The sequence below is a fragment of the Heteronotia binoei genome, chromosome 20 (assembly GCF_032191835.1).
Source record: "Heteronotia binoei isolate CCM8104 ecotype False Entrance Well chromosome 20, APGP_CSIRO_Hbin_v1, whole genome shotgun sequence".
Taxonomy (NCBI): domain Eukaryota; kingdom Metazoa; phylum Chordata; class Lepidosauria; order Squamata; family Gekkonidae; genus Heteronotia; species Heteronotia binoei.
This window is the reverse complement of record NC_083242.1, coordinates 19403404-19691761: the sequence shown is the minus strand read 5'-3', so window position 1 is coordinate 19691761 and position 288358 is coordinate 19403404. Positions and strand designations below refer to the sequence as shown.

Sequence of the window (288358 nt, the reverse complement as noted above, 5' to 3'; positions counted from 1 at the left end):
AGGGTTTTGAGTAGTGGGGATAGTAAGCAAGAAGGAAAGAAAGAAGGAAAAAGAAACAACCACCACCCGGCTTTAATTGCAAGAATCCAAAGACTGTCCATGCTTCACGGCGCAAGCCTCAAGTGTCCATTGTTCCTGGTACAGTCTCTCCTTCAATAGCACGTAGATAGTCTTCTGCACTTTGTGGGGTGTGAAATAGGACTCTTCTGCCATTGCGAATCAGCACCAGTGTAGACGGAAAAAGGATAAAGTTCTCCACCTTTAATTTCCGAGCTAATTCCTTGGCTGTCTTATATGCACGACGCTTTTGAATTATTGCAATTGGGAGATCTGGGTAAAGTGAAAAAGAGGCTGGTTGGCCCTGCCAGAAAATGCCCTCCCCCATGGATAATTCCCGGAACTTGCGTAGGACGAAATCACGCATAGACACACGTACAAAAGAGATCAGCAGCGTGGATCTTATTAACCCTTCTGGGCCTGGTCTGATAAGTCGCACCACGTCAGCAATTTCTAAAGGGAACTCCACTGGGAGCTTAAGGATATGGTGGAAGAAATTGTTTGCAAAATCAACCAGCTCTGCTGGGGCCCGAGCTGTCAAATCTTTAAGTCCTACTAAACGCAGGTTACGGCGTCGAGACTGCCCCTCTAGAACGTCTACCTTCTCACGCAGGGCAAAGACCTCCTTCCTTGTTTCACCCGCTGCTGTAGCTTGTTCGGCCACTGTATTTTCTATAGCCACTACTTTCCCCTCACACTGCTGCACTCTGTTTAAAGCCTCAGCAGTAATTTGCTGTATCTGCTGCAGCTGCTGAGTTATTTGAATCGGGAGAGACTCCATTCGTGCTGATAATGCATCTATTTTCTTCTCTAGCTTCTCCAATGAGGAGCCCTCTAATGCAGAAGCTACCTCAGCCATTAGAGTCTCCTCTTCACCCTCAGAGTCGTCTTCTGCCCCCCTTCTACCCCGTGTATCCTTCTTTCTTTTTTGCTGTAGTCTTGGAGGCATCAGCTGTAAAGGAGGGGGGAGGAGGGAGGGAACGTGCCGTGCAAGCGTGGGGAAATCTCCAGTCCTGGCAGCTTAGCCCAAACAAAGTTCAGAAGGAGACTTGACCCCACTGTTCACCAGGTCTTACGATGACAAACAGGAAAATTTAATTCACTTATCTGTCCAAAACCGCTCTAATTGCCAAAAACTTCCCGAGCTCTTTTACTGTAGTTTTGAAGGCTTCGGCTTCGGCTGTGAAGGAGGGGGGAGGGGGGAAACCTGCCGTATAAGCGTAGGAAATTCTTCGCTCCTGGCAGCTTAGCCCACACAAAGTTCAGAAGGAGACTTAACCCCACTGTTCACCAGGTCTTGCAATAACAAACAAGAAAATTTAGTTCACTTATCTGTCCATAAATCACTCTAATTGGCAAAAAAAACGCCCGGAGCTTCCACCAGCCGCGTCGTCTCACACCATTCCTCAAGACCAGCTATGCGTGCGTTCTCAAAGGAAGAGACAGCCTGGTGGATGGTGTGCCTCTATGCTTTGCAATCTGAGGCTAGGTCAGACCACTGGTGATGGTTGATGTGACAGGTGCCAAGGGATTTCTTCAAGGAGTCCTTGTACCTCTTCTTTGGTGCCCCTCTATTTCGATGGCTGGTGGAAAGTTCGCCATACAGAGCAATCTTGGGAAGGCGGTGGTTTTCCATCCTAGAAATATGCCCTGCCCAGCGCAGCTGCGTCTTCAACAGCAGTGCCTCGATGCTTGCAACCTCCGCCCTCTTGAGGACTTCAGTGTTGGTCACAAAGTCACTCCAGTGGATGTTGAGGATGGTGCGAAGGCAGCGCTGATGAAAGTGCTCAAGGAGTCGCAGGTGATGATGGTATAAAACCCACGATTCGGAGCCGTAGATGAGGGTTGTCATCACAACCGCTTTGTAAACATTGATCTTTGTGCCTTTTTTCAGATGCTTGTTGCTCCACACTCTTTTGTGCAGTCGGCCAAAGGCACGGTTTGCCTTTGCCAGCCTGTTGTCAATCTCCTTGTCAATCTTGGCATCTGAGGAGATGATGCACCCCAGGTAGCTGAACTGCTGGACTGTCTTCAGAACTGATTCACCCACAGTGATGCAGGGAGGGTGATAATCTTCCTGGGGTGCAGGCTGGTGGAAAACTTCTGTCTTCTTCAGATTAACTTCTAGGCTGAATAGCTTGGCAGCCTCTGCAAAGCAGGACGTCATATGCTGCAGAGCTGATACCGAGTGGGAGACGAGTGCAGCGTCATCAGCAAACAGTAGCTCGCGGATAAGTTTTTCCATTGTCTTGGATTGAGCCTTTAGTCGCCTCAGGTTGAACAGGCTGCCATCGGTGCGATAGCGGATGTAGACACCATCGTCATCATCTAGATCTACTACAGCTCTTTGAAGCATCATGCTAAAGAAGATCGTAAAGAGAGTTGGCGCGAGAACGCAGCCTTGCTTTACACCTGTGCCTATTGGGAAGGGCTCCAAGGGGTCGTTGCAGTGTCTGACTTGGCCTCGCTGATCTTCATGTAGCTGGATGATCATGCTGAGGAACCTTGGGGGACATCCTAAACGTTCCAAGATTTGCCACAGGCCTTTCCTGCTAACGGTATCGAAAGCTTTGGTAAGGTCAACAAAAGTCACATACAGAGCCTTGTTCTGTTCCCTGCATTTCTCTTGGAGCTGCTCTCTGGGGGGAGTTCTTCTGCAATGGTGGGCACCAGTCTGTTCAGGAGTATTCTAGCAAGGATTTTGCCTGCGATGGAGAGCAGGGTTATCCCCCGGTAGTTGGAGCAGTCTGACTTTTCCCCTTTGTTCTTATGTAGAGTAATGATGATTGCATTGCGAAAGTCCTGTGGTAGTTTGCCTTGTTCCCAGCAGGTGACAAGTACTTGGTGAAGTGTTCTATGTAGTACTATGCCCCCATGCTTCCAGATCTCTGGTGGGATTCCATCAACTCCCGCTGCCTTGCCACTTTTCAGTTGCTTGATGGCTTTAACAGTCTCTTCTAGGGTGGGGATCTCATCCAACTCTGTTTTCACTGGTTGAAGTGGGGTGAGGTGGATTGCTGAATCTTGAACTACGCGGTTGGCACTGAAGAGAACCTGAAAATACTCCAACCACTGGTTGAGTATGGATGCCTTGTCTGTGAGGAGCACTTGGCCGTCTGCACTACGCAAGGGATTCTGAGCCTGATATGATGGGCCATATACTGCCTTCAGGGCTTCGTAGAACCCTCTTAAATCACCAGTGTCTGCACACAGCTGGGTTCTCTCCACAAGCTTGGTTCACCACTCGTTCTGAATGTCTCGAAGCTTGCGCTGGAGGTTGCTACATGCAGCGCGAAAGATTGCTTTTTTCCCCGGGACAGGAGGGCTGAGCAAGATGTGCTTGGTAGGCAGATCTCTTTTTCGCTAGTAATTCTTGGATCTCTTGATTGTTCTCGTCAAACCAGTCCTTGTTTTTCCTTGTGGAGAACCCGAGGACTTCTTCAGACATCAACAGGATGGTAGTTTTTAGGTGTTCCCAAAGTGCTTCTGGAGAAGGGTCTGTGGGGCAACTGGGGTCTCAATTCTTGACTGGAGTTTTGCCTGGAAGGCAGCTTTAACTTCGGCTGACTGAAGGCTGCCAACCTGAAGCTTCCTCCAAGGAATACCTCCTCTCCTGGGTGTGGGTTTAAAGTGAAGACGGAGATTGCAGCATACAAGACAATGATCCATATGACATTCTGCACTGGGCATTACTCGGGTGTGTAAGACATCTCGAAGGTCTCTCTGGCGCACCAGAATGTAGTCGATAAGGTGCCAGTGTTTGGACCGTGGGTGCATCCAGGTTGTCTTCAGGCTGTTCTTCTGCTGAAAGATAGTGTTGGTGATGGTGAGCTGGTGCTCCGTGCAGAATTCTAGCAGGAGGCGCCCGTTATCATTGCAGTTGCCAATGCCGTGTTTGCCAAGTACTCCTTTCCAGGCTTCCGAGTCTTTACCTACTCTGGCATTGAAGTCGCCAAGGATGATCACCTTGTCCTCTGTAGGGGTCTTCCGTACGAGGTTGCGTAGATCAGCATAGAACTCGTTCTTTTCTGCAGGATCTGCTTGAAGGGTTGGGGCATATACACTGAAGAGTGTTGCATGCTGCTTGTTTTGAAGTGGGAGGTGCATAGACATGATGCGATCTGAGTGACCTGTTGGCAGGTTTTCGAGTTTGGAGGCAATGGAGTTCCTGACCATGAAGCCAACGCCAGAAAGGCGGCTCTCAGCCTTTGACTTACCTGACCAGTAGAGGGTATAGCCAGCACCGTGTTCTTGAAGACTACCTTCCTCAGGGAAACGGACCTCACTGAGAGCTGCTATGTCAATATTCAACCTGAGAAGTTCGTGGGCAACTAGAGCAGAGCGTCGTTCAGGGCGACCACTGTCTACTGTGTCAAGCATGGTTCTGATGTTCCAACATGCAAGCTTTAGTCTTTGCACACTTTGTGAGGCAGGTGCATGCCTTTTCTTTGTTGTTATTTTTTTGACCGCAAGTAAGGTTGCCCATTGACCGCGGCTAGCCAACTGGGGTGGGGGAGACGAGCTTTGTTTAGGCCACCTTTTCTAGGCCCCTCTCCATGTGGAGCAAGCAGTGCTGTCCCTAGATAAGGCTGCTTGGTCATTCAGGGTGCTGCCGAAAAATGCTTTCATCTCCGGGTCAGCATCAGGCGACCAATACCCTGAACCGCCTACATGCAGGATCGGGACTGCGGCTTCCAGTGGCATCTTCCACCTGCCGTTTCGCCCCTTGCCTTTCGCTGCAGGACTTGGTGTGTTGTGGGTTGTGGATGTGGATACGCCCTTCAGGCCTGCGCAGAGGAATTTTTAGGTGAAGCACAGTGTGCACGGTACTGGCTCCACCCTTTCACCTTGGGGTCATCTGCCATGGCCCAGTAAGCCGGGATGCCGGCAGCGAGTCCTCCAGGTGGTAGGTGTTACATTAACGAGCTCTATCTGCCCGGGTTTGATGTTAGAGTTTTCCTTCTCTTGGCTGGCGAGGTTGGTGAGCCCAGCCTGCCCATCCGGTTATACCGCCGGACATTCGGTCGCACCATGACGTGGCAAACTCTGTGAGAAACGGGGGGGGGGGACCAGCGGGAAGGTGTTGCCACGGATGAAGTAATGCAGAAGAGGCCATTGCAGTGACCATCTGCCAGGCATAGCCGGACAGTGACCACGCGGCGTTCACTACACCGGGAAAGGAGAGGCTATGTATTGCGCATACACTTTCCCTGGGGGGGCAGGATACCCAAGAGGGAGCCCCCCCTCCCCCCCTGCTCGCTGCACTGGGTAGAATAGCTGCAATTAAAATGAATATTCTACCAAGAATAATGTATTTGTTTCAAACTATTCCCATTGTGAAAGATAGTAAACAATTTGATAAATGGCGAAGAAAAATTTCAAAATTTGTGTGGGCTGGGAAGAAACCAAAGATCAAAATGAAAATTTTGACAGATGCAAAAGAGAGAGGTGGATTTCAACTACCGAATTTATAATTATATCAGGAAGCAGTTTGTTTAGTGTGGATAAAATAATGGATAACGCACTTTGCCAAGGCAATGATACTAGCGGGGAAGGCGGTCATCACTTTGGGGTGGAAAGATAAAAGTAAATGGTCAATAGAAATCTGGCACAGCTATTTGTTTGATTACATACAGTCTGACATCGTGGCAACAATCAACAAGGATTCCACGTGGGAAGATAAAGTCAAGGAAATCGAGACCAGATGGGACCCTTATTTAGAATGGATCTCAGGAGAAACAAGGAAGGACATTCAGTGGAAGATTAAGACTTTGTGCCCTTGGCTGAGGGGAAAAGACTAAGAGAAGATGGGGAGGGTTGGGGGGGGGAAGGGTTATTTGTAATTCCAACATTCATATGTTGTAATGGGCAATTGTACAAGAGTCAATAAAACATAAAAATATTTAAAAAAAATTAATGTAGGAATGGAAGATTGAGGTTATAAGATAAATAATAAAAGATATTCTGCATAAAGAATACTTTTAAATGAAAAAAAGAAAGAAAAAAAGAATGGATAACGCTGTTAAACAAAAAAACTCTTAGTGCTGGAAGGTCACGGAAATAAATTTGGCTGGCACACATATTTGTATTATGGAAAAAAGATGGACCTTTTTTTCTCTCTCACCATTACATAAGAAATAATTTGCTAAATATATGGATTATATACAAGAAATATGGAGATGAGAGAAGACTGTTATGGATAGTGCCAGCTGAAGTAATAAAAATAACGGCTGAGATAGGTGAAGAAAAGTGGTTGTCATATAATCAATTATTAAAAATACAAAGTGGCAAAATAGAATTGAAAACTGCTGAAGAATTGAATAGTAAATATGATTGGTTCCAAATGCAACAAATAAAGAGTTTGGTGGATAATGATATCAAAACTGAAGGAATAAGAAAAGAACAAACATAAATGGAAAAAGTTCTGCTTGGAGATAATGAAAAATTAATTTCAAAAATATATAAATTACTTTTAAAATGGTCTACGGAGGATGAAGTAGTGAAATCTCAAATGATTAAATGGGCAATTAATGTAAATAAAGAAATACAGATGGAAACTTGGGAATACTTGTGGAAGAATTCTATGAAGCTTTCGACGTGTCATAGTATTAAAGAGAACTGTTTTAAAATGATGTATAGATGGTATATGACTCCTAAAAAATTGGCAAAGATGAACAATAAGATGCCAGACAGATGTTGGAAATGTAAAAAACATGAAGGTTCTTTCTACCATATGTGGTGGACTTGTGAAAGAGCAAAAAAGTATTGACAGATGATTCAGCAAGAAATTTCTAAGATCTTGGGATATGAATTCAAGCAAGTTGCAGAGACTTTTCTGTTGGGATTACAAATGGAAAAATTTCCAAAAGAAGATAGAACTGGTACTTGCTTTCAGCTGCTAGGACATTATATGCGCAGTTGTGGAAGCAAGAAAAAATACCAGAGAAATGGGATTGGATTATAAAAGTTATGACATGAAGTGAAATGGACAAATTAACAAGAATATTAAGATACTATGATTTAGAAGTTTTTAAGACGGAGTGGAAAAAGTTTAGAAGATATGTAGAAAAAGAGTGGAAAATAAAAAGACATTGGACAATTTTTGATAATGATTAAGTTTTAAAAAGAATATAAATTTTTGTTTTTTTTTTAAACTTAAATTTTTTATTTTATAAAAACAGTAAACAGCAAATGTCAACAAATATATAACATTAGTCTAAACATCATTACTAGTGAATACAGCACAGGAAACAATACACTCACACATATTTAAGGGGAGAAAGAAAAAAAGGGGGGGAGAGAAAGAAGAAGAAAAAAAAACAAAAAACCGTAAGCGGTTGCACAATTTCTTATACAAAGAATTGTCTAAGTACATACAAATGTTATTCAATATATAATAAAATTTAGGTACTTCTTTGGCATCATACTTTTCTTTGATGAACTATTATTTACAAAGTCCAAAAAAGGAAGCCATTTCTCCACAAAACTTTCACCTATCCTGGGATTGTCCCTTAAAGTAAGTTGGGAGGCAATTTTGTCTTGGATTATGACTTCCCACACCTTTTGAAACCATAAAGTTAGTGATGGCAATTTAGTAGTTTTCCAATTTTTTGCAAGAAGCAGTTTACCTGCTAAGAGTAGTAACGAAATAAGTTCTGATTTTAATTTGGGAAAATCCCCCTTTGGCCAAAGATTTAGAAGGACAAATTCAGGGGTATGAGGAATGGTTTCCCCTACAATTGTTTTGATTTTTGTTATTAAAGTATTCCAAAATTTCTGTACTCTTTGGCACGACCACCAACAGTGGATAAAGGAGCCAGAGGCACCACAACCTTTCCAGCAAATAGGGCTAGTATTTTTGTGTGCGTGACTTACAATTTGTGGAGTTAAGTACCATCTTGATACTAATTTATATTGTTGCAGTTTAAAGTTAGTGCATTTGGATTTGCATACAGATGACGTCCAAATTGTGTGCCACTGTTCTTCTGACCATTGCGATTTACAATCTTTACTCCACGCATTTTGCTGAGATGTGGGCTGTATCCATTTTTTCTGATTTAATAAATAATACAACTTTGCAATTACACCTTTCATTCTCGTTTTTTCCTCATAGATTAATTTCTCAAAGGCATTTAACTGGCTAATAGGTTGCATCACAGGGATCACTTGTTTAAGAGCATCATGTAATTGATGTTACTCATACCAAGGAATTACAACATTAAACTTAGCTTCCAGTTGAGTGCGTGTAAATAGTTTTCCCTTTGAGCTAATGTCCGAAATTCTAATAATATTTGCCTTCCTCCAGCTCTTAAAATTTTCTTTAGGCAAGCCTGGAGGGAACCAGATCTGTCCCAAAAAGGACATAACTGGCGTCGATGGTTGGACCACTACGGATCTATACTTATCCCAAATTTTCAAAGTATATTTTAGATAAGGGTTGGCTAAAACAGTTTTTTTCCGGTCCGTCTCGCTGTTCCAAACAAACTCATTGAGGTTTACAGGAAAAATACTTGCAGCCTCTATCTGTAGCCATGGAAGATCACAGCTTTTCTTAGAATACAACAAAATATTTCTCAGCTGAGCTGCCAAATGGTATTTTTCCAAAATCGGTGCTCCTAACCCCCCCCTGTCAATTGGTTTAGCAAGTAGTTGATAAGCTATTCTTGGCTTTTTGGTTTGCCACAGAAAAAGGGATAGACTCTTTTGCCACATTTTCATTTCACTTCTCGGTATTTCTATAGGAATGTTCTGAAATAAAAAAAGAAACTTAGGCAAAACAAAGGTTTTTAACAGGTCAATTTTTTCTAATAAGTTAAGTTGGAGTTTGGACCAGGATGCTAGATTTGTCTTAGTTGTTTTATATAGTTGTTTATAATTTGCCTCAAACAGGTTAGATAAATCTGTAGGGATTTGTATTCCTAGATGTCGCCATGATTTATCAACCCATTTGAATGGGAAAGTAAATGTGATTGTTTGATGCACGTCAGGAGGTACATTAATTGGGAAAATTTCTGACTTAGATACGTTTATTGTAAAACCAGAATATTTCCCAAAAGTTGTTATTTCCTGCATCAATTTAGTCAGTGAGTTGAACGGATTACTTAGGTATATAACTGCGTCATCAGCAAAAAGACTAATCTTGTGGGCTTTCCCATCTATCTCTATTCCTTCGATTTCAGGATCTGTGCGCACCAGGTGGGCTAGGGGTTCAAGTGATAAAGCAAAAAGGATCGGGGATAAGGGACAACCCTGACGTGTGCCCCTAGATAAGGTGATTGTATTGGATCTGAAGCTATTAATAACTATTTGCGTTCTCGGGGAGTCATAAATGGCCGTTATTGATTTTAAAAAGTTTTGACCAAATCCCATTTGTTCTAAGACCGCTTTTAAATATGTAATTTCCAATTTATCGAACGCTTTCTCCGCGTCTAGCGAGAGAATAAGGGAAGTTGTATGAGTAGTTTTTCCGAAATGAATCAAGTTGAGTGTTCGCCTAATATTATCTGAAATGGACCGCCCAGGAATGAAGCCTGTCTGATCCGGATGGACATATAAACCAACAATTTTATTTACTCTGCGGGCTAAAACAGCTGAGAAGATTTTAAAATCATGATTAAGCAATGAGATGGGGCGAAAGGACTTAGGGTCCTGTTTGTCCTTCCCTTCTTTGTGGATTACTATCATTTTGGAGTCTTTCCAAGTCTCAGGGATTATACCTTCTTTCATTACTAAATTACAGGTTTTAGTTAGAGGAGACAACAAGCTGGAACTAAATTTTTTATAGAACTCTGTTGGAAAGCCATCATAACCTACAGCTTTGTTGCTTTTAATTGATGATAATGCTTCTTTAATTTCTAGTTCTGAAAATGGTCTGTCCACGAATTCAGCATCATTGCTAGATCATTTCTGGCCAAATTTCATGTCGCATAAGTATTTTTTAAAATCCCGATCAGTGTTAATAGATGTTTTATACAAAGAGGCATAATAATCCTGGAAGACCTTAATGATTTCTTGAGGAGTGACATGTACAGTGCCTTGAGGTGACCTAATAGAATGGATCAGTGAGTTGGCCTTATTTTGTTGGAGTCTAAATTTTAGTAGTCTTAAAGATTTTGTAGTTTTGGTGATATACTGCTGTTTCACATATAACAACCTTTTTTGAATATCTGAAGTTTCAATCAACTCCAATTTATTTCTTTCCAATGAGAGTTTTTTTAAAGTTTTTTTCCCTCCAAACTTTATATGCTTTTTTTCCAGCTCAGCTATTTTAGATTTAAGTTCTAGAATAGCTTTGTCCCTGTTTTTATGGCAAGCTGATGCTAACGAAATAAGGCTGCCTCTGAGTACTGCCTTAAAGGCATCCCAGACTACATGCTGTGAGACACCACAGTTCTCGTTATGCTGAAAGTATTCCTGTATCTGCTTGTTTATTTTATCACATATACTATCTTTAGACAGGAGGAGTTTATTCAGGGACCAGGTCTGGCCTTTGTTGTCTAATTCCTGCAAAGTGAATTCCGCTGATACCCATGAGTGGTCTGAGATAGTTCTAGACCCAATTTTAACATCGTGGGCACAGGCGAGGAGATTTGGAGAGGTTAAAACATAATCAATCCTGGAGTATGAGTTGTGTACATGCGAAAAGTAGGTATAATCATGCACCTTCTGATTCAGTGATCTCCAGATGTCTATTAAGTTAAGAGAACATAAGAGATTGCTTAAACCTGATTTTTTCGTGTGTCGGGGTTTATCACTCTTTCCACCTGACCTATCAAGGCTTGGATCCACAATGCAATTAAGGTCACCTCCAACGATGACATCACCGTGTTTGAAGTCCATCAGCTCAGAAAGGATCTCCTTCAGAAAAGATAATTGGCCATTGTTAGGTGTATATACAGAGGCAATCGTTATAGGTTAGCCGTTTAAAGAGCCTTTAATAAATATATATCTTCCTTTGGGGTCCATTTTAGAACTTTGCAAATTGAAGGCAGTAGTTTTAGATATTAAAATTGCCACCCCCCTCGCCTTTGATGATCCTGGCGCGTGAAAGATCTGATTGAACCATTTAGAGCGCAGGCCAAAAGGTGTTCCTTTTCTTACATGGGTTTCCTGCAGACAAACCACATTTGGGTGTTCCTTAGCTAAGAAATTAGAAATGCGTGTACGTTTTATTGGGTTTTTAAAACCCCTGCAGGTGGGGCGGAGCGTCGCCGGGTAATGGTGGACGCAAATTAGCACAGCTCCGTTCCTTCCCTCCGAAATCCTGGCCCTATTGCTAAATCGCAGACTTTAAAAACAGCCCCAAATGGGAAAACCTTTAAAGAACAAAGCCAAGGCTAAGGAAACTCCAAAACTGAGAGCGAAGAAGGCGACAGAGACGACCCAGTCGGTAAGGAAGTTTTTTCCCCTTAACTCTTCACCAGGGCGGGAAAACCAAGAGGCCCTAGCTATGGCAACAGGACAACTTTCCCCCGGGACTGAGCAGTTGCAGATGGACGAGGCTCCCTTAACAAAAAAAGACATTTTGCAGCTTAAAGAAGACATACATACCTTCTTTAAGGAATCTATGCAAAGCTGGCTAGCTCCAATAAACAAAAAACTTGAGGAGATGGAGAACGACATAGAAGTAACTGCCAAAATGGCCGAACACAATGCAGAAGCCTCACTTGCATTGCAAACAGAAATAAAGCAAATAAAAATTAAAGAAACGAGGCTGAATGCAAGAATTATAACGCTTGAAAACCGTTGGAGAGCCTATAATTTGAAGCTCAGAGGGATTAATGAGGGCGCGGAAGAAGAAATGGGTATTTTACCCTTTATTAATAAATGGCTGCTGAAGGTGCTGGGCCGAGAAAATAGCACAGCTCCTGAGATTGTAAAAGCCCTACGTCTGGGACCGCCTGCCTTAGCAAAGAAAGGAAGGCCAAGAGATATATTGGTCCAGTTCGCATTTCCCACAACGAGAGCTAGACTACTTCAGGAATCTAGGAAGAAAGATGCCTTGAGTCATGAGGGCCAAAGAGTACTAGTCTTATTAGACTTGCCACCAGAAGCCATAGAAAAAAGAAGGAACTTGAAATTCTTCGCAACAAAATTGTACACTGAGAACTTTCGATTCCGTTGGAGCCCTGTTTCTGACATTATAGTGTACAAAGGAGGTGCTCTACTAAAAGCATCAGATTTAAAAACGGGAAAACTGCTTTTAAAGAAACTGAACATTAAACTATCTCAAAGGGAAGAAGGAGAACTACAAGCCCTTTCTCCAGACTTAGAGGAAGAACAAGAACAAACCCCTACTGACACATGAACTACTAATAAACTGCCAACGCATATGAGAACAAGAAAAAAAGAAAAAAGAAGAAGATGCAAGAAGAAGTTATTATACTGTGTAATATTTAAACTTTAAGTATGATTACTAAGTTTTATAGTTAGAAACAGTAATTTCCAAAACCACTAGAGGGCAGTGTTAGTTAAGCAATTCAGATAGAACCTATGCAAGTATTTTAACTAGCATACTGTAGAGTGTAAGTCATGTTAAAGTGTAGTGTGCAGATATTAAGTATGTGTATTAGGTTCTATTGTTAGAAGAAGTAATGCAGTGCTAGTTAAGTAAATCAGATGGAACCTACGTATATTCTTTAACTAACATACTGTATAGTGAAAGTCAAGTTAAATGTTATTTTATATGAATTTTAATTGGTTTAAATAGTAAGGGAGGGGGGAAAAGTAAATTGAGTTAAAATTGAATGAGGGTACGATTATATGTAGATTAAATATGAAAAGGCATTTATGATATGTTTAAATTGAAATGTGGAATTTTACTCAGTCTGCTTATATCTTTACAGGAGGGAAGGGGGGAACATTTATTTTGTATTGTTGCCTATGGAGAAAAGTTGTGACGTCTGAACAACGCCCCCGGATGATGATAATAATAGTAGTAGTGGTAATAGGTTTACTTTTACTTTTCAGATAAGAAAGCACTGTAACAGCTTTCTTTGCTCTGTTAGGTATTTGTAGGGGAGGAGTTTCTGAAAAGTTTCCCCTAATTAGGGAAGTTGGTTTAAAAAGTTGTTTTTTAAGTTAAGTTTTGTTGTGTGAGGTGGTGGGTTGTTGTAACACTACTGAAAATTGTTGTCATTAACATTTTTTTTGTCACTCTTTTTTATTTTCTATTTTTATTTATCTTTGTTAGTTAGATTGGAAGATGACACGCCCATATAAGCTCCTCAGTTGGAACTGTAGAGGTCTCAATAATATTGTAAAACGTAAGAGACTACTTAACACCATGCAAAGAGATAGAGCAAATATAGTATGCCTACAGGAGACGCATTTAAAAAACACAAATGGAAAACTATTGTCCACAAACTGGTTTAATCAAAGTTATTTGGCAGCAGGAACATCAAAATCTAGAGGAGTAGCAATTTTAATATCGAAATCAGTACCTTTCCATTGCCAAAAGGTAAAAGAAGACCCTAGAGGCCACTATATTTTTATTAGTGGAGAATTGGACGGCCAGCCACTAACAATAGCATCTTTGTATGCCCCAAATGTAAACCAAAAAGAGTTTTTGAAAACTACTTTACAACTATTGTCTGAATTTCAGAAAGGAGAAACAATAATTGGCGCCGACCTAAATTACATATTGGACCCCAAATTAGACAGAACATACAAAACGGGGAAAAAAATACTGAAACCAACAGGTATACAGAATATATTAGATACATTTAATTTGGTGGACATATGGCGTGCATTAAACCCTGGAGTAAGGCAATATACTTATTACTCCACCGTTCACCAAATTCATACAAGAATTGATTATCTCCTAGTGAGCAAAAAGTTGGCTAACCAAATCCAAGAAGCAGATATAGGTCCCCGTACAATCTCAGATCACTCCTGGGTTACGGGATCATTTACCACTCGATCTGAAGACAAACAGGGATACCATTGGAAACTGAATAAATTATTGCTACAGGATGAACTGATTTGTAAAAAAAATTCAGCAGCGATAAAGGAATACTTTAAATTTAACACCACCAAGGATGTAACACAAAGCACATTGTGGGATGCTTTTAAAGCAGTTATTAGAGGGCAATTAATTGCAATAGCTTCCACTCATAAAAAGGAAAGACAATCACTAATACTAGAACTTACAAATAATATCAAACATATGGAACTGCAATATGCAAAAAAAGGAGGGAAAAAACTGTTAAGAACATTAGAACAGGAAAGAAAAAAATTGGAACTATTGGAAACATCTCAAATACAAAAGAATTTATTGATACTCAATCAAAAATATTTTACTAAAACACCTAAATCGATAAAACTACTTAAACAGAGGACCACACAAACGAGGGCCTCCCATCTTATCCATAATATGCGAAATCAACAGGGATCCCTAGTTACTAAGTCAAGTGATATAATTCAAGTCTTTCAGAAATTCTATCAAAAGTTATACGAATCAGAGAACCCAAAACCTGACAAAATTAAAGAATATCTTACTTCAATAAACTACAATGTTAAAATATCTTCGGAACATAAGGCATACTTAGAACAAGATATAACTCCCCTGGAAGTCTCTGAAACCTTAAAGCATATTAAAAACAATAAGGCTCCAGGCAGGGATGGTATCCCTATAGAATTCTATAAGGTTTTTGAGCAAGAGCTGCTAGACCCTTTGGTTCACACTTGCAACTCGGTCATGTACAGTGGAGAAATGCCTAACACGTGGTCCGAAGCAAGAATTACAGTAATTCCTAAACCTGGAAAAGACAAACAAAACCCAGCCTCTTTTAGACCTATCTCAGTTCTAAACAATGACTTTAAAATATTCTCTGCTTTGATGGCCAACAGATTGAATAATGTCATCACGGAATACATACATAACGACCAATCAGGTTTTATCCCCACAAGAACGTTAACGGATAATATCCGTAAAACAATGGACTTAATATTTTTGGGGAAACAAAGACAGGAAGAATCAGTTCTTTTGGCCATCGACGCAGAGAAGGCCTTCGATAGGGTGGAGGTCCCTTATTTAATTACTTTATTACAATATATGGGTTTTGGTCAGAAATTTTTAACTTCCATTAAAACTTTATATGCAAAACCTAAAGCACAAATCTATATTAATAATTATAGATCTGAGGACTTGGAGTTGCATAGGGGTACGAGACAGGGTTGTCCCCTGTCCCCTATACTATTCGCACTTTCTATAGAACCGCTGGCCTTTGCAGTACGTAAGGAGAAATCGATAACTGGCATATCAGTAGGAAACGAAGAGTATAAATTGAGTCTATTTGCCGATGACGCAGTTTTTTATGTTACAAATCCCCTCCAATCTATTTCATCACTATTAAATCATATCCAAATATTTAGTGGAATATCAGGTTTTAAGATAAATTATACAAAATCTGAATTATACCCTATCATATTGTCTCCAAATACTAAATCAAATCTACTAAACGCCTTTCCGTTCAAATGGGTTCAAAAATCGATTCGGCACCTGGGTATACAAATACCATTAAATTTACAGGACCTCTATGCGGTCAACTACAAAGTAATGGATAATACCATTAAACTACAATTGGAACAATGGAGTAAATTAAATCTGACGTTGTTAGAAAAAATTGATATGATTAAGACCTTTGTTCTTCCTAAATATTTATTTCTATTTTATAACCTACCCTGTTATATTTCAACTAAGGATTTTGGAGAAAGACAAAAGTTTATTTCTAAATTTTTATGGTCAAACAAAAAACCAAGATTTCAATTTAAATTAATGACAAGACCAATAAAACAGGGAGGGCTAGGTCTACCTAATTTAGAAGCTTATTATTTAGCTGCAAATTTAAAAAACATATTAATGTATGCAATAAAGTACTGCGGAAAACCCTGGGTAAAAATTGAGGCATCATATCTAACAGATGACCATTTATGGGAAGCCATTTGGAACAACCCTAATGACAGACACTTTGCCGCAAACAATAACCCATACTTAGCTCTGACTTTAAAACTTTGGGATAAACACAAAAAAACTCTAATACCATCCACTTCACCGATGGCAAGCTTTCTGGGCCAAGCATGGTTTAAACCAGGACGTGAACCAGGGGATTTTAAAATTTGGAGAGAGGCAGGAATATATCAGTTCCAAAATATTATTAAGAATGGACAAATGCTTACTAAAACACAATTGGAAACGCAATTTAAAATATCAATCCCATGGTTTCAGTACCAACAAATACATTTCATTTTACATAACCCCAGAATTGTAGAAGTGATAGACAGGCCGTTAACAACTTTTGAAGATCTGTTGAAAAAGAATACAGAACGAACTAAAACATTAACGTCGACTATATACAACTTAATTAATGCTAAGGACTGGTCTGATATTACAACCCAACAGAAAGCTTGGGAGAAAGACTGTGGTATATCCTTCTCCCTGGAACAATGGCAATCTATTTGGGAATCACCACTCTACACCACCTATTCATTAAATGTGAAACTCCAAAACTACAAGCTGTTTGCGAGATGGTACTTGACACCTAAAAAGCTTTTTTTGGCTCACATAAAACCAACTCCAGATTGTTGGAAGGGCTGTAAGCAGGAAGGGTCGTTTTTACATTGTTGGTGGCTGTGTCCAGAAATTAATAAATTTTGGAGAGAAATTAAACACGTAATTGATATTATTGCAGCAGAAGATATCCCCTTCACTCCAGAATCGTTCCTTTTGAATTTCTGGCCCAACTCAAAACTTTCTAACTTGAGAAAGGAATTAATAAGTCTTTTGATAATGGCGGCAAAGTTACTGATTGCTCAATTTTGGAAAAGAGATGCGTCCCCTACAACACAACAATGGATGACTAAAATATGGGAGGTAGCAGCTTTGGATAAACTGGCAATACAAATAAAAGCAATGGAGACACAAAGGAAGAATAATAATTTTATTAAAAAATGGTTTCCGTTTTTTACTTATATAAATTTAGAAGAGGATCCTCAAAAATATGTACCAAAAAAATATATTGATCTTTCATATTATTGAGTATTATATTTAAAAGAATGATAACTTATTGTTTGGATTTATGGACATTTACTGTTATAAAGAATAAGAGGAGACTTACAGTAATCTACGTATAACTGTTACATAGTTGTTCATCTTTCAAGAAATGTTGAAATGTTTAAATGTTAAAAGTGTATTCGAATTATTAAATGTTGTTAAAATTAATAAAAATTTAACGTTTAAAAAAAAAAAAAAACCCTGCAGTTCCACGTCAAGACATTAAAACTTTTAGACATTGCAAACACTAAATTTAATGTTTAGTCGAGTTTAGTCAGACTTTTGTACTTGAAAATTGGCCTAAACCAGATATTATATGTTGTACCTTGCTGCAACCCTTACCAACTAAAAAGAACCTAAATAAGGACAAAACGGGGACAAAGACTAAAACTTGGTACCACCACGTGTGCCAACAAAAGTAAATAGGTAGATTCTACTACCTAGTACCCAAACTCTGGGTAGAGTTTCACAGCCTCCTGATGCACAGGAAGCTAGGGAAAAATCCTTAGGTTTCCCTTATCAGAAACTTCTATGTCACTCCTAGGAGGGCTATAGCAGCGCCCGCCTCACGGCCTCACTGGACCTCTTTATTTCAGTCTCTTCGGGGTATTTTACTTGTTTATTTGATGGGACCACAGCAGCTTTGTTTGTTCTTCCCACAAAATATAGGCTCTTGAGAACTTTAACATAAACCATAGATTTATTGTAACACAAAGTTCTTAACTTGGGGATATGGGAGATATTTACACAGGCTAAAACGTTGTTCAGTTGTTTCAGGCTTTACATTCACTTTATCTTTCTTTTGAGTCTCTCACAGTTACACAGTTCACAGTTTCCCTTTAACTCACTCTCCACCTCTAGCCAAGGTCTGGCCTCTTGGGATTGATGTGTCTAGTCTCACCCCTCGACTGGAGTCTCTCTCTCAGCCCTTCTTGGTGTCTCAGACCCACATCCACTCCCTCAACCACCTCACTAGATCTTCAGAGTTGTCACTAGGTGTCTGTGACCGTTCAGGTCTTAACTGACTCACACACACACAGCCCTCTTGGCTGGTTTTGTCGAGCTTGCAGTGTCTGGAAGACTTCCCCGTCTCTGTCTCAAGCTCCTTCACAGGATCAGCTGTGCCCTCAGCCTCTGTCAGGCACGAATTGACCCTCTCAGTCTCTGTCAGGCCACCACACTGACAGACCCCTCTGACAGGCTACAACTCTGTCAAAGATCGACTGACTGAACCAAAGCCTCCTCAGCTTCCGTCTCTCACTCACTTTTCCCTCTCTGAGAGCTCTGAGCACTTTGCCCCCACCCTCAGGTCACCTGACGCAGGCCCTGTGCGTCTTCAGTTTATGGTTAACCCATTGCTTTCCGTCACAAGGGCAAAAGCTTCAATCAAAATGTATAAATTCTAATACCTCCCCCTTCCCCAAGTTCACTTTAACAATTACAAAACTCCAACAATTATTTGCTTATGAGTAACAAAATATAAGCTCTATAAGAAATAACTTTGAACTCGTCCTTGGTGCTTCACAGGCATCATTCCTGCAACAATTTTGAAAAATAGGCTGTTACTTATAGGAGGTAGAAGCAATGAATCAACTGTTTAAATTAACTCTCTTAGTAGCTCAGAAATTTTCCAAAATTAACAATTTACCTCAGGTAGACAAGTCAGGGTAACAAAATCAGCAATTTAAAATCACTCATACTGACCTTCCTCCTGAAGTTATTTGGCTGTTAGACTATACCCAATTCTGTAACACATACCCTATCATTTAGTCTTTTAGCATTAATCAATTGTACAAAGATATACATATTAATAAATTCATCAAGTCAATAATTAAGATCAATTAAAAAACTAGATTTTCACAGAATTAATTCATTAAGATTTTGCTAATAAGACGATTTTCCTAAATACAAGTTCATAAGAATAATTAATTATACTAATTTCATTGAACAGTTGGATTTATAATCAATGCCTATGAAATTAACAAGGTAAACTTATGAATGCTTTAAGACTCAAATTTCATCTAATTGGGTAAATTGGATAGTGCAGATATGCTTAACAAAAACATAAGTATATACATGCAATTATTTGCTTAACCAACAATCCTTCTATTGAAGGTAAAAAGGCAGGTGCATGGTAGTTAACAATTTTCCTGTCACCATTGTAATAAGTAGAGCCCAACGGGGCTTCTGCTATTGGATGAACTCCTAAGCAATGCTTGTGCACAGTAATAACTTGTTAAACCACTTCTTCAGGTACTGAGATGTCTTCAGTAGCCTTAAAGTTCTTTCGAAGTTCTTCTTCCTCTTCCTCCGTGTATTTTATAGAAAGGGCATTCATCAGTGCAATTCCAGATTGCGCATCATGAGCTTTGTAGAAGGCGCCATTTTTGAACAACAGGAGGTCTGAGGTCGGGCTCCATCTAAATCTTAGATTGGTGGCGTGGAGTTTATTTGAAATAATCTTTAGTTTCTTCCTCTTCTCAAGCGTTTCTGGTGAAAGGTCCAACAGGATCAGGATCTTTTTTCCATTGTGCGTAGCCCCATCTTTTTGTCTTGCTTTCTGCAATATGAGGTCTTTAATTCTAGTGTTTGAGAGTTGAACTAGTATATCTCTGGTGAAATTGCGTCGTTGTGTTGAAATGGCGCCTAGCCTCTGCACTTTGATTATGCTAGTCGCCATATTGTCAGGCAGCGAGAATGTTGTTTGCAGCCAGTCCGCAATAAAGAGCAACAAGTCTTTTTTCGCCTCAGCTCCCTCCTCAAAACCGCGAAGTTTAATATTTAAAGCCCGCCATTTATTTTCTAAGAGCGTTAGTCTACTCTGCAGCTTAGTTTCATTTTCTCTTAAAGCAGTCAGTTCCCCTTTAAGGGACAAGCTTAATTCCGCAGAGCGCTCAGCAATGCTCGTTGTAGTATTTAGATCTTCTGACAGTTCGTTGATTTTTTCTTTCAGGGGCTTAATGTGTTCTATGATAGCTTCGTTGAAATATTTATGGATATCTAATCGTAAGAGGTCTAAGTCTTTTTTATTAATCGGTCTCTCCTCCTCATGATCTGAGTGGGCCGTGTCGTTAGGCTGAGGAGAGGTTGGGCTGGGCGCCATTCTCGGCGTGCTTGGGGAGCGCGAATTCGGGCCACCCACCTTGACTGCAGTTTCTGGCGAGAAAAACGCTGTCACTGGCTTTTTGTTTCTTGGATCTTGCTTTTTTTTTGGTTCGCACTGCTTTTTCTTTAGTTTTAGATGGCATCGGAGTTTAAATCGTTGAGTTAAATATGATCTGGGGAAGGAGAAGGCTGGAGCTAGCCTAATTTGCGTCCGCCATTAAATCGCGACGCTCCGCCCCCCTAAATTTTTGTTTTAATAGTTAAGGGTACCTTTAAATATTTGCATTTTAAGTAAATAACACCAGTGGGGTCAAGTAACAGGGGGAGGGGTGGGTAGAAAGTAATATATGGGGTAGATAAAAGAAGTTATTAAAGATGTAAGAAATTTATTACCATATGTTACCAATAAAATTGTTTTAACCGAGATCCCCTGCCCCCACCTGGGGATTGGCAACCCTATATGCTGATCATCTCACACCCATCTCCTTCGCTAAGTGATCTTACTCCTCTCCCATGTTACACAGAAGCCGCAACAATGAAAACAAGGTTGCACTTACCTATAACTGTTGTTCATCTTCTATGCAGGCACAAACATTATAATACAGGGCTTTTTCTACCAAAAAAGCAGGGTCTCATTTGCATATTAGACCACACCCCCTAACACCAAGCCAACTGGAACTTCATTCCTGTTTTTTAAAAAACCACTCTGGAATTATAGAATCGTACAATTGCTAGAGACCTCCAGGGCCATCTATTCCAACCCCCACCCCGCACAATGTAGGAAATTCACCAATATCTCCCCCTAAGTTCACAGAATCAGCATTACTGTCAGATGTGGTTTTACGAGAGCCAGTTTGGTGTAGTGGTTAAGTGCATGGACTCTTATCTGGGAGAACTAGGTTTGATTCCCCACTCCTCCACTTGCACCTCCTGGAATGGCTTTGGGTTAGCCATAGCTCTGGCAGAGGTTGTCCTTGAAAGGGCAGCTACTGTGAGAGCCATCTCAGCCCCACCCACCTCACAGGGTGTCTGTTGTGGGGGAGGAAGATAAAGGAGATTGTGAGCCGCTCTGAGACGCTGAGATTCAGGGTGGAGGGCGGAATATAAATCCAATGTCGTTGTTTTCTTCTTTCTGTTTGTAATTTGCCTTGAGCCCACTTACAGGGGAGGGCGGGATAGAAATCATATCAAATAAATAAAAATGAACATCACATAGGCTATATATAAGCACATCTTTTGGCCAAACATACCATTTTAGCTATGCATTAGCATACCTTCAACATCATTGATCCCAGAATTTCTCTGGCTGTGTTGTGAACCAGTCTTCCTTCATTGCAGTTGAACTAAGAGAATCTCTCACATTAAACACCAAACTCAAGCATGCTTACTTTTTGCAGTTCTTTGGCATCTTTTTTTCACCTGCCTATTATTGTAGCTAATCTTTAATTTTACATTAGGAAACTATACCCTGCAGTGTTCCCTCCATTATTCAGAAATTAGAGTGATTTAAAGCATCAGATAAATACCAAAAAGAAAACCCAGATAATACTCCAAATGCATGCCTATGCCAGTGCAAAAGGTCTATAAAAGTTCATATTCATGCTCAAATGTGTATTTATAAATTTAATAAGAGGTTGCCATGGTACTTGGAACATCTCAATCCTCTTCCTTCGATCTTTCACGCATCCATACTCAAGTTAATTTAGCCATTTCAGCTTGGTTCCATATGTTAACTATCTAATTTTCAACCTCTTTCTTAAAAAAAACATTTGTACTCTGCCTATTTGCAAAGGACTCAAAGCCAAGAGAGGAGGAGGAGAAGGAGAAGGAGAAGGAGGAGGAGAAGAAGAAAAAGACTGCAGATTTATACCCCGCCCTTCTCTCTGAATCAGAGACTCAGAGCAGCTTACAATCTCCTATATCTTCTCCCCCCACAACAGACACCCTTTGAGGTGAGTGGGGCTGATAGGGCTCTCACAGGCAGCAGCTGTCCTTCCAAAGACAACTCTAGCCGGAGCTATGGCTAACCCAAGGCCATTCCAGCAGCTGCAAGTGGAGGAGTGAGGAATCAAACCTGGTTCTCCCAGATAAGAGTCTGCACACTTCTCTCCGCTGCTCGCCCAACAACATGCGATCTGGACCCTTGCCCCTCCTGGCTGATTAAATCTTGCCAGAGGGAGCTTAGATGTCCTTTACGGGACATCATAAATAGATCCCTCCTAGAGGGGCGTTTTCCAACACCTCTGAAAGAGGCCTTGGTCCGCCCCCTCTTGAAAAAATCAACAGCAGACCCGGCCGAATTGGCGAACTATCGACCGGTGTCTAATTTACCATTTTTAGGTAAAATCATCGAGAGGGCAGTGGCGTTGCAGCTACAGAGATTTCTAGATGACGCTTCTGTCCTAGACCCGTGCCAGTCTGGCTTCCGACCGGGCCACGGGACGGAGACGGTCTTGGTCGCCTTAGCAGATGACCTCCAACGGCAACTGGATCGAGGCGGTGTAGCAGTGCTGATGTTATTAGATCTGTCGGCTGCATTTGATACGGTCGACCATCGGCTACTGATCCACCGCCTCGCCGACATTGGGGTTAAGGGGTCTGCTTTACAATGGCTCTCCTCTTTCCTCACGGGTCGGGGACAAAGGGTGGCGATCGGGGGTGAACGATCCCAGAGGCGCACACTAGATTGTGGGGTGCCTCAGGGAGCAGTCCTCTCCCCGATGTTATTTAACATCTATATGCGCCCCCTTGCCCAGATTGCCAGGAGGTTTGGGCTGGGCTGCCACCAATATGCAGATGACACCCAGCTCTATCTGCTGATGGACGGCCGGCCCGCCTCCCCCCCGGAAGGCCTGGATCGGGCGTTACAGGCTATCGCAACGTGGCTTAGACTGAGTGGGCTGAAGCTGAATCCGGCAAAGACAGAGGTTCTCTGTGTGGGTCGCGGCGCTCCAGGGGGGGAAATATCCCTCCCGACCTTCGATGGTGTGCAGCTAAAGGCGGCGCAGCAGGTGAAGAGTCTGGGTGTTTTACTGGAGCCTTCATTATCAATGGAGGCCCAGATAACAGCCACTGCCAAGTCAGCATTTTTCCATCTGAGGCGGGCAAAGCAGTTGGCCCCTTTCCTGGAGCGTCGGGACCTAGCAACGGTGATCCATGCGACGGTCACCTCACGATTGGACTACTGTAACGCCCTCTACATGGGGCTGCCTCTGTGCCGGACCCGGAAGTTACAGCTAGTGCAGAACGCGGCGGCCAGGCTGTTGCTTGGTCTCCCAAGATGGGAACATGTACGGCCGGGGCTACGCGAACTGCACTGGTTACCGATTGTATACCGGGTCCAGTACAAAGTGCTGGTTATCACCTTTAAAGCCCTATATGGCCGAGGACCAGCCTACCTGAAGGACCGTCTCTCCCCGTATGAACCCCAGAGAGCACTGAGGTCAGTAGGAAAGAACAGACTGACTACCCCTGGGCCAAGACAAATCAAACTACAGAACACTCGCTCTCGGGCCTTTTCGGCTGCAGCCCCATATCTCTGGAACCAACTTCCAGAGGAGGTGCGGGCCCTGCGGAACCTTGATCAGTTCCGCAGGGCCTGCAAGACCACCCTTTTTAAATTAGCTTATGAATAACTGAATTATACTGATAACGAAGAAAATCCGCCATCAGCATCAATTAGAAGAGCGTCAAGGATAGCGTTATAATATGTTAGTTAATTGTTTTAATCAGGTTTTTAAGGTCAATTAATGTTTAATGTTTCTAATGTAACTGTTTTATTGTTGGTGCACCATTGGTCACCGTATTGTTAGCCGCCCTGAGCCTGCTTCGGCAGGGGAGGGCGGGGTACAAATAAATATTATTATTATTATTATTATTATTATTATTATTATTATTATTAACCACTACACCAAACTGGTTCTCAAGGAACTGTCACACTTTTCATTATTTTCAAGACGAGGAAGTGAGGATTTCTCATGGGTCTGTGTTTTATTATTCAGGGATGTGCATAATGTTACTATATGTTATAGCTTTAAAAGTGTGTAAAATGTTTATATAATATTTGGGGACTTATTGTGCTCCCAGTTGGGGATTGCCAACCCCACTGGCATGAGGCAATTGCAGATGCCTCTCCTGAGTTTGCCATTTTTGTAGCAATTGTTTTCTGCAGGGCTTTTTTTGTAGAAAAAGCCCAGCAGGGACTCATTTGCATCTTAAGCCATTCCCCCTGACACAAAGCCAGCTGAAGCTGTGTTCCTGTGCATTCCTGCTTAAAAAAACCCCTGGTTTTCTGTGTCTCGAAATGTACTTTGTGTACAGTTCCATGCAAGGACCCAAGCTATATGACTAATGACAGTATAACAAAATGTAACTGTCAACCAATTGCCAGTAAGATCTTTTCCCAGAATATTTGTGTCTTGGGGCAGTCCCACTAAATGCACAGGAAACAGGCTTTTTGGTAGTAAACACCCCCCAAATGCCTTGCCGTTACTCTGATCGTGCTTACCGGAAAAGGAGAATTTAAGTACCAAGAATATATTGATTTATAATAGCTTTCTCTTGTTTTGTGCACGGCGATGACACAGGGCCATAAAAGAAAAGCAGACTACCCGACAGAATCTGGGATCTGCGTCTGGAACTTCTTCTCCCATTCTAATGGCTAAAATATCTATGACATGTCATCTGACTTTTAAAAGCAAATGGGGGGGGTCAGTCTGGATAGGGGCTTCAGGAGAAGGCAGGGCTAATTCTTCCCTCTGGGCCATTCTCCCCACAATTGACAACAGACCCCCTTATCTGTCTTTCGGTCTGTCAGTTTCTATTGGGCAGAAAGCACTTGGGAAGGAGTATTTTTAATCAGGGAAACAGCACTGGAGGGGGGAGAGTTAACCTTTCCTCCTCTTCAGCTCTGTGGCTCTGACCCCACTTTTTAAAAAGATTCAAATAAGACACGAGCAGTTCCAGGCAGGTAATGTCATGTGTGCTCAGCCTCTAATTTGCTATTCAGGGCTGTCTTTAGGGAGCAGATTCAGAGAGTAAGAACTTGTGCACTTTGGCCTGGGGTGGCCAAACTTGCTTAACGTAAGAGCCACGTAGAATAAACGTCAGATGTTTGAGAGCTGCAAGACATGAATGTCAGATGTAAGGAAGGAAGGAAGGAAGGAGGGAGGGAGGGAGGGAGGGAGGGAGGGAACTTTAACTTTAAATGCATTCTCCAAGCTGCTGGCTGACTTGAAGGAATGAATTAACGCAGGGCGCTTTTTTTTAGCAGGAATGCACAGGAACGCAGTTCCAGCTGGCTCGTCATCAGGGGTGTGGCCTAATATGCAAATGAATTCCTGCTGGGCTTTTCCTACAAAAAAGCCCTTCACGGAACAATGGTGATGTCAGGGGGTGTGGCCTAATGTGCAAATGAATTCCTGCTGGGCTTTTCCTACAACGAAAGCCCTGGTTTAAAGAGAGAAACGCCTTCTTCGCACCAGCCAGCACGGCGGTGGGGGATTCGTGAGCCACACAATATGTGCGAAAGAGCCACGTGTGGCTCCCGAGCTTCAGTTTGGCCACTCCTGCTTTGCTCCTGCGGTCTCTCCCCTTCCTCCAGCCAACAAATTCAAACCATGCTGGAATGTTGCTGGTCTTCAGTCATACAAAGGGGGGAAAGTTCTACTTCCAGTGGAGAGATCAGTGAAAGCTATAACCCCAAATGTTTCCTGCCTCTGCCAGATGGGAATTCTGGCATGCCAGAACCTTGACTGTAGCCACTGGGCTGCAAGGGCTTCAAAGCAAACCAGTGGATTCCGTGGAGATTATGAGCTCAGCAGAATCCTGCGTGAACCACAGCTGCGCTCCTCCTTTGTGGAATAAAGGAATTCCCAGCCAGCTCCAGGCTTTTCTCCCACCCTTTGTTTACCACTGGGGGATTAGCCCAGTTTCTTTTTAGTAGCAGTTTATCCACTTAAAAAAAGATCCTCCAGCAAGAGAACAAGTAGGGTTGCCAGGTTCAATTCAAGAAATAGCTGGGGACTTTTGGGGTGGAGTCAGGAGACTTTGGGGGTGGAGCCAGGAGCAAGGTTGTGACAAGCATAATTGAACTCCAAAGGGAGTTCTGGCCATCACATCTAAAGGGACAGCACACCTTTTAAATGCCATCCCTCCATTGAAAATAATGGATAGGGGCACCTTGTTTTCGGGTTCATAGAATTGGACCCCCTGGTCCAATCTTTTTGCGACCTGGAAGGTATTTTGAGGAAAGGCACTGGTGCTATGCTGCAAATACAGTGCCTCTACCTCAAAAAACAGCACCCCTAGAACCCCAGATACCCACAGATCAATTATCCATTATATCCTATGGGAATCAGTCTCCCTAGGGAATAATGGAGTGCCCAGCAGACATTCCCCCCCCTCCCGCTTTCTGAAGACCCTGAAGAGGGGGGGGGGTCTCTAAACCGGGGCTCCCCTGCCCCCATCTGGGAATTGGCAACCTAAGAACAAGTAGTCAGCTGGAGAGGGGCAGGTGGAAGTCACAATAAGCTATTTCGTCCAAAGTCATGCTGCCATCCTTTGGTTATTGGCAGGGGTGGAATTCTAGCAAGAGCTCCTTTGCATATTAGGCCACACACCCTTGATGTGGCCAATCCTCCAAGAGCTTACAAAAAAGAGCCTTGTAAGCTCTTGGAGGATTGGCCACATTAGGGGTATGTGGCCTAATATGCAAAAGAGCTCCTGCTAGAATTCCACCCCCGCCAATAACCAAAGGATGGCAACCTTGTTGTGCCTCTGGTACAACGGAGCAGGAAACTACACCATGGACCAAGGAAGGAGTCAAATAAGTGGGGAAGGGGAAGAACTTCCACCAGCATTGCAAACATCTGAGTGTACATCGCTTAGTACTGGCTGCTGCAATCGGCTGCAGCTCTCCAGGGCCGCAAGCAGAGAAACACCTCAGATTCCCTGAACAGCATTACTCAGTGTTATGTATTGTTCATAAATGGCCAGGCCGCATGGCACTGGCCACCTAAGGGAGACCCTCGGGTTCCCGGATGTGGCTCGCCAGTGGCCCCGCCCCTCAACATCTGTGGCAGGAAGTTTAACCGACCAGGATTGGCCTGGTCGGACCAGGGGGGCCGTCCGGGAAAATGTATATATGCGGGACCCCGGCCGCGTGTACTCACTTTTGTAATGTGCTCGCAATAAAGAATGTTGCCTTCAAACCGTCTCGGTTTCCAGTACATTACAGTGGCGACGAAGGTGGGATGCTAGCCCGCCAAACTCAAACGGACCCAACGGAGATGACCAAGGCAACCCGTTGAGCGAACATGGCCGCCGCCACAGCCACCACGGCTACCCACAGCGGGACCACGGGCCGTCTTGAAGAATTCAACCCCGCTACTCCGGAGGGATGGGAGACCTACACAGAGCGGGTCGAGTGTTACCTGCGGGCAAACCGCATAACTGAAGACTGCATGAAGCGGGACGTCCTCCTGAGCGTCTGTGGAGCGGCCACGTTCGAGATCGCCAAGGGTCTCTCGGCCCCCGCGAGGATCACGGAGAAGTCCTACGAAGAGATTGTCCGGCTCCTTACCGGGCACTTCCTGCCACAGCCCTCACGCGTGGCCCGCCGGTTCCTCTTCCACAAGCGGGACCAAGAGGCAGGAGAGTCGGCCGCCGACTACCTGGCGGCCCTCCGCCAAATCGCGGGCAAATGCAGCTTCGCACAGCTGGAAGAGTCCCTGGCAGACCGTTTCATCTGGGGCTTGAGGGACGAGAGGCTGCAGCAGAAGCTGTTCGCGAGGGAAGAGCTCACCCTTCAGAGCGCTTTCAACGAGGCAGTGGCGTTCGAGCGGTCCACGAGGACCTTTCCCAAAACAAGAACCGACACCGTCCACCAGGGAGAGATGGACCCCTACGGACCGGAGGAGGAGGCACTCCAGCTGCGCTGCCAACCAGGGACGGGCCCACGAGCAACCCAGCGACCCCGAGCGGCGGAGAGGCCAGCCTCGACCAGGTGCGCCAGCTGCGGGGACCAACATGAGCGAAGGGACTGCCCCTACCGCCACGTGGTCTGCAGGAGCTGCGGCAAGATGGGCCACATAGCAAGGGCCTGCCGGTCCAAGGGCACCCGCCACCGCCAAGCGACCAACCAGGAATCGACAGGAGACTACGCGGCAGCATCGACCAGCGTATAGGTAATGAACTTGCTCGACGAGACCCCCCGCAAGGTCAAGGTCTCAGTCAGGATAGAGGGCAAGCCTTGCCTGATGGAACTGGACTCAGGTTCCTCCATCTCCATAAGATCGGAGGAATCCTTGAGGAGGCTGTGCTCGCGGGGCCAGCCCAGACTGCGTCCAGCCGATTTCGTGCTCCGGGGCTTCCAAAAGAACTCTGTACAAGTCCTGGGTTGGGCAACGGTGGGGGTGGAGTACAAGGGGTTCAGGGGCAACCTCAACATACTGGTGGTCAAACGGCAACTCACCACACTTTTGGGGCTAGCCTGGTTCCAGCCATTGGGAATAAAAATAGTGGGGGTGCAGCAGCTGGGGACGCGGGGATTCGACGACGTGTGTAAAGAGTTCCCGGAAGTGTTTGATGGGGCCCTGGGGTGTTATAAGGGGGCCCCCATATCCTTACCTCTCGACCCCCAAGTGCGGGTCCCGTTTGCACTAAAGCCTAAGATCAAGGCCGAGCTAGATCGCCTCACGGCTCAGGGGGTGCTGGAACCGGTTTCCCACGCTGAATGGGAAACTCCGATCGTGACCCCAGTGAAGCCTAACGGGGACGTGCGCATATGTGCAGACTATAAGTGCACTATTAACAAGGCACTTCAGGATAACCCCTACCTGGTCCCAGTCATCAGCCACGTTTTGGCTGCGCTGGCGGGGTCCAAGATTTTTGGGAAACTAGACCTGGCCCAGGAGTACCAGCAGCTACCCGTAGACACCGCCACAGCAGAGGCACAGACAATAGTCACCCACAGGGGGGCGTTTAAGGTGCGGAGGTTACAGTTTGGGGTGAGCGTGGCCCCAGGGGTTTTCCAGAGTCTGATGGATTCTCTCCTCAAAGGGATCCCCGGGGTACAGCCGTTTTTCGACAACGTTGTGATCGCTGCCCCAAGCCCGGAGGAATTCTGCAACCGGCTGCGTGAGGTGCTCCGCCGTTTCCAAGAGGCCGGCCTGAAAGTAAAGCGGGAAAAGTGCTCCCTGGGGGTGCCAAGGGTAGAGTTCTTGGGGTTTGTGGTGGACGCAGCAGGAATCCACCCAACGCCCAACAAAACCACAGCTATCGTGGAAGCCCCAACCCCAAAGAGCAAGGCGGACCTCCAGAGTTTCTTGGGGTTATTAAATTTTTACCATTCATTCTTGCCCCACAAGGCCGCCATTGCAGAACCCCTCCACAGACTCTTAGATAAGAATGCCCCCTGGGCTTGGGGACCGAAACAGGCAGCGGCATTCCAAGCAGTAAAGGACCTACTCACATCGAACGATGTGCTCCACCATTTTGATGAGGGCCTCCCGGTGATCCTTGCATGTGACACGTCGCCATACGGGGTGGGCGCCGTCCTGGGTCACCAACTCTCGGACGGGAGGGAGGTCCCAGTAGCTTATTACTCCAGGACCCTAACTACAGCGGAGCGGAACTACGCGCAAATAGACAAGGAGGCCCTAGCTATTGTCGCCGGGGTGCGCAAGTTCCACGACTATTTGTACGGGCGGCGGTTCACTATAGCCACGGACCACAAGTCACTCCTGGGGCTCCTGGCCCCAGATCGCCAAACGTCACAGATTCTATCGCAACGCGTTTTGCGACGGAATCAATTCCTTAATTCATACACCTATGCCCTGGTCCACCGGCCGGTCAAAGCCATGGGGCACGCAGACGCCCTCTGTCGCCTACCGCTCCCCTCCATAGACCCCAACCCTGCCCCAGCCAACCATGTGATGCTTATGGAAACATTGCCAGAGCGGCCCCTACACACGGCAGAGGTAGCAAAAGCCACGGGGCGGGACAAAACTCTCGCCCGGGTCCTCGACTGGCTGGTGAGGGGGTGGCCAGAGGGAAAACCGGGGGAGGAGTTCAAGGCATACTCCACGAGGAAGGAAGAACTAGCTGCCCACAAGGGGTGCCTGTTATGGGGAAGCAGGGTGATGCCCCCCCCCGCTGTGAAGACTAGTGCTGGAGGCCCTGCATGAAACGCATCCGGGGATCGTCCGGATGAAGGCCCTAGCCCGCAGCTACGTATGGTGGCCAGGGATGGACGAAGAAATCGAGGGATGGGTCCGGAGGTGCACCGCATGTCAGGAGTCCTGGCCTGAGCCGCCCAGCGCCCCCGCTCAGCGTTGGGAAGCACACAGAAAGCCGTGGGCCAGGCTACACATAGATTTCGCAGGACCCTTCCAGGGCCAGATCTTCTTTATAATAGTAGATGCCTACACTAAGTGGCTGGAAGTCATCCCGGTGGCTTCGACATCCACGGTGGCGGCAATTCGGGCATTACGCAGGGTCCTAAGCACACACGGGATCCCTGACACCATTGTCTCTGATAATGGAACCGCCTTCACCTGCCGAGAATTCCGGAAGTTTTTGCAAAGGTACCTGATCCATCACATACGGTCAGCCCCATTCCATCCAGCTACCAATGGCCAGGCAGAACGGATGGTCCGCACCACCAAAGAGGCCCTGGGCCGCATAGTACATGGGGACTGGGATCACCGCCTAGCCGCATTCCTATTTGACAATAGGTTAACTCCCAACCCCGTCACAGGGGTCAGCCCTGCCGAGCTGCTAATGGGACGGAAACTCATAACGAGGCTAGATAAGTTGCACCCCGACCGGGCCACCGACATCCGAAACTCCCCTGAGTGCAGAGAGGCGGCTAGGGGGTTTTTCCCGGGGGACCCTGTGTACGCTAGGAACTACGCGAGCGGCCCCGAGTGGGTGGCGGGACGGGTACTCCGAGTAACCGGGTCCTGTCACTACGATGTGTCCACGGAGGGTGGCCTCCTCTTGCGGAGGCATATCGACCAGATACGACGCCGCACTGTACAAAAAGAGCCAACAGAAGGGCAGAGCACAGTGGCGCCCGCTGCCGCGGGTCCGCCACAAGTCAACCCCGATCCTCCGTCCGCTCCGTCCGAGCCGAGAGCGGGGCCAACCCAGGGCGAGAGCAGCGCAGCGGCTGGAGCACCGGCGGAACAGCCAGTCAGAGACTCCCGCAGGACGGTGGCTCCTCCCAGCAGAGAGACCGCCACTCCACCCGGCTCGCCAGCAACAATCCCGACGGCGGGCTACTGAGGTCCAACCGGGAGCGCACGGCCCCCACATACTTAAGGGATTATGTGTCCTGAACTAAGGGGGGAGGAGTGTTATGTATTGTTCATAAATGGCCAGGCCGCATGGCACTGGCCACCTAAGGGAGACCCTCGGGTTCCCGGATGTGGCTCGCCAGTGGCCCCGCCCCTCAACATCTGTGGCGGGAAGTTTAACCGACCAGAATTGGCCTGGTTGGACCAGGGGGGCCATCCGGGAAAATGTATATATGCAGGACCCCGGCCGCGTGTACTCACTTTTGTAATGTGCTCGCAATAAAGAATGTTGCCTTCAAACCGTCTCGGTTTCCAGTACATTACACTCAGGATCGCACCCAAGACCTTTTGTACATAATCGTGTGCTCTGCAACCAAGAAATTTCCCCTCTATGGAGCCAGAACTTAAATGCCAGTCATCTCACATGTTTACATTTGTTCAAGCTTATTAAATACATTCTGTAAAACAAAATGTTGCATCTTGCCAGTTCTCTTATTGCATTTGTTCTCATTGGGCAGAACACTGGAAGAAAAGCACTCGATTAGTTTTCACTGAGCAACTGAGCAGAATCTGGTTTTCATACCACCCTGCCCCCCCTCCGATGCCTCTAGAACAGGGGAGTCAAACATGCGGCCCAAGCCAGATCAGGCCCCTGATGGGGTCCTATCAGGCCCACAAGCAAGTCTGCTTCCTTCTCCCTCTCTCTTGCTTCTTTCTTTATCACAGCTTGCTTTGCCAAGATTTCTCAATTGCACTGAAACTACAGAGCAAAGCCTCTATTTTCTCCATTGGTTGAGGCTCCTCTCTTGGAGACGAAGGTGGGGGGGAGGAGAGCTTCCTTTGATACTGACTTGACCACAGTGTTGCAAGAGTGCTAATACTTTAAGCATGTTTTATTTTGGTGGGTTTTTTTAGTCTTTAATTGTGTTTGTCTGCATCCTTTTTAACTTTATATCTCTACTACCTGGCATTACATTTTAGAACACACGTGACCCAGCCTGACAAGGTCTCATTTATGTCAGATCTGGCCCTCATGAGTTTGACACCCCTGCTCTAAAAGTAAAAGCGACCCACTCTTAATTTTGTTTTCTAAGAAATGTTGGATATGCAGAGAGGGGCCTGGAATATTCTTGAGGGGGCCAGGGCCCCCATGCCCCTTTTCCATGCTTAGAACCTTGTAGATAAACCTTCACTTCAGCCAATAGGGAAAGGAAAGAATTATTTAGGTTGAGCCCCTCAATGACTTTGGGGGTTCCTATTTAGTGGCTGGGAGATGCTGGGTCTTAGTGGTGCCTGCTTTGCATGCAGAAGTGATAATCCTTGGCACCTCTAGATCTTGGGAAGCACGTGGAGGAAAAGATCCTTCTTATGCCTGGACCAGCAGTCAGATTCAATATGAGGCAGCTTCACATGGTAGGGCTTGTGAAACACCTTCGCCGTTGAGGCTTACCTGGTGTCTACTTTACCTTTAAGCAGGGCGCTTTTTAAAAAAGAGAAAACCCAGCAGGAACTCATTTGCATATTAGGCCACACCTCCTGGTGTCACCATTGTTTCACGTTGGGCTTTTTTTGGAGGAAAAGCCCAGCATGAACTCATATGAGCTCATATGCATATGAGGCCACACCCCCTGATGCCAATCCAGCTAGAATTGTGCTTCTATACATTCCTGCTAAAAAAGCCCTACCTTTAGGCACCAAACCCAAACACTCCTTCTTACCCAGGCTTTTAACCAGTGGGTTTGAAAATATCTTGTAGCTGTTTAAGGAGCTGCTACTGGCCTCTGGACAGTGTTCCCTCTAAGCTGAGTTAGTGTGAGCTAGCTCACAAAATTTTAGCCTCCAGCTCCCACATTTTTTGTCTTAGCTCAGGGAGGGTCACCCCAGAGCACACTAATGTATGCAGTCGCTCACAACTTTAATACCTGTAGCCCACAAAGTAGAATTTTTGCTCACAAGACTCTGCAGTTTAGAGGGAACATGGCCTGTGGATTTCTTTTGTTGTTATCATTTGAGGCTGTCAGGACTGGATCGACAAGTTTTTTGAGGGGGAGCAAAATTAAAAAATGGCATCCCTTATGGGCCATTCTATCTTATGGCCCCATAGAATACAATGGACTCCTTACCCTATTTGGTGCCCCCCCTCTGTCAGCACCCGGGGCAAGCACCCCCCTCTGCCCCCCCCTAGATCCGGCCCTGGAGGCTGCGGAATATTCATTCTATGCTGCAGATCTCTGGAGAGGCATCCTATAAATGTCCCCAAAACATAAATAAAGTGGAATACTTGTCTCGTACGTCTGTTACCTGAGAACCTTTCTTTAGAGCAACTAAATTGAACTGGGGACCTTCTGCCTGAAGCCATGAGCCCTGGTCCTTCCACTCCACTGACAACCCTTCTTTGAGAGAACACAAACACAGACTCATGCTGTATTGAAGTTCAAATCACCCAAATGACCCTTGCTGCTAAAGCAGGGGTGGCCAAACTGTGATTCAGGAGCCACATGCAGCTCTTTTACAAATATTGAAGCCCCCACTGTCCCATTGGCCAGCTTGGAGAAGGCATTTGTCTCTTTAAATCACTTCTCCAAGCCAAACCACACAGTAACTTGGAGAACACATTCAAAGTTCAAGTTGCTTTCTTTCCACCTCTTTCTCCCCCGTCTATTTGTTTTCCTTCCTCCCTCCCTCCCTCTCTTGCAGCTCTCAAACATCTGACTTTATGTTCAGCAAGTTTGGCCTCGCCTATGCTAAAGCAAGCTCTAATTGCACCCTGCAGGAGGCTTAAACACACGGTGCTTCATTAGAAAATATTAGCTTGACTAGCCACTTGAGTGGAATTATATTTAGTGTCCTATTACAACAGGAACCTCATAATGATCTTTTCCATTATGTCTGGTATCCTTTATACTTTCCAGGGCCTGGTATTTGGCTACCATGCACACCTGCAAGATTTACAAAGGTCAACTCAAGGAGGAACCGCACAGTACAAAAGACACACAGAGCAGTTGTTGTTCTGACATCTCTTCCTTCATATTCCGAGCAATGTCATTCCTTATAATACATGGCCTGCCATCCTTGCAGCTTTCCTTTTCAACCTTTGGCCTCAGGTTATTGGGAGAGTGGGAAAGCAAAGAGTACCATAACATCAAGCCATGTTCTGCACATTTCTGTAGCACAGCCTTTGATCACTGGAAGGGTGAGCACTAGGGTTGTCAATCCCCAGGTGGGGGCAGGGGATCCCCAAGTTTGGATGCCCTCCCCCCGCTTCAGGGTCATCAGAAAGCAGGGGGAGGAGGGAAATAGAGTATACTGGAGAATTGTTCCGCAGATATCTGGAACTCTGGGGGAGCTGTTTTTGGAGCTAGAGACACCAAATTCACAGCATACTGTCCAGTCCCTCTCTCCAAAAGACCCTCCAAGTTTCAAAAGGATTGGACCAGGGGGTCCAATTCTATGAGTCCTCAAAGAAGGTGCCCCTATCCTTCATTAATATCAATGGAAGGAAGACATTTAAAGGGACCGTGCTCCTTTTAAATGTCTTCCTTCCATTGATATTAATGAAAGATATGGGCACCTTCTTTGGGGAGGACAGTCCCTTTAAAAGGAGCACGGTCCCTTTAAAAGGAGCATGGTCCCTTTAAATGTGATGCCCAGAACTCCCTTTGGCCTCCCTTTTTCCTTTTCAACCCTTGGCCTCGGGCTACTGGGAGAGTGGGGAAGCAAAGAGTACCATAACATCAAGCCATGTTCTGCACATTTCTGTAGCACAGCCTTTAATCATTGGAAAGGTGGCAAGCTTCGGGTTGCTGGAAGAGTGGGGAAGCAAAGAAGGCTTGCCACCCCCTGTGTTCCTGGCTCCACCTCCTAAAGTCCCCTGGCTCCACCGCAAAATCTCCTGGCTCCACCCCCAAAGTCTCCTGGCTCCACCCCCACATCCGCAGATATTTCTTGAATTGGACCTGGCAACCCTAGTGAGCACACATGCAAGATGATGAGCTCAAGTCATGCACTTGGGGTGGGAGGGGAAGTCACAGGACAGCAACCACTCAGTGTCTCCTATAAGCTATTCTTGTACAAAGACTCCATTGTGAAAATTATTCTAATCTGAAGGTTAGCTGTAGAAAAGCTGTACAGGGAAGGAGCAGGAACTCATTTGCATATTAGGCCACACACCCTGCCACCAATTCAATTAGAACTGCATTCCTGCTCAAAAAAAAAGCCCTGGGAAGGGCCAAATCTTCAGATGATTTTTTCCCCACACCAGAAAGTAATGTGTGACTCGTCCTTCAAATTAATAAATGTCTGTTGCAGCAAAACCAATGGAGTGCATATTATGCTAGTTTTGGGTCAGTTTACAGTAGGTCCGGTACTAACAGCCCTGTAAGCTCTTGGAGGACTGGCTACATCAGGGGTGGGTGGCCTAATATGCAAAGGAGCTCTTGCTCCAAAAAAAGCCCTGATCTGGGAACTTTGCTGGTGGAGCCAGAAGGTTTTGGGGATGGAGCCAGGAGCAAGGTTGCGACAAGCACGACTGAACTCCAAAGGGAGTTCTGGCTGTCGCATTTAAAGGGACTGCACTCTTTTAAACACCTTTCCTGCATTGGAAATAATGGAGGATGCGGGGGCACCTTCTTTTGGGGCTCATAGAATTTGACTCCCTGGTCCAATCTTTTTGAAACTTGGGGAGAGGTTGAGGAGAGGCACCAGATGCTATACTGAAAATTTAGTGCCTCTACCTCAAAGAACAGCCCCTCGCGAGCCCCAGATACCCACAGATTGATTCTCCATTATACCCTATGGAAACTGGTCTCCATAGGGAATAATGGAGTGCACAGGGGACATTTCCCTCCCCCAGGCTTTATGACAACCCTGAAGTGGGGGAGGGCCTCCAAACCAGAAGATCCCCTGCCACCAACTGGGGATTGGCAACCCTACCACTGCATCCCATTGGTTTTCTATATACCAACCCCCCCTTCCCTTTCCTGGAGACCTGGGAGATCCTGGTGGCAAGTGTTGTTTTCCTTTCTTTTATTATATCTTCACAACATCCCTAAGAGCAGGCCTTTTGTTTTTTTAGCAGGAACGCCTTTGTATATTAGGCCACACCCCCTGATGTAGCCAATCGTCCTAGAGTTTACAGTAGGCCCTGTACTAAGAGCCCTGTAAGCTCTACAGGGGTGTCAAACTCATTTGTTACGAGGGCCGGATCTGACATAAATGAGACCTTGTCAGGCCAGGCCATGTGTGTTCCTATTTAAGATCAGGTAGCAGAGATATAAACTTTATAAAGGACAAAAAAACCCCACAATTAAAGATTTCTTAAAAATAACATAAAACATGTTTAAAACATTAGCACTTGTTGGTCTTAAAGGTGCTTTTCTATGTATCTCTCCCATGGGATCCAAGGAACTTGGCAAAGGAAGCTCTGACTCTATCCTTCCTTTCCTAGGGGATTAGGAGGAGAGGGAGAAGGCTCAGCCAGTGGAGAAAATAGAGGTTTTGCTCCGTAGCTCCTGTGTGATTGATGCAAAGCAAGCGAAGTAATGTAGAAGGAAGCAAGAGAGAGAGAGAAAGAAGCAGATGACAGCCAGTAGCTCAGGGACCTGATAGGAGCCCTCCAGGGGCCTGATTCATCCCCTGGGCCACATGTTTGACACCCCTGCTCTAGGAGGATTGCCCACATCAGGGGTGTGTGACCAGATATGCAAAGGAGTTCCTACTACAAAAAAAGCCCTGCCTAAGAGGTAGGTTTCACTGGGTTGAGGTTACCCACCAAGTTTCATGGGCTGAGTGGGGATTCGAACCTGGGTATTCCTGGTTCTGATTCACCACTCACATCATTATATCAAAGTTCACATCTGGATACTTGAGGCTCCCTTCCCATCCTTCCCAGTTTCACATACCATGCTATGGAACAAAATGGAACAACATCCAATGTAAAAAAAATTAACAAGCAATTATCCAAGAAAAGCTCTTTAGCGTCTCTGTCTATTGTAGCAGAACAGGGAAAGGCTCTGTCTTCAGTTACCTTTTGTTCCTTTTCACTATTAAAATGTCAAGGTCGAAAAACAATCTGGTTAAGTTAACCTGACATGGTGGAGCCTGGCTTTAGAGACAGATTAGATATCATATTATTTTATTTTCTTCCCCCTCTTCTTGTTATAAGCACAAAGAGACTACAGGACCCCTGTACATCTTCTGTGTGGTTCCTCCATATTTCAGTCCATTTCGTCTCTGAAGGACGCATGGTTCCAGAGTCTAACTGGTGTCTTTGCTGTTTCAATCTTATTTGGAAATATAAGAAGCAGGAGCACTGCGTCAGGTTGCCAATCCAGGGGGCAGGAGATGCCCCAGTTTGGAAGCCTTCCCCCCGCTTCAGGGTCATCAGAAAGCGGGGGGGGGGGGGAGGAAATGTCTGCTGGGCACTCATTATTCCCTACGGAGACCAATTCCCATAGGGTATAATGGAGAATTGAGCCAAGGGGAATCTGGGGCTCTGGTGGGGCTGTTTTCTGTGGAAGAAGCACCAAATTTGCAGCATAGCATTCCGTGCTTCTGCTCAAAACACCCTCCAAATTTCAAAAAGATTGGACCAGGGGGTCCAATTCTATGAGCCCCTAAACAAGGAGCCCCTATCCTGCATTCATAAGGGAAAAGGAAAGGTCTCCTGTACAGGCACCAGTCGTTTCCGACTCTGGGGTGACGTTGCTTTCACAACATTTTCACGGCAGACTTTTTACGGGGTGGTTTGCCATTGCCTTCCCCAGTCGTCTATACTTTCCCCCCAGCAAGCTGGGGACTCATTTTACCGACCTTGGAAGGATGGAAGGCTGAGTCAACCTCCAGCCAGCTACCTGAAAACCCAGCTTCCACCAGGGATCCAACTCAGGTTGTGAGCAGAGCTTGGGCTGCAGTACTGCAGCTTTAACACTCTGCGCCATAGGGCTCATTCTTAGAGGGAAGGCATTTAAAAGGTGTGTGGTCCCTTTAAATATGATGGGCAGAACTTCCTTTGGAGTTCCATTATGCTTGTCCCACCCTTCCTGACTCCACCCCCAACGTCTCCCGACTCTACCCCCAAAGTCCCCAGATATTTCTTGAACTGGACCTGGCAACCCTAGCACTGTGGGAGCTACACCAGGCCACAACGCTATCTGTCCTGCACTTTGTCCCTCATTTGGGCCACTGGAACACACACCACACAAACACCTCAGTCCAGGGGCCAGGCTGCTTTCTGTCCAGCTGACTCCAGCCCCCGCTCGCTTTCTCAACTCATCTCTGAGCTGCAAATTACAAAATGCTGTTTTGTTGCCTCTCCCATGATCCTAAGATGGAGACGGAAATCAGAGAGACTAAAGCAGATAACGTTGTGATAATGGGCAACTTTAACTGCCCTCACAATGACAGGATAAAAAATGCACTCAAGTTATGCAATAAAAGTTAGATTCCTAGACATCATAAATGACCGGGCACCGGAGCAGTTGGTCATAGAGCCGACCCAGATAAAACACATTCTCTAGATTAGGAAAGGCACTGCCAAGTCTGCAAGGTTAACAGCCTGAGGCAAGGAAACCACAAAAGGCAAAAAGCTTCTTTTGAAAAGTGGGAGGTTTGTCCCAATGAATAGAACGAAAGGGAACACAGGGTCCGGCAAAAGAAGAGTAAGTTAATAATCAGGCATGCAAAAAGAGAAAACTGAGTTGTGGATAGGGCTGCCAAGCCCCCAGTCCGGGCGGGGATTCCCCCGCCCACGAGGTTCCCAACCTGCCGGCCCACATTGGGCCAGTGGGGGTAACTTCCCCCAACATCGCCGGCACAATGATCTCACCCGGAAGTGACATTGCACTGGTGACATCGTGCAGCAGCCACTCTAGGCGCTTCCAGGAAAATTCTATGGTGTTCCTGGACGCTCTAGCCATTTGGGAGGGAAAACTCTATGGTACAATAGGTATAGCCATATCACCAGCACGATGACATCACTCGCAGGTGACGTCATCACACCACGTGTGTGAAGAAAGTCCCCCACTGGAGGCTGCAAGGGACTTGGCAACCCTAGTTGTGGATTGCTAAAAGCATCAAGACAAACAATAACAATTTCTTTAATTACATCTAGATAGGGTTGCTGGCTTTGGGGGGGGGGGGGCTGGAGATATCCTGCTTTTACAGCTTATCTCTAGAGATCAATTCCCCTGGAGAAAATGGCTGCTTTGAAAGGTGGACTCTATGACATTGTACCATGCTGAGGCCCCTCCCTTCCCCAAAACTTGCCTTCTCCTGGCTCCACCCCCAAAGTTCCTAGGTATTTTCCAACACAGATCTGGCAACCCCAAATCCAGAGCAGGAAACCAGCCAGAGAAGTGAGTGGGGTGGAGGAGGAGGAGGAGAAGAAGGAAGAGGAGAACAACAAGGACTACAGCAGCAGCAACTACATCCCCTTCTGTGTTGCCATCCTCCAGGTGGGGCCTGGAGATCTCCCACTTTTACAGCTGATCTCCAGCTGGCAGAGATCAGCTCCCCTGAAGATAGGGTTGCCAAGTCCAATTAAAGAAAAATCTGGGGACTTTGGGGGTGGAGCCAGGAGACTTTGGGGGTGGAGCCAGGAGACGTTGGGGGTGGAGCCAAGAACAAGGATGTGACAAGCATAATTGAACTCCAAGGGAGTTCTGGCCATCACATTTAAAGGGACAGCACACCTTTTAAAATTCCTTTCTTCCATAGGAAATAATGAAGTATAGGGGCACCATCTTTTGGGGCTCATAGAATTGGACCCTCTGGTCCAATCGTTTTGAAACTTGGGGGGTATTTTGGGGAGAGGCACTAGATGTTATACTAAAAATTTGGTGCCTCTACCTCAAAAAATAGCCCCCCCAGAGCCCCCAATACCAACGGATGAATTCCCTATTATTCCCTATGGGAATCGTTCTCCATAGGGAATAATAGAATGCCCAGTAGACATTTCCCTCCCCCCCCACGCTTTCTAAAAGGGGGGAGGGCCTCCAAACCAGGGAATCCCCTGCCCCCTCCCTCACACACACACACACACACACACTTACCAGATCTTCTTCCGGAGAACTCTTGCTGTGAAAGTGAAAGCAAAAGAAAGGGCGGGGCTGTTCTCCCAAGCCCTTCCTGCTCCCTGCCAAGCCTTAAAGCGGCAGACATTTTACAAACGGCTCAGGAGCTCTATAATGAAGCCTACAGGTATGTTCTCCCCCCCCTCCACCCCCCACCCCCCGCTTCTCACTTCTTGAAGACCGGGAGATGAGGCTGCAAACCCAGGGGACTCCCGCCAGAGCGGGAGGGTTGGGAAGCCTACCTGAAGAAAATGGCTGCTTTGGAAGATGGACTTTATGGCACTGGATCCTCTGAGGCCCCTCCTCACCCCAAACCCCACCCACTCTCAGCTCTATCCCCAAAGTCTCCAGGTATTTTCCAACACAGGCTTGTGAACCCTCTAAGGTCTGCCCTCTGAAGTTGCCATTTCCTCCCAGGGAATTGATCTTGGTAGTCTAAAGATGAGTTGTAATTCTGGGAGAATTACACCTGGAGATTGGTATCCCTCCCTCCCCAGAACACATGATCTGCATAGCAAACGAGAAGCCGGCGTGGCCACGCCCCCTAGCGTCTCCTTGCTCCCACCCTCGAAGACTCGTATGCAAGATGGCGGCTCCAGGAAGCAACGCATGGCGCTTCGGAAGCTTTGCTATGAAGCCAGGGAGTCGGCTTTTTTCTCACAGCCAAAGCGCCGCTGCCCCTCTCACCGCGGAACAGCTGGCGGAGAAAATTCGTGCACAGAAGCGGGAGAAGGAAAAAACGCCGGAAGTTCCAAAAGATCCAGTACGGAAGCGTGTATACCAACTCATTCACATGATCTGCATGTGGAGGCCCTGCAGTGCCTCCTGGGCTCTCAGAAGCTGGTGGCAGAACTAACATTTGAACCTACAACCCCACAGATCAAATCCTCTTTGATGCTACATTAATCGTATACACCCCTCAAGTCTTAACCCAAACAATTAGAAGTTAATAAATGGAGGGTCTTTGTTTTTCTTTCTAGTGAAAAAAAATATATCACTGTTTTCCCACCTCCTTATTTATGGATGATTCATGCACACAGACACAGTTTGCAGGGTAATTGGCTCCAGCGTGCAATTACTGCGATTACTAGGCAATCACAGTTACACAGTCTGAAATGCTGGCAATTACCATCAGGCGCAGATTTCCATCAGGAAAAGGAAAAGGGCACAGAAATGCACCCCCCGAGTTGCTCCATCCACCCCATAGATCATGGGACCTCGAAGTAGGAAACTATCCCATCCCACCTGAGACCTTTAGCATAACAAGGGGCTCCTGAGAGCCCTGGAAGAATCGCAACTTGGCCCCGGCCTCATCTATGAAATTACAGAGAAACTCAGCAGCAAGTCATCTGGAAACACAGGCTCTGTCATTTTCTGCTGTGGGGCTGCCAGAGCTGTCATTTGTTGCCATGGCAGGGATAAAGAACAGGCCTTATCTGGCAGGGAGCAGTGATCCAGGGTAGGGGTGGGGAAAGCTGCTACCCTGCACGATCTTATTTTTTGCTAAACAGTGCTTGTAGTCTACCAAATGGAGCTGGACACAAAATGGTGGCTTGGGGAGGCGGAGCCAGTCACAAAATGGCGGCTCAGGGAGCAGAGCCAATGACAATTGATCAGCTCCTCTTGGTCTAGATGTTAGGGAAATTCTGTTTGAAATTCTATTTCTTTATCTCAAACAGTGCGATGGATCACTGGATCAAATAATCACTGAGAGGCATTTAACATGAAAAAGCAAAAACATTTATTTCTACAAGGAAAGGGTACTGGGAGGTGAAACAACAAATTCTATAGAACTACGTGCTTACACTAGAAGATCATGTGCTTAATGGAAGACCACTTCCTCCTTCTTCTTGACCTCTCTGCCTGAACAAAGGAAGTCACCTGACCAAACAGACAAATAGGTTTTCCTGCTTCTAGACCTTGATTGACAGCAGTCAGTATCTTCTTCCCAGGTTATGCAGACAATAGGGAATCAGGCACAGTGTTAACTCTGTAATGACTGGAACTTTAGAACATTGCAAAGGACATACAAAACAGACAGGGCTTTTTTTGAGCAGGAAAGCACAGGAACGCAGTTCCGGCTGGCTTGGCATCAAGCGGTGTGGCCTAGGGTTGCCAAGTCCAATTAAAGAAAAATCTGGGGACTTTGGGGGTGGAGCCAGGAAACTTTGGGGGTGGAGCCAGGAGACATTGGGGGTGGAGCCAGGAACAAGGATGTGGCAAGCATAATTGAACTCCAAGGGAGTTCTGGCCATCACATATAAAGGGACAGCACGCCTTTTAAAATGCCTTTTTTCCATAGGAAATAATTAAGGATAGGGGCACCATCTTTTGGGGCTCATAGAATTGGACCCTCTGGTCCAATCGTTTTGAAACTTGGGGGGTATTTTGGGGAGAGGCACTAGATGCTATACTAAAAATCTGGTGCCTCTACCTCAAAAAATAGCCCCCCCAGAGCCCCCAATACCCACGGATCAATTCCCTATTATTCCCTATGGGAATCGTTCTCCATAGGGAATAATAGAGTGCCTAGTAGACATTTCCCTCCCCCCCACACACTTTCTAAAGGGGGGGAGGGCCTCCATACCAGGGAATCCCCCCGCCCTCCCTCTCTCTCACACACACACAAACACTTACCGTACTTGGTCTTCTTCCAGCAGAATGTGCTTGCTGGGAAAACGAAAGCAAAGCTCCACAGGAAAAGAAAGGGAGGGGCCGTTCTCCATGGAAACTGTTACTTTCCCATGAAGCCCTTCCTGTTTCCTATTTCCTGTGCAGCCTTAAAGGGACACATTTTAAAACGGATCAGAAGCTCTATAGCATGATGCCTAAAGGTACGTTCTCTCCCCCCCCGCCCCCAGATTTTTTGACAGCGGGGGAGGAGGATGCAATTTCGGGGGTCCCCCACCAGGGCGGGGGGGTTGGGAAGCCTATTGTGGCCTAATATGCAAATAAATTCCTGCTGGGCCTTTTCTACAGAAAAGCCCTAAGTGAAACAACGGTGACATCAGGAGGTGTGGCCTAATATGCAAATGAGTTCCTGCTGGGCTTTTTCTACCAAAAAAGTCCTGAAAGCAGATACATATTTCCAACTAGATACCAAGACCTCACGCAATGAGTGCAGGGATTCCTACATGAAACCTAAACAAACACCAGAAGAGATGGACAAGGACTTGATCAAAGATCACTCAATTAAGACTCCTGTTTTACAGGTGAAAAAAAAAAAACAAGACCAGTAGGGTTGCCAGGTCTGCGTTGGAAAAATACCTGGAGTCTTTGGGGGTGGAGCTGGGAGAGGGCGGGGTTTGGGGAGGTGAGAGGCTTCAGCAGGGAACAATGCCACAAAGTCCACCCTTCAAAGCAGCCATTTTCTCCAGAGGAGGTGACCTCTGCCCGCCGTAGAACAGTTGGAAAAGTGGGAGATCTCCAGGCAGAGTTGGGTAGATGAGGCAGAGTTGGGTAGATGGCAGCTGAGAGAGAGACAGAGCAGGCCCCCTTTTTAGGGCAGAGGTGCAATAGGGAGCAATTTTTTAAGCCCCACAAGGCAGTCCTGACTTTTCTCCATGAAAAGTTGTGAAGGGGAGAGAAAATGCTTTTGAAAGTAACCTGACCGCAGTCTGTCATCATGCATAAATATGCGCTTTATAGCTTTGTACATAGTATTTATATCCCTTGTTGGAATTCGAAAAAAGGCTCCCCTAGTAAGCGGAGAGAGAGAGTACTAGAGCTTGCGAACTGGTCAAAGCATACGAAGGGGTGAACAATTAAAAGCTTTTTTCCCGTCCTGCAGTTTTCAGGACCTAAGAACTGAACATACTGTTACATTAAATTCTGGAGTCAAATACAGCAGATGGTTTTTGAAAAGATTAGATGCATATTTTTCTTCCAACTGAGGAAGAAATATTGCATATTTTTCTTACAACAATATAGCCCTGGGGTGCAGTGGTTAAATACTGGCATTTGGCTGGGAAGATCTGTGTTCAAATCCCTACTCAGCTGTGAAGTTCAGTTGGTAACCTTGGGCCGGTCACCTTGTCAGCCTAACCCACCTCCCAGGGTCATTGTGACTCTTCATGCATAGTGAGAAAAATGAGTTGGGATGACAGAAGCGGTAGGTGGGGGTTGTTATGTATCTGCTGTGTTATGTGTTTGCTGTGTTTATTATTAGTAGGCTTAGGGCTTTTTTTTTTTTTTAGCACAGGAGCACAGTTCTGGCTGGCTTGGTGTCAGGGGTGTGGCCTCATATGCAAATGAGTTCCTGCTGGGCTTTTCCTACAAAAAATCCCTGTGTGAAACAATGGTGATATCAGGGGGTGTGGCCTCATATACAAATGAGTTCCTGCTGGGCTTTTCCTACAAAAAAGCCTGGTGCAAAACAATGGTGCCATCAGGGGTGTGGCCTAATATACAAATGAGTTCCTGCTGGGGTTTTCCTACAAAAAAAGCCCTGGGCCTGTTAACTATTTGCTGTGTTAGTAGGCCTGAGCTTGAAGCCTGCTTCCATTACTCTTCAGGATCCTGGTGCCTGCATTCTGGTTGGCTGCGCTCTTAGAACCTGCCAATCAGGACATGAGGCCCTTCTTCCAGGAAATGCAAATGAAGGATCCTAGAGAGACCAATATAGGGTTGCCAAGTCCAATTCAAGAAATATCTGGGGACTTTGGGGGTGGAGCCAGGAGACATTAGGGGTGGAGCCAAGATCAAGGCTGTGACAAGCATAATTGAACTCCAAAGGGAGTTCTGGCCATCACATTTAAAGGGACAGCACACCTTTTCAATTCCTTCCTTCCATAGGAAATAATGAAGGATAGGGGCACCTTATTTTGCGGCTCATAGAATTGGACCCCCTGGTCCAATCCTTTTGAAACTTGGGGGATATTTTGGGAAGAAGCACTAGATGCTATACTGAAAATTTGGTGCCTCTACCCCCAAAAAAGCCCCCCCCCCAGATACCTGCGGATCAATTCTCCATGATTTTCTATGGGAATAAATCTCCATAGGGAATAACAGAGTTCCCAGCAGACATTTCCCTCCCCTCCCCCCACTTTCTGACGACCCTGAAGCGGGGGGAGGGCCCCCACCTGGGGATTGGCAACCCTACACCAATAGGAGGCACTGCTGCTGACTAAAGGGGGCGTGTTTAACTCAGCCACAGGGTATATATTTAGTGAAGTGCCTGTGATGTTTGTGTCTGTTTCTTCTTGCAATAAAGGGTTCTTGTGGTTGATTCAGAGCTGGCCAACTCAATTTTGCAGGAGACCTTTAATCCTAGAATCAGGGAAACCAACTCTATGATTTTAGCATAGAATGTCAGCTTGGGGACAGGGCTAAACCAGGATTAAAAGTTTAGTGCAAAATCAGATATAGTCTATTTCAGGGGTCTCCGATCCAAAGCATTTTCAATCCTAAACAGAGTTAAATGGATAGGATTGCCCGATTAGTGTCTTAAAAGGGACTGCAGAGAAACAGGTTTTCATAATATTACATTTAATTACATTTCTAAAAAACATAAAGGTAGTCACCAGTCGTTTCCGACTCTGGGGTGACATCATATTTGTATATTTTCTTGGCAGACTTTTTACAGGGTGGTTTGCCATTGCCTTCCCCAGTCATCTACACTTTCCCCCCAGCAAGCTGGGTACTCGTTTTACCGACCTCGGAAGGATGGAAGGCTGAGTCAACCTGAGCCAGCTACCTAAAACCAGTTTCCGCCAGGATTGAACTTAGGTCGTGAGCAGAGAGTTCAGTCTGCAGTACTGCAGCTGTGCCACGGGGCTCTTCTAATTACATCTCTACCCATTATTAAAATGTTCATTCCGTAAGTAATCTTAAGGCTTGGGCTAGCTAAAGAAATACCTCCCAATCCTCCGAAAAAGAAAGTAAAAATATGGCTCCACTTCAGGCGGTGGCTGGTTTGTATCACTTACATGCCAAGAGATCACAGCACAGCCATTTCGGGTAGCTGTTTGTTTCCCAAAACAAAACCGCAGGTGTCTTGGCCGGATCTATTCCCTCATCCTTGTCCCGTTTTCAAAGTGACCTCAGCGTCTCCTGTCATGTCTTGGCCTGAGCTTTTTGGCTTTTGCAGCCTGGTGCTTTTCAGCAAACAACACAGAACTGAAGAAAGGAAGAAGATAATATCTCCTGGCTAGGCCGAATCCTCAGCAGCGTGGGTTGTTCTGCTGCAGATTGCGGTTCGTGTGACTAAATGGTTTTTTTTAAAAAAAAAATCCCTGCATGTAGAGAAATAGCACTTCAGGGAAAGACTAGGTTAGAACCAGGAGTCATTTTGTAGAGAAATAGGTGGTGGAGCTCATTAGCATAACTCATTAGCATATGCCCCTCCCAGTCCAAAGCAACCTGATGCAAGAAAGGAGACCCACAGATAACACCTTCTTATGCATGGATCAATGCAATCTCTTGAAAGTGCACCCAGAACTTTCAAGAGATTGCATTGATCCATGTATAAGAAGGTGTTATTTGTGGCTCCATGAGAAATTATTTGTATGAGAGATGGAGCAGAATAGCAGCACCGAAACCGCCTTAAATTCTAAGAGGCGAGTTCACTTTCTCTCTTCATGTGGACTTTTCTTGACATTCCTCAAGGTGCACGGCTCTGGATCTACTTTGAGCACTGTCATTGAAATTTACAAAGGAGTAGAGCGCAAGGTCTTAAATAGATGATGTCTGTATGAACCTTGGAATGTGGCTATTGTAATTGTTATACAGTCACATGTGTAATACATTTTAAAATGACTTGATAAATATATATTTTTAGTGCTTTAGGATAGAAAATTTGCATATTATTGTATTTTTTTGGTGCATAGTCTGTTTCTGTATTTTCTCCAGGGGAGCTGATCTCTGCCAGCTGGAGAGCATTTGTAAAAGCAGGAGATCTCCAGGCCCCACCTGGAGGCTGGCAACCTTAATATTCTGCCACATAGTCCAGGCTTAAACCTGTCCCAACTCACACTAGCAACTGAACTGCATGAAGGATTGTTGGAGGTTACATTGTGAGTTCCCAACAGGACAGTATAATATTCGACTCTGTCAGATTAAGTGGCGTGTAAGCCACTCCTTTACTGCTCCCTTCTAAGCACAGAAGTTATTATTTTAGGATTTCATTATCTCAACAGGCCTTCAAGATACCAGTGACTATTTTAGCTGCTTGGGAAGCTTTCGAGGCGTTATTGCAAAGCCATGACTGGTAAAACTGTATTTTGTTTTCCACAATTGACAGTAAATTGGAGAGGGATTAAGCATGCACTTAATAGATAAACAGGTCTCATGTCCTTAATTCTTTTTAGATACTGTTTCCAGTAAGAAAAAACACATACACTACAATCGCAATGCCTGATATGATTGAAATTTAATTATTTCCAAGTAAATGTGCATATGATCGGAACCAGGGAAGCACCCCTTCCTCCTTTGCCTTAAAGGGGACTAATCGTTTCATGTTGCATTCAGCCCATACAGCCAAAAGTTTCATAATGCTGTGGGGGTGAGGTGAAGAAGTTACGAACCAGGAGTGGCCAAACTGAAGTTCAGGAACTACATGTGGCTCTTTCACACATACTGTCTGGCTCTCAAAGCCCCCACTACCTCATTGGCTGGCTTAGAGAAGGCATATGTCTCTTTAAATCACTTTTCCAAGCCAAGCCAGCTGACAGCTTGAAGAATGCATTTAAAGTTAAAGTTGCTTTCTTTCCATCTCTACTTCCCTCCGCCCTCCCCATCTCCCTCCCTCCTTCCTTCCTTCCTTCCTTCCTTCCTTCCTTCCTTCCTTCCTTCCTTCCTTCCTTCCTTCCTTCCTTCCTTCCTTCCTTCCTTCCTGTTTTGTGGCTCAAACATCTGACGTTCATGTCTTTCAGCTCTCAAACATCTGTGTGGTTCTTAAGTCAAGCCAGTTTGGCCACCCCTGTTTGAGTCCAGTGGCACCTCTAAGACTAACAAGGTTTAATTCTGGGCATGAACTTTCATGTGCAATTTGTTCTGTTGCTTCAGACCAACCCAGCTACCTACCTGGGTCTAGCTGGAAATAGTGATAGCCTTTATTATTAATCATTAATCATCATAGTATTGCAAAAATTTTGGCTATGGGCTGAATGCAGCATTTTTGTTCTTGCCATTGTTGCATCTGACTTACGGAGACCCACCCCATAAGGTTTTCAAGGCAAGAGACATGCAGAGGTGGTTTGCCTTTGCTATTCTGATCGCTAAAAAACAAGATCAAGTTGACAGGAGGGAAACTGGAGGGAGCTTGGAGGGAGCCGTGGTCAAAATGCAGCTGCACAGCTATTGGTGGCAGAAGCCTGGGGGCAGAGCAACAGCAACTGTAGAATCAGTTCTTTGCAGGATTACTGCAGCCTAAAAACATGGGCTTCAATGGACTTAGACTGGAGTTAACGCAACGCAACAGTGCATGGCCTCGGTGCAATCCTAAACAGAGTTACTCCAAGTCTGTTGAAGTCAGTACGGGATCTACATGTTTTTTGAGGGGGGGCAAAATTAAAATATGGCACCCCCTTATGGGCCATTCTATCTTATGGTCCCATAGAATACAATGGACTCCATACCCAATTTGGCACTCCCCCTCCGTCAGCTCCCGGTGCAAGCACCCCCCTCTGCCCCCCCCCCCCCTTATATCCAGCCCTGGTTGACGTCAATGCATTTAAAAGGGTGCGATTCTGCTTAAGATCACACTAGTATAGAGCAGGGCTTTTTTTTTGTAGAAAACCCCCCACAGTTCATTTGCATATTAGGCCACACCCCCTGGTGTCACTATTGTTTCACACAGGGCTTCTAGGAAGAAAAGGCCCAGCATGAACTAATTTGCATATTAGGCCACACCCCCTGACACCAAGCTGGCTGGAACTGCGTTCCTGCTGGGAAAAAAAGCTCTGGGATAGAGGATTCCTTTTCAGAGTAAAGATGGATGGTCAGGGTAGGGTTGCCAATCTCCAGTTGGGGGGAGGGGATCTCCCGGTTTGGAGCTCCCCCGCCCCTACTTCTGGGGCATCAGAAAATGGGGGGGGGGGAGGAATGTCTGCTGGGCACTCCATTATTCCCTATGGAGACCAATTCCAAAAGGGTATAATGGATAATTGATCTGTGAGTATCTTGGACTTAGGGGGCTGTTTTTTCAGCTAGAGGCACCAGAATTTTTCAGTACAGCATTCTGTACCTCTCCTCAAAAGACCCTCCAAGGTTCAAAAGGAGTGAACCAAGGGGTCCAATTCTATGAGCCCCCAAAGAAGGTGCCCCTGTCCTTCATTATTTCCAGTGGAGAGAAGGCATTTAAAAGGTGTTAGGTCCCTTTAACTGTGATGACCAGAACTCCCTTCAGAGTTCAATGATGATTGTCACAACCTTTGCTCCTGGCCCCACCCCCAAAGTCTCCTGGCTCCACCCCCAAAGTCCCCAGGTATTTCTTGTATTGGACCTGGCAACCCTACTTCAGGGTGGGACCCCTGGAATCCCTGACCGGCCCCCTCTGGTGACCATGGCCCTAGTCACATTCAGAGCTAAAGAGAGCAGCACCTCACCTCCTCCTTTACTCCCAGCCTCTGGGCCAAAAGAAATTGAGACTCAGCTGTTTTCAAGTCTCCTTTGAGTTTCAGCCCCCCAAGGGCCATTTGTCATCTCTGCACTGAGCACCTGGTTATGAGTCAGCCCTGAAAACAGCAACAACCTCTTGGCTTCCGCACTGTGCCAAACTGGTATGAAATAACACAGCCCTTCTCTACACAGGGGAAGGCTCAGTGAACCACATGGAGGATGCTGTTTTCCACTCAGCCTATTGATTCACCTGAAAGTGATTAATTCAGCAGTAACAGCCAGGCCCTCCTTCCTCTACCTGTCTAAACGGTTTCCAGCTGGAGGAGGAGGAGGAGAAGGAGAAGAAGATATTGGCTTTATATCCTGCCCTCCACTCAGAATCTCAGAGTTTCAGAGCGGCTCACAATCTCCTTTCCCTTCCTTCCCCACAACAGACACCCTGTGAGGTGGGTGGGGCTGAGAGGGCTCTCACAGCAGCTGCCCTTTCAAGGACAGAATCTCAGAACGGCCTACAATCTCCTTTACCCTCCTCCCCCACAACAGACACCCTGTGAGGTGGGTGGGGCTGAGAGGGCTCTCACAGCAGCTGCCCTTTCAAGGACAGAATCTCAGAACGGCCTACAATCTCCTTTACCTTCCTCCCCCACAACAGACACCTTGTGAGGTGGGTGGGGCTGAGAGGGCTCTCACAGCAGCTGCCCTTTCAAGGACAGAGTCTCAGAGCAGCCTACAATCTCCTTTCCATTCCTCCCCCACAACAGACACCCTGTGAGGTGGGTGGGGCTGAGAGGGCTCTCACAGCAGCTGCCCTTTCAAGGACAGAGTCTCAGAGCGGCTTACAATCTCCTGTATCTTCTCCCCCCACAACAGACACCCTGTGAGGTGGGTGGGGCTGAGAGGGCTCTCACAGCAGCTGCCCTTTCAAGGACAGAGTCTCAGAGCGGCTTACAATCTCCTGTATCTTCTCCCCCCACAACAGACACCCTGTGAGGTGGGTGGGGCTGGAGAGGGCTCTTTCAAAGACAACCTCTGCCAGAGCTATGGCTGACCCAAGGCCATTGCAGCAGGTGCAGGTGAAGGAGTGGGGAATCAAACCCATTTCTCCCAGATAAGAATCTGCACACTTCACCGCTACACCAAACACCAAGGTGGGTTGACTGAATCAAAGAGCAACTTATTTGCTGTGGTTGGCGAATGGAATAATTGGCCTGATGTGCAAGGGACTGTAGCCCAAGTTGGCCTTGCAGAATCTCAGCTCAGAAGAGTCACCTGGTCAGTTCACTGGGGACATCTGTACCTTGATAGCCCTGGATACGGCAGACACTTCCCTGCTTGAGTCTTGAAGTCCAACTCAAGAAATATCTGGGCCTTTGGGGGTGGAGCCAGGAGCAAGGTTGTGATAAACATCACTGAACTCCAAAGGGAGTTCTAGCCATCACATTTAAAGGGACAGCACACCTTTTAAATGCCTTCCCTGTACTGGAAATAATGAAGGATAGAGGCACCTTCTTTTGGGGCTCATAGAATTGGACCCCCTGGTCCAGTCTTTTTGAAACATGGATGGTTTTGTGAGGAGAGGCACTGGATGCTAAGTTGCAAATTTGGTGCCTCTACCTCAAAAAACATCTCCCCCAGAGCCCCACATACTCATGGATCAATTCTCAATTATACCCTATGGGAATTGGTCTCCAAAGGGAATAATGGAGTGCCCAGCGGTCATTTCCCTCCCCCCCCCGCCACTTTCTGATGACCCTGAAGCAGGTGAGGGCCTCCAACCTGGGGATCCCCTGTCCCCACCTGGGGATTAGGAGAAAACCGTGTTGAAAGTGTTCAATCTGCCAACACAAATCTGTTACTCACAAGTAATACTAGTTTGCTATAATGCTTATTTTTGTTTACTCCTAAAAACGGATCACTTTGTACTTATATCACGAACATACATACCCAGAATTATACACTACATGTCTGGAGGCACATTCAAATTACAATAAATTCCATGTATTTATTGTACATGGAATACACTGGTACAAAAATAACAATTTATACATGAAAACGTATATAAAGGTGCCAGAGTTTCTCATCCAGAAACTGAATTGTTTGTGACACGTTTCCAGTAATATACATGTTTCAAATACAATTCTTCGTCCAACAAAAAGAGATTAATTTCGCTGGAACTAAATATGCAAATAAAGCAAAAATACAATTGATGTAATACACTCCAAAAAAAGTTTCCCTTGGAGAAAAATGGTTGCTTTGAAGGGTGGCCTCTAGAGCATTGTACCATGCTGAGCCCCACCCCCCACAAAACCCTGCCCTCTCCCAGACTCAAGGGTTGCCAATCTCCAGTTGGGAGCAGGGGGCCCCCTGGTTTGGAGGCCCTCCACCCACTTCAGGGTTATCAGAAAGCAGGGGGTGGGTGGGAAATGTCTGCTGAACTCTCCTTTATACCCTATGGAGACTGATCCCCATAGGGTATAATAATAATAATAATTTTTAATTTATATCCCACATTCCCCGCTGAAGCAGGCTCAGGGTGGCTTACATAGCATAAAATACAGACATTACAGCAATACAATAATAAAATACCCCAATTTCATGACAATATAGTGGAGAATTGATCTGTGGGTATCTGGGGCTTTGGGGGGGATGTTTGTTGAGGTAGAGGCACCAAACTTTTGGCACAGCATCTTGTGCCTCCTCAAAAAACCCTCCAAGTTTCAAAATGATTGGACCAGGGGGTCCAATTCTATGAGGCCCAAAAGAAGGTGCCCACATGCTCCAATATTTCCAATTGAAAGAAGGCATTTAAAAGGAAACCAGCCCCTTTAAATCATGGTTGTCACAGGCCAGATTTGCTCCTGGCTCCACCCCCAAAATCTCCAGGTATTTCCCAACCTCAACCTGGCAACCCTATGAGATATCACCACCCTCCTCATTGCATCCATGATACTTGGTTTGGGGATGGGGGGTTTGGCCAGGGGTCCTTTTGTAGAAAAATAGATGGTGGAGCTCATTAGCATAACTCATTTGCATATGTCCCCCCCAAGCCAAAAGAAACCTTATGCAAGAAAGGAGAGCACCAGGTGAGCAAGGCCTGATTGGGCTGGCTAGATATCCAACCAGCCCAAGCAGGCCTCGCTCACCTGGGGCTCTTCTGGGCCACCCCTCCAGTCAAAAGGCCAGCAAGCCACCCTCCACCCAAAATCACATAAGATGTGGAGAAAGAGCGGCGCACTTCTCCAGGGGTTAATGAGGGCTGCTGGGGGTGTGGCAAAGCCCCTGGTGGCTGGCTGGCTGCCCGCTCTCCTAATCCAGGGATTGTTATGCAGCTGTACCTACTATTCAATGAACCAGGCAGGTTGGGAGGAAGAGGGGAACCCTCAGAAAGGTTCAGGAGCTGTGCTCCTGTGAGCTCCTGCTGAACTTAACTTGTTCATAAATTATTTGGAGTTGGGAGTAAGCAGTGAAGTGGCCAAATTTGCAGATGGCACTAAATTGTTCGGGGTGGTGAGAACCAGAGAGGATTGTGAGGCACTCCAAAGGGATCTGTTGAGGCTGGGTGAGTGGGCGTCAACGTGGCAGATGAGGTTCAATGTGGCCAAGTGCAAAGTAATGCACATTGGGGCCAAGAATCCCTGCTACAAATACAAGTTGATGCGGTGTGAACTGGCAGAGACTGATCAAGAGAGAGATCTTGGGGTCGTGGTAGATAACTCACTGAAAATGTCAACACAGTGTGTGATTCCAATAAAAAAGGCCAACGCCATGCTGGGAATTATTAGGAAGGGAATTGAAAACAAATCGGCCAGTATCATAATGCCCCTGTATAAATCGATGGTGCAGTCTCATTTGGAATACTGTGTACAATTTTGGTCACCGCACCTCAAAAAGGATATTATAGCATTGGAAAAAGTGCAGAAAAGGGCAATTAGAATGATTAAAGGTTTGGAACACTTTCCCTATGAAGAAAGGTTAAAATGCTTGGGGCTCTTTAGCTTGGAGAAATGTCGACTGTGGGGTGACATGATAGAGATTACAAGATTATGCATGAGATGAAGAAGGTAGAGAAAGAAGTACTTTTCTCCCTTTTCACAATATAAGAACTCGTGGGCATTCAATGAAATTGCTGAGCAGTCAGGTTAAAATGGATAGAAGGAAGTACTTCTTCACCCAAAGGGTGATTAACATGTGGAATTCACTGCCACAAGAGGTGGTGGCGGCTACAAGCATAGCCAGCTTTAAGAGGGGATAGGATAAAAATATGGAGCAGAGGTCCATCAGTGGCTATTAGCCACAGTGTGTGTGTGTGTGCATATAAGCCTCCAGGTATTTTCCAACACAGACCTGGCAAGCTCTGACCCCTCTATAACATTGCCAGCAGTGTGTGTGTGTGTGTGTGTGTGTGTGTGTGTGTATATATATATATATATATATATATTGACCACTGTGTGACACAGAGTGTTGGACTGGATGGCCCATTGGCCTGATCCAACATGGCTCCTCTTATGTTCTTATGAATCTGAGACCTGGGCTTGACCCTGCACCAACCATATGTCTACCACGTGTGACACCTTTAACCTCAGTCTTTGAAAATCAAAGGGTAAAACTTCAGTAGCTGATACAGCCACGTTGCCAAATGATCTTCATCCAAAACAGAGAGTCTCTTATTTCTGCTTCTTTTTTTAATTAGAAGAGCATTTTTAAAAAGAGATGCCAGGTTATGTGACATTTTTCAAAACCTTTGAGGAAGCAATGGAATGGCACAGAGTACAACAAGCGCATGGCCCTGGAACGCATTTCCAGGAAAATCTAATTAGCTCAGCCGTTCTCAGAAGGAGCTGGTAGCCTTTTCTTATACACACACATGCTTGTGTGCGCACGCACACACACATACAAAAGCAGGAACTGTTGCATTGCCTTCCAGAATGGGACTTTGGAATCCCTCATGGGATGGGAACACTGTCTTGTTTCCATGGGTACAAATGCCCTTTGAATCAACAGATTTATCGATTGGATTTTTATCCCTGCCTTTCTCCAAGAAGCTCAGAAACACATACATGGTTTTCCCCTCCTCTGTTTTGCCCCCCCATAACAACCTTGCAAGGTAGGACCCAGCTCCCCAAAGACCACTGCATGGTTTGGCTCTGAGTCTCTCAACTCCCTAACTAGGGCTGCCACCTTCCAGGTGAGGCCTGGAGATCTCCTGCTTTTACAACTGATCTCCAGCTGGCAGAGATCTGCTCCCTTGGAGAAAATGGCTGCTTTGGAGGGTGGGCTCTATGGCACTGGACCATACTGAGGCTCCTCCCCAAATCCCACCCTCTCCTGGCTCCACCCCAAAAGCCTCCAGGTATTTTCCAACACAGACCTGGCAACCCTGCTCTGACCCCTCTATAACATTGCCAGCAGTCTGTCAAAAACTGGTTCGCATCGTTTGTAATAATTGGATCTAATGTTTCTGTGTAATCCTGCTCTTTGCTATTTGCATTATTATGTCTTTGGAACAATATCATAAGTCTTCTCTCTACCCTGGCTACAGAAGGGCCCCTCTGTGGGCTAAGACACATTCCTGAGCACAGCTGTGAAGGTCATCTGTTATCCGTCCAGCCAGGGACACTAACTTTCAATTCTTCACTAAGCAGGCTTGAATTGAGGGGGAGAGTACCTGTCTGGGAATACCTTTGAATTTTATTCCCACATTAGCTTCTCACTCATTTTGCTTATGTGGTAAATGGTCAGGGTAAGGTGTATGTATGGCTTGGCCCTGATGGGTCAGTTCCAATAAAGAACGTCTTGACTGTGAATATGATACTCATTCAATAAAGCCTTATTTGACTCCATGTAGAAAGCTGTGCCTGTTTGCTCCCTCCTCCCCGCAATCAGTAGATTGCACTTCTTTTTTTATCCCCTTCTTCCTCCAACAAACTCCAGGTGGCTTGCATATTTATCCTTTCCTGGTTACATCCGCACAATAGCCATGTGCAGCAGGCAAAGCAGGAGGTGTGAGCGGATGGCCCAAAGTCACCCACCAGATTTGGTTCTGGGCTCCTCCCCTCCACCCTATTTTGATACTTAACCACAAGGGTCCCCCCCCCTCACCTGGCAGCTCCTGTTGGGAGGCTCCTTGCATAATGGAAGGCATCGTGGAGAAGATCTTGTAGTGGCAGCAACACCGTCCAAAGGCTCAGCCCTTTCAGGAGAGGACTTGCAGGCCTTATAGGGCTGCCAATCCCCAGTTGAGGGCAGGGGATCCCCTGGTCTGGGAGCCCTCCCCTTGTTTCAGGGTTATCAGAAAGCGGGAGCATGCCATGTCTGCTGGGCACTCCATTATACCCTATGGAGATTGGTCCCCCTAGGGTATAATGCAGAATCAGTCTGTGGGTATCTAGTGCTCTGTGGGGGCTGTTTGTTGAGGTAGAGGCACCACATTTTCTGCAAAGCATCTAGTCCCCTTCCTCAAAAAACCTCTCAAGTTTCAAAAAGATTGGACCAGGGGGTTCGATTCTATGAGCCTAAAAGAAGGTACCCTTCTTTTTGTATCATAATGCCCCTGTATAAATCGATGGTGCAGTCTGATTTGGAATACTGTGTACAATTCTGGTCACCGCACCTCAAAAAGGGTATTATAGCATTGGAAAAAAGTGTAGAAAAGGGCAACTAGAATGATTAAAGGTTTGGAACACTTTCCCTATTAAGAAAAGTTAAAACGCTTGGGGCTCTTTAGCTTGAAGAAATGTCAACTGCGGGGTGACATGATAGAGGTTTACAAGATTATGCATGGGATGGAGAAAGTAGAGAAAGAAGTCCTTTTCTCTCTTTCTCACAATACAAGAACTTGTGGGCATTCGATGAAATTGCTGAGCAGTCGAGTTAAAACAGATAAAAGGAAGTACTTCTTCACCCAAAGGGTGATTAACATGTGGAATTCACTGCCACAGGAGGTGGTGCATAGCCAGCTTTAAGAGGGCATAGGATAAAAATATGGAGCAGAGGTCCATAAGTGGCTATTAGCCACAGTATGTATGTGTGTGTGTGTATATATATATATATGTATTTATGTGTGTGTGTGTGTAAACACACACACATATATTGGCCACTGTGTGACACAGAGTGTTGGACTGGATGGGCCATTGGCCTGATCCAACACGGCTTCTCTTATGTTCTTACCTCACCCTCCAGCATTTCCAAATTGAGGGAAGGCATTTAAATATGTGCTGTTCACTTAACTGTGATGGCCAGAACTCCCTTTGTTGTTCAATCATGCTTGCCACACCCTTGCTCCTGGCTCCACCCACAAAGTCTCCTAGCTCCACCCCCAAAGTCCCCGGATATTTCTTGAGTCAGACCTGGCAATCCTAAATGCAAACAATCTCTGGGTACAGCTAGGCAGAGAATTCAAGGAGTCAGATGCAGAGCAATGCTTTTTTTCCTTTTTTTTTAAATTTGGATCTGTTGAAGAAAGGTCTTTTACATCAGTTTCTCTCCATCTTTATAGTCCAGAGGTTGCTCTTCCAATAGAGGCCTAATCTGCAGCCAGGGAGGGAATCTTGCATACAAAGGGGAATTCTCGGAGGCAGCTGTTATCATTCCATGATCGCAGACCTAGAAAAGGCAAAGAAAACATTTAAAACATAAGAGTCAGAGTTTCAAATAACATTAACAGAGAGCTAGTATAAAATAATCAGGGGTCGTTTTGTAGAAAAATAGGTGGTGGAGCTCATTTGCATAACTCATTAGCATATGCTGTCCCCCCAGCAGCCAAAAGCAACCCAACACAAGAAAGGAGAGCCCCGGGTGAGAGAGGCCTGCTTGGGCTGGCTAGAGATCCAGCCAGCCCAAGCAGGCCTAGCTCACCTGGGGCTCTTCTTGGCTGCCTCCCCCCCCAGTCAAAAGGCCAGCAAGCCACCCGCCATTCAAAATCACATCAGAAGTGGAGAAAGGGTGGTGTGGGCTTCTCCAGGGGTTAATGAGGGCTGCTGGGAGTGTGGCAAAGCCCCTGGTGGTTGGCAGGCTGCCTGCTCTCCTAATCCAGGGATTGTTATGCAGCTGCACCTATTATTCAACGGACAAGGTAGGTGGGGAGGAAGAGGGTGTCAAGTCGACGGATTCAAGAATGAGTCCAAGTTGATACTAAGACTTCATTTATTGATAACTGGTACTCTGGCGCAAGCCTCTAGCTTGCTAAGAATGAAACCAATACATTGATACATGGGTTTTAAGATACACTTCAAAAACATTCCTATGGGGGGGGTTTACAGGAGGACACATTCACACACAACTACTAGATACTTTCTCAGGCGATATCTCACAAATGCCCTTGAATTGTTATGCAAGGCTTCCTCCCACCTCAGGCCCTGAGAAGGCGCCGACTAGTTCCTTCACACCGGTTGCAAATCAAAATAAGAAAAGGGGGGAAGGGAAGCAACTAAGGTAGAACATTAGCAGCAGTGGATCCATTATGATTTTAACAGGGCCTAATGCTTAGGCCATGATCCCCCAGTCTTAAGTCATTATTAGTCAATCTTGACATACTGCCCCCCTTAAGCTGACCCTCTTGGGAATCTGAGGGTGTTTAGATAGAAATTTCTTGATAAGGTCAGGGGCTGACACATCCTTTTCTGCTACCCACTCATTTTCACTAGGAGGGAAATGTTTCCATCTAATTAGATAATACAGCTTCCCATGTTTAAGCTTTGAGTCCAAGATTTCCTGGATCTCATGGTGACTCTGGCTCCCCATCTGGATAGGTTGAGGTGCTTCCGGCCGAGGATGCCAAGGGGAACAACCAGGGTCTTTCCGAAGAAGACTGCAATGAAAGATAGGGTGCACTTTACTGAACATCTTTGGCAACTCCAGCTCTACTGTAACTTTATTTATCACCCTTTTGATCTTAAAAGGACCCAGATATTTGTAAGCCAACTTTTTAGACGGCTGAGTGAGTGGAAGGTTCTTTGTGGACACAAATACCAAATCCCCTACTTTGAAATCCCAGGCAGGGACATGGCTTTTATCATATTGCTTTTTGTAAGTTTCCTTGGCTATTTCCAGGTTCTCCTGAATTTCCTTCCAACTCTTGGTCAGTGTGCCCCACCACTGATCAAAAGGGCTCACCTCTTTCTTTACATCCCCCCCCCCCCGGGTAGCAGAGGGAGGTCCTTTCCCTCATACCCACTCACTGTTTGAAATGATGAGGCTTTGGTGGAGCTGTGGACACTGTTATTATAGCAGTACTCTGCAAAGGGCAATAGGTCCACCCAATTGGATTTTTTATGGTTTATGTAGCACGTTAAATTTTGCTCTAAAAGCCCGTTCACACGTTCAGTCTGTCCGTCGGTCTGTGGGTGGTAGGCGGAACTTAACCCCTGCTCCATGCCCAGTTTACAGAACTCCCGCCAGAAGTTAGCAACGAATTGTGGGCCGCAGTGACTGATTACCTTGTTGGGGATTGAGTGTAGCTTGGCTACGTGGTTGAAGAATAAATAAGCCAGCTTCTTTGCGGTGGGGAGTTGGGCACAAGGAATAAAGTGGTCTTGTTTGGAAAAAGTATCTACTACCACCAATATTACTGTTTTGCCATGAGAGGGCGGTAGCTCTACAATAAAATCCATGGAGACTATCGACCAGGGTCTAGAGGCGGTCTCCAGAGGTTTGAGTAACCCAGGGGGTTTTCCTCCCCATCTTTTGGCCATTATGCAAATAGGGCACGTGGACACAAACTCAGATATATCCTTTTTCATTGAGGGCCACCAAAGCTGCCTGTTAACCAGATGCAACGTCTTGACATACCCAAAGTGCCCAGCCAGTTTGTTTGAGTGACAGAACTGTAACACTTCTGATCTCATGGTCGTATAATTTTTCTCCCTTGTACCAGAGCCCATCTTCTCATTTCTGGATTTCCCCTGGCCGTTGGTCCCCTCCTTCTCGACCTCCGCTGCCATTCTTTCTGACCCCCACCCCTGTAGCTGGCGTTTCTTTTGTGAATGTGTAGTTACAACTGTGGCCACTTGGGTGGGCGGAACTAAGGAGTCCACTACCTCTTCCCTTTTGCTGTTGTGCTGGGGCAGGCGGGACAAAGCATCTGCGAGAAAGTTCTTCGTGCCGGAGATGTGCTTTAGCACAAAATCAAATTTAGAAAAGAACCCAGCCCACCTCATTTGCTTTTCACTCAATTTCCTCTTCCCTGTGAGAGCTTCGAGGTTTTTATGGTCGGTCCATATCTCGAACAGCACTTTCGCCCCCTCTAACCTGGACCGCCAGGTTGCACCCCGAATCAATTAAAGCCCTCACTTGCATAAATCTCTTGCGTTTGGGGTTCAACAGTCCCACTGGTACAAAGTATAGTGATCCAGTCACTCTCACCCTCACTGGTGCCGGCTCCTCTGCGACCTGCTGGTGGGCACCCGTTCTCGTTTCCCGACGGCTCCTCCATGCAGGCCAGCTCACTCAGCTCATCGCTCAGGAACGGGTCCTCTTCCGCCTCCTCGATGGCTGCCACATTGCCTTTTGCCGCATCCTTAGGGCGGCTGGGGACCTTCTTCGGGACAGGGGTGCTCTGCTTCGGGGCACTTGGTGGTGCTCACGGCGGGTTCGGGTAGCTGCTTGCTAGGTGCCAGGGGTCTCCACACCAAAAGCACTTGCGGTGCCCGGTGGGCTTGTCCCCACTGGAACCCCCGGCCGGTTTCTTCGCCTCTGCTTTCGGGGTTGCTTCCGGGTCTCGTCCCCCTTTCCTGCTCTGTTGCTGGCATTACATGGTGATGCGCTTCATATTGGTCTCAACCTCACCTGCTAACTGGATCCAACCTACCAGCATGGTAGGTCGGGCTTGGGTGAGGGCCCTATCCAATATGCCCGCATTCAGCCCCCGGGTGAAGTGCTCGATCTTCATTAGCTCACTCCACCCTCGCACCTTCGCTGCGTTGGCTCGGAAGTCTGCAGCATACTCCCAGATTGATTTCTGCCCCTGTTGCATGTCGCGCAGGGCCGCCAAAGTCCGGGTTCCGACTAGTTCCTTCACACCAGTTGCAAATCAAAATAAGAAAAGGGGGGAAGGGAAGCAACTAAGGTAGAACCTTAGCAGCAGTGGATCCATTATGATTTTAACAGGGCCTAATGCTTAGGCCATGATCCACCAGTCTTAAGTCGTTATTAGTCGATCTTGACAGAGGGGGAACCCTCAGAAAGATTCAGGAGCTGCACTCCTGTGAGCTCCTACTGAATTCAAGGCCTGAAAATAACTAAAGCAATGCCACAGCATCTGACACACTGAATCTGGTTTTTCAACATGATCCTAAGAACGGATTGATGGCTTCGTAAGGTTGCCAAATTTGGGTCAGGAAATTCCTGGAGATTTGGGAGGTGGAGCCTGGGAAGGGTGGAATTTGGGGCAGGAGGTAGGGTTGCCAGATCCCCAGTCCGGCCAGGAGATCCCTCGGTCTTTGGGGCTGGAATTCCTGAAGAGGCCTGCCGGCCACACCAACATGATGATGTCACAAGAAGATGATGATGATGATATTGGATTTATATCCCGCCCTCCACTCCAAAGAGTCTCAGAGCAGCTCACAATCTCCTTTACCTTCCTCCCCCACAACAGGCACCCTGTGAGGTACCCTGTGAGGTGGGTGGGGCTGGAGAGGGCTCACACAGCACCTGCCCTTTCAAGGACAACTCCTACAAGAGCTATGGCTGACCCAAGGCCATGCTAGCAGGTGCAAGTGGAGGAGTGGGGAATCAAACCCAGTTCTCCCAGATAAGAGTCCACACACTTAACCACTACACCAAACTGGCTCTCAAACAAGGAAGTGACATCATTGCACCAGGGACATCATGCACCAACACTTGCTTCCATGTAACATCATTGCATTAATCACATTGCACACAGCGACGTTGCTCTACCTCCCACACTTCCAGATGGCTCCCTTTCACCTCCACCACCAGGACTATTGGACCTGGCAACCCTACTCAGCAGCAGGGCCGATTAACAATTAGGCCAAGTAAGTACTGGCCTATGGGCCCCCACACTTTTAGGGGCCCCGGGCTGGCTCCCCCACTGCTTGCAGCCCTCCCAGCTTGCACACATAGCCAGCAACAGAGCTGCTCTTTGCCTGACTTGCCTGATGTAGTGGCTGCTGGCATTGTCATCAAGTTTCCCTCTCTCGGTCTCTCCCTTGCAGCTTAGTAAAAGGGTCTTTTAAGAAGGTGCCTGATGGCTGCAGCGGGGGCTGTGGGTGGAGGCGCAGGTGCTCAAACTCTTGAGATAATTTGCTAGGGGGGCCCAAGATTTTGACTGCCTAGGGGCCTCCACAGGGTTTGATCCAGCACTGCTCAGCAGGGTATAATGCCATAGCGGTCACCCTCCAAAGCAGCCATTTTCTGTAGCCTGGAGATCGGCTGTAATTCTGGGAGACTTTCAGAATAGACTTGCAGACAGGCAACCCTTTTAGGCAAAGTTGGGCTGGTTCTCCCACTGGTAGAAGTTTGAGCCTATGGTTGCCAATCCCCAGGTGGGAGCAGGGGATCCCCTGATTTGGAGGCCCTCCCCCCGCTTCAGGGTCATCAGAAAGTGGTGGGAGGGGGAGGGAAATGTCTGCTGGGCACTCCATTATTCCCTATGGATACCGATTCATATAGGGTATAATGGAGAATTGATCCATGGGTATCTGGGGGTCTGGAGGGGTTGATTTTTGAGTTAGAGGCACCACATTTTCAGCATAGTATCTGGTGCCTCTCCCCAAAATACTCACCAAGTTTCAAAAAGATCAGACCAGGGGGTCCAATTCTATGAGCCCCCGAAGAAGGTGCCCCATTCTTCATTATTTCCAATGAAGGGATTTAAAAGGTGCGCAGCCCCTTTAAATGTGATGGCCAGAACTCCCTTTGGAGTTCAATTATGCTTGTCACAACCTTGCTCTTGGCTCCACCTCCAAAGTCTCCTGGCTCCACCCCCAAAGTCCCCAGTTCTTGAATTGGACTTGGCAACCCTATTTGAGTGCCTTGCTGGATTTTTATGTACAAATGCAGCCTGACTGTTTCAGGATCTGTTCCTGAAAATGTTGCCCTGTTCCTGCTGCCAGAAAGGACTGCAAGGCAGAATTTATGGGATCTGGTTCCCTGACAAAGTTTCTCTGCTGTGCGTTTATAGACACAGATTTAGCCGTGGAAATCTTTTATATCCAAAGAAGTAAGCCATTATAGTAGAATGCAGCAGCTCTCATTTTGCACCATGATTCATAAACATCACTTGCATAGGACCAGATAAAATTGCTGGATATTAGGAGACATTCAAACCGATTCCCCACTAGGCTTGTTCCAGAACGTAAGCTTTCGTATGCTCATAAGCAGACTTCATCAGACAAAATGGGAATGGCAAGCAGCAATTCTTAATATAAGAGGGCAGTGAGTTGGTACGTAGAATCATGGGAATGTTTTAGCAGATACAAAGAATCACAAATAGGGATCTGTGTTTGTTAGTGTTAGAACAAAGCAGGGCTGAAACAACACAGGAAGGTAATAAAAAGCAGACTGCTGTTGTAGGTGTGAAGTGCCATAAATCTAGGTAACATTCTGGCTTTGTTAGTTTAAATAGAGGGTATGGTTTCTCAAATACTCAAAAGCTCAAATATTTTGGCCATCAAATGAGAAGGGAGCAGTCACTGGAGAAGACCCTGATGCTGGGAAAGACAGAAGGCAAAAGAAGGGGACGGCAAAAGATGAGATGGTTGGACAGTGTTACTGATGTAATAATAATAATAATAATAATAATAATAATAATAATAATAATAATAATAATACTTTTTATTTATATCCCGCCCTCCCTGCTGAAGCAGGCTCAGAGCGGCTCACAACATATTAGTTCAATACAATACAATAAAATCATATAATTCAATAAATACTGCATTATAAAACCATCATTTAAATCGACATTCCAATTAAAATTAACAGTTATGATGCTAAATTACAGGATTTTAATAAACTGATGGTGGAATACAACAGCAGCGAATCTATTATTTGCTTAGCATTCAGCGAAGACCATCTTAAAAAGAGTAGTCTTGCAAAGGTGATTAACATGTGGAATTCACTGTCACAGGAGGTGGCGGCGGCTGCAAGCATAGCCAGCTTCAAGAGGGGATTGGATAAAAATATCAGTGGCTATTAGCCACAGTGTGTGTATGTATGTATATATGTATGTGTGTATATGTGTATATGTATATATATATATATTGGCCACTGTGTGACACAGAGTGTTGGACTGGACGGGCCATTGGCCTGATCCAACATGGCTTCTCTTATGTTCTTATGTTCATGACAATTCTAATTCAAGGCCCTGTGGAATTGGTCAAGACTCTGCAGGGCCCGCACTTCGTCTGGAAGTTGATTCCACAGGTGTGGAGCTGCGATAGAGAAGGCGCGTTCCCTTGTGTTTTTCAATTTGGCCTACCTTGGCCCAGGGATATTCAGCTGGTTCTTTCCCGCTGACCTCAGTGCTCTCTGGGGTTCGTATGGGGAGAGACGGTCCCTCAGGTAGGCAGGCCCTCGACCACATACGGCTTTAAAGGTAATAACCAGCACTTTGTACCGAACCCGGTATGCAACCAGCAGCCAGTGCAGCCCACGCAGCCCCGGCCGTATGTGCTCCCACTTCGGGAGCCCTAACAATAGCCTAGCCGCTGCGTTCTGCACCAGCTGCAGCTTCTGGGTTCGGCACAAAGGCAGCCCCATGTAGAGGGCATTACAGTAATCCAGTTTTGAGGTGACTGTTGCATGGATCACTGTTGCTAGGTCCTGGCGCTTGAGGAAGGCGGCAAACTGCCTCATCCGTCTAAGATGAAAAAACGCGGACTTGGCAGTGGCCGCTATCTGGGCCTCCATTGACAATGAAGGCTCCAGTAGAACCCCCAAGCTCTTGACCCGGTGCGCCGCTTTCAGCGACACACCGTCAAAAACCTGGAGAGGAATTTCCCTTCCCAGAGCGCCACGACCCAAGCAAAGGACCTGTCTTCATTGGATTCAGCTTCAACCCACTCAGCCTGAGCCAACCTGCCATGGCTTGCAGCACCAGGTCCAGATTTTTTGGGACGCAGTCAGGCTGGCCATTCATTAGTAGATAGAGCTGGGTGTCATCCGCATATTGATGACAACCCAGCCCATACCTCCAGGCAATCTGGGCAAGGGGGCGCATGTATATGTTAAATAACATTGGAGAGAGAACTGCTCCTTGCGGCACCCCACAATCTAGTGAGTACCTCTGGGACAGCTCTCCCCCAATTGCCACGCTTTGTCCCCATCCATTAAGGAAGGAGGAAAGCCACTGTAAGGCCAACCCCCTAATCCCTGCGTCGGCGAGCCGACAGGTCAGTAACCGATGGTCGACCGTGTCGAACGCAGCCAACAGGTCTAATAACATCAGCACTGCCACGCCGCCTCGATCCAGATGCCGCTGGAGATCATCCACCAAGGCGACCAGCACTGTCTCTGTCGCATGGCCTGGGCGGAAGCTGGACTGGTAAGGATCTAAGATGGAAGCGTCATCTAGAAAACCCTGCAACTGTAGTGCTACTGCCCTCTCGATAATTTTTTCTAAAAATGTTAAACTTGAGACCGGCCGGTAGTTTGCCAATTCGGCCGGGTCTGCTGTACTCTTTTTCAAGAGAGGGTGGACCATAGCCTCTTTAAGAGGTGTTGGAAATCGCCCCTCTGAGAGGGATCTATTTACAATGTCCCATAAAGGACATGTAAGCTCCCTCTGGCAAGATTTAATCAGCCAAGAGGGGCATGGGTCCAGATCGCAAGTTGTTGGACGTACAGTAGAGAGAATTCCGTCAACTTCCCCCAGGCTAAGTGTGTCAAAGTGATCCAGAACTGAACCAGAAGACAGGCACGGAGCCTCAAGATCTTGTACTGTATCCAATGTGGTGGGAAAGTCCTGGCAGAGCGACATGATTTTATCTGCAAAATTTTTTGCAAAAGCCTCACAGCCTATTTCTAATTCTCTCACATTTGGTCTGCCTTGAGGCAGTGTTGTAAGGTTCCTAATTATACTAAATAATTGTGCCGGGCGCAAACTTGCAGACACAATCCTAGCCGCAAAGTAGTCCTTCTTTGCGGCTTTGACTGCCATCTCATAAGACCTCATAAACATTCTGTAACAAACACAAATATGAGCAGACTTTGGAGGATGGTGGAAGACAGGAGAGCCTGGCATGACTTGGTTCATGGGGTCGCAAAGGGTCGGACTCGACTGTGCGACTGAACAACAACAATGGTTTCTCAAGAGGTTCTAACATATATTATAGTTTTCCATTAGAAAAAAAAGGAAGACATTAGAATACAGTGGAGAATGGGTGCAATAAGATCTCGCTTCAGAGGATCTTGCTTGCCACGGGAAAGAGGCAGGCCATGTTGCTGCAGTGCGGCAGCTTGCGCGAAATCAGACAGAAGCGTTTTTCTACAAACCCCACCCCCCAGCAATACTTATAGTTATACTTATAGTTATATAGTTATACTTATAAGTTTTCTATAAGCAAAATTGCAAGTATTCCCAGTATTGTTGAGAAAACTTGCAAGCTGACATTCCCTGTGCTATCTTAGCACATGGACCTTCATATCAGAGAGAACTCAGTTCCTAATGAATAATAATAATAATAATAATAATAAATTTTATTTCTATCCCGCCCTCCCCACCTCAGCAGGCTCAGGGCGGCTAACAACATTTTATAAAAACATACAATAATAATAATAAAACCTTTAAGTTTAACAATATAAAACATCAACAATAAACTTAATAACATTAAAAACCAGTTCAATAAATACAGTTATTCTGCGGTATAGTTCTTCAACCGCGTTGGCGGCTCCTTAATTTCTGATCTTCCTAACAGTCCGGGTGTGCAAATTTGAAAAGGACGGTCTTGCAGGCCCTGCGGAACTGCTCAAGGTTCCGCAGGGCCCGCACCTCCTCGGGGAGTCGGTTCCACAGAGTAGGAGCCGCAATCGAGAATGCCCGTGCTCTGGTGCTCTGATATTTTATCTCCTTCGGCCCGGGGATGGTCATTAGATTTTTCCCAACTGACCTCAGTGCTCTCTGGGGTTCGTATGGGGAAAGACGGTCCCTCAGGTAGGCAGGTCCTCGGCCATATAAGGCTTTAAAGGTAACGACCAACACTTTGTACTGGACTCGGTATACAATCGGCAGCCAGTGCAGTTCACGCAGCCCCGGCTGTATATGCTCCCGTTTTGGGAGCCCCAGCAACAGCCTGGCTGCCGCGTTCTGCACTAGCTGCAGTCTCCGAGTCCGGCACAGAGGTAGCCCCAAGTAGAGGGCATTACAGTAGTCTAATCTTGAGGTGACCGTTGCGTGGATCACTGTTGCGAGGTCCCGGCGCTCGAGGAAAGGGGCCAACTGCCTTGCCCGCTTCAGATGGAAGAATGCTGACTTGGCAGTGGCTGCTATCTGGGCCTCCATTGATAGTGAAGGCTCCAGTAAAACACCCAGGCTCTTTACCTGGCGCGCTGCTTTCAATAGCGCACCATCGAAGGCCGGGAGAGCTATTTCCCTTCCCAGAGCGCCGCGACCCACGCAAAGGACCTCTGTCTTCGCTGGGTTCAGTTTCAGCCCACTCAGCCTGAGCCATGTCGCAACAGCCTGTAAAGCCCGGTCGAGATTCCCTGGTGCGGAGTCGGGCCAGCCGTCCATTAGTAGATAGAGCTGGGTGTCATCTGCATATTGATGGCAACCCAGCCCAAACCGCCGGGCAATCTGGGCGAGGGGGCGCATATAGATGTTGAACAACATCGGGGAGAGAACTGCTCCCTGAGGCACCCCGCAATCCAGTGTGCGCCTCCGGGACCGTTCCCCCCCAATAGCCACCCTCTGTCCCCGACCTAGGAGAAAGGAGGAAAGCCATTGCAAGGCCGACCCCTCAACCCCAATGTCGGCGAGGCGGCGCGTCAGTAGCCGATGGTCGACTGTATCGAATGCAGCCGACAGATCTAACAACATCAGCACCGCAACGCCGCCTCGGTCCAGTTGCCGTTGGAGGTCATCCACCAAGGCGACCAGCACCGTCTCCGTCCCATGGCCCGGCCGGAAGCCCGACTGACATGGGTCCAGGACAGAAGCGTCATCCAGAAACCTCTGAAGCTGCAACGCCACAGCCCTCTCAATAATTTTACCTAGAAACGGTAAATTAGACACCGGTCGATAGTTCGCCAATTCGGCCGGGTCTGCTGTAGCTTTTTTCAAGAGAGGGCGGACCAAGGCCTCTTTTAGGGGTGTTGGAAATTGCCCCTCTAAGAGGGACCTGTTTATGATGTCCCGTAAAGGACATCTAAGCTCCCCCTGGCAAGATTTAATCAGCCAGGAGGGGCAAGGGTCCAGATCACATGTTGTCGGGCGAGCAGCAGAGAGGATTCTGTCGACTTCCTCCAGGCTGAGCGGGTCGAAGTGGTCCAGCACTAAACCTGAAGACAGGCACGGAACCTCAATTTCACTCACTGTATCCAAGGTGGTAGGCAGGTCTTGGCGGAGCAACGAGATTTTATCTGCAAAATATCTCGCAAATGCCTCACAGCCTATTTCCAATTCTCTAACGTTTGGTTTGCCTTGAGGCAACGTTATAAGATCCCCGATTATTCTAAATAATTGTGCTGGGCGCGAGTTTGCAGATGCAATCCTGGTTGCAAAGTATTCTTTCTTTGCAGCCTTGACTGCCATCTCATAAGACTTCATAAACGTTCTATAGGATGTTCTCGTTGCTTCGTCCCGAGTATGCCTCCACTGCCTCTCTAGTCGTCTGAGCCCTTGCTTCAGCCGGCGCAACCCCAGGGTGTACCATGGGGCCAGCTTCGTACGAGGGCGTAGAGGACGCCGGGGTGCAATTTCGTCGATAGCCCTGGATAACTGGCCCTGCCAGATCTCCACCAGGTCATCGAGGGAATTGCCAGTGGGCCAAGGATCCCTCAGGACCGTTTGGAACCGTTCCGGGTCCATCAGGCCCCGAGGGCGAGCCAAAATAGGCTCTCCGCCCATACAGGGTTGGGGCAGCATCCCCATACGGGCCTTAAGGGCTAGGTGATCCGACCATGGTATCGCTTCTACGGCGATATCGTTCACCAAAATCCCGGACGCAAAGATCAGGTCTAATGTGTGCCCGGCCTGATGCGTGGGAGTCGTGACAAATTGAGAGAGTCCTAGTGTCGCCATGGACGACACCAGGTCCATCGCCTGAGTGGAGGCCGTGTCGTCGGCATGGACGTTGAAGTCACCCAGGACCATAAGCCTCGGGTACTCCAACGCCCAGCCCGCCACTGCCTCCAATAGTGATGGTAAGGCGTTGGCTGGTGCGTTAGGCGGACGGTACACCAGCCAAACTGCCAACCCCTCTCCAACATCCCACGCCAGACCGGCGCATTCAATCCCATCAATCTTTGGGCCCGGGAGAGCCCGAAAGGAGTAATCCTCCCGTATGAGTAGTGCTACGCCTCCCCCCCGCCCGCTACTCCGTGATTGGTGAAAGACCGAGTATCCCGGGGGGGACATCTGGGAGAGAGCTACTGTCTCCCCGTCCCTCACCCAGGTCTCGGTCACGCAAGCCAGGTCCACGTTCTGCTGTAGCAGAAACTCCCTAAGGGTTGCGGTCTTGTTATTTATGGACCTGGCGTTACATAACACCAATGACAGAGGCGAGCATTTCTTCTTAGACCCACTACCCGCCACCATTGGGATGGGAAGTAGACTGGAAGGTGGCCGAGCACCACTTTGTCTCTGTCTCCTTCCATTATATTTCTGTCTATTCCCACCGTCATATCTTCCCCTCCCCAGGAGCACTGGAATCCCCTGGCCGGACATCTGAATCAGCCCAAGATAAAGTCACCGGTATCACTCTCCACCTTGTCTCCACCTGCCACTTCTGTTTACCCTCCACACCAACCCCACCGATTCCTGATTGGTAACTCACTATTTATGTCTCAAGTTAATTTAGTAACCCTCCCAATCCACCTTACAATCAATTAGTTCGGATTCTACAATTTCATTGGTTCTTAAACTTATTAATAAATAATCCCTCCCCCCCATCCTAAATAATAAGTTAAGATTTTTTTTTTTTAAATCTGAATATTAATTTTATCGCTAATTGATTGATGAAATAATCTATAATTAAATTAACAATAATAATAATTAATACTACTAGCGAGTTAGCAGTCATTCATCCATGGGGTGTAAGTCCAGGCAGTCTATTGGGTCGTTATTGCACACTGCCCGTAGATGTTCTTCATTAGTAATGTTTACTAAGTTAGTCTCAATGATGATCTCGATGATGTTAAAATGCAGGTGCCGGTGGGATCAGGATGTTGGATCAGTTTCAGTGATGTTAAAGTGCGAGTGCAAATGGTGACCACTTCAGGCTTAATTCAGCCGCTCAGGCAGCTGTAGCCTGGCAGTCAGGGGAGGGGGGAGGCAAGTCCCCCTTGCGGTCTCTTGGCTGGTCCGGCGCTTCAGGTCTTCTCTGGCTCAGCGCTCAACCGGGGTTCCCCTGAGCCCCGTATAGGGCTTCTCTAACTGGGGATACCCGGCTGCTAAGTCAGTTGTGCCATTCAGCGCTTGCAGGCAGAGGGAGAGGGTGGGCGGGCCGGTGGGCGCGAGATGACAGGGGCGAAGGAGGAGGGGGGGGGAGCAGGGCGGGGGCAGAGGCATCCGCCAACGCCCTAGTCTTGGGGCTCACTAGCCTCTCCTCGGCTCCTCCACTCCCCGGGGCTCCGTTGATACTCCCCAGTCCTCCCAGCCGACGCCTGCGGTTCGTCTATGGCGCCCTCGGCCGGCCCCCACTCCGCGCCTCGACCGGCCCCTACTCCGCGCCGGTTCGTCTGCGGCGTCCTCGGTGGGTTCTTACTCCGCGCTCCCGGCCGTCCTCCCAGGCAGCGCCTCACGACGTTGTGTTTTCATCTGGGGTTTTGGTGCTTCCAGCTGACCTCCTTCTGATCCCCGCCCCGCGCCATACAAACAACAAGGTAGAGCAATACGCTATTTTTACCCAGTCTGTATATTTGTCACAGTGGCTTGACAGACAGGTCAGAAGGCCAACCACAAGTCAGATCAACAGGACCACAGAAGGTATGCAACAATTGAAAAGCAATGAAATGGAGAACATAAAAGAAGCCATGTTGGATCAGGCCAATGGCCCATCCAGTCCAACACTGTGTCACACAATGGTGAAAAAGAACCAGGTGCCATCAGAAGATCCATCAGTGGGGCCAGGACATTAGAAGCCCTCCCACTGTGCCCCCCCCACCCAAGCACCAAGAATACAGAGCATTACTGCCCCACACAGAGTTCCATCAATACACTGTAGCTATAGCCACTGATGGACCTCTGCTTCATATGTTTATCCAATCCCCTCTTGAAACTGTCTATGCTTGTAGCCACCATTAGAAAGACCACCAATCCTAGAAAGATTAGGTATCTTTCTAGGAGCTGAAATACATATTGGATTTCAGAGCAGTCTGTCTACAGCAGGGGTGGGGATAGGGTTGCCAAGTCCAATCCCAGAAATATCTGGGGACTTTGGGGGTGGAGCCAGGAGACTTTGGGGGTGGAGCCAGGAGACACTGGGGTGGAGCTAGGGGGGGGGAAACAGCGCCAGGGAGCGTGGCGAGCCGCCCCGTCTCGGAGCGGGCGACGCCGCTGCGCAGCTGCCCCCTCTTCTCCGCTCGCCATGGCTGCTCCTCCGAGATGGGCTCAGGCTGAGCCCATCTCGGAGGAGCAGCTGCGGTGGGGCGGGGGGGGGGGGGCGGCAGCGGCCTTGCCCGCTCCGCCTCTGGGGTGGAATCGGAGGGGGGGGTGGAGGCGGGCCGGGGGTGTGGCGAGCCGCGAGTCTGGGTCCTAGAAGGGCCCGGATTCGCGGCTCGCCATGCTCCTGGCCTGCCTCGCCCTCCCCTTCTCTGGTTTTGCCTGCGCTGCTGCCGCCGCTTGGCTGCTCCTCCGAGATGGGCTCAGCCTGGGCCCATCTCGGAGGAGCAGCTGCGGTGGGCGGGGAGGAGGCGGCAGCGGCGCGGCGGCCTCGCCCGCTCCAGGATCGGGTGGCTCGCCATGCTCCCTGGCGCCGTTTCCCCCCTCCCCCCACTTCCGTTTTTTTGGGGAGCGGGGGAAGAGGGTGGAAATCCTGGGGTCCCCCGCCAGGGCGGGAGGGTTGGGAAGCCTAGGTGGGGAACCTTTTTTTCTGCCAAGGGCCATATGGATATTTATAACATCATTTGCGGGCCATTAAAAACTATCAACTTAAAAAACAGTGTTCTGCTGAGGGAGAATAATTCAGAATTAATGCAAATAATTGTTTTCCTATTTGAAGTCATGTGGGGAGAGCCTAATCTCTCTCTCACACACACACACAAACCTGGCCTGCCACCCTGGGCAAATGCATAGGTCCAGGGCTTTTTTGCAGAAAAAGTCCAGCAGGACTCAGTAGTATATTAGACCACATCCCCTAATATTAGCATATTAGGTCACACTCATTAGCATATTAGGCCACACCATCTGGGATAATCAAGTGCAAACTGAACTGTGACAGTAACGTTTCCAGGCTCTGCAGCAAGTCTGGCTGGCCAGCCAGGCCCCAGGGAGGCTGCCGCACAGTACATCTGGGCCCTGTGATCCCTGCCAGGCCCTGGGGAGGCTGCTGCATGGCATGGCTGGGCCCCACAATCCTCACTGGCCAGCCAGGCCCCAGGGAGGCTGCCACATGGCAATCTATGCATCTGTCCAGCAATCCTTGAGGGCTACTCACGGTGACCTCGAGGGCTGTATATGGCCCTCGGGATGGAGATTCCCCACCCCTGGTCTGCAGCATGCCCACCTGGCCTTCTTGCTCATTCTAAAAGAGAAAACAGGAGGGTTTTTCCCCACTACTCCCCAAAATATCCATTTTTTCTGGGGTTTTTCCCATATTCCTCCAACATTCAAATTTAAAAAAAAAAAATTAAAAAAGGTCTTGGGAGAAAAGCCCACTACCCCACCACCAAATTTTTCCTTTTCTCTAGTACAATATGCACATACCACCTACCACTGCTGTATCTGTACCAGATCTGAACACAGTCTTCATCCTCCGGTTTAGAGAGGATCCCATCATCTGGCTGGCTGCCGTCCCAGTAGTTATAATCATACGATGAGCCGTCTGTCCATTCAAAATTGCTTTCCTGCCAAGGAGATCACCAGGGAGTTAGGAATGGAAAGGGCGCTGAAATTATGTCATCATGGCCTTCATCCAACAGAGGTGGGAAATCAAAGGATGAAGATATGGGGCTCATCCTGGGAACGCTGATATTCAGCCTTGTAACTGGAGCCAATGAGGAATTATACCTGGATAACACCCAAGGGGGAGTGGCCATTCAAATCAGGCTGTCCATCAGGAAGAGACAGCCCATCAAAGGAACTCTATTGCCTACCCAGATGGCCAATTTTCTCGTGGTGCATTCAGCTCCAATCAGCACCACTTAATCTAATTAAGCCGGCAACATACCTTACAAAAGGTAGACCATTGGACTTCCAGGGTTGAAAAATGCCGATCTGAACTGCTTCTCAGAAGGGGAGCAGGCTGAAACTTCTGTTCGGGGTAGTGAAAGGCAATTTAATGCCTACTGCCTACTTTTCTCAGTCAGAGATCAGTCCAAGATATGCACAGGAAACTTTGAGGAGATTTACCTTGGCTAAAAGGGGGTCCAGGGGGGGCTCCTTTGGGGGGTCTCTGGAGATAAGTTGCATTTTCATCATCTGCTAAAGTTTCCAGAGTCATTTATTTGACAAAAGCTCGACAGGATCCTAATCTTCTTTGATACTACTAAACATCTAAAGCTACACAAGACCAGTGTTGATCTGGATAACTACAGAAAAGGTACAGATCGCTATCTTTCATTCCGGGACTAATTAAAGTTAAACAAAATAAAATCAGAAGGTGGGAAATTAAAATCTAGAAAGCTTGGAAGAAGAAGGGGAGAAGGGGCAAAATGTGGACTTTGTAAATTTAAAGGACAGCACTAAAAAGTGGAAAGGAATTTGTTTGGTGGTCTACTTGCAGCTTTTGAGAAAAAGCCCCATCATCATAGAATTGCAGCTCTCACAGTCAACACAGGAAATACCGTATTTTTGCTCCATAAGACGCACTTCCCCCCCAAAAAAAGTGTGGGGGGGAAGTGTGTGCGTCTTAAGGAGCGAATAATGCAAAAAAGTCAGGCCCGCTGGTTGCCTCAAGCCGCCCCATCACCTGTCCGGCGAGCGGCAGCAGCAGCAGGAGGAAGGGGGCACCTTCGCTTTCCACGCCCTGAGGAAGGAGGCCGTGCGGAAGATGGCTGCAGCAGTCCCGCCGTGCGCAACAAGCCCCACTGGGTGCTGGAGCTGGCCCGGAAGCCACCGCTGCCTCCCCCCGCCGCCGCCCCACCCCAGAGGCCTAGGCCCAGCGACGAGGCCGGAGCAACTCACACGGCGCCAGCCAAAGAGGGCGGTAAAGGTCGAGGCGCAAACCCGGTGAAGAGAAGCCCGAAGAAGCAGTGCCTCCACTCCAACCGGCCTCAGCCGGAGGAAAGAGAGAGCCATCTTCCACACGGCCTCCTTCCTCGGGGGAGGGGGGCGATCTGCTGCCCATGCCTCCCAGCGCAAAGAAGCCCGGGCAGAGGCAGTGGATCGCCCCCCTCCCCCGAGGAAGAAGGCCGTGCAGAAGATGGCTGCAGCAGCAGCCACGACAGCAGCCGCTGCCAACGTCCCACCTCAGAGGCCTAGGCCCAGCAACGAGGCCGGGGCGACTCACACGGTGCTGGCCAAAGAGGGCGGTCAAGGTTGAGGTGGGACCCCGGTAAAGACAAGCCCGAAGAAGTGGCGCCTCCACTCCGACCAGCCTCAGCCTGAGGAAAGAGAGAGCCATCTTCCGCACGGCCTCCTTCCTCAGGGCGTAGAAAGCGAAGGCACCCCCCTTTCTCCTCCTCCTGCTGCTGTGACCGCGGGCGCAGCGCCTGGGATTCCGGTGGCCAACTTCATGCGCAGCAACGCACCTTTACACATGCAGAGTTGCGCGCGGCGGGGGATCCCGCAGGCGAGTGAGCGCAACCTCCAAATCTGCCTTCCCTCCCCCTCCGTGCCTTTGCACTCAGAGAAAGGGCGAACACTTCCCACCCCCCATCTCTTCCTGGATCATCCTCAACAGACCGTCATAATAGTCATGATTACTACTCTCCTGGTCACCGCGCCACCATCACCATTCCTTTCATGCTCCCTCACCCATTTCCCCCCGAAACGGCTCCTTTGCAAAGATGTACGACTGCATGGAGGCGTTCGCCGTCATGCCAAGGCAACTCTACGATGTTACCAACCGGAGCGCCTGCTTGCTGTGGAAGTCGAGCATCAGCCTGTGCTTCGTGGGCTTGGATCCCTTCGGGTGGCCCCAGCCTGCCAGCTTGCAATGTAGGTGACCCTCCCTCCCCGCCCCAGCGCGCAGATCCAAGCTTGGCTCGGGCTCTCTCTTTGGGGAGAGGCTGGTGGGAGGGATGGACTGGTTGGAGGGATTGTTGGCATCGAGTGCCCATGTGGGTGGGGTTGGGAATTCCCTCCTCCCCTCCCTATTGCAACCACGTGTGGGCGTGGAGCACGAGTGGATCGGCATGGGCATCCTCCTAGAGAGCACTGTTTTCTGTGCATGTGTGTGTGTGTGTGTACATTCTGTGTGTGTTGTATTGTGCAAAGCTGACTGGTGGTTCAGAGTTCCAATTTTTTTTTCCAACTTTCCCCCACTCCGACCGGCCTCAGCCTGAGGAAAGAGAGAGCCATCTTCCACACGGCCTCCTTCCTCGGGGGAGGAGGGCAATCCACTGCTCGCGCCTTCCAGCGCAAAGAACCCCGGGCCGGGGCAGGGGGGGAGGCGCTCCAGGTGGGCAGATGGCGGGCACCAGGGCTGAGCCCCCTGATGGCTGCTCCCGGCCCAAGCCCTTGGCCCTGGCGGCGGGGGCAGGGGGAGGCGGCGGTGGCTTCCGGGCCAGCTCCAGCACCCGGTGGGGCTTGTTGCGCGCAGCGGGGCTGCAGCGGATCGCCTCCCTCCCTCGAGGAAGGAGGCCGTGCGGAAGATGGCTCTCTCTTTCCTTAGGCTGAGGCCGGTCGGAGTGGAGGCGCCACTTCTTTGGGCTTGTCTTCGCCGGGTTCCCACCTCAACCTTGACCGCCCTCTTTTGCCAGCACCGTGTGAGTCGCCCCGGCCTAGTCGCTGGGCCTAGGCCTCTGGGGTGGGACGTTGGCAGCGGCTGCCACGGCTGCTGCTGCAGCCATCTTCTGCATGGCCTCCTTCCTCGGGGAAGGGGGGGTGATCCTCTGCCTCCGCCCGGGCTTCTTTGTGCTGGGAGGCGCGGGCAGATCGCCCCCCTCCCCCGAGGAAGGAGGCTGTGCGGAAGATGGCTCTCTCTTTCCTCAGGCTGAGGCCGGTCGGAGTGGAGGCGCCACTTCTTCGGGCTTGTCTTCGCCGGGTTCCCGCCTCGACAGCCCTCTTTGGTTGAAAGGTGGGGGAATGAGACGTGCAGGTTTGGAAGTGGGTTGGAGTGTGGCTCGGGTGTAAGGAGGCGATAAATGAGGATGGAGATTGCGGTGGAAAAGAGAAAGGAAAGAACAGAAGAGAAGTGAAGTGAAAAAGAAGCAAAGTGAAGGAGTAGAGGTTGGTGAAGAGGAGGTGGAAAGTAAGACGCTGAGGAGTAAAGGAATAAAGGAAGTAGATCCAGAATCATTTTGGAAAGACTAAAAAGATTGTAAAGGAGGAAGAGACGGTTCTGAGCTAGCACAGCTGTCTTTTCCTTGAAGAGGGGCGGATAAGGCGTGCATCGGAAGAACAGGAATAAAGGTGTATATTTATTTTAACTGCTGTAAAGTCTAGGTTAGTTAAAATGGCGCAGAGAGGTGAAATCTGAATTGCAAAGGATACCAGGAAGAAGACAGAAGGAGAAGGGCGGAGCAAGAGAGGAGGACTTGATTTTCTTGCGTCAATCATTGAAAGGCAGTTCTTAGCGTTGCGCGGCTGCCTCTCTCTTGAAGAACGGGCTAGCAAGCAGAAACGGCGTAGATGATCTCAACATGAGTAGTGCATATTATGACTGAATGGTTGTATTACGTGAAAGTGAATCTGAACTGAATTTATGTTAATCATGTTAATCATGTGAACTAGTTGAAATGCATTATGATAATGAAATGAAATATGAATTTAAGGCAGATGTTAATTAAGTGAACTGTATATTAATTGATAAATTGAAAAGAATGAAGGTATTATATTCAGATTTGCTAATAGTATATCTTTTAAAGATTAAAAAAAAGGGAGAGAGAGCGAGAGAGGCTAAGAAATATTGGTAATATTGGTAATAAGATAGTAGGAAATAGTAGTAGCTTCTTGACGCAATGGAGGCAAAGATAAAAACAGGTCAAGGGACCTCACCAGGAATGAGTAAATCGGTAGCCTCAGCATTAAACCAGGATGTATAGAAAAATTTCAAAGCATAATGATGGCCGGTTTTAAGCAAAATCAAGAGGCATTAGAGGAAATTAAAATAGAACTTAAGGAGGAAATTAGAAAGACAAACGATAAAGTGGAAGAATTCCAAAAACAGCTTCTAATTAACAATCAACAAATGCAAAAGTTATCAATCAAAGTGGATAAATTAGAGGATAAAGGAAACGTGCTATCTGGTACATTACAGGAATATAAATCTAAATGTTTGGACCTTGAGGACAGAATGGCTAGAATAGAAATGCGGCTTATATTTTAAGGCTTCAAAATATTCCTGAAGAGAGAGGGGAAGACTTTTACAAAAAAATCAATGATATTTTCATGTCAGAAGAAGAAGTAGAATTGATAAAAGGTCTAAGACAAGAAAATAGACTGGGCTAGAAGGGTCTCATCCATGTACACGAAAAAATTGAATCTCCCAAGAGAAGTACATGTTAAATTTATGAAGATATCTACTTGTGAAGAAATTCTGAAATTAGCTAAGGAAACAGAATTAAAATGGGAAAGTAATAAAATTAAAATATTGAAAGATGTACCCTGGATGGTAAGACAGAAAAGGAATGGATATAAGAAGTTGACTTCTTGGCTGATGGATCAAGAGATCCAATTTAGATGGCTGGTTCCAGAAGGCATCTTTTTTACATAACAAATAAAAGATTTAACGTAACATCGTCAACAAAGCTGCAAGACTTTTGGGCTAAATATGTTGAAGCAGATACTCGAGAATCTGAGATGGAAGAGGGGGAAGAAACTGAAGATGGACAAAAGATCACCAGAAAAAAGAAAACAAGAATGAAGACAAGATTACAAGCGCAGAAAGAACAAGTAAGGATAACAGATAGTAACATAGTGATGGAATAATGGGGAAAGCAGGGCTTCAAATCATCTCTATAAACGTTAATGGATTAAATCTGCCGCAAAAAAGAAGGAAGATTTTTCATTTACTTAAAAAACTTCAAGCTGACATAATATGTCTACAAGAGACTCCTGTGAACAAAAAAAATATTAATTTACTCCAAAATAAAAGATTGGATCAATTTTATGTCTCAGCGGTTCAGAAGAAGAAGAGAGATGTTGGAATATATGTTAAAAAACAGATTGAAACAAAGTGGCTGTACAACGATGACTCTGGCAGAATCCTCTTGATTGAAATAGGATATAATGGTGGGGAAATGCTGCTTGGGAACATATATGCACCAAATGACAATCAATAAAAATTTTACAAAAATTTGCATCAGAAAATTACTGAATTTGACTACCAAAATTATTGTATAGTAGGTGACTACAACGCTGTTTTTGATTTGGAAAAACAAATATTAAAAAATCACGTACTCAACTTCCTAAAGCTTTCTTCAGAATGGCAGATGAGTTAAACTTAATTGATGCATGGAGAACAAAAAAATCCCCTAACGAATGATTTTTCCTTTTATTCAGATAGGCATAAATCTTGGTCAAGGATTGACATGGCATGGATTTCAATATCTTTAGCACCATTGTTGGAAGAAGCCAGTATATTACCTAGAACGTTTGCTGACCACAGTCCAATTCAAATTGTATTTCAAAATAGGCTGATATACTATTTCAAAATACTATTTTGAAATAGTATTTCAAAATAATCCACAATGGTCGTTGAACTTACAGATCTTGAAAGATAAAGTGTTTATAGAAGAAGCCAGTGAAGAAATAAAAATGTTCTTTAACTATAATCGGGAAGAAGATACACCAATACAAACAATATGGGATGCGTTTAAAGCCTTTTTTAGAGGTATCGCGATAAGATACTCGTCAAGAAGGAAGAGAAAAAGAACAGAAACCTATAAACAATTGATAGGAACACTAGCTAAGCAGGAGAAAGCATTAAAAATGAAGGATACAAAGGAAGTTAGAATGAAAATCCAAAATACTCAACATCAGATAAACTTATTACTGAACGAAGAAATAGAAAAAAAATTGAAGTGGGCGAAACAGAATTTTTTTTGAAAATGCAAACAAAACTAGTAGATGGTTGGCATCCAAATTAAGAAAAGAAAGGGAAAGGAAAATAATATCATTAAAAAATGAAAATCAAGAAGAAGTCACCCAAAGAATACAAATTGAAGGGGTTATTAGACAGTATTACCAGAAATTATATAAAAAAGGGAAGGTCAGAAGCACAGCAAGACGAGTATATTAAACACGCTAATATAAAGGACATTTCAGAAGAATAGCAAAAAATTTTAGAAAAACCAATAACAATGCAAGAAATTGTTGACGGATAAGAATCCAGAAAACTGTGAAAACACCTGGTCCAGATGGCATTCCAGCTGAATTTTATAAATGCTTTGAAGATATATTATTGGACCCATACAAGAAAGTGATAGAAGCCATCAAGGAAACTTCTAAAGTCCCTGACTCATGGAATGATGCTTCGATTTCACTAATATATAAAGAAGGAACGGAACCGACAGAGATCAAAAATTACAGACCAATTTCACTCTTGAATTCAGATTATAAAATCTTTGCAACTATCCTGGCAAGCAGATTGAAGAGGATTATATCAGATGTTGTACACGAAGATCAAACTGGCTTCATCCCGAAACGACAAATGAATCAGAATATAAGATACATTTTGAACATACTGGAATACTATAGAGAACACCTGGAAAAACAAATGGCATGTATTATGCTAGATGCTGAGAAAGCCTTTGATAACGTGAGCTGGGAATTTATTTTAAACTCTTTAAATGCTATAAGATGTGGAGAAAATTTCAGCAAATTGGTTAAGGCTATTTATACTACGCAAAAGGCAAGAATAAAAGTTAATGGGAATCTTTCAGAATATATATCTATTGAGCAAGGTACTAGACAAGGCTGCCCACTTTCACCCTTACTTTTCGTGTTAGCACTGGAGTTCCTGATCTGAAAAGAATATATAATAAAAATAATTGCAGAATTTTTGGAGGAAGATCCTGAAGGGACTAGAAATATGTATGACTATATGTATAGAGTGAACTCACTTTATGCCAAAAAAAATAATCTACCAAGATATGTGGTTATAAGATATATGGCAAAAGAAATGGTGGGAAAGATCATGAATAAAAACTTTGAAAAGACATTGATAGTGGGAGGCAGCAGAGTAAGAATTATGAAGGAGTTGCCAAGACAAGTGATAAATGACAGAAGAGCATACAAGAAACTGGCAGAAAAATTACAGGACAATGAAATGAGGTATAGATGGATAATACCTGAAGGTCTGAGCTTTGAACTTCAAGGAAAAAGAATTACAATTACAAACACACAGGAACTGCGTAGATTATGTGAAGAACATAAAGAATTTGCACCATGATGGATTACAAATTATTATCTTGGAAAGTAAATGTGTCAAGCATGAGATTTCAAAATAACTAGTCCTTGGATATTGAAACAAAGTTAGGTTTATTGATAATCCATGTGGCTCATTCGAACTGAAGATTGGGACTGTTACTTTGTAACACTAGAATACAAGCTTTAAAATGGCACATCAAAGGTTCTATAAACAATCCTACATTTACATGTGAAATTCACACTATGGGTCCCTAACCCTAACTATATTGCGGCTAGCACATCCTGGGTTCAGGCCTTGCTAGGCCTGGGAACGGGTCCCAGGAGGTCTTATCTTCAAAGAGGACATTCCTGCATCTGTTAGTTAAAAGTGAAAGAAGAAAGGCGGGGGTTGCTACTTTGATGTGCTTTAGCTTTGGGGTTAGTAGCATTTCTACAATCTGAATTCTCTAACATAAAAATAACAATTCTAAGGTCTGAGTTCTGTAATATAGAAGGGGTATACAATGCTTGACAAAATGGACTAAATTCACCACAAAAAAGAAAGGCAACGTTTCATTGGATTAAAAAGCAAAATTGTAATATAATCTGTTTACAAGAAGTACATATCAAACAAAAGGATTATAAATTTTTATGGAATAAGCAATTGGGACTAGAATTTAATTCATTGGATGAACAGAAGAAAAGGGGAATGATGTTTTATATTAAACAAGAATTGGAGCCGAAATTAGTGTTTAAAGATAAAAATGGAAGATTTGTAGCAGTAGAAATAATATTAAATGCAAAAAAACCGTTGTTATTAGGACTGTATGTACCAAATGGAGCAAAGGATGTTTTTAAAAAAGACATTATACAACAATTTGATGAAGTGACATATGATCAAGTTTTGATAATGGGCCTTGTAAGCGCTTGGAGGATTGGCTACCTCAGGGGTATGTGGCCTAATGTGCAAAGGAGCTCCTGCTAGAATTCAACCCTGCCCATCTGAAATCTGCTTCCGTCACTGCGGACAGAGGGCATTGTTTGAAGACATGCCAAGTAGAGTCAATGATTAAAAACTGCAATTACAACTTAAATATTGTCAAAAATACATGTGTGAATCATCAACTAGTTAAAATCAATTATGGGCCTGATTGTAGCCTCATACAGAATAAAGGTGTACAATACAGACAAGTAAGACCGATTGCGACCAAAATACAGACGCGTTTCAGCCAAACCAGCCTTCTTTGGCAATATTTGAACATATAGGCTCAGGCAATTAGTTAATCAACATAGGACCAAAAATGGAGATTTATAATTACAATCGACACACAGTCTGATATTGGGAGGCCTCATGAAGTATCGCTTTGTGTGATATCTGTCCTGAATAATATTACTATTGGGAAGCCTTCCTATTTTGGTCCAGAAGATACAATCGAGTCAGTCAATGTACCATAATGTAGTGCGTGCCACTACACGTTTTTAACTAGTTGATAATAAATGCATGTGTTTTTCATACTGCTTAAGTTGTAATTACAGTTTTTTAATTACTGGCCCTCTACTTGGTATGTAAATGAACCTTTCAGGTACTTGATTCATTTGTTTGGGTGAAGTCCCCTGCTCCACTTTTTTCTCTTTTTTCAGGGCTCATTGTTTGGCCAAGGCAAGCAATGCTCTCCAGATAGCTGACTTCTCTGAATGCAGAAATACTCAGAAACCCCTGAAGAAGTCCAAAGACCAGGGCTTTTTTTTAAAAAAATTATTTATTTATTTAGAGTAGGAATGCATAGGAATGCAGTTCCAGCAGACTTGGCGCCAGGGGGTGTGGCCTAACGTGCAAATGAGTCTCTGCTGGTTTTTTCCTACCAAAAAAAGCCCTATGTGAAACAACGGTGATGTTGGGTGTGTGGCCTAATATGCAAATGAGTCCCTGCTGGGCTTTTCCTACCAAAAAAAGTCCCGTGTGAAACAACAATGATGTCAGGGGGTGGGGCCTAATATGCAAATGCATTCCTGCAGGGCTTTTTCTACAAAAAGAAAGCCCTACCAAGGACAACAGACTTTTCCTGGACCGTTTTGTTGGTCCTGCTTAAATCAGAAGGCCCCATGAGGATGTTGCTGGGAAACCAGGAAAGGAAAGGTCCCCTGTGCAAGCACCAGTCGTTTCTGACTCTGGGGTGACATTGCTTTCACGACGTTTTCACGGCAGACTTTTTATGGGGTGGTTTGCCATTGCCTTCCCCAGTCATCTATGCTGGGAAACCAGGAAGAGCCCCCTTATATCATTCACTGCCATATGGTGATGGCTGCTAGTTTAGAACCAAACCAGATGGGAGACTTGCAATTCTGTAAATGGAGCTCTCACTGTATTGCCCTGCACTCCTTCGCTTGACAAATATGAGGCAGGCCATGGCCCGGTTCTGACTGGAACCATAAGGAAAGCCTGGTCCCCCTCCAGTGTTATGTTTTCTTGATCTCAAGTGGCCCCATGGAACCACCATCAGCCTTGTTTAATGGCTATTTCAGGACAGGGAAATGGTGCCATCTCCCCTCAAAGTCCTGATCAGAACTAGTTCCCTAAGGCACCTAAAATCTGGAAGGAAAAAATAGCAAGAATACCAGTCAGAGAACATAAACACCTCATCTGGTTGGTTCTTAATGTTTTTTTCAAATGGTTGGGGCAACTTCCTAGGTCATGGGTCTATCAGTGACTGTTAGCCATGATAGATAAATGTTTTCAGGGAGAATAACTCTGAACACTTCTAAACTAGTGAGAGAGAGATAATACCAATGTGTTAATGTGAATGGAACAGCTGTCATGTGGAACTCAGTGAATACATGATTTGACCTTTTGGAATACAGTTGATGTTACCACATGAAATCCATCTGATAAAGATTATCAAAATGCTGGCTTCCGTCTGGGAGCTGCGACTGATCCTTCTTCATGAGTCTTCTTTAGATCTTTCGGATCTGTGAACTGTTATTTTCACCACTCTTTTTGGTGGGAGTCATTGAGTTGGAAGGAATATTGTACTTTTCAGCAGACTGAATTTTCTTCCTATATGAGAATTCAGCCAGATTAACTTCCTTACACTGGAGTGTGTTAAACTGTTGGAATGTATATGATGTAATTATAAGTTGTATCAGCAGTGATTCCTTCAGAGCTTTTTTTGTAGCAGGAACTCTTTTGCATATTAGGCCACACACCCCTGATGTAGCCAATCCTCCAAGAGCTTACAGAGCTCTTCTTACGGGGCCTACTGTAAGCTCTTGGAGGATTGGCTAGATCAGGGTGTGTGTGGCCTAATATGCAAAGGAGTTCCTGCTACAAAAAAAGCCTTGGATTTTTTGTAGCATCTTTACTGCAATGGTTTTATATTTGTTGGAGCTTAATTGCATTCCCTGTGGTACTCTTTTTGATATAATATCATTTTCTTACCTGTCTTAGGTCGTTCAGCCCCATCCAGATATCAGTGGGTATTCCAGGTACGCGGCTGTTTACCAAGTCATATACGAATACATTCTCTTCCCAGCTGCCAAACAAATAGGAACATGTAGGATGAAGAGGAAATCCACCAGAGGATTGGTGTAATGAGTAAACAATACTGCTTAGTACCAGGCAATGTGCCAGAAGAACAAATGATATAACACACTGCAGCACCTGGTGTCTACAAAACTTGAGTGGTTTGGAGAAAAGGAGGCAGTATTGTATAACGGTTGCATCCTCAGCCTGGGGCCAGGGAGATCCACCCACCCACCCCAGTTGAGATTTTCACTTGAATGTCCCAGCAGAAGCCGCCATCTTGAGTTCCAGAGGCTACTCTTGTATGGCAATCATGTCAACCCAACACTGTCTGGAAGAAGGCCTTACTCCCAGCCTATGCTGGAGGAAACTCCCTCGTTAGGTATTTCCCAAACTCTAGCTATGTGCAAGAAGGTTGCCAGGCTGGTCAAAATGGATTTGACACAAGGACTGTCGCTGTTCAATCCTTACCTGTGAATGGAAGCGAGCTTGGCTGATTTGAGACCAATGGAAAACTCTGCACAGTACAAATCTGCCTCAGCCCACGTTTTATTGATGGGGAAGTATCTGTAGCAGTATCCTTCAAATTCGGTCCAGAAGAGAGGACAAGAGTAAGACAAGATTGGCTCTGGCAAAGCTGGGGGAAACAAGGGGGGGAAAATCTGTTAGAGGTGGTGTACCCAGGACTGTTAGCTGATATCCATACTGTTAGAGGATGCCTACAGGGTTGTGGCTGATTTCTTATTCAACAGGCCCACTATAGTCCCAGCTGGGTTACCAAGAAACAAATGGAGCACCAATGTTGCTTCCTACCTCAACAAAAGCTTTCAGAACTCTGCTGTCAAGTTTAAATGGCTCTGTGTATTTTAAATGTGTATATCTTGTTATAATGGAAGCTGATAGAATCATAGAGTTGGAAGGGACCTCCAGGGTCATCTAGTCCAACCCCCTGCACAATGCAGGAAACTCACAAGTACCTTCGCCTAAATTCACAGGATCTTCATTGCTGTCAGATGGCCATCTAGCCTCTGTTTAAAAACCTCCAATGGGCTGGAATACATTTTGATGCTGGAATACATTTTGCTTGACTTTAAGACTGTACTGGACTCTTGTCAAATTCTGAATAGATATATAGTTATTTTTCAAGTCACCTTGGTTAAATAAATATTAATTTTGAAAACTTACTTCTGCCTTACCTTTTCCTATGCACTCTGACATGCTCAGAGTCCAGATACATAGGAGACTTGGCTTTAAGTTCATTTAAGCATAAAGACTATAGCTTAACTGAAGCTATAGGAAAATGAGGGTAAAAATATTGTCATAGATAACAACACTCTCTGACCCTGGAAGAGTAGAAGAAGATATTGGATTTATACCCCACCCTTCATTCTGAATCTCAGAGTGACTGCTTTATCTTTCTCCCCCACAACAGACACTCCGTGAGGTAGGTGGGGCTGAGAGAGCTCTCTCAGAAGCTGCCCTAACCCTCTAAGTTTCAAAAGGATTGGACAAGTAGGTCCAATTGTATGAGCCCCAAAAGAAGGTGCCCCTGTCCTTCATTATTTCCAATGGAGGGAAGGCAGTTAAAAGGTGTGCAGTCCCTTTAAATTTGATAGCCAAAATTCCCTTTGGAGTTCAGTCATGCTTGTCACAACCGGGCTCCACCCTCAAAGTCTTCTGGCTCCACCCCCAAAGTCCCCAGATATTTTTTGAATTGGACTTGGCAACCTTAAGCTCTGGTGGTATATCCTCAACACACTTCTTCTCGTAAAATATTTGTTGCAGGTAACACTTGTCACTTCCTATTCGTCTTGGGAAGTGCTTGAGTCAGCAGATTATGAGGGTCAGGAAACCGTGGCTATCTCAAGAACTGCCAGAATGAATTAGCAGCAGCTGTCATGTCTTTTGTGTCTCAACACTACAGGAAAGAAAGTCCAGCAGGAGCCAGTGGAAACAAAGATAAAGGATCCTCAGAAGCACAGATTAGATAAAACCGTAGTGCACAAAAACAAAACAAAACAGGTCTATGTCTTTTAAGCGCCATTCCCTCCTGTCAGTCTCACTCAAATCAGGGATTTGGATGTTTTCATGAGGTGACAGGCCTTGAGGAGAAGTTCAGTTTCCAAAGGGAGCCTGGTCAGGAATTCCCTCCTCCAAAAAATGAGGGCCTCTTCACACAGCCAACAACTAGAGTGATGTCTAGTAATGGCCATCACCTTTAAAATAAAACCAGACAAATCTGTAGTGTGTCACAGTTGCTAGAAGCCATGATAGCTAAATAGAACCTCTGTGATCAGAGAAAGCAAGATTCTGAGAACAACAGTTGCTGAGGGCAGTGGGGGAGATACAGGGCCGTAGCCAAGATTTCATGTTTGGTGGAAACCACAGCAGGATTTGTTGTTTGGGGGGCCGGAGACCACCCGGTTTGGGGCGGCCCAGGGCTCTCGGCACTGTAAGCTGCCTTGGGTCCCACAAGCTAACCCCCCTCCGCCTGGGCACCCACAGCAGCTCTGCCCCCCCTTCTTATGTGCCCCTCACTCAGAGAGACAGAGACTTCTTGACTCTTCCTCCCCCCCTTTGCTCTGTGTCATGAGCCCTGAGGAGGAGGAGCTGGAAAGGTTAACAGACCTGGAAGAGTTGCCAGCCAGTTCCTCAGCTAAACAAACAGCAGCTGGTCCATCAATCACTCTCCAGGCACCAGTGTCAGCTGTTGACGATCAATCTCCTCCAAGTTCTCCTCCTCCCACTTCAAGAGTTCAAAGCAGGCTCCAGAAAGAACTTTCAGAGCGAAGACATGAGGCATGGTGATGCTTCAGATCTCTCAGCTCTGAGTTCTAGCAGAGTCACTGCCACCCAGGGAGCAGGCTGACTGAGACTCCCCCATTGCTCCCACCCAGGACCTGGTAACCTTGTGGAAGCAACAAGTCTATTCTCTGGCTTGCATCCATGCTCCTTCCTGATCCTGACCTGCTTGATTTCCTTGGCACCCTGACTTTTTGGCTTTTGGACATTGACTTCTGATTCCAGTTTGTGATTCCTGATTGGTGACTTGGCTCCTGCATGATTTCTTGGACTTTGACCTTAGACTGGCTTTGGACTCCTGCCTGCCTGCACCCTGAGAACATGACACTCTGCAAGGTGTGTTAGGAAAGGGAAGAGAAAAAAGCGAGAAGACCAGCAGCAATGCTATTACTTGTTCAGAGTGGCGGTGAGCAAAGGGGGCCCTCCAATGGGGGGCCATATAGTTGGAAGGGGCGTTTGAAAGGATGGGCCTGGCCCCTCCCAGGGCCCACTGGAGCTACGGACCTGAGGGAGAAAAGGTCACAAGTTCTCACAGAGCTGTTCCTCTCAAGACCAGTTCTTGAAAGACCTCTCTCAACCCCACCTACCTCCCAGGATATCTGTTTTGGGGAGCGGGAGGGAAAAGAGATTGTAAACCGTTCTGAGACTCCGAGTGAAGGGTGGGGTATAAATAGACTTCCCAATCCCCAGGTCCCAGCGGGGGATCCCCTGGTTTTACAGGCTTCTCCCCGCCCACAGCCAGTGGCTGGTGAGGGGAAGCTCTGCCCCCACAGTCATCATGTACTTCTAGAGCTCCAGCAGGTTTAGAAACCTGCAAACAGGTCCGTTTTTAAAATGTGTGCCTTTAAAGTTGAGCAGGAAACAGGAAGCGCTTCACGGGGAAGGGTCAGCAGCAGTTTTGTCGGAGCACACACCCTCCATTTGTTTTGCTTTCATTTTCAGGCAAGTAAAGTTGTGGAGGAACCAGACCCAATAAGTGTGTGTGAGAGAGAGGGCGGGAGGGGGCAGGGGATTCCCCGGTTTAGAGGCCCTCCTCCTGCTTTAGAAAGCTGGGGGGGGGGGGGAGGAATGTCTACTGGGCACTCTATTATTCCCTATGGAGAACGATTCCCATAGGGAATAATGGGGAATTGATCTACGGGTATCTGGGGCTCAGGGTGGGCGATGTTCTTTGAGGTAGAGGCACCAATTTTGCAGCATAGCATCTGGCGCCCTTCCTCAAAACATCCTTGAAGTTTCAAAAGGATTGGACCAGGGGGGCCAATTCTATGAGCCCCCAAAGAAGGTGCCCCTATCCTTCATTATTTCTAATGGAGGGAAGGCATTGAAAAGGTGTGCAGTCCTTTTCAATGTGATGGCCAGAACTCCCTTTGAAGTTCAATTGTACATGTTCCAGCCTTGCTCGTGACTCCACCCCCAATGTCTCCTGGCTCCACCCCCAAAGTCCCCAGATATTTCTTGACTTGGACTTGGCAACCCTAGGTATAAATTCAATGTCTTCTCTTCTTCTTCTAGGCCCTTTCCTCCAAAAAAAATAAGTCTACCAGATATGGTTGCCAGGTCTGTGTTGGAAAATACCTGGAGGCTTTGGGGGTGGATCTGGGAGTGGGGAGGGGAGGGGCCTCAGCATGGGACAATGCCCTAGTGTCCACCCTTCAAAACAGCCATTTTCTCCAGGGGAGCTGATCTCTGCCAGCTGGAGATCGGTTGTAAAAGTGGGTGATCTCCAGGCCCCACCTGGAGGCTGGCAACCCTACTACCAGCAGCTTCTCTCTCCCCCCCCCTTCAGGGTCACCCTACTTCATTCAGCCTGTGAAGGCAAAGACATGCTGGGGAGGGCAATTTAACACATTTGGTCGAGTCACCTGTCTTGCAAAGTGCTTGAGTCAGCAGATTATGAGGGTCAGGAAACCGTGGCTATCTCAAGAACTGCCAGAATGAATTAGCAGCAGCTGTCATGTCTTTTGGGTCTCAACACTACAGATTACAGACAGTGCAGGAAAGAAAGTCTGGTAGGAGCCAGGTAGGTGCCACATTCCTGCTGTTTGTGTCCGGTATTGAGAGAACGAGTTTTAGGGACTGGTTTGAGGTGCTCTTGGGTTTTTGGCAACTTAACTTCCTGGAGTCATGAGTTAATTAATTGTCTGTTTATACATGCTGTTGCTTAGCTAGTTAGAGGTAGAGCCAGGGCTTTTTTTTTGTAACAGGAACTCCTTTACATATTAGGCCACACCCCCTGTTGCAGCCAATCCTCCTGGAGCTTACAGTAGGCCCTGTACTAAGAGCCTCATAAGCTCTTGAAGCATTGGCTACATCAGGGGTGTGTGGCCTAACATGCAAAGGAGTTCCTGCTACAAAAAAAGTCCTGGGTAGAGCCAAGGAGCTGCTCTGCACATATTTCCCGCCAGAGGCTAGGTGTCAATATGTATATTAACCGGTATTGGTAATCAATACATTGGAGATGGACTAGAGAGAAAGCATTGACTGCGGGGTGACATGATAGAGGTTTACAAGATTATGCCTGGGATGGAGAAAGCAGAGAAAGAAGTACTTTTCTCCCTTTCTCACAATATAAGAACTCGTGGGCATTCAATGAAATTGCTGAGCAGTCAGGTTAAAATGGATAAAAGGAAGTACTTCTTCACCCAAAGGGTGATTAATGTGGAATTCCCTACCACAGGAGGTGGCGGCGGCTACAAGCATAGCCAGCTTCAAGAAGGGATTGGATAAAAATATGGAGCAGAGGTCCATCAGTGGTGATTAGCCACAGTATATATATATATGTGTGTGTGTGTATGTATGTATGTATATATGTGTGTGTGTGTATACACACACACACATATTGGTCACTGTGTGACACAGAGTGTTGGACTGGATGGGCCATTGGCCTGATCCAACATGTCTTCTCTTATGTTCTTAGTTTCAGTTTTACAATCCTTTGTATTCATCTCTAGTCCTCCACACCGGTTGCCGTTTAGATCTCAGAGAGTGAACATGTAGTTAGAAAAGACAGATAGGATGTTTTATTTTCTTGTTTTGTAGAATTCCAAGTTATCCTTTCCTCACTAGATCAGTAAAGATTGCTTTTAAAGCTAAATGCATGTGGCTGACTGCTTTGTGCTTTGTTTTGCATCACTCTGCTAAGAAATCCCTATGTATCTTTTTCGTATGATTAATGTTGATTGTATTTGTTCGTTCTCTATTCTTTCTTTTCTTTGTATGTCCATCTTTTCTTAATAAAAATTTCATATATTCAAAAAAAGAAAAAAAAAGAAATCCCTAACGGGTGAACCGTATGGTTCTTCTGGGGGAATTTGGACCATGCTCCCACCTTCCGGCAAAAGAGAGAACTAAGCCCATGAAAGCCCTTTAGTGCTTCTGATATTCTAAACCAGCTCCCCCAGTAGGTAACCCGGATTTGATTGGCTTCAGCGCACAGGAGAGGCCTACAGGAATGTGAAGGCTAAATGGGCCAGAGAAGACAGACAGAGTCAGGGTCAACCTCTAATTAACACTTGCTTTGTTAACTCTCCCCAGGTAGCTTCTGCTCACTCTCTGGAAGAATGGCCATTAAGAGTTTTAAACTCCCAAGATACAGTAATTGGAGGTGCTCCAGCAGGCCCAGACTTCATTTGCCGGTTGGATTTTTGGAAAAAGAAAAGGACTATAACAGAGTCAGTGCAAAAGTTCACGGAGCTGAGGCTCTGGGGTTCAGGTGGAGTCTCTCATTTATCCTCCTCTCCCACTCTACTTCAGCCCCCTTTCTAAGGTTGCCAATCCCCAGGTGGGGACAGGGCATCCCCCAGTTTGGAGGCCAGCCCCGCTTCAGGGTTATCAGAAAAAGGGGGGAGGGGAGGGAAATGTCTGCTGGGAACTCTATTATTTCCTATGGAGACTTGTGCGGTCTCTTTAAATGTGATGGTCAGAACTCCCTTGGAGTTCATTAAGCTTGTCACACCTTTGCTCCTGGCTCCACCTCCAAAGTCTCCTGGCTCCACCCCCAAAGTCCCCAGATATTTCTTGAATTGGACTTGGCAACCCTACCCCTTTCCCACTCTGCATCTCAGCTAGGGTTGCCAGGTCCAATTCAAGAAATATCTAGGAACTTTGGGGGTGGAGCCAGGAGACTTTGGGGGTGCAGTCAGGAGCAAGGTTGCGACAAGCATAACTGCCCATCACATTTAAAAGGACCATCTGTTCTTCTGGGCTGCAACTGAAGGGTCCATGTACAGCAGTTGATTGGGTGGCGGGTGTGTCAGTAAAAAGTCACATGATAGCAGTTCTGCAAACATAAGGGGATTACTTGACTTTCCAATAAATGCATTGCCAAACATCAGAGCAATGAAACAGAGAAAGGCACCTGAAAAAGACACTTGAGGCCAGGCAGCCTATTTGAAGCCTCAGGGGAGGGGCAAAAAGGATCTAGGAGTCCTGGGTTCAGATTCCTCAACCTCATGTCAATCACTCCCTCTCAGTGTAGCCTACCTCACAAGGATGTTGTAGGAATACAGTGGGGCAGCGAGAACTGGCTTAAAAGAAGGGAAGGTGACCATTTAGCTTTTGTTTCTCATAAGCCATAACCGTAAATTAAAACAGAACAAAACCCTACAACAAAGACCTCAAATACCCTGCTTTTAAGCTATTTATTCTTTCCTCTCTGTAAAATCAGGTGTTTAAACCACTCTGAGAATCTCATGGTGCAGTACTCTTACTCCAGTCAACATCCTTTGGTTTCAATGGGCATAGAATAGAGCAGGGGTGTCAAACATGTGGCCTGGGGGCCGAATCAGGCCCCTGGAAGGCTCCTATCAGGCCCCCGAGCAACTGGCTGTTGTCTGCTTCCTTCTGCATAGCAGCTTGCTTTGCAAGGCTTCCTCAATTGTACAAGAGCTACAGAGCCAAGCCTCTCTTCCTTCTATTGGCTAAGACTCCTCTCTCCACTGGTTCCCTGGGGAAAGAAGGAAAGAGCCAGAGCTTCCTTTGCCCAGTTCCCTGGATCCCATGGAAGCAATAGAAAGAAAGCACGTTTAAGACCAATGAATGCTAATGTTTTAAGGGTTTAAAAAAATCTTTAATTGTGTTTGTCTGTCTTCTTTATAAAGTTTATATTTTGCTACCTAATCTTATATAGGTACACACATGGCCCAGCCTGACATGACCCAGCCCAACAAGGTCTCATTTATGTCAGATTCGGCCCTCATAACAAATGAGTTCCACACCCCTGGAATAGAGTTACTCCACAGGGGGCTGTTTTGGCTGTCCTATTCTGATTGAAATTTGAAAATGTGCATCTGTTTGGAAACTGGGCATCCCAGATGCTGGTTGATAGCGCAATCCTAAACAAAGTTGCACAGCCCCATGGCGCAGAGTGGTAAAGCTGCAGTATTGCAGTCTGAACTCTGCTCACACCTGAGTTCAATTCCAGTGGAAGCTAGTTCAGGTAGCCGGCTCCTGGTTGACTCAGCCTTCCATCCTTCTGAGGTTGGTAAAATGAGTACCCAGCTTGCTGGGGGGAAAGTCTGCCGTGAAAACATTGTGAAAGCAACGTCACCCCAGAGTCGGAAATGACTGGTGCTTGCACCTTTACCTTTAAACAAAGTTGCATCCTTCTAAGCTCCATAACTTCAACGTTTAGAAGCCATAACTCTGTTTAGGATTCTCTTACAGTAGAGTCCTAAACAGAATCCAGCTACCCAAAGAAAATGCCCCAAACTTCATATTAGTTGTTTTTTTAAAAATTAAAAATGAGTTTCAATCCATCACTCAAAATGGGGGAGGGATCTTGGGTGTTTTAATTGTTGGCGAAAGGGTTGTCAGGAACATTTAGATAACACCCATTTTTATCCCTCCTCTCACCTTTCAAAATGAGTCACCTTGAAAGTGGGCAAAACAAAAGACCAATCCCTTCTCCTTAAATAAATAACAAGCAAACAAAAGAAACTCCATTTGCAGTTCATAGATTTTCTCTGGACTGCGCACAAAGAAAGGTTTGCCTTGCCTTCCACTTTGATAGGACTTGTTTCACTTTTCTCTGGCTTGCACCCACTGATGGTAGAAAGTTGAAAAGCATGCAAAATGGGTCCCCAGACCTCATTTGTCTGACATCTCAGCAATACAGAATTTCTCTGGCACTTGGTTACACAAATCGATCAGTGCATTTATGCCACTGTGCATTATCAGTACAAATGCCATCTGGAAATGAAATTGCTATAGCGTGGCAATTCATAAATGATCACCGTTTGTATCCTGGTGGCCTTTGTGGTTGTCTTTCCGTTCATTTTTTACAATGAAGTGATTAAGGCTGAGAATGATAAGCGAGACTCTTCGTGAGAAGCTGAGCTCAAGGTGTCAAATTATCAGGGCTTTTTTTGTAGCAGGAGCTCCTTTCCATATTAGGCCACACAGCCCTGATGTAGCCAATCCTCCAAGAGCTTACAGGGCTCGTAGTACAGGGCCTACTGTAAGTTCCAAGAGGATTAGCTGCATAAGGGGGTGTGGCCTAATATGCAAAGGAGTTCCTGCTACAAAAAAAGCCCTACAAATTATTATGGGAAAAGAGGCACCTCAGTCTCTGCTAAGCCTTGCTGTTCAAGTAACCGCTGGGCTGGGATAGATCCAAGTGTGCAGTATAGCTATACATCCACAGTATTCCAATGTATTTCTCTTTTAGAATAGTGTTATCAGAATAATTTTTTCTGCTGACATATTCAAGAAAGGAATATTGGCTGTTTACCTCATTACATATAATTTACCCATTTTCATTTTATGTATTCTTTTTTTCTAACTGGCAAACTAGAATGATGTTTATAATGTATAGAATAATGTTAAAGAGTAAATTAGGCAGACAAGAACATCCCTAGGAATTACATGTCCTTTTCTTTCACCTAGACTTGCAGCAACAGCAATTAACAGGCAACTTTTATTACCTTTTATTGCTATCCAGACCAAATGGTCTTCCAATTTATTACATTATTTCGCCATTTGATCCTAAGTTTGCATCAGTTTACACTCTTAACCCACCAACTACATGTATTTCAGCCCACTGTACCCTCTCCCCTTGTCTGAAGAAGGCTGCATACATTCTGAATAAAACTTTGTTGGTCTTAAAGGTGCCACTGGACTCCTACTTTGTTCTACTGGGCTGGGAGAAAGACTCAAGGATGGAGATTTCATGTTCCATCTGGCTCCCAACTACATGAAAATCCCAACCAGGCTGTACTGTTGTTGCTTTTTTAAAAATCAGAATTTGTTTTAAACAAAATTTCTACTCACCTTGACTGATTTTGATATTGGTGTGTGGGAAAGCGTGAATGAGGATGAAAGCCCCGGAGAGGGTTGTGTAGAAACTCCACCGCAGCATCCTTCCAGGCTGAGGTCTCCTGGCCAGGGCTGCAGAAAGCTGGCTGCTACCTGAAGCCTCCTCTCCGCTCTGCGTCCCCTCACAGTGCCACAGAGGAATCTGGAGCAGCTGCGGAGAGGCTCCACGGGCCACTCCCTCCCCACCCCCAAGCACAAACTTTTCAATGAGAACATGCACCAGAAAGCCAGCCAAGCTCCTGGCTGCACATGCCTTCTTCTCTCTTCTCTCTCACCCCCACCAAACACACATGCTCACATCAGCCCAGAGAATCCCAAACAGAACAAGGATGAAACAAGAGCTGGAAAATCTTGCCTAAGTAAGGTAAAGTTGGAGTCCAGTGCAGTGTTTGTTCCCTCTTAGCTGATTTTTAGCCTCTTGGCTCACAAAAATTGGCCCCAGAATCATAGAATCAAAGTTGAAAGGGATCTCTAGGGTCATCTAGTCCAACCTCCTGCACAATGCAGAGCAGACTAATTTTGCATTAGCTCACAACTTTAATACCAGTAGCTCATAGAGTAGACTTTTTGCTCACAAGACTCTGCAGTTTAGAGGGAACATCCAATGGCAAGAAGGAGGAGGAGAATAATAATAATAATAATAATAATAATAATAATAATAATAATAATAAAAAATTGGATTTATATCCCAGCCTATACTCTGAATCTCAAGAGTCTCAGAGTGGTGACAATCTCCTTACCTCCCCACACCACGACAGACACCCTTTGAGGTAGGTGGGGCTGAGAGAGCTCTTACAGCAGCTTCCCTTTCAAGGACAACCTCTGCGAGAGCTATGGCTGACCCAAGGCCATTCCAGCAGTTGCAAATGGAGGAGTGGGGAATGAAACCCGGTTTCCCCAGATAAGAGTCCGCACACTTAACCACTACATGAAACTGTCTCTCAAGTTCTATATATTTATGGATTTATATTGGAGATTTTGGGCAGGAAAACAGACAGTTAAAATTGGCAGTCAGTCAGTTAAGTCCAGTTTTGGAGACAGCTAAAGTGGGCAGTCAGTCTGTTAGTATGGAAACAGTCTGATGAGGGTCTGGTCAAGCTTGCAACAGTCCAAGTAAGGTTCCTGCCCTGCATGTCATCTAGTTAGGACAAGTATTATAACAGGGAGAGAAGGAGCGTTTTTTCCCTACTATGATTTGTTTCTTCTGTTCACTTTTTAAAAAATGTCTGTAAATAGTTAAATACTTTAAATAAATGCTGTTTGTTTAAAGTGGAATCCCTCTGTACCACATAGTTTCTCCCAACCGCTTAGAACGCTAGTAGTGGGTAGGGGAGCCCCAAAGATCCATGGGAAACCCCGAGGCAGGTGAGTCCAGAGGGAGGTTAGGAGCCTAACTAAGAGCCCCGGACAGGGACAATGGTGGCAGCGAATACCCTGAGGCAGCAAAGAGGAACAGCTCTTCCAGGTCAGCATATCAGGCAGGGCTGGGGCCAGCTAGCAGACGCAGAACCGGTCCACCACACCCACAGCAGTCCTGTGAGGTACGCTGGGCTGAAAGAGAGCAACAGGCCCCCAATCATCCCAGTAATTTCCATAGCAGAGTGGGGCCAGGACCTTGAGTCCCCACCCCCAAGTCCTAGTCCTGCTCCGCTATACCAGTCCGGCACCCTGAACAAAATCCTAAATCAAACATTCCTGCATGCAATCAATCCATTCATCCCCACGTATAGAAAAGCTAGCATGTCAGGACAAAGGTTAGGTCCAACCTTTTCCCTGACAAGCTTGTTTTCTAGGTCCCTGGAAGAACATATTTCAAACGGATGAGTCAGGCAACCGTCTTAAGGCCTCATCTGCCGTTGGAAGCAACCCAACCCAGACACAGGTTTTCCACCTCAGTGAGAACCAGCCACAGATGTGTGTTGGACAAAGGTCTGGGGATTAGATTGTTTTGGCTGGGAGGTGCTGTAGGTTTATCCATGGTTGACAGAGCCCAGCATGAGTTTAGGCCAAAGAAGAGAAAGAATTCACATCTTTCCCCAGTTAGTAATTCAGGCTTCCAGCTGGAATGGAGGAAGGAGAGCAGGCATGTGCCATCCAATGGGCCATTATGGCGGAGAAGTCCTTTTGCTGCATGTTTCCACAGATAGCTGAAGAACCACTTCTGAGCAATCCTAAACAAAGTTATGCCTTTATAAGTCCACTGAAGTCCCCTATGGGAGTTGTTACCTTTCCATAGGGTTTGCAATGCAGAGATGTTCCGCCAGGCAATTGGTTGAGGACAGTGACAGTTTGACAGTCTTGTATCCCCCACACAGGGCCGGTGCGTGGGAGTAGGCAAAGTAGGCAGTTGCCTAGGGTGCCACCTGGCCTCCCTGACGCATGACTCTGGCTCCTGACCACTGTCCCCTTGTCCTTTCCCATCACCAAGCTGCCCTCAACAAAGCCAAGCCACCTTCCTCTCCCTGATGTGTGATTTGGCCTCCCACCTCATCCTATCCTGCCACCCTCCTTCCTAACATGGCTGGCAAGCATTTATTTTCACAATTTTTTATAAAAAAAAAATTAAAAATCAGTAAATTAAAAATGTGAAAAGTTTCAAGTTTGGCGCTCTTCAATTTTCCTATATATTTTAATAATGGGTGCTAGACGGTGATTTGCCTAGGGCGCCAGAAAGCCTAGCACCGGCCCTGTCCCCACACCTCCCTTCTCCTCCTCTTATATCCCCAGGGGCTGGTGGGTTATACAAATTTTGTCCACCATCTGGATGTTATATTGATTTGCTGTTAATTGCTGAACTATTTTAATTTTGGTTTCTTATTTATTGTCTACACACGTTGTAAGCCGCCCTGAGACCTATTTTTAGGGAAGGACGGCCAATAAACTGAGCTTAATAAATAAATAACTGCAGGGCTTTTTTCTGCTGTTGCAGGAACTCCTTTGCATATTAGGCCACACACCCCTGATGTAGCCAGTCCTCCAAGCGCCTACAGGGCTCTTCGTACAGGGCCTACTGGAAGCTCCAGGAAGATTGGCTGCATCAGGGGGTGTGACCTAATATGCAAAGGAGTTCCTGCTACAAAAAAAAGCCCTGAATAACTGTGCTTAAGATTGTACAGCAAGGAGCATGTGAAACCATGCAATAGTACCATTCCTGCTGGGTCAATAACTGTTGTCACCTTCCAAGCCTTCTCCACTCCAGTTAGACTGGTTATAGGCAATGCAATATGGGATTCTCTGAAAGGCGTTTGTCTCCCAGCTTTCACCTTGTACATCTTTGGGGTTAAGAGGCTGGTGCCTGAACTGCAGAAGGTCACTGGCTGTTAGAAAGGGCTTACAGGGGTGACTGAGAATTACAGGTGGGGTCAAGACCCTTGTCAGCCGGCAGCAATCATAGGCGAGGAGTCATCTTCTCTCTCAGAGCCATCGGGCACCACGTGACCTGAAGAGCTTAAACATCTGGCCGAAGGAAAATTGTTTTGAGCAGGGAATGATAAACATCCAGCGGTGGAGAGAGCACTGCAGCATCCAACCGGCTGATCAGGGCCTGGATTTGGATGAGGTCATAGGCCAGGGATGCTGAACTCCTTTTGTTCTGAGGGCCGAATCTGACATGAATGAGACCTTGTTGGGCTGGACCATGTCAGGCTGGGTCAAGTGTGGACCTATTTAAGATTAGGTAGCAGGGATATAAACTTTATAAAGGACACGGACAAACACAATGAAATAAAGAACACCTTAAAACATGCTTAAAACATTAGCACCCATTGGTCTTAAAGGTGATTCTTTGTATCTCTCCCATGCAATCTAGGGCACTGGGCAAAGGAAGCTCTGGCTTTTTCCTTCCTTCCTCAGGGGACCAAGCGGGAGGAGTCTCAGCCAATAGAAGGAAGAGAGGCTTGGCTCTGTAGCTCTTGTGCAATTGAGCAAGCCTTGCAAAGCAAGCTGTGATGCAGAAGGAAGCAAGAGAGGGAGAAGGAAGCAGACGACAGCCAGTTGCTTGGGGGCCTGATAGGAGCCTTCCAGGGGCTTGATTCGACCCTGAGGTCGCATGTTTGACACCCCTGTCATAGGCTGTGTTTGGATCAGGCAGGGTTGGTTGGAAGTTACAGATAAGGCAGCGGCAGGCTAGGGGTCTCCAGTGTCATGTACTGGATGGATTCAGGGCCAGACCTGCCACTAAGCAAACTAGGTGATTGCCTAGGGTGCCAGCCTTCTGGGGGCACTGAATCGGGTGCCCCCCATGTGACTTGGTGATGTTATCACTGCAAGGTGGACCCCAGAAGTTAGCCTTGCTTCAGGTGCCAGACACTCTAGGGGTGCCCCTGGATGGATTTGTGGATACAAACCAGGCCAGGGGTGAGAGCTGGTACAAGAAAGAACTGAGTAGTGGTAAGGAAGTGGTCAAAATGGCACGTCCCATCTTCTGCTTTGAGCTCCCCCCCCAAAAAAGAGACAGATAGCATTACCCAACCATTACATAGCCTGAATAGCCCTGGTGGACCCAATCTCATCAGAGCTTGGAAAGCTGAGCAGAAGACCACCAAAGAGGACAGGGGATGTTAGGTGGAGAGAGAGGCAAATGGTGAGCCACCTCTGCTCATGAGTTGGTTGACAGCACTTTATTCATACGACTGCATACAATGTGGAGTCTTTGCATGTTCCTCTCTGTTCATGCAATCCCTTCAGACTCCTGGAAAGATCATTCCCAAGGCCTGTGAAGAGGAATAGCCATGTAGGGGAAAGGGGATGGAGTGAAGATGATGATGATTTTGGATTTATATCCCGCCCTATACTCTGAATCTCAGTCTCAGAGTGGTCACAATTTCCTCTACCTTCCCCTCCCACAACAAACACCCTGTGAGGAGGTGGGGCTGAGAGTGCAGCAGCTGCCCTTTCAAGGACAGCTTCCATGAAAGCTATGGCTGACCCAAGGCAATCTCAGCAGGTGCAAGTGGAGGAGTGGGGAATCAAACCCGGTTCTCCCAGATAAGAGTCTGCACACTTATTCACTACACCAAACTGGCTGTTATCCACTACACCAAATTGAAGGATGAGGGAGTGAAGCTATCCCTGCCACCTTTTTCTGCAAGCACAACCCCCACTGAGGAAAAAGCTCAATTCCATCACCTCCTCATTCCAGCCCACAACCTTCATGGTGATTTGTCTGCATGGATACCAAGAGTGTAGATATGTAATGAGACCTGTACCCCAAAAACCTGGGCAGATCAGGTCCTGACCTAATGGCCACCTATCAAGAGATTTGCCAAGCTTGCAAATCTCTGGGGAAAAACAACCTTTAACGTCTGTTTCCTCTTCCTCTGACAATGTTACTTTGGGAAACAACAGCCAAATTATTGTGAACTCTTGCTGACTAAAGCAAGATGTTATCTCCTACATCAAGATCTTCCTGTGATGCTATATGGCATGGTATTGTGAGATAAGAATGTTTTTGACTAACTGGTGAACATATATAAAATAAAGCCTGCTTGCCTGACAAGCAGAACGCATTCTCTCCTCAAGCACTCATGTCAGAGTTGTCATTGCAACAAACAGCCCATGGATTGTTTTTCTGGGGATTAAAAAGGGCTGCAGGAATGGAGATGGAAAACAGCAATGTACACTTGGATGGATACATGCAGGGATGGAATTCTAGCAGGAGCTCCTTTGGATATTAGGCCACACACCCGATGTAGCCAATCCTGCAAGAGCTTACAAGGCTCTTTTTTGTAAGCTCTTGGAGAATTGGCTACATCAGGGTGTGTGGCCTAATATGCAAAGGAGCTCCTGCTAGAGTTTCACCAGTACCAATACATGTCAGTACTGGTCAGAATTGCAAGTTATTTTCACTCCTGGACCAGGCAAACCTCAGTTCAGATCTTGATATGTCAACCCCCAGGCTGGCCCCTCCATCTAACTTACTTCAGGGGGCTGTTATGAGGCCACCAGGAAACAAAAGATAAATCATTCTTTACAAAAGCTCAAAGGGCTAAAGAAAAAAAAATCACCTTGACCTTATTTGACACAAATAAACAGATCTTTATTTTCCATAAATATACATTCTCAGACAATATTGTTGTGGGCAAAAATAAAAATGTACAGAAGCATTCAGCGGAACTGACAGGATTGGATGATTTTGCGAGGATCACTCACCGCTTTGGGAAACGGCTCTTGTTTCTTAAATACATCCAAGACACAAAAGGTCAGTCGCAAGGAGAACCAAAAATCTTTAACTTACATGAACCTTCCCTTCACACAAGGTGAAGTCAACACATTTTGGCTTTTAGAGAGGATTCGGTGCATGAAATTGGTACTGCCCATGCCTTAAGCAAAAGCTCTGATTACCTCACACCTCCTGTACACCTCAAATGAACTTGGGAGTTCAACTAGAGATGGGCATGAACGGGGAAAATTGTGGTTTGTTTGATTGCCTGGTTTGTGGTTTGTTTGGTTCAGTAGGTATAGAACAGTCCCCTTATGAGTTAGAGAGGCCAAACTCACCAGGAGTCTTCAGCAGGCTTTCCTCCACCCGCCCGCCAAATTTGGTGAAGACTGATTTTGGAATGTCCAAGCTGTAGCCCCCAAAACAGGTACCCCCAGGAAAGCTGTTTCAGCTCTCACAACTAACTCTTTTCATGCTGCAAAGTGAAAGCAGCTGAGTCAGGGTGTCTGCTCCCAAAGAGCAGAATGAGCTCCGTGATTAGCTCCCAGAGCTGCCAGAAAAGCTATGGACAACTACTGTGGGTGTTTAAGGGCTCCTGAAAGCCCACCCTCTATGTTGCCTAGGAATTGATTGAATCAGTCCCAAGCTGTCTGGAAAAACAACTGGCAAAAATGAACTAAATGAACAACTAAGGACCAAACCGGTTCAAAACCAACCACAAACCAGCTCCGTGCTCAAACTGTGGTTCCTTTGTCAGTTTGTGCCCATCCTTAGGTTCAACTGTTTCCCAGGATACAGCGAGCCAAAAGCCAATCCTTTGTGAAGTGTTCCTGAAGACAGCTCAAGATGTTAACATCAAAAGATAAAGTCAACTTGTGACCACTTTTCTGCTCCGGGATGCAATTCCCAACATCTCCCGTACAAAGGCCTCAAGAAATAAGTGATGGGAAAGGATTTTTTCTACTTGAGATGCTGAGGAGAATAAAAAGGCTCTAAAAACAGACTCTCCTTCACAATAGGGTTTTGAAAGCCTCATGCCCCACTCTTCTCCTGCTACCTGGCTGGCATTTAGAGGGCAGAGTAGAATAAGGAGGAAAACAGCAGGCTCACCTGCTCCCTTCACCTCCTCTCCTTTGTTCTCTCCTTGTGTGAGGACAGAAAACGGGAGACGTCTGGCCGCAGTTTGTTGTGGTTTCCCAATAAGATGAAATGAAAAAAATGCAGTTTGTTTGTTCTCTCTTAAAAACTAGGATTCTGAGCTAGGGAGCCTGGAATATTTTTAGTCCTGGACAAAGAGAGGAAGGAGGCAGGAGCATGCTAGCTGCTGGACTTCCTACCTTCAGAACTAAAGTGCTTTGCCTTCCCCCCCCCCCTTTTTTTTAAAGTTTCCACACAAAGCGGTGCTGTAACATCCCTCCGTCCAGGTTTTACCCATCATCACTATTCTCGTTCCCAAAGCCTTGCTTTACTCCGGTCTTTTGGGGAAGACTGCAGCCCAAGTACACCATCTGGAAGGAACGGTGCACATTTTCTTGTCCTGCCAGGGTCCTTCCAAATCAGCACCATTTCCTTGCCCTCATGGCTGTCAAGAACCCTTCATTTATTCTGGCCCCTTTCAGACAGCCTTTGTAATCCATTTTGGCAGCCGGTCGCTTATGGATTTCTTGGTGCTGTTTCATACACAAATGTTTTAGTAGCTGGATGCTAACGGATTTCACTTATCTTTTCATACAAAGCTGCTTGCGTCCGGTAAGCCAAACGTGTTTGAGCTGTTCTTGTTGTTCTGCTTTCTTCTGTTTTCACCTCTTCTTTGCACTCCTCAGTCCCTGCACTGTGTGGTTTAAAATGTCTGCAGCGCTTTCGATAGCGTTGTGCTTCCACCCTTGAACTTTCTGGGGGGGGGGGGGGAATGCTCTAAGTTGAGTGCTATAGAGATAGACCAATATAGCACTTCAGTGCTACAGCGGCACTACTGAGATATCATGGCACCACTGAGATACGTGGAGTTTGTAGCTGCTGTTACATGGATAGAGGAGGAGAGTAGTTCAATGGGCAGCGGGTGCACAGGGCATCAGGATTTAGTGTTACAGAAATTGCTAGCCAAAGATTAGTTCTGATAGTCACACATCCATGAATGCCCAGATGCAACTGGATAATTAAGTGCTAGTTAATTGGCTAGTTAACTTGCTATCAAAAGAAATGTATCTCAGGGAGACACATATCTCAGGGAGGCAAACTTCTTTTTGGGTTGAAGATTGGCGTGTGTTCCGTTTGGATATCTGTGAGGCTAGTCAGGACTTCTTTTGTAGCAAGGACTCCTTTGCATATTAGACCACACCTCCTAATGCAGCCAATCCTCCAACAGCTTATAGGGCTCATAGTACAAGGCCTTCTATAAGCTTCAGGAGGGTTGGCTACATCAGGGGTGGGTGGCCTAATATGCAAAGGGGTTCCTGCTACAAAACCCCCCTGAGGCTAGTGATCTTTTAGTCATGGTCAGTATCTCTGTTTGGTTTGACTTATCCTGGAGGTGCTTACGTTTTATCATGTGCTTCTGCAAATACTTCATTGGTCTATGCAGAGTTGCAGGGTGCATTTGGCAAGCAGTGTTTCCTTCAAGTATTGCAGGAGGGCATCTTTAAGGGTCCAAGCCAGTCTCTTATCTCTTATCTGGGAGATCTGGTTTGGATTCCCCACTCCTCCACTTGCAGCTGCTGGAATGGCCTTGGGTCAGCCATAGCTCTCGAAGAGGTTGTCCTTGAAAGGGCAGCTTCTGAGAGAGTTCTCTCAGCCCCACGTACCTCACAGGGTATCTGTTGTTGAGGAGGAAGGCAAAGGAAATTGTAAGCCGGTCTGAGACTCTGAAATTCAGAGAAAAGGGCAGGATATAAATCTAATATCATCATCTTCTCAGCACACATAGTCCATCAGCGCTAGCGGGTTGAACCTCACAATAAGGACATGTGGCACAACTCTATGATGGGCAGAAGGGGTGATGAACAGTGGCTCTGCAGCTTCTGTAACGCTAGTCACTGATGCCTTGAGCACCCACTGCCCAATGAGCTACTTCTCTCCTCCTGCATCCATGTAACAAAAGCCACTATCTCATTGCTGCTATCTCAATGGTGCTGCAGTAGCACTGACATGCCGTACTGTTCTAGCACTACAGTGCTCAACTTAGAACATTTTTTAAAAAGTTCAAGATTGTGTGGGGAATTCAGGCTGGCACAGTTTGAAATGGCCAGATCCCTTCAGAGACGACTCATTAGTCAAATGAAATTTGCTATGTGAAACCTCCATCCCTGTATCTCTCTACTCAGAACCGGGCCAACAAGGGATAACATCCCACTTAGAATGATAATGTGAAAGGGGCTTTTATCTATTTGTCACTAGAATGCTTTTTGAGAGCTTAAAAAAACCCTTCAGCCCTCTGGCAGCCCAGCAAGAAAAAAAATGAAGAGAAATCTTCATTGCCTGGTAGCAGGCAAGCTGAGGTTGCTGGTATCTGCTCACAGCCTGAAACTTTTAAAGGATAAATGTCCCTGGCAGTGGAGACAGGCATCCCAATGTATTGACTGATGTTGTTAGCTGCCCTGAGCCTGCCTCGGCGCGGAGGGCGGGATATAAATAAAATGATGATGATGATGATTACAGGGAGTTCCTTCACCTGCTAAGGCTGCTTTGCTCACTTCAGAGAGCCAGTTTGGTGTAGTGGCTAAGTGCGCAGACTCTTATCTGGGAGAACCGGGTTTGATTCCCCTCTCCTCCACATGCACCTGCTGATGTGACCCTGGGTTAGCCACAAGTTCTCTCGGAGCTGTTCTGCTCAAGAGCAGTTCTTGGGAGAGCTCTCTCAGCCCCACCTACCTCACAGGATGTCTGTTGTGGGGAGGGGATGGGAAAAGAGAGTAAGTCGCTCTGAGACTCCTTCAGGTAGTAAAGGGCGGGGCATAAATCCAATCTCCTCTTCTTCATCTTCCCCTTCAAGGGTAGGAGAAACTCTTCACAAGTTTCCCTTTGCACTGGCAGATCTGGTTCCTCCACTGAAATGAACATAGCAGTGTACTGGACCACTGGGCACTCTTACATTTGGCGCCCTGATACAGGTGCAACCCACCATCTCCTTCCATTGATTTTATTTGGTCAACTCTAGGATGTGATCTGTGGGCAGCAACTTTAATAGCAGGATACCAGAGGTCTTTCACTGAGGCAACACCCAGTCTCTTTTATAAAACATGAGACTTCACAGGAAAGAGACTATTGTCTCCGTTACATTCCTTCTGTATGTACTACTACTGACACAAGCGCACACACTACTGGATTTGGTTAAGCTACTACGAGGTCAGAAACTTGATTAAGACAGGATTTCACCAGACGTTCTACTGCTAAAATAACATCCTAAAGTTCTAGCCTAGTTACCACACATCCACCAAAGAACACACAAGAACTTACATCTCCCAATACAATGACTTCTGGACACGCACAGCAGGGGGCCGTAAAAGGACCCGAGAAGCTTGTATGGAGCTCAAAGTTGTGGCTGTGAACGAGTCCGTGATCTGCACTACACAACCACGTAGCAGGCGAAATAATCTCAAAAAAATCTATCGATGACAACAATTTCAAATTGTTTCCATTGCCCTACGTGGCAACGTTAAGAACTCTGACGTGGACGCAGCGACCGGTGCAAAGTGGCCCCTTACCCTGCGCGGCAACATCATGATCCTGAGAAAATAAATTAACAGAATGCATGATTTTGCATGAATGGAAAGTTCGGAGGCATGGACCCTTTTGGTGCGCTGTCCAGCTGGAATGGTTCTTTTTGATTCCATGGAGATTACGTGTACGTATGTGTGTGACCGTGCGTGCGTGGATGACTTCTGTTGTATACTGGCTTGCAGTTGCATTGCCGTCATCGGTCTCACGTCACTTCCAGAGATGCTGGCGAGACGCGATCGCACTCGGCTCTCGACCGGAGACTGTGCCACTGCTCCACGGCTGTCCGGTGAGAATTGAGCATTCGTCGCCAGTGTTTGGATTCTGGGGAGCCAGTTGAGTACTGACCAATCACGATTCTCCCAATAAAGTCATTGCTGCTTTTCACATTGTGCCCATAGACTGAAGAAATAAACAGACACAGGAGGGGGAGGGGGATTAACACAAAGGACAGCAGAAAGCAAAGTTGGATCAATTAGTTTGGGGGCGGGGGGGAGGAATTAGGAAGATACTTTTGACCTCAAAACATCACAGATCCATAAAAGTTGAACTCATCCAGAGAAAAATAAATTTTAATGGAGGTGAATCTAGAAAACACAACACAGCAATTTATCAGAACTATGAACAGTATAATTCACATGAACATATGAAGCTGCCTTCATATGTTCCTGTTTCTACCAAAAAACAACCTTGTAAACACTTATAAAGATAGTCCAGTGGCACCGTTAAGAACAATGGAGTTTAACTTCCATTTCTATGTGTCTGAGGAAGTGTGCAAGCACATGAAAGCTCATACCCTGAATAAACTGAATCAGACCCTCGGTCCATCAAAGTCAGTATTGTCTACTCAGACGGGCAGCGGCTCTCCAGGGTCTCAAGCTGAGGTTTCTCACGCCTACTCGTCTGGACCATTTTATAATTGGAGATGTCGGAGATTGAACCTGGGACCTTCTGCTTACCAAACAGATGCTCTACCGCTGAGCCACCATCCCTCCCCTTCCAAGAAAGAAAGGCTAAAACTGTTTTAAATTAATAAATAAAGTCAGGCACAGTATGTATCAGTTAGACATATCAGATATATACTAAACACTCAGGGCTCTTTTTTTTCAGCAGGAATTCACAGGAATGCAGTTCTGGCTAGCATGGAGCCAAGGGGTGTGTGTGGCCTAATATGCAAACTAATTCCTGCTGGATTTTTTCTACCAAAAAGCTCTGTGTGAAACAATGCTGATGTCAGGGAGTGTGGCCTAATAAGCAAATGAGTTCCTGTTTCTACCAAAAAACAACCTTGTAAACACTTATAAAGATAGTCCAGTGGCACCGTTAAGAACAATGGCGTTTAACTTCCATTTCTATGTGTCTGAGGAAGTGTGCAAGCACATGAAAGCTCATACCCTGAATAAACTTTTGTTGGTCTTAAATGTGCCACTGGACTCAAAATTTGTTCTGCGGCTTCAGACCAACACGGCTGCCCACCTGGATCTAAATCTGGATATGAGCTTTTGTGTTGCATAAAGAAGTGTGTGTGCACCTAGCCAGGAAAAACAGCCCCAGAGCAAACTAATTTATGCAGTAGCTCACAACTTTAATGCCCGTGGCTCACTTAGTAAAATTTTTGCTCACAAGACTCTATGGCTTAGAGAGAACACTGGCCCTAACCTATGCTATTGTGAGCTCCAAGGAGGGAAGGCAACATACTGAAACAAACAAACCACCTCCTCTTTCTCCTCTCCTGGATTACAGGGAGATGCGAGTGACTCATGGAGAGAAGACACAACATGGTGTTGTGGTTAGGATGCTGGATGAGAGAGACTTGGCTCATAACACCCACTGAAATATGAACCTTGCTGGGTGGTCTTGTGCCAGCTACTGACTCTCAGCCTAAAATGTAGGACTGTTGGGGTGGGAACCCCAGGTGCTCCTTCTGCCGTGGGCTGGCTAGGAGACCTCGGATCAGGCCCTCTCTTCCTCAGTCTAGTCTTCCTCAGACAGCTGTTTTTGCAGGAGTTAGACAAAAGAAGGGAGAACAAGAATGTGAGCTGCTTTGGGTGCCCACTGGTGAGCAAAGCAGAGTATAAATAGCTAAATAAAACTGGTGGGAGGATCTCTATGTAAGCCACCCTGAGCTCCTGGAAGGTATCGGACAGTTCAATATTGCTGTTCATTTCTCTGACACACCTTTTGAACCTCACTAGATGACTCTGGAGGTCCCTTCCAACTCTATGATTCACGGGGAAGCTCAGGGAAGGAGCATGCAAGCGGCAATTAAGGTTTAGACCAGGGGTGGCCAAACTTGCTTAATGTAAGAGCCACATAGAATAAATGTCAGATGTTTGAGAGCCACAAGATATGAACTTCAGATGTTTGAGAGCTGCAAGACAGGAAGGCAGGCAGGCGAATAAATGGGGAAGGGAGAGGTGGAAAGAAGGCAACTTTAACTTTAAATGCATTCTCCAAGCCACCAACTGGCTTGACTTGGAGAAGTGATTTAAAGAGAGAAATACCTTCTCCAAGCAGGCCAATAGGGCAGCGGGGGCTTCAAGAGCCACACAATATATGTCAAAGAGGTTATCCTTTTCTCTCTCTCATATAGCGTCTATGACAATGTGAAAGGGTGTGACCTGTCTACTTGCAATAGGCAAGCACAAAGAAAGAGATCTGGCACTGGGTAGATTAAAAACAGCAAAAGCAGTTTTCTTTAAGCCTTCGTTTTCCAATTGCTTGCTAGAAAATGAGTCATTCTAGTGATAATTATCATGGCTCTTAATCTACCCAAAAGCAAAAAAAGAAAACAAAACCTGAAACCGCATGGCAGGCATATACCAGGCTGAGCACAAAGTAATGATAATTTAAAAAAAACCAAAGCCCCAACTACAAAGCCCTTATTTGCAGTCATTATCACTGGATTGCACTTGTTAGAACCTCCTAAAAAATAACCACCCATTATCATTAACCCACCCCAGCCCCCACACAGCTGGAAACGCTAGTCCACTCTGCACTACAAGGACTCCCCAGGGAGCTAGAGGATGAGATCTGAAAGAGGAAAGCATTTGTGCAGGAGAGATCCCAAAGGAAGCTGGACACATTCCTTCAGCAAAGTCGGAAACAACAACCACCTAGTGATCAAAGACTGCTTCTTCATAAGCCTGGCACGTCTGCCATTTTAAAATCAGTTCTAAGCTGCAGGTTGCGTCTAAATTGCCTCGCGAAGCCTTGAGGACTGCTTTGAACTGGGCAGATTGTTCAAGTCCTCCCTCACAAGGGCTAATGCTCGGCTCACTAAGAGCTCACAACAGCTAATGTTTGGGTTGCAGCAGGGCTTCTTTTTGGTAGCAGGAACTCCTCTGCATATTAGGTCATGCCCTCTGACGTAGCCAATCCTCCAAAAGCTTCCAGAGCTCTTCTTGCAGGGCCTACTGTAAGCTCCAGGAGGATTGGCTACGTCAGGGGTGTGGGGCCTAATATGCAAAGCAAAGGAGTTCCTGCTACAAAAAAAGCCCTGCCCCCTAAGCTACGCTATTGTGAGCTCCAAGGAGGGAAGGCAATGGTGCTTTTATATCAGGGGTGGCAAAACTGTGGCTCAGGAACCACATGTGGCTCTTTCACACATACTGTGTGGCTTTCAAAGCTCACCTGCACTGTCAGCTAGCTTGGAGAAGGAATTTCTCTCTCTTTAAATCATTTCTCCATGCCAAGCCAGCCAGCGCTTTGGAGAATGTATTTAAAATTGCTTTCTTCCCACCTTTTCTCCCTTCTCCCTCTCCAACTATTTTCCTTCCTTTCTTCCTTCCTTCCTACCTACCTACATCTGATGTTTATGTCTTGTGGCTTTCAAGTATCTTATGTCTATTCTATGTGGATCTTATATTAAGTAAGTTTGGCCACCCCTGCTTTATACAGAGAGAAAGAGAGAGAGCCTCAGCATGAGCATGAGGAGACAGGGTCACTGAATTGGCAACCTCTTCTAACAGCCCCAAAAATTCAAAGGAAATGACATTCGTCCCTCCTTTTATAGTCACATGACATGAAACTTGCTGCGGAGCATCTGAAGACTACCAACACGGGAATGCTCTTGGTTTTTTGCATTCTGGGAACACATGCTTTTGTGCTGAAGTAGCCCAGAGGGTTTGTGTTGGAGGAGAATCTCAACCCAGGCCTCTAATTTATGGGCCTGAAAAGTTCCAGGACAACACTACAACAGTTTGAAGAATTACACTGAATTCAAACACGTACACTCATTGCCTAAGTTGGCAACGTCCAGCACTAACTGGACGTTGCAAAAAGAGCTTGGTAGGTCCTAACCTGGATGGGCCCAGGCTAGTCTGGTCTTCTCAAATTTCAGAAGCTAAGCAGGGTCAGCCTTAGTTAATTCTTGGATGGGAGACGGCCAAAGAAATTGAGAGTTGCTATGCTATGCAGAGGCAAGCAAGCAATGGGAAACCACCTAAGAGTCACTGAGCAATCAAGAGGCAGCAGCATGCACAAGTGAAAGAGCCCTTTGGTGTTCAAGAAAGAAAAGAGCAGAGATGAGGCTTCAGACTTACATGGAATCAAAAGCAAGGGTCATTTTGTCAAAAAAGAGGAGCCGGAGCTCATTAGCACAACTCACTTGCGTATGCCTCACACCCCTGAAATCTCTGGAAGGTTGAACAAAGCAGGAGTCAAGTTTCACCTTTAAGACCAACCAAGTTTTATTGAGAATGAAAGCTTATGTTCTCAATAAAACTTTGTTGGTCTTAAAAGGTGAAACTTGACTCCTGCTTTGTTCAACTGCTTCAGACCAACACAGTGTACTCAATAATATCTGCTCAGCATCTGCCTTAAAATGCTTCTTGAATTATAACTGTCATCATAAAACCTTCCTCCCATCATACTTTTAAAAATTACTTTCTCCTATGTGGCCATAGTGGCATGAGGAAGATTTCCATCCATCTGCTTTAGATGTTTTGGCTATTTTCCCTTGTGTGTGTGTGTGTGTGTGGGGAAAATCATTAGAAAGTTCAAATCTTAAAGTTCAGAATTCTCATGGGGGTTTTGAACAATGAAGCCCATAAGCAATTATTTGGGAGGGGAAGGAAGAAAGAAAGAGCACAATAAAATTTAGAGATTCTGGAGCTCCGCTTCTGCCCAAAACAAAGCCTGATTGAAAGGAAAATGGCATCCATCACAGAATCATTGGCCCAATTGTTGGGGAAGGCGTTTTAAATTTCAGAGGTGAGAAGGTTGCAATAAATGGAAACTTGAGACTTAAGCTTATCAAAACAAAAAAAGCTTACTATAAAACATCAGGAAAAGATACGGGATAAAAGAAATAAAACTTAGCTTTCTAGCATGGCTATCTACGTCTTATCTGCTGCATGCCTACTTTACAACCTTTGTTAGCTTGCTTCTTGTTCCCAAAGAACTTTGAGACAGGAAGACAGGCAATTCACTTTGCATATGAAATCAAAGAAGTTTCACACAAAGGTGCCAACTGACCAATACAGTATTTTACATTTTTCCTGGGCTTAGAACAGGGGTGTCGAACATGCAGCCTGGGGGGCGAATCAGGCCCCCAGAGGGCTCCTATCAGACCACCGAGAAACTGTCTGTCATCTGCTTCCTTCTCCCTCTCTCTTGCTTCCTTCATAACAGTTTGTTTTGCAAGGCTTGTTCAATCGCACAGGAGCTACAGAGCAAACCCTCTATTTTCTCCATTGGCTGAGGCTCCTCCCTTGGGGAGGAAGTGGGGAGAGAAGGAAGAGCCAGAGCTTCCTTTGCCCAGTTCCCTGGATTCCATGGGAGAAATACAAAGAAAGCACCTTTAAGACCAACAAGTGCTAATGTTTAAAACATGTTCTAAGGGTTTTTTTTAAAGTCCTACCTGGATGGAGGGTGCTGGAGGTTCTCACAAACAAACTGCCTCCAAGACTTCCCAGCTCATCAGAGCTCCTTGAGAGCAACGGACGTCTAGGGCGTAATGCTTCACGAATGTGTGCGACGTGGCCCAGGTGGCAGCTCTGCAGATGTCCACCAGTGGGACCCCCCTGAGAAACGCTGTGGATGCAGCCAGTGCCCTCGTGGAGTGCGCACGGACAAGATGTGGAAGAGGCTTCTTTGCTAGCAGGTAGCAGAGTTTGATAGTTTCCACAATCCATCTAGATAACTGCTGTGCGGATATGCGGCTTCCTTTGGTCCGGGTTGCATACAAGACAAAGAGGGAGGAAGAATGGCGAGATTCCCACATTCTGTGCAGGTATAACGACAAGGCCTGTTGGACATCCAAGGTATGTAGCCTTCTTTTCTCATCCGAGGAAGGGACAGGAGAAAAAGTGGGCAGAACTATGTCTGCTGACAAATGAAATTCTGAAGTGATTTTGGGTAAAAAGTTCAAATCAGGGGCTAGAGTCACCCCCTCCTGGGTGAAAGTGAGATAGGGGGAGTCACGACACAGCGCTCTGAGTTCCCCTACTCTGTGTGAAGTAATGGCTACCAGGAAAGCTGTCTTCCACGCTAGGAGCTGGTGTGAGCACGTAGCCATGGGTTCAAACGGCTTTGTTGTCAGCCTAGACAAGACAAGGGGTAGGTTCCACGCTGCCAATGGTCTGTGTGATGGTGGAAAAAGGCGAATAAGGCCTCTGAAGAAACGTTTAGTAGACGGATGTGATAAATACAGAGAAATAGTCCACTTCGTCATGCGCAGCTGAAACAGTGGCGAGGTACACCCTTAGGGAGGAGTGGCTCAGTCCTTTGTCCTTGAGGGAGAGCAAGAACCCAAAAATTAGGGTGAGGCCCGCTTGAGGTGTGTGGGCTCCCCAGCGCGCACAATAGCAGGTAAAGGCTGCCCACTTTGCTGCATAGGACTTCCTGGTGTATGGCCGGCGACTGTTGAGGAGAACCTGGTGTATCCTGTTGGACAGCAGAGTCAAGTCAGCTGCCATGCTGTTAGCTTCAGTTGAGGTATGTTGTGGTATCAAAGTATCGTGCCACCGTGTGCCAGTAGATGGTCTGGTACCAATGGGAATTGGTACCACAACTGGTTGGAGAGGTGGATCAGGGCTGGAAACTAGTGTTGCCGTGGCCACAACGGGGTGATCAGGATACCCACTGGTCGTTCCTCCATCACCTTGTGCAGGACTCTGGTCATGAGAGGCAGTGGGGGAAACATGTACAGATGTTCGTGGCGACAGGGATAACGGAAGATTGGAAGCTCTTACCGTGAAGCTTCCTTCTCGGTGGTCCTGGAGTGGGACGGTCCGAAACTGTTGGGGAGTAGGCTCCTCCTCCGGAAACAGGGTCGTTGATCGCTTGATCCGGCCTGGGGGAGGGGCCGCTCCGTTGGAAACTCTCCAGTCCATAGAAAAGCCATGCTCCCCCATCGGCATACATCTATAAAAGAAACTCTGCAGCATGGTAATAAACCACACAGAGACCATAATGATGCAACGCCATTTTAATAACTGCAAATGGCATAAGTAACCGTAACCAAACAGACACTTCCGCTACCAGTGCCCCAGTACTTTCCACAACCAGCTCCCACAGCTATTCGCCTAGAGCAAGGTACAACACCGGGTGGGATGGACCGTCCCACTCCAGGACCACCGAGAAGGAAGCTTCACGGTAAGAGCTTCCAATCTTCCATTCTCCGGTGGTCCCTGGTAGTGGGACAGTCCGAAACTGTTGGGACATACAAAAGCAATATGTATCCCGGGCGGGAACCACTACATTCAACGTATAACCTGTTGTAGCACCACTTCAGCAGAGGCCCACCTATCCACCTTATAATGCCTGGTGAAAGAATGAGGGGAACTCCAGGTGGCTGCCCTACAAATGCCTTCCAGGGACGAGAAGGACTTGTACACTGCAGATGTGGCCGTTCCTTGTAAAGAGTGAGCCATAATTCCTCCTGGGGGCTCCAACCCTGACGCTGTGTATGCTGCAGAAATACATTGCCCCAACCATCTGCTCAGGGTCGAAGAAGTAACTGATTTTCCCAATGAGGGAGAATTAAAGGAAACAAACAAGGACTCTGACCTTCTAAAGTCCTTGGTTCTATTTATATAAAAACTCAAGGCACGCTTAACATCTAACCGATGCCATTCTTTTTCTTTCTCATGCTTGGGATTAGGACAGAATGAGGGTAAAACCACGTCCTAAGACCGGTGAAAAACTTAATTCACTTTAGGGATAAAGGTCGGATCAGGTCTCAACACTATCCTGTCCTCATGAAAGATACAAAGGTCTTTATCCACGGACAGGGCCTGCAACTCGGATACCCTGCGGGCAGAGGTAATCCCAACCAAAAACACAGTCTTAAGGGTAAGATCCTTCAGGCTACAAGTAGCCATGGGTTCGAAAGGTGCATGACACAACGCCTTCAGCACCATGTTTAACTTCCAGGTAGGAAACCTATGTGCAGTAGGGGGATTCAACAGGGACACCCCCCTCAAAAAACGCTTAACATGCGGATGCAATGTCAAAGAGCCCCCTTTTTTAGCTCCCCGAACAGCAGAAATAGCTGCCACCTGCCTACGAAGGGTATTAGCAGCCAACCCCTTATTCAGGCCCTCTTGCAAGAACAGCAGCAGCTTCCGAACTGGTAACTTTAGGGGATCCCAATCCCTTTCTACGCACCACCTGGAAAAGACCTGCCAAGTGTTATTATACACCCGCGTGGTAGAACATTTCCTGGATCCCAACATGGTGTCAATCACAGAATTGTCAAAACCCAACTTAACTAACTGCGACCGCTCAACCTCCACGCAGTTAACTGCAACATGTCCGGCTGAGGATGGCAAACTGTCCCTTGTCTCAGCAATGCCTCGGATACTGGAAGACGCCAAGGCTTCTCTGTCGACAGCCGCATGAGGTCCTGAAACCACCCCCTTCTCGGCCAGAAGGGAGCAACCAGAATCAACTCCGCTGTCTGCTGTAGAATCTTGTGAACCAACCGGGGAATCAGTTGTAGTGGCGGGAAGGCGTACAGAAGACCGTCCGGCCAGTCGCAGTTGAGAGCGTCTACGCCCTCCGCCTGATCGTCTTTTTGTTTGGCAAAAAACCGCCGCACTTGACGATTGTCCGCGGTTGCAAACAAGTCCACAGCCACTCTGCCGTATCTGCGCTGAAGAGACTGGAACATTGCCTTGTCCAGTGACCATTCCGTCTGATCCAGCCGCTGTCTGCTGAGCCAGTCTGCCAGCCCGTTGTCCTTTCCGGCTACATGAACTGCCTTTATGGATAACAGATACTTCTCTGCCCACTCCAGTAAGCTGTTGGCCTCGCTGCACAGTTTCCTGATTCTGGTCCCGCCTTGACGGTTGACATAAGCTTTGGCCGTCACGTTGTCTGTTTTCACCAACACGTGACTCCCCTGCAACGCCGTCTGAAAACGTAACAACCCCAGATGAATCGCCCTCAGCTCCAGCAGGTTGATGCTCTGTTGGGACTCCATCTGGGACCACTGACCTTGAATCATCATCCCCTGAGAATGCGCCCCCCAGCCCGAGAGGCTGGAGTCTGTAGTTACCACTATCCTCTGTGGCTCCTTCATAGCCACTCCTTGCTGAAAACGGGATGGTACCAGCCACCACTGAAGTTGCATCCGCAGCTCCGGTGGAAGGAACACTAGCCTGTGCAGCTTGCGAGCTATCACATGCTGATAAGGGATCAGGAAGCATTGTAGGGGCCGTAGATGGAAACGCGCCCAAGACAGTACGTCCTGGCAAGACACCAGAACCCCCAAAAGCTTCGCTAGAGTCATCACAGGAACCCGATTCAGAGACAGAACCTCCTCCAACAAGGATCTGAGGTTCACCTGTCGTGCTTCTGACAAAAACACTCTGTGCCTCCGAGTATCGATCAGAACACCCAGATGCACTATCTCTTGTGTCGGAGTAAGGTTGCTCTTTGTCCTGTTGACCACGAAACCATGGTCCTGCAGTATTTGAATAGTCCGATTGGTGTCCTCCAAGCTCTGCTGGAAGGAAGGGGCCCTGAGCAAGAGGTCGTCCAGATACGGATGAAGAGCCACGCCCCCCCATCCGTAAATGAGCAACCAACGCCACCAGGATCTTCGTGAACACTCGTGGGGAAGACTTGAGCCCAAAGGCAAGGCCTGGTACTGGAAGTGCCTCCCGTCGTATGCGAACCTGAGGAACCGTCTGTGGTTTGGTCGAATGGGAATGTGCAAATACGCCTCGGACAGATCGATGGACGTCAGGTATTCTTGTTCCTGAACCGCCAATAGAATGGAACGCATAGCCCTTGGATACCGTGTTGATCACCCATTGGTCTGAAACCGTCACGCTCCATAGGTTTGCAAAAAACTGAAGGCACCCCCCGATAGGAAGTAGCTCCGGCCTTATGGCATAGTCATTGTGACCCTCCCTTTTTGGAGTCACTATTGCTTCCCTTGTCGCCTCGGTTAGAAAAGGGTTTAGCATCCCGACTGCGGGACTGCCACTTCCCTCGGAAAGGCTTAAAGGCTGAAGGCCGGGAGAATTTTTTGGAGTCCCGAAAGGGCTGGAAGGGCTTCTTAGACTTAAAATCCTTCCTCTTAGAAGGCAAGACTTTCTTCTTGTCCTTCCCCTCAATAAGGAAGCGTTCCAGTTCGTCTCCAAAGAGGCTAACGCCTTTGAATGGTACAGCTGCCAGCCTAGCCTGTGCAGCTGCATCTGCATCCCAAGTCCGCAGCCCAACGTTCCTGTGCGCTGCCACACTGCAAGCCACTGCCCTTGCGGACAACTGCATTGCGTCTAGGGTCGCATCTGCAATAAACGCTGTGCCCAAAGCTATTTTCTTGAGCTCATCCTTGAACTCCTTTGGCGCATCACTATCTGCTGAGGCCAAATTGGATGCCCAGGTATACACTGCGCGTGCAAACAGCGATCCCGCTGAAGACGCCTGAATGGACCAGGCCGAAGCCTCAAAGTTCTTTCGTAATGCCTGCTCTGTCCGTCTGTCGTAGGCATCCTTGGGTAGCCCATCCGCATCCATGGGGAGCACAGATGTGGATAATAAACTATTTACAGGATCGTCCACTACAGGCAATTTCAGCCGTTTAGTAGCCTCTGGACTCAACCCATACAGTTTGGAAAACAGATGTGGGTTAGATTTAGGCTTGGCCGGGTGTTCCCACTCCGCCTTAATAAGACTAAAACAGGGAGCAGGCAAGGGCACCCCGGTCTGAGAAACCCCCACTTTGGGCATCATCTTCCCTGAGCCTGCAGGCAGGTCAGGGTCCAATTCTGCCTTTTCTCTGGGTGTGGCAGCAAAGTCCAGTTCCCTAAGGACCTTAGAAAGGAGTTTAGAATAATATTCCACTGGAAAAACCCTTGACTGCACAGAAGGAGTAACATCCTCCTCATCAGAGAGTTCCCCTTCCTCCTTTGCAGAGGAGTCTACTGAAGAGTCAGCCTCCTCTTCCTCCTGAGAACTATCACAAGGAGAGTCCAGGCTCATGCTCAATTTTGCTTTCTTAGGGTCTGTAGGGGCAGTGGCAATGTCTAGAACTGCATGTCTCTTCCTTTTCTGGGAAGGGGCAGGCGCAGTAGAGCCTCGGGCAGGAGCAAACTCCTTGCTCAGTTCTCTTTTTAACCAAGCAAGCAAGTTAAACTTGGCATCCTCTCCAGATAAATCCAGTTCAGAATCCTCTCGATCTTTTTCAGAAGCGGATCCAGAGTACTTTGGGATGGAGAAATCACTGGGTGAGCCTGTCTCACTAGTCTGTCCCCGTCCATCAGCCATCTCAGCTACCACAGAAGGCTGAAACGAAAGTGAAAAGGGGAGAGGGAGAAGCCTCTGTTACCAGGCTAAATGCCTGAAATGGCGACCCCCCGCTGCGCGGTAAAAACCCCCGCCCCCCAGGCCACTAAAAAGCGCGCCTGAAATGGAGAGACCTGCTACGACATAAGCCTTCCCGCACCCCATTCAGGGGGGAGGGGGGGGATCGAGGAAACTGCTGTAAGCTACCGGGTGGGCTTCCCACATTCCATCGGAGCCCGTCCCAAGTAAAAAACAGTCCGCGCGTCACAAAGAGCTTCCCGCTCTCTTTCCGGCAGCTTACCACCTCCTCTTGAGTAGACACGTTGTCTGCTCTCAGCTGCGCTGGACCTCGGTTGTCTGCTCTACGCCTGACGGCGCTGCATGAGACCGCAAGCCTGGACTTGCCGCTCTCCCCCCCCCCCGCCTCAACAGGCTTCAGAAGGGGAGCCTCGCTCTCCGCGGCAGTCCCCGGCTGAACCGCCTTTGTTAGGTAAAAACCCAACGCTGGCGGTAAACAGCTCTGCCCGCCGCCGCTGCAGCTGAAGAACTGAATGGCAGAGACTTTCTCACAAGGAGACCTCGTCTACGGATCAATGTGCTCCGCGCACAGCGAACACGTCCTGTCTCATAACAGGGCCGTTTTGGACTGGAGAGTTTCCAACGGAGCGGCCTCTCCCCCAGGCCGGATCAAGCGATCAACGACCCTGTTTCCGGAGGAGGAGCCTACTCCCCAACAGTTTCGGACCGTCCCACTACCAGGGACCACCGGAGAAAGGAGCCCGTCCCCGAGCACCAGAGGGTCCACGCCCCCTCTGCAGCAAAAAGCCGGATACTTTCTGTTCTCTCTGGCAGCAAAAACATCTATGTCCAGGTACCCCCATTTTTGAAAAAGGGGTTTCAGGTGCAGCCAGTTCAACTCCCATTCATGGAAAGATGTACCCCCTCTGCTGAGGGAGTCCGCCATCACATTCTGTATGCCCAGGAGGTGAGAGGCAATCGGGTGAACTTGCCAGGACAGGCAGTCCTCCCATATATCCGTGGCCAGCTTTCATAGCCGAAGGGAGACTGTACCACCCTGTTTGTTGAAGTAGTAGAGGGCTGTAGTGTTGTCGGTCAGCACGGAAATTACCTGGCCTCGGATCAGGTGTTGGAAAGAGTGGAGTGCATATCGTATGGCTAAAAGTTCTAGAAAGTTGATATGATATTGCTGGAGGTGTGGCTCTCAAGGGTCCCCTATGCAGATCCCTGCCAGGTGGGCACCCCATCCCCAGAGGCAGGCATCTGTTGTGATGGTTTTGGACGAAGCCTGAAGTTTGAACGGGGCTCACTCCCCCAAATTGCAGTCTGACTCCTGCCATGTCACAGAGCATAGGACACATGGCGGTATGGCGAGTTCGTGAGACTGGGGATGTCTGGACGGATTGAATGTTCATATAAACCATACTTGGGGACGCATGGAGCAGGACCAATGTTGTGAAAGCCATGAACCCCAGCAGTCTTTGGATCTGGAGTGCTGTGGTTACGCTCTGCAGTTGGATGGTCCAAATGAGGGTCTGGATTGCCCGGATCCTGTCTGGTGGTAGGAATGCTCTGCAGTGCGATGAGTCCAGGAACACCCCTATGAACTGCACCCACGCGGATGGTGCAAGATGCGATTTCTTTAGGTTGACTTGGAGCCCCAAGTCCTGCAGGAGCGACATGGTGACCTGTAGATGTTACTGGAGTTGCTGAGGGGACTTTGCAACTGCTAGCCAGTCGTTGATGTACGGAAATATTAGTATGCCCCGTAGATGTAGATGTGCTGTGATGACCACCATGGTCTTCGTAAACACTCTGGGTGCCATGGAGATGCCAAAGGGGAGGGCAGTATATTGGAAATGCTGGTCCCCAATGGCAAACCGAAGGTAAGGACAGGATGAGGGTTGGATGGTTAGATGGAAGAACACGTCCTTGAGGTCTATGGTGGCCATCGATGCATTCTCACCGAGGAGAGGTAAGATGTTCTGCAGGGATACCATTCGAAATTTCTTGTAGACTATGTGAGTATTGAGAGCTCTGAAGTCCATGATGGGGCGAAGGCCCCAATCTTTCTTGGGAACAGTGAAATACCGGGAGTAAAAACCATGGTGATGAGAGGGTGCAGTGACAGCTTCAATTGCAGCTTTTGTAATGAAATTTTGTACTTCCTCCAACAGGACAGGTGTTGGAGGCGTGGTGTTGATGCCGGAGGGAGGAGGAATTTAAAGGAATTCTGTGTGGTATCCTTCCCAGATGAGTGCAAGGACCCACTTGTTGAATGTTATCCTCTGCCAGGCAGGTAAATATGGGTGAAGGTGGGTGGGTTGGGGTGTGGGCAGGGTCTGGAGGGTGAAGTCAAAGACTCTGATTGGCTTGTGTTTGGACTGTTGCTGGCTGGGGGTGAACTTCTGTTTAGCCCCATAGGTAGGTCTTGATTGGCTATGTTGTGATCGGGGAGACCATGGTCGCTCTGGGGATGGTTTGGAGTACGGCTTCTTGGACCATGATTTGGACCATGGTTTTTGTTTCTGGGTCCTGGAGGACGTGGAGACTCCTAAGTTTCTAGATGTTTTGATACTCTTATCCAATTCCTAGAGAGCCATGTTGATGGTTGAGCTAAAGAGGCCTTCTCCCTCAAAGGGTAGGTCCTTGACCCAAACCCTGGTGTTGGGCGAGAGTGCTGTCACTCTAAGCCAAGAGTGGCGCCTGAGGGTGACTGTGGATGTAAGTGTTTTGGCGGACATGTCTAGAGAGTGTTTGGCCATGTTGCCCTGATGTTTTGCGACCAACATCCCTTCCTTCAGCAGATGTTTGAAGTCCTGACGCTTGTCCTCTGGAAGCAGGGAAGAGAACAGTGTGGCCTTTTCCCATAGGGCGTATTGGTAGCAGCTCATACATGCTGTGTAGTTGGCAGTCTTTACGCCTAGCGCACCTGCTGCATAGAATTTCTGGCCCATCCCATCTAGCTTCTTCCCTTCCTTGTTGGGAGATGAGGAGTGCGTCTTTTTGCTTTTGGAGGAGGACGTCACCACCACTGAGTTTGGCTTAGGGTGGTTAAAGAGGAAGCTGGCCTCCGTTTCTTGGATTTTGTACATGTGATCAATCCTTCTGGAGGAGATTGGTGTGAATGCTGGCTTGTCCCAAGGAGTTTTAGCAGCCTGGAGCAGTACAGAGGTCATGGGAAGAGATATCGGTGTTGAGGTATCCTTTTGTACAATGTCGAAAACCATGTCTGTTATTGTAGGTTTTGGTTGCGATATTGATAGAGAAAGGGCCTGCGCCATCTGCTTGATAAAGTCACTGTAGGCGGTAAGATCTTCGGAGAGAGAGATGGAGCCTGCTTCCAAAGATTGTTGAGGTGAGAAAGTCTCCATGCTTGTTTCGGGGTAGTCAGAGTAGTTGGACTCACTGTCTGAGTGAGAGGACGCCACTTCGCCTTCTGAGAGCTCCGGAGATCGAGGTGGGGTGCTCGGTTTCGGAGTTGACTTCGGTGGGGTGCGTTCAAGTCTGGGCGTCTTCAATGCCGATGCCCCGGCATTGGGTGATCTTGGTCCCGATGTTTTGAGTGGTGCAACATCATGGAGTAGGCATCCCAGTCTGGGTAGGGCCGAGGCATCCATGGAAAGGGGGACATGGGACACGACCCATACATATATGGCCACTGTGGTGGATCCCAGCGTGGCGGTGGAAGGACAGGTTTCTTACCTGTAACTGATGATCTTCGAGTGGTCATCTGTGCAGTCACACATATAGGGAGTAATCCGCAGGATCTGCCCTGACCTCGGAGAATTTCAAAGCAATCTTTTAGCGTAGCTCTGGCACGCCTCCCTCTCATCCTGGGGAGGAGGCATCGTCTGCGCATGCCTGGACGAGGGGGAGGTGCTTAGCCACTCAGTTTCTTCCCGCCGCCGAACAGGTGGAGATGTCTACGATGAGTGTCCAGCAGTGGGGAAGGCTGGGTGGGTTTGTGTGACTGCACAGATGACCACTCGAAGATCATCAGTTACAGGTAAGAAACCTGTCCATCTTCTTCGTGGTCTCTGTGCAGTCACACATATGGGTGATTAGCAAGCTATTCCCTCGGGAGGAGGGTGCTGGAACTGTAAGAAGATGTGAGGTTAGGTGAGAAAGATTAACGAGAGTGGTACTCACGGCCAGTCAATCGAGGATGGAACGCAGTACTGCTTGTCCGAAGGACGAGTCGCGTCGAGCACGAACGTCAAGAGCGTAGTGCGAGGCGAAGGTGGACGGAGAGGACCAAACTGCAGCGGCACAGATGTCCTCTATTGGGATGCCCCTTAGGAATGCTGACGAGGTAGCGACAGCTCTGGTAGAGTGTGCTCGTATATGCTCCGGGAGTGGCTGTTTCGCCAGTTGGTAGCACAACTTAATGGCGGCCACGAGCCACTTGGAGAGTCTTTGGGCAGATATTCTGTTGCCCATGTTGTGAGTTGCGTATGTGACAAAAAGTCTCGAATCCTTTCGGAATTGTCGAGTTCTGTCTATGTAGAAAGCCAGAGCCCTCCGGGCATCTAGGTTGTGAAGGGCTCTCTGGCCTGTATCCGTAGGGTGCTGAAAGAAAGCTGGTAGAATTGAAGGCTTTCCTAGGTGGAAAGGTGAGATGACCTTAGGTAGAAAGGCAGGGTCGGGGCGGAGAACCACTCTGTCGTTATGGAAGATCGTGTACGGTGGGTCTGCTCTGAGAGCACAGATGTCGCTAGCTCTCTTGCCCGTGGTGAGTGCCGTGAGTAGTGCTGTCTTCCAGGATAGCAAGTGAAGCGGGATAGAGGCCATGGGCTCAAAGGGTGGCTTCATGAGTTGACTTAGCACGAGAGAGAGGCTCCAAGTCGGTAGAATTTGTCGGTTTGGGGGGTGTAGGCGAATGATGCCCTTGAGGAAGGCCTTGGTGGCATGGTGAGAGAAAACTGTCACACCCTCGATGCGAGGGTGGAAGGCAGAAATGGCTGCCAGGTAGACCTTCAGGGAGGAGTAGGAGAGTCCTGTCTCAGAGAGCGCTAGGGTGTAGGATAGGACCTGAGAGATGCTAGCGCGGTTGGGGTCAAAGTTATGTTGTAAGGCGTAGTGAGTGAAGCGTTTCCACTTGAGTGTATAGGACTTTCTGGTGGATGGCTTCCTGGAATTCACTAGGACGTGGCGGACTTCAGGGGGGAAGTCTAGAAACTGATTCTCCAGGCCGTCAGCTTGAGTGACGCTGGGTTGTGATGCAGGACTTTGCCGTGTTGTTGTGAGAGTAGGTCCTGTGCTTGTGGAAGTGGTAGGAACGTGTTGCTGGACAGGAGCAGCAGGGTGGCAAACCAGGGTTGACGTGGCCACCAGGGCGTTATCAGGATACAGTTGGTGCTATCCAGCTGTATCTTCTGTAGGACTCTGGTGATGAGTGGGATTGGAGGGAAGAGGTAGTGAAGAGTTCCCTTCCAAGAATGAAGGAATGCATCCCCTCGGGAGAGTTTGGATGGGGGCCCTCTCATGTAGAAATGGGTGCATTGGGCATTTGATGGGGATGCAAACACATCTATTTCCGGGGTACCGAAGATCTTGAAGATCCGACGAATGTACTTGGAGTTGACGGTCCACTCGTGGTTGTTGGTAGAGTGGCGGCTCAGGGCATCTGCCTGTACGTTCTCGATTCCTGGTAAATGGACGGCTGTGAGAAAAATGCCTTGGCTGATGCTCCAGTGCCATAGTGCTAGGGCTCTCTTGCAGAGTCTGGTGGAGGCTGTGCCGCCCTGTCTGTTGATATAGAAGACCGTGGCGATGTTGTCGGAGGTGACCTGCACATGGCTGTTTTGAAGTGACGGTAGGAAGGACTTCAGAGCTTTGTGGACTGCAAGTAGTTCTAGGCAGTTGATGTGGAGGGAGCTTTCGTAGTCCGTCCATTGGCCTTGAACTGTGAGGTGCCCCAAGTGGGCTCCCCATCCCCACTTGGAGGCATCTGTGGTGACGATGACGGAGGGGGGTGCCTGCTTGAATGGCATTCCCGTACGGAGGTGTCTTTCTATCGTCCACCACCATGCAAATGCTAGAAGTGTCCGAAGTAAAATTGGTGAATTGGAATGTTTAGTGTTGGGAGAAAACATAGACATTGTGGGAATTTCAGAAACTTGGTGGAATGAGGAGAATCAGTGGGATACGGTGATTCCTGGATATAAGTTATATCGGAAGGATAGGGAGGGAAGGGTTGGAGGTGGGGTGGCTCTGTATGTCAGAGAGGATATACGGTCCAGTAAGACTGAGGTCAGAGAATTAGATTCCCTTTTAGAAATGCTTTGGGTTGAAATAGAGGGCCCAAAAGGAAATTTAACTATGGGAGTTTGTTATCGCCCACCAAATCAAAAGAGAGAGGACGATTATAATATGATGGAGGGATTAAAGATAGCGGCTAAACGTAAAAACTGTGTCGTAATAGGTGATTTTAACTACCCGCAGATTGATTGGGTCAATATGTGTTCTGGTCGAGAGAAAGAGATTGAGTTTCTTGATGCTCTCAATGACTGTGCTATGGAGCAGATGGTCTCAGAACCTACCAGGGGTGGGGCGATCCTGGATCTGGTCCTAAGTAATGCCCAAGACTTGGTGAGAGACGTAAAAGTGATTGCGCCGCTTGGGAACAGTGACCATAATGTTATTGATTTCACCATTTGTATAAATAGGGAGTTGCCCAAAAAGACCGCCACAACCACATTTAACTTTAAAAGGGGTAAATTCTCTGAGATGAGGAGGCATGTGAGGAGGAAACTGAAAGGAAAGGTAAATACGGTCAAAACCCTTGGGGAAGCTTGGAGACTATTTAAAACTATAATCCTAGAAGCTCAGATAAAATACATACCACAAGTTAGGAAAGGCACAAACAGGTATAAGAAGAGGCCAGCATGGTTAACAAACAAAATAATGGAAGCTGTAAAAGGTAAGAAGGACTCCTTTAAGCGGTGGAAAACCAGTCCAAGTGAGATTAATAAAAGGGAACACAGGCAGTGGCAAATCAAATGCAAGACTGTGATCAGGCAGGCAAAAAGGGACTATGAGGAGCATATTGCAAAAAACATAAAGACCAACAATAAAAATTTCTTCAAATATATTAGAAGTAGGAAACCAGCCAGGGAAGCAGTGGGGCCCTTGGATGACCATGGGGTAAAAGGATTACTGAAGGAGGATGGGGAAATGGCTGAGAAGCTGAAGGCATTTTTTGCCTCTGTCTTCACCGTGGAAGATGAGAAGTGTTTGCCCGCCCCAGAACCACTAATATTGGAAGGGGTGTTGAAAGACCTGAGTCAGATTGAGGTGACAAAAGAGGAGGTCCTACAACTGATAGACAAATTAAAAACTAATAAGTCACCGGGTCCGGATGGCATACATCCGAGAGTTCTGAAAGAACTCAAAGTTGAACTTGTGGATCTTCTAACAAAAATCTGTAATCTTTCATTGAAATCTGCCTCCGTTCCTGAGGACTGGAAGGTAGCAAATGTCACCCCCATCTTTAAAAAGGGTTCCAGAGGAGATCCGGGAAATTACAGGCCAGTCAGTCTGACTTCAATACCGGGAAAGTTGGTAGAAACCATTATCAAGGACAGAATGAGTAGGCACATTGATGAACACGGGTTATTGAGGAAGACTCAGCATGGGTTCTGCAAGGGAAGATCTTGCCTCACTAACCTGTTACATTTCTTTGAGGGGGTGAACAAACATGTGGACAAAGGAGACCCAATAGATGTTGTTTACCTTGACTTCCAGAAAGCTTTTGATAAAGTTCCTCATCAAAGGCTCCTTAGAAAGCTTGAGAGTCATGGAGTAAAAGGACAGGTCCTCTTGTGGATCAAAAACTGGCTGAGTAATAGGAAGCAGAGAGTGAGTATAAATGGACAGTCTTCGCAGTGGAGGACGGTAAGCAGTGGGGTGCCGCAGGGCTCGGTACTGGGTCCCATTCTCTTTAACTTGTTCATAAATGATTTAGAGTTGGGAGTGAGCAGTGAAGTGGCCAAATTTGCGGATGACACTAAATTGTTCAGGGTGGTGAGAACCAGAGAGGATTGTGAGGAACTCCAAAGGGATCTGTTGAGGCTGGGTGAGTGGGCGTCAACGTGGCAGATGCGGTTCAATGTGGCCAAGTGCAAAGTAATGCACATTGGGGCCAAGAATCCCAGCTACAAATACAAGTTGATGGGGTGTGAACTGGCAGAGACAGACCAAGAGAGAGATCTTGGGGTCATGGTAGATAATTCACTGAAAATGTCAAGACAGTGTGCGTTTGCAATAAAAAAGGCCAACGCCATGCTGGGAATTATTAGGAAGGGAATTGAAAACAAATCAGCCAGTATCATAATGCCTCTGTATAAATCGATGGTGCGGTCTCATTTGGAGTACTGTGTGCAGTTCTGGTCACCGCACCTCAAAAAGGATATTATAGCATTGGAGAAAGTTCAGAAAAGGGCAACTAAAATGATTAAAGGGCCGGAACACCTTCCCTATGAAGAAAGGTTGAAACGCTTAGGGCTCTTTAGCTTGGAGAAACGTCGACTGAGGGGTGACATGATAGAAGTTTACAAGATAATGCATGGGATGGAGAAAGTAGAGAAAGAAGTACTTTTCTCCCTTTCTCACAATACAAGAACTCGTGGGCATTCGATGAAATTGCTGAGCAGACAGGTTAAAACGGATAAAAGGAAGTACTTCTTCACCCAAAGGGTGATTAACATATGGAATTCACTGCCACAGGAGGTGGTGGCGTCCACAAGCATAACCACCTTCAAGAAGGGGTTAGATAAAAATATGGAGCAGAGGTCCATCAGTGGCTATTAGCCACAGTGTGTGTGTGTGTGTGTGTGTATATGTATATATATATATATATATATATATATATATATATATATATATATATATATATATATATATATATATATATATTTGGCCGCTGTGTGACACAGAATGTTGGACTGGATGGGCCATTGGCCTGATCTAACATGGCTTCTCTTATGTTCTTATGTTCTTATCTTAAGGACGTTATGATGTGTGGTGGAAGGGTCAGCAGCGTGGACTGGTGCTGTCTGTGAGGGTGAAAGGTCCTGATGAACCATAGTTGTAGAGGTCGCATGTGAAGTTTTGCGAAGCATAGGACTGCCGTAGTGGCTGCCATTAGGCCCAGCATCCTCTGGTATGTGAGGGCTGGTTGAGAGCGGTGAGCAATAATTGCGCTGGCCAGCGACTGGATGCTGCGTACTCTGTCCTGTGGTAAGGAAGCTGTTTGAGAAACCGTAGAGATGTCTGCTCCTATGAATTGGATTGTCTGAGTAGGAGTTAGTTTGGACTTTGACAGGTTGACTTGAAGGCCGAGTGTGGCCAGGAGGGAGAGGGTAGTGGAGACGTCCAGTTGGAGCTGTTCTCTTGAGTGGGCGACGATCAGCCAGTCGTCTATGTAAGGATAGATTGATATGTTTTGCTGACGTAGTGCTGCTGCCACCACAGCCATGCATTTTGTGAAGACTCTTGGTGCTGTCGATAGGCCGAAGGGGAGGGAGCGGAATTGGAAGTGCTGTTCCCCGATGGCGAACCTGAGGAATCTTCTGTGATGGTGATTGATGGTAATGTGGAAATAGGCATCCTGTAGGTCTATGGATGCCATCCAGGATTGTTCCGGAATGAGTGGCAAGATTGACTGAAGGGTAACCATGCGGAATTTCTTGTAAGTGATATGGAGGTTGAGTTTGCGGAGGTCGAGGATGGGGCGGAGTCCCCCATCCTTTTTTGGTACCAGAAAGTAACGGGAGTAGAATCCGGTACGATGGTACTGCGGTGGCACCGGTTCTATCGCGCCCTTGTCCAGCAAGGATGTGATTTCTGTTTGTAAGGGCGCGGATGGTGGTGTGGTGAGAAATCTGTGATGTTTCGGGGTGGATGTGAATTCTATTATGTATCCCCTTTGTATGATGGCCAGGACCCATGAGTCCGATGTTATGGCCTCCCATGCGGGGAAGAATGGCTGTAGTCGTGTGTGTGGGTGGAGGTTTGGCTGGGGGGGGGGGGGTCTGGACGTCTTGAGGCAGGATGGTCAAAGAGAAGATTTGGAGGTAGCTGTGGTCTTTTTAGATGTTTGAGGTCGTGGCCTGTGCTGAAAGGGCTGTTTCGGTTGTGTAGGCTTGCGTCTCCATGTTTCCTGTTGTCTTGGGGACCTAGAAGTCTTGTAATAACTTGGTCTCCAGTTCCTCTGCCTGCCGAGGTGGGGTTGGTGTTGTGAGACCCCTAGTCTCTTGGCTCTTTTCCTGCTATCGTCTACGGACGTAAGAATGTCGTCCATAGTCGCGTTGAACAAGCCCAGGCCATCGAAAGGTAGGTCCTCAATTTTGTACTTAATGTCAGGTTGGAGGGATGAGGATCTGAGCCACGCATGTCTGCGTAGGGCTACGGCCGAAGCGAGGGTTCTGGAAGAGCACTGTGCAGCGTGGCGTGCTGTATTGATCTGCTGCTTACTCACTCCGGCTAGTTCTTGAAGAGCATTGGCGGCCGGTTTCTGGGATGCCTCAGGTAAGGAGGGAACCAAGGTATTGAGGTAGTTTGTTAGGTTGTATGCGTAGGCCGAGAAATATGCCATGTAATTATGTATTTTGGTTGTGGCTGTGGTTAGTGAATATATCTTCCTGCCAATAGTGTCGAGCTTCTTGCCTTCCCTCTCTGGGGGTACTGGATGTCTTGTTTGTTTCGACTTCGATGAAGAATGTACAATCATCGAGTTCGGGGGTGGGTGGCTGAATAGGAATTTCGATTCGGGTGCATGTACTTTGTATAGGGCTTCCATCCTTTTAGAAGTTGGAGGTACCGATGCCGGTTTATCCCATGCCTCCTTGAGGTGGACGGGGAGCATTGGGAAGGAAGAGCTTGAAGGGAGGTCCGCATGGACCAAGTCATACACGACATCCGAGACTCTGGGTGCGTCGGTGTTAAGTTTGATGTTCAGGGAATTTGCCATGTTTGATAGGAGGTCAAGGTACGACTTGGGGCCTTCTGATGGTGATAGGTCCGCTGGTTTGGCTATATCAGAGGCCGGGGAATGTAGATCTGAAGCAGAGGAGTGAGCAGAGTCCGAGAGTCCCGCATCGGAGTCGTCATCGGATTCGTGAGGCATTTCAGTCGGAGGTTCCATGGTCGGGGCTGTTTGGTGGAAGCGGCCGATGTTGACCTGGTCGGTGAGATCGGCTTCGGCTCGAAGTTAAATTGGGGCTGCTCTCGACGGTACCGAAGGAGTTCCTCATAGTGGGGGTAGTGCCTGCTCGGAGTCGGGTCTCGGTATCGTGTCCGATCAGCTGTGTCGACACGGTCCCGATAGCGAGGAGAGTCGTGATGGCTGCGGTAGGAGCGGGCTCTCGAGTCCGAGTGGTGGTAAGTGTCGAAGGAAGGGGATCTTCGGTGTCGTCTTCGGTCCCGAGGAGATGGCGATCTGGACCTCGAGGGAGAGTAGTACTGGTATCTCTCTCTCCGGCGGCTGCGAGATCGCTGGCGACTGTGAGATCGTGGTGTGCGAAGCCGAGGTGGTACATCTCTCGGGGTCGAAGGGTCTCTGGTCAGAGAGTGAGCTTCCAGTGGTTGGGTACGGACGTCTTGGAAGGCGTGTGGGTCGATCGTATCACGTCGTTGGCTTCTAGTGGAGGCGGGTGAGTCGACATTGAGTATCTGGTGTGGTGGAGAGTTGGTTATTGATGGGGATTTGGAGGAGATGCGGACGATCTCTATTGGCGTAATAGCTGGAGTCGATGTCGATTTCGAGGCCGGTGTTTTCGGGATCGAGGTGCTGGAACTCGTGATCGGGATCGACGGCGTTGGCTTTGTTGTGCTCGGGTTCGAACCCGGGTTCTTTGTAGGCGGGTCGGACGGCTTGTGCCCCGTTTTAGACTTCTTCGGGGTCTTGTCGTGAGCCGAGTCGGGGCGGCGGCGCTTTTTGGCGTCGTCGGACTTTTTGGTGTGCTTCCCGGACTTAAGCTTACAGGGACCTTGAGCCACGGAAGCTGCCGGCTGCGCCGTCCCCGAGGGAGGTGGGGAAGATGGCTGCTGTGCCACGTGGGGCATGGTTGGTCGTAGGGAGGATTCCATAAGATGGCTCCTGAGCCTCGCGGCGCGGTTTTTGCGAGCCTGGTTTCCAAACTGGCTGCAATGCACGCAGGTATCCGTGTGATGGGCCTCCCCAAGACAGAAAAGGCACAGGGAATGGCCGTCCGATGATGGGATCTTGGAAGCGCAGCGGATGCAGCGTTTGAAAGTTATTTTGTCTCTTCCTTCCATCCACCCGGGGGGGGGGGGGAGAGGGGGAAAAAGCCCGAAAAATAGTAAGAAAGTGCCTCTTTTTTTTACGATACCAGAAGGTGAAGGAGAAGGTGAAGATCGAAGAAAGGATGCGTTTGGAGGTAGATTGCAGTGAAGAATCGGGAGAATCAACGAAGTAGGTGTGATCCGGTCGGCGATAAAGAAGAAACTGAGTGGCTAAGCACCTCCCCCTCGTCCAGGCATGCGCAGACGATGCCTCCTCCCCAGGACGAGAGGGAGGCGCGCCAGAGCTACGCTAAAAGATTGCTTTGAAATTCTCCGAGGTCAGGGCAGATCCTGCGGATTACCCCCTATATGTGTGACTGCACAGAGACCACGAAGAAGATGTGGAAGTTTTGGAACTTCGGATTGCTTGGGGTTCACTTGTTCTGGAGCGGGTCGGTCTGATGGCTTCGGTGTCGAAGGAGTGTCTCTTGGTACAGGGTCAGATGGAGCTGGTTGTGTAGGCTGATCAGTGTTCGATCCCGAGGATGTCAATCGGGATGACTGTTGGGTGAGATCAATTTTGAAATCAGATAGACTAGTGTCCTGAGTATCTCCCTTCCATCCCACTAGCTGGTGTATCAGTGAATGCAAAAGTTGAAAGAGTGGTATCGTCTCCGGTGCCGGGATCGGTTCCAGAAGCGATGGAGACAGACGCGAGCTCCGAGCAGAGTCTTTCTTGTGTCATCTCTCCTCCTCCTCCTTTTGCTCTTTGTCCTCCTTGCATTTCTTAGCAGGAGTGGAGGATTACGATTCAGGTGCCGGGGTCGAGCGTTTCGGCACCAACTATTCGGCATCGGATCCAGCGGTCAATGTTGCAGTCGAGGTAGAGGCAAGCCCAGAATCGTGTTGCGATGGCGCTGCAGAATGTGCGGAAAGCGCAGATTCCATGAGGGCTGTTTTAAGTCTTACAGCACGATTTTTCCTGCTTAGAGAATTTTGCACAGTGAGTGCAGGAGTCCGGGCAATGGGCTTCCCCAAGGCACAACAAACAAAGTTCATGTCCATCTGGAGGGGGATTTTACTGCCACACCATTTGCACCTTTTGAAGAACCCCCAAGGTTTTTCCATGCAGTGGTGGAAATAGTCCCGCCGCCCCAAGGGATGGGTTGGGTGGGTCGTGTCTCTCGACCAGGGAGGGGTGCGCTCAGGTAAATAGGCCTTACCCTGTATCACCAATGTTTCTTCTGTGTTTTTAGGAAAAAAGGATCAACGAAGTTGGAGAAAAAAGGTGAGTACCGACGAGCAGATGGGAACCGATCTGCGCGGTGGGGCCTGCACGCATGACCATTGGGAAGGGCACAAAAATTCCATAATAGGCTCTGAAGTACCGATCGGAACCGGTGCAGGCGCATTATATCCCATCGGTATGAAGCACAGAGACCATGAAGAAGATCCTAATTGGGTTTAAGCTACAATACACCAGCCATGCTTAAAAACTAAGCAAACGTACTGTAATTTAAGAGACCTCCAGTTCAGTCCAGCCATTAACTGTGATTCAATGGTCTTCAAGAACCCAAGACTTTGAGACCACAGCACTGCTGATGGAGGTCTACATGACATCTTTATGATAACAATTAGAGTGCCGATGCAATAGTATAATAATAATAATAATAATACTTTTTATTTGTATCCCGTCCTCCCCGCCAGGGCAGCTCACAGCATACGAATATAAAATACAATAAAACCATACATAGTAATTACAGTTACAATTATAAAATCATCATTAAATCATTAACAACTTACATTAAAATTAACATTGTGGCGCTATAACTTAGGTGTTTAATAAAATTCAGTGGCTAAAACATGTCCAGCGAGACTTTCTTGATTTGGTATTAGGTGAAGGCTATTTTGAAGAGGTAGGTCTTACAGGCCCTGTGGAATTGGTCTAAACATCGCAGGGCCCATACCTCCTCCGGGAGTTGATTCCACAGCAGTGGGGCTGCAATGGAGAAGGCCCAATCCCGGGTGGTCTTCAATCTGGTCTCCCTTGGCCCAGGATATTCAGCTGGTTCTTTCCAGCTGACCTCAGCGCTCTCTGGGGTTCATATGGGGAGAGACGGTCCCTCAAGTAGGTAGGTCCTCGGCCATCTAGGGCTTTAAAGGTGATAACCAGCACTTTGTAACGGACTCGGTATACCACTGGCAGCCAGTGCAGTCCGCGTAGACCCGACTGTATGTGCTCCCATCTTAGGAGCCCCAACAGCAGCCTAGCCGCCGCGTTCTGCACCAGCTGCAGCCGCCGAGTTCGGCACAAGGGCAGCCCCATGTAGAGGGCGTTACAGTAGTCCAGTCTCGAGGTGACCGTAGCATGGATCACCGATGCTAGGTCCCGGCGCTCCAGGAAGGGGGCCAACTGCTTCGCCCGTCGAAGGTAAAAGAACGCGGACTTGGCAGTGGCCGCTATCTGTGCATTGATAATGAAAGCTCCAGAAGAACCCCCAAGCTCTTGACCCTGTGGGCCGCTTTCAGCAGCACACCGTCAAAAACCGGAAGGGGGATTTCCCTTCCCAGGGCACCGCAGCCCAAGCAAAGGACCTCTGTCTTCATTGGATTCAACTTCAGCCCACTCAGCCTGAGCCAACCTGCCACGGCCTGCAATGCTAGGTCCAGGTTTTCTGGGACGCAGTCAGGTCGACCATCAATTAGTAGATAGAGCTGGATGTCATCTGCATATTGGTGGCACCCAAGCCCAAACCTCCGAGCAATCTGGGCAAGGAGGCGCATGTAGATGTTAAATAACATCAGAGAGAGAACTGCACCTTGTGGCACCCCACACACTAGTGGGTGCCTCTGGGACAGCTCTCCCCCAATTGCCACCCTTTGTCCCCATCCATCAAGGAAGGAGGAAAGCCACTGTAAGGCCGACCTCCTAATCCCTGTGTCGGCGAGCCGGCAGGCCAGTAACCGATGGTCGACCGTGTCGAATGCAGCCGACAGCATCAGTACCGCCACGCCGCCTCGATCCAGATTAGGGTTGCCAAGTCCAATTCAAGAAATATCTGGGGACTTTGGGGGTGGAGCCAGGAGACTTTGGGGGTGGAGCCAAGATCAAGGCTGTGACAAGCATAATTGAACTCCAAAGGGAGTTCTGGCCATCACATTGAAAGGGACGGCACACCTTTTCAATTCCTTCCTTCCATAGGAAATCATGAAGGATAGGGGCACCTTCTTTTGGGGCTCACAGAATTGGACCCCCTGGTCCAATCTTTTTGAAACTTGGGGGGTATTTTGGGGAGAGGCACTAGATGCTATACTGAAAATTTGGTGCATCTACTCCAAAAAACAGCCCCCCCAGAGCCCCAGATACCCGCGGATCAATTCTCCATGATTTTCTATGGGAATAAATCTCCATAGGGAATAACAGAGTTCCCAGAAGACATTTCCCTCCCCTCCTCCCGCTTTCTGACGACCCTGAAGGGGGGGGGAGGGCCTCCAAACCGGGGAATCCCCTGCCACCACCTGGGGATTGGCAACCCTAGGGGTGGGGTGGGGGTAGTCTGCCCCCACTATTGCCAGTCCTTCTTTCTATCTTGTGGGGGAGGGAATTATGTGGTCCATTAAATCATGCAATTGGATTACCATGCAGAAACAGCTGCAATACAGAACAGCTTAAAAACCTTATAGGATTGTTTTGTCATTCAGAGGTATAATGTCTCTGAACATGGGGGTTCCCTTTAGTTACTATGTCTGACAGCTGCTCAAAGATCTCTCTCCCTGTCTATAAAAATCTTTGCTGCCTAGATGAAAGACTTTAACTTGAGCTCTTAAGAACAAGAAGATCATTAAATGGCGCCCAACAGCAATTATTGAAAGAATAAATTTCCCTTAAAACAATGTTGTGTTATGTTTTATTAGTTACACTCTCTTAGCTAGAAATTTAAACTTAAATTTAAACTACAGTTTCTATACCAACTTTGTCAGCCCAGTAACATGAAAGACTGTTACAGGAATTGTTATTACCCATTCCTAGGAGATCATCAGCTTGATGCAAACAGTAATTTAATGCCTAGCACTGCACCAGGAGGACAGTAAGAACCTGACACATACCACACCTTCTTGTTAGTGTATGTATTAAAAAGGCAGGGCCAATTAATCAGAAATAAAAGAAAGACTTTTCTGCGTGGGAGATGATTGTTTCATTGGAAGGTACGGAGAAGCACCTTTTCAGATAGTGAATAACTTTCTTGTGAACCTCACTGCCATTGGATATAGGGACAGTTATTAGCCTAGAAAGCATTAAAAGGACATTAGACAAATTCATGGGAAAAGAGTCAGTGGCTATCAGTTATGAAGACTGAAGTGGGCCTCCGTCTTCAGAGCATACCTCGGATGTCAGTTGCTGGTGGGCCATAGCAGCAGCGGAAGGAAGGCTTTTCTGGGCCATGCCATTAATCATTGTGCAGAATAGGATTATGGTCCGCAGCGCTGGTGTCGCTGCTGCTGCTGCTGCGGCGGGCGGGCGCGGGCGGCAGCTGCGCCTTGCCCTGGGCCGGAGGAGCTGTTGCTGCTGCGGCGGCGGCCGGCGGGCGGGCAGCGGCGGGCGGCGGCGGGCGGCAGCTGCGCCTTGCCCTGGGCCGGAGGAGCTGGTGTTGCTGCTGCGGCGGGCGGGCGCGGGCGGCAGCTGCGCCTTGCCCTGGGCCGGAGGAGCTGTTGCTGCTGCTGCGGCGGCAGGCGGCGGCTGCGCCTTGCCCTGGGCCGGAGGAGCTGGTGTTGCTGCTGCTGCAGCGGCGGCGGGCGGCAGCTGCGCCTTGCCCTGGGCCGGCAGCGCTGGTGCTGGTGTGACTGCTGCGGCGGGCGGCAGCTACGCCTGGGCCTGGGCGCCGTTTCCCCTCTCCCGCTATCGGATTTTTTGAGAGCGGGGGAGGAAGCGGCAAATCCGGGGGTCCCCCGCCAGGGCGGGGGAGTTGGGAAGCCTAATCAAGATGCCGCTGGAGGTCATCCACCAAGGCGACCAGCACTGTCTCCGTCCCATGGCCTGGACAAAAGCCGGACTGGTGGGAGTCTAAGGCGGAAGTGTCATCCCAAAAACTCTGTAACTGCAGCGCCACTGCCCTCTCAATAACTTCACCTAAGAATGGTAAGTTCGAGACTGGTCGGTAATTCGCCAATTCGGCCGGTTCTGATGTACCTTTTTTCAAGAGAGGGCGGACCATAGCCTCTTTCAAGGATGTTGGAAATTGCCCTTCCAAGAGGGATCTATTTATGATATCCCATACAGGATATCTAAGCTCCTTCTGGCAAGATTTAATTAGCCAGGAGGGGCATGGGTCAAGATCACAAGTTGTAGGGCGCACAGTAGAGAGAATTCCATCGACTTCCCCTAAGCTAAGTGCGTCAAAGTGGTCCAAGATAAAATTGGAAGACAGGCACGGAGCCCTGGGTTCTTGTACTGTATCCAATGTGGTGAGAAGGTCCTGGCGGAGCGACGAGATTTTATCTGCAAAAAATTTTGCAAAAGCCTCACAGCCTATTTCCAATTCTCTCATGTTTGGTCTGCCTTGAGGCAGGGTAGTCAAATTCTCAATAATCTTAAATAATTGTGCCGGGCGTGAATTTGCAGACGCAATCCTAGCCACAAAGTAATCTTTCTTTGCAGCTTTGACTGCCATCTCCTAAGACTTCATAAACTTTCTGTAGGATGTTCTCGTCACTTTGTCACGAGTATGCCGCCACCGCCTCTCTAGTCGTCTGAGTCCCTGTTTCAGCTGGCGTAGCTCTGAGGTGTACCATGGAACCAGCCTATTACGGGGATGCAGAGGACGCCGGGATGCAATCTCGTTGATGGCCCTGGATAGCCTGTCGTGCCAGGTCTCTACCAGGTCATCAAGGGAATCGCTAGGGGGCCAGGGGGCCTGCAGAGCCATTTGGAACCGCTCAGGGTCCATCAGACTCCGCGGCCGAGCCAAAATAGGCTCGCTGCCCATACAGGGTTGGGGCGGCGCACCCACACGAGCCTTGAGGACTAGGTGATCCGACCATGGCACTGCTTCTACAGCGATATCGTCCACTAGAATCCCGGACGCAAAGATCAAGTCTAACATGTGCCCGGCCTGATGCGTGGGAGTGGTAACAAATTGGGAGAGTCCCAGTGTCGCCATGGAAGACACTAGGTCCTGCGCCTGATTGGAGGCCATGTCATCCACATGGACATTGAAATCACCCAAGACCATAAGCCTTGGGAAATGCCCAGCTTGCCACGGCCTCCATCAGGGATGGTAAGGCACTGGCCGGTGCGTTAGGCGGACGGTGCACCAGCCAGATCGCCAACCCCTCCCCCACATCCCACGCCAAACCGGCACACTCCAGACGATCGTTGGGGCCAGGAGAGCCCTGAAAGAGTAATCCTCCCGTATGAGTAGCGTCACCCCTCCCTCCCGCCCGTTTGTCTGTGATTGGTGAAAGATCGAGTAACCTGGGGGCGCCATCTAGGAGAGAGCCACTGTCTCCCCGTCCCGCACCCAGGTCTCGGTCACGCAAGCCAGGTCCATATCCTGTTTAAGCAGGAATTCCCTAAGAATTGAGGTCTTATTGTTTATGGACCTGGTGTTACATAACACCAATGACGGAGACGGGTTCCTCTTAGCCCCACTACCTGTCAGTGTCGGGATGGGATGCAGGCTGGAAGAAGGCCGAGCACTGTTTTGTCTCCGCCTCCTTCCCTTGTCATTCCGTCTGCTCCCACCGTCATACCTTCCCCTCCCCATGAGCACTGGGATCCCCAGGTCAGACATCCCACCTGTGCCCGTATATTCTCCACCAATACTGAGTTGCCTTCTCTTCTCCCCCTACCTATTTTATCCTAATCTTAGCCTCCCTCCCCCCCTCCCCTTCTTCTACTTCCTCCCTAAATTGTCGGTCCACTATAAATTTAATCCATAGTTAATTAATTTAACCCCCCCCAACCCTTAATAGTGTAGAATTCACAAGCAGATCTGCCAGGGTTAGGTTTTAAGTCCATCAACAAAAGGAAGATTGAGAGGTTCTAGCCGGCGAATATATGTTCCCAAAGGCTTTTTGAAGTAGCTGGGTTTTTTGACAGACTGTTTCCCACCTATTACATATTTTAAAACCCTTTAAATAATTAACCATGTGGCTGGGTGAGTTGCAAGCACAAGCCTAGCAAATTGCAACCACTCAGCAACCTGGAAAAATCGATAACGGACCAATTTGACATCGTCCTGCGGTGTGAACAAAGTACGGTCAGTGTCTGTTGCACACACATTGGACCGAAGAAGAAGGAAAATGGAGAAGTATTTCTATCATCTACTTCTATCACCACAACATCCATTAGACATAAAGGATCAGACTTAATCTTTTCACCATTAGCAAAGAGAGAGAGAGAGAGAGAGAGAGAGAGAGAGGAGAGAGAAACAGGAGTAAACGTGGTCCTGTTTTGCATGCAGAAAGTCCCAGGTTTGATCCCTGGCATCTCTGCATTACAACCATTGGGAAAACACCTTTCTCCACAGTAAGATCTGGCACTGTTAATTTCAGATAATTTTCTATCATGAAAGAGTTCCAGACTTAGCAATAAGTCCTCTTCACTGGCAGACTCTCTGGTCTGGGTAGGGTTGCCAGGTCTGGGTTGGAAAATACCTGGAGACTTTGGGGTGGATCTAGGAGAAGGTGGGGTTTGGGGAGGCAAGGGGCTTTAGCATGGTGCAATGCCCTAGAGTCCATCCTTCAAAGCAGCCATTTTCTCCAGGGGAGCTGATCTCTGCCAGCTGGAGATCAGCTGTAAAAACAGGAGATCTCCAGGCCCCACCTGGAGGCTGGAAACCCTACACCCTAGTTTGGTGTAGTGGTTAAGTGTGTGGACTCTTATCTGGGAGAACCGGGTTTGATTCCCCACTCCTCCACTTGCGCCTGCTGGAATGGCCTTGGGTTAGCCATAGCTCTGGCAGAGGTTGTCCTTGAAAGGGCAGCTGCTGTGAGAGCCCTCTCAGCCCCACCCACCTCACAGGGTGTCTGTTGTGGGGGGAGAAGATAAAGGAGATTGTAAGCCGCTCTGAGTCTCTGATTCAGAGAGAAGGGCGGGGTATAAATCTACAATTCTTCTTCTTCTTCTTCTTCTAGGTTTGGGTCCACTTAAAAACAACAACAATCACCAACTTATAATGCTAGTTTCTAGCTTTATAACAGGTTCAGCCCTGTTCCTCCAGTCTTTACTCCCTGCGGTGCTTTTTATTTGCCCAAGCAAGGCATTCAACAGCAAACTCAAACAAAAAGGGGGAACCCTGACCGGTTCCTCTCCCAATTGCAAAGTGTGTTTTTGAGCAATCCCGTGAGTACCCTCTTGCACCCTGGGTTCTGTCCTGAGCGATCTGCCTTGTTCAGCAGGACAGACACATTTCTTTTAATACAGATGGCTAAAAATTCCAATTAATTCTATCTAAGTCAGGGGTGTTGAACTCATTTGTTATGAGGGCCGGATCTGATGTAAATGAGACCTTGTTGGGCCGGGCCAGATGTGTCATAAAACATGGGGAGGGACTGTGGCTCAGCTGTAGAGCATCTCCTTGGTAAGCAGAAGGTCCCACGTTCAATCCCCGGCATCTCCAACTAAAAAGGGTCCAGGCAAATAGGTGTGAAAAACCTCAGCTTGAGACCCTGGAAAGCCACTGCCAGTCTGAGAAGACAATACTGACTTTGATGGACCCAGGGTCTGATTCAGTATAAGGCAGCTTCATATGTTCATAAAATGTAATTCTATGTAGCAAACACAGGCAAACACAATTAAAGATTTTTTTAAACTTAAAATAAAACATGCTTAAAACATTAGCACTCTTGCAGTATTTTGTTTATTTAAACCTCTGATAACGGACACCTCTTGTTCTGAATTAACTGCATCAATATCTGTGCTGCAGCACTCTTGAGTATGCTATTCAGGTTTTGTTCAAATGTGCATCTGTTAAGCTGCAAACCTACTTTTGATTTGTTCGCAGGCCTGATAGGACCCCTCTGGGGGCCTGATCTGGCCCCAGGCCATATGTTGACACCCCTGACCTAAGGCCTCATTTGGTGATAGAACCTGATGCAGAAATGGCTTTATATTGACCAGTAGGCAAAAGTGCTCATTGCTCCAAAGTTCCAAAGTGTGAGTTTCTTAATCTAGTGTGTGTGCTGAGGCCAGAGCAAGAAACTCACGCTTTGGAACTTATGTGTGGGTTTTCAGTGGCTTTCCCTAAGCTTATGAGAGGTTTCTTTATAGCCTGAAGAAGCCCAGTAAGCTTGAAAACATGCAATTCTTGCAGGCCCGGAGGGAAATAAAAAGATTTATTAAGTTTTCAGATATCCTTATTTTTAAGTCCAAAGATGAGATTTTTGAAAAAGTATTTGCAGCTGGTTTTTAGATTTGAATGATGCACTTGGTAGTTCAGAAATGTCCTCCAATACCCACAATTCATGCTCCCCCAAATGGCGATGTCAGGACCTGCCCTGACCCAGCTCTGACTTGGGGGGAAGAGTCCTCAGAAGAACAGGAAGATCCCTCAAGGCAAGGGTGTCAAACATGTGGGCCAGAACCGGCCTATCCAGGGCTCTTATCTAGCCTGCAACAACTGGTGCAAGAGAGGAAAGTCATAGAGTTGCCAATCTCCAGGTGCGGGCAGGGAATCCCCCGTTTAGAGGCCCTTCCCCTGCTTCAGCAGCATCAGAAAGTTGGGGGGGGAGGGAAATGTCTTTTCGGCACTCCATCATTCCCTATGGAGACCAATTCCCATAGGGAATAATGGAGAATTGATCCGTGGGTATCTGGGGCTCTAGGGGGGCTGTTCTTTGAGGCAGAGGCACCAAATCTGCAGCACAGCATCCGGTGCCTCTCCTCAAAACACCCCCCAAGTTTCAAAAAGATTGGACCAGGGGGAGTAATTCTATGAGCCCGAAAAAAACAGGTTGCTTACCTGTAACTGATGATCTTCGAGTGGTCATCTGTGCAGTCACACACATGGGTTTTCCACCTGGAAACAAACCAGACCTCGGAGAATTCAAAGCTAGCCTCAGGCGTTTTATTTTGGCGCGCATTCCCTCTCAATCTGGGGAGCAGGCATCTACTGTGCATGCCTGGAACTAGGGGAAGGTGCTCCACCCACCCAGTTTCTTCTAGCCACTGTATAGAGAAAATTTTATTTAGAACCGAACATAAACCAGCAGGGGGGAAGGCTGGGCGGGCATGTGTGACTGCACAGATGACCACTCGAAGATCATCAGTTACAGGTAAGCACCCTGTTTATCTTCATCGTGGTCTCTGTGTAGTCCCACACATGGATGGCTGGTAAGCTAAAGTGCATGGTTGGTGGGTGCTGGTTCAAGGGAGGAAAAAACATGTATTAAACGTGCATATAAAATGACATGAAATATTGTACTTACAGGGCATCGATCTGAAGGCATCAGTCAAAAATGGAACGAAGTACAGCCTGCCCGAAGAAAACATCACGCTGTGCACGAAGTCTAGAGCATAGTGCGTGGCAAATGTGGATGGAGAGGACCAAACTACAGCAGCACAGATGTCCATTGGTACGCCTCTGCAGAAGGCTAAAGATGTGGAAACGGCTCGAGTAGAATGAGCTCGCAAGTTTTCAGGTAAGGGTTGTTTAGCCAGCTGGTAACATAAGACAATTGCAGAAACAACCCATTTTGAAAATCTCTGAGTTGAGATTTTGTACCTTTGTTTATGTGTCCCGCAGGCTACAAAATGTCTAGAATCCTTACAGAAAGAGCATGTCCTATTGAAATAGAATGCGAGGGCTCTACGTACATCAAGATTATGTAGAGTCTTTTGTTCGGCATCACTAGGGTTCTGAAAGAAGGAAGGAAGTGTAGTGGACTTCCCTAGATGGAAAAAGGAAACCACCTTTGGCAGGAAAGCAGGATCCGGACATAGCACTACTCTGTCATGGTGAAAAAAGTGTATGGGTGGTCTGTCCTGAAGGCACAAATGTCACTGGCTTTCCTGCCAGATGCAAGGGCCACCAGTAACGCCATCTTCCATGACAAGCGATGCAGTGGAATGGATGCCATTGGTTCAAAAGGAGGTTGCATCAGATGGCTCAGGACAAGAGACAGGTTCCATATTGGTTATAGTTGATGAATTGGAGAGCGAAGATGTAAAATGCCCTTTAGGAAGGCTTTTGTTGCGGAATGAGAGAAGACAGTGCATCTGTCAATGTGTGGGTTAAGAGCTGAAATAGCAGTCAAGTGAACTTTTAAGGAGGAGTAGCCCAGACCAGAGTCCCACAGAGACAGAGTGTATGACAGGATTTGGGCTATAGAAGATAATTCAGGAAGGAAGTTGTGCTGAGCAGCGTACACTGAAAAACGCTTCCACTTTTGGGAATAGGATTTCCTAGTGGACTGTTTTCTGGATTAGGACCCGTCGGACTTCAGGGGAAAATTCTAGGAATTGATTTTCCAGGCAGTCAGTCGCAGAAGAGCTGGATCGTGGTGCAGGACTTTCCCTTCTTGTTGGGAGAGTAAGTCTCAAACTGGAGGGAAACGATGGAACACGTTGTGTGACAGACGTAGGAGGGTGGTGAACCATGGCTGATGAGGCCACCAGAGAGTGCTGAGGATACAATTGGTCCGATCCAGCTCGATTTTCTGTAGAGATCTGATTATTAATGGAATCGGAGGAAATAAGTAATGGAGTGGTCCTGACCACGAGTGGAGAAAAACATGTGGAGATTGCGGGGACGGAGGGTCCTGAGTGTAAAAGCGTGGACATTGTGCGTTGGTCGGAGAGGCAAAGACGTCTATGGCCAGAACCCTGAAGGTCCTGAAGACTACTTGAAGGTAGGTGTGGTTGAGGGCCCATTCGTGATCATTCACAAGATGTTGGCTTAGTGTGCCTGCTTGAACATTTTGTATTCCCGGCAGGTGTAGAGCTGTCAGAAATATGCAGAGCAATGCTCCAATGCCAGAGGGATAAGGCCCATTTGTAGAGGCAGATGGATGCAGTGCCACCCTTTCGGTTGACATAAAATACAGTGGCCAGACGGTAGGAAAGACTTGAGTGCTCGGTGGACCGCCAAGAGTTCTAGGCAGTTGATGTGTAGACTTCTCGCAGTCTGTCCACTGCCCCTGGACCGTCAAAGATCTGAAGTTGGCTCCCCAACCCCACTTCAAAGCATCGGTCGTGACAATGGCCCACGGAGGTGTCCGTATGAAAAGCGTTCCCGTCAGAAGATGATGTTCTATTCTCCACCACTCAAGGGATATGAGAATGTTGTGTGGAACAGTGAGCAAAGTCATTTGGTGTTGTCGATGCGGGTGGAAAGTCCGCACAAACCATAGTTTCAGGGGTCTCATGCGGAGTCTCGCAAAACACAGGATAGAGGTCATAGCAGCCATGAGTTCCAGCATGCACTGAAAGGTGAACGCTGTCTAGGTAGGGTGCAATATGATCGTAGAGGCCAGAGATTGGATGCAGCGGACTCTATGGGAAGGTAGGCCTTGTGGGATATCGTGGACAGACGTGCACCTATGAATTGAATGTCCTGCACTGGTGTCAGATTGGACTTTGTCAAGTTGACTTGAAGGCCCAATGAAGCAGAGTGGTAGAGATGTCTTTTAAGAGCTGCTCTCTGGATTGGGCCACAATGAAATGAGCTAGTCGTCTATGCACAGATATATGGAGATTTTTTGCTGGTGAAGCGCTGCCCCCACCACCGCCATGCACTTTGTGAAAACTCTTGGTGCAGTGGAGAGACCGAAGGGAAGGAAGCGAAACTGGTAGTGTTGATCCCCGGATGGCAAATCTCAGGAATTTTCTGTGATGATGGTTGATGGTGAGGTGGAAGTAGGAGTCTTGAAGGTCTATCAACACCATCCAAGATTTTTTTGGGATCAATGGAAGGACAGACTGCAGGGTAATCATGCAGAATTTTTGTACTGTACATGATGATTGAGTTTGCGGAGGTCCAGGATTGGACGTTGCCCCCCATCTCTCTTTGGTACCAGGAAGTATCGGGAATAGAATCCAGTTCGATGGAACTGAGGTGGAACTGGTTCTATGGCTGCCTTGTCAAGCAGGGCGCAGATCTCCGATTGAAGTGGGAGAGATGGAGGGGTACAGACGAAGCGATGGAGCTTCGATGGAGAATTGAATTCTATGGTGTAACCCCTGCGGATTATCGCTAGGACCCATGAGTCTGATGTGATGGATTCCCATATGGGGTAGAATGGGAGCAGTCTTGTGAAATTGGTTGTGTCTTGTGGTGGAGGTAGGTGAGGAGAAACTATAAGGGCGTCAAAGAGATTGCTTGGAAACGGGGGTCATATTTTTCGTGGGCTGTGAATGAGGACGCTGATGGAAAAGTTGCTTAGCTGGCAGAGCTTTGTGTTTCCAGTAATCGGTCTGTTTTTGTAGTAGGACAATTTCCAAAATCTTTGTCGTTTAGGCTGATGAGTCTGCTGTTGATTGATTCCAAATCTCCTAGCCCTTTTTCTGCTGTCATCCACAGTAGTCAGTATGTCATCAGTAGTGGCATTGAAGAGGCCCTGACCGTCAAACAGCAGGTCTTCGATCTTGTATTTGATGTCTGGTTGCAGTGAAGCCAAGCATGGTGGCGTAGGGCTATGGACGTGGCCAGGGTCCTGGAAGAACAAGCAACAGTATGATGAACCGTGTTAATCTGTTGTTTGCTAGCATGGGAGATTTCCTTCAATAGCTGATTGGCCTGCTTCTGCACAGCATCGGGTAGCGAAGGTACTAGCATGGTCAGTTGTGAGATTAAATTATAAGTATAAACTGAAAAATATGCTAAATAATTGCGGATTTTGGCGGTAGCTGTAGTGAGGGAGTAAATTTTTCTTCCCAATGTGTCAAGCTTTTTTCCTTCCTTCTCAGGTGGAACCAGGTGCCTGGTCTGTTTAGACATTGACGAGGAGTGCACAATCATGGAGTTGGGTGAAGGATGATTGAATAGGAACTTAGAATCCGGAGCATGAATCTTGTACAAGGATTCGACTCATTTAGATGTTGGAGGAACCGAGGCAGGTTTATCCCAAGCCTCTCTGAGACCTTCCATATGGACAGGGAGAATCAGGAGAAAGGAACCAGCAGGTAAGTCCGTGTGGACTAAGTCATGGACCACCTCCGATACTCTAGGGAGGTCAGTAGTGAGTTTGATGTTTAGGGTATTAGCCATGTTGGTTATGAGGTCTAAGTAGTCCTTGGAGCCCTCAGAAGCAAGAGATCAGCTGGTCTGTTAATATCAGAAATTGGAGAGGCGAGGCAGACACTGTGAAGTGAAAGGAGTCGGAGCGTTCGGAGTCAGAGTCCTCCGGGGCGTCCATAGGTGTGGTTGGATGGTCGTCTAAAGGCTGGGGTACATCCTTATCTGGTAGGATAGGTTGGTTCCAGCTGTTCCAGCTGTTGTTGCTTAGATGAGGCTATTCGGGCCGCTGAAGTCGAGGTCGTCGGCAGCAGCCACCTCGAATCCTGAGTGTAGTGCCGGCGTCTACACAGGAATAAGTCCACATGGTACCAAGAGTGGTATATTTCCTCACGGTACCAAGGATGGTACATTTCTTCACGGTACCGATGCTGATGGAACTTGTAGGAAGGCAATCGGGAGAGCCTATAATGTCAGTACCAACATGGAGGTGAGGGTGATCTGGACCTCAATGGGCTGTAATAGTAGCGATCTGTATATCGGCTTGGAGATTGCGGATAGGTATGGACTTGAGTGGAAAAATCTCTCTGCATTGGGAACTGGTGCAATGCGGATCGAGAACGATGTCGATCATAAGCCTGGGTTGATGATTCTTGGTAAAGTGGAGACACGGCCAAAACCTTAAAGGTATGTGGCGCAGACACCTCACAAAAGGAATGAAATCCAAGGAAGTTAGTCCACTGTGTTCGAGGTCGAAAGGGTGGCGGATCCATCGACTCAGCGGCAAGGATTTCGTCAGGCAGGGATCCGTGGATAGAGGGCGATTGTGATGGGATGCAAATGATGTCTGATTGCAGAGGCGTGTCGGTAATGACATCAGCTCCGCTGGAAGGATTGGCACAATCGATGCAGAAGATATTACAGCTGAGACTGTTGCCATTGACGTCAAAGTCGAGTGCGAAGTCAGGACTGAAGCAGAGTGCGAGGTCATGGTCAGTTCGGAAGCCTTTGAATCCAAAGATCTCGTCAGCCTTTGCTTTGGATTTTGATGCAGACGAATCCGAGCGGTGTTTAGAAGACGACTCTGATTGGTGTTTTTTCTTGGAGTCGGTAGATTTCTTGGCATGTTTTTCGGACTTATGCTTGCTGGGAGGCGATGCCACAGAAGCTGCCCATCGAACCACGTCCCTTTCAGCAGTTAAGGAAGGTGGTGAAGGATGAGACCCAGAGTTGTGGGGGATTATAGGGCGCAGAGAGGACTCTAAAAGGTGGTTTTTGAGTAGAGCAGCCCGATTCTTTTTGGCTTACTGTCCAAACTGGCTGCAGTGGACGCAAGTGTCGGCTCTGTGGGCTTCCCCCAAACAAAATAAGCAAGGAGAGTGTCCACTGGTAGAGGGGATTTTGGCCCCACACCGAATGCACTTTTTGAATTTTGTTTTGCTGTCTTTCCCTTCCATATGCCGGGGGGGGGGGGGTTGGGAGAGAGAAGGGGGGGGAAGCGGTAAAGCGGAAAATAAAGTTGTTGTTTTTTTTTGAGAGAAGGTGAAGACAGAAAATCGGTAACGATGCCAGTTGAAGAAACAAGGAAAAAGAGCCTGAAGAAGAATCAAGGAGACGCAGTGAGGTAGGTGTATTCCGGTTGGTGGTTAAGAAGAAACTGGGTGGGTGGAGCGCCTTCCCCTTGTTCCAGGCATGCGCAGTAGATGCCTGCTCCCCAGATCGAGAGGGAATGCACACCAAAATAAACACCTGAGGCTAGCTTTGAATTCTCCAAGGTCAGGTTTGTTTCCAGGTGGAAAACCCATGAGTGGGACTGCACAGAGACCACGATGAAGATCAAAGTGCCCCTATCTTTCATTATTTCCAATGGAGGGAAGGCATTTAAAAGGTGTGGGGTCCCTTTCAATGTGATGGCCAGAACTCCCTTTGGAGTTCAGTTATGCTTGTCACAACCTTGCTCCTGCCTCCACCCCCAAAATCCCCAAATATTTCTTGAATTCGTCTTCGAAACCCTAGGAAGGCAAGAAGCTGCTCAGGGTGGGGGGAGGATGGGCGCATGGATGCACACAGGGAGCTGTGCATGGTCAAAGCTGTCAAGAATGGAAAGGTGCTGGCTAGGGGGCACGTATGGTTTCCCTTGGGAAGAACACAGTCTTGCATATGATTAAATACATTTACTGGGGCTTTTGTGTATTCCTTACTAAATCGGTTGCTTTTACTCCTAGGAAACAATTGCTTTTGTTTATATTTTGATAAGAATAAAATAATATCATTAATTGGGTTTGCCTGTGTACTTTATAAAAGTTCATATCTCTGGTACCTGGCATTTAAGGGCAGGGGATCCCTCGGTTTGGAGGCCCTCCCCCCCGCTTCAGGGTCATCAGAAAGGGAGGGAAACGCCTACTGGGCACTCCATTATTCCCTACGGAAACCGATTCCCATAGGGCAGTGGTGGCCAATGGTAGCTCTCCAGATATTTTTTGCCTACAACTCCCATCAGCCCCAGCCGGCATGGGGAGCTAATGTTGGCCATCTGGAGAGCTACTGTTGGCCACCCCTGCCATAGGGTATAATGGAGAATTGATCTGTGGGTATCTGGAACTCTGAGGGGGGCTGTTTTTTGAGGTAGAGGCACCAAATTTGCAGCATAGCATCCCGTGCCTCTCTCGAAAATACCATCCATGTTTCAAAAAGACTGGACCAGCGGTTCCAATTCTATGAGACCCAAAAGAAGGCGCCCCTATCCTTCATTATTTCCAGTGGAAGGAAGGCATTTCAAAGGTATTTCTTGAATTGGGAGTTCGCAACCCTACTGGCATTTCATTTTATGGCAAACATGGCCCAGCCCGACAAAGTAACTTTTGTGCCAGATCCAGCCCTTGTAACAAAAAAAGTTTAACACCTCTGCCGCAATGGCTGAGCACTGTCCACCCATGGCCCCCATTGTGCATGAGGCTCCCTGAACCCCAGAGTCTCCAGGCAAAGACTCCCTTCTTTCTCTACCACAGCAGGCCTTCACCTGATCATCAACTTAACAAGTAGACCTGGTGGGGCTCACAGAAGAAGGCGCTTCTCTTAAAGCACAGCACCCTCGTATCTCAGAGGTTCCAAATCACACTGTTCTTCCCCAGCGATCTCCAACATTTCAGAAACTGACCTTTGCAGCTCTCCTGTCCAACTGCTTTAATTCCTCGCTGAGGCAAGTGCGATGTGTTCCAGAAGCCTGGAACAGCTAATTATCAGCTTAGTGAATCACCCTGCCCCTCGCTAGTCAGCCAGCCATGGTCGTCTGGCAACATCTGGGGCAGCACTTATACTCTCTCCGTTCATCGCAGTCTGCACCCCACAGGGGAACTGGCCATGTGTCTGTGTGGTCTCTGTGACTTGCATTCCAAAGCGGGGGGTGAAGGGGGAGGATACTCCCTCTTCTACCAAGGGATTCATTCTGTGTACTTCCCAGTTTCCAATTCTGTCCCCTATTTTCATTCATGTAACAATCTGGCCTATCAAATGGAGAGGGTGGATTCACATTCCAGCTCAGCCAAGAAGTGTTGTGGTGGTCTCTGGGCCCTAGGATCAGGGTCACAGAGTTGGAAGGGACCTCCAGGGTCATCTAGTCCAACCCCCAGCACAATGAAGGAGATTTACAAAACCATCTCCCTCCCACACATCTCTAGTGACTCCTGTTCCATGCCCAGAAGATGGCAAGGATTTTTGGACTGGATTTTTAGGGTTGGACTGGATGGCCCTGGAGGTCCCTATGAAGACCTATGAAGAAAGATTGAAGGGGCTGGGCATGTTTAGCCTGGAGAGGAGGCGGCTGAGAGGTGACAGGATCACCATCTTCAAGTACTTGAAGGGCTATCATCTAGAGGATGGTGTGGAATTGTTTTCTGTTGCCCCAGAAGGTAGGACCAGAACCAATGGGTTGAAATCAAATCAGAAGAGTTTCCAGCTCAACATTAGGAAGAACTTCCTGACCGTTAGAGCGGTTCCTCAGTGGAACAGGCTTCCTCAGGAGGTGGTGGGCTCTCCTTCCTTGGAGGTTTTTAAACAGAGGTTAGATGGCCATCTGACAGCAATGAAGATCCTGGAGGTCCCTTCCAACTCTATGATCCCTGACCAAAAGAGGCCTGGGGAAAAATTGCTTCCTGACCCTAAAGTGGCGATCAACATTTTGCTGGGCGTGTAAGAAAGGGCCACAAGAACTAAGCACTGATGCAGTGCTTCCTGCCCTCCTTCTCGTGATCTGCCTAATTCATGGAATCACCATTCCTGTCAGATGACCCTCTAGCCTCTGTTTAAAAACCTCCAAGGAAGGAGAGCCCACCACCTCCTGAGGAAGCCTGTTCCACGGAGGAACCACTGTCAGGAAGTTCTTCCTGATATTTAGTCAGGAAGTCTTCTGATTGAATTTCAACCCACTGGTTCTGATCTAACCTTCTGGGGCCACAGAAAACAATCCTGCACTATCTTTATGGGACAGCCCTTCAAGTACTTCAAGATGGTGATCATATCACCTCGCAGTCACCTCCTCTCCAGGCTAGACATACACATACACAAGATCTCCTTGGCGCATTCTGTTTGTAGGCATGTGGAAAGGGGAAGCCATTTGATTATTCAACGTTTTCTCAAAAAGGGAACATTTGGGGCAGAAATCAACATTTCATTGCATATCAGCCAGCCAAACAATGCATCCTAGAAACATGTTCAAAATCTCTCCCAAGTATCCAGAGCGCATGCTTATAACTCCCTGTGCTATAATTTTTGAGATGTCTGGGAAATGACGTATGTTATATTCTGTTCCTCCATAGGCTTTTTCCAAGAAGTGAAGGAACAGCAGCTGTGCCATAAAATGATGCTGAACTTCTTGGAAGACCTAGAACTTCCTCTTGAGAGAACAGGGGAGCAACACTCAAATGCCAATTTGCTCATACAGAAACAAGAGGGTGACAAAAAATTGGAAACACCAGTACTGTCCTGTGTGTGTGGGTGGGTGGGGGGAATAAGCATGCTCTGTCTGGACTACACCCAAAGCGAAATATTTAATTGTGAAGCTGGTGACTCAAAATCACAGAAGCAGCAAAAATCTCCCCCTTGAGTTCACTGATGATTACAGTCAGACAAATGTCGACTGCGGGTGTCAGACATTGGAGAACATTACTGTGTCATTATGCTGAATGTATTCTGTAACTTGTTCCTTGACATGACTAACTCCATTTTGAACTCCTATTACTAACTATGAAGCAGAAGACCTTGCATATCAAACCGTCTTAGAAATGTTACTAACCCATGCTGTGAATTCCTCTGCATAACACTAACAAAGCAATAGCTCTTTGAAGATAGCAAGCCTCAAGGAGAGCCAGCAGGGCTCCTCCGTGAGAAAGGGAGCCGCAAGCGATAAGAAGTGGGGAGAGTGTTACTTGTAACATTAGATTGTGAGAATGTAGGATTGTTTATGAATGAATGCTTTGATGAAAGGCCTTAAAACCCATGTATGTTTCAATGCTTGCTATCAGTTCCAATACCTGCCTATTCAGAACTTTGAGATATCAAATAAACGCTACTACTTTTGCAACAAATGATGGTCCGTTTACTTTGAGCTCCAACGTCTGACAGCGGGGTGACATGATAGAGGTTTACAAGATTATGCATGGGATGGAGAGAGCAGAGAGAGAAGTACTTTTCTCCCTTTCTCACAATACAAGAACTCGTGGGCATTCAATGAAACTGCTGAACAGTCAGGTTAAAACGGCTAAAAGGAAGTCCTTCACCCAAAGGGTGATTAACATGTGGAATTCACTGCCACAGGAGGCAGTGGTGACTACAAGCATAACCAGCTTCAAGAGGGGACTGGATAAAAATATGGAGCAAAGGTCCATCAGTGGCTATTAGCCACAGAGTGTGTGTGTGTGTGTCACAGAGTGTTGGACTGGATGGGCCATTGGCCTGATCCAACATGGCTTCTCTTATGTTCTTAAATGGCTGTCTGACAGAGAGTATACAAAACCTGAAGTTCTTTGTTGGGATTTTGCCAATGCATGAAAACAGTCAGAGTGTGTGCAATGTCACCCCCAAAGTTCAGAGAGTCTGGTAACTCACAGGTCACTGGATATGCTGGATTAGATAGGCCTCTAGTTATATTCAGGGCTTTTTTTTTTTTTAAGCAGGAACTCCTTTGCATATTAGGCCACACAACCCTGATGTAGCCAATCCTCCAAGAGCTTATAGGGCTCTTCATACAGGGCCTACCGTAAGCTCCAGGATTGGTTACATCAGGAGTGTGTGGCCTAATATGCAAAGGAGTTCCTGCTACAACAAAAAGCCCTGGTTTTATTGAAACAAAATCCTCCCTGCTGGTGGGAAGTGGTGTACCATTGCAGCCGAATTATGGCGGCCCCGTTGGGTTTCCAAGGCAAGAGAGGAACAGAGGTGGTTTTGCCATTGCCTGACTCTGCTTAGCAATCTTGGACTTCCTTGGCGGTCTCCCATCAAGGACTAACCAGGGCCAACCCTGCTGAGTTTCCAAGATACGACAAAATCCAGCAAACTTCGGCCCATCCAGGTCAAAGCTAAGGACACACCAAGATCAGCAACCACCCACTGAGGAATTTACTACCAGCAGTAACTTTTACTCTCAATAGTAAAGGTAGGTGAACGTAAAGGTAGTCCCCTGTGCAAGCACAGAGCCGTTACCAACCCATGGGGTGACATCACATCATGACATTTTCTTGGCAAACTTTTTATGGGGTGGTTTGCCATTGTCTTCCCCAGTCATCTACCCTTTAACCCCCAGCAAGCTGGGTCCTCATTTTACCAACCATAAAAGAATGGAAGGCTGAGTCAATCTTGAGCTGGCTACCTGAACCCAGCTTCTGCTGGGATTGAACACAAGTCGTGAGCAGAGCTTGGACTGCAATACTGCAGCTTACCACTCTGAGACACAGGGCTCCAGCCAGAGTTCCCTCTAAGCGTGAGCTAGCTCACAGATTTTTAGCCTCCAGCTCATACATTTTTGTCTACGCTCAGGAAGGATGACCCCAGAGCACACTAATTTATGCAGTAGCTCACCACTTTCGGTTTAAAACAATTTATTAATAACATATGGTAACAATGTCAAATTATATCGTTACAATCCCTAACCCATATGATATTTTTCTAATTCCCCCTCCCTCCTTTATTAGACTTCCGCCGATGTTATATACTTAAGTTCACTTATAAAGGTACCCTTAACCCATCAAAGTTCAATTTTCCCTTTTTCTTAAATTCATTGTTAAAAAATTGCCTAATGTCCTTTCAAATTCCACTCTTTTTCTATATATCCTCTAAATTTCTTCCATTCCCTCTTAAACACTTCCAAATCATAGTCTTAAAATTCTTGTTAGTTTATCCATCTCACTCCATGATAAAACTTTCACAATCCAGTCCCATTTCTCTGGTATTTTTTCTTGTTTCCATAACTGCGCATATAATGTCCTAGCAGCTGAGAGCAAGTACCAAATTAAAGTTCTATCTTCTTTTGAAATTTTTTCCATTTGTAGTCCCAATAAAAAAGTCTCTGCTACTTTCTTAAAATCATATCCCAAAATTTGCGATATTTCTTGTTGTATCATCTGCCAAAACTTTTTTGCTTTTCCACAAGTCCACCACATATGGTAAAAAGAACCTTCATGTTTCTTACATTTCCAACATCTATCCGACATATTTTTACTCATCTTTGTCAGTTTTTTCGGAGTCATATACCACCTATACATCATCTTGAAACAGTTCTCTTTAATACTCTGACATGTTGATATTTTCATTGAGTTCTTCCAAAGATATTCCCATGTATCCATTTGTATTTCCTTGTTTACATTAATTGCCCATTTAATCATTTGAGATTTTACTACTTCTTCTTCTGTAGACCATTTCAACAATAATTTATATATTTTCGATATTAATTTTGCATTATCTCCAAGCAGAACCCTTTCCAATTCCGTTTGCTCACGTCTAATTCCAACAGATTTAATATCATTTTCCATCAAGCTTTTTATTTGTTGCATTTGAAACCAGTCATACTTGTTGTTTAACTCTTCTGCAGATTTTAATTCACCTTTATCACCTTGAATCTTTAGCAGTTGGTTATATGACATCCCTCTCTCTTCATCAGATTCAACTGTTATTTGTATTACTTCTGCTGGCATTATCCAAAGCGGCTTTCTTTCATCACCATATTTCTTATATTTTATCCATGTATTTAGTAAATTATTTCTAATATAATGGTGAGAAAAAAGACTGTCCATCTTATTTTTCCCATAGTACATATAAGCATGCCAGCCGAATTTGTTTCCATGAGCTTCTAACAATAAAAGTTTTTTATTTAACAGCATTATCCAATCCTTTATCCATGTCAAACCAACTGCATCATGGTACAGTCTTAAATCTGGAAGTTGAAAACCTCCCCTCTCCTTAGAATTTTCATCTTAATCCTTGGTTTCTTCCCAGCCCATACTGTCAAGTCTGCTATGATGTATAAGTAGTATAGTGCAAACTCTGGTTCAGGAAAGGGATCATGGGTAAAACCACACTGTATTCAGATGCTGCTAGCTCAAGCTCTCCTTCCCCCATCCCTCTCCTTTGTTATGTAGCATGCTTGGAAATGGGAATATGGGAACAAGATTGTGGTGCCTTCTCACTGATAGCCGGTGCTAAGGAAGTGCCCAAGGCCAGCCGGTGCTTGAGAACGATAAAACAACAACAATGTGTTAATGTGCCCTGCATAGAGTGCCCCCTCCCTCAGGAATCCTTTTGATGTATACCTTAAATGTTTGCTCTTTGTGCATGCTCGCCAGTCTCTCAATCTGCTTCTACAGTCTTGCAACATGTTACAATAAACTAGAAACTTTTTTTATCAAGAAGGTCTCGTTATTGAAACATCAGACTTGACATTTTGAGAGACTCCCTTTTTGGAGTTCAACCTTTCCGGCAACTTGAAAAGCCAGATGGCCGACCAGATTCCGGACAACGGAGAACTCCCACCCGACACTGGTTTGGAGGGAGCAACCCCGTGGCACGTCCTAGACCCAAGGAGAGCCGCGGAATCTCCTCCAGAGTTCCAGCTGGTGTTGTCCCCCCGGCAGTATCAACCGAGGACCTCGACCACCATCATGGATCAGGCCCCTCTACGCCGGGAAGCCATCCTGAACCGCCACAACAGGCCGATCCAGGGGGCAGGGACGGAGACCGCAAGCCCGGGCACAGGAGAGTCGGGCGAGGCGGACAGCATCCTCGTTGTGCGAGTTGGAGAAGACGAGGATGGGAGAGCAGGACCTCGGGGGGCGGACAGCGGCGAGCCGAAAACCAAGGACTCGGACGAGGAAGACTACCAGCTGTTCCGTTCGATGGTACGCAAAGAAATCGACGGGGCCCTGGGGAGCCTGAAGGAAGAGGTCCGCGACCTGACGGTCCAGCTGGGGAGAGCCCTGCGAGTGGGCGTCTCCCGGAGACCCACGGTGGGCCCAACGGGGGCTAAGAGCCAGCCAAGCCAACCGGTGGCGGCGCCCGCCCCTGTCACGGCGGCCGCCCCGATCAGGGCTGGAGCCACGCCGGCACCAGTCCCCCAACAACCGGCCCCAGGTGGGGCCGTGCCACGTGGGACGGGAGTTGGATGCCACCTTTGATGGGGACCCGGAGGAAGTGAACTACTTCGGGATCCAGGCGAACAGCTACATGCACTACTGGGGCCACGCGTTCCCTGACGAGTTCAGCAGGGTCAACTACTTGGGGTCGAAGCTACGAGGGGCCGCGAAGAGGTGGTACGTGAGCCTGTGTGAGACCAGGAGCCCGATCCTGGATGACGTGCACACCTTCCTACAAGCCCTGCTGACCCAGTATGAAGACCCGCTACAGGAGTCGCGAGCACTGGCGGCCCTGCGCGACATGCAGCAAGGGGCCAGATCCATCCGCGAGTATGCCACAGACTTCCAAGCCAACATAGCCCGGGTGAGAGGGTGGAACGAGGTGATGAAGATAGACAAGTTCACGAATGGGCTGAACGCGAGCATCCTAGATCGGGCCCTCACCCAAGCCCGACCAGCCACCCTGGTAGGCTGGATCCAATTGGCTGGGGAAATAGAAAACAACCTCAGACGGGTGGCCATGCTGCGCCAGCTTCAGTCCGGGAAGTCCCAGGTGAGAGGGAGCCCCGCCAGGGCCGAGCCCCCCAAAGGGAAGAAACCAGCTACTGCAGTGCCAATGGGGCCCTGCCGGTGCTTCAGATGCGGGGACCCGAAGCACCTGGCCTCCAACTGCCCGCAGCCCCTGCCGGCGAAAGCACCTACCGGGCCTCCCAAGCCCGCTACCCGGCCCCGAAGAAAGCCCCCAGCCGCCCTAAGGATGCAGCGAAAAGCAGCGCGGCGGCGGTGCAAGAGGAGCTACAAGAGGAGGAAGTGCTCCTGTCCGCGGAGCTGGCCGACCTCGCATGGCTGGAAGAGCCAGCGGGAAACGAACCCGACCTGCTGCTCTGAAGGGTGCCCACCAGCAGGTCGATCAAGACGAGGCGCCGCTGACGGTGAGAGTGACGGGGAGATTGTATTTTGTGACTGTGAAACTGTTGAACCCCAAGTTGCGAAGGTTCCTACAGATAAGGGCCCTCATAGACTCGGGGTGCAACCGGGAACTGATTTCCCCCTAAGTAGTAGAAGCACTGGGACTAGAAAGCTCTCAGTTACCCCACCCAATGCTGTTTGAGCAAATGGATGGGTCCGTGATGTGCGGGGAGCCCTGCACACGGGAGACGGAGCCTTGCCCCATGGGGATCGAGGAACACTGGGATCAAGAATTCTTTGTGATAGGCCCCTCGTGCTTGTACCCGGTGGTGTTGGGGGTGGGGTGGCTAGAAAAGCACGAGCCCTTAATCCGGTGGAGGGCCCAGACCATCAGGTTCTTGGATCCAGGCTGCAAAACCCATCTCTGGAACACGGCGTGGGGGCCAAAAGCGCCCGCCACGAAGGAGAGGGCGTGCGTGACGGTGGAGGAGGTACACCCGATCCCGGAAGCCTACAGAGACTTGATGGAGGTGTTTAGTGAGAAGGAAGCCGACCAGCTGCCCCCCCATCGCAGCACGGACTGCGCCATAGAACTGATCCCGGGGGAATCCCTACCCCGCGCAAAACTATATCAGATTGGGTGGGCAGAAAAGAAGGAGCTCCGTAAATTCCTAGACAAGAACCTGGCCAGGGGGTTTATCCGGCCAGCCACGGCCCCCCACGCTGCCCCCGTTTTGTTTAGGAAGAAAAAGGACAATTCCCGTAGACTTTGTACAGATTTTCGCGGGATTAACGCGATCTCGATGTCAAATGCCTACCCCATCCCCCTCATTCGAGACTTGCTAAGCACGGTGGCGAGGGGGGGGAATTTTCACCAAGCTGGACTTGCGGGACGCATACTTCCGCGTGCGCATCAAGGAGGGGGGTGAGTGGAAAACGGCTTTCAACACACCAATGGGACAGTTTGAGTACTTGGTGATGCCGTTTGGGCTACAAGGGGCCCCGGGGGTGTTCATGAACTTTATCAATGATGTGTTGCGGAAATACTTGTACAAGGGGGTGGTGGTTTACCTGGATGAAATCATTATTTATTCACAAGAGCAATCGCATGTGAAATTGGTGCGGGAGGTGCTCAGCACCCTGCTGGAGCACCAGCTCTATGCCAAACTGTCAAAATGCGAGTTCCACCGCACGGAACTAGACTACTTGGGGTTCCAGGTGTCCGAACGCGGCCTGGCCATGGACCCAGCCAAGGTCCAAGCAGTACTGGACTGGGTTCCCCGAGGACACGTAGACAGCTACAATCTTTCCTCGGGTTCGCAAATTTCTACAGGCAATTCATAGAGGGGTTCGCCCAGATCACCCTGCCCTTGACCGACCTCTTAAAGACCAAAGGCAAGGGCCCGGAGGCCAAACGGCCCGGAGCCGGGCTAAAATGGACGCCCGAGTGTCAGAATGCATTCGACCACCTGAAACGCTTGTTCATGAGCGAGCCGGTCCTGAGTCACCTGGATGAGCAAAGGGCCTTCGTGGTCCAGTGCGACGCTTCCGACGTGGCCGTAGGAGCAATACTCATGCAGAGGGATGGGGAGGGTAAATTGAGACCCTGCGCCTTCATCTCCCGAAAGTTTTCAGACGAACAGCACAATTGGTCGGTGTGGGACAAAGAGGCATTTGCCGTCATGTTCGCGCTGAAAACTTGGAGATCGTGGCTGGAGGGGGTGAAGCTCCCCTTTGAGGTGTGGACCGATCATAAAAATTTGGAAGCTCTAACGGGAAAGCGCAAACTGAGCGAAAAGCAAATCAGGTGGGCCGGGTTCTTCTCAAAGTTTGATTTCACCCTAAAACACATCCCCGGAACGAGGAATTTCTTAGCGGATGCGCTCTCGAGGCTCCCGCAGCACGAGAGCCAAAGAGAGGAGGTGGTGGACTCGCTAATTCCCCCGTCACAAGTGGCAGCCATGGTCACCACCCGCTCTCAAAAGAAACGAGAGCTAGATGGGATCAGCCAAGAGCGTATTCGCCTAGAAACCGAAAGGGAAGGGGAGAAACGGCCCGAGGGGGTGCAGAAGGGGAAAGACGGGCTGTGGTGGGGGCTTAGGGGGGGCACTATGTCAAGTCTGCTATGATGTATAAGTAGTATAGTGCAAACTCTGGTTCAGGAAAGGGATCATGGGTAAAACCACACTGTATTCAGATGCTGCTAGCTCAAGCTCTCCTTCGTTATGTAGCAATGCTTGGAAATGGGAATATGGGAACAAGATTGTGGTGCCTTCTCACTGATAGCCGGTGCTAAGGAAGTGCCCAAGGCCAGCCGGTGCTTGAGAACGATAAAACAACAACAATGTGTGAATGTGCCCTGCATAGAGTGCCCCCTCCCTCAGGAATCCTTTTGATGTATACCTTAAATGTTTGCTCTTTGTGCATGCTCGCCAGTCTCTCAATCTGCTTCTACAGTCTTGCAACATGTTACAATAAACTAGAAACTTTTTTTATCAAGAAGGTCTCGTTATTGAAACATCAGACTTGACACATACAAATTCAGAAATCTTCCTTTGCCATTTGTTAAATTGTTTGCTATCTTTCACAATCGGAATAGTTTGGAACAAATACATTATTCTTGGCAAAATATTCATCTTAATTGCAGCAATCCTACCCAACAAAGACAAATTAAGCCTATTCCATTTCATCATATCTTTGTCCATCTTGCACCATAACTTTTCATAATTGTTTTTATACAAATTGATATTCTTCATAGTTATTTCTAGACCAAAATATTTAACTTTAGGAGTAACTTCACATCCCGTCAAAATCTGCAATTCTTTCTGCATATTTTTGCATAAAAATTTCGACTTCTCTTTATTTATATATAGTCCTGCCATTTCTCCGTATTCTTTTATCTTAGCTATCAACAAAGGTATCACTTGGATCGGATTCTCAGTTATGAACACAATGTCATCTGCAAATGCTTTATATTAATAAGAAAATCCTCTAATTTTCAGTCCTTCTATCTCTTTGTCATCTTGTATTTGCCTTAACAAAATTTCAAGAGTCATTATAAACAACAATGGTGAAGGCGGACATCCTTGTCTTGTACCTTTGCTCACCTTCATTTCTTTTGTAAGGTCTGCATTTATACACAATTTTGCATATTGATCCGTGTATATTGCTTTCGTCATTCTTATAAAATATTCTCCCAGATTTATTTTTTCCATTACTGCAAACATAAAGTCCCAGTTCAAATTATCAAAGCCTTTTTCTGCATCCACAAAAAAAAATGCCGCCATTTTTCTGGGTGTTTCTCATAATATTCTACAATATTTACAACAGTTCTTACCATTGTCTCTTATTTGCCTTTTAGGGAGAAATCCCACTTGATCTTCCTTTATAAAGTTAATCAAATATTGCTTAAGTCGTTCTGCCAAGATTCTTGTGTAAATCTTATAATCATTATTTAGTAATGAAATTGGTTCTTTACATTTGTGACATCTCTATCTTCCTTGGGGATCAACGAAATTACAGCTTCTTTCCAAGTATTTGGAATTTCCCCTTTTATTCTTATCGTATTCAACAATTTTTGCAATTCTGGTACTATCTCATTAAGAATTTTATAAAATTTAGTTGTATATCCATCCGGCCCAGGAGCCTTGCCTATTTTCATTACATTTATTACTGCTTCAATTTCAATTTTTTCTATTGGGTCATTCAAAATCTTTTTCATATACTCAGTCAGGGTTGCTATCTTAATATTTCGTAGATACTCTTCCTTTTTTTTATTTTCACACCTTTAAATAAATTTGCATAATATTTAAAAAATTCTCTTTTAATTTCTTCTTGATCCACTATCTCTTTTCCATTTGCCACAATTTTGTTAATGATTTTATTTTCTTTCTTTTTCTTCAGTTGCCAGGCTAAATACTTCCCGGGTTTGTTCGCACCTTCAAACGATTTCTGTTGCAAACTTTTTAAGCTCCATTCTAGTTCTTTATTCAACAAATGTCTTACTTGGGATTGTAGTATCGTAATTTCCCTTATTAGTTTCTTTTTCCCTGGTCTTTTTCTTAATTACTCTTCTTTTTTCTTTATTTCATTTTGTATATCTAACATCTGCTTTTCTTTGGCCCTCTTATCTTTATTATTCAATGTGATTAATAGTCCTCTCATTACTGCTTTATAAGTATCCCAAACCGTCTGGAATTCTATATCATCGGTGTCATTTATTTGAAAGAACGCTGTAGTTTCCTTTTCTAGAAAGGTCACAATATCTTTATCTTGTAGCAAGTCCTCATTTATTCTCCATCTTCTTGTTTTCTTTTGCAATTTTGTAATCCAACATATTGGGTTATGATCTGCACAAACCTTTTGTAGAATCTCCACTTTTCTAGTTATGAGGCCCAAGCTTTTAGAGACCCATAACATATCTATTCTGGAAAAAGAATTATGTCTTGCTGAAAAGAAGGTGTAGTCTCTTACTTCAGGATTAAATTTTCTCCAAATATCTTCCAAGCTTTCTTGTTTAACCAACTCAAAAAATGATTTTGGCAGTCTTCCTTCTTTATCATTCCTTTTGGCCCTATCTATCTATATTATTTTGTATTGTTCCATTAAAATCACCCGTCATCAGAATCTGATCATATGACATTTCATCCAACTGTCGATTAATGTCTTTAAAGAAAGTATCTTTCGCTCCATTGGGTGCATATAATCCTAATAACAATGTATTCTTTGCATTCATCATCACTTCCACTGCTATATATCTTCCATCTTTATCTTTAAATATCAATTTTGGTTCTAATTGTTCTTTAATATGAAAGACCACACCCCTTTTCTTTTGATCCGCCAATGAAAAATATTCCAATCCCAATTGTTTATTCCACAAAAATGTATAATCCTTTTGTTGTACATGAACTTCCTGTAAACAAATTACATTTTTGTTTTTTAATCCAATCTAATGTTGCTTTTCGTTTTTGTGGTGAATTTAGTCCATTTATATTCCAAGATAATAACTTGTACTCCATTATGATGCAGAGTGTCTTTATTCTCTTCAAAAAAAACTGTACATTTCTTGCTCATTCCTTATTGTAACCCTTCTTCCACGTTGTTCAAAGCCCAAACCCTCGGGTAGTATCCATCTGTATCTCGTGCCCTCTGCATGCAGCTTCTCTGTTAGTCTCTTGTATTTCTTCCTGTCGTTTATCACTTGTTTTGGCAGCTTTTTCATTATTTTGACTCTACTCCCTTCTATTGTCAGGGCTTTTTGAAAACTTTTATTTAGAATTTTCCCTGCCATATCCTTGGACCTTAGTCTTATAACTATATCTCTTGGTAGACCTTTATCTTTTGCATATGATGAATTAACTCTATAGACACTGTCCAGCATGTTTCTAAATTTTTCAGGATCTTCCTCTACATAGTCAACAATTATTTTCACCATATAATCCATTAAATCAATTCCCTCTCCTTCAGGTATTCCTCTCAGATGCACTTGAGTTTCCATTAATCTGCAGTCATGAATTGTTACCTTCTCTTGAAGTTTTAATAAGGTGGAAGCATGTATATCAACTTTCTCTTCAACCTCCTTGACCCTGTTTTTAACCATACCCAATTCATCTTTAAAATCTTCAACTTCTTTTTTAAGATCTCCAATATCCTTCTTAAGCTCGTTTTTGCTAGCTGTTATCATCTTCTCCACGCCCTTCATAATCCTGGCATCCATGGTATCAAACTGGCTTTGCATTTTGTCCAAAGAATGAGATCTTGCACGAGTTAATCTTCCTTCTGACATTAAAAAAAACCCCAAAAACTCAGAGGGCTCCAATTCTAAATTCAGCACCAAGTTCAGTAGCTTAGAACTTGCTGTTTAAAATAAGACAAATTTTGTCTTTCTCCTACCTTCCTGGGCTGAGATATTGATTTTTAACAGTTTTTGGCAATTTTCCCTCTTTCAAAATGGCGATCGTACTTTCTCGATGGTTAAAAATCCCTAGCAAAGACCTTCTTCTTGCTCTTCTCTGCTTCAACTTTTACTTCCTGGTTCACATTCTCCAACTATCGCGGTCTTTGGAATCCTTGTTATATTGACTGCCAGTACACCTTCAGCTTTTACTTCCTGGATCACTGAGCTCAGCTCTCGTTCTCCAAATATCGCAGTCTTTGAATACTTGTTATGTTGATTGCAAGTACAGAGCCATAACACAGAAGCCTTTGTCACTGACCACAGGTATTCAAAACAATTTTCTTATTTCCCAAATTCTAGCAATGCCTTTAGTTTAACAAGTCCAAATTTCAAAGTTTCTCCTCCTCCCCTCACTTTCGTTCTTGCTCAAGTTTTCCCACCTTCTACAGTTATTTAGATTAGCTTAGAAATGTCCTGGAGTGAGAGATAATGATCGAAGAACCTTAGCGGCTATGTTTTTTAAACTTCGGTCTTCCTGGTCTTTCAGATGCTTATCAGTCCCAAAAGAGAGTGAGATCCAAACATGCTTAAGCCAATTGAATGGCTCTTAATCCTTTGTAGATGCTGGATGAAGCTCCTTTTCCTTGCCGGATCATCAAAGCCTCAGAAAAATCCCCTCCGGAATCAATCATTACCTGATGTCAACGGCTCAAAGTATTTTTGACGTCATCCTGGGCCATTCTCTAACTGAGAAATGCAGGCAGAGAACCCGATAAGGCTCTTTACTACCCTGAACAAAGGATTAAGTTTTCCCCTTATTCAGGAGACGACAGTTCTGTTGGAAACCCACGCCGGAAGCCCGTAGCTCACCACTTTCATGCCAGTAGCTCACTACTTTAATACCAGTAGCTCACAAAGTAGAGTTTTTGCTCACAACACTCTGCAGCTTAGAAGGAATACTGGCTCCAGCAGTAACTTTTACTCTCAATAGTAGGTGCCTTCAATCAAGAGACCCAATCAGAGGACAAAATTATAGTTTTGCCAGCTTCCAATCTCAAACTACTCCACTCCCCCCCCCTTGAGCCTTGTGGCTCTGAACACTAAAAAGTTACAACGCAGACACTGTCACATCACAATGTTCATTAGCAAAAAACTCCAACAGATAGTGCTGACCTTCAGAGGCAGATAGTGTTAGGGGGTCTAAGTACTTTCATTTTCCCAGCAACACAGCAGGTGTTTCAGCACAGCACATAATATCAAGAAAACAAAATACTGAAATGGCAAGGGATCCTGACAACTGGTTTTAGTCTACTTTCACTGAGTCTTGTGTTGGCTTTGATTTCAATTAGGGTTTGCTTTATTCATAGATAAATTAGGATGTATTCTGGCACGACGGTGAGAATTATTTCCTCCTGCTAATGTCACTGCCATATTTTTTGGCTCTGATTTTTAACTGCTGCTCTTCAGATTTTAATTGCTGTTTATTTGAGTGCAATTAGTTTTGATTTATTCTACACTTTAATTGTGAATGGCTTTGGACCCATTGTATAATTGAAAAAAGCAGGAAACAAAAACTTCCAATAAATGATAAAGGAGGGACTGTTCTCCGCTCGTAACTTGGACAATGGGTTGAGATAAGCCTAGCAGAATCTTCTTCCCCGCATGCCAAAAAGTCAGAACGCGCCAACAAGTCAATAAACCTGACATACACAAAGAACACCAACCTGCAGTCAGAAAAATAAAGCGATGGCTGTTTCCAGCTTATGAAATGGGCCCCTTCACTGATGCACAAGGAAGGCATTTATATCTAACTTGGTGACCAAAGAAGTTCATAACAAAAAGGTAGGAGAACTCCCCTGCTCCTTCTTTGGTGCTCTTTCCAACTCCATGACTGAAAACAAACCCCCCAGCTTCTAAGCCCCTAACAATATAAAAGCACAGGGATAGCATTCTAGCAGGGCTCTTAGTACAGAGTCTACTGTAAGCTCTTGGAAGATTGGCTACATCAGGGGTGTGTGGCCTAATATGCAAAAGAGCTCCTGCTACATAAAAAGCCCTGAACTATATAGTACATGAGCTAAATCCTCCCCCACTGGATGGCTTGCTGTACTGAAATAGCCCCACTTGGAGAGAATTTATTTGTAAAAGTTTCCCTAATGGGGGAATCAACAGTTCCCCAGGGTCATTTTAGGTTAGAAAAAACATTGCTGTGTGTGTGTGTGTGTGTGTGTGTGTGTGTGTGTGTATGCGAGAGTCTTCTCTACCTGCACTGTGATCCCAATCTGAAACTAGCCCCCATGCACTTATGAATTCCCAGTGGAATTCCTTGAAAACCACAGTCCCTGTTGTAGCTAAGTAGACTTTGTAACATACGGGTCAGCCCTTTTAACTTCAAGGTGCCACAAAACTCATTTATTTAATTCTAGTATGAGCTTTCATGGACTTGAACCCACTTCATCAAATGCATGTAGAGGGTCTTCACCATACAGACAAGGTTACAAAGGGGAAAACAACACTGGAAACAAGCCATGAAATGCAGATAGTGCACAGTGTAAGGCACAATTAGGTAACATTTTACTAGAATGGAGCAAAGAACAGAGAATCTTCACGACAGAGGTACCGGTTAATTGGCTTGAGCAAAACCAGGGAAATTGCATTATCACCCATTATGGCAATGTATATGGTCTCTGTGCTTGTCTCCCTTGCATCTAAATTTTACTTCATTATGACTCATCCTAGAGATAAATGCCCTCCACTTTGGACTACATCACACTATTGGGAGTTCTGTGGCTAGAAAACCCTCCCATTCATTTCAAGGAGTTTCTCTCTTGATAAAAGGACAGGAGAGAGGCTAACTGATCCATCCTGTGTATCCTGCTGGTTCTACGGCTCTATCAAGCACCTGGTATTTAAGGTCTGGTTATTCTTTACCTTTATTTGTTAACTGTCCTATATCACCCAAGCCTGACGCGCTGAAAGAATCACAAGCATATCTCATGCAATAACATTTCAAGTCACATAATGACTGATTTCAATACTGTAAACATAATGAATTTTTTAAAAAATAACCAGCTGCTTTCTTATTCAACGTGCCAAGATGCACAATTTGGCCAGCTTAAAGGCAGTGTTTGTTAGAACAATCTAAAGGGAGGAGGGAAATATAAAGTTCATTGGGTCTGCCTGGAAAATTCAGCCATGCTGGAGTCGTATATAGAGACCAAATGTCTCTATACAAAGGACAATACAATAACATATGGTTGGCTATTGCAACCATATCTAACCCTCTGCAAAATACAGGAAATTCACAAATACCTCCCCTCCCACACCCCCAGTGACCCCTGCTCCATGCCTGGAAGATGGCAAAAATCCTCCAGGATCCCTGGCCAAAGTGGCCTGGATCATAATTGCTGCCAGACCCCAAAGTGGCAAACAGCATTTCCCTGGGCATGTAAGAAAGGGCCACGAGAACTAAGCACTGATGCAACCCTTCCTGCCTTCCCTTTGAAGGGCTATCTCTCAGATAAGCCGTTTAAGGAAATCTTTGGCTCCCATAAATCCCAGAAGGCATACGGCTGGAGGCGTTAACCCATAGAAATGCATTTTCTTCTCAACAGCCCTCACCTAGTGTGAGCAGAAATTATCTGACAATTTAATTCGAGTCAAAAGCCTACCACTTGACACTGACCTTGTGCTTCAAGCGATACCATCCCTGAGTCTTATCTAAGAAGAGCATTAAGGGCACACAGCGCAGACCCCCAAATACGGATGTGAGAAATTTAGAAAGTGTTGCCTCCAAGGAACAGAAATCTGTACATAAGCAAAGCTGTGACTCCAAACATGAATTATCGATTCACCTTGCCCAGGAAGATTTTTTTGATCACAAAAGGAATATGAAAGCCTTCTTTCATTTAAAAAAAAAAAGAATCTCAGGGTAGCTGATATGACCTTTGAGCAGTCTCAATAGTGTGGCCCTTCTGACCGTCTCATGAATCAGACAACCAAAAAACTGTGCCAAGCTATTTGAGAAACTTCACCTGCTCAAATGTCACAGCTGTCAATCGTTCATCTATGTTTTGACAACGTTTTTTGTTAAAGACGGTGATTTTGGTCTTTTGAAAAATTATCTGTTTTTCTTGCAGTAGACTCCAAGAGCTCAAAGGGCTGTTCTAAACCCTACTTCAGAGTGAGATAACATAACCATAGATTTAGGTGGGAAGCTGGGTTAAAGCCAGAGAACAAAGTTTGAGAGTGGCCCTTTTAAGAAGATGATGATATTGGATTTGTATCCCGCCATATACTCTGAATCTCAGAGTCTCGGAATGGTGACAGTGTTCCTTCTAAGCTGAGTTAGTGTGAGCTAGCTCACAGATTTTCAGCCTCCAGCTCACATGTTTTTGTCTTAGCTCAAGAAGGATGAGCCCAGAGCAAAACAGGTTTCTTACCTGTAACTGATGATCTTCGAGTGGTCATCTGTGCAGTCACACTGATGGGAGAAGGCGCCTATGCCGATCACGATTGGTAAACTTCAAAGCTGCAGATTTCCGCGCCCATGTCACAGTGACCCCTGCTCCATGCTGGGGGGAGGGCTGTGGAGAGGCCGAACAGTAAGGCCCGATACTGATAATGCGCAGTCCCGATGGCAAATCTGAGAAATTTCCTGTGGGATGGGTGAATACTTATATGAAAATAAGTGTCCTGTAAATCCAGCGTGGCCATCCAATCTCCTTGGTTTAGCAGAGGGAGTATGTTTGGCAAGGAGGTCATCCTGAATTTGTGGTGTGGGATGAATAGATTTAGACCTCGGAGGTCCATGACTGAACGCAGGCCTCCGTCCTGTTTCAAGATTGCAAAATAACGGGAATAAAAACCTAGTCCCTCTTGGTTTGTTGGGACAGGTTCTATGGCATTTTTGCAAAGGAGCGAGTGTACCTCTTCTCGAAGAGTGGGAGAAGGGCTGGTGTAGACGAATGTTGGACGAATGTTGGAACTGTTGGCTCCTGGTGGAATTCTATCATATAACCCCGCCGGATTACCGATAGGACCCACTGGTCTGTAGTTATTCTCGACCATGCCTGGAAGAAGGGGAAAAGGTGGGTATGGTCCGAAGCCGGAGGGGGGGATGGGGAACAGGGGAAAGGACAGTCAGAGTCCCTGCTTGGGTTGTCTGTTCCCTTTTTGGTGAGACAATTGTGTTGAGGTCAGGGAGTATTTGGATTTTGAGTTGTAAGGAGGCTTAGAGAAGGGTGTAGTGCTCGTAGGCCTCCACTGTTGCTCCCCTGTTGGTTTAGGGAACGACTTCTTGTTCCACGGTTTAGGCCAAGGGCGTTTGTTTTGTGATCGGGATGAGATGGGAACTCCCAGATTTCTGGAGGTCCTGATGCTTTTGTCCATCTCTTGCAACACAGAGTCCGTGTTGGCACTAAATAAGCCGTTCTTGTCAAAGGGCAAATCCTCAATGTAGGCTTGAGTATCTGGTTGCAGTGCAATGGACCTTAGCCATGAATGTCTTCTCAAGGTGATAGCTATTGTAAGAGTTTTTGCTCCTATGTCGCCCGAGTGCTTGGCTGAATTTAATTGCTGTTTGGCCAATAACATGCCTTCTTTTTGGATCTTCTTGATCGCATTCCTACTCTGCTCTGGGAGACCTGGTAGTATAGTTGACAGTTGGTCCCATAAAGCGTATTGCTATCGCCCCATGCAGGCTGAATAGTTTGCCATCTTCAGTCCCAGCGAGCCCGCCGAGTAGATACGTCTTCCCAAGTTGTCCAGTTTCTTGCCTTCCTTATCTGGGGGGGCAGCATGCATTTTCCTACCTTTCGATGAAGATGCTACCACTACCGAGTTCGGTTTTGGGTGATTAAAGAGGAAGTCCGCTGTGGATTCTTGTATCCTATACATGTGATCAAGTCTGCGTGACGAAATAGGCGTGGACGCAGGCTTGTCCCATGACGCTTTTGCTTTGTGCAACATCACTGTGGTTAGTGGAAGAGCTATAGCTGTGGATGTGTCCATTTGAACGATGTCTGTGACATCGGGTTGAGGCTGGACTGTGGGAAGGGATAGGGACTGAGCCATTTTTTTTATAAGGTCCCATAAGACTTTAGGTCCTCCGAAGGATAGGTTGCTCCTCGGTGACTTTGTACGAAGGTGATGGCTCCTCTGGAGATGATAACGCTCCTTGCTCCTCCGGTATCGAACCTTCAACCGACCTCGGGGAACCCGCAGGCGATTCTGAATGTTCAGAGGGTAGTAATGGTCGGTCTGAAACTGATTCCAATAGTGTAACCTGTTCCGGAGCCGGAGGGTGCGGAGAACCTTTCCTCTTCTTGGAGGGTTCTTCCTCCGGAGTTTGGATACCGACGCGGATGGGGCTCGCTTCGGAGGTCTGTAGGACGTCCTAGATCTGCAGGATGCTTCTGAGTATTGGTCCCACTCAGCCTGACGCGGGGGAAACCATGGAAAGACCAACGGCATCAGGCAGGATCCATACAAATATTGCCATTGGCGTTGATCCCATGGCAATGGAGGTGGTACCCGTCGAGGTGGAGAGCCTTCGCTCGGTCTTGCTCTAGGCGAGCGGCTGTACGGGGATCTTTATCTGGTTCCTGAGAGCGACGTCGACGCCGAGGGCTTCGAGATCAGTCTCGTTGAGAGCTCCTGGAGTGATCTCGTCTAGGGCTCCTGGATCTACCTCTTGGACTCTGGGAGCGACCCCGACGAGAACTTCGGGATCGACCTCAATGAGGGCTTCCCAATCGATCTCGAGGGCTTCAGGACCCAGGGGTTTCCACTCTGATGTGAATGAGCTCAGGGGGACTGTCTTCTGCACCGGAGCGCTGTGCGAGGTCCAGGTCGGAGTCGGACGAGATGGCAATCTGTGTCGACATGGAAGCGAGCATCGGTGGGCTTAACCGACGGCCCTGGTGAGGCGAAAAGCTTCAGCGGTGGGACAATCCGAGCCGTCGGGTCCGATGGTGACTTCGGTGAGGAGAGAGGAGCGGTCTTGCTGTGTTTCAGCTTATCTGCCTTCTTTCTCTTTTTCACTTCCGAAGGAGCCCCTTTATCCTCCCTAGACCTCTTTGCAGGTGTGGAGGAGTCCGACGTAGAAGCCGAGCCCGCTCTCTTAGTGGGGCGATCGGTGTCAGAGGGGGGTCTGTCGGTATCGACGGACTCCGATGTCGACTGTTTGTGGGCTCGCTCCGCTAGAGCCGCCATCTTCCTAGGGGACAAAGCCTGTTCCATCAGAGCAGCTGCAAGACGGGCCGCCAGATTTTTCTTAGTTTGCTTCGAAAATCTGGCACGATGGGTACACGAGTCCGGTCTGTGAGCCTCCCCGAGGCAGAGTAAACAGAGAGTGTGGCCGTCTGGTGGGGCAATTTTGCTGCCGCACTTAGCACACCTCTTAAAAAATCCCCAACGCTTTTCCATGCGAGGAAAAGGGGGGGGAGGAAAGCAGGAAAAACAGGGAAAAAATGCCTCTTTCCTCCCCACTTCCACAGACGATAGGAACAAAACAACAATGATGAAAAAAGGTTTTAAGCAGTCTCTGGAAATCCGAAGAAGTTCTAACAATAGAGAAAGTTCACCGACCGTAGCGATGATCAACTGATCCAAGCGGCAGTCAGAAGAGAACTGGCGGGATCCCGCTCCCGTCTCAGTGAGTCCACTCCCGTCTCAGTGAGCATGCGCAGTGGGGCTTCTGGGCATGCGCACTGGGACGTGGGCGCGGAAATCCGCAGCTTTGAAGTTTACCGATCATGATCAGCATTGGCGCCTTCTCCTATCAGTGTGATGCACAGAGACCACGAAGAAGATCAATAATTTATGCAGTAGCTCATAACTTTAATGCCAGTAACTCACAACTTTAATGCCAGTAACATACAAAGTAGAATTTTTGCTCACAAGACGCTGCAGCTTAGAGGGAACATTGGTCACAATCTCCTTTACCTTCCCCTTCCCCCCACAACAGACCCCCTGTGAGGTAGATGGGGCTGACAGAGCTCTGCCAGCAGCTGCACTTTCAAGGACAACTCCTATGAGAGTTGTGGCTGACCCAAGGCCATTCCAGTAGCTGCAAGTGGAGAAGTGGGGAATCAAGCCCAGTTCTCCCAGATAAGAGTCGGGACACTTAACCACTACACCAAATTGGTTCTCAACAACGACCAACAAAGTTTAATTCTGGGTATACACTTTTGTGTGAAAGACAGATGGACCAAAAGTGAGATGGACAAACATAGGAGGTACATCCCTTTGACACAAGGGGAGTAAGGACCATTTTTGGCCGATTCCATCGGGGGATAAGTTGAAGGAAGATGCTTAAACACCTGGGCTTCATTTTGATGACCTGACACCATTACCTTGTGGCTAACAAAGAGTGGGCAACCTGAACAAAGACCCAAGGGAGGAGAAAGAGATTAGATTTATACCCTGCTCTTCATTCAGATTCTCAGAGGGGCTTACCCTTCCCCTCTCAACAACACTCTGTGAAGTAGGTGGGGCTGAGAGAGCTCTTTCAAGAACTGCTCTTGAGTGAACAGCTCTGAGAGAACTGTGACTGGCCCAAGGTCATCCAGGAGCTTGCATGTGGAAGAGTGGGGGAATCAAACTCGGTTCTCCAGATTAGAGTCCACTGCTCTTAACCACCACCTCAAACAGACTGACTGTGAGAACATTGTGATTTTAAGCCCTTTTCAGATGTTATGTTCTTTTGCACTGTAATTTTAAGAGTAAATGGCCTACCCAAAGCTAACAACAATATCTAGAGGAGGGACTGCATATAAGTACCTTTACTCTGTATGCCTGCTGGATCTGTTGCTGTGAAAAGTAAGCATTTTCCTTGCAATCAACTGTCAAGCATTGTTTAATCTCTCTTCTATTGTATGAATAAAGCCAATATATTATAGAGATGTTACTAACTCTAAATTAAACCTGGGCACATCAAAGTAGAAATGTAGAGACAGATCTTTCGCGCCTCTTTCACTTTCACTAACAAATGCAGGAATTTGCTCTTTGAAGATAAGGCCTCCAGGGACAGTTTCCCAGGCTAGTTCTGGACCCGGGAAGAATAACCACAGGGAAGATAAGGAAGTTACTGTGTGAACTTTCACATGTGAATGCAGGCCTGTTTAGAATGTGTAACAATGTTTAGAGAACCTTTGATGTGCCATCTTTAAGTATGCATTCCACTGTTACTTTGTATCAGTTCCAATACCTAGCTCAATAGAGCCACATGGATTATCAATAAACCATACCTTGTTTCAACTCAAGGACTGGTTCTGTTGAAATTTGCATGCTTGACATCAGCTTCCTACTGCGAATGGTCAGAAGTTTGCCCTCCATAGCTATGTGATGCCCCACTTAAACACATTTGTAAAAAGATACCAAAGGTAGTTTGCCAACTAGGGCTGTCACGGATTTGGGAGGCATTCCAGGGATTGGAGGGGATGTCATGCAACATGCTGATGTCACCTGGAAGTGACATCGTCATGCCAGTGATACCAAGGACGATCCTCTGGTTTAAGAATGAGAAGCCATTTTGGATCAGGCCAATGGCCCATCCAGTCCAACACTCTGTATCACACAGTGGCCAAAAAACCCAAGTGTCATCAAGAGGTCCACCAGTAGGCCAGGACACTATAAGCCCTCTCACTGTTGCCCCTCTCAAGTACCAAGAATACAGAGCATCACTTGCCCCAGACAGAGTTCCAACAATATGCTGTGGCTAATAGCCACTGATGGACCTCTGTTCCATATGTTGATGTAATCCCCTGTTGACACCATTTATGCTTGTAGCTGCCACCACCTCCTGTGGCAGTGAATTCCATGTGTTAATCACCCTTTGGGTGAAGAAGTACTTCCTTTTATCTGTTCTAACCCGAAACTCAAAGCTAACACTAGAACTAAGCTCTTGCTACAACAGACTAAGATGACTTCTCTTCTGGAGCGGCTTTGGATGTAGTTTCATTGTCAAAATAAGTTGTGCAATCAGCTGCGCAGCACAATATGCTTCAAGAAAGAGACGAGAGGGACCTGAGATGGTTCCTCTGTAGAGGGCAGAAGGCAAGGCAGGCTTAGGCTTGCCCTGAATAATACACATTGGGGTTGTTTTGATAGTTGGCTGGGGTTATCAGAAGTCAGGAGGCCAGGGAAATGAACACATGGTGTTTACAGCTACTCTGTCCCTTCAAAACGGAGGCAGGCAGATTCAGGCAGATACAAACTCTCAGGGCTTTTTTTGGAGCACGAACTCCTTTGCACATAAGGCCACATACCCCTGATTCAGCCAATAATCCAAGAGTTTACAGTATGCCCTGTAAGCTCTTGGAGGATTGGCTACATCTGGAGAGTGTGGCCTAATATGCAAAGGAGTTCGTGCTCCAAAAAAAGCCCTGTAAACTTTTCAGGCGTAAAACCAGCTTGCCCAATATCAGTAGGCCATATTCTGAACTCGAAGGGAGAGGGAGACAGCTCAGAACTTCTAGTACAGGAAATGGTTTTTGTGCCTCCTTCCTCCTCACACAAGCCTTATATACATTTCTGTGAATGCCTGTAAAACCCATGTATAGCACACACAAGAATTCCCTTTGTGCATGCACTGATGTGACATTAATTTGTACTGGGAACCCAGCAACACCATGCATTGAGATTTTATGCTACCCATGATGCTCCTAATATGCACAGTTGCCATGTTGTTTGGACAGGGGCAATGCACATATGTCCGGTACAGGTCCTGGACAAGGATCCGTTTCAAATTCTTACTCTGAATACACTTTGCTGATTTTCCTAATAGTATTATTGTTGCTGATGAAGAGCCAGTCATCCAGATAGTCATATTTACCCTCATATATTCATACCTGCATTGTAATATGCAGGGATGGAATTCTAGCAGGAGCTCCTTTGCATATTAGGTCACACGCCCCTGTTGCAGCCAATCCTCCAAGAGCTTACAAGATTCTTTTTTGTAAGCCTTTAGAGCATTGGCTGCAACAGGGATGTGTGGCATAATATGCAAAGCAGCTGATACGTATCTATACCTAGAACTATGCTAACACTTGTATCTATAATGTTATTAATTACCAACCCATATATGTATCCTATGTAAGTTTGTTGTCTATTTATGTACGAGAACACTGGTGAGAAGGAAGGCCACTGTGGAGGGGAAATCATGGTGGGAAGCTCAGGCCTAATCTCGTCTCTCTAGTAACAGAAGATAGGTAGATATACCAACTGAAGATGTCTGTGAATTGGAATGCAACCTTGATGGAGAGTAACACTACAGCCTGAGAAAATAATTCAAAGACTTTTGAGCAGGAGGTTTTAGGCGAGAGGAATGATGAGCCATTAATCTGTAACCTATATTTAGCTTTAAGTTTTCAGTCTGGCAAAGCAGTAGCCTATACATGCTACAAGTGATTGCTATGTGTTTCTTCATTAAGGCTTCTTCCGCAATTACTCAAGAAGTCTCATGACAGATTCTGGGCAAAACCTTACAACATATTTTATATGCATGTAGAGTTTCAATACATGCAAACCTGGCAAACCCAGCAGTTGGTTCACTTGCATGCAAAATATATGCTTTGCCTCTATTCAAGTAATACGGAAACTGTGTGTATTGAGAGCATTGTGGGAAGCACGTGTCACCAATACATGCAGCCATGATGTTCCTGGCACACATTAGCCCTGAAAACATGTACAGCTGAACACACAATGTTGACCCTCCCGTTATGTAGACACTGGTCCCAAGTTTCATTTTGGGGTGAAAGTGTGTTGGCTATTCCTTATGGAACAGAACAAATTTTATGGAACAGTATTGGTCTTAAAGGTGCCACTGGACTCAACATTTGTTCTACTGCTTAGACCAACATGCTGCCACCTGGCTCTATCTTTATGGAACAGATGTATGGGTTCTTTTCCTAGCAGGAGCTCCTCTGCTTTTTAGGCCATGCCCCCTTGAGGTAGCCAATCCTCCTGGAGCTTACAGTAAGCCCTGTACAAAGAGCCCTCTAAGCTCTTGGAGGATTGGCTACATCAGGGGGGCATGGCCTAATATGCAGAGGAGCTCCTGCTAGAAAAAGAGCCTTAATTTCACTGCATAATGCATACAGCGCTAGAGAGCCAGCATTTTGTATGTCAAGGGTGAAATGTCTTTAGCTGGTGGTTTGGTTTACTTCTGTTGTGCTAAAGAGGCTAACTCACAGGAATAATTTCTTCTTTCCGCATGAGAGGGTGAATTCAAGATGGTTCCTGCAGTGTTCTTATTAATCACAGCCTTTTCTGCAGAGGACAAAAATCCTGCACATGCTGGGCGAGATTTAAATTGCTGATGAGCATCAGTCGGGTTATGAAATGTTTGGAAACAAGCTAATGGATTCAATTTTAGGTTCTCATCTCTATCAGAACATCTGTTTTTACCATGGGAGCAGCAATAACAACAACGAAAGGAGTTACGGTGTCTATTTTGTTCCCTTGAGATTGCTTTCAAACTGAAATGCTGAAATGTTACGAGGATGAAATGCAAGACAGAAGATCTTTTCAGACATTACAATTACGTGTGATGGAAGCCTACCAGCTGGGCGTAAGATCCTCTGGATAGGCAGGGTAGCTATGTTGTATGAATGGGTCAGTGTGAACATATGAACATATATGAACATATGAAGCTGCCTTATACTGAATCAGACCCTCCATCCATCAAAGTCAGTATTGTCTTCTTAGACTGGCAGCGGCTCTCCAGGGTCTCAAGCTGAGGTTTTTCACACCTATTTGCCTGGACCCTTTTTTGGAGATGCCGGGGATTGAACCTGGGACCTTCTGCTTCCCAAGCAGACGCTCTACCACTGAGCCACCGTCCCTCCCCTAGTGTATTTACCCCTTCTTTCTTTCTCCAATGTTTTCCTAAGACTCTAGAACAGGGGTCCCCAACCCCCAGGCCACAGACCAGTAGCGGTCTGTGGCCTCTTAACAACTGGGTCATGGAGCAAGGCAGAGCAGCCCCGCCACCCCTTCCGCCCAGACCAGGTGGGCGAAAGAGGCAGCACGGCCTCACTGAAGCACCACCTCTTTCATCCGCCTGGGTCCCAGGAGGGCTGAAGGGGCAGCACGGCAGTGACCTTCACCCACCACTCATTTTCAGACCCCCAAAGAGGGGCAGGGAGGGGTCTGAGGGCAGCCTGGGGCGGCAAAAACCCCAGCACCCCCCTCCCCCAAGTCTGTGGAAAAATTGTCTTCCACAAGACCTGTCCCTGGAGTGAAAAAGGTTGGGAGCCACTGCTCTAGAATACAAGAACATAAGAAAAGCCATGCTGGATCAGGCTAATGGCCTATCCGGTCCATTGCTCTACCTCACAGTGGCCAAAAAACAAGGTGCCATCAGGAGGTCCACTAGTGCGGCCAGTACACTAGAAGGCCTCCCACTGTGCCCCCCCCCAAAGCACCAAAAATACATCACTGCCCCAGACAGAGAGCTCCACCTATACCCTGTGGCTAATAGCCAATGATGGATCTCTGCTCTATATGCTTATCCAATACCCTGTTGACGCCATCTATGCTTGTAGCTCCCATCACCTCCTGTTGCAGTGAATTCCACGTGTTAATCACCCTTTGGGTGAAGTACTTCCTTCTATCCATTTTAACCTGACTGCTCAGCATTTCACCCTTGACTCTGAGACCTGCTGCCTGTCCCTCGTCTTGTTACAGCCATTTCTGCCACTCACACCACAACACTGTTTTTGAAACGAGGTACTTACCTAACTACTCCTAACTATTCCTTCACAGAAAGGCAAAAGATGTAGCCGGAACTCCTTTGCTTACTAGGCCATACACCCCTGATGTAGCCAATGCTCCAGGAGCTTACAGTAGGCCCTGTACGAAGAGCCTTGTAAGCTCTTGGAGGACTGGCTACATCAGGGAGGTGTGGCCTAATATGCAAAGGAGTTCCTGCTACAAAAAAAATCTAATGAAATAAATAAAAAAAAAAGTCTATTGTTCATGCAAACTCTTCTCAATCCAGCTACAATTCTAAGGGCTATTATTCATACAAAAAACACACCCACATCCCACAACATCCCTGACCTTTCTACCCTTCCTTGAGGGAAGTCAGGGCTGTGTACAGGGCCTCCCCTCTTCTGCTTTATCTGCTCATCAACCCCCTGAGGTAAATTAGGCTGAGCAAGACTGGTCCAGGAAACTTCACAGCTGAGCGGGGATTTGGACCACAATCTCCCCAGACCCAATCACATACTACACCATACTGGCTTTCTGTATATACAGGGTTTTTGATAGCAAGAACTCCTTTGCATATTAGGCCATGCCCCCTGATGTAGCCAATCCCCCAAGAATGTATAGAGCTCTTAGTACAGGGCCTCCTGTAAGCTCCAGGAAGATTGGCTACATCAGGGGGTGCAGCTTAATATACAAAGGAGTTCATGCTACCAAAAAACCCTGGTTATGTTCTAGAAGATTAAAGTTTTGCTTACACTTTTAAACAGGAACTGCCTTTTCAGCTCTATGGGTCCAGCACAACCCATGCCCCCCCCTTTGGGAATCAGGCAAGGGGAGGGGGCATACCTCAGGGGAGATTCCTGAATCCCTGATAACCTGGTGGCAGCAACAAGGACCCCTTCTTTGTGGCAGCTGAGGCGCCCTCCCTCCCCTTGCCTGGCGGCCTGAGGGGAAGTGGTGCCGCTCAGGCTCCCCCCACTACCTCTTTCCCTGCTGCCGGCAAAGATGGCCCTCACTGCTGTAGGGCATTCAGCAATTCAGGAAGCCCACCCCACCCCAGTGGTGGTGAGGGCCCCATCTTTGCCGGGGGTGGGGAAGGAGCCGGCAGGGAGAGCCAAAGCAGTCCCACTTTCCCTCAGGCTGCTGGGTGAGGACAGGGGGGCAGTGCCACTGCTGTAGCTTTCAGGGACCACCCAGCTCAACTGATGTGCCTCGTTCCCTTGCTAGCTGGTCACGTAAGCTATGCTGTCTGCGCATGTGCAGGTTGGACTTTTTAGTTGGGGGGGGTATTTTTAAAAACCCAATGTTGTTTCTGTTTTTTGATTTTTCTGCACACCTGGGGAGTGTCAAGTGCCCTGCCAATATGGGGTTAAAACTGAAGGTTGTACTACTAGCCAAAACGTTTCTTTTCTGGAATGCCTTTTCCCACTCTCTTATCTGCCTTTCGTTTTCTCAGTATTGTGCAGCCTTTTGCCCCTGTTGTTTAGACGTAGCAGGAACTGCCTTAACCGCGACAATGCTTTGGGATCGCAGCTTTGGGAATGAGTGTTGAATACCAATATTGTTCTCAAAGTAAAGTTACCATGGGAAGTATGGGAGGGAGCTTACAAGCATCTTTTACTGATTGTTGTAATCGTTTAAGATTGCTTCTATGCCAATTCATGCCAGTTCTAACTCGGACCTAGTCCGGGCTGGTTACCTACCTGAAGCCTTGCGTCACGTATAGGCTTCTGAAATCCCCCGCCTGGGTGGGGGCCCCCTGATTTGGAGCCCCCTCCCCCTGCTCGCCAAAAATCCAGAAAGCGAGGGGGGGGAATGGCGGCCCTTCCCACGCAGTCTAGTTCCCAGCAGCTTCTCCTCTCCCCTTCCCACTGATCCCCGATGCTTCTCCTCCTCCCTTCCTTTCCCTTCTCACCTCAGATCTCAGCAGCTTCTCCTTGCCCCTCCCCTTCCCACCCAGCTCCATCACAGCAGCCAGAGCTTTCCCAGGCTGCTTCCTGCCCCATCCCAAAGGACCATGTGCCTTTGCACCTCCGGAGGTGGTGAAAGGCTTCAACTTTCTGTGTCTGTGTCTTTGTTGCTGTGAAGAAGCTGGCTGGTGAGTAGAGAGGCCAATCCCCTACATCAGATTTGCAAGAAGGGGGGTGGGGTGGAGGAGAGGGAAACGTCTTCATTATTCCCTATGTGGAGATCGTTTCTCATAGGGTATAATGGGGAATTGATCTGGAGGCTTCGGGGGCTCTGGGGGAGCTATTTTTTGAGGTAGAGGCACCAAATTTTCAGTATAGTATCTAGTGCCTCTCCCCAAAATACCTTCCAAGTTTCAAAACGATTGGACCAGGGGGTCCAGTTCTATGAGCCCCAAAAGAAGGTGCCCCTATCCTTCATTATTTCCTATGGAAGAAAGACATTTAAAAAGGTGTGCTGTCCCTTTAAATGTGATGACTAGAACTCCCTTGGAGTTCAATTATGCTTGTCACACCCTTATTCCTGGCTCCACCCCCAATGTCTCCTGGCTCCACCCCCAAAGTCTCCTTGCTCCACCCCCAAAGTCCCCAGATATTTCTTGAATTGGACTTGGCAATCCTAGTCACATAGCCGGGCCTAACAGGGCCTTCTACTGGCTACCACCACTCTGGTAAGGGGGAGGACCCAGAGTACCCAACCACCCCTGTATCTTCCTCATTAATAGATACTTCCAAACTGTGACCAAGGAGACGTGAGGACCCAAGGAGTATAACAACAACAGTTTATTTACAGCGCTCAAATAATAAGTGGGTGACAAAGATTTAGTGCAAAAGGGAATATGAGAACAGTAAAGATTGGTGCAAAGAAACAAAAGCCCTGACACATTTAACTATACAGTCCCTACTTTACTAACAAATACTTATCCCTTGCCTTGGATGAGGGATCTTTCCCCTGCTACAAGCTCTCTAGGCACAGCCTGCCTCCAGCTCAGCCTTCCAGGAAAAGAACACACCCTGCCTGGGCTTGGCCCTTTTATGTTCTCTTCCCAGGCCCCACCCTCTCTAGGCCAGGTTCCCTCCAAAAACCTTGCCACCCAATCAGAGGGAGAGAAGGGATCCTGGGAAATGTAGGCTTTTTGGTATAACTCCGAGGCAAGCTTCTCTGGGGGCTGCAGGCCTCACTAGGCCCAGGATCATGACACCTTGAATAATGGAATCCTTCTGAAACAAATGGACTGTTTATTGAGTGAACAGGAGGGACGCCTGACAGGAAGTATTCCAGGTGTGCAGAGAAATCTGTTTAGCCACTGTATGGTCCCAATATGAGGGAATAAGTATCTGCACAGAGGGGCCATTTGGCTATTAGTTATACAGATATATGATTAAAGCAGTCTCGGGAACATACCTGTGAAAACCAAGCTGGCATTTTCAAGTTCTTCTTGTGGAACCTTGAAGCTGAAAGACTCGTTGTAGAAGGGGTCGATGGTCCCTTTGATGAAAGAGGTCTTTTTTGTTTTGGCCAGCTTCAACCCATGGACAAGCTGGATTTTCACAAAGGGATCTGGATGGAAAAGATGCACAATTCCAAATTTACTACTGTGATTTGAACAGTCAGTTATGTAGCAGAGGAGGAGAGTCCGGGAGAAATTTCTGGCAACTGAGTAAGATCTGAGCTGAGCTTCTGTTTCCTTTCCTGCATTTGATGAGGCCAGAGGCATGAGGCTTTTGTAAGAGCCGAAGGGCACAAGTCAAAGGACCCCTGGCTCTTGGCGTATTGTCACAGCCTAAGCAAGCTTAGCAACTAGTACTGATTCCTCACTTGCAGTTGCTCTGTCTCTCAGCTTCTGCTTTCCACGGTTCATGCAAAAGACTCCCCACCAGCTGCTGTACAGGTGCATTTTGATCCATGGCTCCCTCCAATTTCTCCTGAGGCTTCCTGATCTCCAGAAAACAAGATCATGAAGCCTGGGGGGGAAACTGGAAGGAGCCACGGGTCAAAATACACCTGCTCAGCAACTGGTGGGGAATCGATGGCTTGAGCCACAGAAAGCGGAAGCCTGGGGGTGAGGCAACTGTTAGTGAGGAATCAGTCTTGATTCAGTACTAACCCAGAAGGGAATATTTTTGTCTTTGTGGATCTTTTTTTTTTTTGTAAGCTGCTTTTAGTCCCTGACAGAAAGGAAAGTCGGATAGAAATACTTTAAAAAAAGACTTCCCTATTGCAAATAAAGGAGAATGTGATCTTCAGTGATGCACACTGTCCAAATAGTATAAAGGTGGCCAAACTGTGGCTCAGAAGCCACATGTGGCTCTTTCATACATATTGTGTGGCTCTCAAAAACCCCACCATCCCACTGGTTGGCTTGAAGAAAGCATGTGTCTTTTTAAATCACTTCTCCAAATTAAGCCACCTGGTGGCTTGGAGAATCTATTTAAAGTTTAAGTTGCTTTATTTCCACCTCTCCCTCCCTACCTATTTCCTTCCTTCCTTCCTTCCTTCCTTCCTTCCTTCCTTCCTTCCTTCCTTCCTTCCTTCCAGTCAGCAGCATGAAGAATGCGTTTAAAGTTGCTTTCTTTTCACCTCTACTTCCCCCCATCTATTTGCTTTTTTTTCACCTTTCCTTCCTGTATCGTGGCTCTCAACCATCTGATGTTCATGTCTTGCGGCTCTCAAACATCTGACATTTATTCTATGTGGCTCTTAAGTTAAGCAAGTTTGGCCACCCATTATATACTATGGGCAGGTACAATCTGATCCAAACTAAAAAAACAAAAAACCTCCCATTTGAGCTTCAATTTCAATGAGGAGGGATTTTCACTGAGGTGAAGGTGGAAGAAGAGGAGGAGAAGAATTGGCTTTATACTCTGCCCTTCACTACCTGAAGGAATCTTGGGAGTGGCTTACAATCTCCTTCCCTTCCTCTCCCCACAACAGACACGCTGTGAGGTAGGTGGGTCTGAGAGAGCTCTTTCAAGAACTGCTCCTGAGAGAACAGCTTTTTCAAGAACTGTGACTGACCCAAGATCACTAAACAGTCACATCGGCTCCAATAATAATATGAAGAGTTTGGATTTATACCCCGCCCTTTCCTTGGGAGTCTCAGAGCGGCTTATAATCTCCTTTTCCTCCTCTTCAATAGATACCCTGTGAGACAGGTGAGGCTGAGAGAGCTCTTCAAGAACTGCTTTTGAAAGGATCAGCTCTGAGAGAACTGCGACTGACCCAAGCTCACTCAGCTGGCTGCATGTGGAGGAGAAATGGGGGAATCAAACCCGGTTCTCCAGATGAGAGCCTGCTACTCGTAACTACTACACTAAACTGGCATAACTCTGGCGGGATTGTTTCCAAAGGTGTGTTTCCATTGCATCAGTTTCTTTTAAAATGTAAAAAGATTTTTGCAATAACAGTCCCAGAATGTAGCCATGTTGGTCTGCAATAGAGGAGCTAGTCAGAGTCCAGTTAGCACCTCAGAAATCAACAAGATTTTTTTGGGGGGTGGGGAGGTGGTATGAGCTTCTGAGAGCCTTAACTCCTGATAACTCATACTCCAAATATCTTACTGGTATCTCAGACGATACTGGACTCGAATCTAGCTGGAATAATTGTGAAATCACACCAAACAAAACCATTTTCTTCTGCCATCCGTCTCACCCAACTTCATTTGGCTGTTTTTTACCTCACGAAACCTTTGTCAGTTTGGGGTGTGTGTGTGTGTGTGTGGAAATTGAATATTGGAATCCTCTGTACGCAAGAGAGGCTTATCTGTCAATCCTTGCCTAGCCTGCTGGGCACATAGATGGAAAATCCAAGATACCTTAAGGCCTCATACTTCAGCAAGGCAGGCGGATGTCGAGAACAGCCTGCTTCCAAGCATTCTTAGAATCCCTGCATGAGTCATTTCGGCTTCTCAGCAGCAGAGGTCAAAATGTACCCTGTTTTGCTTTCAGCCAAGAAGAATTCAATGCTGGCCTTATAAAGAGGGGCCTCGTCGAGACAGCAAATATTCGTCAATAGGAACAGCAAGTGACAGGAACAACAACAAAATAATGCCCTGGCGGAAGGAGAAAGACGGAGGGCCCGTTCACACAACCCCTCTCTTCTGAACAGCCCCCCATTCTTCCAGAGTCATCATCATAGACCTTTATTGGCATTAATATAAGGATACAGTATACTTTAAAACCAGCAGTGACACTATAGAATATAATAAAAATTATATAATATAAAACCAGCAAAAGTTAAATGACATAAAATATAATAAAAATATAATATAATAAAAAACCAGCAAAAGTTAAATGGCATAAAATAGCTGTGGGCTATGCATGAGTAAAAGCCTCTCTGATTTGGATCGCAACCTGTAAAAAACAAGCAACGTGAGTAGTGACAAAGTTGTGTTTCCCGTGGAGTAAAAAGCGGACCTTGGCATTATCAGAAAGGCCTTGATGGTCAGAGAGCAGAGCATCTAGGTATTTTGCTCGTGGGCTGCTATAGAAAGGGCAGTCCAGAAGAACATGAGGGACCGTTTCGATGACTCCTTGGCTACAAGGGCATCGTCTAAGATTGCAGGGGATTCTGTGGTATCTTCCGGAGAGGATGGCCGATGGTAGTGCATTAAATCTAGCCAGCATGAGTGCTCTTCTTTGGTGAGGATCAGTTAAAAAGAGGAAATAGGGAGCTAAAAGCCCAGGAGTCTGGGATAGACCCAGATAGCCCGGGGAGCAAGTTTTCCGAGCTGCCTCAGTTAGACGTTGCAACTGGATGTCTAGTAATCTGCGTTTGATGGATTGAAATACCGCAGGAGCAGAGGATAGGTAAAATGCATCCAAGGAAATTCCTATGGATGTGATTTTCTTTTGGATCAGGGTCAACCATTTGGATGCACGATGGTCCATCAGCATCAAAAAGGTGAAAGAGTTCTGATAAGAGTTAAATAAAAGACGCAGCCAAAACTTAAAGGTCAAAAGCCAGGCGCGAGTTTCCAGCAGCAACAGTCCAATTTCCATGCAAATTGCAGCATAAGGAACACAATTGGGTAATCCCAGTATTTTCCTCAAAAAGAAGGATTGCAGGCCTTCAGTGGTGCAATCGAAGGCACTGATCCATATGGGAGCAGCATATAAGAGTTGGGGGCTAGATTTCGCACTGAAAGCTCTTAGGGCGATGGGGACATATTGGTTCCCTTTGAGATAGAAAAAACAGGCAATAGCCAAGGCACTAGTTCTTGCCACTGTTAGAGCATACTTACGATGGGCTGCCCAGCTCCCATTGTAGGAAAAATTAATCCCCAGATATTTGGTAGTTTTGACCTGTTCAATAGGGTTACCCTGGACTGACCATAGTTGTTGCTTCCAGGATTTAGAGAAAACTAAAATCTTTGTTTTCCCATAATTCAGGGTTAACTCGTTATTATTGAGATAGGTCATAACTTGGTATAATAGATGCCTCAATCCAATTTGGGAACATGACAGTAAAATGGCATCATCCGCATATAAAAGGATGGGAATGTGACGGTGAGCAATTTTAGGGGCATGCCCATCGATTGCATATAAAACAGGGGCTAGATCGTTTAAAAAAAGATTAAAAAGTGCTGGGGCAAGGATACAGCCCTGTTTCACACCCTTACAAATTGGAATTTCTGAAGTTAGATTTCCCTGAAGATTGTACTTAACTTGACAGCTGGTACGTGTATACAGTTTTTTAATCAAGGTAAGCAATCCAGAGTCAACAGCCAGCCCTCCAGCTTAGACATGGAAGAGGAAGAAATGAGAGATACCATTTCAGAGATACCAAAGCCCAGCAGGAATTTATTTGCACATTAGGCCACACCCCCTGATGTCACCATTACTTCACCCCTGATGCCACACAGGGGGGGGGGTTGTAGATAAAGCCCAGCAGGAACTCATTTGCGCATCAGGCCACACCTCCTGACGCCAAGCCAGCCGGAACTGCGTTCCTGCTCAAAAAAAGCCCTGCCATTTCAGACTTTAGATGGTAAGAGTCACATTTTTATTTCTCCCCTCAAGTGAAAAAAGGAAAAGGGGGGAAAAAGCAACTCTGTGAGAAAGGTGTGATGCATTTCCCACTTAGAAGGAATGATTACTATAGGGGAGCACTGAAAAGTGTAATTACCTCCCTTCCAGCTTGACGTAGCACAGTCTGTTTGCAGCCATTTCAGCAGAGTGAAAGGCCGGAGGTTCACAGATTCACACTTACAGAAGAATAATACAGTAAAATGAGCAGTACCCCTTCCAGCTTGGTCCTTCACGTAAATTTTTTTTAAAAAAAACTTCATGCAAACAGAGACCGACCACAGCAGGCAGAAACTCAGGAACTTGCTTGCAATGGAGGGAGAAAAAACTGGGTCAGGTACGATCCCCCAAAATGTTTTGTGGAACCGAAGAGGCATGAAGGCACCCAGTACAAGTTTGCATTTCCAACTTTCTGTCTTAGAACTACCACACTCCAAATTCTAATTTTAAACAATTACAGGTCTATAGAAAAAGACTCCCATCTTCGAGGGTCAGTTGGCTTCCAGCTGTGACCTGAACCTCCCCAAGGGTGTTGTCTACCTTTTGGGGTGGAGGACAGAAGTTGCCACACCACACAAACAGCCCAGCGTGATGGCATTTGTCAGAGTGTGCTTTACGTTGCCTATCCAAAGCGACTTCGTGATTTGAACATCTGCCTGTCAGTCCTTTCGGAAAGCATCCAAACCTTTCAAGTGTCTGACGCTTCCCATGCGATCAAGCACATCGACAACTTGGCATGCTAATCGCTGCGAAAAAGTGTGAAGCATTACCTGAGCCTTGGCTCATGTCCGTCTGAAGCAGCTGCTTGGCCCTAATAATATCTACGTTTAGTCTTCCTGCGCTGGGAAGGTAGTTCAAGGACAGCAGGAGTTCTCCCAACTCAACTTCGTTCTGCAAGGGAATTAAACACGATGACAAAAAGGACATTTTGAACAAAGGGGAAGCATTGTAAACAATGATCAAGAACCTCCCTCTCTCTTTTTTTTTTAAAATGTGTTTTGTTGTAGTGTGTAAATTAAAAATATTGCCAGATGGAGTTGTACCAGCATCAGGGTACCTAGACTGTCTGGCACCCTAGCCAAGGCTAATTTCTGGCACTGATAATGCCACTGAGTCACATGGAGGCCCCACCCAACTCAGAGACCCCAGAAAGCCAGCGCCCTGGGCAATCACCTAGTTTGCCTTCCCCACCGCACCTCAAAATGGATATTATAGCATTGGAAAAAGTGCAGAAAAGGGCAACTAGAATGATTAAAGGTTTGAAACACTTTCCCTATGAAGAAAGGTTAAAACATTTGTGGCTCTTTAGCTTGGAGAAACGTCCACTGCAGGGTGACATGATAGAGGTTTACAAGATTATGCATGGGATGGAGAAAGTAGAGGAAGAAGTACTTTTTTTCCTCTTTTCATAATACAAGAACTTGTGGGAATTCAATGAAATTGCTGAGCAGTCAGGTTAAAACGGATAAAAGGAAGTACTTCTTCACCCAAAGGGTGATTAACATGTGGAATACACTGCCACAGGAGGTGGTGGTGGCTACAAGCATAGCCAGCTTTAAGAGGGGATTGGATAAAAATATGGAGCAGAGGTCCATCATTGGCTATTAGCCACAGTATATATATATATATGTGTGTGTGTGTGTGTGTGTGTGTGTGTGTGTGTGCGTATATGTATGTATACGTGTGTGTGTATATATATATATATATATATATATATATATATATATATATATATATATATATATATATACACACACATATACATACACACACACACACACACACTGGCCACTGTGTGACACAGAGTGTTGGACTGGATGGGCCATTGGCCTGATCCAACATAGTTTCTCTTATGTTCTTATGTTCACCCCATCTTTGGCTCCAGGCTGCAGAAAAAGTCCAATGTCTGGTCTACACGTGCAGTAGAACAAGGTGGTAAGATGGTAGAATGGACTTCAGAATTCAGATGTAGGGAATCGTTTCCAAATGCAAAAATTCCCTGCAATTTTTTTTAAATTAGCACACCAAGGGGAAAGGCTTTAGCCTTGCTCTACATACACTGTGTTAGATTAATACTTTGTAGGGGAATTATTAACATAAAAGCGTCATCTTCCAATGCCAGCCTATCGCTTCAAAGTTTTGCCAACACATACCTCACAGGGAGCTGGCCATGGTCCTGATCACTGTCTCCACATTTCCACTGCAAACTCAAACCTTGCCTTATCGATAGGGAGTTACTGATATATGCTTTTCCATTTTGATAAGTTTGCCATTATCTACATAATGCGCCTTTGGTTGAGGCAGCGGGCGTCCTTTTTCCAGGAACTATTCCATCAGTTGGCCTCCCTTGTTGGGACATCATGCTTTACAGACTATGGTGCTATCCTATTTATTATCACCATCATTTTGTCTCGGGCCAAAAACTCCTGTATCCTGTGAAATGTGTCCTTCCCACCTGACGATGCACCTTACTTGTTTTATTGTTCTACTGTTTTGATTTGCTAATTTTATTGTATTGCTTTTAAATTTAAATGGTAGGTTTTTTTATTGTTGTTCCGTTCATAGTGCGATCTACCCTGAGCCCGTTATGGGAAAGGGCAGAATATAAGCCAAATAAATAAATAAATATCAGCTCACTGGTGGTAGAAAGTACCATGACATCACAGTCCACTTATGGTGACCCCGTATGGCTTTTAAGGCAAGAAGTGTTCAGAGGTCCTTCGCTGTTGTCTGCCTAGGTGTCCCCACCCTGGTATTCCTTGCAAGTCTCTCATCCAAATGCTAGCCAGGTCCGACAACGCTTAGCTTCCAAGATCTGATGAGACTGGGTTAGCCTGGGCTATCCGGGTCAGGGCCCTTTGCTTCATTGCTGGCTCCCAATGGGTTAGTTTCTTTCACACCTTTGGCATGCAAAACATAAGCCCATTTTAATGGAAGTGAATTTTGTTACTATGCTCAGGGCAGGGTGGCAGTGCAGGGGAATAAAAAAAGACAACTGCAGTTCTGTTCCAAGTAGACAGAAGGCTACAGGCCTGTTGGGGACAGTCTCTCACTTCACCACCAAGAAACAATCCAGGAGCCATGTCCTGCCTCCAGGGTGCTTTTTTTTTGTAGCAGCAACTTCTTTGCATGGCCTTGGGTCATCCGTAGCTCTGGCAGAGGTTGTCATTAAAATGGCAGCTGCTGTGAGAGCCCTCTCCAGCCCCACCCACCTCACAGGGTGTCTGTTTTGGGGGAGGAAGGGAAAGGAGACTCTTCGGAGTGGAGGGCGGGATATAAATCCAATATCATCATCATCTTCTTCTGCATATTAGGCCACACACCCCGATTGTAATTGGTTTTATTACGATTTTATTGTGATTTTATTTCTATTTGCTGTACTCCGCTGTGAGCCCCCAATGGGGGAATGGGTGCAATATAAATAAACAAATAATAAAAAATAATAATAATGATAATGTAGCCAATCCTCCTGGAGCTTACAGGGCTTTTAATACAGGGTCTACCGTAAGCTCCAGGAGGATCGGCTCCATCAGGGGTGTGTGGCCTAATATGCAAAGGAGTTCCTGCTACAAAAAAAAGCCCTGCCCACCTCAGTGAGAGCTCCTGCTAACTGGAGGCAATAGGTACTAACAATGCTTGGTAGCCTGCCTCCTAGAGGCTCTTCCCCACCTCCACTCCCGGAATTCACTGTGCCCTATAAAGATGCCTTAACCAGCTGCTCCTCTCCCTCAGCAACTTCTATCATTACTCAGCCCACCAAAAAAAAAAAACCAAGCCAAGAGCCACACTCTGTCCAAAGGTGCCTTTCTTCATATGGTTCTAATGCCTACAAGCATTCTGGATTCTTTTATCGCAAATTGGCTTTGAAGACTAATTACTCAGAAACAGGATATACCTCTTCTACATAACTAAACTATCTATCAGTACTCTGCCCATGGATAGAAACAGAAGGAGAATTATTTATTTATTGGTTTAGATGGGGGCAGCCAAACTTATTTAACGTAAGAGTAGATGTTTGAGAGCCACAAGACATGAAAGTCAGATGATAGATGGATGGAAGGAACGAAGGTGATGGGGAGGGAGAGGTGGAAAGAAAGCAAGTTTAATTTTGAACACATTCTCCAAGCCGCAGGACTTTGAAAGCCACAGAAGATGTGCGAAAGAGCCACCCCTGCAGTTTGGCCTCCCCTGGTTTAGATCAAGGGTGTCAAACATAGAGCCTACAGGCCAGAATGGCCCATCCAGGGCTCTTATCTGGCCCACAAGCAACTGGTGGAGGGGAAGAAAGACAGGAGGCTGCTTAGGAAGGGGCGAGGGGCATGGGGGCGCATGCAGTGAGGTGTGCCTGGTCAAAGCTGCCAAGAAATGAAAAGGAAATAGCTAAAGGGTGGGGCTAAGAGGCTGAGGTAAAAGAGTGTGGGTAAAATGGCAATGAAGGCCGAGAAAGAAGACCACAGCTCACCAAAGACTGGTGAAGCCACTTCGTGGGAGGGCCGAGTCTACCAGCCAGCACTGCTACCCACCAACCAACTTCATATTTTTTTCAAATGGTGACTATGAGTGGGGTTGGTGAGAGCAGGTGTGCAAGGTGGAAGTTCTCTGACAAAGGGCCAGTGGGAAGAGAGAGAGGAGAAGGGACGGCACACAGACTGGGAACCAACTGGGCTGTTTAGGGCGTGCCGCTGTGAGGGGAAAGACACCCTGGCCTCAGAAACAAGTGGAGGAATGAAGGGGAAAAGGGGCACCTCTGACAGAACTGCACGTCCAAACAGCCATGGAGCGGGGAGCCGGTGTGAGTGTCAGGGCAGGTGGGAGACAATGACCTCCCTTCTCTTCCCCCCCCCCCATATCTTCTCAAGCCTGTGAAGGAAAAGGGATCACAGGAGGATAAAAAGCGCCCCCTGGCAGTTTCTGAAATGGCCTCTCCATCAGGCCTTCCTCTCTGCCCTGCCGCTTCTGCAGGAGGGATGAAAACTTGGGGCGGGGGGACCTGGGAGAGCTAGGTTCTGACCCTCCGTTGTCCTGACCCTGCTGAGTCGGCTGGGGCTGGTATTCAGTCTGGCCCACCTCACAGGGTTGGTGGGGGAGATGGGGCAGTGGAGGGGTGAGTCTGATAAGCCTCTTCAAAATGCTCAGAGGTAGGATAGGAAAAGAGAGGAAACAAAGAGTGAGGGACGTATAGTAGCTGTACTCAACTGCTGAGGCTGGGCATGGGTGTATGTGTGTTAAAATACTACCTTATGAATTTGCAAGGAAGATGACTTATCTCCTAAAAGTGCTATATAAACAAAAAGTAACTAATTTGTATGGAAATTAAGATACCTTCCCCCTTTTATGGTATCCCTTGGGGGGAAACCTAGTCTCGCATATGATTAAATCAATTTTTTGGGGCTGTTGTGCATTCCCTGGTAAATCAACCGCTTTCATTGCTAGGAATCAATTGCTTTTGTTTGTATTTTGAGTAAAAAATAATATTGTTAATTGGTTTGCCCTTTATAAAGTTTATATCTCAGGTGACACGACAAAGTGACCTTTACATGGGCCTGACAAAGTGACATTTATGTCACATCTGGCCCTCGTAAATAAATGAGTTTGGCACTTCAGTTTTAGATATTTATATCTACCTTTTCTCCTCAGCAGGAATCCAAAACAGCTTACAACATTGTTCTTCCTGCCTCAGTTTTGTCCTATTTATTTACTTATTTATTTATTGGATTTATATCCCACCCTCCCCACCGAAGCAGGCTCAGGGCGGCTCACAACAGTCAAGACTAAAACAATCAATAAACACTGGAGTTTTGGCAATTAAACTGATAATAGCAATTAAATAGTTTAAAACAATTTAAAACAGTTTTGGTGCTAGTATTAATTTCAATTTCAATATGTTCAGCAATGTTGGGCGATGTTGGGTGTCCTAACAACCAGGCGGAGGGGTAGTGCGACCTGAGATGACACGGTGATGACACGGTGAATTCCCATAGCAAAGTGGGGATTCAGACCCTGTTCTCCTAGATCTTAGTCCCATAATCTAGCCACTATACCACATTGCCATCACAACAGAGACCGTCCTATTACTGTCTTACACAAACACATACCACCTTCCGACCACCATTAATTACCTTCTCAGGCTATTCACAGGGTGGTGGGGGATGTTAAAGGTCTCATTAATGCTCAAGCAGGGACAACACCCTATTTCATCTGTGCTTTTAGCTTTGAATTGATATGTATTAACCTTAACACTTCATTCTCAGAAGAAGGTAAATCTGATGTCTCAAATGTGGAATTTAAATATGTCTTAATCATGTAATTTAAATACGTTAATTTTCCATTCTTTATTGTGCTTGGGTTAGCTTGTTTTCATAAGATTTTTTTAAGATGTATATTCATATTTATTTGTTTAGTTCAAAATTAATAAAAATATTAAATGCTTCATGAATGACTGCTTGCTTTATCTTTGTGTATTTTAGTATATGTTGGAGCTGTACAATGAAGTTGGATCTACAATAAAGTTTGTAAAAAAATAAAATTAAAAAACATGACAATATACATGTTTTGAGGGCAGCCAAGCTGAAGAAAAGTTAACCAGGGATGGGACATGAAAAGACAGAAGTCTGGAGATGCCCTTTCTGCATCTGTCTTCACCGTTTCTCATCACAGCTGCAAAATCATCCAGGATCACTCTCCCCCTTGTTTTTGGCACCACTTAATTTTGGAGGAGAGGTCATGGGTCAGGTCATGCCTTCTGTCAATCCCTGCCATAACCTGTCCAGCTACAGAACTCCTGTTTCTCTTCCTGCACGGCATCACCGGAGAAAGGTATGAAGTGCTCAGTCAGTTCTATGAAATCGGTTATGTCAGTCTAACATAAGCCAGAATGCCATTGGCTTAGTTGCTCTGATGTCATGGAGAGGTTTTGCAAGACAAGGCCAAGGCAACCAAGCACAAAGGACATCTTGGAGGAACCGGGAATCCAAAGCCACAGTACACAGGCTTAAACCATAAAATCATTGTCTCCAGACTATGAATGTTTTAAATTACACATTGCTGATGTGGACTGGTGAATTAACTACCACTAAAGCCAACATGGAGAACCAAGACCGAAAAGTATGGCCAACAAATAGAAGATGATATTGTGTTTATAACCCACCCTTCACTCTGAATCTCAGAGTCTCGGGGTGGCCTATAATCTCCTTTACCTTTCTCCCCCACAACAGACACCCTGTGAGGTAGGTGGGGCTGAGAGAGCTCTGACGGAAGCTGCCCTTTTAAGGACAGCTCTGTGAGAGTGAGGGCTGACCCAAGGCCATTCCAGCAGCTGCAAGTGGAGGAGTGGGGAATCAAACCCGGTTTGCCCAGGAGTCCACACACTTAACCACTACACCAAACTGGAGGCATTTAAATTAATCTCACAGGATTAACAAGAGTACAAACTAAGCATTTACTTAGAAAAACTGGAATTTCTTTTCACAGATAACTGCGGATAAAATTTCATTTCTCCAGTTTGATGGTTCATTGCCAGCCAGGTAACGGCCCATCCAGGGAGCAGGAGAGCACAAGAACTTCCAAAATGGTCTGTCACAACTACATTTCATGGTTTGCAGTAATATCTGAATGCAATCATAGTTTCTCTGTACAAAGTGTACCAAAGAAAGTCTAGTCCTTCAAAGAGCTTGGGACAAATCCAGACATTCTGAGCTAGCAGAACAGCTGCTCCTGTGGCCAAGAATCTTCTGAACATGACCTGTTTTGTCAAAGAACCTACAAGGGCCAGGTGCAAGAGGCCAAAAACAAGCTAGGAAAATACAGCAGCGCAACTCTCCTTTGCCTTCGCAACATTGCCTTCCCCAGTCATCTACACTTTCCCGCCAGCAAGCTGGGGACTCATTTTACCGACCTCAAAAGGATGGAAGGCTGAGTCAACCTGGAGCTGGCTACCTGAAGTCAGCTTCAGGTTGTGAGCAGAGCTTGGCCTGCAATACTGCAGCTTTATCACTCTGCGCCACTGGGCTCCTTCAGACATAACCTATGTCCTGGTAATTTAAACTCGAGATACTGGAGACTGAACCTGGGCCTTCACCATGCCAAGCAGATGCTCTGCTTCTCTCGGCCTCCCTCCTTCCTGCCCTAGCCCAAAATGCCACTCCTGGGGAAAAGGCCCACAGAAATCAGCACCTGGTCTCAAACCTGGACCTGCCTTTCACGTGCACTAGCAGCAGATACAACACTGCGCAACTCCTTAACACCCTGGAAGAGACACGCCAGCAGTGGGGAGAGACATTTACATTAATCACCGTTAGGAAGAGAACATCAGAGCAACCAAGGCCAGCAAGGGCTTATTAACGGGTTGGGAGCACATTCCCTTGGCTCCTGAAGCCCTCAAAAGACAGCTGACAGTGACTCTGGAGATGAGGGGCAGATTTTTTTGTAGAAAAAGCCCAGCAGGGACTCATTTACATATTAGGCCACACCCCCTGAAACCAACATTGTTTCATGCAGGGCTTTTTGTAAAAAAAGTCCAGCAGGAACTCATTTGCATATTAGGCCACACACCCCCAACACCACTATTGTTCCACACAGGGCGTTTTGTAGAAAAAGTCCAGCAGGCACTCATTTGCACATTAGGTCATACCCTGTGATGCCAAGCCAGCCGGAATGGTGATTCTGTGTGTTCCTGCTCAAAAAAAGCCCTGGGGAGACTTATGTCAGCTTCAAAATCCACCCCCCACAAAAAAAAGTAAATCTACTCCTTTTGGGAAAGGATGAGGAATGGTTTGGGGCTCACTGCAACACCAATATTCTCATCCATTTTAATTTTTTCCTTTCCTCTTTCATAAAGCTTTGTAGATTGCCACAGATGTTGATGCTGGTCGGAAAGTGGAGCGCCTGTGATTTAAAGAAAGTCCCCCTTTTACCTGAGAACTGGGAACCAGCGCCTTCCACCAGTGGCCGCCCTTAACAAGGTCCACGTCGCTCAAGGGCATTGAGACTTTCCCAATGACACAGTGGCGTGAAAATTTGTCAAAATCCACTATGGTCAAGAGTAGAGTCCTCCTCTGGGCTTCCAAAAAGGGGATTTCGAAGGTATACCTCTCCTCAAACACGGGATTTTGGGTTTTGCGTTTAACTCCCGTCTGCTTGGAGTTTTTCTGGTCCGGGAGGAGGCAGATCTTCACATAAGGATTCGAATGAGCCAAGTCCTGCCTGGAGCCATCGTAGGAGATCGGAGGGGGCAGATCCTTCCCCTCAATGACCCTGACAATTAGGTAATTGTGCAAGAGGTCATACTGGGTACTAAAATGCAGCATGCCCAGCTGGTACTTGGCTAAGATCTCTTCATCCGTCAGACAATCCACATCATCGCTGTTGGAGTCAAGGGAATAGAGTCTGGGCTCAAACTTCCTAAAATAATCATCTGAAGTGTAGGGTTTCCTCAAGATGGAAGGTTGAACAATCTCCTTTTTGGCTCCTAAAATCCCAAACTCAATCGGTTTAATGTCGATTAATGGGGAACTCGGCCGCCTCAGCTCCAGATCTGTGCAAGAGGACCAAACAACAAATATCAGGACAGTTGTAGACACCAGAACAACTCACGGTGTGCTCCTATAGCGTTTTATAAGTGCTCTCATCCTATATTAACATTTTATACAGCAACTCTCAAAGGGAGATTGTATTATTACAATTGAGGAGGGCAATGACAGAGACTTACACAACTGGACAGAGCGGAAGGACAGCAGATTCCCCACCCACCCCATCTCTTGTAGGACTAGGAATCACCCAACAAAGTTAATGGGTAGTAAGATTGGACTTCTCTTGTGAAGACCCAGATTAGAATCTCCACTGTGCTGTAGAAGCTGGCTGTGTGACCAGGCTAGCCTGTGGCTCAGGGCTGCTGTTGCATAAATAAAATGAAAACTTGGGAGGATGACATTGTGAGCTGCTTTAATTCCCCAGCGGAGAGAAAAGCAGGGCATAAACTTATTTATAAAATTATAGCTGAGATTCCTTGCCCCCTTGAGAAGGGAGCAGCAGAAGAAAAATAGGATGATAATATCGCAGTTCTTTGGTTATAATCAGGGCCTTTTTTTGTAGCAGGAGCTCCTTTGCATATAAGGCCACACACCCCTGATGTAGCCAATCTTCCAAGAGCTTTCAGGGCTCTTCGTACAGGGCCTACTGTAAGCTCCAGGAGGACTGGCTACATCGGGGGTGTGGCCTAATATGCAAAGGAGTTCCTGCTACAAAAAACCCTGGTTATGTTCTAGAAGATTAAAGTTTTGCTTACACTTTTAAACAGGAACTGCCTTTTCAGCTCTATGGGTCCAGCACAACCCATGCCCCCCCCCTTTGGGAATCAGGTTTTAAAACAGGATTGAGAGGCTTCTGAGTTAGACAGGTGTGTTATTCATTGGAGGAATTCTAGCAGGAGCTCCTTTGCATATTAGGCTGCACGTCTGTGATGTAGGCAATCCTCCGAGAGCTTACAAAAAAGAGCCTTATAAGCTCTTGGGAGGACTGGCTAATTCAGGGTTGGGTGGCCTAATATGCAAAGGAGCTCCTGCTAGAATTCCACCCCTGATTTTATTTATTTTATTTGAAGTATTACACCTGTCTGTCAGGGTTGTCTTAACGGGTCTGATGGGCACTTGCCTGAGGGCCCCACAAGCACAGGGGCCCCATACTAATCTGAAGACCACTGACTTCAAGCCAATAATAAAGCAATTCTCTGCTAAGAAATGCCGCAAATGCTTGTTATAATACTAATTTCATTCTGTGACATCTAACCCATATGGCTTACTGAGCATTATGATGTTTTTCAAGCCTCGTGCATTGTTCAAACGTTTATCATGTTGATTAGCTGCTGCTGCACAGCACGTTTTTAATGTTTCAACACCAATTTTGGTGGAAGTGCCAATAAAATAAATATATATTTAATTTTATCAACCATTTACATTTTTATTCCTGTGCATAGTAGGGTTGCCAATCCCCAGGTGGGAGCAGGGGATCCCCCAGTTTGGAGGCCCTCCCTCCGCTTCAGGGTCGTCAGAAAGCGGGGGGAGGGGAGGGAAATGTCTGCTGGGAACTCTATTATTCCCTGTGGAGATTTATTCCCATAGAAAATCATGGAGAATTGATCCGCGGGTATCTGGGGCTCTGGGGGGGCTGTCTTTTGGGGTAGAGGCACCAAATTTTCAGTATAGCATCTAGTGCCTCTCCCCAAAATACCCCCCAAGTTTCAAAAAGATTGGACCAGGGGGTACAATTCTGTGAGCCCCAAAAGAAGGTGCCCCTATCCATTATTTCCTATGGAAGGAAGGAATTGAAAAGGTGTGCCATCCCTTTAAATGTGATGGCCAGAACTCCCTTTGGAGTTCAATTATGCTTGTCACAGCCTTGATCTTGGCCCCACCCCTAACGTCTCCTGGCCCCACCCCCAAAGTCTCCTGGCTTTACCCCCAAAGTCCCCAGATATTTCTTGAATTGGACTTGGCAACCCTGGTGCGTAGTCATCGGGGCACAGTACGCTGCTTTGCCCAGGGCCCATAACGCTGTTAAGACGACCCTGGACTCTGTTTCACTCCCAGGGCTGAAAGGGGGCAGTGGTGTTTTGTAGCAGGGAAAAGGTGTGGGGGTGGGGGAAGGATAAATAATTTCTAAAACCTAATACTCCAGCCCCATATAAGTGCTCTGCCACCCCTCTGTCTTCTTTCTGCAACTAAACTACATATCTGGGGATCTGAACTTGTATCTTCCACGGAACACAAAGCCTGGCTCTGGAGAATATTGCTTTGAGAACTAGGGTTGCAAAACAGGGTTTGTTTCATGGCACCAACTTTCTCCAGCCTGGGGGTGGGTGGGGGAGTAAAAAATTACTTTGTTTATGAAACCTATATCCTGCCTTCTGCCCATACAAGGGCCACCAAGGCACCTAACAATTCAACAAAAGTACATTTAAAAAACCCATTAAAATAACCAAACATACCTCATTAAAACAACTGTAAAAAGAGCTAAAAACAAAGTTAAAAGTACATACAAGACATAAACATATTTGTTAGATAGCAGGCAGTCAATACTGGAATGCCAAACAAAACAAAAGTCTTCACCCCCTGGCAGAAGACAGCAACAAAAGGGGGCAGATGAATATCCCTGGGGAGAGAGTTCCAGAGCTTTGGTGCCACGACCAAGAAGGCACTGTCCTAGGTTGCCACCCTCCTAATCTCAGAAGGCAGAGGCACTTGAAACAGGGCCTCAGAGGGTGACAGGAATGGTTGGGCAGATTCATAAAGTCCTTCAGGTATGCTGGTCCCAAACCATATGGCACTTTAAAACAAAGCTGGAGTCCAGTGGCACCTCGAAGATCAGCAAAGTTTTATTCAAGGTATGAGCTTTCATGTGCAGGCACACTTCTTCAGATACATGGAAATGGAAGTTACCAGTCCATACATATAGGCAGAGGGTGAGCAGCAAATTAGCATACAGCAGATTGAAGATGTTGAATAGATTCAAGGGCCAAACAAGAATGACAAGTTCAGTTTTATATGGTTACCATTTCTTCAGGTTTGATTCCAAGGGGAAACATTGTGAAGGAAATAAATATGTCAAAATTGGGAGACTGATGAGCAGGTATAGCCTTCTTAATTGTGGGATGCTGAGCGTAATCAATTAGCATTTTGAAGGTCAAGACCAGAACCTTGAGTCGTGCCCAAAAACAAACTGGGAGCCAGCGTAGTGGGCCAAGACTGAAGTGATATAATCAGGGGTCGTTTTGTAGAAAAATAGGTGGTGGGACTCACTAACATAACTCATTAGCATATCCCCCCCAGCCAAAAGCAACCTGATGCAAGAAAGGAGAGCCCCGAGTGAGTGCGACCTATTTGGCCTGGCTAGAGATCCAGCCAGCCCAAGCAGACCTCACTCACCTGGGGCTCTCTTTGACTGTCCCCCACTACAGTCAAGAGACCAGCAAGCGACTTAAATTCAGGATGGAAGGCCCTAGAAGATACCTATCTAAATAACAAATCGTTTCACTCTATATTATGGGAATTTCCGAAGAATAGACCTCCTATTATCTCCTCCAACCTTTTTCTTAAAGCTATTTTTCAGATTTGGGACAAACGTCGCCTCTCTTTAGCCCCTCCAATATCTCCACTATCTCATTTTGTGGATGTTTCTTGGTTTCAACCGGGGTTTTTTTACAAGTCTTTTCCAATTTGGAAAAAATATAACCTTTATAGGTTTGTGGATATTTTGTCCAATGGAAAAATGCTCGACAAAAAATCTTTGGAAGAGAAAACTGGTGGGACAAAAATCCCATGGTTTGAATACTTGCAAACTAACAACTTGGTGACATCACTCTTAAAGAAATACAATTTCAATCGACCTCTTACTTTCTTTGAACACTTGCTATATTCTCCTTTTTTAAAGCGGAAGGGACTGATTTCATTTATTTATAAGGGTTTGCTAGACATTGATGCTGTTGATTTGTTATCCTATCAAGAAATTTGGCAAAGGAACAGTTCAATTAATTTTCAGGAGGATGTTTGTCAACAAATCTGGTCATCTCCTTCGTTTGTTTCAAAATCATTGAATATACAATTACAAACTCAAAAAATTTTGTTTCGGTGGTATTTAACACCTCAGAGATTAAGCCATATGGCGATAAATCAATCCTCCAAATGTTGGAAAAATTGTGGAGAGGTGGGCACATTTATACACTGCTGGTGGTCTTGCCCGAGGGTGCAGTCGTTTTGGGCAGTAATTGTGGCGAAAATCAAGGATATCACGGGCTATAGTTTACCCTTAAGATTGGAACTCATTTTGCTTGACTGTTGGAAAGATTTTTCTATTACTTCTCTCAATAAATCCCTGATATCCCTTTTACTAGCTGCTGCTAAAATGGTGTTAGCCCAATTTTGGAAATCTCCCAATATTCCTCCAGTTAAAACCTGGTATGCTAAAATCTGGGAGGTCTATGCTATGGACAAGATAGCAGATAGTTTATGCAATATAAACAATTCAGAAAGTAACAAATCTCTAATGTACAAGTGGCTTCCATTTCTTAAATTTTCTTTTGGTCCTGGCTTCCATTTCTTAAGTTTTCTTTTGGTCCTGTAGATCAGATGCGTACATGTATACCTGGTAGATATTATGACATTATTAATTTGATGTAATTAATATATGGACAGAGTACTTATTTTTTAATTCAGCTGCCAATTATGTATGTGTGTGTGAATGTATGTATGTTTTGTTTTGTTTGTATTTTGTATATATATTTATATTTTGTTTTCTGTTGGTATGCTATACTTATACACAAAGAATGATTGCAGATACAGTCATTGATTGCTTTATTTGTATGTTTATTAAATTCAATTAAAAAAGTTTTTGGACCAAAAAAAAAAAAAAAGAGACCAGCAAGCCACCCGCCACCCAAAATCACATAAGAAGTGGAGAAAGGGTGCTGCGGGCTTCTCCAGGGGTTAATGAGGGCTGCTGGAAGTGTGGCAAAGCCCCTGGTGGCTGGCTGCCCGCTCTCCTAATCCAGGGATTGTTACGCAGCTTCACTTACTATTCAATGGACAAGGTAGGCAGGTGGGGAGGCGGAGAGGGGGCCTGTCAGAGAGGTTCAGAAGTTGCACTCCTGTGAGCTCCTGCTGAATTTAAGGCCTGGATATAATCCTACGACCCACTCCAGTCTCAACATCCTGGCTGTAGCGTTCTGCACCAGCTGGAGTTTCTGAATGCTTTTCGAGGGCAGCCCCACGCAGAGCATATAGCAGTATTTTAATCTGGATGTAACTAGGGCATGCACCACAAGGGCCATATCTTTTCTGTCTAGAAAAGGCCACAGCTAGCTAAGCATTCCAAGCTGGTAAAGCCATTCAGGGCAAGGAACCAGGCTGTCCTCTGTCTGCTTTCAAAATGGCTACCATTGCCCTCCCTTGACCAACCAGGGGCCCCACCAGGCTATGCCTCATCCCACCAGGTCTGCCCCTTCTGCCTCAGATTCAGGAACCTGGGCTGCTCTGTCCCACAACCACACCAAACGGGTGCCAGTCTTACTTGAAATCCGCCTCGCGAGACTGTAAGTGGACTTGGACGTATCTGAAGAGGACCTCCTTCTTTCCTGCGGCGTTGGGAAAGGTTCGCTTGTTGTGTTGTCTGAATCTCCATCTTTCTCTTCACTTCGGCTGCTTACCCTGTTGACAAGAAAACGCCTTGGAACCTCTGAACCACAGGAAAGCGTGACTGGACACTTCAGTAAGGCTGTCAGCAGGTCATGGGTTTTCCACATCAACTAACTACCCTACAAACATGTGATATCTTGGGATTCCCCATTTCTCATTATTTAGATTGTAGTAAAAGTAAAAGTAGTTTACCCCTGTGCAAGCACCAGTCGTTTCCAACTCTGGGGTGACGTCACATCACGACGTTTTCATGGCAGGATTTTTACGGGATGGTTTGCCATTGCCTTCCCCATTTAGATTGTAAGACAGCATTAATATTATTACTAATAACGGCAGCAAACATACACCTTTGGGAATACCCCACTGAAAGCTGAGAAAAAGCAATGACTCTTCGCCATCAAGTTTAAAGAGGAAAAATCTGCCTTAATGCCAAGTCCAGTATCTTCTGTTCTGACTGCTAGAATTCCACCCCTGGGTGAACCACTATTTTATTCTAATCCAGGGGTGGCCAAACTGTGGCTCGGGAGCCACATGTGGCTCTTTCACACATATTGTGTGGCTCTTGAAGCGCCCCCCACAAGCAAGCATTTGTCTCTTTAAATCATATTGCCAAGCCAGCTGGCAGCTTGGAGAATGCATTTAAAGTTGCTTTCTTTTCTCCTCTCCCTCCCCATCTATTTGTTTTCCTTCCTTCCCTCCAACATCTGACGTTCATGCCTTGTGGCTCTCAAACATCTGATGTTTATTCTATGTGGCTCTTATGTTAAGCAAGTTTGGCCACCCCTGTTCTAACCTATAAATCTTAGCTATACTTAGAACAGACCCCCCACCCTTTATGGTCAATTAATTAGGAACACCATGAAGAAGAAGGTGAACTCAGATATCCGTGTAATCTTTCAGAGCATGAAACATTTTTGACTCTGTGTCAGAGATAATATGCAAAGCCGATAAATCCCTGTTGCTAGATTTTTTTTCCTCCCTCCAATAAGGCCGAAAAGTAAATATTAGAGAGGAAATGACAGGAAGGTGGTGTTGCCGTGTGCACTAAGTCAACATAATTAGATTTGCCAGAGCAAGACAGACATGTCCTTAGCTTTGCACGGCATTTAAAAAAACAGGAAGGGAGAAATATCAATGTACTGACATCAGATGCTGTTGATGAAATTCAGAACATTTAAGTCCAGCTACAGGCTGAAACCACACTTGCAGTTTCATGATTGTTTACCTATATCAGTCTCAGGGGTGGCCAAACTGTGGCTCTGGAGCCACATGTAGCTTTTTCACACACATTGGGAGTGAGCAGTGAAGTGGCCAAATTTGCGGATGACACTAAATTGTTCAGGGTGGTGAGAACCAGAGAGGATTGTGAGGAACTCCAAAGGGATCTGTTGAGGCTGGGTGAGTGGGCGTCAACGTGGCAGATGCGGTTCAATGTGGCCAAGTGCAAAGTAATGCACATTGGGGCCAAGAATCCCAGCTACAAATACAAGTTGATGGGGTGTGAACTGGCAGAGACTGACCAAGAGAGAGATCTTGGGGTCGTGGTAGATAATTCACTGAAAATGTCAAGGCAGTGTGCGTTTGCAATAAAAAAGGCCAACGCCATGCTGGGAATTATTAGGAAGGGAATTGAAAACAAATCAGCCAGTATCATAATGCCCCTGTATAAATCGATGGTGCGGTCTCATTTGGAGTACTGTGTGCAGTTCTGGTCACCGCACCTCAAAAAAGATATTATAGCATTGGAGAAAGTTGAGAAAAGGGCAACTAGAATGATTAAAGGGCTGGAACACCTTCCCTATGAAGAAAGGTTGAAACGCTTAGGGCTCTTTAGCTTGGAGAAACGTCGACTGAGGGGTGACATGATAGAGGTTTACAAGATAATGCATGGGATGGAGAAAGTAGAGAAAGAAGTACTTTTCTCCCTTTCTCACAATACGAGAACTCGTGGGCATTCGATGAAATTGCTGAGCAGACAGGTTAAAACGGATAAAAGGAACTTCTTCACCCAAAGGGTGATTAACATGTGGAATTCACTGCCACAGGAGGTGGTGGCGGCCACAAGCATGGCCACCTTCAAGAGGGGGTTAGATAAAAATATGGAGCAGAGGTCCATCAGTGGCTATTAGCCACAGTGTGTATGTGTGTGTATATATATATATATGTGTGTGTGTATATATATATATATATATATATATATATATATATATATATATATATATATATATATATATATATATATATATTTGGCCGCTGTGTGACACAGAATGTTGGACTGGATGGGCCATTGGCCTGATCTAACATGGCTTCTCTTATGTTCTTATTGTGTGGCTCTCAAAGCCCTCAACACCCCAGCAGCTGGCTTGGAGAAGGCATTTAAAGTTGCTGTCTTTCTACTTCTCCTTCCCCCATCTATTTTCCTTCCGTTTTGTGGCTCTCAAATGTGACATTTATGCTATGTGGCTCTGACGTTAAGTAATTTTGGCCACCCCGATCTATCTATTCTAGGTGGCCACCCAGCTTCTGAGAAAGAGGGGCATGCCACTGCATAGCAGGCCTTGTTACTGACTGTCCGCATTTAAAAGGAAGGGCTTTCTGCAACCCCTGTAGCCACAAGAGGACCAGGAGGAACTGTCAACAGCCAGTGTGTGGTTTTGCTTTTCTTTCAGGACTCTCTAGGGCTATTAGAATCATAGGGTTGGAAGGGACCTCCAGGGCCATCTAGTCCAATGCAGGAAACTCACAAATGCCTCACAAATATTGCCATTAGTTTCTTTGCCCAAGCAGAAAGGGAATACTGATTTAGAATCCAGAGAGCTGAGGTGTTGCATCGGGGGTGGGGGGGTGGGGTGGAGAGAGTATTCAGGGGTAGAACCCCACCCCTTTCCTTCTTCACACTTGCTGTTCTCTCTTTGGCCAGGCCATGCTGCCAACCAAAGCGCAGGTCACTAACCTCAACAGACTAATGGACAGTCTAAATAAGACAGCTTAATGTGATTGTCATGTGATTCTTTTGCAAAGTGAGGAGGGAGGGATTGTGCTTGGTTCCACCTCTCAAAAAATTTCCCTCAAAATTTCCAAGGTGCCCACAGGCTCAAAATCAGGGGTGTCAAACTCATTTGTTATGAGGGCCGGATCTGACTGAAATGAGACCTTGTCATGTGTGTCATAAAATGTAATGCCAGGTAGCAGAGATACAAACTTTATAAAGGACACAGACAAACACAAAGATTTTTTTAAAGCTTAAAATAAAACACGATTAAAACATTGTTGATCTTGAAGGTGCTTTCTTTGTCTCTCTCCTGTGCAATCCAGGGAACTGGGCAAAGAAAGCTCTGTCTCTTTCCTTCCTTCCCTAGGGAACCAGGAGGGGGAGGAGCCTCAGCCAATAGAAGGAAGAGAGGCTTGGCTCAGTAGCTCTGCTGTGCGATTGAGAGCGCCTGGCAAAGCAAGCTATTTCTCCCCCTTTCCTCCCCAAGGAAGGAGCCTCAGTCATTTGAGAAAATAGAGGCTTTGCTCCGTAGCTCCTGTGCAACTGAGCAAGCCTGGCAAAGCAAGCTGTAATGCAGAAGGAAGCAAAATAGAAGGAGAATGAAGCAGATGACAGCCAGTTGCTTGGGGGCCTGACAGGAGCCCTTCGGGAACCTGATCTGGCCTCTGGGCTGCATGTTTGACACCCCTGCTCACTGGATATCCCAAGTCTATTGCAACCAAAGTTTATGCAATTGCTGTTCCCAGTTCTCTAGTTCACAGGACATTTTTCTCCCCTCCTTCCCACTTCTGGTTTGCAGAAACCTATGCCTCAGGTGGCCCTGGGGGTTCAGAGGATGCTAGACCATTGATTTAATGGCTCTTAGATGCATAGACAGTTGGTGATGTTGCTGGCTGAGGAAGTGACTCTATCATACCATCCTTCAGACAGCTTACCAGCTCTGCTTTTGGTCTTCCTGGGGTGCTGGGGGAGAGGAGGAAAGGTAGCAATGGGCAGCTGATCAAAAGAGCAGACCTGTTGACCTAAGTGAATGGCCCAATAAACACTTGAAGCTTCCCTATAAAGAATCACACTCTTCGACTATCAAGTATTGCCTACTCTGTGCTATCCAGGCCAGCTGTCAGCCGATGTAATTTTCCTGAAATAAAAGGCTTAGCTGAACTACCGCCATCTTGAAATGCTGTTACTAACCATGAGAAAGACCTTTTATATCAAAGTGGAAAGTTGTAGATTGTTGCTAATGTTTGGTGCGAACATTTCTTCCCCTTGATACTAACAAAGGCAGAAATTCCCCTTTGAAGATAAAGCGCCTCCAGGGACAGCCACTTGGCCATCCCCAGAAGACTAACAGTAACAATAAGATAAGAGAAGGAGGCCATGTGAATCTTTGCACCTCAACTCAGCAATGTTTAGAATTGTGGCTTTGTATAGTTCCCTTTGATGAACCCCCTTATAGCATGCTTTCTACTGCTACAATGTATCAGTCTCAATTTTCCTTCATTCTGATGCTTATGGATTATCAAATAAAGCTTAACTTTGCAACAATTCAAGGTCTGGTTAATTTGAGATCCCATCGTCTGACATTTTGAGACTGATCCTTTTGAAGGCTTATCTGAACCGGCCACTTTTAAGTCGGATGGCTGAAAAAGTTCCGGATAACAGAGAACCTGCTGAACCTTTAGGGAAAATAAAGACTCCCCCCTGGCACATCACCGGGGTTCGGAGAACCAGGGGATCCCCACTACACATCCAGATGCTGTTCATCACCCCGCAGAAGTGGCAACCGAGAGCCTCAACCACCCTGATGGATGAGGGTGGCGCCACAAGAACCTACTGACAAGGCCCAGTCAAGGTGGGAACCCGGGGAGTGAGGGCAACCCGGACCGAGACAGCGGGGAGAGAGACCGAGTTGGATGAGGAGCACGGTCAGGGTACCGATTCGGAGGGGGAGAATGGAAGCCCTCCAAAAGGCAAAGACATCATGGAAAAGATGAGGAAGGAGATGAGAGTTATGGCCAAGGACCTCAGGGACGAGATCCACTCCAACACTGCTCTCGTGGCTCGAGAGGTGCAGAGGCAGATCGACCGATTACTGCTCCGCGATTTCGGGCAAGGCCCGCCAGCCGAGCCAGCGCCGGCAGGCCCACCTCCAACGGGATCAGCCGGTCCAGACGTCCCAGCAGCGTCTCAGGACCCGGCGGCGCCCGCTCCACCGGCAGGCCCTGCAGTCCTGAGGCCACCAGGACTGCCGGGCCCTGGGACCTCAGACGGGGCTGGGGACTAGACATCACATTCGATGGCGATCCCGAAGAGGTGGAATATTTCACCATACAAGCCAACAGCTACATGCATTATTGGGGGAACACCTTCCCTGACGAACCTAGCCAGGTGGACTATCTGGGTTCGAAGCTGAAGGGGGCGGCTAGGAGACAGTACGAGAGCCTGTACGAGAGTCGAAGCCCAGAGCTGAACAGTGTCGAGGGTTTCCTGCAAGCTATGCTGCTCCAGTACGAAGACCCCCTCCAGGAGACTCGGGCCCTTACTGCCCTACGCGACATGCAGCAGGGGTCGAAATCGATGAGGGAACACACGGCAGACTTCAGGGCTCACTGCGCGAAAGTCAGGGGTTGGAGCGGGATGATGAAGATCGAGGCTTATCAACGGGGCCTCAATGCCAGCCTCCAGGACAGGGTTTTTCACCAAGCTCGTCCCACCACACTGTTGGGGTGGATGCAGCTGGCAGGGGAAGTCGAAACCAACATGAAGCGCATAGTCCTGCAACGGCAACACTAGCAAGGGGGGGGGGGGGCGTGAGGCTCGGTCGGGCTCAAAGACCGAAGCAAAAAAGGTGCCAGCCCAGAGCGGGACCCCTAAAGTCACCACGAGTCGAAAGTGCTTCTGATGCGGCGACCCTGGGCACTTAGTGGCTAACTGCCCAGAGAAACCTCGAGCCCCCCCCCCGAACCTGAAGCCGACGGCAGTGGGACCGAAGAAGATACCAGCAAAGTCCAAAGAGCCCAGTCGGGGCAGCACCGCCACCTCGATGGTGCTTGATGAGCATACTATAATTGTTGACGACTTGAGCGAAGAGTCGTGGGAGCCTGAGCCGGCGGGAAACGAGAGCGACTTGCACTGATGGGTGCTGGGAGGCAGGTCATGGATTTAACGGCACCATTACGGGTGAGAATAACTGGGGCCCTTTCTTTGTCCCCTTGACTTTATTGAACCCAAAACTCAAACAATTCATGCACGCCTGAGCCCTAATCAACTCTGGGTGCACCTGAGAGATCATAATTGGTGGATGCCCTTGGACTGTCTCGGACCCGGCCAAAATACAGGCGGTGCTAGATTGGGAACCCTCGAGGACACATAGACAGCTCCAATCGTTCCTGGGGTTCGCAAATTTTTATAGGGGGTTCATTCAAGGGTTTGCCCAGGTGATGTTACCCCTGACGGACTTGCTTAAGACTAAGGGGAAGGGACCGGAGGCCAAGAAGCCCGGAGCTCAATTAAGCTGGTCGCCGGAGTGCCAAAGGGCTTTCGATAAACTTAAGCGCTTGTTCACAAGTGAGCCATTCCTCACCCACCCGAACAAGCTAAGACCCTTAGTGGTCCAGTGCAATGCCTCTGACGTGGCCGTAGGAGCAATATTAATGTAGAGGGATGCAGAAGGAAGGCTGAGACCCTGTGCCTACATTTCTAGAAAGTTTTCACAGGAGCAGCGAAAAAACGGGTTGCTTACCTGTTACTGATGATCTTCGAGTGGTCATCTGTGCAGTCACACACATGGGTTTTCCGTCAGGACGACCCCTACCTCGGAGATTTTAAAAGCTAGCCTAGGCGTTATTTTTGGCGCGCGTTTCCTCCTGCTCTGGGGAGCAGGCATCCACTGCGCATGCCTGGAGCGGGGGGAAGGCGCTCCACCCACCCACTTTCTTTCCCGCCGCTGATAGCAGGTAAGGAGACGTTGTTTAAGAAGAGCAACCAGCAGCGGGGACGGCTGGGCGGGCGTGTGTGACTGCACAGATGACCACTCGAAGATCATCAGTTACAGGTAAGCAACCTGTTTATCTTCTTCGTGGTCTCTGTGCAGTCCCACACATGGGTGACTGATAAGCTGAACTGCACGGTGGTGGGTGCTGGTGCTAAAAAGAAATTGCATAGATTAATACATATCAGTCAAGATGAGTATCAGATAACATGGTAAGGTGGCACTTACCAGAAATGAGGTTCAGCTTCAATCGAAGATTGAACGAAGCACAGCCTGGCCAAAGGATGCGTCTCGCCGTGCACGAACGTCCATAGCGTAATGCGTGGCGAAGGTTGATGTGGAGGACCAAACTGCGGCAGCGCAGACGTCTTCCATTGGTACACCCCTGGCAAAGGCCGAAGATGTGGACAGAGCTCTCGTAGAGTGAGCTCGCAGATGCTCTGGGACCGGTTGTTTTGCGAGCTTGTAGCACAACGCAATAGTAGCAACCAGCCACTTTGAGAGTCTTTGAGTAGATATCTTTTGCCCTCTCTTGCGGAGTCCATAAGCAACAAAGAGTCTCGAGTCCTTGCGTAACGCAGCGGTTCTGTCTATATAATATGCAAGAGCTCTTCTGACGTCCAAGCAATGGAGGGCTTCTTGGCCTCTATCTGAAGGGTCCTGAAAAAAGGAAGGTAGTGTGGTCGTTCTCTGCAAGTGGAATGGGGATACCACCTTTGGAAAGAAAGTGGGGTCTGGGCGCAGGACCACTCTGTTGTGGTGGAAAACGGTGTAGGGAGCATCCGCTCTGAACGCGCAAATGTCACTGCCTCTTTTGCCAGACTGAGTGCTACTAACAGTGCCGTCTTCCACGATAGTAGATGCAACGGTATCAATGCCATGGGCTAGAAGGGAGGTCGCATTAGTTGACTTAACACCAGGAACAAGCTCCAAGTGGGGTATAGTTGACCCAAAGGTGGATGGAGGTGCAGGATTCCTTTTAGAAAGGATTTTGCTGCCGGATGGGAGAAAACAGTGCGGCCCTCTATGTGAGGGTTGAAGGCTGAGATAGCTGCTAGGTGTACCTTGAGGGACGAATAGGTCAACCCATTCTCAGAGAGTGATAGAGTGTTAGATAAGATTTGCGATATTGAAGCAGATAGGGGTTGAAAGTTGTGTTTGACTGCATACGTGGTAAATCGTTTCCATTTCAAGGTATAAGATTTTCTAGTTGATGGCTTTCTCGCGTTTAGCAGGACATGTCTTACTCCCTCAGGGAATTCGGAGAATTGATCCTCCATGCTGTTAACCGGAGGCGGTCCGGGTCGTGATGTAGGACCTTGCCATTCTGCTGTGAGAGGATGTCCCGCACTCGAGGGAATCAATGAAAGGTGCTGTTCGAGAGGGAGAGAAGAGTTGTGAACCACGGCTGGCGTGGCCACCATGGTGTAACTAGAATGCAATCCGTATTGTCTAATTGAATTTTCTGGAGTGCCCTCGTTATCAATGGGAACGGTGGAAAGAGGAAGTGCAGTGCGCTTGCCCATTGTTGAATGAAGGCATCTCCCACAATTGGTTTGATGGTGGGCCCCTCATATAAAACAGAGCACACTGTGCATTGTCTGGTGAGGCGAATACATCGATGAGAGGTGTCCCGAACTTCTGAAACACAGGTCGGAGGTATGGTTTGTGCAGGGACCATTCGTAGTCGTTGACCAAACATCTGCTCAGAGCATCTGCTCGAGTGTTGTGAATGCCCGGTAGGTGCACCGCAGTAAGGTGGATATGGTGCTCTATGCTCCAGTACCAGAGGTGCAGGGCTCTCCTGCAGAGGCAAGTGGATGCAGTCCCTCCTTGTCTGTTTATGTAAAACACAGTGGCCACGTTGTCCGATGTTACCTGAACATGACGGCCGTGGAGGGACGGTAAGAAGGACTTTAGGGCTCTGTGCACCGCCAAAAGTTCTAGGCAGTTGATGTGGAGAGACTTTTCGTGTGTCGTCCACTGCCCTTGGACTGTCAGTGCATCGAAATGGGCTCCCCAGCCCCACCTCGAAGCATCTGTAGTGATGATTGCTGACGGATTTTGCCGCAGGAATGGCATCCCTGCGAGTAACTGGTCTTGTACCGTCCACCAGGCCAGTGGTGGCAGTATATGTTGTGGAACTGTGAGAAGGGTTTGTTGTGACTGATGTTGGGGATGGAATGTTCGTACAAACCATAGTTGCAGAGGCCTCATGCAAAGTCTTGCATGCGGAAGAACCAATGTAGTGGCTGCCATGAGCCCTAACATACGTTGAAACGTGAAAGCTGTTTGTGTTGGTTGTAGAATTATACTTGTAGCCAGTGTTCGAATATTGGCTATCCTGTCTGAGGGGAGGTAGGCCTTGTGATCCATGGTGCAGAGACGTGCTCCTATGAATTGTATATCTTGGGTAGGATTCAGATTGGATTTCTGCTCGTTCACTTGGAGGCCTAGATCGGACAGGAGTTTCAGAGTTGTCGAGATGTTTTCTTGCAATTGAGTTCTTGAAGTTCCCACAATCAACCAATCGTCTATGTATGGGTATATTGCGATTCCCTGCTGGCGGAGAGATGCAGCGACCACAGCCATGCATTTTGTGAAAGTCCTGGGTGCCGTAGACAGACCGAATGGAAGTGCACGGAACTGGTAGTGATTGTCTCCTACAGCAAACCTCAGGAATCTTCTGTGACAGTGGTGGATTGTAAGGTGGAAATATGCATCTTGAAGGTTGATGAGGGCCATCCAAGCGTTCTTGGGGATTAGAGGCAGGATGGACTGCAGGGTAATCATGCGGAATTTTTTGTGTCGGATGAATTTGTTGAGTGCGCGTAGGTCTAATATCGGCCGCTGCCCTTCATCCCTTTTTGGAACCAGGAAGTATCGGGAGTAGAACCCCGTGCGATGGTATTGAGCTGGGACTGGTTCTATAGCAGCTTTGGCCAGCAAAGCGGTAATTCCTTCTTGGAGAGGAAGGGAGGGAGGGGTGGAAATGAAGTGATGTTTGTTGGGTGGTGAAGCGAACTCTATTGAGTAACCTCTGAGGATGATGTTCAGTACCCAATTGTCCGTTGTTATTACTTTCCATGCTTCGTAGAATGGTAGGAGTCTGGGAGCAGTGGGGTGGTAATGGTGTGGTGATAGGTTTGGAAAGTCAAAGAGACTGTTTAGTTGCCGATGCAGCCTTCTTGGGAGGTTGGGAGCGTTGTCGTTGATTGAATGGTTGTTTTGTTGGAGGAGCTTTGCGCTTCCAATAATCCATTTGCCTGGGAGAGCGAGGGCGTTTGTGTCAGAACTTGTAACTTTCCTGTATGCTGAACCTAGTACTGTTACCCTGACCGACTCCATATTGAAAATGTTTACTAACCAAATGCCTTTGCCTTTAGGCCTACTAACCAAATGCCTTTGCATTTCAAACAAACCCAGATCACTGAAGGGTGACTGTTAGGCTCTGGGAAGCATCTGCAGGTGTCCTTTGAAGCCGGCTTGCCAGAGCAAAGCAGCAGGGTTCCTTCCTCCGCATTGGAGATAAGGGGCCTGGGAACAGACAACTGTCTCCCCGAGTGTGAGAAATGGTTTTATTGTTTCTGTTACCCTTGTATAAAGAATGCTCTGATAGCCGACCCGGTTATCAGAGTCAACTTGCTTCATTGCTGAATGTAGTTCTCAATAAACGCCTTAACTTTTGAAACAAAGTAACGCGTCTCATTTGAAGTTCCCCAGTTCTGACAGTTTGTATGGCATTGGCTTCCAAGGTCTTGGTTTGTAATCCTGTTGTTGCTGTTGGGTGACACCAAGCCTCTTTGCTCTCTTGCGACTGTCATCTACCGTGGTAAGTATGTCGTCGGTAGTGGCGTTGAACAGGCCCTGGCCATCAAAGGGGAGATCTTCGATCTTATATTTTATGTCAGGCTGGAGTGAGGAGGAGCGTAGCCAGGCGTGCCTTCGCAAGGCTACTGAGGCAGCCATAGCTTTGGATGTGCACCCCACAGAATGTCTGACTGTGTTGATTTGTTGTTTACTAATCCTATTCAATTCTTGTAACAGCTTCGAAGTCTGTTTTTGAGAGGTTTCTGGCAGAGCTGTTATTAATGAGCTTAACTGGGAGGAAATATTATAAGAGTACGCAGCAAAATACGCCAGATAGTTGTTGATCTTGGCTGTTGCTGTGGAGATGGAGTACATTTTTCTTCCCAAAGTGTCCAGTTTTCTCCCTTCTTTTTTAGGGGGTACAGGGTGGCGCGTTTGCTTTGATTTTGATGAAGAGTGGACAATCATTGAGTTCGGAGCTGGATGGTTAAATAAGAACTTGGACTCCGGTGCATGGATCTTATACAATGACTCAATACGTTTCGATGTTGGAGGGATGGAGGCTGGCTTGTCCCAAGCCTCTTTCAGGGCCTCAAGGTGGACTGGAAGCATTGGCAGAAAGGCACCAGCAGGTAAATCAGCGTGGACAAGATCGTGGACTATGTCCGTTATCTTGGGCGCATCAGTGGTGAGTTTAATGTTGAGAGTGGAGGCCATGTTGGAGATCAAGTCTAAGTATGTCTTCACCCCCTCCAAAGGAGACAGGTCCGTCGGTTTCACAATGTCCGATGCAGGCGATGCTGGGGAGGATATGGAGTGCGTGGACTCCGACGTTTCCGCCTCGGATTCTTCCTCAGTGAGGTCAGGAGCAGTTTGTTGAAGAGTAGGCATTGTGGGAGTCAACTTCTGTTGGGGCTTGGAAGTCGATGTTGACAGAGCCGGCGAGGCAGGTTTTGTAGGGCGTTGTTGTCTCAGCCCCCTGGTAGGTGGAAGCATCCTCACGGTGTTCTTGGTATTGTTCGGTACGGTACCGAGGAAGATGGTGGCTGTAGTACTGATGACGACGATAGTCTATTGATGGGGATCTCGAAGTCATGTAGTAGCGACCTCGTGGTGACCTGGACGGAGATCGGGATCGACTATAATAGCGGTAACGGTCCCTTCCTCGGCTTGGAGAGCCAGTTTGGTGTAGTAGTTAAGTGTGCGGACTCTTATCTGGGAGAACCGGGTTTGATTCCCCACTCCTCCACTTGCACCTGCTAGCATGGTCTTGGGTCAGCCATAGCTCTGGCAGAGCTTGTCCTTGAAAGGGCAGCTGCTGTGAGAGCCCTCTCCAGCCCCACCCACCTCACAGGGTGTCTGTTGTGGGGAGGGAGATAAAGAAGATTGTGAGCCGCTCTGAGACTCTTTGGAGTGGAGGGCGGGATATAAATCCAATTTCTTCTTCTTCTTGGAGACCTTTCACGGTACCGAGTGCATAGATGTCTTTCTCTCTCTATGCTGGAGGACGTCTCACGGTACCGATGAGTGCATTGCTCTCTTTGGCGAGGGGCTAGACGGCGTGGAGAAGAAGTAATGTTCGGTAGTTTTTTAGGAGCCGACATGTTGCGGAAGGAGCGTGGGTCGCTCTGATGTTCTTGCATCTGAGTCGAGAGTTCCATGGGTTCGTCAGTTAGGAAGTCTTCCGGCATGGTCTCATGAATGGAAGGCGAGCGAGAGTGGATTGGTATAACTTCCTCCATCCGCTCTGGTTGGAGTGGAGTGGCAGTCGCAGTAGGGATCTCCGATTCATGCGCTCTTGGCTCCGAGTGGGTCGAGTCCAAAGCCTTTTTTGGGTCCTTCGGGCCCTTGTGGGACTTAGATGAAGACGAGTCCGAATGTTTGCGCTTGGAATCATGAGACTTCTTGGTATGTTTCCCGGACTTAGGCTTGCTGGGAACCAAAGCCACGGAAGCTGCCGGTTTCGCGCCGTCCCTTTGAGGAGTTAGGGAGGGTGGCGATTTTTGAAGACTGGATGACTACGACATATCTGGGCGAAGTGCAGACTCTAATAGGTGACTTTTAAGTCTTGCGGCCCTATTTTTTCTCGCCTGTTTTCCAAATTGAAGACAGTGGGTGCAGGCGTCGGTTCTATGGCCTTCGCCTAAACAGAAAAGGCAGAGCGAATGGCCGTCTGAGGTAGGGATTTTCACTCTGCAATGCGAGCACCTTTTAAAGGTTATTTTCGCGTCTCTTCCTTCCATACGCCCGGGGGGAAGGGGGGGAGGGTAAGAGAAGGAAGGAAGTGAGCGATAGAAGCAGGGAAAAAAATATATATATATATATATTTTATACGATACCAGTAGAAGAATGAAGAGACGAGGACGGAAAGGAAACGGAGTTGAAGAATTTGAGGAAAACAAAGAAGGCTAGTATGCTGGGAGAATGAAGGAACACAGCGAGGTAGGACTATCCCGGGCGGCGGTCGGAAAGAAACTGGGTGGGTGGAGCGCCTTCCCCCCGCTCCAGGCATGCGCAGTGGATGCCTGCTCCCCAGAGCGGGAGGAAACGCGCGCCAAAAATAACGCCTAGGCTAGCTTTTAAAATCTCCGAGGTAGGGGTCGTCCTGACGGAAAACCCATGTGTGGGACTGCACAGAGATCACGAAGAAGATTTGGTCGATCTGGGATAAAGAGGTATTCGCAGTGACTTTTGCTTTGAAAAATTGGCGGTCCTGGCTAGAGGGGGCAAGGGTTCCGTTTGAGATCTGGACAGACCATAAAAACCTAGAGGCTCTCACAAGGCGCCGGAAACTAACTGCAAAACAGATTCGGTGGGCCGGATTCTTTGCCAAATTTGACTTCACCCTCAAACACATCCCAGGGTCAAAAAACTTTTTAGCCAACGCCTTGTCCAGGCTGCCTCAATACGAGAGCCAGAGGGAGGAAGTAACAGACTCTATCATTCCCCCCTCCGCATGGTGGGAGTGGTGACCACTCGATCGGGAAAAGGGACGAAACCTCCCGAGCCGTGGGGGGGCAGCAAACTGATTGAGGAGACAGAGGGGGAAGGAACGAGCAGACCGGATGGGATTGTGAAAGGAGAAGGGGGGGGTTGGCACTATGAGGGGAAGCTGTACGTTCCTAAAACCCTCCGGCAGGAAGTCTTACAGCACTGTCACTGCAGCAAGCTGGCTGGTCGCTTTGGCTATGTAAAAACACTGCACCTGGTCAATAGACAGTTTTGGTGGCCACACATGAAGAAAGACATCTCAGAGTTTGTGGCCTCCTGCCCCATTTGCGTCATGGCAAAAAAACAAGGGGGTGGGGGGTAAGATACCAGGCTTCCTTCAGCCCACCCCCATGGCCAATCGACCATGGTCAGTAGTGTCAATGGACTTTATAGTAGAGCTGCCAGCATCTCAGGGCATTACCATCTTGGTAATGGTAGACACTTTCTCAAAACAAGCCCACTTTATTCCATGCAAGCAACTCCCCACAGCAAAGAAGCTAGCGTATTTATTTTTCCAGCACGTTGTTAAATTACACTCATTCCCCGACAAGGTCATTAGCAACCGCGGGCCACAGTTCGCTGCCAACTTCTGGTGGGAGTTTTGCAAATTAATAGGCATGGAGCAGGGGCTGAGTTCTGCCTACCACCCACAGATGGACGGACAGACAGAACGCGTGAACGCTCTTTTAGTGCAGTACCTGAGATGTTATGTAAATTACCAACAAACAAACTGGGTTGAGCTGCTTCCCTTTGCTGAATACGGGTACAATAACAGCTTGCACAGCTCTACTAAAGCCTCCCCATTCCAGATTGTGAACGGTTATGAAGGAAAGCCTTTTCCCTTGCTGCCCAGAAGCCAAGAAACCTCATCTCCCACCTCTTTTCAACAATGGTGGGGGGAAATCAAAAAAGGCTGGGCCGTTATACAGGAGAACTTGGAAACAGCTAAAAGAGACTATAAGACCCTCTTCGACAAAAAACATTCACCCGAGTGGGAGTTTAAAGTGGGGGAGACAGTTTTCCTATCTACTAAGAACTTGCCTTTGCCACAGACTTGCAGGAAACTGGCATACAAATACCTGGGTCCGTTCAAAATAAAACGAGTAATAAACAAGGTGACAGTAGAACTGGAATTACCTAAGTTGTTTAGTAAAATTCACCCTGTTTTCCATTGCAGTCTTCTTCGGAAAGATTCTGGAGTTACGTCTTGGCACCCCCATCCTCCAGAGCCCCAACCTATTCAAGTGAGGGGTCAAAGTCATCCTGAGGTGCGGGAGGTGCTAGACGCCAAAATGAAGAGGGGGATTTTGTACTTCTTAGTATGCTGGAAATACTTCCCTCCTAGCTGTGATGAATGGGTCCCCCTCCTTCTAAAAAGATTTTACCTGCTGCACCCAGACAAACCCCGAGCAAGAGCTTAGAGATGGCAGTATGTCAGCCGATGTAAATTTTCTGAAATAAAAGGCTTAGCTGAACTGTCGCCATCTTGAAACGCTGTTACTAACCATGAGAAAGACCCTGCATATCAAAGTGGAAAGTTGTAGATTGTTGCTAATGTTTGGTGTGAACATTTCTTCCCTTTGATACTAACAAAGGCAGAAATTCCCCTTTGAAGATAAAGCGCCCCCAGGGACAATCGCTGGGCCATCCCCGGAAGACTAACAGTAACAATAAGAGAAGAGAAGGAGACAGTGTGAATCTTTGCACCTCAACTCAGCAATGTTTAGAATTGTGGCTTTGTATAGTTCCCTTTGATGTACCCCCTTATAGCATGCTTTCTACTGCTACAATGCATCAGTCTCAATTTTCCTTCGTTCTGATGCTTATGGATTATCAAATAAAGCCTAACTTTGCAACAATTCAAGGTCTGGTTAATTTGAGATCCCATCGTCTGACACAAGCCTGATCTCGTCAGATTTCGGAAGCTAAGCGGAGTTGACTCTGGTAAGTGCTTGGATGGGAGACCTCCTTGAAATACCAAGTCGAGGGCAGGGGCAGGTTCTATTCCGCCACCTCTATGAATATCCTCCAGGCCCCCAGTAGGGGTCAGTCACCAGAGGACACCGTGAGCAAGTCAGCTTCCTTCTCCTTCTCTCTTGCTTCCTTCTCCATCACAGCTTGCTTTGCCAGGCTTGCTCAACAGTACAGCAGCTACAGAGCAGTCTCTATTTTCTTCATTGGCTGAGGCTCCTCCTTTGGAGAGGAAGAGGGGTCAAGGAGTGCTTACTTTGCCTGGCTCTCTCAATCACGCAGCAGAGCTACTGAGCCAAGCCTCTCTTCCTTCTATTGGCTGAGGCTCCTCCTCCTCCTCTGGGAAGGGAGGGAAAGAGTCAGCACTTCCTTTGCCCAGTTCCCTTGATCCCACAGGAGAGATACAAAGAAGGCACTTTAAAAAAAAAAATGCTTGTCATTACATTTTATGACACACATGGCCTGGCCAGACAAGGTCTCATTTATGACAGATACGGCCCTCATTCCAACCTATAAACTGGCTGGCCACTGTGTGAACTGGAATGCTGGACTACATGGACTCCTGGTAGGATGATGATGATGATGATATTGGATTTATATCCTGCCCTCCACTCCCAATTTCAGAGTCTCAGAGCAACTGACAATCTCCTTTATCTTCCTCCCCCACAACAGACACCCTGTGAGGTGGGTGGGGCTCAGAGGGCTCTCCCAGAAGCTGCCCTTTCAAGGACAACTCCTGCGAGAACCGTGGCTGACCCAAGGCCATTCCAGCAGCTGCAAGTGGAGGAGTGGGGAATCAAACCAGGTCCGTGCACTTAACTGCTACACCAAATTGGATCCAGCTAGGGTTTTCTGAGGTTCACACCTGAAGGCAGAAAAGCCAACACGAACAGCTGGGAGTAACGTGGGGGGAGGATGGGGCAACATCCATAACTTACAGCCAAGGAGGTGTCTGCGCTGGAAAAGGCCCCAGGATTTCCACTTCATCTTCGCTCGACTGGCAACAGCTACAGTCATAACACTTCTGACAACAATTCCTGCAAGTCCATCTGCACAGCAAGAGATCCGAAATTCTAGACAACAGGCCCTGAAGCCATTGGAAACCAGAAAAAGGACAATTATAACCCATCCATAGCTGGCAATCACTCAGTGTCTTAAGCTGCAGACTGGTAGACTGATTTATTTATTTTGGCTTTCAGTGGGTTGGGTTCACTCATTCCTGTTGTAGAAGCAAGTCTAGTACTAAGTTCATTCCACCGATATGAGATAAGGAAATTTAAGGTACCTACTGGCGCATCTCAGCTACAGAGCTGCCAAGAGAGGTGAGCTAGAAAGATGTATTCCCAGGCCCCTGGGAGCTGAGTGTGGGGTACAACAGAGGCACACTTGTTTTAAACAAGGATATGGCACTGGTGTGTTTTGACCATCAAAAAACACTGCTGGAAACGGTGGATAAAATGCAGACCACAGTGAGCAGGTACATATGGTCAGGGCTTTTTTTTAATAGCAGGAGCTCCTTTGCATATTAGGCCACACCTCCCTGATGCAGCCAATCCTCCAAGAGCTTACAGGGCTCTTAGTACAGGGCCCACAGTAAGCTCTAGGATTGGCTACATCAGGGCTGTGTGGCTTAATATGCAAACAAGTTCCTGCTACAAAAAAGCCCTGCACATGGTAAGATCAAGCAGAAAAGCTGGTAGAATTTAACCCAGTGCATGGCAACCATCTCCAAGTGTGCAAGACAACTTTTGAAATACCAGAACTAGTAACTTTGTTTTAAATAGAAGCAACATTCTCAGGGAATTCAGGTGCAGAATACCAGATATTGCAGGGAATTATGTACACCCATGCAGAGTCAGCAATATATTTTAAGTGAACAGAATATATGTTTTTATATTTCAATACATATTTAAGCATTTGCATTATATTTTAAGCAATCTTGTCTTTAATAAGTCAAAATGCTCACAGTCTACAAAGAAATGGTACGTGCGGAAAAATGCAGAAACTGAAAAGAAAAAAAAACCCCAGCACATAATACAAAAAAAATATATCCAAATGTACCATAGAAAGAGAAGCAGTCGAAAATGCACGACCATCCCCCTGTGCAAAGGGAGAGGCGAGAGCCCGAGGAATGAATCATCAGATTAACTCACCTCATTTATTGGTTCCAACTGTCCTTTTAGATATCCACGCCGAAGCAGAGGGGAAGAAAACGAAAGAGACAAGACCACTTTAGCAAAGCTCTCCTGAACCTTGAACACCTGCCTTTCAAGCACTCAGCAAGGGCTTTGATTCCTAGCAAGACTCTCCGGCTGGGCCCTGCTCTGATTGTCCTACATCTTTGAAGAGAAAAGATAAAGGATTGGAGAGGGAGGGAGGAAGGAAGGGGTTGCGGGTTTCATTTGTTCATTTGCTTCGACCGGCTGCGATTTCATATCCTCGCCCCACACAGACACAAAGAGAGAGACAGAGACACATACACACACACGCACACACAGAGAGACATCTTCCCTCTTTTTAGTTCCCTACTCTCCATCTTCAGAAGAGAGACACAGAAAGAGACAGAGACATCTTCCTTCTTTTTAGTTCCCTACTCTCCATCTTCAAAAGAGAGAGACAGAGACATCTTCCCTCTTTTTAGTTCCCTACTCTCCATCTTCAAAACTGAAATGGGACTGAGTGGCTTTGAGGCTTCACCTGGCAGCAGTTTCCACTGAAACAAGTAGGCCCTCTCCCTAAAAGCACAGTTCAGCTGTGAGTGCCAGTTTGGGGCTGAGGAAGGCGTGCCCTCATCCCAGTTCCACACACAGACAGACACACACACACGCTTCCCTTGCCCAAGTTTCAGAGTTTTGGGGCTGCCTTGCAATAAATCAACTGCCATGAAGCCTGCGCTGCCCCCTATGTTAGCAGCAGCTCCCCACAGGGTTTGGGGTAGCACTTGCTGGAGAGTCCAGGGATTAAGCCTGGCGTCTTCTGCTTTGTTGTGCTCTTCCGCTGAGCTGAGAGCATCCCCCCTCCCATGTTGGAAAGGGAGCTAGAACTGCCATCCAATCACTTCAACATCAGAGTTTTTCATGTACCTGTTTGGTAATGCGGCCGGCTTGAGATTTTCAATGCTTTCGCTTCAAATCAAGTTTCTAGCTCTCATGACTTGACAAAAGCACAACCCATGAAAGTCCAGGGTCCTCTCCAAGCAAAGCACATGCTCCATCAATAGAACAGACGGTATAGACAGGAGTGATTTTTCCACCCTGTTGCTTTTTGTGTGAGCCTTTCATTCCATTCATTTGCCTTGAATGCAGTTCCTGATTTGTTTGTTTTAAGACATTTTTATGGCATGATACAAACACAACATTAACAATTGTGAAGCAATAATGGGGAAACCTCAGCACATGAAAACGAAGGGCACAAAAATAAACACTTAGAGAAAGCCTGATTTGCCCAAAGGAAAACAAAATCCAGATTTATTGGCTCAGTTCAAACAGCGCATGGCTTTATTAAACTCAGACCTCAGATTCAGCAGGAGCTCACAGGAGCACAGCTCCTGAACCTTTTGAGGGTTTCCCCTCTTCCTCCCCACCTACCTTGTCCATTGAATAGTAGGTGCAGCTGCATAACAATCCCTGAATTAGGAGAGTGGGCAGCCAGCCAGCCACCAGGGGCTTTGCCACACCCCCAGCAGCCCTCATTAACCCTTGAAGAAGCCCACACAACCCTTTCTCCACTTCTTATGTGATTTTGGGCGGCGGATGACTTGCAGGCCTTTTGACTGGGAAGGGTGCTGCTCAGGAGAGCCCCAGGCAAGCGAGGCCTGCTTGGGCTGGCTCTAGCTAGCCAAACAGGCCTCAGTCATCCTGGGCTCTCCTTTCTTGTATCAGGTTGCTTTTGGCTGGGGGGGGGTGGCATATACTAATGAGTTATGCAAATGACCATCACCATCTATTTTTCTACAAAACAACCCCTGATTAAACTGCAGTTAGCATGATTGTCTGCATGCGTCCATTCCACCACCTTTGGTTCATTAGGGTCTATTGGACACATAACTCATACCTTGGTCTGAAACCGGTTTATTAAACACACTTAGTCTTAACGAGGGCTCTTTTTGAGCAGGAACTCAGCTCTGGCTGGCTTGGCATCTGGGGGTGTGGCCTAATATGCAAATGAATTCCTGTGTGAAACAATCGTGACCAGGGGATGTGGCCTAACATACAGATAAGTTCGTGCTGGGCTTTTTCTACCAAAAAAAGCCCTGGTCCTAACAGAGGTTTCATGTGATGTCTGAAAGAAGAATGCTGGCTTAATTCTGTTTTCATCCTGCCTTGCTTCTGGGCAACACTTTCCTGGGTCACAGAGTGATGAAAATGGTACTAGTATTTCTCAAGGCAAACTAGGATATGAGTAACTGACTGTGACCCAAACCCTGGTTTCATAAATTAACTAGTTAATCTAAACCAGGGTGTCGAATTCATTTATTATGAGGGCTAGATCTGACATAAATGAGACCTTGTCAGGACGGGCCATGTGTGTCATAAAATGTAATGCCAGGTAGTGGAGATATATACTTTATAAGGAAACGAAAGGTCCCCAGTGCAAGCACCAGTCATTTCCAACTCTGGGGAGACGTTGCTTTCACGTTTTCATGGCAGACTTTTTATGGGGTGGTTTGCCATTGCCTTCCCCAGTCATCTACACTTTCTCTCCAGCAAGCTGGGTACTCATTTTACCAACCTCAGAAGGATGGAAGGCTGAGTCAGCTTCCAGCCGGCTACCTGAAAACCCAGCTTCCACCGGAGATCGAACTCAGGTCGTGAGCAGAGCTTTGGGACTGCAGTACTGCAGCTTTAACACTATGCGCCACGGGGCTCTTCAAACTTTATAAAGGGCACCAAAAACCGCAAAAAAAATTTTTTTAAAACTTAAAATAAAACATGCTTAAAAGATTAGCACTCTTGCAATTTTTGTTAAATTTAACAGTCTCTGATAATTGACGCCTCTTGCTCTGAATTGCTGCATCAAAATCTGGAGACAACGCTTGTGTTGTAGCAATCTCGAATATGCTGTTCAGGTCTTGTTCAGGTGCGAATCTGTAAGTTGCAAACCTACTTCTGATTTATTGCCATTCATTACAGAAATCTCATGGTCAATGCTTTGAACCTAAGACCCAGAGGGAAACATGAAACGGCTGGGCATTGTGAGCTTTTGTATCCAAGTTGCTTCATGTACTGGTCAGCCAATGAAGAAAATAGAGGCTTTGCTCTGTAGCTTGGTTAAGCAAGTCTGGCAAAGCAAGCTGTGATGCTGTAGGACGGAAGAGAGTGAGAAGGAAGCAGATGACAGTGAATTGCTCGCAGGCCTTATAGGGGCCTGATCCGGCCCACTGGCCACATGCTTGACACCCCTGATCCAAATCATGTGCTGCCTGAACCAAACCTCTGAGCCAAAACGGTGGGGTTGCAACACTTGGTGGGATCCCAAGACTTTAGTGATACACATGCGCAATAAGGCTGCTCCATTGGTTTCCACTCCCACCCCTGGTGTGAGCAAGGATGCTGCCAGAAGCCAAAATGAGGCAGCATCTGCTGCTAAATTAGCCGATCCAATCCCTGCATCACGCAAAACAAAGGCTGACTTGCACAACTGTTTTCCAGGTTTAGACACGCATGTGCTCAATGCATCATCGGTCCCCATGAGCGCAAGGATAGCAACACGGCAAGCGAGCCAGGTTAATATATTCCTGGAGTCCTAGCGTCGTGAAAGAATATACTGGAAAGTAATTCAAAGGATGACTCATCCCACAACCGAGAACACTGATTTCTCCCCCAAACAAGCCCAGAGACCACCAGGCAGACAAACAGTTTCCTTGATTAAGGAAAGGTCTTTTTTCCCAAGGAGCCTCTGCCAGGCCCCAAAAGCCTCTTTTCGATCTCTGGATGGCTACAGATGGTCCTCGATTTGGCCGCGAGAGAAACAAGCACACTGTAATTATACGGCAGGAGGAGGGCATGAAAAGAGAAGATGGCCGTGAATTGCTCAGTGGTGTGGAGGCAGAGGGTTTTCTTGACTGAAGGGCAAACCCTTCTCATCTCGAACGGAACGGGCTGGCCGGTCACAAGGGACTGTCGCAAATGCCGGCAGGTGGGAGAGCTTGCTTTTTATCAAGGATACTAAACTGATTCCCCAGTTCATTACTGCAACAAATTTAAGAGCACATGCCCCCCAACACTTACCTCTCCACTTATCTGTAGTCTTAAAAAGAAAAAATATATATATTTCAAAGGAATATGCCAGAGCTAAAAAGGTAAAGGTGCAAGCACCAGTCGTTTTCAACTCTGGGGTGACGTCGCTTTCACAATGTTTTCACGGCAGACTTTTTACATGATGGTTTGCCATTGCCTTCCCCAGTCTTTTACACTTTCCCCCCAGCAAGCTGGGGACTCATTTTACCGACCTCGGAAGGATGGAAGGCTGAGTCAACCTGGAGCCGGCTACCTGAACCAGCTTCCACCGGGATCGAACTCAGGTCGTGAGCAGAGCTCGGACTGCAGTACTGCAGCTTTACCACTCTGCTACTATGTGGTAATAATAATAGTAATAATAATAATAATCTCTGCTTTGGCCTCTCTGTCTTGCAGGCCCGTAGCTACAGGGGGGCCCGGGGGGACAGGCCCATAATTTCAACCCCCCCTTCCAACTGTATGGCCCCCAATCTGTCCCCTTTGTTCACCGCCACTCTGAACAAGCAGTAGCCTTGCTGCAGGCCCTTTCGCTTTTTCTCTTCCCTTCGCTGACACAGCGGGGGAGGGAGCCAAGAGGGGGCTATAGCTGGTGGAAGCCAAGGCAGCTTATAAACTGGGTGGCCCCCTGGCCCCTCCCCAAACAATAAATCCTGCTGTCGGCCCCGCCAAACAAGAAATCCCGGCTACAGCCCTGCTGCCTTGCCTTCCTGCTTATTCTTTTAAAAAGGTAAAAATAAAAACCTGGGCAAAAAGAAACGTTCCAGTTTAGTGCCTCAAGAAAAGTACCAAAGAGCCTCACGTGGGATGGCATTCCAAAGGCAGGGGGACAGCACTAAAAAGGCCCCTGTCTGGTCAACACCTTCCTCCGCTCTGCAGGAAGGGGCCCAGGGAGGAAGAAGAAGATATTGGATTTATATTCCGCCCTCCACCCTGAATCTCAGAGCGGCTCACAATCTCCTTTACCTCCCTTCCCCACAAGAGACACCCTGTGAGGTAGGTGGGGCTGAGAGAACTCTTACAGCAGCTGCCCTTTCAAGGACAACTCCTACAAGAGCTATGGCTGACCCAAGCCCATTCCAGCAGGTGCAAGGGGAGGAGTGGGGAATCAAACCCGGTTCTCCCAGATAAGAGTCTGTGCACTTCACCACTACACCAAACTGGGTGGGCTGACAGTATAGGAAGTGGTAGTCCTTCAAGGACCCTTTTCCATGCTTCTCAGAGGAGGTCGAAGCAATAATGATATCTGACATGCAAGAAAAGAGATCCCTGGACTGAGCCCTCAAAATGTCTATGCAGCCCCTAGCACCACCAGGAACTGGCAACCACAGCAGATTCCAAGCACAAGGGAGGAAAGCAAATGCAGTCAATTGACAATTCCTCAGAATCTGTCAAGCCGAGAGAAAAGCAAAGACAAGCAGCTGTTTGGGACCCACAAAGCATGGGGCATGAGGAAAGACAGAACAAGAAGGAAGCTTTCACAGGGGCTGGCCAATGGCTACTGGCCGTGGTGACCAAGGGGAACCTCTGACCCCCAGGGCTAAGAGGCGACAGCAGGAGAAAACCTCTTTGTCCTACTTGTGGGTCCTCTACAGCAGGGGTGTCAAAAAAACAATTCGGGGGCCAAATCAGGCCCTCGGAGGACTCCTATCAGGCCCCCAAGCAACTGGCTGTCATCTGCTTCCTTCTCCCTCTCTCTTCCTTCCTTCTGCATAACAGCTTGCTTTACAAGGCTTGCTCAATTGCACAGGTGCTACAGAGCAAAACCTCTATTTTCTCCATTGGCTGAGGCTCCTCCCTTGGGGAGGAATAGCTTGCTTTGCCGGGCTCTCTCAACTGCACAGTGGAGCTACTGAGCCAAGCCTCTTTTCCTTCTATTGGCTGAGGCTCCCCCCAGTCCCCTGGGAAGGAAGGAAAGAGCCAGAGCTTCCTTTGCCCAGTTCCCTGGATCCCATGAGAGAAATACAAAGAAAGCATCTTTAAGACCAATGAGTGCTAACGTTTCAAGCAAGTTTTAAGTTTTTAAAATACATGTGTGTGTGTTTTTCTGTATTCTTTATAAAATTTGTATCTCTGCTACCTAATCTGAAATAGGTACACACATGGCCCAGCCCAACAAGGTTTCATTTATGTCAGTTCCGGCCCTCATAACAAACGAGTTCAACACCCCTGCTCTAGAGCAACTGGGGAGCCACTCTGGGAAACAAGGCACTGGACTGGATGGGCCACCAGTCTGATCCAGCAAGGTTCTTCTTACATTCTTAAGAAAGAACGACCCCTGTGGTTTGCAAAAGGCAGCTTTCTGAGAGACAGCTGCTATTTCTACGCAGCTCAGTTTGTCGAACGTTCTTCTCTCTTTCCCCGTTACGAACTTAGACAGGGCTGTTTCCTATAGCAGCTGGAGCAATAAAAGGAAGCAGGATAAATGTTTTATTCTGCTCGGTGAGAGACAAAGGCACAGGAATGACCCGTGGCTTTTGAGGCTCTTGCAGCTGTATTTTAAGAAAATGTATTTCGGCGCAGAGCAGTCCTGGAGAAACTTTGAGGGCTGACGGACTTTTACCGTGCTGATTCAATGTGATGCTCAGAACACTTCCCCAGTCTTCCCTACAAGCTCACAATCCGGGGGCCTAGGAAATGGGTAGCGGTACCTCCCCCCCTCCCCCGCACACATTGAGCACCAGTAGCCTGGTCAGAGTTTGCAAACCAAAGCCTGGCTGTGACTGTTGGTGGCAGCAATCCGAAAAGGGGAGCCCTGCAAGAACTGGGATTTGGTTGTCAGTCAAGGGCAGGGGTGGCCAAACTTGCTTAACATAAGAGAGTGTCATGAGCCCTGACGAGGGGGAGCTGGAAGAGTTAACAGACCTGGAGGAGTTGCCAGCTAGTTCCTCAGCTGAACAACCAGCAGCTGACCCATCAATCATTCTCCCCACATTCCAGGCACCAGTGTCCACTGCTGGCAGTCAATCTCCTACAAGCTCTCCTCATCCCATCTCAAGAGTTCGAAGCAGGCTCCAGAAAGAACTTTCAGAAAGAAGACATGAGGCACGCCGATGCTGCAGATCTCTCAGCCCTGAGTTCTAGCAGAGTCGCTGCCACTCAGGGAGTAGGCTGATTGAGGCTCCCATATAACTCCCACCCAGAACCTGGTAACCTTGTGGAAGCAAGAAGTCAATTCCCTGGCTTGCATCCACACTCCTTCCTGATTCCAGATCCTGACCTGCTCGAATTCCTTGGCACCCTGACGCTTTGGCTTTTGGACACAGACTTCTGATTCCGGTTTGCGATTTTGCTTTGGTGACTTGGCCCCTGTTTAACTTCCTGGACTTTGACCTTGGACTGACTTTGGACTCCTGCCTGCCTGCGCCTTGAGAATGTGAGAGTCACACAGAATGACTATCAGATGTTTGAGAGCTGAAAGACATGACCATCAGAGAGAGAGAGGAAGGAAGGAAGAAAGGGAAGGAAGACAACTAACTTTAAATGCATTGCCCAAGCAGCTGGCTGGCTTGGCTTGGAGAAGTGACTTAAAGAGACAAATGCCTTCTCCAAGCTGGCCAACAGGGCAGTGGAAGCTTTGAGAGCCACACAATATGTGTGAAAGAGCCACATGTGTCTCCCGAGCTGCAGTTTGGCCACCTGTGGCTTAGGCTTTGGGGAACCCAGCTTCAAATCCTCTCCTCTGCTTGCAGGGTGACCTTTGGCAAATCACTCTCTCTTTGCCTAACCTACCTCACAGGGTTGTTGTCGTGAGGCCTTTCCCCTCAGTCCTGTTTACAAGGCACCAAACACAACCAGGTCTGGACTACTGTTCAGTCTGGACAGGAGCTCTCCAGGTTTGTGGACAGAGAAAGGTCTTCTCCTGCAGTTGGCGCCTGAGATTCTTCAATGACAGGATCCAAGTTAGGACCTTCCTCTCACAAAACATATCAGCTGCTACTGAGCCACAGCTCATCCCCACATACATGAGGGGGAGAGAAGGAGGCAGAAGAAGAGGAGGAGGAGGAAGATGATGATATTGGATTTATATCCTGCCCTATACTCTAAATCTCGGAGCGGCTTACAATCTCCTTTATCTTCCTCCCCCACAACAGAAACCCTGTGAGGTGGGTGGTGCTGAGAAAGCTCTGACAGAAGCTGCCTATTCAAGGACAACTTCTGTGAGAGCTACGTCTGACCCAAGGTCATTGCAGCAGCTGCAGCAAGTGGAGGAATGGGAAATCAAACCCAGTTCTCCCAGATAAGAGTCCGCACACTTAACCACGACACCAAACTGGCTCTCCAAAAGGTGGAAGGGAGAAACTTGCTGGTTGGCTTTAGGCCTGTTATCTCTTCTCTCTCAGCCTGAGCTACCTCATAGGGTTGTCATGAAGGCAAAATGGAGAAGGTGAGATTCGTGTATGTCTAAGATCCTTGGAGGACTGGACGTGCAATCAGAAGACGGGGCAGACAAATTTTGAACAGGAGTCTAAGGCAGCGCACATGTGTGTGATGCATCTGTTTAAGCTACCCTGAGTTCCAAGCAGAGCCTGGGTTATAACATCTGTCGAATCTGAAATTTGGTTCTAGCAATCTTTAAATGTGCGTGAGTCATGGCTGCTTGAAGGTCAACTCCTGGCTGGAGTTTTCAGAGGCCAGCGGGCCACAGTCCATCTCGGTTCGGCGTCAAGCCACTGCAACAGGGTTCTGAAGGGCTCAGCGTGGAACCAGATACAGCTGTTTTTAAAAAGAAAGCTTTACATCAAGGTATATCGGAGGAGTAGCTGGGATGCCAGAATCACCGGTGTGCCAAGGGAACGGCAGGCCAAGATTGCTAAAGGACTAAAGGGCCTCTTTGAGATGCTGTGCAGAAAGGAAAATAATAGAGGGGCGCAGTTGCCCCGAATCCAGGTGCCAGCCACCCACAGGTTTATGCTGCAGGCTATTATTGTGAACCCTCACGTGGGCTGCATCCTAGTGAAAGACTTATGTTGGGGCTGCAAAAGACCATTAATCAGCATGCCAGCTCTCAGTAACGTTAAGCCATCCATTTTCACTTACGCAGATGCCTTTCTGATACTGACCCTCCGTTGCTCTCTTGCTCTGAATCGAGATGTCATTCGGCTTTTGAATTATAAAAGGCAGCTGCTTTTATCATTAAAGCCGTCAGAAGAACAGGGCTGGCAGTGGGGCTGTAAAGAAGTTGCGGGGTGAAGACTCCGAGGGAACCCAAGCCCATACCCGGGATTTTAGAGGACGAAGAACTGCAGATTTATACCCCGCCCTTCTCTCCGAAACAGAGTCTCAGAGCGGCTTACAATCTCCTTTATCCTTTACAATCTCCTTTATCTCCTTCCCCTTTCAGGGACAACTCCTATGAGAGCTACAGCTGACCCAAGGCCATTCCAGCAGCTGCAAGTGGAGGAGTGGGGAATCAAACCCGGCTCCTCCCAGATAAGAGTCCACACACTTAACCTCTACACTAAGCTGGCTCTCTTTTAAAATTTGGGGGGGGCTGTAAAAAAGTTAGTGCCTCCCCTCCCCTCCCCTGGCCACTGCCACCGTGACTCAGGGCATCCGACAGGGTGCCTGACCTTCCCACCTGCCCCCTCCCCAGTGCTTGAGGGGTCACATGGGTGAAAGCTGAGAGGCCGGGGGGCAACCCCAGCCTTTCAGCCTTCACCCCCATTGCGAGGGAAGGGGGAGGAAGGCAAGGTCAGGGTCTCCTGAGATGGGGTACCTGACAGGAAATCAGGGGCATGGCCTCCACAGTTCCCCCCTATAGCTACAGGCCTGGGGGAACCAAAGCTCAGAGAGGGAACTATAAATTCACCAGCTCCCAGTTGGAATCATTCCTCCACTATGAACTTTGCTAACTTTCTCACTCTGCTTCCATTCTGCAATAGGGTAGTAATAGCAACCTAACCCAGAAGGCTGCTTTAGAACCAAACCATGTGTACCAGGTGCTACGAAAATATTACTACCAGGGCTTTCATTGCAGCAGGAACTCCTTTGCATATTAGGCCACACACACCCTGATGTAGCCACTCCTCCTGCAGCCTGCAATAGACCCTGTACGAAGAGCCCTGTAAGCTCCTGGAGGATTGGCTACATCAGGAGGGTGCGGCCTAATATGCAAAGGAGTTCCGGCTACAAAAAAAGCCCTGATTCCTCCAATTTGTTCTGTACATAATTAACTTATGGAACTCACTGCCACAGGACTAAGCTGAGCACTGGCCAAAGAAGGGGATTCCACTGAGTCACAGAAGAGGTCTATGGACAGCTGTGGGCCATGATGACTCAACAACACCTCCATGGTGAGAGGCAGGGCATCCTGAACTCACAGTTACTGATATCTCCCTGGAAAAAAGCTTTTGGGCTTCTCAGCAGCATTCTGACCAGCCAATGTGAGACTCAGAGAGAAGAAGAAGAAGAGATTGGATTTATAGCCTGTCCTTCCCTACCCGAAGGAGTCTCAGAGTGGCTGACAGATCTCCTTTCCCTTCCCCTCCCAACAACAGACACCCTGTGAGGTAGAGCCAGTTTGGTGTAGTGGTCAAGTGTGCAGACTCTTATCTGAGAGAACAGGGTTTGATTCCCCCCTCCTCCACATACACCTGCTGATGTGGTCTTGGGTCAGCCACAAGTTCTCTCAAGACTGTTCTACTCAAGAGCAATTCTCAGAGAGCTCTCTCAGCCCCATCTACCTCACAGGGTGTCTGCTGTGGGGAAGGGAGATTGTAAGCACTCTGAGACTCCTTTGGGTAGTGAAGGGCGAGGTATAAATCCAATCTCTTTTTCTACGTGGGGTTGAGAGAGCTCTGACAGAAATAGGTCTAGAGAGGAACAGCTCTGTGAGAACTTGTGACTGACTCAAGGTCACATCAGCAGGTGCATGTGAAGGAGTGGGGAATCAAACCTGGTTCTCCCAGATAAGAGTCCAATCAAATCTAAATACCTTTATTGGCATAGAAGTAAATTTACACACAGTTTCAGTTACAAAAAACTAGTCAGCATCAAGAAGAGGAGCTAGTCTTTTGCTCCCTGATTGTTATGGCAGCCAAAAGGTACTTTGCAACTAGGCTAAAGGTATGGGAACATCGGTCAGATAGCAGAAAGAAAACCAACTTTGCCACAGGTAGTCCATAAAGGTTAGACAGGATAGGTTTGATTATACAGTCCCGCACTTCCCCACAGAAATCACAGTGAAGTAAGACATGGGTGATTGTTTTGAGGTGCCTTCCATTACATGGGCAGAATCTTTCCTGACAAGGGATGCTGGCAAACCTCCCAGATAAGAGTCCGCACACTTCACCATGATACCAAACTGGCTCTCACCAAACAGGATGCTGGACTCAATGGGCCCGGCTCCCCTCTGTTCCATGAGAAGCCCTGCATGTGCTGGATCTCTGCTACATCCCCTGAAGCCAGGCTTATCAGTCCCACCCACAGGAGATCACCATCATGCCTTGCCACATGACAGGGCCAAAAAGATATACGGTATATATACAGGGTTTTGTTTTGTTTGTTTGTTTTTTGCAGGAACGCAGTTCTGGCTGGCTTGGTATCACGGGGTGTGGCCTAATATGCAAATTAGTTTCTGCTGGGCGTTTCCTTCAAAAAGCCTTGTGACGCAATGGTGACATCAGGGGGTGTGGCCTAATATGCAAATTAGTTCCTGCCGGGTCTTTTCTGCCAAAAAAGGCCCTGTATATATCAAGGTTATAAGACAACAACTTGCCAAAGCGACTTCTGCAAAACTGTCAATCCTCCCCCCCCCGAGCAGGGGTGTCAAACTCATTTGTTATGAGGGCCGGAGCTGACATAAATGAGACCTTGTTGGGCCAGGCCATGTCAGGTCGGGTCTTGCCATGAGTGTACCTATTTAAGATTAGGAAAGAGATATACATTTTCTAAAGAACACAAAAACAAATATATATATTATATATTAAAAACTTAAAACATGCTTAAAACTGGGCAAAGAAAGTTCTGGCTCTTTCCTTCCTTCCCGAGGGGATGGAGGGGAGCCTCAGCCAATAGAAGGAAGAGAGGCTTGGCTCAGTAGCTCTGCTGTGTGATTGAGATAGCCTGGCAAAGCAAGCTATTCCTCCCCAAGGGAGGAGCCTCAGCCAATGGAGAAAATAGAGATTTTGCTCTGTAGCTCCTCTGTAATTGAGCAAGCCTTGCAAACCAAGCTGTGATGCAGAAGGAAGCAAGAGAGAAGGAAGCAGATGACAGCCAGTTGCTCGGAGGCCTCATGAGCCCTCTGGAAGCCTGATTTGGCCCCCAAACTGCATGTTTGACACTCCTGTCCTAGAGCACCCAGTGCAAATCCTGCGCTCTTTCACGTTCCTCACTTCCCTTTCATGGAGGCTTCCACAACCGTGCAGGCTTGGACATGTTGACAGTCACATCCTGGGTTGGGGGGCAACACCCAACCCAGAGAACCACCATCGCCTTCTGGAAAAGGCCAGTGAACAAAGCAAACCCTTCCCCGGGCGCTCCTCGTGCATGCCAAAGAGTTGTTTATACCTCGCTTTGCAACCAGCAAACCTCTCCCGTTCGCCCTGGGCGCGCACCGCACTTTACCTTCAGCCACAATCACTACACGGAGAACCACAGCTTGCACCCAGCCCAATTTTTTTTGCAGCGAATCCAATTTTTTGCAGCGATTCCGTCAACTCACCGCCAAAAAACCCCCAAAACACAATACCGATCTACGGGTTAAGTAAAGCATTCGATCATTTAAGCGAAAAACAGAATAATCATTAAAGCAAAAACAAAAAATTAGCCCTGCCTCCTGCAAATAAGGAACGATGCTCTACAGGTTGGATTTTGCACCGGGGAGTAAAGTCAGCCGCTCAACTCTCTTCTGGCACCGAAGTTTCTTGCTGTTTGCGGAAGAAGGAAGGCAAATAAATGGGTAGAGGGAAGGAGGGGTGGAAGGGAAGCAACTTTAACAGCATTTTTCCCCAACCTCCCAAGCCGGGGCCGCCCAGCGCGCCTGCCTTCTCCTCTCCCCGTCCCTCTGCCCTGGGGGCTGCCTTTTCCTCCATACCCCGGCGCCGTTCAGCCCTACCTGGATATACGCCATCTTTCCCCGGGCTCACATCAGTCTCGGCTGCTGCTCCGCCTGCTCGGGAATGGCGTCTGCTGCTACCGCCTGCCTCCCTTCGGCAGCTCCGACGTGCACGGTTTGCTCAATGAGGCCGTGCCTTCCTTTCCCCCTTGGCGGCGACGGGAAACCGGGGACTGCTGTAAACCGCCTCTCCGGCTCGGCAGGGCAGGGCGGCTTGCATCCCTCCGGGGCGCTTCAGGGGGTTTGCCGGTCACGCTATGCAGCCCCCTCGCGACGTCCCGCTCGCCTCCAGCCCAATTCGCCGCTCCCTGGAATTGCACCGGGAAGGGAAAGAGGAGCGACGACCTTCGCCCGCCGGCAGCCCGCTTAATGCGGGGAAACTGCAGCCGGCGCTGACGGAGGGAGCTGGTTTGTCCAGCCGGCACAACACGTGTCCCCGCGGAGAGGCGCGCCAATCCTCAGCCAAGCAGGGCTTTTCCCGGGAGGGTTTGGGTTCGCCCGGGCCACGAGGGGGCGGTAGTCGCCAGGACCTTGGCTCAGCCTGGGAACTGGGGAGGGAAACTCCCGGGAACCACCGCTAAGGGGCGTTAACGAGGCGGGGGGGTCTTCAGAACCTTTGGGTATGACTTTAAAATATATATATATACACACACATGCACACACTTGTATGTATATATATATATTAAAGTCATACCCAAAGGCTCTGAAGACATTTGGAGAGCCCCCTGGCGCAGAGTGGTAAAGCTGCAGTACTGCAGTCTGAACTCTCTGCTCACAACCTGAGTGCGATCCCAGTGGAAGCTGGTTTCAGGTAGCCGGCTCCAGGTTGACTCAGCCGTCCATCCTTCCGAGGTCAGTAAAATTAGTACCCAGCTTGCTGGGGCGAAAGTGTAGATGACTGGGAAAGGCAATGGCAAACCACCCTGTAAAAAGGTCTGCCATGAAAACATTGTGAAAGCAACATCACCCCAGAGTTGGAAACGACTGGTGCCTGTACAGGGGACTACCTTTTTAATATACATTTGACAAGGCATTTCAGAAAGATCTGGGTCAGATTTCAATCCCACACCTATCTTTGTAGCACAGAACTCCTTTGCATCTTAGACCACACACCCCTGATGCAGCCAATCCTCCTGGAGCTTACAGGGCTCTTCTTACAGGGCCTACTGTAAGCTCCTGGAGGATTGGCTACATCAGGGGTGTGTGGCCTAATATGCAAAGGAGTTCCTGCTACAAAAAAACCTTTTGATATAATTTTCTCTGAAGTGGCCAATCTGTACAGGCTGTGCCTCTTTCAACTGGGGATTTGAAGGATGGAATATTCTTCACCCTATTCATTGTGGAAGGTGAGAAGTGTTTGCCTGCTCCAGAACCACTTATATTGGAAGGGGTGTTGAAAGACCTGAGTCAGATTGAGGTGACAAGGGAGGAGGTCCTACAACTGACAGACGAATTAAAAACTAATAAGTCACTAGGTCCGGATGGCATACATCCAAGAGTTCTGAAAGAACTCAAAGTTGAACTTGTGGATCTTCTGACAAAAATATGTAATCGTTTATTGAAATCTGCCTCTGTTCCTGAGGACTGGAAGGTAGCAAATGTCACCCCCATCTTTAAAAAGGGTTCCAGAGGAGATCCGGGAAACTACAGGCCAGTCAGTCTGACTTCACTGCTGGGAAAGTTGGTAGAAACTATTATCAAGGACAGAATGAGTAGGCACATTGATGAACACGAGTTATTGAGGAAGACTCAGCATGGGTTCTGTAAGGGAAGATCTTGCCTCACTAGCCTGTTACATTTCTTTGAGGGGGTGAACAAACATGTGGACAAAGGAGACCCGATAGATATTGCTTACCTTGACTTCCAGAAAGCTTTTGATAAAGTTCCTCATCAAAGACTCCTTAGTAAGCTCGAGAGTCATGGAGTAAAAGGACAGGTCCTCTTGTGGATCAAAAACTGGCTAATTAATAGGAAGCAGAGAGTGAGTATAAATGGGCAGTCTTCGCAGTGGAGGACGGTAAGCAGTGGAGTGCAGCAGGGCTCAGTACTGGGTCCCATGCTCTTTAACTTGTTCATAAATGATTTGGAGTTGAGAGTAGGCAGTGAAGTGGCCAAGTTTGCAGATGACACTAAATTGTTCAGGGTGGTGAGAACCAGAGAAGATTGTGAGGAACTCCAAAGGGATCTGTTGTGGCTGGGTGAGTGGGCGTCAGCGTGGCAGATGAGGTTCAGTGTGGCCAAGTGCAAAGTAATGCACATTGGGGCCAAGAATCCCAGCTACAAATACAAGTTGATGGGGTGTGAACTGGCAGAGACTGACCAAGAGAGAGATCTTGGGGTCGTGGTAGATAACTCACTGAAAATGTCAAGACAGTGTGCGATTGCAATAAAAAAGGCTACTGCCATGCTGGGAATTATTAGGAAGGGAATTGAAAACAAATCAGCCAGTATCATAATGCCCCTGTATAAATCAATGGTGCGGTCTCATTTGGAATACTGTGTGCAATTCTAGTCACCGCACCTCAAAAAGGATATAGCGGAAAAAGTGCAGAAAAGTGCAACTAGAATGATTAAAAGTTTGGAACACTTTCCCTATGAAGAAAGGTTAAAACGCTTGGGGCTCTTTAGCTTGGAGAAATGTCGACTGTGGGGTGACATGATAGAGGTTTACAAGATTATGCATGGGATGGAGAAGGTAGAGAAGTCCTTTTCTCCCTTTCTCACAATACAAGAACTCGTGGGCATTCAATGAAATTGCTGAGCAGTCGGGTTAGAACAGATAAAAGGAGGTACTTCTTCACCCAAAGGGTGATTAACATATGGAATTCACTGCCACTGGAGGTGGTGGCAGCCACAAGCATAGCCAGCTTCAATAGGGGGTTAGATAAAAATATGGAGCAGAGGTCCATCAGTGGCTATTAGCCACAGTGTGTGTGTGTGTGTGTGTGCTAAAAAAAAAACCTGTAGAAAATGAATATGCCAGGGAGAAATCTCTTCTAGAACTACACTCCCAGAAATGCTAGTTTTCTCTGTGGAGGAAATGTTCAGATTGCAGTTCAGGACTCACCTGTCTTGAACATTCATTTACATCAAGGAGCTGCATGTGGCTCTTTAACACATATTGTGTGGCTCTTGAAGGCCCCACTGCCCCATTGGCCAGCTTGGAGAAGGAATTTGTCTCTATAAATCACTTCCGCAAGCCAAACCAGCTGGCAGCTTGGAGAACATATTTAAAGTTAAAGTTGCTTCCTTTCCCCCTTTCTCCCTCTCCCCATCTATTTGCCTGCCTGCCTTGTGGCTCTCAAACAGCTGACATTAATGTCTTGTGGCTCTCAAACATCTGACGTTTATTCTATGTGGCTAAGGAAGTTTGGCCACCCCTGATCTACACAATGACATTCCCTGTTCCTAGAAAGCTAGCATGTCAAGAAAAAAAAGCTAAGGCTTGCATCCCAACATCTCTCGATCTGAGAGTGACTAGTCTTTTTTTTTTGCCAACCTCTGGGCGTGGAGCAGGTGTCATTGGGGGTATGTAGGGGGGAGGCATTTGTGAGTTTCCTGTATTGTGCAGGGGGCTGGACTAGATGTCCCCAGAGGTCCCTTCCGACTTTATGTTTCTATGAAGCTCCCTTATAGCAAACTGGACCCTTGTTCCATCAAGGTCAGTGTTGTCCACTCGGATTGGCAGCACCTCTCCTCTCTCACAGAGGTCTTTCACATTTGGGGAGGGATGGTGGCTCAGTGGTAGAGCATCTGCTTGGTAAGCAGAAGGTCCCAGGTTCAGTCCTCGGCATCTCCAACTAAAAAGGGTCCAGGCAAGTAGGTGTGGAAAAAACTCAGCTTGAGACCCTGGAGAGCTGCCGCCAGTCTGAGTTAGACTTTGATGGACTGAGGGTCTGATTCAGTAGAAGGCAGCTTCATATGTTCATATGACTTTGATGGACCGAGGGTCTGATTCAGTAGAAGGCAGCTTCATATGCCATATATCACCTGATCCTCCTAACTGAAGATGCCAAGGATTCAATTTAGGACTTTCTGCATGCAAAGCAGAACAGCATGATAAACACAGGACCAGTTTTTAAAAAGGTTCGTCAACATATTCTTTAAAAGTCCAAATCTGTGCCTTTTGCCTTGACTTTGCACCTTATCAAGCAAGCATCAGACAAGCCTCCTTCTTCTGTGTTACTCCAGAGGGGACACACCAACTGGTCCTCTCTTTAGGAAGTGAAGGGCCTTTTTTTTAAAGCAGGAACGCAGCTCCGGCTGTCTTGGTGGCAGGGGGTGTGGCCTAATATGCAAATGAGTTCCTGCAGGGCTTTTTCTACCCCCAAACACCTGTGCAAAACAATGGCAACATCAGGGGGTGTGGGGCCTAATATGCAAATGAGTCCCTGCAGGACTTTTCCTACCAAAAAACCCTGCACAAAACAATGGTGACATCAGGGGGTGTGGCCTAATATGAAAATGAGTCCCTGCTGGCTTTTTCTGTGAAGTGGATGATCCCAGAACCGGTGACCAGAGAGCCTCTGCTTTGGGTACAGGAGGAAACTCCTCTCCTGACATCACTGGCTCCAGGGAAGCCTTTTTCTCTGGGGGAGAGCCCGGAGTGTTGCCATCAGCCTAGGGTGACCATAATGTCTGAAGGCCAGCCAGGGACACTGTGGGGTGGGTGGGTGGGTAGGGGTGACGTCATGCCACCACCGGAAACAGGAAGTGGCATCACTTCCTGTGACATCATTTCCCCCGCGTCACCTGCCGGAAACGGGAAGTGACATCACTTCCTGTGACATCATTTCCCCCAAATGACATCATTTCCCCCAAATGCCACTGCCGGAAACAGGAAGTGACTTCACAGCACTTCCTGTGACGTCCCCAAAAATCCCCCAAATATCACCGCCGGAAACAATTTTGTTCTCAAATCCTGTATATACTTCATCAGTATATGGGATAAGGCACTTTCTCAACTGTGCTGCATAATGCAGCCTATTTATTTTGTCCTGTTGGCTCTGTTGGCTCTATCTGCGCCACCATCATCACTTTCGGGGTGTGGATCCCCCAGTGGGGTGGTCTCCCGACTCCCTCCGCCGACTGTTTCTGATAGCCCTGCGCCCCCTCTTTCATTTGATATGTGTCCCGTGCGGGTGCCACCCTCCCGCCGGGAGATGCCACAAAATGAGCCCCCTTGAGGCTTATGGCGGCAGGGCTCGGGGGAAGCGAGCTAGACTGCTGTTCTTTTGAGGGGTTATAGAGTGTTTCGAGCCCGTCCCTGTGGCATCGGTCCCATCGTTGAGGGACCCAGGGGGCCGGCGCAGCGGCACGCCGAAGCAGCCTGTCACTAATAACACCGGTCGAGATGCAGGACAGGAACCTGGAAGTGACCGACAGGCTGCTTCAGCGTGCCGCTGCGCCGGCCCCCTGGGCCCCACAATGATGGGACCGATGCCACAGGGACGGGCTCGAAACACTCTATAACCCCTCAAAAGAACAGCAGTCTAGCTCGCTTCCCCCGAGCCCTGCCGCCATAAGCCTCAAGGGGGCTCATTTTGCGGCATCTCCCGGCGGGAGGGTGGCACCCGCACGGGACACATATCAAATGAAAGAGGGGGCGCAGGGCTATCAGAAACAGCTGGCGGAGGGAGTCGGGAGACCACTCCACTGGGGGATCCACACCCCGAAAGTGATGAAGGTGGCGCAGATAGAGCCAACAGGACAAAATAAATAGGCTGCATTATGCAGCACAGTTGAGAAAGTGCCTTATCCCATATACTGATGAAGTAAATACAGGATCTGAGAACAAAATTGCACTAGAAGACACAAACACAAAGCTCCCTTACACTGAATCAGTGCTTGGGTCCACCAAAGTCAGTATTGTCTACTCCAGTCACAAACACAAAGCTCCCTTACACTGAATCAGTGCTTGGGTCCACCAAAGTCAGTATTGTCACATAAGAGAAGCCCTGTTGGATCAGGCCAGTGGCCCATCCAGTCCAACACTCTGCGTCACATAAGAACATAAGAGAAGCCCTGTTGGATCAGGCCAGTGGCCCATCCAGTCCAACACTCTGCGTCACATAAGAACATAAGAGAAGCCCTGTTGGATCAGGCCAGTGGCCCATCCAGTCCAACACTCTGCGTCACATAAGAACATAAGAGAAGCCCTGTTGGATCAGGCCAGTGGCCCATCCAGTCCAACACTCTGCGTCACATAAGAACATAAGAGAAGCCCTGTTGGATCAGGCCAGTGGCCCATCCAGTCCAACACTCTGCGTCACATAAGAACATAAGAGAAGCCCTGTTGGATCAGGCCAGTGGCCCATCCAGTCCAACACTCTGCGTCACATAAGAACATAAGAGAAGCCCTGTTGGATCAGGCCAGTGGCCCATCCAGTCCAACACTCTGCGTCACATAAGAACATAACAGAAGCCCTGTTGGATCAGGCCAGTGGCCCATCCAGTCCAACACTCTGCGTCACATAAGAACATAAGAGAAGCCATGTTGGATCAGGCCAGTGGCCCATCCAGTCCAACACTCTGGGTCACATAAGAACATAAGGAGGGAGGGAGGGAAGGAAGGAAGGGAGAAAGGAAGGAAGGAAGGAAGGGAGGAAGGAAGGAAGGAAGGAAGGAAGGAAGGAAGGAAGGAAGGAAGGAAGGAAGGAAGGAAGGAAGGAAGGAAGGAAGGAAGGAAGGAAGGAAGGAAGGGAGGGAGGGAGGGAGGGAGGGAGGGAGGAAGGAAGGAGGGAAGGAAGGAAGAAAGGAAGGAGGGAAGGAAGGAAGGCCACCCCCTCCCGCCAGCCCCCCCCCCCCCGGCCCCCTTACCTGCGGCTAGTCCGGCGGCGGCGGCGAGTCCGGCAGCGGCGGCGGCGGCGGAGAGGGCTTTCCGACGCCCCCCCCCCCGGCGGAGGAGAACGGGGGGGAATGCTAGAGGCCCCGGCCTCCAGCGACCCCCGCGGGCCTTTCCGACGCCCTCCCGGGCAGGTAAGGACGGGGGGTGGGGGTTGCGAGGCCGGGGAAGCCTCGGGAAGGCCCGCGGGGGTCGCTGGAGGGCCTCCAGCGACCCCCGCGGGCCTTTCCGACGCCTTCCCGGGCAGGTAAGGACGGGGGGTGGGGGTTGCGAGGCCCGGGAAGCCTCGGGAAGGCCCGCGGGGGTCGCTGGAGGGCCTCCAGCGACCCCCGCGGGCCTTTCCGACGCCTTCCCGGGCAGGTAAGGACGGGGGGTGGGGGTTGCGAGGCCGGGGAAGCCTCGGGAAGGCCCGCGGGGGTCGCTGGAGGGCCTCCAGCGACCCCCGCGGGCCTTTCCGACGCCTTCCCGGGCAGGTAAGGACGGGGGGTGGGGGTTGCGAGGCCGGGGAAGCCTCGGGAAGGCCCGCGGGGGTCGCTGGAGGGCCTCCAGCGACCCCCGCGGGCCTTTCCGACGCCTTCCCGGGCAGGTAAGGACGGGGGGTGGGGGTTGCGAGGCCGGGGAAGCCTCGGGAAGGCCCGCGGGGGTCGCTGGAGGGCCTCCAGCGACCCCCGCGGGCCTTTCCGACGCCCTCCCGGGCCTCCGCCACCACCGCCGGGCCCCGTGGGCGGGCGGGGAAAGCGGCGAGGGAGGGAGGGAGCGTCCCTGCGCGTGCGCAGAGCGATCTGCGCACGCGCAGGGTCGCTCCCTCCCTCCCTCGCCGCCTTCCCCGCCCGGGCGCGCGGCCCCCGGCTCTCTGGCTGGCTAAACCGGGACCTCTTAATGGTCCCGGTATACCCAGGCCGGGAGCCGGGAATTGGGGGCCAGAACCGGGAAAGTCCCGGGAGACCGGGACGGTCTGGCCACCCTACATCAGCCAGAGCACAGTAACCACCGCTCTGACTCAGCGTGGAGCTGCTTTGTAATTCCGTCACAGTAATTTTACCTCATGCACCAGTAGGGTTGCCAAGTTGGGGACAGGTGACCCCCCGGTTGGGAGATCCTCCCCCAGCTTCAGGGTCATCAGAAAGTGGGGAGGAGGGAAATATTTGCTGGGCACTCCATTATTCCCTATGGAGACCGATTCATATAGGGTATAATGGAGAATTGATCCGCAGGTATCTGGGGCTCTGGGTTTATTTTTAGGTAGAGGCACCAAATTTGCAGCATAGGATCCAGCGCCTCTCTCCAAAACACCCTCCAAGTTTCAAAAAGATTGGACCTGGGGGTCCAATTCTATGGGCCCCAAAAGAAGGTGCCCCTATCCTTCATTATTTCCAATGGACGAAAGGCATTTAAAAGGTGTGCAGTCCCTTTAAATGTGATGGCCAGAACTCCCTTTGGAGTTCAATCATGCTTGCCACACCCTTGCTCCTGGCTCCACCCCCAATGTCTCATGGCTCCTGGTTCCACCTCCAAAGTCTCCAGATATTTCTTGAATTGGACTTTGCAGGGAAGAAGCTGGCTTTTCTAGAAGAGCCAGCATCTGCCAAAAAAAGCAAAACATGTACTTGTTTGGGAGAAAACAAAACTACCCAGAATGTGGATGGGGGTTCTGGTCCCAGGATCTCTTCTCTTTACAGGGATCAGTCAGTACAGAGGACAGAGATCAGTTTCCCAGGAGGAAATTACTCCTTTGCAAGGTGGACTCTATGGTATTATACCAGCTGCATTCCCTCCCCACCCATGCTCTGCCCCCAAATCTCCAGGAATTTCTCAAGGCAAAGTTGGTAACCTTAGCCAATCCCTAATTCCCCCCCCCCTTTCTCTGCTTTGGTCTCCAATGGGATCTAGTTTCAGTCCTTCAAAAGGTAGGTGAGGGTGGACTCAAAAATCTTCCTGCTGTGTTTTTACCCCCACCTTACCTTGGGATACAAGAGCCCCGTGGCAAAGAGTGTTATAGCTGCAGTACTGCAGTCCTAAGCTCTGCTCACGACCTGAGTTCGATCCCCAGCAGAAGCTGGGTTTTCAGGTAGCCGGCTCGAGGTTGACTCAGCCTTTCATCCTTCTGAGGTCGGTAAAATGAGTCCCCAGTTTGCTGGGAGGAAAGCGTAGATGACTGGGGAAGGCAATGGCAAACCACCCCGTAAAAAGTCTGCTGTGGAAACGTTGTGAAAGCAAAGTCACCCCAGAGTCGGAAACGACTGGTGCTTGCACACATGTTTGTTCACTTCTCCGTAATATCTTCACAACAGCCCTCTTGGGTAGATTTAAGATGGCCAAGCGCCAGGTCGGGCCTGGAATTCTCCTGGAGATCAAGCAGGTCTCCAGACTGTTTGGTGTAGTGGTTAAGTGCGCCGACTTTTATCTGGAAGAACCGGGTTTGATTCCCCACTCCTCCACTTGCACCTGCTGGAATGGCCTTGGGTCAGTCATAGCTCTCGTAGGAATTGTCCTTGAAAGAGCAGCTGCTGTGAGAGCCCTCTCAGCCCCACCCATCTCACAGGGTGTCTGTTGTGGGGGAGGAAGGTAAAGGAGATTGTGACTGCTCTGAGACTCTGTCCTTGAAAGGGCAGCTGCTGTGAGAGCCCTCTCCAGCCCCACCCACCTCACAGGGTGTCTGTTGTGGGGGAGGAAGGTAAAAGAGATTGTGACTGCTCTGAGACTCTGATTCAGAGAGAAGGGCGGGGTATAAATCCAATATCTTCTTCTACTACTACTGCAGAGATCAGTTCCCCTGGAAGAACTTTGAAGGGCAGGCTCTCTGGTTTCACTTCTCTGATGGGCTCCCTCCCTTCCCCAGATGCCACCCCCAAATCTCCAGAAATTTCCTACACTGGTGTTGGCAACGTTAAGTAGGCTAGGCTAGGCTGATAGTGAGTGGGTGTGTGAGATGACTGAGGATCTTGCCAGTCCTGCTCCCAACACCAACAGCAAAGTAAGCCATAATTATGGCCCATAGGATAGCAGCTGCTTTTTTTAAAACCAGGGGTGTCAAACATGCAGCCCAGGGGCCAAACCAGGCCCCCGGAGGGCTCCTATCAGACCCCTGAGCAACTGGCTGTCATCTGCTTCCTTCCCCCTCTCTCTTGCTCCCTTCTGCATCACAGCTTGCTTTGCCAGGCTTGCTCAATTGCACAGGAGCTACAGGGCAAAACCTCCATTTTCTCCATCGGCTGAGGCTCCTCCCTTGGGGAGGAAGGAGACGGAGGCAGAGCTTGCTTTGTCAGGCTCTCTCCATTGCACAGCAGAGCTACTAAGCCAAGCCTCTCCTCCTTCTATTGGCTGAGGCTCCTCCCCCTCCTGGTCGCCTGAGGAAGGAAGGAAAGAGCCAGAGCTTCCTTTGCCCAGTTCCCTGGATCCCATGGGAGAAATACAAAGATAACACCTTTAAGAGCAACGTGCTAATGTTTTAAGCATGTTTTAAGGGTTTTTTAAAAAGATCTTAATTGTGTTTGTGTCTTTTACAAATTTTATATCTTTGCTACCTGGCATTACATTTTATGAAGCAAGAACACTAAAAGGTTAATATGCAATTAAAGGACCAAACATTAAAAGCAAACTGTATAATCAATCATAAGCAAACATTTATGTATTTATTATAGAAAGCTAAAACCATGTAGCCTCTATCCTTTGTACGATCGTAAAACCACAATGGGAACCCACTTAAACTGAACTTGATCTGACGTGTTTCAACCTAGACTGGTCTTCAGAGGTCGGAAAAGTTAAGTACACATATTGGCTCATACAATAATACAGAATACAATAAAGCCATAGAACCACGCTGGACCTCTTATTCTGCAGCCTTATGTCCTAATCAAGGGCGTACATATTGCATCCAGTGTCTTATTGTATGCCTCACCACATGGTCCAGAATTGATCAAGGTAGGTCTAAGGACAGAGCCAATGTGCCAAGAGTTATGTGCACATAACTCTTCTATTACATTTGATGACACACATGGCCTGGCCCGACAAGGTCTCATTTGTGTCAAATCTGATCCTCATAACAAAGGAGTTTGACACCCTGTTTAAACAAACAACAACAACCAAACCCAGCTTTCTGGCTGCTCTCCTAGTGGCAATCTTTCCCAGTCCTGCTGTTCGAGATCCATTTAAGTGGAAATGCCTGGACTTGAACCTGGGACCTTAGAGATGCCAGCCCTACACAGAAATGTGCACAGCTCCCTTCTACCCAAAGAGGTCCCGGTGCATCTAGCGAAGGGGTGCCTACTGCACATGGCCAGAGGAACTCTCCAGGGTCTCAGACACAGAATGGTCCTTCCCAGTGCACAAGATACCCCCATGGAAAAGGCCAAGGACTAACCTGGGAACTTCTATGCCCTGAGCTAGAAACTGATTGGAAAAACATCTCTCTCTTTTGTGCATACCCAACCACACAGAGCTTCAGCCACAGAGACGGACCTGCTCACACTCTGTGCATAAAAACATCACCCATTCCCCAGTTTGCAGCTTCACACATAGTCTTCCCCACCCAGGACAAGTGCTCCCCCCTCCATCCTAACATGGGGCAGGCAGAGCTTCTATCTCCAGCCCCATCACTGTTCTTACAAAGTTGGCAGCCGCCAGGAAGCAACCCTAAAAACACCGGATGCACCTGTGCTTGTCAAACAGGTGGGTATCATTTGGAACCTGGAGGAAGCTAGATGGTGTTACGTTTTTCGCTAGCCAACAGTGCTGCGCCTCTCATATGCAAGCTCATGTTATTCTACCGCCACCACCAGCATGCACCCCACGTCTGAATCAACAGCTTCCCCCACCCAAGGAACACACAAACTTGCCATCGTCTTCTGTTCCCCTGCCCAGAATAGCTCTTTCCGGACCCACCTGAGCACACGCCTGCTCCATTAGGATTCACAGAAACTGGTGTAGCTCGCGAACCCAGTCTCTCTTCATTTTGCCTGCAGCCATCCAAACCCAACAACACGATTGGTTTGCCCGGTGGAAAAAAAACCCCTTGCTTTCCCCCCCCACACACCCTGCAGAGTTTCCTCACCAGACTTTTCTTCCTGGTGCTCGGGTTTCGCTTCTGGGTCTGCTCCTGGGATATTCCTTGCATGCCACCCTGGCTTGCTGTGATATCTCCACTGGGAAGGATGGGGTCTTCAAGCCTGTCAGTCAACTGCACAGTTTATTTTCTTATTTCTTCTTTTGCTCTTGGCATGTGGGTGCATTCCCCCCCCCCACCAGCTCAGTTGCGCAGGAAACTGCTACATTTTTAGCAATTTGGATTCCTTTCTCTCAGCTCCGCTTTCCTTCAAATATTATCCCCCCCCTCCACCTTGAAAACCCTCAGGGTGTATCTGGAGGAAGCATCTCTTGGAAGCAAGAGGCATCCATCTGTCTGTCACCAGATGGAGAGGCTGCCAAACAGCAACATGTAGGAGGGTCAATGCAAAAAAACGAGTGGAATTTGGAGGGTTCTCCCCCCCCATTCCAGCAGCAGCCTTACAAGAAAATGTGCTGTTGCAGCAAACTGTTCTGATACACACACAATGCCCCCCCCCCCAAAAAAATCCATGTAACACCTTTTTGTCAAGACCAACCAAACTTGACACAAAGCTGTGCAAGCTTTTGAGTTCACCAGAGCACTTCAGCACGCTGAATGTTATGGAATTTAAAAAGATAGAGTGGGGCAGGCAGAATTCTCAGGTCATGAAGATTAGGTCATAAGAATTCTGTCTTCTACTCTTCTACCTTTAAAAAAAACCTTGTTACATCGTACCTGATGAAGAGCTCAGTTGAGCTCAAAAACTTGCAGTTTTGTGTTGATTTTGGTTGGTCCTAAAAAAAAAAGTATCCCACGGGTCTCTTGTTTTTGAATTTTGTGTGGACCAATAAGGCTGTACAACTTTTTCAAGATACTCCAAGCCCAAGCACACACCAGAAACGCCTGGGACAAAGTTGTCAGAGGCAACTGACATCTGAGTCCCTCTACCTGGAACAGGCACAAGCAACAAAGCCCTGTTCAGAATTCTTGTTCTATAGTTTATGTGACTCTCTTTCATACATGTGTGACTACCAAAGGAAAGAAAACACTTCTTCAGTTGATGAGAACACTCTGCCATTGGAGTTAGTGATGGTCAAGAGCATTAATAGTTTTAAAAATGGATTAAGCAGATTCACGGAAGAGAGATCTATCAGAGGCCCCTAGTCATGGTGAGTAAAGGGACCCTACACATCCACAGGTGGTAAACCTCTGGATAGCAAAGGTATCTTTGGATAGCACCATCTCTGGATAGCACCATCTAGAGAAGGCCTTGGCCTCTGTGCCCCATTGCTGGCTTTCCAGGGCTAGGGGTTGGCCGCTGTTTGAAGCAGGAAGCCAGACTAGATGGACCACTGGTCTGATCAGCAGGTCTGATCATCATATGTTCATCAAAAGAGCTCACCTTCTCAAAATGCCTCCTCCTTGGCCACTGCCTGCCAGGCACTTAGACTCATAGAGTTGGAAGGGGCCCTACAGACCATCCAGTCCAACCCCCTGCTCCACGCAGGATCAGCCTAAAGCATCTCCGACAAATAACCATCCAGCCCCGTTTTGAAGACTGTCAATGAAGGGGAGCTCACCACTTTCCTAGGCAGCTGGTTATATAAAGGACCTCATAAGATCATAAGAGAAGCCATGCTGGATCAGGCCAATGGCCCATCCAACACTCTGTGTCACACAGTGGCCAAAAAAACCAAGTGCCATCAGGAGATCCACCAGTGGGGCCAGAACACTAGAAGCCCTCCCACTGTGCCCCCCCAAGCACCAAGAATACAGAGCATCACTGCCCCACACAGAGTCCCAACAATACCCTGTTGCTAGTAGCCACTGATGGACCTCTGCTCCATATACTTATCCAATCCCGCCTTGAAGCTGTCTATGCTTGTAGGCGCCGCCACCTCCAGTGGCAGTGAATTCCATGTGTTAATCACCACCCTTTTTTGCTACATACATACCTTTATTGGCATAGAACCACAAAAGTGTATTGTTACTGTCAAGAGTGCCCTTTAGATCCAAGTGGGCAGCTATGTTGGTCTGAAGAAGTATCTGTCTATAATCATGAAATAAAATTACTCTGTTCACACATGGAGGAGGGATAATTGATGGGGACTGTGCAGAACTTGACTTTACTCTAAAAATGTTTCAGGAATATCAAAATTGTAAAGAGATACAAACAACAGGTCATAAAACTGATTGAGACTATTTTTAATGTAAGGAAAGGGAGTGATTTTTCAGTTTGTTTCAGCCTGGAACTGTTGCTTTTGCTATCGGTAAGAGAACAATTAGCACCCAACGAAGGCTAATCTGTGTTTGTACTCTCTATGAAAGCATAGGATATCCTTGTGGACTAGAAGGGGGTAATGGCCTAAGAAGCAGGTGCAATGGGGAAGAGCTGCAGTAGACTGACATCTAGAGGAGAAGATGTGGAACGTTTCAGAAACCAGAATAAAAATAACAACCCTCATCCGCCACCTCCGCTTTCAGTCCAAAATGCAGAGAGCTGGTCAGAACCGGAATCCCTGCAAGATGGCTTGCCACACCGAAAAGGAAGAAGAATGATGATGATGATGATGATGATGATGATGATGATGATGATGATGATGATGATGATGATGATGATGATGATGATGATGATTTTGGATTTATACCCCGCCCTCCACTCCGAATCCCAGAGTCTCAGAACGGCCTACAATCTCCTTTACCTTCCTCCACCACAACAGACACCCTGTGAGGTGGGTGGGGCAGAGAGGGCTCTCACAGCAGCTGCCCTTTCAAGGACAGAGTCTCAGAGCGGCTCACAATCTCCTTTACCTTCCTCCACCACAACAGACACCCTGTGAGGTGGGTGGGGCAGAGAGGGCTCTCACAGCAGCTGCCCTTTCAAGGACAGAGTCTCAGAGCGGCTCACAATCTCCTTTACCTTCCTCCACCACAACAGACACCCTGTGAGGTGGGTGGGGCAGAGAGGGCTCTCACAGCAGCTGCCCTTTCAAGGACAGAGTCTCAGAGCGGCCTACAATCTCCTTTACCTTCCTCCACCACAACAGACACCCTGTGAGGTGGGTGGGGCTGGAGAGAGCTCTCACAGCAGCTGCCCTTTCAAGGACAGAGTCTCAGAGCGGCTCACAATCTCCTTTACTTTCCTCCACCACAACAGACACCCTGTGAGGTGGGTGGGGCAGAGAGGGCTCTCACAGCAGCTGCCCTTTCAAGGACAGAGTCTCAGAGCGGCCTACAATCTCCTTTACCTTCCTCCACCACAACAGACACCCTGTGAGGTGGGTGGGGCTGGAGAGAGCTCTCACAGCAGCTGCCCTTTCAAGGACAGAGTCTCAGAGCGGCTCACAATCTCCTTTACCTTCCTCCCCCACAACAGACACCCTGTGAGGTGGGTGGGGCTGAGAGGACTCTCACAGCAGCTGCCCTTCCAAGGACAAAGTCTCAGAGCGGCCTACAATCTCCTTTACCTTCCTCCCCCACAACAGACACCCTGTGAGGTGGGTGGGGCTGAGAAGACTCTCACAGCAGCTGCCCTTCCAAGGACAAAGTCTCAGAGCGGCCTACAATCTCCTTTACCTTCCTCCCCCACAACAGACACCCTGTGAGGTGGGTGGGGCTGAGAGGACTCTCACAGCAGCTGCCCTTTCAAGGACAACCTCTGCCAGAGCTATGGCTGACCCAAGGCCATTCCGGCAGGTGCAAGCGGAGGAGTGGGGAATCAAACCTGGTTCTCCCAGATAAGAGTCCGCATTACACCAAACTGGCTCTCTGAGCGACTTGCCAGGTCAAGTGGGACGTACTCTACACAAAAAGAAACAGGCTACTCACACCTTATAGACCAGAGGTGTCAAACTCCATTTGTTACAAGCAGGGCTTTCTTTGTAGAAAAAAGCCCAGCAGGAACTCATTTGCATATCAGGCCACACCCCCTGACATCACCATTGTTTCATAAAGGGTTTTTGTAGAAAAAGCTCAGTAGGACTTCACTTGCATATTAGACCACACGGCACCAAGCCAGGCGGAACTGCGTTCCTGCTCAGAAAAAGCCCTGGTTACAAGGGCTGGATCTGACATCAACGTTGCTTTGTTGGGCCAGGCCATGTGTGCCATAAAATGTAATGCCAGGTACCAGGGATAGAAACTTTATAAAGGACACAGGCAAACCCAATTAATATTTTTTTACCCAAAATACAAACAAAAGCAATTGATTCCTAAGAATGCAAGCAACTGATTTCCTGGGGACCCCACAAAAAAAAGAAGACTGCGGATTTATACCCCGCCCTTCCGTCTTAATCAGAGTCCCAGAGCGGCTTACAATCTCCATTATCTTCCTCCCCCACAACAGACACCCTGTGAGGTGGGTGGGGCTGAGAGGGCTCTAACAGCAGCTGCCCTTTCAAGGACCACCTCTGTGAGAGCCATGGCTGACCCAAGGTCATTCCAGCAGCTGCAAGTGGAGAAGTGGGGAATCAAACCCGGTTCTCCCAGATAAAGAGTTTGCACACTTAACCAGCTCCAATAAATGTATTTAATCATATGCAAGACTGCATTTTTTTTCAAAGGAATAACATAAAAAGGGGAGTACCTTACATTTCCATATATGTCAGTTGCTTGTGGGCTGGGTAAGAGCCCTGGATGGTCTAGTTCCATCCCCTGAGCCTTATGTTTAACACCCCTGCTGGGTCTCAGGTACAGCTGTGTCCTACCAGGGCATGCCCTCCGCTGGGTTCTGTGGCCACTGGGCCTCGGCTGTTCCCGAAGGTGCTCCTGGAACGTCTGGTCTGAGGAGAAACACATAAAACCTTTTGCATTCTGTATTTGAAGTTGGTGGGGAAGAAACATCTGTATCCAAAATATACACTAACGACACTTTATCACATCACCAGCTTTCACGGAGCAGAGCCCACTTCAACAGATGTTATGAGTGGACATTCATTATGCAGACATTTTATGTAGGTGTTTAAAAAAAAATCAGACAGACAGCAGGGTCATGGTCCTTTGGAATTCATGAAGCACAGGCTAAATTTGTGATCATGTCAAATTCAGATCTAATCAGGAAAAATACAGATATAGTTCATTAGTTTTGCCAAATCGTTTACTTATTTACTTCCTTTATACTCTGTCTTTCTCCCAAGTTGGAAATCCAATGTTCCCTCTAAGTTGCAGTCTTGTGAGCAAAAATTCTACTTTGTGAGCGACTGGCATTAAAGTTGTGAGCTACTGCATAAATTAGTGTGCTCTGGGACCATCCTTCCTGAGCTAAGACAAAAGTGTGCGAGCCGGAGGCTAAAAACAGCTCTGAGCTGACTCATACTAACTCCGCTTAGAAGGGACACTTGTTGGGACCAAAGCAGTTTCATCATTCATTGTGCAGCAGGTTGAACTAGATGACCCTGGAGGTTCCTTCCATGGTTCTCCTCTTCACCAGTTTATCCTCACCGGCTAAGAGCAAGCTTCCATGGCAGAGTAGAGACTCGAACCTGGATCTCTCAGATCTGTCTGACACTCTGACCTCTACACCACATCAGCTGTAGACCTGCAATGGACATTACCTGGGTTTTGCACACAGATTCATCCCTAAGTGACATGGCTGTTTAGTTATATTTTCTAAGAGCAGGGGTTGGTTTGTAGAAAAATAAGTGGTGGAGGTTATTAACATAACTCATTAGCATATGCCCCTCCTAGCCAAAAGCAACCTGATGCAAGAAAAGAAACCCCGGGTGAGCAAGGCCTGCTGGGCTGGCTACAGGTCCAGCCAGCCCAAGCAGGTCTCCCTTGCCTGGGGCTCTCCTTGGCTGCCCCCTCCCCCAGTCAAAAGGCCAGCAAGCCACCCGCTGTCCAAAATCACATAAGTGGAGAAAGGGGGGGGGGGCTTCTGCAGGGGTTAATGAGGGCTGCTGGGGCTGTGGCAAAGCTCCTGGTGGCTGGCTGCTCTCTTAATCCAGGGATTATTGTAATGCACCTACTATTCAGTAGATGAGGTAGGTGGGGGAGGAGGGGGGGCATAAGAAAGGTTTAGAAGCTGAGCTTCTGTGAGCTCCTGCTGAATCTGAGGCCTGGCTAAGAGGAACAATAACTGTTAATTACAGATGTAGTTATGGCCATGAGCACAGATGGCATTAAAAGAGGATTAGATCCAGGCCTTTTTTTCTAGGAGGAACTCCTTTGCATATTAGGCTACACCCTCCTGATGCAGCCAATCCTCCAGAAGCTTGTAATAGGTCCTGTAAGAAGAGCCCTGTAAGCTCCTGGAGGATTAGCTACATCAGGAGGGTGTAGCCTAATATGCAAAGGAGTTCCTGCTAGAAAAAAAGGCCTGATATTCGATTAATGGAGGGGAGATCTATCAATGGCTAGTAGCCATGGTGACTGAGGGGAGGCTTTGCGCTCAAAGGAGGTCAGGCTCCAAAAACCAGCACCAAGAGCAATGTTCCTTTCTAAGCTGAGTCAGTGTGAGCTAGCTCACAGTTTTTTAGCCTCTGGCTCACACATTTTTGCTTTAGCTCAGAAGGGATGGCCCCAGAGCAAGCTAATGTATGCAGTAGCCAAATTGCTTGCTCACTACTTTAATGCCAGTAGCTCGCAAAGTAGAATTCTTGCTCACAAGACTCCACAGCTTAGAGGGAGCTGGTTGGCCACTTTGAGAGACAGAATGCTAGACTTGATGGACCCTTGGTGTCAGACATTGGAGAGCATTACTGTGTTATTATGCTGAACGTATTCTGTAACTTGTTCCTTGATATGACTAACTCCATTTTGAACTCCTATTACTAGCTATGAAGCAGAAGACCTTGCATATCAAACAATCTTAGAAATGTTACTAACCCATGCTGTGAACTCCTCTGCATAACACTAACAAAGAAATAGATCTTTGAAGATAGCAAGTCTCAAGGAGAGCCAGCAGGGCTCCTCCGTGAGAAAGGGAGCCACAAGCGATAGGAAGTAGGGAGAGTGTTACTTGTAACATTAGAGTGTGAGAATGTAGGATTGTTTGGAAATGCTTTGATGTAAGGTCTTAAAACCCATGTATGTTTCAATACTTGCTCTTGCCAACAATGGTGGGAAAAAGTAAAGAAGGGCTGCGCGATCATCCAGGAAAATTTGGAAATGGCAAAAAGGGACTATAAAGCCTATTTTGACAAGAAGCGCTCCCCCGAATGGGACTTCAAGGAAGGGGAGAGTGTGTTCTTGTCCACTAAAAACCTTCCTTTACCACAGACTTGCAAGAAACTAGCATATAAATTCCTAGGTCCATTTAAAATCAAAAGGGTGATAAACAGAGTGACAGTAGAATTGGGCCTTCCTAAGATGTTTAGTAAGATTCACCCTGTTTTTCATTGCAGTCTTCTTCGCAAGGATCCTGGAATTACATCTTGGCACCCCCGCCCTCCAGAGCCCCCACCTATTCGAGTGAAGGGTCAGAGTCATCATGAGGTGTAGGAGGTGCTGGACTCTAGGGTCCAAAGGGGGGTGTTATACTATCTGGTTCGTTGGAAGTACTTCCCCACCAGTTGTGATAAATGGGTTAAATCAACTGATCTGAGAGCTCCCTCTCTGTTGAAGAAATTTTACCTACTGCACCCAGACAAACCCCGAGCAAGAGCTTAGGGGGGCAGTATGTCAGACACTGGAGAGAATTACTGTGTTATTATGCTGAATGTATTCTGTAACTTGTTCCTTGACATGACTAACTCCATTTTGAACTCCTATTACTAGGTATGAAGCAGAAGACCTTGCATATCAAACGGTCTTAGAAATGTTACTAACCCATGCTGTGAATTCCTCTGCATAACACTAACAAAGCAATAGCTCTTTGAAGATAGCAAGCCTCAAGGAGAGCCAGCAGGGCTCCTCCGTGAGAAAGGGAGCCGCAAGCGATAAGAAGTAGGAAGAGTGTTACTTGTAACATTAGAGTGTGAGAATGTAGGATTGTTTGGAAATGCTTTGATGTAAGGTCTTAAAACCCATGTATGTTTCAATACTTGCTATCAGTTCCAATAACTGCCTATTCAGAACTTTAAGATATCAAATAAACACTACTACTTTTGCAACAAATGATGGTCCGTTTACTTTGAGCTCCAACGTCTGACACTTGGTCTGATCCAGCAAGCTACACTTCTGGCCTCTTAATTATAGCAGACACTCTATGCCCTCCCTGGTGATCAGCTGAATGGGCTAGTTTTCAAACCATGTCATGATTTGCTGTTGTCTTTCTGCCACCTTTCTTGTGTATTGGGCCACTGATCTTAAGTATTGCTCTTCCTGAGTGCAACCTCCATGGGATCGTAATCACCGTGGACCAGTTCAGGAGTCAATCTGGGATGGGAGGGCATTGAATCACTGAGTTTCATCTCAAAATAATCATCTCCAGCTCTTGGCTGTGTGAACAAATCTGGGTTCACCTCAGCCCAGGGGTGGAATTCTAGCAGGAGCTCCTTTGCATATTAGGCCACAACCCCTGATGTAGCCAATCCTCCAAGACCTTACAAGGCTCTTTTTTGTAAGCTGTTGGAGGATTGGCTACATGAAGGGTGTGTGGCCTAATATGCAAAGGAGCTCCTGCTAGAATTCCACCCCTGCCTCAGCCAGCCTTCCTGCATCTTGGAGCAGGGGCCCCAGCGAATGGGCCAGAGGGACAGAGAGGTTTCCAGAGAAGCCTCAGCCCTGGAATCCTTATGCCTATGGGAAGTGCCTGGAATAATCTGCACAGTGACCTTATATTAATCCCACTAACTAATTAGGACTTTGTGGACATTTGACCATTGTCTACCTTCACAAACTTCCACAGGAACAAGAGCAGCCAGTGCGCTTAGTCCCACAAAGTGACAAGGCTTAAAAAAGGAGGAGGCTGGAGAGAACAAGCAGCGAAAAGAGAAGCCCTGGGAAAGTATCAGCGCATGACCTGAAGCTATCTTTTAATGAGAACAAAATCCACAGCTCATGAGGCAAAAATGGATAAGAGGAGGAGACTGGATTTATAGCCCGCCCTTCGCTAGTCAAAGTAGAGCGGCTTATAAATCTCCTTTCCTTTCCCCTCCCCACAACAGACACCCTGTGAGGTACGTGGGGCTGACAGAGCTCTGACAGAAACTGCTCTTGAGCAGAACAGCCTTGAGAGAACTTGTGGCTGACCCAAGTCACATCAGCAGGTGCATATGGAGGAGTGGAGAATCAAAAACCCAGTTCTCCCAGATAAGATTCTGCTCATTTAACCACTACACCAAACTGGCTGGATAAGGCTGTTTCCACACAATGATAATTATCCACCTTCCACGGCAGTTTCCCCGGTTCTTTCCTTACCTCAGGTTTCTTCCCTATGTAATTTCCCACCCCACTGCTGGTTATATGTTTGTGGGGCTTTTTCAGGAGAGAGCACTATAGCATCATGACATTATAAGCATTGATTGCTGCTATCTACGATCTCCACTGAATTCTCCAAAACGTTTAAGTTTCCTTCTCAACCCCAATAGGACACCCTGGTAGTCCAGGATTTAAAAGAAAACCTATAGAGTGACATATGAGTTTTTAAAATTTTCGCTAACTTGTGTGTTATTAATTTTATGTATTTTAATTGTATTGTAAATTGCCCAGAGCTGGGATGGAGTGATTAATTAAGTGTAAATAATAATGGTAATGATAATAATTCTCAGATTTCTTTAAAAGTAAGTATCCAGCCCTTTTCATTGTGAAAGTCTAAGGGATGCACCTTTTCTAGGGTTGCTAAGTCCAGTTCAAGAAATATCTGGGAACTTTGGGGGTGGAGCCAGGAGCAAGGTTGTGACAAGTGCAACTGAATTCTGAAGGAGGTTCTAGCCATCGCATATAAAGGGACTGCATACCTTTAAAATGCCTTCCCTCCATTGGAAATAATAAAGGATAGGGGCACCTTCTTTTGGGGCTCATAGAATTGAGCCCCCTGGTCCAATCCTTTTGAAACATGGAGGGTATTTTGGGGAGAGGAACTGGATGCTATGCTGCAAATTTGGTGCCTCTATCTCAAAAAGCAGTCCCCTCAGAGCCCCAGATACCCACAGATCAATTCTCCATTATACTCTATGGGAATCGGTCTCCATAAGGAATAATGGTCATCAGCGAGGGCCTTCAAACCGGGGAATCCCCTGCCCCCACCTAGGGATTGGCAACCCTAACCTTTTCACATTTCACCTCAGTGCCTTGATTCATCTCAGGCTGAGATGCAGAGGGGCTGCTTCTGCTCTACAAAGCAAATTGGAAGTAAACCGCCTGCAGCATTCCTGTATGATGTTTAGGGCATGGATCAAATTGAAGAACTGGGTTTGAATCAGAAGCAGAATGGGAGCAGCCGGCAACCTTTTAACCCCTGTGGCAGGACCTCCCTCCAGCTACCCCCTGGGAAGTGCAGCAGAGAACCAGCAAATAGTTCTGTCTCTTCAGTTAAAACTACCAAAGAGGTGCGGCATGTCAGAGTTCCTATGCTTTACAGTGACTTCACTTAACAAGACCCTCCTTGGGATATAGGCAGTTTGTACTCTGGTGCTTAAAAGGTGTGCAGACAGCAGCACACAAAGAATCCAGAATGTAGAATTCAAGTCAGCCTAAGAAACAAAAGGCACATTTCCACCCCACAGGTGAAACAGCAAAATCAACTTCCCGGCTCAAGTGACTCACAAGAGCCTGACACAAAACAGATGACACACCTGTCTGTATACAGGGAGAAGACTCACGCTTCATATTGTGCCTCTTTCAGCTTCCATCACATCTTTACCTGAGCCAGTGGGTCACTTCAGATGTGAAAGAGGTTTCACGTTCTCCATTCCCTTTGTGTTCTTGCCTGTATTTTTCTCCTTAGCATTATCCAATTTCTTTCTCTGCGCTGGAACACTCATGCAGCCCAATTCCTTTGCTGAAATGTTTTTTAAAAAGCCAAGAATTGCCTGGCTTGCGTTCTGTCCCCCTCCTGTTTTTTTATCTGGCCTTCTAAACCATTGCTTGGATTTACCTCAGAAGCTGCCCTGGCCTACTTAGTCCCCATTTTCCAGGATAAATCCAGCTTGTTATCAGACAAAACCTTAATTGGCAATATCAGTACAAGCATATTTTCTTCTTATTTCAGGACTGTGGTTAAGAAAAGCCTCAGGTCCCCGTCGCTTTGTATTGTCTGCCTTTCCTTTAGTAATCGCAGTGACTCTTCTCTTTCAATGGAGGCTCCTTGCTGGGCCTGTAAGAAGGGGGACCACAATGCCCAATCCATTAATCACAAAGAAACTTCAGCAGACGCTGCAACTGTTAATGGCAGCTCCCAGGGCTTCCCAGTGCCTCAGACCAACATTACAAAATGGAAGCCATGTTGGGAGGTGATTAAAAGGTAATGATCTGCCTTAATTTGGCAGGCCCCAAATGCAAGTGGTTGGTGCAAGGTCATTCTTTAGACCTGGGATGTCAAACATGCGACCTGAGGGCCAGATCAGGCCCCCAGAGGGCTCTTATTAGGCCCCTGAGCACCTCACTGTCATCTGCTTTCTTCTCTCTCTTGCTTCCTTCTGCATCACAGCTTGCTTCGCCAGGCTTGCTCAATTGCACAGGAGCTACAGAGCAGCATAGGGTAGCCAAGTCCAATTCAAGAAATATCTGGGGACTTTGGGGTGGAGCCAGGAAATATCTGGGGACTTTGGGGTGCAGCCAGGAGACTTTGGGGGTGGAGCCGGGAGACATTGAGGGTGGAGCCAGGAGCAAGGTTTTGACAAGCATAATTGAACTCCAAAGGGAGTTCTGGCCATCACATTTAAAAGGACCACACACCTTTTTAATACCTTTCCTCCTTTGAAAATAATGAAGAATAGGGGTATCTTCTTTTGGGGCTCATAGAATTGGACCCTGCAATCCAATCTTTTTGAAACTTGGGTCTTTTGAGGAGAGGTACCAGATGCTATGCTGAAAATTTGGTGCCTCTAACTAAAAAAACAGCCCTCCCAGAGCCCCGGATACTCGCAGATCAATTCTCCATTATTCCGTATCAGGACCGGTCTCCATAGAGAGTTCTGAGTGCCCAGCAGACATTTCCGTCCCCCACAGCTTTCTGATGACCCTAAAGCGGAGGGAGGGCCTCCAAACTGGGGGATCCCTTGCCCCCACCTAGGGATTGGCAACGCTACCAGCACATGAAACAAGTTGTGTACAAAAGCTCACAATGCCCAGCCATTTCATATTTTCTCCTGGGTCTTAGGCTCAAAGCATTGACCATGAGATTTCTGCAATGCCAATAAATCAAAAGTAGGTTTGCAACTTGCACAAACATACTTGAACAACACCTGAACATTGCCTCCAGATTTTGATGCAATAATTCAGAGCAAGAGGCAGTTATCAGAGACTGTTAAATAAACAAAATATTGCAAGAGTGCTAATCTTTTAAGCATATTTTAAGTTTTAAAAAAATCTTAATGTTTGTCTATGTCCTTTATAAAGGTTATATCTCCTCGAACTCACATTACATTTTATGACACCCATGGCCAGGCCCTGGTCTCATTTATGTCATATCTGGCCCTCATAACAAATGAATTCAACACCCCTCCTTCAGATATAGATGTTGCTTCCCCACCAACTTCATATACAGAATGCAAAAGGCTTTATGTGTTTCTCCTCAGTCTAAATGTTCCAAGAGTGCCTTTCGGAACAGCTGAGGCCCAGTGGCCACAGAACCCAGCGGAGGGCATGCCCTGGTAGGACACAGTTGTACTTGAGACCCAACAGGGGTGTCAAACATAAGGCTCAGGGGATGGGACTGGACCATCCAGGGCTCTTACCCAGCCCACAAGCAACCGGCATATATGGAAATGTCAGGTACTCCCTCTCTTATGGCATCCCTTGGGAAAAAAACATAGTCTTGCATATGATTAAAGACGCTTATTGGAGCTTTTGTGAGTTCCCCAGTAAATCAATTGCTTTCACTCTTAGGAATCAATCGCTTTGGAGTTAAAAAATATTAATTGGGTTTGCCTGTGTCCTTTATAAAGTTTGTATCTCAGGCACCTGGCGTTCATTTTATGGCACACATAGACTGGTCCAACAAAGCAACATTTATGTCAGATCCAGCCCTTGTAACAAATGAGTTTGACACCCCTGTCCTAGGGGGCCTCTGCCAGCCACACAAGACTGACCTGGATAGAGCAGGGGCTTGACTCCGTTTCAGGCAGTTCCATGTCTAGAGCAGTTTACAGGGGGTCACCAGGGAAAAGGCCTTGGGAAATCCATTCAGAAGAAGCAGACGAGCTATTACCAGGATATCCTAATTATACACACTGGCTTGGCTTCCTGTTCCATTTTTCTGAACACAATTCAAAGTTTTGGTTTGATATTTTAAAGCCTTGAATGATTTGTGGCCAGGCTTTCTCATAGGCCAGGGGTGGCCAAACTTGCTTAACATAAGAACCACTTGGAATAAATGTCAGATGTTTGAAAGCTGCAAGACACAAACATCAAATGTTTGAGAGCTGGAAGGAAAGATGGGGAGGGACAGGTGGAAAGAAAGCAACTTTAAATGCATTCTCCAAGCCAGCCAACGGGGCAGTGGGGGCTTTGAGAGCCACACAATGTCTGAAAAAGCCACATGTGGCTCCCAAGCTGCATTTTGGCCACTCCTGTCATAGGCTGACCCACAGCTTGATTCTGGCCCTGTTGGACAAGGGGGGATGATCTACTGAGGTCTGCTTTGTTCTCCACCATTGTAAAGGGTGGTTCTGCATGACAGGGCCTTTTCATTGGTGGCACCAAGACCGTGGAATGCCTGCCTGTGTGAAGCCATTGTAGCCCTTCTTCAGTGGCTTTCTGGAAAGCAGCTGAGATTGTTCTAAGCTTGGCCAGCTGGTTCTTTTGAGTTCTAATTTATTATAAATGAAATAAATAATAAAATGATTACCATTCTGTCTCCCCTCCATTCCAGCGAGGTGTTAACAGTTGGGTTCTGGGAGGCCTGGGTTTGAAACCCCACTCGGCCATGGAAGCTTGCTGGGTGACCTTGGGTCAGTCACACTCAGCCTATCATACCTCACAGGCAATGATCCCTCTAAGCTGCAGAGTCTTGTGAGCAAAAATTCTACTTTGTGAGCTACTGGCATGAAAGTTGTGAGCTGCTGCATAAATTAGTGTGCTCTGGGGTCCTCCTTCCTGAGCTAAGACAAAAATGTATGAGCTGGAAGCTAAAAATCTGTGAGCTAGCTCACGCTAACTCAGCTTAGAGGGCACACTGCTCACAGGGCTGTTGTGGGTATAAATAGAGAATACAAGCTGCTTTGGATCCCTAATAGGGAGACAGGTAGGATATAACTGGTTTCTCCCCCCACCCCTTTAATTGTATTTTGTATTCATGTTTTACATATATTTAAGTTGCCTTGGGGAACGTTTATGCCAAGAAGTAGGGGTGACAGTAGTGAAGGGGGCACTTTTAAAGCCACCCACTGGCAAGCGGCTTGCTACGCTGCTCTTTGCAAATGAAGGAATGACACCCACATGTCCCTCTATATGAGAATGTCTGAGTGATTAATATGTAAGGCTGGCTTCCTGATAAGCCCCACGGATCGCAAGACCATCTGCCAGGCAGCAAAACGGCACCTCCAAGGAATGCCCTGGGAAGCACAACGTTTAAGCACTGAGCCTTCTGCCTTCACCCCAGCAATGGCCTCACCAGCACCAGCTTTCTGCAGATCTTAATACCAATAATTGATTTCCAGAACTGCAAAGATGTCTTTTTTTCATATAACGCCTTAGGCAGTGGCTAGACAGCTGTCTCAAAGAGGGTGGGGGGAGAGCATGATTCATTTCCTCTGTAACCGTTGATCTAATGCTTAGTTCATTCAGGAAGTGGAATTTCTCAGTCCCGTGTCAAGAACAAGCCAACTGAACATAAAGAAGGCTTCAAAAAGCATAAACGCTGCATGTAAAGTGCATTGCATTCAAAACATGGAGGGAAGAAGGGCTGGGGGGGGGGGTTGGTATGTGTGTGTTTTCCTCTGACAGTTTTAATGTACTGTTTCATTTCAATGTGGTTGAAATTTATTTTGAGTACTTGTTTGAAGATTAGGTAAAAAATGCATTACCTAAAATACACTGACATAAGAACAAAAGAGAAGCCATGTTGGATCAGATCAATGGCCCATCCAGTCCAACAGTGGCCATCAGGAGTTCAACCAGTGGGACAAGAACTCTAGAAACCCTCCCACTGTTGTCCCCCCAAGCACCAAGAATACACTGCCCCAGATAGTAGTATTCCACCTATACCAGGATGTCAAACATTTGACCCAGGGGCCAAATCAGGCCCCCAAGTGACTGTCATCTGCTTCCTCCTGCATAACAGCTTGCTTTGCCAGGTTTGCTCATCAGCACAGGAACTACAGAGCAAAACCTCTATTTTCTCTATTGGCGGAGTCTCCTTCCTTGGGGAAGAGGGAGAGCTTGCTTTGCCAGGCTCTCTCAATTGCACAGCAGAGCTGAGTCAAGCCTCTCTCCCTTCTATTGGCTGAGGCTCCTCCTCCTCCTGGTCCCCTGGGGAAGGAAAGAGCCAGAACTTCCTTTGCCCAGTTCCCTGGATCCCACAGGAGAAATACCAAGAAGGTATCCTATCTCTGCTACAAAATCTCAAATAGATACACACATGGCCTAGCCCGACAAGGTCTCATTTATATCAGATCCGGCCCTCAGAACAAATGAGTTCAACACCCCTGCTTTAGAGATGTCAGCTCAAAGAAAAAAACTGCAGGGAAAGCCTAGGCTCTTGCCGAATGTGTCAGTCAGTCACAGTCACATTTTATTTGTATCCCGACCAAGCGGCTCAGGGCGGCTAACAGCAAAAAACTCAATATACATTATACAATAGATAGCATTTAAATACAGTTAATTAAAATCCATAAAATTCTAAAAACATTAGTACATTTAGTGCTATTCCGCTGGCAAGTTTACTTGGCAGTTTAGTAGTTTCAGCTGGTGAAGGCCGTTCGGAACAAGATGGTTTTGCAGGCCCTGCGGAACTGTTCAAAGTCCCGCAGGGCCCACATTTCCTCTGGGAGCTGATTCCACAGCTGTGGGGCCATAACTGAGAAAGCCCGAGTACGGGTACTCTGGAGTCTTACCTCCTTTGGCCCAGGGATAGTCAGCAGGTTCTTCCCTGCTGACCTCAGTGCTCTCTGGGGTTCATACGGGGAGAGGCGGTCCCTAAGGTAAGCAGGTCCTCGGCCATATAGGGCTTTAAAGGTAATAACCAGCACTTTGTAGTGAATCCGGTATACAACTGGCAGCCAGTGCAGTTCACACAGCCCCGGCTGTATGTGCTCCCGCTTTGGGAGCCCCAGCAACAGTCTGGCAGCCGCGTTCTGCACTAGCTGCAGCTTCCGGGTTCGGCACAAAGGCAGCCCCATGTAGAGGGCATTACAGTAATCCAGTCTCAAGGTGACCGTTGCGTGAATCACTGTTGCCAGGTCCTGGCGCTCCAGGAAGGGGGCCAGCTGCCTTGCCCGCCTCAGATGAAAAAAGGCTGACTTGGCAGCGGCTGCTATCTGGGCCTCCATTGATAATGAAGGTTCCAGTAGAACTCCCAGGCTTCTGACCCAGTGCGCCGCTTTCAGCAGCGCCCCGTCAAAGACCGGGAGAGGTATTTCCCCTCCTAGAGCTCCCCGACCTAAGCAAAAGACCTATGTCTTCGCCGGATTCAGTTTCAGCCCGCTCAGCCTTAACCAAGTTGCCACGGCCTGCAGTGCCAGGTCCAAGTTCTCTGGGGCGTAGCCAGGCCGGCCATCCATTAGCAGATAGAGCTGGGTGTCATCTGCATACTGGTGACACCCAAGCCCGCACCTCCTGGCAATCTGGACAAGGGGGCGCATATAGATATTAAATAGCATCGGCGAGAGAACTGCCCACAATGTAGTGTGCGCCTCTGGGAGAGCTCACCCCCGAATGCCACCCTTTGTCCCCGATCCTCAAGGAAGGAGGAAAGCCATTGTTAGGCCAACCCCCTAACCCCAACATCGGTGAGGTGGCGGGTCAGTAGCCGATGGTCGACCGTGTCAAACGTGGCCGACAGGTCTAACAACATCAGCACCACCACACCACCTCAATCCAGATGTGCAGAAACATTAATACAACAAGCCTTGGTGTCTGCTGTCTTCACAGCGGAGACTATCCAATTTTGTACAACACCCCAAAACACTGTGAAATGCATGTCCACAGCAGGGTCCCCCTACTTCAGCGAAAGAGACATCTGAGACGACGCGTAAGTTCCAGAGGCTCCAAGTCAAAAGAAGTACTCTGAGAAAAATGCATTACTGAGACCACAAGAATGGTGCATGTTAAGTCCGTAAGAAAGAAGAAACAAATCTGGGGTAAAAATATACAGCAAAAATACAAATTGTTGTGGTGTCACATTCTAATAAGTAAAAAAATGCCAGAAATTACAGCAGTGAAAGCCTACGAAGCGCTGGCAAGTAAAAGGAAAGACTAACAGCTTAGAAAGATAAAACGAAAGTCAGTCAAGTTCCCTTGGAAGGGATCAGTAAATACCCATCAAAAGAGCAGGGAAAACCAATATTCTAGCTTAACATGAGCTACTCAAATTGCTGTGCACTTTATAAACTCAGCTAAGGATGATCCCAAACGATGGGGACGCTGGAATTCTACCACTGAGAGCTTCCATGCACAATGGCAGATGGAGTGTCCACAGGAATGGAAGAAAGGTTAATGAAAAAGACAGCCCCCCCCAAAAAAAGGTTAGACTATTTGCCACTTGATCTGGGGGTAGCACCGACCTGCCTAATCTCAGTAATGGGTGACATGCAGCCTCCCTCAGAGAGGTCAAAGATCTTGTGCTTGAGCCCACCAAGTGACATCGGTGCAAAAAAACTTGCTGAATTTGGTGGACAAGGCAGCATACCAGAGAATGAATACACACACAATGAAATCCCTGGCATGGACTTGTTCAGTCACACAGTCGAGTCCGACTCTTTGCAACCCCATGGACCAAGTCACACCAGGCACTCCTGTCTTCCACCATCCACCAAAGTCTGCTCAAATTCATGTTAGTTACATCAGTAATGCTGTCCAGCCATCTCCTCTTTTGGCATCCTCTTCTTTTTTGCCTTCTGTCCTTCCCGGCATCAGGGTCTTCTCCAGTGAGTGATTCCTTCCCATTTGGTGGCGAAAGGATTTGAGCTTCAGCATCTGACCTTCCAGAGAACAGACAGGGCTGATTTCCCTTAGGACTGACTGATTTGATCTTCTTGCAGTTCAAGGGACTCTCAAGTCTTCTCCAGCACCACGGCACAAAAGCATCTATTCTTCTGCGCTCGGCCTTCCTTATGGTCCAACTAGGGCCATGTGAAAGACTGATCCATGTGAAAGGAATACAGTTGTCATGTACTTCACTAACACAGGTTGTGAGACACAGTGCATCATCCTCTTTTTAAAGGGGTACAGTATGAAAGTCATATTGACTTGATGTGCAGAAACATTAATAGGACAATAGGGTTGCCCACATGTGGCTTCTGAGCTACAGTTTGGCCACTCCTGCTCTGCAGCACCATACATCAAGGTGGACTGTACCATCATTCAAGTGGGCCAAAGCCTTAGAAAAGAGCCTTTGAGTTGGAGACTCTGTAGCATCATAAGTCACCACACCACAGAGAGAACGTGCCTTTTAAAAAGAGTCCTTCTGAGTCCAGCTCTATTCGATCAGGGAACTGGTGACAGCAGGAGCAGACAGCTCTGTTGTGTGAACGCCTAGGCCAGGGGTGGCCAAACTTGCTTAATGAAAGAGCCACATAGAACAAATGTCAGATGTTTGAGAGCCACAAGACGGAAGGAAGGAAGGAAGGAAGGAAGGAAGGAAGGAAGGAAGGAAGGAAGGAAGGAAGGAAGGAAGGAAGGAAGGAAGGAAGGAAGGAAGGAAGGAAGGAAGGAAGGAAGACAGACAAATGGGTGGGGGAGGGAGGGAGAGGTGAAAAGAAAGGAACTTTAAATGCGTTTTCCAAGCCGCCAGCAGGCTTGGATTGAAGAAGTGATTTAAAGAGACCAATGCCTTCTCCAAACCAGCTGGTGGGGGCTTTGAGAGCCACACAATATGTGTGAGAGAGCAACATGTGGCTCCCGAGCCAGTTTGGCCATCCCTGGCCTAGGCCGTTAAGGCACAAAGAATGGCTGTTTAATAGCACTATGTTAAAGCAACACTTGGTCCAAGCCATGTCGGTTTTGAGCCTTCATGACAGAGTAAATCCAAAAACATTTCTTCTTTAAATACAATTTATTTAGGAGAAATAAGTCTCCTCAGCCTCAAAACTTAAGTGAGGAAAAACAGAATAGGCAGAGTGATCATCCGTTTTCATCATCTTTGTGCCAAAATTAGCACACTTGATTTTTTAATTTTGACTCTGAGGTAAACTGTCTCACATGGAGCAAGCTGAAGCCTGTTCTTCCCAAGCAGCAGTCAAAAGAGAATCGAGGGAGTGTGGAGTCCTTCCCCCAGATCACATGACTATTTAGGCGGGAAATGGCTCGCTGGTGTCTGGTTGGGACGGGCTCCTCCCCGGTGGCTGGCCAACGGCTGCGCAGATCCCATGTGTGCCTGCACAAGGACGACGACAACGACAAATGGTGGTCCTGTATGATGCCAGACTAGGCTCTTTGGCTATGCTGTGTAGAAGATGGGAGGAAGAATCACACTCCACTATTTCACCTTTGTCAAGGACTATGACTCTAAAAGTTAAAAAAAATAAAGGAAGAGCAAAGATCAGGAAACACATTATTCTCCAATTGTGTCCTGCAGCATTTGGGAGCCAGTTTGGTGTAGTGGTTAAGTGTGGGGACTCTCATCTGGGAGAACCAGGTTTGATTCCCCACTCCTCCACTTGCAGCTGCTGGAATGGCCTTGGGTCAGCCATAGTTCTTGTAGGAGTTGTCCTTGAAAGGGCAGCTGCTGAAGAGCCTTCTCAGCCCCACTCAACTCACAGGGCGTCTGTTGGGAGGGGGAGGGGGAGGTGAAGGAGATTGTGACCACTCCAAGACTCTGAGATTCAGAGTATAGGGAGGGATATAAATCCAATATCAACTTCTTAAGTGTGCTGTGAGAAATAAGCAAAGGCTCCCTCTGGCAGAATGCACTCACCCACAGGGGAGCCTGTCCTTCACTGCATTGATTTTGTCTCCTCCCCACCAGCCTCTGCTCTGTATCTGCAGAGTCTGGATCAGTCAAGGATGACCCACCTGCAGAATATGAGCACAAGTCTTCACGAAAGCCACCTGCCTCCTTGACCCGCGCCCTTCGTAGCTGCTGAAGGCCAGCAGTGATGGAATACAGGTTCCCCTGGGAAATATTATCAGCCTGTCCCTGAGTTAAGGCAGCTTCCCTGGGGGCTTTGAAGAAAGCAGTGGGGCAAGATCACTCTGTAAAGAGCCATCTTTCGATCATTGGATTTGGCCAACTACCACCCAGTGTCAAACCTCCCATTCCTGGGTAAGGTGATAGAGAGATTGGTAGCAGAACAGCTCCAGGCTTTCCTGAATAATTCCTCAGTCCTGGACCCATTCCAGCCCAGCTTCTGCCCTGCCTATGGGACAGGGACAGCACTGGTTGCTGTCACAGATGACTTCTAGAGACACGTACCAAAGCAATGTCCATAGCCAAGTCAGTCTATTTGCACTTCCAGGATAAGGAAACTGGCCTACATTACAAGGATGTTGTATGACTTACTTGCAAAGCACTCTCTGGGAAAAGCTGGAAGCAACTTATATGTATCAACTATTCCTCTCCCTGTTTCCTACCTGAAGTTGCAGAACCCGAACATCCAGGTTTGCGCTTACTTGGTTGGATGGATCCTTTTCGCTCGGCGCCTCGGTCATTTTGTATCGAGTCTCCAGAGTCTGAAACTAAGACATCGATAAACAGAGTCTAGCACTTTCCTGTCCTGATCATAAACCAAAGAGAAAGCATGCAAGATTTGGGGTCACCCTCCATAGACACCCTCTGGGGGAGGGACGGTGGCTCAGTGGTAGAGCATCTGCTTGGTAAGCAGAAGGCCCCAGGTTCAATCCCCGGCATCTCCAACTAAAAAGGGTCCAGGCAAATAGGCGTGAAAAACCTCAGCTTGAGACCCTGGAGAGCCTCTGCCAGTCTGAATAGACAATACTGACTTTGATGGGCCGAGGGTCTGATTCAGTAGAAGGCAGCTTCATATGACATCTGGACCGAGGCAGTGTGTGGTGTCCCCCGAAGGGCGATCCTCTCCCCAATGCTATTTAACATCTCTATGTGCCCCCCTCACGCAGTCGGTATGGAGATTCAGGCTGGGTTGTCACCAGTATGCAGATGACAGCCCCTGTATCTGTTGATGGGTGGCCAGCTGAACATCACAGAGCCATGGCTGAAATTAAATCTAAGATGAATGTCCTGCGGCTAAGCCCACCACACCATGTCAGGATTCGAAATGTGCCCACAGGTTCCAAAAACGTTGGGGACCCCTGTGTTAGAGCAAGAGGCCATTCTATGCTGGAACAAGAGCCAAACTTCCAAGGGTACCCAGGGCTTAGGTCACAAAGAACATACAACACCCGCACACACGGAATTCCATCTTGGGATGTTCTCACTGGCTTTTGGGGTTTTTTGCACTCTCCTCATCCTCGAATGTTCTCGTTTCTTCAGCTCTGACTGCAGCTAAGCAATAAGGTCTTCCAGCTGATTGATCCACTCAGCGTACAGAAGATGCTGTTCATCTGCTGGTTTTGCAAGGGGGAAGAGAATGGAAGTAAAAGACAATCAACACACAGTAAGAAAAATGGAAGGGTAATACACATAAGAGACGACATGTTGGATCAGCCAATGGCCCATTCAGTCCAACACTCTGTGTCACACAGTGGCCAATATATGTGTGTGTGTGTGTATATATAGCTTGGTTACAGGTAGGGGTGCTAGCTCTGGATTGGGAAATACCTGGAGATTTTGAGGGTGGAGCCTGAGGAGGGCAAGGGTTTGGGGAGGGGAAGAACTGCAGCAGGGTAGAAAATCATGGAGCTCACCCTTCCAAGCAGCGGAGGGTGGGAAACTGATCTTAGTTGGATGTAATAGTTGAGATCTTTCCTGGAAGCTGGCAGCCCTCACTAGAAAACAGTGATCTTGCTGGATAACTCATCCAGACAACTTTCAAGGCGGAGCCGTGATCTGAACCTTAGAAATGTCTGTGTTTGAACCTGGAAGCTTATACTCTGCCATGGAGGCATGGCCCCTCCCACAGGTTATTTCTCATTCCAAAATTTATTTATTTAAAAAAAAGTTAATACTGAGCCTCGCATAAAGGAGAAAGCAATGGCCTATAATACTTTATTTGACTTATAGTTCGCCCTTCCTATAAAACAGGCTTAGGGCGGGGGCTACATCGTGAGATCTGAAGAGAGCTGCTGAGTTGTTCCATCATGGCTTCATGTCAGAAGTGTTGGGAAGTTTGCTCAGCTCCTTCAATTCTGTTTTGTGATTCTTTATATTCCTCCTTATTTTTTTCACTCGCCAATCTATACTGACAGAGTAGACAGGAAGAGCAGTTTGCATGAGACTTCTAGCACTGCTTCACAGACTTACTAAGTGATCTTCAGGTGGCTTCTTCTGTCATCCTTCCAGTTGCGGGAAGTATTAGGCACACGGCTCAGCATTTGGTCCTACCTCATCTGTTGGTTTCTTCTCTGTTCCTTCATCAATCTTTCCTGGCTTGGAGAACATCAACCATCAGTTTAACTAGAATTCAGGACCCAAAGTTTTAGTCACATGATATATACTTGGATTTCAGTTTTTCCCAGTTTTTTAACTGGATTTCAGTAGTTTTTGAGAGTTCCGATGATGATCTGATGGCTAAACTAGAGGCCTGTGTACTGGACTCTAGGATAGTTAGGTGGATAGGGAACTGGCTGGAGAACGGCGCTCAGAGAGTAGTTGTCAATGGCATTTCATCTGAATGGAGGGAGGTGTCCAGTGAAGTGTCACAGGGCTGTTCTGAGCCCAGTAGTTTTCAATATTTTTATATTCAATCTGAATGAGGGTGTTGGGGGGGGGGAACTACTCATTAAATTTGCAAATAACACTAAACTGGGAGGAGCAGCAACAAACACACCAGAAGATAGATACAATTCAATGAGATCTGAACACACTGGAAAAGAGGGTGGGTGTGAAAAAGATGCAATTTAAGAAGGGTAAGTGCCCTAATAAGGCATTTTTAATAAAGCAGCTTTCAAATATTATTTGTGCCACTTGGAAAACAGAATGCAAGTATTTGTTTTGAATTCCACTATCGTTTCAGAACAGTCCATGTAAATAGATCCAGACAGGCAGCTGTGTTGGTCTGAAGTAGCAGAACGAAGTAGGAGCCCACTAGCACCTTTAAGACCAACAAAGCTTTTATTCAGAATGTCAGCTTTCGTACGCATATCTGATGAAGTCTGCATGCACACAAAAGTTTACATTCTGAATAAAAGTTTGTTGGTCTTTAAAGGTGCTATTGGACTCCTACTTCATTTCAGAACAGTATTCACAATTGCAGAGCCAGGAGAGAAAAAAGCAAAAGACAGATTATGAGTCCAATATGGCGCAGCGGGGGGGGGGGGGGGCGTGTTACTGGATTTGAAATGTATCTGAAAGTCAGCCAGCAGCATCTTTTCCTCCTGCCTGTTCCAGGCACCAACATTCCCTCTAAGCTGAAGTCTTCTGAGCAAAAATTCTACTTTGTGAATTACTGGCCTTAAAAGTTGTGAGCTACTGCATAAATTAGTGTGCTCTGGGGTCATCTTTCCTGGGCTAAGACAAAAATGTGTGAACTGGAGGCTAAAAAACTGTGAGCTAGCTCACACTAACTCAGCTTAGAGGAAACACTGCTGGGCACCTGCAGGTCGCTGCTAGCCAGAACTCAGCTCCAGGGAGTTGGGGGGTGGGGTGGGGAGAAGAGAAGAGACAAAGGTCAAAAGAGGTCTGGATCTCTTCTAAAGGTCCGATCTCGGCTGACCGGCCACCGCATCCCTACTCGCAGCCAGAAAAGCGGAGTCCCCAAATCCCCACCCCAGGTTGCTTGGTGGGTGCGAAGCCAGCTCCAGGAGTTCTCCAACGGCCAGCTGGGCGGCCTCGCCTGCCCAAATCCCCGGAGCCACTTCCCAAAGATTCCCCTCCCCCTTCCTTTCCAGAGCCAGTTTAGTGCGTGGACTCTTATCTGGGAGAACTGGGTTTGATTCCCCACTCCTCCACTTGCACCTGCTGGAATGGCCCTGGGTCAGCCGTTGCTCTCGCAGGAGTTGTCCTTGAAAGGGCAGCTGCTGTGAGAGCCCTCTCAGCCCCACCCACCTCACAGAGTGTCTATTGTGAGGGAAGAAAGGTAAAGGAGATTGTAGGCTGCTCTGAGACTGTCCTTGAAAGGGCAGCTGCTGTGAGAGCCCTCTCGGCCCCACCCACCTCACAGAGTGTCTTGTGGAGGGAGAAGATATAGATTGTGAGCCGCTCTGATCCAGAGAGAAGGGCGGGATATAAATCTGCAATTCTTCTTCTTCTTCCTTCTCCCAGAATCTGCTGCCGCCCCACCCAGCGGGCTAGGAAAAGCCAAACAGCAGCCTGGCCAAGGCGGGCGGCTTGCTCCCGAAACCCAGGCTTTGCAATCTGCCTCATCCTTAAGGCCTCCAAGCGCCACCTTCCGGTCGCCCCCTGGGGAAGCGGGCCAGAGCCTTCACTTGCCAACCGCTCGGGGGAGGCGGGGAAAGCACACGCCAGCGCCCCCTGGCGCAACCTAGAGGGAATACGAGGGCCTCCGTCGACTATCAGAGCCACTTTTTCGGGCAAGCATCCCAGGCCAAACCCAGCCTGTGGGGAGCAAAAGACCAGGCTTTCAAATGAGGGAAGCGGTCGCTTGACTACTAGGCAGGCCTGCCCCGAAAATAAAATAAAACAAGGTGCCTCAGCTGAGAGGATATGGTGGCACAAGGAGAACGTTAGAGGCGGGCCAAGCAAAAATATATATAAGCCGTGACTGGGCTGGCCTTCAAAGGGACTCACTTTTTTCCGTGAGGACTCATTCCACCATTTTACTGAGGCATCTAAAGAGATCCCCAACTGCCTGGGAGCAAATGGCCGCCACCTTTGGCAAAGGCCTTTTATGCTTTCTTCCCAGGCCACACCACTTCCACCCCTATTGGCGTGTGTTTTCCCTCCAAATCACATTAACCAATCACAAGGCCCAAAGGGGACCTGGGAAATGTAGGCTCCGTCCGCACTCTAATGCAAGCTTTCCCAGAACCACTAGGCCTCAAGAACATCAAATGGATTCAGCCTCAAATGGAAAAACCAATTTCAATGTTTTGGTTTTTTTTCCTGGGCACAGTTCAAAGCTTTGGTTTCGACATTTTAAAGCATTAAAAGATATGGGATCAGGTTTTCTCATAGGCTGATCCCACAGCTTGATTCTGGCCCTGTTGGACAACTTAGGGGGATGATCTACTGCTTTGTAATCCACCGTTGTAAAGGGTGATTCTGCATGACAGGGGCTTTTCATTGGTGGCATCAAGACTGTGGAATGCCTGCCTGCGTGAAGCCCCAGTAGCCCTTCTTCAGTGGCTTCTTGGAAGGCAGCCAAGATTGCTCTAAGCTTGGCCAGCTGGTTCTTTGGGGTTGTAATTTACTGTAAATGAAGTAAATAATTAAACAATAAAATAAGATTACCATTCTGTCTCCCCCTCCATTCCAGTGATGACGTTTTAACAGTTGGGTTCTGGCCCTGGGAGACCTGGATTTGAATCCCCATTCTGCCATGAAAGCTTGCTGGGTGACCTTGTGCCAGTCACACACTCTCAGCCTAACTACCTCACAGGGCCACTGTGAGTATAAAATGGAGAATAGAAGCTGCTTGGGTTTCCTATTAGGGAAACAGGCAGGATATGACAGGTTTTTTTCAATTGTATTTTTGTATTGATGTTTTACATATATTTAAGTTGCCTTGGGGAATGTTTGTGCCAAGAAATAGGGGTTAAAGTAGTGAGGGGGGCTCTTTTAAAGCCACCCACTGGCAAGCGGCTTGCCACGCTGCTCTTTGCAGATGAAGGAATGACACCCACATTTCCCTCTATATGAGAATGTCTGAGTGATTAATATGTAAGGCTGGCTTCCTGGCAAGCCCCACGAATCGCAAGACCATCTGCCAGGCAGCAAAACGGCACCTCCAAGGAATGCCCTGGGAAGCACAACGTTTAAGCACTGAGCCTTCTGCCTCCACCCCAGCAATGGCCTCACCAGCACCAGCTTTCTACAGATCTTAATACCAATAATCGATTTCCAGAACTGCAAAGACGTATTTTTTCATAATGTCTTAGGCAGTGGCTAGACAGCTGTCTCTAAAAGGAGGGGAGGGGGAAGGTTGATTCACTTCCTCTGTAACTGTTGATCTAATGCTTAGTTCATTCTCAGTCCCATGCCAAGAATAAACCGACTGAATGTAAAGAAAGCTTCAAAAAGCATGAACATCACAATTAAAGTGCATTGAATTCAAAACATGAGGGAGGAAGGGCTGGTGTTATTCTCTGCCAGGTGCATTTTTTTCCCTCTGAATTTTTTAATGCACAGTTTTTTTTCAGTGTGGTTGAGTTCTACTTTTAAGTACTTGCTTGAAGATTGGATAAATAAATATATCTACCTAAAAGGCATTAATGTCTAAGGACATTCATGTTGGATCAGGTCTATAGTTCATCCAGTCCAACGGTGGCTAAAACCCAGGTGCCATCAGGAGGTCCACCAGGGCGGCCAGAACTCTATAAACCCTCCCACTGTTGCCCTCCAAGCACCAAGAATATACTGCCCCAGAAACAGTGTTCCATTTATACCTTGTAGCCAGTAGCCACTGGTGGCTCTCTTCTCCGTTATGTTTATCCAGTCCCCTCTTTAAGCTGCCTACATTTGCAGCTGCCAGCACTTCCTGTGGAAGTGACTTCCTAAATGTCTGAAATGTCTAAAATACCAGCTCCCCAATGGAGTTCTTGCCCTGACTAGAATGTAACTACTGTTTCCTTTCCACTGCCCTTTTGCAGAGCAATCCCAGGCCTGGATAGGCCAGGCAAGTCCAATCTCATCCCATCTTGGAAGCTAAGCATGGTCGGTGCTGGTTAGTTCTTAGACAGGAGACCACCAAGGGTGGCAACGCAGAGGCAGGCAATGGGAAACCATTCCTGAATGTCTCTTGCCTTGAAAACTCTATGGGAGTCACCGTACATATGAACATATGAAGCTGCCTTCTACTGAATCAGACCCTTGGTCTATCAAAGTCAGTATTGTCTTCTCAGACTGGCAGCGGCTCTCCAGGGTCTCAAGCTGAGGTTTTTCACACCTATTTGCCTGGACCCTTTTTTGGAGATGCCAAGGATTGAACCTGGGACCTTCTGCTTCCCAAGCAGATGCTCTACCACTGAGCCACCATCTCTCCTCCGACCGTAAGTTAGCTGAGACTTGATGACCAAAAAAAAAAATGCCCATTAATTTCAGTGGGTGTCGTGTACTGAATTTAATGTTTTGCAGGAAGCTTCATGCGCACCCGGGTATTTCTCTACCTTTAAAATTTGGCCCTGTTCACAGTCAGAATAATGCTGATGATTTTTAGCTATAACTGATAATGATTTGGAACCAAGTAGGAGTCAAGTTGCACCTTTAAGACCAAACGAAGTTTTATTCAGAATGTAAGCTTTCATATGAATGCATACTTCTTCAAAAAAGATCAATAAAGGAACAAAGAAGAAACATGCAGATGAGGAACGACTATAATGCTGAGCAGTAAGCGCAACGCTTCCCGCAACTGGGAGGCCAACATAACAAGCCATCTGAAGATCATTCAAGTAAGTCTCTTCAGAACAAGAACATAAATTGTAAGAAGAACATAAATCAGAACACCTGCAAATCGCAGCTCAAGAGAGATCAGAAATCCTTAAGGAACTCCTGGATAAATGTGAAAATTACAAGAAGTCTATTAGAAAGGTAAGCAGACATAGAGCATCTGTATTAGGTGCTTTCTTTCCTAATAAACAGACCAGAAGAACTCCAGGTCACTGGCTATTGTCCCTATGCTCATTTGTGCACTATGATCAAACACCTGCAAAGTATCAGTTATGAACAGACTGAGGCGCTAAAAGACAAAAAATTCAAAATCTGATCATCAAGTCTCAGGAGAAACCAGAAACACTAAAGGGACTCCGGGAGAAACTGCAATATTGTGAAGAGTCCATCAGAAAGATAAGTACGCACCAGAGCATCTCCACGGACTTCCCAATTTCCTGAGGGGGGGAAGAGAGGTTGCTATGCTAGATCCTCAAAAGAATGGGGGTCCAGTGACATCATAGGAAAGAACCAAATAACTTCCAATGAGAGGAAAATGCTGCTCCTTTGGACCTTCAAATAAGAAACTCAAATGACCCAATGTCGGACAAGGTAACTTGAGAAAACAAAACACAGGCAGAGGCTAAGCTATCAATAAAAGTCACTTGGGGTCAATTCAATTGCATTTGGGAACAAGTCATTGCAAGCATCAATCATGGTCCTTCTTTCTATCAGCAACACAACCCATGAAAACAGGTGGGAGGAAAGGGTTAAGACAGGTCTCATTTTCTCCTGTCAGATGTGCTGTTTTGAATCACCTCCTGACCCCCATCTTCCCTCTTTCCACATAAGAAAGACCAGACAACCTCGCTCAATAAAATTAGCATGGGAAAAAATACTAAAGCAAAGCTGAAGCTAGAAACCTCATATCCGAACTCAGTGAAGGCTTCTTTTGCCCCTGGTGAAGCACCCAAATTGCAGGGCCTACAACCCACTATAGCCTAAGAAGGCGTCGGACTTGACCTCTTCAAATACTGTCCTAACTGCAGACAGTGCACCGCTCTACAAGAGGGACCTAATAAATCTAAGAGATGACCTTCACCACTATTTTAAGGCTTCAATGGCTGAGCTACTTCAACCTGTACACGCTAAGCTCAATGAGATGGCCAAAGAACTCAAGGAAACCTCGAAATTGGCTAAAAACGCCAGTTAACTGGGCATTACTCTTCAGGACCAAGTTAAAACACTACAAGCTGCTAACAAGATATTGGGCCCTGCCTGATTTCAGACCACACCGGGGTGACCCATGACTTAACCCAAGCAAAATATGGATGGTAGTGGCCCTCTTTGGACTCTTAATAAATCACTGCTTCAGAAAGACAACATCACAGGACAAATCATTAAAAATATTGAAGAATATTTTCATTTTAATGCTGATTGTAGTGTCTCTAAGGATAATGTTGGGAACACCTTCAGGGGTCAGCTTATAGATATAGCAGCCTCCTACAAAAAAGAAAGGCAGCAAATTATTGAAGAACTGCAAACTAATATCAACCTTTTAGAAAGCCGTCATCTGAAATATAGAGGGGAAAATACTCTTTAAAAACTTGACAGGAATGTAAAAAATTAGAACTTCTAGAAATATCAACAGTACAGAAAAACGTATTATATTTAAAGCAGAAATATATTGCCAACCCCCCTAAACCAATAAAACTTTTAAAAGATAGAGTAGCTCAGAAAACAACATCAAATTGAATTCATGTAATTCGATTCCCCCAGAACAGACTCCAAACCATAACTAGAGATATATCTCTGCTACCCGTTTATAATTATGATCAGACCCTTTATACCTCAGATAAATCTTCACAAGAATCCGTTGCACAATATTTGAACTCTATTAATTATAATGTAAAGTTCTCAGAAGAGCACATAAAATGGCTAGAACAACCCTGCATTGTGCAGGGGGTTGGACTAGATGACCCTGGAGGTCCCTTCCTACTCTATGATTCTAACCCATCACTGCTTTAGAATTGAATCAGGTAATGATGAAAGTTAAAAACAAAAGAGCCCCAGGGAAGGGATGGCATACTTATTGAGTTTTACAAAAAAATTCAGAGCATCTTTAATTACTCACTTGCTTAGAACATGCAATTATGTAATGACCATATTATAGAAGTTACATTTATTTGCTGATGACCTGGTTTTTTACCTATCAGACCAATATAATTCACTACATCATCTCTCTCTCTTGGCTTGGCTTCGCGAACGAAGATTTAAGAAGGGTGCAATAGTCCACGTCTGCTGCAGGCTCGCTGGTGGCTGACAAGACCAATGCGGGACAGGCAGGTCCGGCCACAGTGGCTGCAGGGAAAAGTCTGATTTAGGGTTGGTGCTGTAGCAGTGCGATTCTTCCTCAATCTCCTTTTGTCCTCAAGACCAGCTATGCGTGCGTTCTCAAAGGAAGAGACAGCCTGGTGGATGGTGTGCCTCCATGCTTTGCGATCTGAGGCTAGGTCAGACCACTGGTGATGGTTGATGCGACAGGTGCCAAGGGATTTCTTCAAGGAGTCCTTGTACCTCTTCTTTGGTGCCCCTCTATTTCGATGGCCGGTGGAGAGTTTGCCATACAGGGCAATCTTGGGAAGGCGGTGGTTTTCCATCCTAGAAATATGCCCTGCCCAGCGCAGCTGTGTCTTCAGCAGCAGTGCCTCGATGCTGGTAACCTCCGCCCGCTTGAGGACTTCAGTGTTGGTCACAAAGTCACTCCAGTGGATGTTGAGGATGGTGCGAAGGCAGCGCTGATGAAAGCGCTCAAGGAGTCGCAGGTGATGACCGTATAAAACCCACGATTCGGAGCCGTAGATGAGGGTTGTCATCACAACCGCTTTGTAAACATTGATCTTTGTGCCTTTTTTCAGATGCTTGTTGCTCCACACTCTTTTGTGCAGTCGGCCAAATGCACGGTTTGCCTTTGCCAGCCTGTTGTCAATCTCCTTGTCGATCTTGGCATCTGAGGAGATGATGCACCCCAGGTAGCTGAACTGCTGGACTGTCTTCAGAACTGATTCACCCACAATGATGCAGGGAGGGTGATAATCTTCCTGGGGTGCAGGCTGGTGGAAAACTTCTATCTTCTTCAGACTAACTTCTAGGCCGAATAGCTTGGCAGCCTCTGCAAAGCAGGACGTCATATGCTGCAGAGCTGATACCGAGTGGGAGATGAGTGCAGCATCATCAGCAAACAGTAGCTCTCGGATGAGTTTTTCCATTGTCTTGGAGTGGGCCTTTAGTCGCCTCAGGTTGAACAGGCTGCCATCGGTGCGGTAGCGGATGTAGACACCATCATCATCATCTAGATCTACTGCGGCTCTTTGAAGCATCATGCTAAAGAAGACCGTAAAGAGAGTTGGCGCGAGAACGCAGCCTTGCTTTACACCTGTGCCTATTGGGAAGGGCTCCGAGAGGTCGTTGCAGTGTCTGACTTGGCCTCGCTGGTCTTCATGTAGCTGGATGATCATGCTGAGGAACCTTGGGGGACATCCTAAACGTTCCAAGATTTGCCATAGGCCTTTCCTGCTAACGGTATCGAAAGCTTTGGTAAGGTCGACAAAAGTCACATACAGAGCCTTGTTCTGTTCCCTGCATTTCTCTTGGAGCTGCCTGAGAACAAATACCATGTCGGTGGTGCTCCTGTTAGCTCTGAAGCCGCACTGGCTCTCTGGGAGGAGTTCTTCTGCAACGGTGGGCACCAGTCTGTTCAGGAGTATTCTGGCAAGGATTTTGCCTGCGATGGAGAGCAGGGTTATCCCCCGGTAGTTGGAGCAGTCTGACTTTTCCCCTTTGTTCTTGTATAGGGTGATGATGATTGCATCGCGAAAGTCCTGTGGTAATTTGCCTTGTTCCCAGCAGGTGACAAGTACTTTGTGAAGTGAGCTATGTAGTACTGTGCCCCCATGCTTCCAGATCTCTGGTGGAATTCCATCAACTCCTGCTGCCTTGCCACTTTTCAGTTGCTTGATGGCTTTAACAGTCTCCTCTAGGGTGGGGATCTCATCCAACTCTGTTTTCACTGGTTGACGTGGGGTGAGGTGGATTGCTGAATCTTGAACTACGCGGTTGGCACTGAAGAGAACCTGAAAATACTCCGACCACCGGTTCAGTATGGATGCCTTGTCTGTGAGGAGCACTTGGCCGTCTGCACTTCGCAAGGGACTCTGAGCCTGATATGATGGACCATATACTGCCTTCAGGGCTTCGTAGAACCCTCTTAAATCACCAGTGTCTGCACACAGCTGGGTTCTCTCTGCAAGCTTGGTCCACCACTCGTTCTGAATGTCTCGAAGCTTGCGCTGGAGGTTGCTACATGCAGCGCGAAAGGTTGCTTTTTTTCCAGGACAGGAGGGCTGAGCAAGATGTGCTTGGTAGGCAGATCTCTTTTTCGCCAGTAAATCTTGGATCTCTTGATTGTTCTCATCAAACCAGTCCTTGTTCTTCCTTGTGGAGAACCCGAGGACTTCTTCAGAGATCTGCAGGACGGTAGTTTTTAGGTGTTCCCAGAGTGCTTCTGGAGAAGGGTCTGTGGGGCAACTGGGGTCCTCAATTCTTGACTGGAGCTTTGCCTGGAAGGCAGCTTTAACATCGGCTGACTGGAGACTGCCAACCTGAAACTTCCTCCGAGGGATACCTCCTCTTCTGGGTGTGGGTTTAAAGTGAAGACGGAGATTACAGCGTACAAGACGATGATCCGTATGACATTCTGCACTGGGCATTACTTGGGTGTGTAAGACATCTCGAAGGTCTCTCTGGCGCACCAGAATGTAGTCGATAAGGTGCCAGTGCTTGGACCGTGGGTGCATCCAGGTTGTCTTCAGACTGTTCTTCTGCTGGAAGATAGTGTTGGTGATGGTGAGCTGGTGCTCCATGCAGAATTCTAGCAGGAGGCGCCCGTTGTCATTGCAGTTGCCAATGCCGTGTTTGCCAAGTACTCCTTTCCAGGCTTCCGAGTCTTTACCTACTCTGGCATTGAAGTCGCCAAGGACAATCACCTTGTCCTCTGTAGGGGTCTTCCGTACGAGGTACATCATCTGATCGCTCAAATAAAACAATTTAGCTTGATTTCAGGTTTCACCATAAATTATACTAAATGGCAAACATACCCCCATTTCATTTTCATCATCAGACAAAGATACAATTTCCAGGGCCACTCCTTTTAAATGGATAACAATGACCTGGATTTCTCTTTAAAACTATCAGATCTCTATATAAGCAAATTTCAGTCCTCTTTCTCAAAAGTACATTAACCAAGTTTCAAAAAGAATGGAACAGGGGGTCCAATTCTATGAAACTCAAAAGAAGGTGCCCCCATCCTCCATGATTTTCAATGCTGGGAAGGCATTTAAAAGGATCATAGAATCACAGAATCATAGAGTTGGAAGGGACCTCCAGGGTCATCTAGTCCAACCCCCTGCAAAATGCAGGAAACTCACAAACACCTCCCCCTAAATTCACAAGATTTTCATTGCTGTCAGGTGGCCATCTAGCCTCTGTTTAAAAACCTCCAAGGAAGGAGAGCCCACCACCTCCTGAGGAAGCCTGTTCCACTGAGGAACTGCTCTAACGGTCAGGAAGTTCTTCCTAATGTTGAGCCGGAAACTCTCTTGATTTAATTTCAACCCATTGGTTCTGGTCCTACTTTCTGGGGCCACAGAAAACAATTCCAGCCACCTCCTCTCCAGGCTCCCCAGCTCCTTCAACCTTTCCTCACAGGACTCAGTCTCCAGACCCCTCGCCATCTTCGTCGCCCTCCTCTGGACCCGTTCCAGCTTGTCTATGGTGCCTTTAAATGGGATGGCCAGAACTCCCTTTGGAATTCAATTGTTCTTGTCACAGCCTTGCTCCTGGTTAGGGCTGCCGGGTCTGACTCTGGAAATATCTGGGGACTTTGGGGGTGGAGCCAAAAGACTTTGGGGTTGGAGCCAGGAGCAAGGATATCCCATCCTGTGATGACAATTCCAAGTCCAAAGGTCTAGTGACATCACTTCCCAAACTCCCTTCCAATCATGCCACTACCAGCATTTATCTTTAAACTTAAAATTGGAAATTAATAGCTTTCAAAATAAAGGGAGAAACACTAGAATACTGCAATCTCAGAGAAAGAATGAGGCTGGAAAAAAATCATTACTGGATCTCATCTGCACACCATCAATGCTAGCGGCAGCACAAAATCCAGTATAAGCAAGACAGTCACCTGTTTCATTGGTCCATGCCACAGGGCAGCTAACGTGGCAAAAACTGGTGCACTGTAATGAAATCCCAGCACCTACATATCCCAGAGTGTTGAACTGCAATCAGACATCTACACAGAATTCACAGCAAAAGAGACAAAGGCTTTTTTGGGGAGGGGGGGAGGAAGTTTTTTAAATGAACCAGATGTAAGTCTGTGATTGTGGGCGGGGGAGTTATGCATGAAAGGTAAAGCAAGAGGGCCCTGCTGGTATTCTACTGGCTGTTTGCACTTATGGGAACTTGTCCTAACAAGCCCAAGCACCGGTGGGCCTGCTGGGAGGCTGTCGCAAGAGTCAGGTATTTGGATTAGTGCTGGAGATATCTGACTAAATGAAGGGACCAACCACAGTCGCAGGGCTCTTTTTGTAGGAGCTCCTTTGCATATTAAGCCACACACCCCTGATATAGGCAATCCTCCATGAGCTTACAGTAGGCCCTGTACTAACAGCCCTGTAAGCTCTTGGAGGATTGGCTACATCAGGGAGGTGTGGCCTAATATGCAAAGGAGCTCCTGCTACAAAAAAAGCCTTGGACTGTGAAGAATGCCCTGGGCTGTTGTAAGCGGCAAGCAAGCATTCCAGTTTCAGAGGCTTTAATCTATTATTAGAGTGAATCGCTAGAGTTCACAATGGGACTCTTCTTGTAATAATAGAGAAGCAATTCACCAGTTTTTTTATTCTTTATTCATCTGTATTCCAAACAAGATGAATACCAGATTCCTCTAATGTCTTCGAGTGTATATCTCTAAATACATGTCTATGTAGTTTCTGTTACAGCATGCACTCCATCTCTCTATTCTCTGTCTTTGATAAAGGTAAAGGTAGTCCCTGTGCAAGCACCAGTCGTTTTCAACTCTGAGGTGACATTGCTTCCACAACATTTTCATGGCATACTTTTTACGAGGTGCTTTGCCATTGCCTTCCCCAGTCATCTACATTTTCCCCCCAGCAAGCTGGGTACTCATTTTACCGACCTCAGAAGGATGGAAGGCTGAGTCAACCTGGAGCTGGCTACCTGAACCAGCTTCCACTGGGATTGAACTCAAGTCGTAAGCAGAGGGCTCCGACTGCTGTACTGCAGCTTTGCGCCATGGGGCCCTGGCTACACACCCTAAATAATGGTTTGGATTCCCCCCCACCCCTGGCAGCATTTCAGAAGGCATCTTAGGCTACTGAAGTGTAGAGAGCATGTAAAAGTCATGCTTCTCAGGGAAGTTCTTCTGCTCGTGAAAACAACACTTGGGATCCAAACAGGGCTGTACGTGTCTAGGCAAGGGCACACGTACAGCTGGGCAAAAATGCAAATTTCCAGTGCCCCAAATCCGCCATGCCTCCTTTGCTTGCTTCCTTACACCTCGCTCTCCCAGCCTTTCTGCACCAACTCTGCCCTCCTCCTCGCAAGGAGAAGGTTGCAAAGAGAAGTCTGTTCAGCTAACTCGGCACTCTTCCATGCAGAGAGGGTAGGCTGGATCTACATATTTTTTGAGCGGGGCTAAAAGTAAAAATTGGCACCCCCTTTTTTTTTCTTTATATATACGGTAAGTCAAAACCACATTCTCAAAAAGTGACATACCTCCATAAACTGAAAACAAATAATTCATTTACTCTGAAGAGGACAGCTTCTTTATCCTGTTATAGATGGAACTCCCTTAACTTGAGCAGAACAGAAAAGCAGTTAGCTGAGAGGAGATGCTTTCCCAAGCATGACTCTCTCACATGTCATATTCACTGCCACAGGAGGTGGCGGCGCTGCAAGCATAGACAGCTTCAAGAGAGGATTGGATAAACTTTTGGAGCAGAGGTCCATCAGTGGCTATTAGTCACAGAATATTGTTGGAACTCTGTCTGGGGCAGTGATGCTCTGTATTCTTGGTGCTTGGGAGGGCACAGTGTCCTGGCCCCACTGATGGACCTCCTGATGGCACCTGGTTTCTTTGGCCACTGAGTGACACAGAGTGTTGGACTGGATGGGCCATTGGTCTGATCCAGCATGGCTTCTCTTATGTTTTTACTATTCTAGCTGCTTTTACTATTCAACTTTTACTATTCAACTGCTGCTTTTACAGTCCTGATTTTTTATGCATCCCCAGGGCCTGTCCCAAAAAGTGCCCGGTACTCTATACTTAAATGTTGCTTGAGTGAAACCTGCTGTATCTTTTCACACTTTTAAATGCATCTTCTCTAATAAATTGAGGTCACTGTTGGTTTTATCGCGATAAACACTAGTACCGAGTGTATCATGCTGTTCGGGGGCGGGGGAATCTCACTGGGGGCACATTTTAGACTGCAAGTGTCTGCGGAGGCAAATAAATCTGTGCCACTGCCAAAAATCCTGTTAACAAGAAATTCTGCATGGGGGCCCTCTTTACTATTTAGTTAAACCCTGGGCCAGGGGTGACCAAACCATGGCTCTTTCACACATACTGTGTGGCTCCCAGAGGTCGAGGCAGAACTTAATGCAGGCTTACTCTCAAGTAAGCAAGTGTAGCTTTGGGACATCAGTAAAAATATCTAACAATTTTTTTAAAAACAGATTTAATTGGCTATGGAAGAGCCAGTTTGGTGTAGTGGATAAGTGTGTGGACTCTTATCTGGGAGAACTGGGTTTGATTCCCCACTCCTCTACATGCAGCTGCTGGAATGGCCTTGGGTTAGCCATAGCTTTCATAGAAGCTCTCCTTGAAAGGGCAGCTGCTATAAAAAGCACTCCCACCTACCTCACAGGGTGTTTGTTGTGGGGGGGGGGGGGAAGGTAGAGGAGATTGTGACCGCTCTGAGATTCAGAGTATAGGGCGAGATAGAAATCCAAAATCTTCTTCTTCTTACCCCCTTGCCCCCTCCCACAAGGCGGTGGCACAACTAGAAGTTCTGACCACTATCTAATTAAGTTGATTACTGGAATTTTATTGTAATTTCAATGTTTTAACCTTAAATTAGCATACCAGCTATCATAACCAAACCTTCCCAACAATACCTTATCGATAGCTGCTCCCCCCACTGTCAACCAAAAAAGCTCTCTGAAATAAAACATGTTTGTGTTTTTTGAAAAAGAAAAAATCCAAGGAACTCACCTCATCCATTCCAGCTATTGCTGGCACTATCAGATTTCCAACTGGGAACTTGGTAGCAAACTCCTGTCTTAAAGAATTCTCAAAGCCTATGGAAGTGTTTGGAATGGACTTTATGGACCTTCTTGAAACTCCACACTTGTACAGTGAGGTCTGCATCTGAGTCAACAAACTGGCAAAGCCACCATAACACAAGTTGGCCTCTTATCTCCATATACCAGGGGTGGCCAACGGTAGTTCACCAGATGTTTTTTGCTTACAACTCCCATCAGCCCCAGCCAGCATGGCCAATGGCTGCGGCTGATGGGAGTTGTAGGCAAAAAACATCTGGAGAGCTATCGCTGGCGACCCTTGCCATATACCATTTAACATTATTGATATAGATGCTTAGTCTTCTAGTTCTTAAACTGAGAATGGTTAATCTTTGAGTAATCTGTAGAGGAGCCTCCAAGAATTGTATAAGAATGAACCCCTAAAATACCTCCTAGACAGCTGTGTAGTTCTTGGTACCTCTTTTCAGTCACTGCACTGAGACTTTGGAACTCCCTCCACAGACAGGTTCTCTGTCTTCTTCTATTGGTATCTTTCACTTTTTTGCTTTGTCTGGCATACCTCAACTAACAGCCCTCCTTCTATCATCATTTGAGAAGAGCCCTGTGGTGCAGAGTGGTAAAGCTGCAGTACGAACTCTCTGCTGAGTTCGATCCCAGTGGAAGCTGGGTTCAGGTAGCCGGCTTGAGGTTGACTCAGCCTTCCATTCTTCCGAGGTCGGTAAAATGAGTACCCAGCTTGCTGGGGGGAAAGCGTAAAAAGACTGGGGAAGGCAATGGCAAACCACCTAGTAAAAAGTCTGCCAAGAAAACGTTGTGAAAGCAACGTCACCCCAGAGTTGGAAATGACTGGTGCTTGCACAGGGACCTACCTACCTTTAACAGAATTATTTCTTAATTGTAGAAGAAGAAGATGAAGAAGATATTGGATTTATATCCCGCCCTCCACTCCGAAGAGTCTCAGAGCGGCTCACAATCTCCTTTACCTTCCTCCCCCACAACAGACACCCTGTGAGGTGGGTGGGGCTGGAGAGGGCTCTCACAGCAGCTGCCCTTTCAAGGACAACCTCTGCCAGAGCTATGGCAGACCTAAGGCCATTCCAGCAGGTGCAAGTGGAGGAGTGGGGAATCAAACCCGGTTCTCCCAGATAAGAGTCCGCACACTTAACCACTACCCCAAACTGGCTAAAATTGTATTTTAATTGATCAAATTTTAATGGTTTTTATGTTCACCATCTTGCAAAATCTGACTAAGTTGAAAGGCGGCATAAAAACACTGTAAATAAATAAAAAAAATAAAACTATTCTTAAACAGCTACATTAATAAATTGACTCACAGTATAAAATTAGAAACTACAGTCCTCATTCCATAATGGCATCTTAACCTAAGACGTGCCAAAGCACAAATATCTCAAAGGAATACTTTATAGAGTACTTCCCCTTACAACAATATTAAAAATATATAACAATTTTTTAAAAAACAGATTTAATCAGCTATGGAATAGCAGTTAAGTAAAGAAGTTTGCAACCAACATTATCGTTCTCAGGATAATAAAAACACCAGAAGGGTATTTTCAAACTGGATGAGAGGAATTAAAAACCAGCTATCCACAACAGGAATTGAGAAGTAAATTGAGGAATAAATTGTTAAAAATTGTCTGAAATTGCTGGTGATTTTATTATATTATTACTTTGCAGCTTGTAAAAGCCTTCACTGAAACAGGGCAATACATGCTTCCCTGTTGCGTTCTTGTGCTGGGCTGCCAATTGTCCCTACACCAGCATATATTGAAAGAAACCTCTGGAGTATCGGACTCTCCATTCACAGCTTTGCCAACTTCTTGCCCGGATCTCCACCACAAAGATGATGAACTTGCATTATGAATTGAAAGGACATTGGGTTTCCAGGTGATTTTTTGCACTTTTGCTTAAATTGTTTGATAAACTTTATATTTTCATAATTGAGGCTGGTTTTTCGTGGATGCCTTAGGGCTTGTTTTCTCTTTTCCTTTCCATGTTACTCTTGGTATTGCTAAAATCCCCAAGTGGGGGCAGGGGAACCTCTGGTTTGGAGGCCTCCTCCCCCTCCACTTCAGGATCATCAGAAAACGGGGGGGGGGGGGGGAATGTCTGCTGGGCACTCCATTATTCCCTATGGAGACTGATTCCCATAGGATATAACAGATAATTGATCTGCAAGTATCTAGGGCTCTGGGGGTGGCTGTGTTTTGAGGTAGAGGCACCAAATTTGCAGCATAGCATCCACTGCCTCTCCCCAAAATACCCTCCATGTTTCAAAAAGATTGGACTGGGGGGTCCAGTTCTAGGAGCCCCAAAAGAAAGTGCCCCTATCCTTCATTATTTCCAATGGAGAGAAGGCATTTAAAAGGTCTGTGGCCCCTTTAAATATGATGGCCAGAATTCCCTTTGGAGCTCAATTATACTTGTCATCTCAACCTTGCTTCTGGCTCCACCCCCAAAGTCCCCAGCTCGTTCTGGTGAATTGGACTTGGCAACCCTAAAGCAGACCCAGTTTTTATGAGGGGGGGGGGGACGGGACTTGGGTTTTAAGATGCAAGCAACTGGACTCAAACCTGGCTTTGCACACACAGAAATGGGGAGGGAAAGAGAAAGCAGGCCCAGCCCCTTTCTTTTTTAAAAAAAAAAACCCTCAGTTTTAAGGTGCAACTGGACTAAAACTTGACTTTGCACACACGGGAGGGGGGGGCAGGGAAAGAGAAAGCAGACCTAGCTCTTATCTTCAAGAAAACTCCGCTCTCCTAGTGCCCCAGAGCAAGCAAACTGCCGCGCCCCCCCGCCCCCGCCATAGCGTGCTTACCAAGCGGTCCCCATCCGGCGGTCTCGTTACCCCAGCAGGCTGCAGGAGCCACGTGCTCTCTCTACTCTGCGCGGCTTTTGCCCGCGCATGCGCGCACAGCCAGCCACCTCCCTTTCACCTGCCTTCAACGCAGTGCGGCTTAGAGGGAACGCTGCCCGACTCCCACCCGGGCCCATCCTCCTCCCCAACCTACCCCCACAACTTTGCTTTCTGGCTCACGGGGGGTTGGTAAGAGGCAGTACTTGCTGCAGCCCCCAGCAGAGGGTTGCAGAGATAAGTTTGCTCGACAGATTCATAGGGTTGCCAAGTCCAGTTCAAGAACTATCTGGGGATTTGGGGGGTGGAGCCAGGAGCAAGGGTGTGACAAGCATAACTGAACTCTGAAGGGGGTTCTGGCCGTCGCACTTAAAGGAACTGCACACCTTTTAAATGCCTTCCGTTCATTGGAAATAATGAATAGGGGCACCTTCTTTGGGGGCTCACAGAATTGAACCCTCTGGTCCGATCTTTTTGAAACTTGGAGGGTATTTTGGAGAGAGGCACCAGATGCTATGCCGAAAATTTGGTGCCTCTAACTCAAAAATCAACCCCTCCAGAGCCCCAGATACCCGCGGAGCAATTCTCCATTATACCCTATATGAATCGGTCTGCATAGAGAATAATGGACTGCCCCGCAGACATCTCCCTCCCCCTCCGCTTTCTGATACCCCTGAAGCGGTGGGAGGAACTCCAAACCGGAGGATCCCCTGCCCCCACCTGGGAATTGGCAACCCTAGGATTCAGCACTCCTCTCACAAAGAGATGGGTTGCAAAGAGGTTTATTCAGCTAACTCTGCAGTCCTCGCAAGGAGAGGGTTGCAAAGAGAAGTTCCCCTGGGGAAGCAAAAGAGGTGAGCTGGGACTATTCCTTTCCCCGCCCACTCTAGAAAACCAGATCTCAACATATTTAAATCTTTCCAAAGTCTGCTAGGAAAAGCAGCAGAGAAAAGACCCCCCCCCCCCCCAAAAAAAACAGCGTGAGGAATAGAGCGCACAGCTTTCCTTCCTTTTGCTGCCTCCCTAGGGGGCCCTAGCTGCACCAGTTGAATTGCTGCTTGCCCCAATACGTGTGAGTAGGCAGGCACACACAAAAGAGAAGGACTGGCAGCATTCTTGAAGGAGCAGTGGCGCCGATGCATGCCACCCCAGGGCTCCAAGCCCACCAAGAGGTCAAACCTCTCGCTCTACCGACCTAACCCTAACGCGAGGAGCGTGCGGGCAGCAGCAACAACACGGCTGTTCTCCTCCTACTGGAGTGGTGCAGGGGTGGGCCTGTTTGAGAGCCTCAAGATATGAGCATCAGATGTTTGAGAGTAGGAAGGCAGGCAAATAGATGGGAGAGAGGTGGAAAGAAAGCAACTTTAACTTTAAATGTATTATCCAAGCTGCCAGCTGGCTTGGCTTGCAGAAGTGATTTAAAGAGAAAAATCCCTTATCTGAATTGGCCGATGGGGTGGTGGGGCTTAGAGAGCCAAACAATATGTGTGAAAGAGTCACATGAGGCTTCCGGAGTCACAGTTGGCACCCATGGGCTAGAGTGTCACATGGTGCCGCTATTCCCCACCCCGCCATGGAATTCTTCCAAATGGGGGGGCCCCTTCTAAAATCAGTAGAACCCTTGTGCTCTCCCCACCCCCCAAGGAAATGGCGAGCCTACTCCTGGCTCCATCCCAGATATTTCCTGAGTTGGACCTGGCAACCTTATAATACGGGAAGCATAATCGAACTTCAGAACAGCATTTCTCCCCTGAAAGTTTTATAATTTTTTTTAAAAAATCTTATCAGGATGATTATTTATCAGTGTTAAGAATTTATCTGATTTTTGAAGATACCTTCCAAGAACTTTGCTGCATGATGTGTTGAAAATCTGTGTCAAAGCACTGTGGTCCATGAAAGGAGCACAGGAAAGATGGGCAAACCATGTTCATGAAGGCATTAGGGTTACCAGCCTCCAGGTGAGGCCTGGAGATCTCCTGCTTTTACAACTGATCTCCAGCTGGCAGAAATCAGCTCCCCTGGAGAAAATGGCTGCTTGGAAGGGTGGACTCTGTGGCATTGGCCCCTGCTGAGGCCCCTCCCCTCTGCAAACCCCGCCCTCCCAGATCCACCCCCAAAGCCTCCAGGTATTTTCCAGCAGACCTGGCAACCAATGTTCCCTCTAAACTGAGTTAGTGTGAGCTAGCTCACAGTTTTTTAGCCTTCAGCTCACACGTTTTTGTCTTAGCTCAGGAAAAATGGCCCCAAAGCAAACCAATTTATGCAGTAGCTCACAACTTTAATGTCAGTAGCTCACAAAGTTGAATTTTTGCTCACAAGACTCCATGGCTTAGAGCAGGGGTGGCCAATGGTAGCTCTCCAGATGTTTTTTGCCTACAACTCCCATCAGCCCCAGCCATCAGCCATGCTGGCTGGGGCTGATGGGAGTTGTAGGCAGAAAACATCTGGAGAGCTACCATTGGCCACCCCTGGCTTAGAGGGAGTGGCAACCCTAAAGGAAACTTTAGAAGAATCTGGTTTGGTTGAGATGGCAGAAAACAGCAGCAAAGACACATTCAATATGCCTTTTATGAACAAGTTGTGAATCTTGTTCATTTCGACGGGATTTGCTGCTGGAGTAATCTCTTAGCACCAGGGCTTTTTTGGTAGAAAAAGCCCAGCAGGAAATCATTTGCATATTAGCCCACACCCCCTGATACCAAGCCAGCCGGAACTGCGTACCTGTGTTTTCCTGCTCAACCCCCCCCCTGCTTAGCACACAAACACACAGACTCTGGAGTCTCAAAACAGCTATTTATTATTAGTGGCATGTTTCAGATCAGAGCAGCTTTACAATGGAAGTGCACATTTTTGAAATAAAACTTTAAAGCCAGAAAAGTCGCAACGTCCAAAACTTAATTAACATCTTAAGCACAACTTTCTCTGGGGCTGGTACCTAAATAGCTCTTGGGATGCTTTTGCATCCTCCAACAGGCCCTAAAAAAGGAAACACAGGTGAGTCATCCTGCTTGTTTCCACCTGCGCACAACATTTGAAAGGCAGGGCCCTTTTTTCCGTGAGCATGGTAGAAGTCACAGGCATAGGGAATGTAACTGACTTGTGCTCCTCCTTTTGGCGCTTGCTAGGATGCGTGGAAGGGCTTAGGGCGGGGCCTAAACAATAACCAATAATGGCAGTCGTACCACAACTTGTCCATTGGAAGTTCAGGACTCGATTTGTGTCATTTTGTAGAAAGACTGAACATTCAAAACAGAAATATTTTAACACACAAGTTGATAAATAATGTCGGAAGCAGATACAGCACTTGAAATGGCTCCTTTAAGAGGTGTCTGGTAAGGATTGCAAGGTATACACTCATGATACATCAGCCCTTCATAATACAGCGGCTACACTGTGCACAATCCTCTCTTCTGTGCAGCTCTTAAAGATATTAGGAACATTTTCAGGGTCTGGTGAACAAGCAATTCTACAAAAAAAGAAAACACTGTCTTAGAGAGAGCCGCATCTGTGGCTGTGCTTTTGGCGTTGCAAATCTTCAACCAACACTACAAATAAATTAAAAGTGCTTATACAAATCATTTGTGACATTAGAACTGTTTATAAAGCTTTTCTATCTGGTCACCCGGCAGCCACTACAGCTCACTGTGCAGTCCAGGAGGTGGCTACGCTAATAGCGTTTTTGCCTCTCAGCTGCTCAGTTTAGATTTTAGTGCCTTCTGATTATGGCAGGTGGGGAGACGAAGCTACACAGCGGTGTCCAAAGTGACGTGCTTCGCAGTATAGGTCTTCAATTTAAATAGAGATTGTCTCATTAGGCTACAATACTGTTTTATAAACAAGCCCTCGGCCCTGCCGCTTTCAAAATCTGCTCACAGCTCCTAACGATTAATTCTGCAGAGACAGATGTGGATGACTCATACCGGCCAAGTCAACTCTGAATGGCCACAGACAAAGCACTTAAAAAAAACACACACACGCCAACAGGAGAACCCTGGGCTTGCCAAAATGTTTTGATTGGTGACCAAGTACATCTGAAAGTGTGGCTTTTCAACAATCACTTAAGGCAGATCCCTCTTTCGCTTTGCAATGCAATCTGGGAGCTGTCCCCCAAAAATCATCCTGGAGAGAAGTTCGTTCTTTAGATCCTTAAATCCAGGGCTTTTATTGTAGCAGGAACTCCTTTGCATATTAGGCCACACACCCATGATGTAGCCAATCTTCCAAGAGCTTACAGGGTTCTTAGTACAGGGCCTGCTGAAAGCTCCAGGGGATTGGCTACATCAAGGATGTGTGGCCTAATAAACAAAGGAGTGCCTGCTACAAAAAAAGCCCTGCTTTAAACCTGGTTACACAACACTTCAGGTACAGTGCATCCTCCTATCCGCTAGAGGGAAACATACCTACTACCACCTTCTCCCAGCGCAATTAATGGGGACTCTTTGGGAAGGCGATTAAGCTGTATTCAGCTCCTCTCCCCTGTGCATCCTGTTTGCTATAAACACTGGACCTCCACCTCATCCACTGCATTGTGTGACTGCAGCAGTCTTCACCTGAGCTAGCTGCCCCCATTTCTAGCTTCTCTTGCTCAACTCCCAAATGTGTTCTTTTTATCACGATGCCGACTTATGTGACCAACTGGATAGCCTTTACTGTTCATTCTTCCATTATTAATAACCAGGGCTGGAATTCTAGCAGGAGCTCCTTTGCATATTAGGCCACAAACTCCCGATGTAGCCAATTCTCCAAGAGCCTACAAACAAGAGCCTTGCAAATTCTTGGAGGATTGGCTACATTCAGGGGTGTGTGGCCTAATATGCAAAGGAGCTCCTGCTTAGAATTTCACCTGTTACTAACTCATCTTCCATCTTTGTCATCAATCTCAATGGAAACACTTCTACCCTGAAGATAGTCATCCCTTTCTTAACCTCCCTATGGTTGTGTGTGTGTGTGTTTGAATTTATAATTTAGTGGTCTTGTCCAACCACTGCAGTAAATATAACAGTAATACGACAATACACAGTACCAAATACATCATCTGCAATGGTTCTGAAGCATCAGAGTTCCAAAAGTTTGAAAACACAGCGATCGCCTCAGATTTACAGAGGCAATCTGGCACAACATTCAGCATGGTCAGGTCTTACCACTATCTATTAAGTGTTAATCAACCGACGATGCAGGAGAAACCAAAGAGAGGGGCACAAACTAATTCAGGCTGCTATACAGAAATGACTCTGTGTTGCTGATATTTTTGCCACATCTGGGTTTTACAAATGTCATATTCATTTTTCAGCAACAGGTACATTTTGTGGCGTTTTCAAGTAAACCAGGGCTTTTTATGAGCCGTAATGCAGTTCCACTTGGTTTGGTGTCAGGGGGTGTGGCCTAATATGCAAATGATTCCCATTGGGCCTTTTCTATTAAAAAAGCCCTGATGCAAACCATATTGCTCTAGACTGTAAATTGTAATGATGTATTAACCACAGGAGAAAGTATAGCTGGAAAAGTTGGTGAAAGAGGCAGAGTGCTATAATTGAACAGCATTGTGAGGGGTACGTTGTTTTGTTTTCTCACTAAAGAGAATTGGGTGTGTTGTTTAAATAATTTTTCTACTCGTTTGCCAGAAATAGTCTATACTAGTCCAACTGATTTTAACTGATTAGTTTAACTAATTTTAAAATTTATTTACTGTGTTGTCTTAACTCAATTGTATGTCACATATGATGCACACTGCCCTGAGCCCTCCAGGGGAGGGCGGTTTAGAAATTCAATAAATGATAATTTTAAAAACACAAAAGAATGTGGAAATCTTTAGAAGGAGGGGGTTATATCTCAGTTGCCATGACATTTGGAAACGTAATGCCTCTCTACAATTATTCAAAAGGAGCTGCTGGATTTTTAATGCTATTTTGATGCTTCATTGGCTGGGCTTTTGATTATTTTTTTACGTTTTCAATTTTTACTTCTTTTATTTTCTGAGGCGTCTCATGCGGGCCTCTGAAGAGGTTGACATATGTTTTAAATAAATAAATAATAAATATATATACAGTGGGCATTTTGGTGAGTCCCAGCACAATTAAACCATGCATATACCAAAAGCAAGCTTTTTAAGAAAAATCCCCAAGCATCTACTGGGAAACTTGATTTTCAAAACCACACGCTACACACTTTCCTCCCGGTTTTATGGCTTGCAGCCTAGCTACCCCAATTCTTCTTCTGCGCCATAAGCTTGTATCAGTCCTCTGAAATGTCAACAGACTCTGAAAACATTGCCCTTTCTAAAACTCCGACTTCAGAACAATGTTACCTTTCTGATCCTTTACTTGGGAGTAAAGCCACTTGGGCTCACAACCAAGACACATATACACAAGGGATCCAGAGACCCTTGCATTCCATCTTTTGCAGCATGAAGGACAAATTAAACTCCTGTTGACTTTAAAAAAGCCAAGGTCTGGTGAAGTTTGACTGAGGTTTGGGAAACACACAGGGTGAGCAACACAAGTTTATTACTAGCTACACAAAACACTATGGAAGTCTTCTTGCTGAACTGGATTCTTCCTTAGAATTATGAATTGGAAAGTTAGCTTTTATCAAGGCAGCTGTTTAAAGCAAAATACTGTTTTAGCCTTGACTGAACCCTTTTCAAGGGGAAGCTACAACATGACCCTGAGAGAGCCATGAAAAGATCTCTCCAGTTCTCTGTTTTTCAACAGAGAAATAGCACCCACCTAAATCAGATCTGAGTTGTGGATTTAAAACTTTCAAATAAAACAACAGGAGAGGGCAGTCCCAGTCTCTGAACACATCTGACCCTTTATAACATCTTGTTTTGAAGGCTTGTCTTTTTTGTTTTCCCTTTGTGGTTTTAACCTTTTCCTTCCCTTGAAACATCCAGTTTTGCAAATCGAAACCAACCCCTCAACATACGTACCTATATTATAAGCTGCGGAAAGGAACAAACACAGGCAAAGGAACTTGCTTGTCTTTTTGTGCAAGTAGATTCAGGTGGTCTGAAGCAAGAAAACAAAGTTTGAGTCCAGTGGCACCTGTAAGGCCAGCATGCTCAAAAAAGCTTCTACCCAGAATTAAATTTTGTTGGTCTTAAATGGGGCGCTGAACTCAAACTTTGGTTTGTATGCGTGCACGTGCTTCTCTTTCCAAAGTTAATAATACTTGGGGTGGGGAGAGTTGCTTTCAACTGGCAAATTCACTCGCTTAATTCTCCCCCCCCCCCACACACACATTGTGATTATGATTTGAACTGGTAATTCCAAATTGGCAGCAGCAAAATAAAACAAGAGCCTATTTTAAATTTTAAATCTTGAAGATGCTGCCATACTCCTGTTTTTATTTTGATCTGAACTGGGGGCTCCCAGGCTGCGATCACACACACTAAATAATGCACTTTCAATGCACTTTCCAACTGGATTTTACTGTGTGAACTGGCAAAATCCAGTTGGAAAGTGCATTTAAAGTGGATTGAAAATGCATTATTTAATGTGTGTGATCGCAGTCTCAAATGCTGGGAAGGTTCACCTGCCAATAATCCAGCATCACTTGTGGCTTGGTTCTTTGTAAGAGTTTTCAGGATCAAAACAAACTCTCTCCATTAAAAAAACCCTCACTTATATATAGAACCCTTATCCTCCATACTTCAAAGAAAGACATTTAGGCACAAAACAAACAAGAAAAGTCCTTACAAAAATAAAGTGCTTCTTTTTTTGGTCTCTGAACGCATCCTTGCCCTTAAATCCCCAAGGTAACCTTCCCTCTGAATATAATCTGCTCCTCTGTACCACTTCGGGGAGGGGGAAAACCCTCCTTTCATTTCCTGTCCCGACACATAACTAAAACCACATTGCTTCTTGACTCTGGTATTCCATTTTGCATCGGAACAACACTTGACTCAAAGCCCAACCACATAATGGACACCCTTCCCTCTATTTCCGACTTAGCTGAGAGTATGCTCACAGTCACATGCCACAAACACATACATAGGAGGGTTCTGTGCACCGCCTAACTCCCACTTCAAACATCTGGAGTAGGGAAAGACAAAACCCTTGTGTGTGCTTATGATGAAGCGCCCTTTTGCTCTTCTGAAACCATACTCAAAGCAGCTCTTTATGCCCACTCTCCTGGTGAAGACACAAAGGGCAGTTGTCTTGAGAAGATGCACCAAGGAGAAGGGACATGAATTCCATATTTCCCCTGCAGGGTTGACCCTGCTTGCCCTTTCCTCTAAACGCCCAAAGGCATATTTTCACATCCTAAGGACACAGGTGGGAACTCCTCCTTTGGTCCATACCTAATCCCACTTATAAGCAGTAAATAATGCAGCCATTTCCACCTTGATTCTTAACAGTTGGTCAAACAAACCTAAGAATTTA

General features: G+C 47.1%; 2 protein-coding genes across 3 annotated transcripts; both read right to left on the bottom strand.

The window, feature by feature from the left end:
• Positions 1 to 57565: 57565 nt before the first annotated feature.
• Positions 57566 to 94654, bottom strand: CLEC19A (C-type lectin domain containing 19A). Its single transcript, XM_060260880.1, has 5 exons — positions 94526 to 94654; positions 84923 to 85088; positions 84368 to 84461; positions 73190 to 73322; positions 57566 to 57746 (listed from the first exon to the last, which is right to left on the bottom strand). Exons 1-5 carry the CDS (start codon positions 94611 to 94613, stop codon positions 57667 to 57669), a joined length of 561 nt encoding a protein of 186 aa, XP_060116863.1. The 5' UTR covers positions 94614 to 94654; the 3' UTR covers positions 57566 to 57666.
• A 10197-nt stretch (positions 94655 to 104851) lies between these two features.
• Positions 104852 to 240017, bottom strand: SYT17 (synaptotagmin 17). 2 transcript variants are annotated; one of them, XM_060260878.1, is made up of 8 exons: positions 239884 to 240017; positions 214849 to 214866; positions 213634 to 213782; positions 196816 to 196952; positions 190671 to 191290; positions 182529 to 182649; positions 177137 to 177292; positions 104852 to 105845 (listed from the first exon to the last, which is right to left on the bottom strand). In XM_060260878.1, the coding sequence occupies exons 1-8, from the start codon at positions 239944 to 239946 to the stop codon at positions 105649 to 105651; spliced, it is 1461 nt and encodes a 486-aa protein (XP_060116861.1). In that variant the 5' UTR covers positions 239947 to 240017; the 3' UTR covers positions 104852 to 105648. The 2 variants fall into 2 exon arrangements, with proteins under 2 accessions (XP_060116861.1, XP_060116862.1); XM_060260879.1 differs by lacking the exon at positions 239884 to 240017 and adding an exon at positions 227990 to 228036.
• Positions 240018 to 288358: the final 48341 nt, after the last annotated feature.

What these genes read in the sequence shown, in the direction of transcription:
- CLEC19A (XM_060260880.1), bottom strand. Translation starts at nt 94,613, where the DNA reads ATGCTGCGGTGGAGTTTCTACACAACCCTCTCCGGGGCTTTCATCCTC. An exon ending in CAATATCAAAATCAGTCAAG is followed by an intron (nt 85,089 to 94,525) that starts GTGAGTAGAAAT and finishes TGTTTCCCCCAG; the next exon opens with CTTTGCCAGAGCCAATCTTG. An exon ending in GGCTGAACGACCTAAGACAG is followed by an intron (nt 73,323 to 84,367) that starts GTAAGAAAATGA and finishes TCTCCTTGGCAG; the next exon opens with GAAAGCAATTTTGAATGGAC.
- SYT17 (XM_060260878.1), bottom strand. Translation starts at nt 239,946, where the DNA reads ATGCAAGGAATATCCCAGGAGCAGACCCAGAAGCGAAACCCGAGCACC. An exon ending in GCGCAGACACCTCCTTGGCT is followed by an intron (nt 196,953 to 213,633) that starts GTAAGTTATGGA and finishes TCTTGTCAACAG; the next exon opens with GGTAAGCAGCCGAAGTGAAG. An exon ending in TCTCGCGAGGCGGATTTCAA is followed by an intron (nt 191,291 to 196,815) that starts GTAAGACTGGCA and finishes CCTCTTGCACAG; the next exon opens with ATCTGGAGCTGAGGCGGCCG.